Source organism: Clinocottus analis, unplaced genomic scaffold, assembly GCF_023055335.1.
Source record: "Clinocottus analis isolate CAN_PGR_092001 unplaced genomic scaffold, fCliAna1.0.p SCAF_10, whole genome shotgun sequence".
In the NCBI taxonomy this organism is placed as follows: Eukaryota; Metazoa; Chordata; class Actinopteri; order Perciformes; family Cottidae; genus Clinocottus; species Clinocottus analis.
Genome location: NW_027175821.1, coordinates 7171077 through 7404393, shown reverse-complemented (window position 1 = coordinate 7404393; position 233317 = coordinate 7171077). Strand labels below are relative to the sequence as shown.

General features: G+C 42.4%; 2 protein-coding genes and 2 long non-coding RNA genes across 10 annotated transcripts in view; 3 read left to right on the top strand and 1 right to left on the bottom strand.

Moving 5' to 3' along the window:
- Nucleotides 1-3250: 3250 nt before the first annotated feature.
- Nucleotides 3251-117232, bottom strand: nlgn3a (neuroligin 3a). Of its 3 annotated transcripts, XM_068585004.1 has the most exons (8): nucleotides 116914-117232; nucleotides 92884-93594; nucleotides 91763-91822; nucleotides 82950-83009; nucleotides 74958-75107; nucleotides 41023-41208; nucleotides 14101-14890; nucleotides 3251-4125 (listed from the first exon to the last, which is right to left on the bottom strand). In XM_068585004.1, exons 2-8 carry the CDS (start codon nucleotides 93353-93355, stop codon nucleotides 3282-3284), a joined length of 2562 nt encoding a protein of 853 aa, XP_068441105.1. In that variant the 5' UTR covers nucleotides 93356-93594; nucleotides 116914-117232; the 3' UTR covers nucleotides 3251-3281. The 3 variants fall into 3 exon arrangements, with proteins under 3 accessions (XP_068441105.1, XP_068441114.1, XP_068441121.1); XM_068585013.1 differs by lacking the exon at nucleotides 91763-91822; XM_068585020.1 differs by lacking the exons at nucleotides 82950-83009; nucleotides 91763-91822.
- On the top strand, nucleotides 37682-53693 carry LOC137790628 (uncharacterized). The gene is made up of 2 exons (XR_011077940.1): nucleotides 37682-37833; nucleotides 53272-53693. It is a non-coding gene; the product is annotated as an uncharacterized lncRNA (long non-coding RNA).
- Nucleotides 117233-128303: 11071 nt separating the features above from the next.
- Nucleotides 128304-130503, top strand: LOC137797165 (uncharacterized). The gene is made up of 3 exons (XR_011078776.1): nucleotides 128304-128551; nucleotides 128806-128866; nucleotides 129419-130503. It is a non-coding gene; the product is annotated as an uncharacterized lncRNA (long non-coding RNA).
- A 76587-nt stretch (nucleotides 130504-207090) lies between these two features.
- The window catches only part of LOC137790579 (glutamate receptor 3), a 74559-nt gene continuing 48332 nt past the window's right edge, over nucleotides 207091-233317 (top strand). For 4 of the 5 annotated variants that reach the window (XM_068584968.1, XM_068584976.1, XM_068584960.1 and 1 more), the window contains exons 1-3: nucleotides 207091-207313; nucleotides 207833-207991; nucleotides 229456-229695. In XM_068584968.1, the coding sequence (XP_068441069.1) occupies nucleotides 207235-207313; nucleotides 207833-207991; nucleotides 229456-229695 (478 nt within the window). In that variant the 5' untranslated portion in view covers nucleotides 207091-207234. Of the gene's footprint in view, nucleotides 207314-207832; nucleotides 207992-214772; nucleotides 214934-229455; nucleotides 229696-233317 lie in introns of those variants that run through there. The other variant, XM_068584994.1, reaches the window with a different exon arrangement.

Here is a 233317-nt window from a genome sequence, read left to right as displayed (position 1 = left end):
CGATACTGTCTGACTGCTGTTTGGTAGCGTGCGGTGGATTAGTGCTTTCCTTTGCTGAAAGCCTTCTGTGTCTTGAAAGGAAACTATACGAGTAGTGAAAAGTACCACAGGTTGAAGTAAAGTTTTTAGCCATAAAGCTGAACGATGGCAACATGTAGTTACTGCATAACTTAGTGTGGGTTCAAAGCCAAAGAAATGAGGGATTTGAACCATTGTTAGTTTAAAAATATTGAGTCAGCTTTGAGTAATTTAACGGTAACGGTGTCCTTGTGACTCTGAATAACCCACAGACCTCCATTTCTTTCTTTTTTGATATTGTTAAATGACACATTTCAGTGCTGTGAGTACGACATATAAAAAAAATCCTTCAACTGCCGTTGCATTGAGGTGGCTGCAGAAAGAGACACATCTCTCAAAAGGGTGACAAATAACAAATACAAAAGAAATATTCGTAAGGTTATGCTTTTACGTCATTTCAGATCAATCAAATCTTTAAGGACACACTCCAATTAGAAAGTTTCAAATCTGTTTTGCCAGATTTAATAGCATTTAATAAAATATCTTTGCTCCTCAAAATGCCACCGATAATGATCGTTCGTTCACATCGTGCCAAAAATCATGCTGATATTTCCGTGAACAAGTTGAACTATTATTAAATACTTCTGTATGTGTGAGACAGCGCTAGGTAGAAACCAGCCTGTTTATTTCTTAGTGGCTGAGGACGGTTAGCTCATTAGGAGGTGAGGCCCATATATGGCACGATGAGCAAAAAAAAAACAAACGAGATGAGTCATAAAGATCAGTCTCCGAGCAATTTCCCTCACATAACCCCGTCTCACTTTCTGCGACTGGCAGGAACAGCGACGAGCTGACCAGACTGTGCTTCTCGCTCTGCTGCATCTCCAATCATTAAATACCAGGGAAAGTTGTAATGGAATACTTCATAAAAATGTTGAGGTCCATGTGCATGAGCTATCTACGAATTGCAACACTGATCTAGGATCACTGGTCAGGTCGCATTACTGCACTTCGCTGTAGGACAGTGTTACGCCAAGACACTTAATGAAAATTGTCAGTTTTACTCGCAGAATCAATAACTCCAGTTTTCTCCCCGAGAATAAAACATAATAGGATGCAATATGAGTACATCAAGGCAATCTCTTCACAATCTCCCATTGCTGCAGCACTACTTTGCATGAATTACAGTAAAATCTGGAGTTATGCACGCAGATAGGCCCCAAGCTGTTAGCCTGTTTTTCTCAAAGGTTCCAGCAAGTGAAGAGGAGAGAGGGAGGGAGAGAGGGAGGGAGGGAGAGAGGGAGGGAGGGAGGGAGGGAGGGAAGGAGAGTGGGAGAGGGGAGAGGAGGAGCAGGGGGCTGAGAGGAAGTCCTGGGGGGAGACTTGCACTTGCTGCAAGAATGTTTCTTTTTAACTCATTCAAAATGGAAATAATAAAAAGTCATAAAAGGGTGGAAAAGAACTTTGATCAAGAAGAGAAAAAAGTTTTGTAAAACTTTATATTATTCATTTTTTTACAGTTTTAATTTGGCACATGGCACAATCAGCATGTATGCATCTGGTATACATAAATAAATATTAAATATTTGATACATAAATATACATATAGAGCTCTTACAAAGACACCTGGAGAAGTCTTGGCTTTTTGAAGATGTTTCAAATGGCAACAACAATACATAGAAATTATTTGTGTTGGTGCTTTGCAGTCTGAACATTGTTTTAATAGTTTTGTAAGTGGGAGCCCTATACATATATGTATGTATGCCCATATTTATATATATATATTCAAAGAAATACAAGTGTGCACTGATGGAGGTTTATTCAGTGCAAACAGGCCACTGTCTGCTTTTGAGGAGGAACTCTTACAAAGTCAATGGAATCATGTCAGTTAGTTCAGTTGAATCTTTAGCTATTTTTTTCTCTTACACGTAAAATAATATATTTATTTTGTAACCTTTAAGCAAAATTAGACATATATAACTTTGAAAATAACGAAAGTGCTATTTCGTGAAGACATACACCCAGAGACGCAGCAGAAACACTACGGGTGGTGAACGAAAATCAACAACATGAGAAAGTACTCAGCCCCCGCGCCCCACCACCCTCCCAAAAACCACATTATACAACCTACAAACGAAAAAACAGGTGCAACGACACGCACGCACACACCCACACACACACACACACACACCCTCTCACTCACACACACACATCCTCACTCTCGCCACTCTTGCATTTGCAAGTTCCGACAATGAGTCTCTTCCTTTATCTTACCCCCGCACGCTTGCGCGCAAGGAACAAGAAATCATTTTCACATGCACACTAACACACAGGTGCTCTAAGCAGCATGTGTACGTGCACACTTTGTGGAGATATCAGATAGCTTAACAGATAAATTGGCTGTAAAAGATGCACTTTTTTTCTTAACAAAACAATCACAGTAACATAGTATTTATCTCTGCCTTCTCATCTCCAGGCAAGAGCTGTCCCAGACAAATCATTTCTATACGAGATTTTAAAAAAGATAACACCATTTGTGTGGCTGTTGTGTTGGTACGCAACAGAAAGAAAAAAATGAGCTGCTCAAAATGGGTTTAAAATCTCTACATCTGCATATCCTCTAGGTTCCCATCCTGGATTCAGTCTCTCATCTTTGAGTCATATCGGTTTCTAACACACTCCACTTGGAATAGTCTCAGGGAATAGAAATAATGACAAAAAAAGAACAAGCTTTGTAAGGCATTGAAACGTAAAACAAAAACAAAGAAGCAATTAAAAACATTTGCGAATATTGTCGTAGAGGCCATTGTTCGAGATGTGTCTCCCGCAGGTGGAAGGGATGGGAAATAAAAAGCACTTCTCTTTGTTTTTGTTATGAATTCAAGATAAGTGTTGATATCTCCTTAGTCTGCTTAAAAAGGCTTTGAAAATGATTATTTTAGAAAAAAACACTGCAGAAAGACCCCCCTCCCCCGATCAGGAGAAGGGATAGCAGTTTGATTTTGGCAGCTCTGCACAACTTGACATCCATAGAGAGCTCTCAGCAACTCTCCTCGTAGTAAAAGTCTAGTTAAATCTCTTCACGTTTTAATCCGACTCATGCCCTTCCCCGCCCCTCCCCCTCCCTGTGATATTTATAAAACACAATCCTCTCCTCCGTTCGTTCATCCTGCTTCTCCTCCTCCTCCTCCTCCACCGCCGCCGCCGCCGCCTCCTCCTCCTCCTCCCCCGCCTGCACCGGCTGCCCTCTGGCCTCCTTAAAGCTATACGCGGGTGGTTGAGTGGGAGTGCGGCAGGCCGGTGGAGTTGAAGCCGGTTGTGAAGGTGTTGTAGGGGTGCAGATTGGGCATACCCACCAGGGAATTGGGGATCATGGTGATGGTGTTGGGGGTCATTAGGGGAATGTCGTCCGGAGAGCGTCGCAGCGTCAGCGTGTAGTCGGGCAGCGACGCCAAGCGCAGTGCCCCCTCGTTGCTGTTACCCGCCTCGCACTCATGGTGCGTCTGGTTCATCTGCAGCGACATGATCTCCTCCTCGGGCGCGTGGTGGCCAATGTCGTTGGAGGTGGTTTGGCGTTGCGGGCTGGGCTGCCCGTGGCCGGAGTCCTGCCGCCGCTTGTCCTTGCGGTAGTAGAGGGCTGCGAAAGCCAGCACGTTGAGGAACAGCAGCGAGGCTCCCACAGCAATAGTGACACTGAGCTCCGTGGAGTAATCCCGCTGGTTCTCCACCACTAGCGGCCCCGTCTCCTCCTCGTCACTCCAAGAGTCTTTGTCCTCGCTGTTGTAGGCCGGGGACATGGGAGGCCGCTTGGTGTTGAACGGCCAGGTTTTCCTGGTGGACAAGGTGTTCTGGGTGGTTTCCGGCGGGGGCACTTTGGTGGTGGTGGAGGTGTAGTGGAACATGTCGTGCAGGTTGTACAGGTGGGGCACGAGGTGTTTCCAGAAGGCCACTTTGGTGGCGCGGTAGTGGTCCCGCACGCGTGGCTTCAGGCCGATATGCAGGTAGAGCTGGTCCTGGGGGTTGTACTTGGACCAGGCCACCTCTTCAAAGCGGTTGGCCTTGGTGTGGATGAACTTGGTGTCTTGGGGAACTGGCTTGTTGGGATCCCTACAGAGAGAGAGTTGACAGACGCAATAGAGTGTTAAATGAGATTCTGACAGCACATTTAATTATTCATGCTCCCACATTCATTTGGGAATATGAAGAGCATGAAAATACTCAGGACAAAACATTACAGTATCTGTCACAGCTTAAATTTCGGTGTGAACGGAGTCCAGCCACCACTGGATAATTTATTGATCATGCTTGACAAAACCCACAACAGTTAAAGCACAAACCCACAACAGCAACTAACAGGCTGCAGGTAATAACCGACCAATGTGCGTATGGCGTGCATTATAATACTCTGTCTGTAGCTGCATCAGCAGATGCTGATTTCTATTTATTTCCCCAACCCTTTTAAATTGTTACACGGACCACAAGATCTCCACACGGCCCAACCTCCTCCCCTTTCAGTGACCTCTGTGTGAGCATCATGTGTCTCAATGTCTGTCTCATCCTCCCCTATCCTATTACCCCAGATGTTGTTCTAAATTCAGTTCTGATGCAGCCCACCCACAAAAACCAGGGCAGAGGCTTTTAAAGTAAACACATATGAATAAGTCAGCAGGCTTTAGGGCTCGCGTCAGGAGGCATCTTGTTGTTGATAATCCAACGCTGGTGGAGCCCCTCTGCTAATTGCTTAGGGAAGGCAGCACAGTGTGCATTGGCATCCAGTGTACGGATGTAAAGTGGACCATATTAATCAAGACACTAAGCGGGAACTGCAGAGGAGCGTGTGTGTGTGTGTGTGTGTGTGTGTGTGTGTGTGTGTGTGCTTGCATACAAGGATGTTTGTGTATGTGTGAGACTGAAAACGAGAGAAAAAAGATATGTGTGAGATTGTGTGAGAGTGTGTGAGCCTGAGCGAGAGAGAGAGAGAGAGAGAGAGAGAGAGAGAGAGAGAGAGAGAGAGAGAGAGAGAGAGAGAGAGAGAGAGAGAGAGAGAGAGAGAGAGAGAGAGAGAGAGAGAGAGAGAGATTTTCTGAATGCAGTACTTTTTCTGATCTACAGAGTTCACTGTTCCACCTTTCAGTTCTTTTGACACGTTGCTTCAACACCGGATGGCCACCCATTTCAATTACAGTGCAGCTATTGATTTATTGAATGAATTAACATATAGCAACGTCCCACAATCACACAGCGCCATGTTGCCATACAATGTTGGCTGAGGGAGTTCTGCGGCTCTTGGTGATAGCTTTTGGTACTGATGAAACTGCTTTCTGTCAAGGAACCAGAAGAATAACGCTGCGGCCTTGAAAACACAAGAATTCATGTTGGAATCGAGAGGTTCAAACTGTATTGTTGGAATGAGGCAAGGATCTGCACAACATTTCTCTAAATGTCATGGAACATCCCTTTGTGGGTCTGATCGCGAAGTCAGTGGCAACTAAAGTTCAAATTCAGTGCGGGGTATGGTGCCTACAGTGTTTTTTTGGCACGGGCTGAAAAACCTCCAAACACAGCCAAAAGAATTAAAAGCCATGCCAGAAGAATTCACCCTCCAATCCTCTCTCCTGTTCGTTCCTCTGTTGTCATTTTTTCTTTTTCAGGTCAGTGCTTCTGGGAGAGGTGAGGAAGAGAGGGAGGGAGAGAGAGAGTGTGAGAAGAAGAGAGAGAGTGTGAGAAGAAGAGAGAGAGAGAGAGAGAGAGAGAGAGAGAGAGAGAGAGAGAGAGAGAGGTAAAACAAATTAAGATGGTTGGAGCTGAATCCCTGGACTTGGGCCGGTGTCAGCAGAGCAGCCCGTAAATAACCTCCTTTATTAGGCCCGTAATGATCCCCAATGAATATTGACAGCCAGGCTATGATGACTTTGTAGCCGAATATCAGTAATTAAGTTTCAAAGGAGTGGGTGGTGGAGGTAAGGTCATATTGATCTCCCCGTGTGCAACATGCCAGAGAACAGGACGTCAATGGAGCAGCCTGAGACGTGGCTGTCTGCAGCCTGCGTGCTTCATGAATTTTCACAGCAGTCTTGTGTATGCTGTCACACACACACACACACACACACTTCATGCACACACGTGTGCGTGCATGAAAGCGAATGTTCTCCCCCTCTCTTTCTCACACACGTATCCACACGCGCGCACATGACAACAATGACGGGGGATGAGAGCAATCTCAGTTAATGGGGATTTCAGGCATTTCCATAACACTGCAAATGTTCTCTTTTCAGGAGTCTATTTGCCCAATTGTTACGGCAAAAATATTAAAAAGGTACATGGTTGGATCCTACAAAACAATCAGTGTGTGCAGGGAGCAAAGGCGCGGTGGTGTGGAGGAGTTAGAAAAGCTCTTTGGTGGCTGGCTGGTTCAGTGAAAGTGAAGATGAATAATTTAGGGAACACAAAGAAATCAATGTGGCATCTTTAGTTAATTTGATTTGCCGCATTAGAGAACAACTGGCTGCCTTATCTAATTACACACACATATGCTTGGGTAATTGTTGCAAAGTCAATAGTAAACAGGCTACATTCCTTTGAACAATTTCTACCACCGCTGCTCAACTCTGGGCTGCACGCTGGCTTTGAAGTCGTGCCCTGAGCTGTAGAGTTGGAGAGAGTGATCTGAGCTTGGTCGCTGCTGCTCAATTTGGTGAGGGATGCTAGGTTACCCCGCTGCATTTGTACTGAGGATTGACGCTGTGTGATGCACTGTAGTCACATCCACTTTATAATGGTTCCTGTTCGCTGCGCTGCCGTTTACCATCTGAACGCGGAAGAAATAGTAACGTGATCGTTGCTGGCGTTTCCCGCAGGTGTTGGAAATTATGGGCGGTTCAACTTTTTAACTGTTCAAAATAATCCAATCCAATATTTTGATGGTGAGCAATGCCAGACTGAAGTTGATGATCTATAAATCTTACAGGTCATAATTTGTATTTTCCTTGTATGCATGTGAGAACAAAAAACATGATGAATGTTGGACATAATTAAGAACAAAACAACATCAAATCACACAGACTTTTTTTGTAAGTCATAACATGGCACACAAAAATAGAAGCCGCACAAGATATTCCTGTGTTCCCCCTTTGTAGATAATAAATGAACATATGGAAGGTTGCAGCTGTGATACCTAAACTGTGCAGTGTCTTAATCTCTGCAGTGGGCGCCACCATTATTGTGTGTTTGGACTCTGTGCTCTTCTGACTTTACAACAATGTACTGACTATGATGTCAGCTGGTTGCAGCTGAATACTCCGACATACAGACAGAACTAAATAGAATTAAATAAGCCGGAAAGAGAAGCTTGGTGATACAATATCAACAGTCTGCTGATCTTGATGGGCTGAATACTTTTAGAAGTCACTTCACTGTAAAGAGTTTTTGTCAGAGGAACACATAAATAAAACGAAAACACTTATTGGACATTATCTTAAGCTGCAAGCTGAAATGAAGAGGTGTGTCAAGGGTATAATTACAAAATAAAAGGCTTATTTTTGCCTTGCCTGTTGGTTCGATGTGCCTGAATAGCCTCAATTACAGCCGCCATTGCAACCTTCTGGTCATAATTTCATATTCAAATATTTCAACCGTGATAAAACGCTGAACACTGCGTCGCTGTCAAAGCACTTCCCTGAGCTCGCCGTATGTGTTCGGCTCTGTAGCAAACGCCTCGTTGTGACTTGTATGAACAGCCCTGGCATTATGTGATGTTTGTGGTCCTGTTGCTCTCAGAGCTCCCCTGCATTAGCTGATAGCCTGCCTCCTGTCAGACCTCCCACTTAATCCGGATGGTCATTGGAGCTATGGCTGGACTCCCAGGCAGAGGAGAGGGATTATTACACCCATAAAAGCAGGCGTTTTAATGGCCTTTCAGATTTCCTCTGATGTGTTCATATGGCTGCAGTACTATAAACCATCGCCTTCATCTCCCCTCAGTCCCCCCTCTCCCCTCGTGATGACCTGCTGACCCCTGCTAACCTTGGCTTGCCATGCGTGTTTAAGTGCTCCCATGTGTTTGTACCTGAGATTGACTGGGAGTTTATGTGTGTGCACTTCATCTCCTGTCTGTCAGCTTGTGTACATGTGTGTGTGTGTGTGTGTGTGTGTGTGTATGTGTGACGCATCATGCTGCAATGACCTCTGAGGCAACATAAGCGCAGCACTTGAACACAAGACATGTCACATTTCACAAAACAGTACATGCAGGACGTGCAGTGATGATGACGAGCCTCTCCAGGCTGATGTGAGTCTGTAAGTGTTAAACCGCTCTTCTGTAAGATGCTATAGCACCTGGATGACAGATGCGACTCCCAGCTCTACCCACACATGTGTCAGAACGGGGGCCTGAGCTCATTACCTATTCTAAGCCCTATCTTCGCGAACTGATGTAAAAGGTAGATAAGGGGGAAGAATGAATATCATTTTCTTTCTTTTTTCATTTCCCATGTACCTCCTTCCCCTTCTCATCCTGATGTAATTTGAAGCGCTTGAATGATCATAGACCTAGCCATCACCAAATCTGAAAAGACACGTTTAGGTGCCCTAAGGCAGAAGACACGAATCTATTTTCACTACACTCAGGGTCTCTGAATTTGCAGCCGAGTACAGCTTGCAATATAAAACAAGGAAATGGCATTAATTCAGTTGCTCATTTTGCATATCTGCTAATGTATTCAATTTTGTATTTATTTTATTTTTTTATTATTGTTGTTACTGTTGTGAAACAAATTCATCCCCTGAAGTACTTACCAGGTAACACAAAGTAAGCAGCTAATTGTGATTTTGAACTCCAACAGGAGGTTCTCAACACCTTTTGCTGCATTCTGTGTACATTTTGAATAAAAACACTCAATCTAATCTCTAGTAGACCTGGTCTTGGCTCGGTGTAGGGGGCAACTTCAGCACTGAGCGGGCAAATTATCAGGCTGTGCTCTTTTACCCTTCATGTGGTTGCATGCTGGGACAGAGGGCTGACTGATGCGTGGTTCATATTTAATGGCAGCCTCCGGTTCAGCAGGCTAAGTGATGCAGGGCGAGGCGCTGTGACTTTGGGGCGTGCAGAAGTGTTGGAGGACACAGCTCTCGGACCACTCCTGATTATGGATGCTATTGATTTGTTTGATTAAATGAGTTGCAGCAACCAAAATGCCTCCCATCCCTTCCTTGGACCCCCCATCCTCCCTCTTGAAACCAATTAGAAGCTTTCTACCTCTATCTTCTCATGTTTTTAACTTACATTCAGTAAATATCTCCATTTTAATCTGACAACAGCGTACACATGCAGATCTATTTCCTTTTCTCCTCCTCCCCTGCCGCCCTCCTCTCATTACATGCAGCACACAGCATGGACACCGATCAATGACAACCATGCCCCTTAACAAGCCACACCACTTCCTTACCTTCTCTAATGCAAATCAGGATATTGGCTACAAATCTCCTATCAAGTGAGTGCCTATTTAATGGAGTAGCTAGGTGGCTGTGCTGTTCCACAATGCCGAGCATTCACAGAGTCCTGGTACAGGTTGAGTTGGTCCTAATGAAGGAAGCTGAAGGGAACAGGGGATAATCTGGAGCAAGGACAAGGAGGGGGATCAGGGATGAGTGATGTAACTACGAGACAGCTGGGGTAAAAAAAAAAAAAAAAAAAAAAGGCTAAAGGAGTCTGTGAATGAGGTCAGATGGGAGAAACAGTCGATGTATGCATTGTTAACCCTCCAGAGGCGGGGTACGCGATTGACAGACGGGAAGAGAACAAAAAAAAAAAAAAATCAACTTGCAGTGTTGTAAATCAAAGCGCTGGCTGTTTAACTGCACTGCAGCCACACTGTAGTTACTTCCATCTACATTTGTTTGGTCGACAGCCGTTGTCACTAAAGACAAAGCAATCAATACCGCATATTTTAGCTCATGTTGTAAACGTAAAACATGACGAGCTTTTTTTTTTTTTATAGATTAATGAGAGCGAGGGGGATGGAGGAGCATGAGAAAATAATATTCAACACATGACAGCGCTCTGCTCTTTAGCTACCGAGCAAGGCCCCTGCACAGCATGTGGCACAGCTCACACACAGAACAGTGGAAATGAGCAAAAACAAGTAGTGGGAAGATGGACCAACACATTTATAGCACTAATGATATATAATGATTGATCTTTTCTGACGTGCTCTGCCAGTGTTTTTGTGTATAGTCGTGCTGCTGTGCTTGCATCTGTGTTCGAGAAGGTGCGGAAGTTGCAGCATGTGGATTTGCCGCAAAACCTTTGGAGAAACTGTTCAGAAGAAGTTGTTGTGGCAATAAAGCGCAGGCAATTTTTGCCTGTCAATAGTAAAACAAATGTTACAGCCAGAAAAATAACTCTGAGCTGAGTAAATCCCTGGCTTCTGAAAACATCCCGAACTCTCATGGTGTAAACACACGCTCTCACAATCGCACTCACACACACACACTAAGAAGATTTGACAGCGTGCACTCTCTGTATGGTTTTATGCTTCACTGACATTGATGGTGGCAGAGGGGGGAGGGGGGAAGGGGAAGGAGGAAAAAATAAAAGCGCATGGGCAGGGATTTGCCCCGTAAAGATGACACATGAGAGCCAGGGACAGGAAGAGCTTTGGGGGCAACGCTGCTATGATACTCACTGTTGACATGCAGTCCAAGTGTCTCAACATCATGTCACACATGTTTCTCCAGCCGATTTAGAGAGGGGGCAGGAAGTGCGATCTGGGTCAGTTCATTACGAACATCTGGAAGGGGAGCGAGAGCGGCTTTACAGAAAAAGGGAAGATGGGTGTTGATGATCTGCGAAGGCAAAGGGAATTCAACTGTGTCTTAATTAAAAGGATGTCCTCTCGTGCCAGACTGGGTTGGGTGGTGCTGGGGGAGAGATCTATATCCCCTAGTGTGGTCTAAATGAGGAGGATGAACTTCAGAATCTATATAAGAAATATCTCATATGCTCAATCCCCACACCCACTACTGAGGAGTTGATGGTAGAGTCCTTTACTTGGACTGGAGTGAAATTACCCTTTGGAGCAGCATGGCTGAGTTTTCTATTATCCAGGGATCTAATCCCAGTCTCTTTAGCATCCGAGTGCCTAATTGTAGTCTGCAACCCCCCCAGTCTGGAGGGCACATACTGTAGGGTAGGTACTACCCTTTATATGATAAAGTCTAGAACCCCTATGCTCTCCTACAACTCCGCTTCTATTGGGTCAATAATAAGTGTGGAAATCTACAAAAGCACATTTTTGCTACGTTTATATTGAGCATTCACACTACTTTTAGAGCACCGAAAACACAGAGTTTAGAAACGCTACTGAAAGTCGGGTATACGTTTTAAAACTCTGGGGTTACCTCGTAGTTTGGACAAGTGTAACGAAAAAAAAATAGATACGTGAACACACACGTTTGCTACTTGAATGGGTCTGAGCAGTCATGACGTGTCCTTCCCTGATTCGTCATGCCCCTGTCACATGATCCTTCCCAGGAAGAATACAAAATGAAGAAAACAAAATGTTTAAAAGTACATTTGACTCCATTAAATTTTAGATCTTAAGTATCAAACACAGCCTTTCATTATGAAAGAGTACTATAAAACGATTTTGTTTTCTATAATCAAGCATTCATTCTACTTCCTGTTTACAGCGGCATCCGCATGCCCAGTGTATGTCAATAGACGTGATATTTTCAGGCTTGCTCGGAGTTTTTGTTTTAAAATCCTGGTTTTAAACAACACATTAGTGGTGTGGATGTAGCCATAGGGTCAGGAGTAAAAGTGCTATTTTTTCTTCCTTTTTTTTTATGACTTTCGCTGCTTGCCAGGTTGAAGGCCAGGTCAGGGTTACGGAAGGCTTCCTGTTGAGGCAGAGTGGTTGTGGGTAAGATCGGCCGGCTGTCTATCATCATCTATGAGGATTCATTTCACTGACGTCGCAAGTTCCAAGTTGAGAGTGATTTGGTACATAAGCACCGTGCATTGTTACCTTGATGCCTCAAACGTTTCTCATTAAAATTAAACACACTCGCTCTTCTTTAAACAGCAGATAATATTCTTGGAAGGACAAGGAAGAAATTCCATCTGTATCTACAAATTGCAGCCTAGTATGTGTTGACACAAGATGGTTGCCTGGCAGGCAGTGGAGACAGCTGTTTAGTCCCAGCATCCTCGATGGACCTCAGTGTTTTCCTTGAGGAGCCGACATCAGTCCATCTGCAATAGTCTGCCATTAGCAGTTCAAGGAACTTGCAGAGCCGGCGGCACGGGGCTGAGCCTATCAGACAGATGTAAATGCCACCTGATTGGACAGCAGATGATATAGAGACAGATAAAAAAAATACAGAACAAGATTTCAGATTGCTTCCCATTCAGGATGGGATCAATACCTCTCTGGTAACGGGGAATGTCAAATTAAATTTCCGTTCTTGAAATGATGTATACTACTAGTCATACAAAATGGCCAGGCTTTGTGATGGGTGGGGGTGAAATTGAGCATTGTGGGGAGCGGGACTCACCCAGGGCACGTGTGATCGACTGGGTCCACGCTGAGGGAATCGATACCACTGAGGGCAAGAGTTTGATATGTCTCTCTGATAAGTCTCTGTGTCTTTTGGGCCTTGGTGTAATAGAGCATAGATAGTATTTCCAGCCAAACACACACTAGCGCACACATGCACACAGAAGGACACAGAAAGGCAGGCAGCCATGCACACATACTCAACCCAAACAGGCAGCCAAGCACAAATAGCACACACTCTGGAGGAACATTTTATCTTCCTCAGATTCAATATGTCTCAGGTTTCAGACTAGGACCCAGAAAGTCCAGGCAAAAAACATCTCCGAAAAAAAAATATGTTGAAAAATGCCTTTTCGGTCCCATACTATTCATTGTAGACCTTCCTTTTTCCTGCAGCTTCTTTTCTGTAGCACAGACCTCTTTTTAATAGGACTGAGATACGATTTCTCTCTGTGACGTTCTATTTTTAACAAGTTTGGAATTGTGTGATCACTGATTTTACAAATTTGCAAGTAATGCTGTAAAGTAATTAATAATATGTGTGAATATGTTTTGTTCCAAATATTATTAAACCCCAAATTAAAAACTAAAAATGATTTGATCTAAATTGGTACTGGAGATGGATATTGTCTGGTCTTAAATTGGTATTGATTGGTTCCTGATTGCTCAGATTCATAATGCTGTAATGATCCTTTAGCAGTTTTTATGTATCATCCATTTGTTCAACATTTACAGGTAGACCACCGTTCAATTACTTTTTCCTGACATATAGCGATCTGCTAATGACGATGGTCTTTCGCATTGCGCGACTCCATCATGGTTGTGTTTCCATCATGAGGAGTGTAAAGCAGACAGATTAAAATCCCATGAAGGGTAGGTTGAATGTGGTTGTGTAACATGGGAACGTAGGCAACCCAATATGAGGAAACGCTGTATATATTCACAGTGTTTTATCTTCTGACCAAACACACTGCAGCCAGTCCACGATACCTCATTCAATAAATATATACCAGTTTTTGGAGGTCTGGTTTGCTGGATAATGCTGGTAAGTGACTTGTCACTAAAATAACAACAGCTGTCCACCTTAAAGGTCATCCCACCTTAAGTCGGCCTTGAGGAGTTGTAGCATTTATTCACCGTTAATTAAACTGCACACAATGCACTGCATCCTTCACAGCGATTACTGATACTCGTGGTCACACAAATGTTCTCTTTCTCTCTCTTTGCCGACCACATACTCTTATATCACGCCATTAACCCTGCTCGTTAACCCCGCTACATTGATCCAGATTGATGGATTGTGACACCTGTACTACCATCCATCCATCTCATAATTTTCTCTACATCCCGATGGACTATTAAAAGTATGTACCATGATCATATTAAACACAAATAAAAGGCACACTGAACACTGGTGCGTCTAGTAAAAATGAAGGGATTGATAAGAGTACCAATAAGTATCGTTACAGATAAGCAGTATTGGTATAAATACCAGTTGGGATAACTGATGAAAAGATTTACTCACCCAGTCTTGGCAAAGTTGGTCCAATAGGTCATGACCACAGCACTGAGCATGACATCATTCCTTGAGAAGTTACAGGGGAAAAGGTCAGTGGGACCAATCATAGGAATTCCAAAAACATATGGCACCTCGTCCCCGTGGGCGGCGTCTGACCAGGCGGGCTTCATCAGGCTCTGGCAGTGGTGGTAAAAGGCGTAGAAGTAGGTGGGTGAGCCGTAGCGAGCGTGGAGATCAGCCGTCACCACCGAAGGCTCCACCCACTGGTGGTCGGTGAACAGAGCCACCAGCGTCTTGCGCCGGGTCTCTGGATTGTCTCTGTCTGCCCAGTCGGTGTACATGAACTTAATGGTCTCCCTCAACGTGTCCTTGCCCTCTGGGTACCCGTACAGACTGTCCACAAAGTCTGACACTGAGAAGTCAAAGTCGTTTCCAGACACGCCGTCCTCTGAATCCACCACGTTCTCCACAAACCGCAGCCCTTCGCCCTGGTTGACCCCCAGCATGATGTCATAGTTGAGGAACTCGCCTTGCTCCATCAGGATCTCGGGGTCGTCGGGGATAACATCCCCATCGATTACAGGTCCAAAGGCCACGTGGTACCTCGCTGGTTGTATGTCCTGCTCCACCAGCTCCCTGGAGCTCTTCTTCCTCAGACAGTCCACCATGTCTAAGGTGTCCAGGACATTACAGCCCACCTTCTCCGACAGGAGACGCGTATACTTGACCGGCTGGTAGTTCACCGCCCAGCTGGAGAGGGCTGACCCGCTCTGAATGATGGCTCTGTGGAACAGACCTGCAGAAGGACACAGGAAGAAAAGACAGGATGATGTTCAGTGTGTCACGACTACGGAGGATAATTCAGTTATGTGCTATACGACATGATTGTTAATTTTGTTGCTGCCATGATCAAAAGAGGTCTGTCAGCTACACAGTTGATAAGAATAACAGGGGCCAGACAGAACAAGTCCTTGTTGCCACACAGAACAATAATGGAATCATGGCTGTGATAATGAATGTGCAGATGGCCCGGTCTCTCAGTCAGTACTCTGTCTGTCATCTTCCCTTCTTCCATCAATCTCTATGCTCTCTCGATATAAATCCCTGTATGTTTGTCAGGAGCAGATGCTGCCAATATGGCTCGATGGGTTTAGTTTCAAATAGAGGATGGACTATACCATACCAAAGAATTAGGTCCTTTCCTTGTATGAAATGCAGTCAGAGTTCAATTTAAGTGTTCTTGAATCTATAAAAACCCTGCACACATGCCACCCCCCCTGCTAATGTACTTTTCAAGGTAGCTTGAATTGGATGAAGCTCAAACACTGCAATTATAGACACAGATGCTCCCTTTTCGCAGTCATTACACACACACACACACACACACACACACAGTGCCTCTGCATCAGTTATGCCTAGTGCAAGTTAAAAGTCATTTTTACCTGAAAGATCACTAAATTCTACAGTTTGTGGGTGGATTGCTATAAATAAAACCAGACTCCTACTTCCTACATATGCAGAAGGAATGGAGCTGCACACATTCGCATGGCACTACAATGCAACATGGTGGCACACAATGAAAGAAGCTGAAAACAACTTCACAGTTTCCTGTTTCTGATCTACAGAAATAGACTTATGTTGCACCAAGAGTCAACAGAGCATCTATTATATACATAGGAGCTTGGTGTTTGTGTGTGGGTGGGCTTTTAAGGGGAGTGTAGGGGGTTCAGAGAGGAAGGCGAACAAATCTACTAATCAAATGAAATTACATTTTAGTCGCAGTGCAGTATGAAGGAAATCTTCAATGACTTTTCCCCATAAGAAACAGATCCCAAACAACAAACATAATTTCCTCAGAAATAATTAAATTGCTTCCCCTGTGAAAACATCCTCCTTCCTCCTTACAGACAGTAGAGGGAAGGTGACATGGTATGCGCTCGGTCTCGGGGCCCTCCGCCACATCGTCACAGATGCCGAGCAGTCTCTGTTTGACAGCACCACTCATCCGTCCTCCTGATAGTTTTTTCTCTCAAAATCACGAGTGCTGTTTTACCAATCTCAAAGAAAATCAGAGACCACTTCACCATGCTGCTTTATTGCTCATGGCGGTTTCACTGCCAGAGTCTTGGAATACCACTGAACTCATAATACTGAAAGCTCCAGAAATGGCACGCATAAAAAAAAAAGAAGAAAAAAAGTCAATAGAAGATCACACATTTAAGCCACAAAGACTAGCAGAGAAATATACAGGCAGATAGACTCAGTTTGAGATATTTCAGTATCAGTGTGGGTGGCTGTGTTGAAGTCTTTTGTGTTTATGAGGTAAACAGCAGACTTAAGTGCCAGATATATCACTTTGGTAGTCTTAATCAGAGGCGGCGGGGGGCTTATTTCTTCTTGGCGAAGATGAAGCGTTTATTTACAGAGCTATTTACATTTATTTGTTCGCAAGTAGTAAGTAGAATTAATGTGTCTGGGTGAGTGAACTGTGAAATGTTTCTGTGGTGAGTGTGTTTACTGGTATAAGCCAAAGTCTGTGTATTTGAACAATGAGTTTGTGTCTGACTGCGGCAGCTGTTGGAAGCAAAGGTTTCCCAACATGTTCGAATACAAGTTTTTGATTTCACCGCAATGAAAGACATGTTTCTGTGTTTCTGTTTCTGCATCATTCTACGTGGAAGAGCTCGTCAGCGCTCTGCGGCCTTGGCAGGACGCTGACCTTCGAGACGTCCCGCGGTTGCGCGTCTCTGCAGGACGGTGGCCTGTGCCGTGTCCCAGGGAGCGGGAGCAGATGTTGAGGGTTTCACCCACTTGAAAGCATTAGAGGGGGCAGCCAAAGATGAAAGATGGCTGCTCAGAGGCAAAGAGGGGGGCTGGAGCTTAATCCTGCAATCCCTCCCCTCTCCTCCTCCTCTCCCCTCCCCTCGCTCTTTAGTAGTATTGCCTCTCTTCACATCTCAACTCAGGATTGCGCTGTGCAAACAGAGCCAGTCATGGTGCATGGAGTCTGTCCAGAATCCCAATGCCGACAGGCCACAGCCACTTTCTAAATGTCTTTGATCAGAAAGTTGCTCTAGGATAACGTTTGCCAGCAGAGCAGCTCCTGTGATTGGCAAGGCCATTTTGACAGACATACGTATATCAAATCCGTTTGCCGTAATTGAGGAGAGCGGCTTGAATGCAGCTAGGCTTGGTCAGGTGTCTGACTGAACCCACAGACGGCGGACTGCTGCGGAGGCTGCAGCCAGGTTGACACCATTAGATTTATCTCCTGCATTGGTTGATGAAAGGGAGGGACGAGTGACTGAGGCTTTACTATTGTTTGTTGAAAAACATATAAATCCAGCGCACATGAGCTGTCGCCGAACTGATAAATATGCATTAGAGCTGTGTGTGATGAGCCCCCACTGTGGTAGGAAGCTCACAGAGGAAGGTCAGGGAGGGAGGAGAGAAGAGCAGGCTCTCTCATCCACTGAGGAAATCCACTAATTATCCACACTGGGAGGTGCACATGTGTGTGTGTGTGTGTGTGTGTGTGTGTGTGTGTGTGTGTGTGTGTGAGTGCATGTGTGTGCATGCACGTGCATTTATGCTGACGTTGATTAATAAGACACAGAGGTGATGAATGGACCGACAGGCGACAGGCATCATCATGATGGGGGTTAACCATTTGTGACATTGTTTTGTCTTCAGTATCGACTCACATCCCGGAAAATGAACGGGAAGGGCATGACGCAACACCATCATCATGTGTGTCACATTGAAATCTTGCATATTTTACTTTAAAAGCAACAGATAGCCCTATCATTATCTGCCTGTGTTTGACATGTGAGAATCCGACAGCCAAACTACGAGCAGATCCATCAAACCATAGTGTTGCTGGCAGATTGAGGTCACGCTGAATTATGACTGGAGCGCTGAGGTAATCACTCATTGGATCCCTGCTAAAATGCTGTTGCGTCGCCCCGCAGCCGCTTCTGTGCTGCGGTGTGCCGACCTCGACCGCGCTGCCCTCTCACTAGACACCCGTTAAATAGGCACGCATGCAGTTTAGGCCCTGGATTGGCTGAGTTGCCTGCGGAGATAATTCACCGTTGATAGGTAAAGAAAAAAAAAAGCTTGACCTTGAGGGTATGACGACCACCGTACACGGGAGCCACAACCCACACACACACACACACACACACACACACACACACACACACACACACACACACACACACGCATAAGCTCAAACAAACACAAGTTTGAGCCATGCTTTGACAACAGCAATAAGGATGAAACGCTGACAAACCAATGCCAATGTCACACGAGTGGGGAGAGAGTAACATGACGTGCTAATGTATTACGTGGCAACTACGGGCATGTGTGAGTGATCAGTCCGTGTTAATGGACAAGGATGTTCTGTCGGTGATGATGCCAGTAAGCGCCGTAAATGACTGTACTTTGTAATCTGGAACAGCTGGCAGAAATCACTGAAGCATCAGTGGTGAGTTTTATCAGTCTGGCCCGGAAATAAATGTGACTGTAATATGCATGCTGCAACAACCACTACAGGCTCAACCATGTCCTCCACATGGAAAAACTCCAAACTTTACAAAGTATATCAGATGACCTTGAAAGTTTGGATTGGCCAAGTCTCATTTTATAGGTCAGTGATTAATTTTCTTAACAGCATTCCTCATGACTTTAAGAGGTAATAGGATAGAAAATATGTAAAGCAGCAAAGTCTTATCGGAATTCTTCTCAGACACATAAAAGCCATCGCAAGAGAGAAATAACGTGGCCACAGGGACACGTCCTCGCTTCCCACAACTCCTACTAGATCTTTTACATGCTTTTTCCTCGCCTTTCAATCCTTCCTCTGCTCTGTTTTTCTGTCTCTCTCCATCTTACTCTCCGTGTCTCTTTTTCTGAGGGACCATGCTGAGTCCCTCCCTGCTGATTATTAGACATAAGCTCACGTTCAGCAGAGCCTGAATCCTCTGAGCCATCTTACCTCCACCATCACTTCACTGTAAGCAAATCTCCACAGACCCGTGGACTGTGCAGAGCTCCCTCTGTTTCTTTCCATCTACAGTCAAACTAGGCTAGCACTCAGTTGGACACACTCAATAAATGTTGCTCTGCCTCTGTTGCTTCATTTCACTCTTCATTTTCTCTTTCTCAGTACTGTTTCTTCCCATTCTTTCATAAATCCGGTGTTTTTTTTGTTTTTTTAAATCTTAATGATAAAGCTATATGACACACTCTAATCCCACTTGATGTATTTGAAGCCAGCTGGGAGATGATTACTTATATATTCTGCCTAATTATACATCCTTGGCCACTTGCAGCCTCATAACACAGGGTTAAAGCTGCTGTCTCCATGGCTACAGCCTACAGTACCACAGGCTGCATCCACTTAAACACAAGTGCCTCTGGTGTGATCATGCATTAGTCCATGGATAATTTCACATTGGTCTGGCAGCCTCGAAACAACACCTACTTTGTTTTTCTGTTTCATAAAAAGTTCTGCCCAATATCAAACTCATCGACTTTAAAACCAACGGACGCGCTGATATAATCAGGGAAAGGGCAATGCTTTCCTTTCCAAGAATGTCTTTCAATATACTTCCTGTATTCCCTCGGGCTACAGGGATATACTGTAAGTTAAAGCACAAAATAATCCAGGCAGTGTGGGCATGCATGAGCTTTAATCCAAGCCAGGCTGTTGCCCAAATAGGACTCTAATACTTATGATTTATTGGGTTCTTGACTTGTTTTCTTGCTCTTTTATCACTGTTCTTGTTACCTGGCTTCATATGTTTCCTCTGAACCAGATTTCCACTGGACTGATTTCATAACAAATGATCCAAAAGGATAGCTGCCAGAGAAAATGCATCTACATCCCAGAAACTGACTGTTTTGTTTCGCATGGATCAGAGCACAAAAGCGAACTGTTGCCTAATTCCGACACAACTTAAAGCCGTCTTCCTTTCCGGGTGGTTTTGTAGCAACATACAAGTGAAGAGCAGTGGACTTCCAAACAGAAGGACTGCCCTGCTCCTGTTTCATCATGTCCATATGGAGAGAGTGTTTGAGAGGCCAGTGTTTTCATCCATCAGTGTGAGACATGCTTCATGCCAGCCCTATATAATGTTGTTTGAAGCTGTTGGTCTTCTCCTCCAGTCTCTGTAGAGACTGCCTGCTTGCCTGCAGGCTGTGGCTTAGGCCAGATAAAGAGTTTGATCCATGTGGGTGGATGGAGGGAAGAGGGAGGGAATGGGAAAGCAGAACACAGGAGAGACAGATGAGAAGAGGAATGAAAGACAAAAAAAAAGGGTGGGAGAGGAAGATGGAGAATAAATGAAGGTATCAATACAGGAGAGGACATAAAATGGGAAATAGCAGGAGGCAAAAGGAGAGGAGAGGAAGAGGAAAGGAGAGGAGAGGAGGATAAAAATGACCCCATTGACAGGCTGTAGCCAGGTTGCAGGATCGATGTGTATCTGAGCCCAGCGAGTGTGATATCTCCTACTAATCACGACGTGACATCCACTAGTCAATACCACACACTCCAGGCGTCACCATCACACGCAAGCTGGCCTGCCTCGGTCTGCACGCACAGCACGCTGCTCCTCCTTGACCTCATCAATCTGGCTGCTAATCAGAGGAATGCACACCACACCTGAGTCAAACAGTATTTGGAGATTAATTCTCAGAATGTATTTCAGAAATTGACGTCGGCGGGGTTTTACCTATCTGCATCGGGACGTTTCAGATTAGTGCATGTTGTCGTTCGCTGGGAAGCAAAAATTTCAAATGTTTTGGCCCTGCTGTGTTGTATTGTCCAAATATGCCAAATTGGATTTGGTACTCATAGGAGGTTAGCAATGCTATTTAATTGAAAATCATATGTGATCCAGTTATGGTGCCCAAAGACAGAAAATGAAGCGTGACTATGCATGACCCCATTCACTAACTATCAGCTAAAAAACATCTTATGCCACCAAAATAAAGTAAGGACTTTGCTGGTAAAGTGTGTTTTAATCGCAGGTCGCAAGTGCACCTTCCGTTGGTTGACAAAGTGTGTCTATGTATAGAAACATTGTTATCAAGGAAAAACTATAATATAGACAAGTTTCAACAACAGAAGGAGGCCATCACTAAACCATTGTCTATTATTATCTATTGTGTGTGCACTTAAATCACGGCGACAAAATGCCTTTTACTGCATTCATGATTTCTTTCCTGGTTCCTGTATTTTTGGGGACGTTATCTGTGCATTCTCATGACCACTCATGCCTGCAAATATACAAACCGAATGGATTTCTGTCCTCCTCTTCCCTCGCAGCCTCCCTGCCAAACCAAGAGAAACAGAGAGGCTGCACGGTGAATTTTTCCATTTGCACTCATGCATGTGTCACTAATGCTGCAGCCTCTGAAAAGCATAGAATACTATCTCTGTGTCCTTCAACTGCAAGCTCTCTTTGTGCTGTGGCATTCGTAGCAGTATTCACCGAGCTCACTCCACATTGCTGCGGTGCCTAGATCGGCCTGATAGCTGTTTACGCACAACAACACGCGCTGTCAGCGAGCCTTGACTAGGCGTCAATGTGGAAATGGGAAGAATAATGAGTTATTACAGGGTTATCAGTGTGTATCTCCATGTCATGACTGTGTAAGCGGCTCTGCTAATCTCATTAGATGGGACAAGTTGTTAAAGATGTTTTCTGATTTCCTCTCTCTTCTCCTGCTGCGTCCACAAATAGATTGCAGATCAGCGCGCTGAGAGGAAGCGCCTTTAGCTCCCAGAGTAACTGGTTTTCATCGGAGAATTGTGGCTGCTGTTCAGTAACCGTGCAAACATCTGACTCCTGTTGTTTCTAAATATATGCACCATGTTTTACACCACATCTGCATTGTATAGCAGCCCCATTGCTTGGTTCTTTTTTATATATGCAGCAAGCAGTGACAGCAAAAGACAAAGAGTGCGCTCACTTCCAGGAACCAAAGCGCCATAAGTACAAATCAGATGTAAAATATGTCTCGCAGGGGAGGGTCAAAGATATAAGTCACACACAAATATGACAATTCAGCCATGAAATGTGGAGGGATGGGAAGTTTCTATTCTTGGAGACATCTTGCCTGTGACAGCCAGATGGGATGGCTGAAACTCATTTTTTGGACCAAGCGAAGCCACGGAGAGGGCGCGGTTGCATTTGCGACGGACAAATTATCACAGGGGGTGTACACCCTTTTGGGTCGGAGAATCAGAGGAATTCAGAGCAAAGTAGGAAAGAAAGAGTGACAGGGAGAGAGAGAGAGAGAGAGAGAGAGAGAGAGAGAGAGAGAGAGAGAGAGAGAGAAATAGACCTCGGCCTAAGTGCCTACATCTTGCAGAACAGATTATCTGTGCGCTGTAGGGGTGCAGGAGGTGAAACTGAGATGGAGACACACATCCCAGCCTAAAGCAGGAGGTGGGTGGAAGCTTACTGCTTACCCCAGCCCTTTTCACAGTCTTCCAATACAGAAGATCACTTGCTTACAAGCCTTTGAGTCTGGTTCAGAAAAGGATATGTCCCCAATTTACATCTGATTGTAGCTTACATACAAAGGCAAACAATTTAAATGCATGGGGATCATACGCACGGAGCGTACACATTTTGGCTCAGCTACACGAGCTCATCCTCTAAATATTGACTGTTTCTAGAGGAAGGTCCAGTTCTACTGTAGCTACACAGAAAATATAAATATAATACATGTACTGTATATTATACAACCCACCCACATAAATGATCCCAGCGTGCACGCACACACACACACACACACACACACACAGACACACACACACACACACAGACACACACACACACACACACCTGCACACGTATAACTCAGGAAGCTCATTAGGCACCACACACAGAGCGCCTGGTAGGGAGCAACCTTTTTTCTCTGACCAAGAAAACCAGCAACTGTTTTTTTTCTCCAAACCACTATTAATAAAGCAGAACCAGGGGAGACGTTGGGGGCGAAAAAGTACTCCCCTGGATGTGCTGTAATTCCTGCACCCCACTTGAAAATATAGTGGCATTAGAGACAGTGCCCCTGTTACCAAAACCTTTTAGGGTCCGTGGTCACACCGGCAGCAGCAGCGTCCAAGTTGATTAACTTTTGTGCAAAGCATGAACGAATAAAGGCTGGGCTCCAACAGTGTAAACATATTCTTCTCGCTGTGTCTATGACACTGTGTGTTCCTCCCTCACAGCGCCTGGCACCACTGTTCCCCGCTCTGGCCATTGTGCCAGTCGCCCTGCAGCCAGAAGCCACACAAGCTCGGTCTAATTCAAGGCGGCACACCATGCAAACAGCGGACCAAAATAGGATGGATACGCCTCGCCCTCGCCGCGCCCTCATTCTTCGGCACACATTAAAGATTGAGAGCGAGACTCGGGCCTGGGATGGGACGCCGCTTCGAATGTGATCCCAGCACCTGACTGTGGAATTACCTGCTCAGCGGCAGGCTGCTGTGTCGGTGCCTTTATTGAGTGTGCGTGTGCTTCTGCTTGTGTGTATGAGTGGCCTGTATACTGTGTGCTGAAGGAGACCCAGTTGAGAGATAGCGGCACTGTCACAACAGCCCATCCCTGGAGAGCACTATGTCTGCCTCTCCTGCCTCATTCTTCATACTGTAAACTCCGATTGAGTCAATTACGGTGACGGTCTCTTTAGTCACCGTAGGCACTCACTGCAAGTGGACATTGAGACAATTGGGTTATGACATGTCGTACTATATGTCCATCGGTAGCCGAGGCTCCCAGTAATTCTGCTTGGACAAATCAAGTCAACTGGAAATCCCAACAATTAAGAGCCATATGTGCAGCATATCTGAACTCTGCATTCGGCCACTGAGCATCGATCTGCTGCAAAACTAATCTCAATCAATCCGTTCAAATGTTTTTTTTAAAATTTTGATTAGGGAATACGCTGGCTTGCTGAGATGTTGACTTTAGTAATAAAGACTAAAAACGTGTTAACCAAAGTGTTCATCAGTCTGAGATCCTTCATTTCTGCCTCCGCTGAACAAAAGCGTGCTGACTGCACATTTATCTGCGCTACAAACTAGAAAATACATCTCAGCGAGACAAACAGACAGTCTTGTGGATGAACTGGGCTGCACACATCTATTCTCATTGTGTCACCGCCTGAAAGAGCAGGGAAGCAAAAAGGGGGAGGTCATGGGAGGATAAGAGAGGAGGAGAAAGTTGAAAAAGAAAAAAGCAAGAGGACTCCAAATTCCTTCGTGGCTGCTATTGTCCCAGTAGAGTATTCACAGCAGGCAAATGCTCTCTGCATAAGAAAATGGCACTCTGCATGCTAACTGTGACTTTGCATTCATTGTGAGGAAGACAGAGGCATTTCAATGTATTGGATGACTCATGCAATCATTTCACATCCAGTTTGCGCTGTTCTCCAGCTCAATACAAAGGCTCTGAGATGATTTCAGAGTGGGATTTGGTTGAATTACACGTCTTAACGTCAACATGTTTATATCCATGACATGCCAGAGATTCAACTATTTTCCTCCTGAAGTAGATTTGTCAGACCCATTCAACAACTATACGTTTATTTTTTTTAATCAAAAACGATGACAAAAGCTAAAATGTTATTTTTTTTTGTCAAAGGGCTGTTTCATTCCTGATGACAGTTTAAGCCCATGCGGTGAAGAAACAACTACATTACTACGCTAGTTTATGACTAAGAAGCTTCAATGGCTTTTGGAACAGTTTGCTCAAAGCATTTTCATTTAACTGTATTTTGTGCGGCTCCGTCACCCCTATATAGGGTCATATTGGCTTATGACGCTCTGCAACTGTGAGTAAATATACGTCTGTGTATTAGATCTGGGGCCTGAGATGAAATCTAATTTCTGCAAGCTCAGAGAGAGAGAGAGAGAGATTGCTTGCTGATACACATCCACATATCCAAGGCTACATCTGGCAGGCCCTATCAAATATACATGGACCTCAGGAAATCACGATGGCTGCACACCCATTATTTCCTCAAGTCCACAACACATTCTTGTTCCTTGTAAGGGGGCTTGATACCAACATAGACTCTTACTTTGATATTTACCAACAGCGTGCAGATAAATACGCCGTTGACACCAATCGGTTGTATTAGCGATTCCCAACGTCGTGGTTACCGTCCGATCTCATGAGGATACCATTTAAGAAATGGATATTGTAATCACGGCGATGTAGCACCAAGATGACTTGGCTGATATTGAGAAGTGACAGTTAATTTCAGTCATTGGGGTAGTCAGCTGATAACAGATTGATAGTGTCACAAACCGTAATAGACAAGTAATTAATATCTATTGCACAGACTCATTTGGGACACTAATGTATCATATTGAATTTTAGATTACACACAAAAAAACGAAGTGACAGAAAACATCTCAATGTCTGGCGCTGTGTCAAACTCATTTCAGACCAGCCGGCCTAATAACAAGGCCTATATGCATTCCCCTTTCACAGCAGCACTCCAGCAATTTTCAATTTTGGCAGAACAGAATGCAGTGTACTTTTATTTATTTATTTATTTATTTTTTTTTACCTCCATTCCTTTCTGTCAAGCTTTGAAAAGGCCAAATGGGAAATGGTGGACAGTTTCTTCACCATCTCAAAACCCCAAATGATGTTGGTTGCTTACACAGGAATGGTGGCGCAGGGATTAAAATGCAGATTGACAGGCACAGGGGCAGAGGGCAGGGAGCCGTGAGCGGCGCTACGGCGACCCTGCCCAGTCAGCCTCATTCACTATTTATTTGTTTGAATGTATGTGTGTGTGTGTGTGTGTGTGTGTGTGTGTGTGTGTGTAAACATACTGCCCAAGCGTGCTTGTCCTTAGTTCACGTTGTGTGGGTCCTTGTGCGTTTACACACGTCTGCATTCTGACGAACTCTCTGCGCTGCGCGTGCAGCTGTGCGATCGCCTCGCAAAGGTAAGAAAAAGCATTCAATAGCTGCCTTTCCGCCTCAGCGGTCACACTTCAGATTATCAGTCTTTTACATTCAAACCAGGCTGTAGGCAGCGGAGGAGAGAAAATAAGAAAAATAGAGATCGTGTAAGAGTGTGCACAAAGTCCTTTATGAGGTTTTTGTCCCGCTTTCCATGGTACCATGCCTTTCACTGAAATCTGTCGATTTCCATATCTCCCCCTATAGTCTCTTCTGTGTTGTGTCTCTTGCTGCCAGTGCCAGTAGGCACACAGCTGTAGCCACATGAAATCCCCTGGAGTGAGAGAGTTTGTGGACTTACATGTACACATGGACTCTCTCTCTTTCCCTCTTTGTGTGTGTGTGTGCGCGTGTGTGTGTGTGTGTGTGTGTGTTGGCTTGTGTGCAGAGCTGAGCCGGTGTATAGCGGTGTTTGCGCAACGACGTACATGTTTGTGTAGTATTGATGTGAGTCTGTGGAGATGAGCTATGTGTGTGTCCGAGCCTCTGTGTCTGTGTGTGTGTGTGTGTCTGTGTGTGTGTGTGTGCGTGTGTGTGAGAGAGACTGAGTATGCTCGTCTATCAGTTAGGCTGCATGCTGGCACGCTCCACTTTCTCAATGTCAAGCTAACACATATTCAACAGCGACTAACGTCACAACACTTGACACATTTCTCACCCACAGACATTCTTTTCCAGCACACTTTCAGAGTGGCATTGGTCGGCCTTTTGCCATTACTATAGAATGTGTCATTGTCAGCTTTAATCACCACATAAATGACACACAGGTCCGGTCTGTATCACACAGATTAGCTCCTGAAAAAAAAAAGAATTGCATTCATTTGTTTTACTTTAAATGTAATTTATTTTAAAAGTTTTACTTGATCTGATCGTTATTATGATTTTATTTCTTCATTTCACAACAGGCACAGATTTCGTCCGAAAAAAGGAACATTTGTAAAATGGATTTTGTGGGTTATTATAAATTCTTGTAACAACCTTGTGGGAAATTTGAGACTTGGACAAGAAAAAGCAGTCGGAAAGGACTTCTATTTCCACGGATTTCCTGCCTGAAATCGAGGTCGAGGTCCTTATTATTTTGACAAATAAAATCCTTTTTCCAACTGATGTCATAAAAATATCTTCTTTTTTTTTTCACTATTTTTTTCGGTGTTCCCACAGGTCATCTTTGCGTTGCACTTGTGAGAAACTTTTCGTCTTTTTGTGCTCATTAGGAATTTGTGATTGTTTTGTCAATGATGATGGCGTTTGATTTAATATGGAATTACTCTATTTAAATATATGTCCAAAGATGTAATCTATGAAATCCAATAACATTGTAACACTGTTACAGTGTTACTGTAACACAATAACACTGTATGTCATATTGATTTTTATTGTGATGTAGTATCAGGAAAAAACAACTTTGAACGTTTTTTTGGAGTGAACCAGCTCGGCAGGAACGTCTGTTTCTTGCAAATGTGGTGAAATAAATACGTGACAAGTCAAAGCACTTCAACACATTGAGGCAAAAAAATAAAATCCAATTTGACAGAAAACATTCCTGCTTATTGATTTGCAACATTGGCCACACTAGTCAAATAACAATATGGAATCTGACAGTTTGTCTCACAGTAAACATCATTATGTTCCCCAACTTTAATTTGAAAGATTTAAGATATGAATATGCCCACCATGTCTTATTCAAAGTGCTTCTTATCTTACAAAAAAGTATTCATCCACAAACAGTGAAACTGGAGCATTGCCTCACTATCATGGTCATCTTAAAGCCAATGTGCTTATTATTATTATTATTATTATTATTATTATTATTATTATTCACAGGTGAGAATATTTGGTATTCTGTGTACACTATTCCCCGAGTACATTTCCACATGACAGCAGAATCTACAGTTGCTGTCATTTACTGTAAATAGCTCGGAGCATATCAGTTCCACCACACATTGTTCCCGTCCCATGTCGCTTTGTTTGCCTGTATTTCTGCACGGGGAATTTTAGCGACTGGCCTGTGTTTATTCAGCGAAGTACCTCCATGGTAACACGTTTTCCCGTTTGAATTTTAATCAAACATGGGCCACCCTCTTTCAGCCAGGGATGCGTTTTGGCTGTAACGCGGGTGCAGTGTTTCTGGCTCTGATCTGTCGCTGTTCCCATAAACACCATCAGATATTCACAGTGCCAGCTCTGATGTCGCAGCTTTCTCTCCTCCTCTTCTTCCTCCTCTTCCTCCTCCCCAGCTTCATCAGTTTGATAGACTGGTGCTTTTGGGTTACTGACAAATTACGGCAGCACAATCGACAGCGTTTGAATAATTTAAAAACCGTAGCGCTCGGGGAAATTTGAAAAAAAAAAAAGAAAACCTACACACCAAACTAACCCCTTCTTCTGTCTTCAAGGTCTGAAGCAAGAGGTATCATCCGACTGTCCTCTGGGATTTTGTAATCTTATATCTTTCTGTATCTCCGCAAGTGAGGGCCGTGTTTTGGAATCACAGACGCTGCTGGTTGTCTCAGAGGAGAACGCAGGTGTTCGTACACCCCCTGTCTTTTCCAGGCGGTCAAGGTGAGAGGTCTTGTTGGGTTGGATAGGTAGTGCATTCACTGAGGGAGGATTTCTTTCCATACAGTGCTCTAATAGAGACCAGAGGGAGAGGAGGAGTAGTAGAAGCTGGTAGGGCTGCAGCAGAGTGGCGCTGTTTCCCATCGAGTCTCCCTCCCCTCTCCTAATGAGCATTCTATTAGCAGCTAGGGGACGGATTTAGGCAGTTAGGCATACGGAGAAGGCTGGCTAACAATGCAAGTGGTTAGCTAAACAGCTGTTCTCTCTCTGCTGCCACCTCCCATCCCCGACTAATGAAGCCTTCACCGATGAGCGGGAGTCCCGGGACATGCGGTAGAACTGCCACAGACGCCCTGACAGGGAATCTTAGTCACTCGCAGGCCTCATAAAAAAGTCTGTGTGGAAGATAGCTTCATCGAGGATAGGATAACCAAGGCTCCAATTAGAGAGTGGCTCTAAGGGGAGCCCTAAGAATAGCACAATGGGCAGGGAAGACATTTTTATGAGCACTCTGCGCGGCTCCGTGTTTGGAGATTAAACCCTCTTTTGCGTTGTTTTCTGCGAGTGCAAAACATCAGACGCCATGATGCCTTTCATAATGGATAACAAACAGATCACTGTGATGATTTTGGTGAAATGTTGCATCGCTACACTTCATTATCCTCTACAGTACAAGAAGTGTTTGCAGTGGTGGGCATCGATCAAGATTAGTGGCATGCCATATGGGTATGTCAACATCTGAAATACTGCGGAGGATTCATGCTCTCCAAACAGACTTCATTTAAACAAGGAGAAATGTTCCAGGAGCGACGCCTATTTTTCATTTGATGATCTTGGTGCAGCATTATGTTTGACGAGCGAAAAGCCGCATTTGTTTTAGTTAAATGTCGAGTCTGTCAAAGGCGTGATTGTCTAACGAGGGATCAGGTCACCTTCAAATTATACATTTTTCTTCTCGCCAGAGTTGTGCAGTCGCTTTATCTGTCGAGGCGGCTGCGTTCTGAACGTGGGACTGCTTCAGAGCTTCTCATTCTGAAAGTCTACGCTTATATTTTTGCAGCAATTAGCAAGGTGTGCCTAGGTGTGGAAATAGGCAGAGTTTTCACTATTTTTTTTTCCCTTCATTCCTCACACAGCTGCCTGCCACTGTGTTGAATACTAAACTGCTCATCATGAACAGCTTTGAGGAAGCGCTTTCCTTTTCGTGTTTGCTTTAATCTGCATTTGTTAGCTCATGGATATCTTAAGAGTCGCACTGGGAGTTTTGTTTCACTCCTACATTCCTGTTCGAACCTTTCATCTAACAGATAGCAGCCTCACTGGTTTCTGATCCACTTCATTGTGGCGCTTTGTCAGCAAACACTTCCTCAGCACTTCCTGCAGCTGCTTCACAATAAAAGCCTTCAGGCTGCATAATCAATTTTGTAGGCAACGCAATTCCTCTTGTGTCTTCATTGCTGTTTGTATGCCGACCATTCTCATTCTACTGAAACCATCTGGGACAAAAACATCTTCATGACATCGGACCAATAAAAAAACATTTAGTGTTGATGTAATATATGATTACAGAAATGTAAGAATATATTTGTATGGTATATGTTACATGTTTATTATTAAAAGTCATTATCAGGGAATTCTTCTGCAAATCGACAGCTGCTTATGAACTCAACTAACTAAAATACCAATCACGCTTATGTTAGCACACAAGGATGTGATCTCAGTGTTGTCTTGGAGTCTTCAGATATGATTCTGCGGTTACCAAAATCAGACATTTTCACATCCTACACATGAGGGCTGTAAGGTGCCCTTGAAGGCCTTTTCTGCTAAGCTGCTGCACCAAGTGTTGAATTGTGGCTTTAAAGATAGCAAAGCATCTTAGAGCTACAACTTTTAAGATAATGCTGCAACAGGCATTTTGGGACATTTCTTTGGAGGCAGAAGATAGTGAGATTTCTATCTGACTTTGAAACACAGTCCACAAATCTCCAAAAGGAATCACGGAGCTGCTCAGGTTTATTACTTTTCTTTTTTGTAATCCAACGCTTCTCTATGTCAGTCAGCGTGTCAGTCTCACCCCACCTTCGATCCAGTTAGTCTGGAAAACGGGTGAACGATTAGCTGTGTCACACGTGGTCGGTCGTGCAAGCTAGTTTGTTCAAAGCATGCAAGAAGATTGTCACACTGCATATTTGTCTTTTCAGTCTGCAGCAGCAGGTAGCCTCTCTGTCCAGGTATTATCCAAATATGAGCACTGTAACTTGACGGTGAGTTTCCTGTCCAGGAGAAATAAATTGTCTTCAACTTGTAAAATAGCACCTTTGCAATATTGTGCTCCGACAGTTGCATTCGCATTGGCGAGTAACTCCCTTTTACCACTGAAAAAGATCCATAGTGTATGTTACCTCTCTAAGCTAAAAATCTATTACTGCCTTGCGGCCCTGAAAGCTAAAGATTTAGTCTTTTTGTCAGGTTGCACAATGTTGGCCCTCTGTAGTAGAGGTTTCTGCTTGTCAGCATGTTTGCCGAAGTTCCTCTCATTGGGGATTTAATTGTGCTCAGACTATGCAAATTTCACAGCTCAGGCTAATGCATTTGCACTGCCCGGAATTGAACTTGTCTTGGTAGGCAGACTACAGCTTGTGACTGCATGTGCAAACACACAGGTAGTGGCCAGTTAGCGCACATTATGTCAGGGAGAGGGATCCAGATGACATACATGAATTTCAATTTTTATATCACATTGTTATAGGCTCTCACCCACCATACCCCACCAGCTTAGTCCATACAGCAAAGTAATTGGACTGATATTTTCCCTATGCGACATTTCTTATCACACATTGGAAAAACAATTTTCTTTCCATATCATTCTGTCTGTAAGCACAGACTGTAGCAAGCAGGCTCTGTGTAAACAGAATGATATATTCCTGGATGCCTATAATCATGCAGTAAGTATTTTCTCTTCTCTGTGCAGATGAAGTGGTTATAGCAGAATTAAGTGAGCCCAAAGTCATACACTTCCTATTTCAAAAATAATTGAGAAGTTTACAAAACACCGCCAGAAACAGTTTAAAAAGCCCGGTAATGTTCTCTTCCCGCAGCAGAAGATGTATATTAATCACATGTTATGCAAACCTGTGAAATTGATGAGTTCTCTTTCTGTTATTCATGCAGAGGCCTTCCACGCTTCTCTCTCAGCAGGGATAAACGACTGCCCTGCCTCACCGCAGAGGTGAACTGTCAGCGGCAACAAGCAAACACAGAGTGCTCGTGGTCATTACGAAAGGGCAAAGTTCAGCTTGCAGTCAAACAAGGAAACAACAGTCTATTTAACAACACATCCAGCTGGCTGTGTTTCCTAGTCCAGAATGCCTAATGAATAAACAGTTAGACAATCGTGGGTAAAAAAAAGAAAGAAAAAAGAACGAAGAAAGTGCAGGGACGAAGACGGTGTAAAAGCATAACCGGATAAACATGATGAAATGTGAAAATAGCGAAAGGGAAACTAGTGAGTGGTGGCAGAAAATTGGGCCAATATGTGTTGAACAACAGGGAATAAAGGGAGGGTGAGAAAGAGAGGGAGATGGAGAAGGTGTGAGAGGAGGAGGGAGGTCAGTATAGATGTGGAGATGGGCGGAGGAGGAGGGGGAGAGATGAGCCCCCAATGCTCAGCTGTCAGTGCTTCCTCTGCAGGTGGGGCAGGAGGAGTGCCAAGTCCCTCTCTCCCACTCACACAGACACCCATGCATCACTCTATAATGGATGCTTTACACTGGTGCCAGAGAGAGAAAGACTGAGGCAGAGAGAGAGAGAGAGGGAGACATGGTGAGAAGACGAAAGAGAGACATGGGGGAGGGGACTGGAAAAAAAAAAGAGAAAGAAACTTCTATGAGCAACAGGGAAAAGGAGCGAAGGAAAATGCCACGGAGATTGAGGCAGTGGAGTCGAGGAAGCGGGAAAATGGATAGACAGAAAGACGGAAACCTCCATTAAGCTATTAGACCAATCAGGAGAGGAAACAGACGAGACTGTCTGGGAGCAATATGATGCAGCTATTGGTTTAATTGATCTAAAGACTAACAGGATCAAAGAATGCCAGCCAACCAGGAGCTGCGGCCACTGTTCCCCCTCCAGCATCCCACTGTCACTGTCCATTAGGAGGTGTATGAATGTGCCCTTGACAATGATTTATCAAGAATGATTCATAGATGGCATCTACCTGAACTAATGACTTGCCAGTGTCTTCACTGGGGATTGCAGGTCATCAACAGATGACATATTCTGTAGTCGCCTCGTTCATCAGCTGCGATTAGATTCCAAAAGCAATCTCAGCGACACATCACCAGATGGGTCTCAATGTATTGTCTTGGAGAATATTGCTGGGGCAGCCCATGTGTGGCACATGCCGCTCAAGCTGCTGAAGCACATTCGTACGGTCGTGGATCCAGGGCTAAAGGTATTTGCAATGCTCTGAGATATTACCTCGGATTTACTAAAGTACTCAATTATCCCCTTCTTCTTTCTCTGACCTGCCGCTCGGCTCTTTAACACCTATAACGCCATGCTTTATAGGCTCAACTACCTGCTGCAAGCAGAGACAGACTGATGGCTGGACTACCTGAATGAACTGCCTTCACTGTTTTCAGACCATTTGTCAATTCTTCATTCCTCTGCTCTCTGCTGGCCTGGGATAGGTAGGGCTGTCTCACTCTGATGGACAGCCCACCTGGATAATATTTCTGGAGTGTTACCTCAAACTGGCTATCTGACCTCAGTGGAGCGATCTTTACCCCGACAAAACCCCTCCCACCGCACATTACTCTGTGGGGCCTCTTTTTCTTCTTCTGCTCAATGCAACTTTGTCTTCGTTTTCTCTTTGCAACCATGAGCAGTGAGGAGAATAAAAGTATTTGCTGCTTGAATTAGGACGTTTCCCATACGAGTCCAACGGTGAGAAATGCTTTTTAGTTGGTGAGTAATTCTCCATCTTTAATATAAGGCTTTTTTCCCCCCCTCTGTTCTACAAAGTCAAAGACACTGCTGTTCAAAGAGTGACTGGAAAATGCCACAAAAGCCACTTGTTAAAAGCAGTTTGCGTTTTCCACACACTGACGGGCTACACTATGTGGCAGACAACAAAGCCGAATAGTCAGCGTAAATAAATACAAGCATTCTTGCTCCGCAGAGATGGCATCCCCCTGGTTTAATTATCGCTCTTGTCAATCGAGGTGGAAGAATACGGCACCTGACAAGGCGCGTCCCCATTTTCTCATCTCGCATAGGACTTTTTCACACCCTGGGATGCACAGACACCCTTCAGCAAACAGCCAAATCAAACCTCGAGATGGAGGCATTCTCTTGCCCCAAACACCCATGTAACTTTACAGTGTTGAGTTGCTGAATGCCTTTGACATCTCAGAAATAGGGTCTATTCAACTTCGGCAACTGTCCCTGGTTTTTCTCGAGCACTAGGCATTTGCACAACAATGGCAGCTGAATCGTGTATGAATAACATCGCAGGGATGTGGTTATGCAGCTATCTTTCCCTGTGACTCCAATTCACATTCCAGCTCTTGCAAGGAGCCTTTATTTGATGCTTAAACTCTAGATGGGTGGTTGCTACAGGATGCCAGGAAAGACGTCGACACCAAATGCGGATGCATTGCACCTCCCTGTCTGTACGTTGAGAGCCCAGCGCAGGGCCTTTGAGGAGTGGGGGTATGCAGCCCTGTAGGCCATTCCACAAGGAGAACCTCCCTCGGGTCTCGTTTCAGAGCTGGAAACCCTGCTTGTTATTTTCAAAGGTCACAGCCAGATATAACATTACAGTTGAAGCAGTGATGTAGAGTAACACTCACACACTCTTCATCCAGATGGTCTGCGGTTCTCCTTCCCCAACCAGTAAAATAGGTTAATTTAGAGCAGCATTTTACATTAGCCTTGGATTACCTGTCGATATCTCAAGGTACAGCAATGAATGAGGTACACGCGTTCTCAAAGCTCAACACAGCCGCACAATTCCCAGCAGCCTCCCTATAACAGTTTGTTTGTACTGTTCCCTCTCAGGAAAACTAGGAGCCTGAGCCTACATGCACACGGTAACTGATTGTCGGAGCAGAGGTTAGGTGCTGATGGCAATGCAGGCTTTGAATCCCACAACGGCAGCATTGTATCCGCAAGATTGACAAGCAGATTGATACGAGCTCCAATAAGCATTGTTGTCAGTCTTACTTACCTCCTTGATAGCTCCGCGAGATGAATGCACGCCAGAAACAGCACAGTCGTCATTTGCACTGATTTGAAATAACAAGAAAGCCCAGACAACAGCTCACAAAGAGGGCTGTTCCCAAACCTTCTATGTGATGTCACACACACTAAGCCATTTAACCCCCAAATATTAAGCGATTCAAATAGAGTTGATGAATATAGTCATGAATAATGCACTGCTCCACTGATTCACTTGTCAATTGATCAGTTTATCTTTTGGTCCACCAAATATAAAAAATGACCTATACACAATTTCCCAAAGGCCAAGCAGACATACTCATATTGCTGGTTCTCTCCAACTAACAGACGACAACATATTATATTCATCATCCAAGAAGATAACCGGCAAATATTCACATGGGTTGCCCTAGAAGAAGTTCATTTTTGCTTGAAATAAATATTTGAAAGATTTATTGATTATGAAAGTAGTTTCCAGATAATTCACAGGAACCGAAATTATTTAAAAATTAAAGAAGAAATGAAGCCGTGCAAACACTGCACCTGAATACTGTTTGTCTGGCTTTTAAAGCCAGAAACTGTAAAAAATGAGGCACCTTTTGGGTTAAAAAAGCAATTGAAATGATTAAGAATATTTTTTCCAAACATGGATTTGTTTTAAGTCACCCTAAACCCATAACTTAACTTCTACATGTTCGCCTCCGTAGCAGTATCCATTCTATATTAAGTATTTGTTATGTTTGTACTCCAAAGGAAGGAGTTATATGTCTACCACTGGGAGGTGTTGATGTAAAGAAGAAAAGGGTGTTAAAAAAAAAATGTGATAAATGTTACTGTGTGTAGCTTATAACTTATTGCTGTCCACTTCAAAAAAAGTAAAACCAGAGTGACAAATTGTAGATTTTTCACCAATAATACAACCAAGATAAATGTTCAGTTTTTATTTAAATAAGTCTTCATCAAGTTAAACGTAAAATCAAATGTATCCATTCAATAATACCTTATCAACTCTGCTATTGTTGTCATTTAACCAAATAATCTAATCCTCTCATACGTGCAAGTTTAAATTTGCGAAGCTCTGACGCAGCTGAGGGTTTTCTTTGCTTTGCTCACTATTTTGCCTTCAGATGATTCACTGACTGCACATAGAGTACTTGACCATACTTGATCATAAAGGACACGGCAGTTTGTGCCTCCCTGTAATCACAACATCACACTTAAGTCACTCTAACAGAAGCTAGTTTCTCACCCAATCAGCAGAGGGAAACCGTACAGTAATACATCAATTCCTATGACTTCCAAGTCACCTCCTTTCCAGGACTGCATGAATCATACATTTTTGTCCTGAAATCCACAGCAAGTACTTCACTATTGAGAGCAGCCATTAATGCAGCTAATATTTCAGATTTGAGAAAAATGTCCCGCCATGCCATTTTTTTTTTTTTTCAATCTCTCTGATCCTCAATTTCTACACATCCCACGATGCATTCCTTCACTTAATCACCTTCTATGCCATCCTTCACACTTAATGGATTCAAAAACTTCTTACCCTTAGCTGAAAACAGAGTACCTGTCACACTGCCCTCTTAATACTCATGGTCCAAGGGGTTTCAGTGTTTGCTAGGTGGTGGTCTTGCATTAAAAAGCCTTGGTACTCATTGCACTGCTCTAATAAAAGCCAAGCATTTAACATGAACATTTATGGTCCTCAATAACCCAGAAGTCTTAATAAAAATAAAAGCTGACATTGGCATGAAGGATCCCTCACACTAGCTGTCTTTAATGTCCAAGACGTTCCATTAAAAGGGGAGCACTTCCTCAGAAGCGGAGCTTTTATCCTGATTGCTTACAGGAAGAGAAGGAGAAAAAAAGAAACCAAATGACCTTCAGCAGCTCGACAACTGGCCCTTCCCTGATGTGAGCTCTGTGAATAGAGGCGGCGCATGCACATACATGGAAAGTCGGGACACGCGCACCGAAACATGTGCATAGATGTACGGTAGGCTTTCTGTAGGTTGTCAAGGGAGGAACGGATTTACACACACACACACACACACACACACACACACACACACACACACACACACACACACACACACACACACACACACACACAATGTAGGCTTCACCTTTGAGTCATTGGTTACTTAGTATTCTTTTTGTGTGCAGAGAAGCTATCTCACATTTGATGTCATAATGATTATTATGAGATAAGGAAAAGGCAAATCTCCATGTTCAATTAGTGCCTGTGCGATGCCAGATAGATAATACATGGAACTGGCTAATGTCCTTGCTTCTGAACTTCTTCAGCCGTTTCCTTTTTGAAGCCCGGGAAAAAGAAGATCGGGACAGAGATTTCCATCTGTGATGAACACAACTGTTGAGCTATATTTAATAAGCTGATCTAAAACACTCTCCTGCCGAGAGGGACTGCGTTTTTAATGACCATTCTGCTTCCAAAGTCTCAGATGTGCGGCTCGATTGCTTGCCACATAGCAGACAAGGCAGCCATCTTATTAATAGCAACACACCACACATGCTGCAGACTGGGGAGCAGAAACCCAGGGAGGGAGAAAGCGAGAGAGACACACTGGCACATGGAGAGAAAGAGTGTGTCCCTTGCATGCTTTTACTGTCTGTGAAGGCAGGGAGACAGATGGGTGCAGTGAGGAGGAGATTAGATGGAGGAGGCAGGGCACAGACTGGGGTCGGAAAAATCTAGCCCTCACGAGAGTACGTCCGAGCCAGCCAACACACGCAGGCCAGAGAGGGGAGGGGGGGGGGGGGGGTGATGGATGTACCCTGTGACTGGAGCCCTCAGCACGCCCACATGGAGACGCCACCAAGGCCAGGCCAGAGGAGCAGGCAATCAAAGAGAGAGGCCAGAGGGCGAGGATGATATAGGAGGATCCAGCTTATTAAATAGGCTTCAGGAGGAGCATGGAGCATCTGAAGTAAGTTGTCACTCTGCCACCAACAGGCATGAAAGGAATCTCTGTTCGATGGAAAGTCTATGTACTGTAGGCAGTGATGACAGACTGTGTACAGTTAGAGTGGGAATACTGTCATTAAATACACCGACACACCAGGGAGCTCCAGAACAGTGTGTCACCGCTGATTTACTTCTTTTTCAGCCGGGCCTCGTTATCCCGCATCTGAGCAGCAGGTGAAGAGAAATGTTTGTGTGAGACAAATGTGAACGCCTATCCATTAGTGGTGCAACAGATCATAAAACTCACGGTTCTCACAGATGGGATTAGGACAAAAAGAAAATAAGGGAGAAAATATAACTTTTAGAGATCCCCGATGATGCTTTTCTAAAGCCGATACTAATTGCTTATCAGCGCTGATCAAAATTGTTGTTTGATTTTAGCAGCTGGTCTACTATTTTACTTTTTGCCACTGTCCCAAACATCATTTCAAATCAGTAAAATGTATCCTTTTACTTTTGTATACTCACCTATAATGCTTTTTTTCCTGCAAATTGGAAACTCAAGTTTCCCAACAACACTGCATTACGTACTGATAGCAGATCAACAAATGTCCGTTACACCACGATTATCCACGCCATGTTATCATAATTCAAACACGCCGCATTCAACGTGACACCACTAGCGGTTACCTCTATTTCTAGGCGTGGAGAAGGATTTTTTTTTATTCGCACAGTCAAAATGAAAAGCCGAATCGGGACATGAACAATCTTGTTTCCTGACTTAATTCCATTCAGAGGGCAAAGTAGAAAACTCAATTTGAGATTCTCTACCTGGGTCTGCTAACACAGATAGGGAATGATTACACAAATCCTCTTCTGGAAGCCACCTGAAACCAGGTGTGCTCATGCCACAGTGTATAATTCATTCGATGATAGATTTCTACATCAAGCATCACCACAAAGCAGATCCAGACACTTTGATTTTTGTCTTGTTTACTGCGTTGTCTTGGCAACAAGAACGTCCTCCCAGGTTTCACCTCAACATTTAAGACGGAGGAGGACGAGGAGGACGAGTAGGAGGAGAGGAGGGGTAGAGTACACCGGAGGTTGTGAAAACAGGTGCAAAAAGATATTTCTCTCACTTGGATTTCCTGTCACATCCTGCAGCCCACTCCAGTCCTAAACTTTATATAATTACAACAATCTGTGCTGCGAGAGAGACTGTGTGAAATCCGATTGCCATTGGTAACATTCGCAGCAAGAGTCCCGGCGTGATAGAAGGCTTCCTGTTTCAATTTGCTAGAATCCCTCAAGTTTTAGTGTTTTTTTTTTTTTTTTCATCCCATCAGCGGGGCATACATTTCCATTCAGGGGAAAAAACAGACCCGGTAATATCCAATTTACTGGGAGGCAGAGGAGATGGTTTCACTGGCAGTATAATAACATGCTACATGGAGCGTAACATTATGGAGTATGAATAAAAAAGGCATTTATGGTAAAAATTCAATCGAAAAGCAGTCATCATTCATCGGAGGAAATCAAGGCAATTAGTAACACTTTAATGCAAATTGGAGAACGCAAAACAGATCACAAATCCCTGGCACTGTGATAGGGACTGAAGAAGAGCAGCTCAAGTGACCTCTTTCAGATGCACGTGGGCCTACTAATAAAATCAAAGAACACAGCGTCTACCCTGCCTAGTGACAAGAAAATGAAATGTGTGTATGTATGTAATACCTGACTTATACCTCCCACGCACACCTGGCATACATCGTACTGCGTTGGATTCCAAGTAGCATGTATTTTCTTTGCTATCTGAAATCCTTTGTCAGATGGCTCTTTGATTTCAAGTGTTTCATAGACGTGATGGAATAGTTCCATACAGGTTAGGCCCAACGTAACTCCAAGGCTGTAAATACATTGATGGAAGGGCTGGATGAATGAGGTGGAGCTCCTGGGCCTGGAATTAATAAAGGAGGTTGTTGTTGTAAGAGCATGTGAGGAACCTATCAGGAAAACCTTCCGGCTCCGATGTTTTGCGGTTCCTGTTGCGAAAATGACATTTTCCAGAAGGTGCAGCTCCTCAAACCCTCTCTGCGGCTCGGCAGAAGCTCTGCACAGGCTTCTCCTTGTGTTTGGGAGTATGACCACAGTATTGCCTGAGACCAATTCTTTATCTCATGCAGGAGTGATTTCTTAAATGTAATTCGCTTATATGTCATGTAGAGTAAAAGCCCGTGTTACATTTCCAATCATGCATGTCCAAAGCAGCATGTTTGTGGCTTGTTAACATGCTCACAGGCAGACTTCGTGAGCGTGGCTGAGGCTAAAGATTTCCCATTTGTAATATTACCACCACATTAACAATGTAGAAGAACATAAACATTGCTATACATACCAACACCTCAGTACACCTAATAGCCTGTCATGTACATTGTACACAACACATCAATTAAATGCAAAACAAACCAAGCCAGCTTTTTAAATGGATGGGCGAATACGTGACTGACTGTAATATTTTCAGGTTAATTAAGGATGATGCTGTGTGTCCATTTGGCTCTGAAGTCTGCAATTCAGGGATAGAGCTCCAAGGACCGACTCTTTCTCCTTTCGCATAAGCCAAAGCACTTCCTGCAAGAATTTACCAATAAAGAGTAAGGCTCCATCCTAATTCAATGATGCATTAGAGAAGAACAAGTATGAGGAATGTTTATCGCATGTCCAGGTTGAGCGTGCACGCTGCATTCAGTATTTAAGACATAGCCAACGTGGGCAGTAAATCATCCTGAAGTAGCACTAAGGTAGCCAGCAGATAAACAATGTTTACAAAGAGAGTGTGTGTCATTTAGCATGCCACTAAAAAGCTCTCCCGGGTACACCATGTTCCCTTTTTTTTTAATCTTGCTTACAAAGACACATGTTTATTTCTGACTGAGAGGGATACTAGCAAACCAGCACAGTACATCAAGACCAATATGTGTTTTAAAATCTGCCGTGCAGTTTCAATTTCCGGATGGTAATGAACATTACAATGATTTAAATGCAAACACCTGCTCCTAAAGCATTCGTTATGCTGTGCAGTACAGTAGAATACATTAGTCAATAACTCTCGAGCTGCATCGCCAGTTTCTACAATCAAGCAGCCTACACACCAGCAGGCAAGAGCTCCACAGCTGTATCACCCATCCCCCTCATCCCTGCTCTACTGTACCTTCAGAGTGGTGAGAGAGGGTGAGCAGGCTGACGCAGGAAGCTCCGATGCCAGAACCGAACACAGTGATGCGGTTTGAGTCTCCTCCGAAGAAGCCGATGTTCTCGCTGATCCACCGTAAAGCTTGGATCTGGTCAAGGAGCCCGTAGTTCCCTTTTGCAGCCTGGTCGCCAGTACTGAGGAAGCCTGCACAGACACACAGACAAAAAGAGATTCAAAAGTCAACCAGAGACAGCTAATTAAAAAAAAAGAGAAAAAAAAAATCAAATTTTCATACCGATATTTGCAATTGACCAAAAATAACAAGTTGGGGTTGTGCAACTTGCACGTGCCATAGGCCGCAAATATTTATTTCCCATGTGCACCTGCAGCATAAAAGGTTATCTGCAGTGAATAACCCCGCCCAAACTGTTTTTAGAAGAACAATCACACCGGGTGACAGGCAGAGCTGAAACCATGACTTATTGGATGACACGGCTGTTGGTAAAATAGGAGCGCGTGTGACCACATGTCTTCTGCACCTTATCGGAAATCAATGGCATGTCTCCCCGGGTGAGCACACATCATCGGCTGTATTGAGTAGTCCTGATGAAAACCTTAGGAATCTATGAAAACTCCACAGATGGAGAGAAAAAGATGATAACAAGATTAACTATCATTTAGATGCCGCAAAACCCTCCATATGGACTGCAACCTCATTATATATCCCATCAGAGTTACCACCTTGCTTTGACATGTTTCAATTTTCTCTCACACTCTGAAGTCCCACATACTTCCAGTCCAAACACTCACAACAGGCACTATCCGTGCACATTTTCCTCTGTGTCTGTGTAATCTGGTATATGATGTCTTGAGTTGGACAGTGAGTCTCTCTTGGGTACATCCTAGCTCATGTTAACACACCACCCTCTCCCTGCTGCTCTCCAGGGCCTAAGCCCTGCTGAATGATGGGTAATCGAGAGTCGTGGGAGAAGATCAAAGGGAAGCAATCCCTGAAGTCCCCATGGTGGACTCAGTGTCCATCAAACCCCTGAACTTGCATGCAAGGTGACAGCTAGGAGACGTGCGTGGAAATCAAGACCCCCCCCCCCCTCCCCTCCACCACACGCATCTCCCCTCCCCTCTTTAGTGGCAGCACTTCACAAGCAATATCTGTGTTGGTGGTGAATGCTCAGAAGCCTCCAGTGACGGTTCTTCAGTATCACAGTATTGTTTCTAACATCTATTTCATGGTCTCTGCCTCATATAATGAAACGCTCTCTGTGTTCCAGTCCTAAGGGGACAAAAAGGAATAGTTTGGATATCAACAATACAAAAATAAATAAATAAATCTTTGTTTTTTGACTCAGGTCAGCACTACCATGCTCACTTTTTGAAGAAAAAAAAACCAACCCAAAAAACACTGATTAGAAAGCAGCTGCTGGTCTGCTGTATGTATAAAGAGCATGCATGTCCGTCAAACCCTATTTTCTCTCTTTGTGTGAATTAGAGACTACACAGGACACAGCCTCATGCCCCCACCCCCAACAGGACACCCGCCTCGCCCCAAGTGCCTGTTGGCAGCATCCAAGAGGGTGGGCAGGGGAAAGGCCAGACCTGATCATTGATAGGAGAGAGGCGGTGGCACAGTAAGCAAAGCAGGAGACAAATGGATCAACAGATGGTCTCCTTCAGACGCATCCCTGAGGATGGCAGAGCAGCAGGACACATGCAGAGAGAGAGAGAGAGAGAGAGAGAGAGAGAGAGACAGAGAGAGAGAGAGAGAGAGAGAGAGAGAGAGAGAAAGAGAGAGAGAGAGACAGGCCGGGGGACAGAGACGCAGACAGGAGGGAGAGAGCAGAAAAGAAGGGACTCCAATTGAAGAGCTTTTCTTTTTCTCTTGCGGCCCATCCTCGCGTTCCGTCATAAAGGACAACAGCTTTTACAACCCTCTCCCGGGTGCCGTGGAGAGAGGGAGGAGACATGACTCTCCCAGAATAACCCTCATTTGCGAATTGGTTCACACTTCACCAAGTGTATGTCAGATGGGTTGAGAAATGTCAGGAGACCGGCATGAAAAACGGATTTTGTGCAACTGTTAGCCTAATTGAAAATATATAGCTAAACATTATTTGTCTGGCATTGTAATATGAGGCATTACTAAATGACAACATGTAAATCGTTGGCGCTGGATCCCCAGCTGGCAGAATAAAGCATTGCTTAATGGTCTCATCTTTTGGGGATTTTTTTATTTGTCTAGCAGTGTTGATTCCTCTGCATCTATAAATGAAACTGGTCATTAAAATGTAGAGGTGGAATCCAATATCTTAGACAACAAGGCATGCTGCAGGCACCATTTTAAAATACATCAAATATAGCTGCTGGTTATGTTTTAATTGGAAAGGTGACAGAAAGTATTTTCTTTGGAAAGCAATTAAGATAGCAAAGTAATTGTTTTCATGCATGGTTATTTCTATTTTTACATTTATAGCAGACCGTTGACTTAATACTTGTGCTCTGGAGGTGTTTGCTCTTTTTAGTTTTCTGCATGACGTCGGGACTTTCAGTCTAATTTGTTCAAGTAAAGTACAGGAATTGACTATTCAAATAATGTCGCATATCACACTACATATTCCCTTTTGTCTCTGGATTGAGTTATTTAAATTTTCTGAAGCCCCTCAGTCACTAGAGCTTGGGTTATGGATTTCCAGATCTAGCAGATGATCCCCATCTCATCAGCACTGCGTGGGCTTTGGCCGCACATGAGCCATGATGTGCTGTGCACTCTCTGTTCACAGCTCACTCCTACACCGGACCTTGGGATTCTGGGCTGCAGCTCAGTGCTTCTGAACTGTTCGGTCAGGCTGACTGTATGTGCTTGACTGTGCTACTCAACCTGACATTCAATTGACAGTTAAATACACACAAGGCGCCGCTTTACAATAAGCATTCAATTATAAACTTTAATCACATTATATCTATCTTTGTTAGCGGCCTGAACTCAAATCGATATGCAAATTCTCTTCAAAATGATTTCACCAATTAACTCTGGCACAAACAGTAAACACAATTACAAAGTCCCAGTCAAGTTAATCCAGCCAACATAAAATAATCATTAAATAGCAAATGGTTCTAGTTGATCTGATACTTTGAAACTGATGTTCATGCAAATCAATTTGTGCTAATTCAATTTTCTCTGCTACATTATCAGTCCTGACTGTTGTTAGTTCTATAACAAAGTTTAGATTGAATGTGGGCTGTTTTTTTCCAATTTAGTCTCAAGAACTGAGACAAAGCCCAAGTCTTATACCTTCAGGCGGAACACTGATGTCGTATATGGTGGTTCTGAACTACACTGGAGAGAAGAAATCCCCAAAACCGATCCTCTTGTTAGTCAAACCACCTTGGATCATGTACGTCAAATCCAAAACTCCTTTAATAAGATCTGTTGAGAAAATATAATATTTTTAATTAAATAGGTTGCAAAAAGTCACGCGAACCAATCACGTCTCAAATTGTGAAACAAAGACACTCTACACGTGTCACCTGGATATGACGTGAAACTTGCAAGATAGTGCCTTATTCGCAGCAAACAACCTGTACGAGTTAATAACAGTGATTTGTACATTCCCTGCGTGTTAGAACTGTAATTTGTCCTGACTGATTACATGATGTGTTTCTGTATCGTGTCTCAGGGCTGCTCGTCCTTGACAGTGATGCGGTGCACTGTTGCCGTATGAAGACCTGGTATTTTCTCGGCGTGGCAGCACCGAGTCAGATATTCAGTCCTGATCTCAGTCGGCGTGGCAGCGGCGGGCGGCCGTGGTCCGGTCGCAGACGGGTCAGGTCGCACCTGTCACCTTGCATCGCCCTTGCCGGACAGAACATTGTGTGTCTGTGGTGCGACTTCCCCTACGAGGAACTGAGCCACCCTTGTCAACTTAACATGACCAGGGGGTCAGTTAATGTATACAGCATGACAGCGTCGCCTCTCTGCCGCGTCTGAGCTTCAGCCAACGTGCCGGAAGCAATACACGAGCAGCAGGGAGCAGGAGATCACCACTCAAATCCAACACCTTTCCAATTCCACACATATTCACACACCAGCCATAATCATTGCATCACCATTATACCAACGAAAGTGAGTTTATTTTTCAGAAAGAGCGAGCTCCGAGCGTGGTGCCACATAATGCATTTTGCGGCTTGATCGCATTTTATCAATAAGCGAGCACCACTATCTCAGTCTAAACTGAGCGTCTCCGTTTCCTCCAGAGCCGCGGCAGCGATTTCCTTTAGCCATGCCTCTCAGCATGGATATTGCTCTATTGATTATGATTTAAATGTCTGTTTCCCATACGGAGGGCTATAACTCAGAGTGTTGCGGAGGGAGAGGTGATGATAATGATCGCTCCGACCCCAGACATCTCTCTTAGCCTGGTCTCCCAGATAATGGAATGTGTGTAAAGTAATGGCGGAGGGTGAGAAGGGGGTGAGGAAGGGTGACGGGGAGGGCAAAAGCTTGTTATTGAGCTGAAGAGTTAGCTTACATAGGGACAAATGGAGGGAGCGGATAGGGAGGAGGAGGAGGAGAGGAAAAGTGGAGGAGGACAAGGAGGATGGGAATAACAGCGGTGACGTAACTGAGGGAAAGTTTTTCGGCTTTCATTCATTCTCGCTGTTACTTTGCCTTCTCCCTGTTGCTTTCTCCCTCTCATCCTCTCCCTCTTTGGGGGTGCCTGTTAACAAGGCCGTCTGTGTCTAAACTCTCCTTTGGTACCCCCCCCCCCCTCCCCACCCTCCTCGTCTCCCTCTTGCCCTCTCCCTCTATCGTTTCTCCCCCCCTCTTCTTCTCTGGGGAAATAAAGGGCCACACAGTTGCAGCCTTGACAGCCTCCCCTAAGAATCCCCCACTACAAAAGAGCTTCAACTTCCCCCCAGCCAGGCCTGGGCTGAATGGAAGCCTCTAGGGTGTGGATGAGAAGCAGAGGAGGGAATGGGGCCACCCTCCACACAGCCGCATAAAGGCCCTGTGTGTCATGCTCCCGATGAGCAAGGGACATACCCAAAGATCCCTCCTCCACACAGGGAGTCATTCCCACAAGAGTTTTCGTCCTCCTTTTTTCGGGGGGAGAGAGGGAGGAGGGGGGGGGGTCGGTGAAGGTTTCAGCACGACGACAAAACAAAACGAAACGAAACAAAAAACAGCCGAGTTAAGGGAAGGGGGCGGGGGGTGGGGGGGGTGAAGGTGATTGCCACTTGGATCAGAGTACAGCTCCTGTTCACAGCTCGCAGCCCAATAGCATGGCTGGAGCACAGTCTGAGGGCAGGAGATCGAGAGCGATAGAGAAACAGAGAGAGAGAGAGAGAAAGAGAGGGAGAGAGAGAGACAGACAGACAGAGAGAGAAGGGCAGGCAAGCACAAGAAAGGCTCTTTATGGTAGCCTGAACACTGAAGGCCATTTACCCAAAACCACATCCTTGTTTCCGGAGGAGAAAAGAAAGACTTGCGGGGAAAAAAAAACAAAAAACTTTTTGATTGTCATCCCCACTAGTTATGTATAAAGTGAATACAGCGTAATAGCAGAATCAAACAAAAAAAAAATGTGAAAAAGAATTTATGCATGAGCTCCTGATTCCAGCTGGCCTCACCACGAATCAATAATTTACGGAAATATCAGACCGCCTTGAAAGGAAACAAAGTCATCCCATGTTTCAGGGGCCCGCCCCTCCACACGGGGCGAACTCAGACTGAATGATAGCATGCTTACTAAACTGTAGCTCTCAAATAGGACTCGACCAATGACTAACAGAAACCTAAATAGTTCAGTTTGAATATTCGTCCCCTGTGCACACGATGACACAGATAGATGAGGCGTACGAAGCGTGAACCAACACTGCGACTGTATTGCGTGTGCTGAAAAGGTTACGGGACAGTCTGATGCATGATGCTGGAGATAGAGCATCATGCATACTATGCTGCTGTATAAAGATTGAGCCACTCAAATGGAAAATGTGGTTTTTGTGCAACAAAGCACTGGAGGGGGAGAAAAAAAAAGCAAACAACAAAATGTCAAGAGGAGAAACCTGCGCCGCACAAACACCAAAGCCCATCTGACACATATCTGAGCCCCTAAAACCCAGTTATCTTACAGACAGACAAGGGCCTGTTAGAGCAGACATGGATGAGACACAGATACTGTAAGCAGTGCTGGTGGTTCACGTGGCAGCTGTTGCTCGTCCTGCATATGACTTTGGTTCTGCTTAATCTGATTGTTTGATGTGTCTCGGTGGTCAGGCGACACTATTCAAGGGCTCTGGTGAACAGCAGCCCTGGCAGCAACTACAAATGAGCATTTTGCATATGTATGACCCCTGGCACCTGAACGCCACTCAATCAATCAGACATCGTCTATAGCTGCTGTCGGCTTTCATTTTTTTTATTTTTTTTATTTTTTATCTCCCTTTGCTTCCCTCCCACCCTCTCTTCACCATCTCTCCCTTTGCTCGAGTCATGTTTCCTGTCGTCCTCGGCTCTCAGTGTCTCTCTCTGTTCTCCACCTCTGCCTCCATCTTTCCCCCCACCCTCCCCCCCACACACACACACACTTATTACCATCTCTATTCTTTGTATCTCTCGACATCTTTCCTTTCAGTGAATAGCACAGACAGTGGATTCTCAAAGACAGCAAAATGCTTTTACACTAAGGGAAGCTTTGCATCTCACAGCTGGTGCGGAGGCGGGCTTGCATGCTCCTGCAGAGGGAGAGGGAGACGCTGGTGTTGCAGTCACAACTGTAGGGTCAAGCAGCTCTTTTGGTTCCAGTCGGTGGAGCGTGATTGTCGGGAGAATTTCATAAACAACAATTTGCTTTAAAGCTCACATACAGATATACATTATTACAGTTTACTCTCAACCCAGCACCATGTGCAAGGTGTTCTGTCTCAATGTTTGGCCATTGGCAGCACAAGTTCAAAGGCATAGTGTGAAACATGACAGCGAGCAGGGGTGATGTAATTTGAGGGCGTGGTGAGAAAGTTTAGCACCATCCAGCTCAGGGAGGCCGGAGCAGTTGTGCAGCGATGCGCCGTGATCCCACGCAGCAGATCAGAGGCCAGCTTATCAAAGCACATCAGCGGAGCAGAGTAGGACAGAGAGGTCATCATTTAACGGATCTTCAAAGCCCGGCTACTCAGGTTCGGGTAGCCCTGATAGCTGGCTATAATGAGTTTAGTTTTGGTTGACCCTTCCTCACAGGATATAGGCCCAGACAGCCCATTCTACAGCTTTTATTCCCACTGCTGTCAATCCTTTCTTCTTAAATTCGTTCCTTTGTGAAACCCTGCCAACTTTAGTTGCAAATCAACGACAGCAATTTAAATGAACATCTGTTTTCCTGAGGTTTAGCGCTGCGGTGTGTAACGTGTGAGTGATGTTTTATTTGTCTTCGGAAGGGTATATAATATTCCTGGCTACAAAAAGTGGTGCTGCTGCCAGTGAGGTTGATTCTGATTTAGAATTGGCTCTAAATTTAGAAGAAGTAAGGATAAGCAAGGCATTTTGATACTGCTGAACGCACACTGAAAGTTTGGATCCGCTCTGATTTGAACTCATATGTTATTGCACATGTACAGTCTTTACACTGTGCCACACAATAGATGCTCTTAAATAAAGACTTTAAAATTATGATATGGTGAGATATTTTTACCTATTTGCAACCAATCAAACTGGATTCTAGCCTCAGCCTCATACATCTTATTCCTGTGTGACGTGGAGCTCATATTAGTAGACATTGAAACACTTAAATGAATATGCTCTTTGCTTTAAACATAATTTCTAAAGATGTATATTAATGCAATATAATTGGAATTAGTAAGTAAAACCAGAATCAATGAAATGTATATGCAACCAACGGGCAAGGACAGTTTGTGTTTGGAACAATTAGGAAGTGTGTGTGTGTGTGTGTGTGTGACTGGCTGCACCCTGGGCTCCAGCCATGTGTGTATGAGGGAGTAAATGGGAGTGCCCCGGCACCGAGTGTGGGTGAATGCGCAGCTACTGTGTGCATAAGTGAAGAAGAGGGCTTCCAACTGAGAACAGTGTGTGTGTGAGTATTTGTTTGCGGGTGAGCATGTGTGGAGCAGCAGCTGTAGTGTGCGAGTGCTCGGAGGGGGAGAGGAGGGGTGTATGCAGTGCGGTGAGGGAGGTATGGATATTAATCACCAGGAGGAGCATGGTTCTGTGGCGCCGGGCGGAGATGGATGGGGTGTGAGTGCAGTGATGTCACCCTGACAAATGGAACGGCCATGTTGGCTGAGACTCGCACATCGCCTCTCATTTCAATTAGTTCCTCACACAACAACCCACCTAACCCACAATCTGCAGGTTGCACGCGCACAAGCACATACACTTTGGCCACAAACACACAACCCCCACCGGTGCCCCTACTCATAGCACAGCTCTCTAACAAGATGCACTGATCTGTAAGACTACAGTGGAGCTCCTTTAATGAATCTAACTCAATTATGACAGCACTTTTGCTTTCAATCCCAGCAGCAAGTCACTCATTACCGTTCATATTATCAGCCAAGCACACGGACTATGTCTATGACCGGCACACTAGCCAGTGGGATCTGGCAGAGGGTCTGGGTGAGTTTACGAACTAATAATTGGGCACTGCCTGTGTGTTTTCCCACAATATCAATTTGATGAAGGGCCGGAGCGATAGCTATACGAGCAGTCACTTGGGCCAATGGTAATGGCGTGCATCTACTCTCTGATGTAGAAAGAGGAATAAGATCTGTACCCGCCACCACAGTGAGCAGTGCTGCTGACTAACTGAGTTCGGTATAAGAGGCCTTCCCTCTCCACTAGCTGTTTATAGCCTTGTTCTTAAAAGCCTAACACCAATAACAAATGCCGCCCGGGCTGATTTTGAAGTGTCTGTCACCTACACAAGAAGTGCTAAGCCCTGTTTTCAAAGGTCTGACATTGCTATCCAGAGCCAGTGAGCCTCATTTCAAAGTCCTTCCTATCTTGAGTGAACTTCGACCTTGTAGAACTTCACTGTGCTGTGGACTTTCCTCCTCACCCTCTATGTTAAACTACCTCTCAATCACCATCTTATTCCTCCCACACCTCTCTTTCTGCTTCCCCCCGCCCCCTCTTCTCCATCTGATCTCGGTCTCTCTCCGCTGCGATCCTCCTCTTCCTCACTCCGGTGGGATGATGCAAGAGGATCACTTTGGTATAAGCTAGGGCAGACTAGGCCATGTGAGGCTGAACTGGGCTATGCAGTGCACACAAGAGCACTAAGTTGGGGATTTGATCAGAGCCTTCAGGGCCTCGAGCTCCATTTCCAGCTTAACATCAGTGGCGGTGGGTATCTCTTCATCTGCCTGTGAAAGCGTCAGGAGGTTAATACCAACCCCATAGAGAGGAATGAGAGAGGGAAGGAACTTCATTGTGCTACAGATCTAATTAGACCCCTACACATCTGCATTTACAGGCCCATCTAAATCTGAAGCTGGAGAAAGACAACAAAAAAAAAACATGTCAATGCAACAGCCCTTCTGTGAACTGAGATCAAGAGCACATGTTTTCATCAGCCAATCAAAAGACGATTCATAACTACCTAGAAAAGCAATCAAAGTGGGTGATTTGGAAATATGAACCTGTGGTTATGTGGATTGTTGCTCACCAACACTGAACATATTTCATATGTCGATATTGGTGGTAGTATGAGTTCCTGTCTCCAAGAAACTGAAACCACTCGCTTCGTACATGGGCAGAATGTATTACTACCTTGAGAGGGTGCTTGGCTTGCTTGGCGTCACATATTCCTTTGTTGATGAAACATGCCTGTTCTCTCACCCCAAGAACAGTGGGAAATGAAAAATGGATGAAAAGCTTTTGAAGTGTGTATGATTACCATAACACTTCGACAATAGGGGGAGTGTGCCTGTCATGTATTGTTGCATGTAACACAAGGGGCAGACAATACAAAAGACACTTGTACCCATGTCCTACAAAAGAGGACTTATTTGTTACATTTTCTTTCCTTTCAATTGATATTGAAGTCATGTTCCCAGCAAAGATCTCCACAATTAAATAGCTGAAGTTGGTCAGTATTTCATTTCCCTTTGCCGTTCTTCCTTTTAATCTAGCGCCACTAAAGGACTAGGTTCCAGCAACAACAAAAAGGTTAGATCTCGCTTTCCGTTTCATCTCGGCCTCCTGCAATCCCCGGAGACGTCTCTCTGCGCGCGTCTGCACTGCTTGGCGATTGGAGATTGTGCCAGGGCTCTGTTTGTTTGGCTTTCTTCCCCATCCTCATCGTGCGGGAAATCTGCTTGACAGTTCGGCAACATGGCTCAGGCCCCACAGGGGTTAACGTCAGATAAAATGTCACCGTGGCTTTGTTGCACGCGCCCTATAGGCTGACCGGATGCACTGTACACCTGAGAGCCCGAAGGCCAAAGCACTGAGTGAGGGAAGACAGTGAAAGAGTGCAGCATCCAGACTTGTTAATAATGCCGCTCACGTTTTATTCCCGTAGACAAAAAAAAGCTTTGATGGACAAATAGATTAGAGGTTTTAACCTGAGAGATTATGACAGATATATCATCAACAACAGCACTAAATTAGTATCCTTCTGCGTCGCAAGAAGACATGATTGGATAAGAGCCCCCTATGCTCACCATCACTTACAAGGATAGTTTATATGGGGTGGTATGAGTTACTTATTTTTAGTCTTTGTTTACTACAGTAGATGACAGTTGGCACACCCCCAGTCAGTTTGTAGAAACAGGCGAGAGTACGAGCATGGAAACTGAGCAATGTACTGCAGTGGATGGGGGCAGCAGCAAAACCTATTTTAGCCAATACCCACCGAAAAAATCAATATCAAATTAAGGTTACAATAATGTGTACACAACAAGGAAGTTACTGGTGTAGTGCTGTCTCCATCACTTAGTTAGTTAGTAGTTTGGTGTGAGTTTAAGGGTTTGTCCGGATTCACCAAAGTCATACGTGTTCTAGAAGTTCAAATTATTAGTGAAAATACTCTAAATATAATGTACAGTTAATTAATTATTAAAAAAAAAAATAGGTGGGCCTTTTAAAGCATCTACTCCTGCCAGCTTGTACAAACTGGGGGTATGCCAACCGGCATGTATTGAAGGTAATACACTGACTATGAATTAATACCTCATACAACTTTAAGATAACAGCTTCTCGGTCTCAAAGTCTTGACATCTACAGTCAGACCTGATCCGTTTTCCTCTGAACGGCAGCAGCGCCAGAGCCAGCTCCCGTCTCTGAGCCTCAGATAACTCTCCTCACAATTTCCCTACAGAGGCCCGAGCAAAAAAGCCGACTGGTCCTCTCGCAGTCGAGCAGTAGGGCGGTTGCCACTGTCAGCTCCTGTTAGCTCAGCCTTCTCTGGTACACGTTTCAGAGAGCACAAACACACTCGTCCCAAAGGGGCTCATCCGTGCACCTTCACCGACCCCGACTCTCCTCGCCCCGCCTCAATAAATTAATAAAGGAAGGAGCAGCTCTCGCAGGTAATTTGATTAAATACGACATCCCTGCTTTAGAGCATGCTGACGAAGCAAAAATATGACGGGACATTGTCGGAAGAAATTGTCACAGTACTCGTACATGACCCCCGCCCCGACAGCCATGCTCTCGTCCCTCTCCATCAGCCGAGCATCACCACATACCACATTTTCCAAGGACATCTCTGAGTTTTATTGCATTAAAAATACGATATGCTCCAGATTTCAGGGCTTGTCAGTCACCTAATTTGATGCTATCCCCACCAGATCTCTTCCCTTAATTGAGTTTTTCTCGCTTTATTTGATAGCAGGCATTTTTAAATTCATATGTTTGAACTGTGGCTGCATGCTGTTTAAGCCTATGGGCTTCTCAGGGCACATGCTTACACTTTCAAGACAGTGTAAACAAAAACACTCAGATATTTATTATACACCAAGGACGTGAATACGTTTAACCAATTTCTGCCAAATATGCAAAGAAAACTGTATTACTGTTTAAGAAAAAAAAAAAAGAATTCAAACGATACATTCTCATAATTCAGTGAATGTGGTTACTCTGTAATTGCAATTTTATTATTAAAGCAACTGAATTAATGTGACCATGTATTGAATATAAAGACATTATAAAGTGTATGCTCCTTTTTCTCTTGGTTAACACTTCATCTTTCACTGTGTGTATGTCATCCCCACTATCTTCTCTTCTCCCCTCAGGCTTAAGAGGGCTGACTAGAGCTGGGAAGGATGTATCGAGCCACGACGTATGAATGGAATGACAAGCCAACTCCGTCAGAGGGGAAACCACTCATTATACAGATTGCTTTGTGGAGTTTCTGGGTAGTCAAGGCCAATGTCACCTCACCATCTCCCATGTGACACTCTTTATGGTCAACTCTGTATCCTTTAGAGTCCTTTTGCCTAGAAGTTACGAGGGTGGACTACTGGCCCAACAACAATGCCAATAATGGGAGGGAAACAGACATGTTCTAATGGAAGGAAGGATTGGGAATCTTATTAGCGGGACATCTTGTTTCAGTCAGTGCTCCAGTATCCCCTCTGGCTCCATGATAACATCAGCAGCAAACAGTTAGCAGGTGCAGAGCAGAAATAAAGCCAATTGTCTTGATTGAATCATCCCCGTTCTGCCACCCCACGTCTATTCTTTCACTTCAGTGTCCACTAACTGGCTGCGCTGTGGATAATGCTCTATAATGTCTATTAATGCTCTCTGTGGTGCGATCAAGACATATGCTGATGACAATACATATGCTGATGACAATACTTTCTTTTCTCGGATAGGTCAACTGCGCGGCAATAGCTCCCATGTTAAGAGACAGGTGGTTAACAGCTCTTCCTGTCTGTGAATTGCTGCTCACAGCCTGTAGCATACCTGTGGCAGAAAAACAATCATTCAGCCTGTGCAACGGCGGCAGGTTTGTTCCATACTGAAGTCCTGAGTTGAGCCTTATCTCTCCCAGCTTGAGAATCCACCTTTCTGTCCTCAGGATTGGCGTGGGGAACAGCCCTGAGTGGCAGGTCCTGCTCTAATTAAACCAGCAGAAGCATTAGTCCCGCTTGTGAGCAGTGTGAGAGTTTTCATAATTAACCGTGCAATTTATTCATTATTTAACTAAACAAGGTGGCTCAGTGGCCAAACATACAATGGCTCTGAGGCCCTATTTGAGGAAATTCCACCAAGATATTGAATATCTGAGATGTTTTGTCCCAGCCACCTGTAAAGCTTCTGGATGAGAGGGGATCAAGAATAATGACTGAATATTTGGTCTTATTAAATTTGAAAGCGTCTGCTGGTGGTGTAGGCAAACATAGCAAAGCACTCTTATTGCAATCTCTATTAAGTTCAAATGCAATGTAAGTCTAACCTTTCTAAGCCCCTTAATTCAGCTAAATTGGCTCCAGAGGAGGCTAATTTAGCCCTTTACAGCATGGGGGGAAGTGGGCATTAGAGCAGTGGTGCCACCAGCAAATGCCACTGGACCCTGTCTTGTTTGCAAAGAAAAATGTGTTCGCTTTCTGTTTCAAAGAGGTGGAACTTTCCCTGTTCTTGAAAGCCTTTTAGACATTTTTCCTCCAAACTATTTATTCACACCCAATTGCTGGCATTACCATTATAATTTTGACCACCGTGGTATTGTTAGTAAATGTAAATGGGGGTTGACAATAAAATGCAAATGCAGCACGTAAAAGCATGCAGTCAGCATTTTATAATCCTGCATGATAAATGGTACCTTAGAAAGGGCATGCATTTAGATACCAGAACTATGATACCAAATCATACAGGCCTGTACTTAGAACCCAGCCTGCTCTTGCCAGGGAGGTAATTTATACACAATTCATGTCTAAAATAATGGGGGCGGATGATCAAGTTAGACTGGTGTGATACAACCCTGCAAAATTATTGAGTCAGTCGATAATCTGTTTGGATGCAGCCCCTATACCACTTATGATAATTCATACTGTTCCATATTCTCAGTCATACATAACAGCTGGAGCCACTGATCACAGGCAGTGTGACTCATCCTGCATATGCCCTTTTACATTTCACGGAGGCAGATATAAAACGTGTAACATCCTCCATATATAGTTGTTGTCGGGTGAAAACCTCGACCAGCCAGCTTTGGTGATCTTGACGTTTCAAGAAAGTCAAAGAATTACACGGTTCCTGTATGAGCCAGGGACAACAGTGACACACAACTTAAAATCTGAATTCAGCTTACATGGTCTGACACTTTTAACAGTTCAACTAATATGATCTGTGTCATTGAATTTCTGCCACTCAGGAAACTATATCCCTTTTAATCCCTGTCAAGCATTGTTAACTTGTTTACTGCTATATTAAGCACCAGATATGCTGCCTCAGTGAGAGGTATATAGCCCGTGGCAATTTGCCTCCAATGAAAGCATTAGACTCGGAGCGGTGTTACAGCAACAATGAATTGAATTACACATGTTCTTGTATAGTGGAGTCTGCAGACCCTGTATTTTTGATTTCATCAAAAATGTATGGAAAACTGGGGTCTATTTTCGCAGAAATATTACTCAAAATGGTGCATGGTACAGTGTACTATGCAAATGGGAAATGTTGGCCTTGTTTACATTTGGCTTAGCTACCTCGGGTTACTGCTCATGCATTTGTATAGCCACTGCTGTGTTTGCAGCTCAGATTTAAGGACTGCAGAGATGGGGAGAGCAAGATTAAAATATACAGTATAAAGTAAAAGCCTGGAAATCTATGGTATTGTAAACCAGTTTAAACAAAGCAGCAAGCACGGTGTTTCCAACACAGATATATCACAACGCAAACCACACAAAAGCCAGAGTAAAGCCACTTCCTCTTCCTCCACTGTCAAGAAATAGAAGAGCATTACCAGACTTGTAACTTTGCTCCACTAACCCAGAAACACATATTTCTAATTGTTCTCGCTGGCCTCTGGGGCTCCCTTCACAAAGCTATGACCTCTTTACAATCGGACCACGGCGCACGACCCACCAGGACACACAGGAGAGCCCGACTGAGTATGATCCCCTTCGGCATGGGAGACCTCTCCTGAGATCGCAAATCCAAATGACACCACCATATCTGTCTGCGAGTCATGTTGGATGTGGCGACACACACACACACACACACACACACAAGTACTTGTACGGGTGCAAACATCAAACGCACGAACACACTTTTGCACCCACGCACACAGAAGTCAAACACCCTCAGACAGCTCTATTTGTTCTCCCTATCCCCTTGAAAGTGCACCGGAGACCGAACGAAAGGTGAGATGGACCGTGTATGCTTTTTCAACCTTTTTTTTCCCTTCCTGGGCAATCTAATAACATCAGACTGTGGTGATGCAGCAAGGTCGGCCCCGGTCCAAGGTCGCTCTCTGCTGGGTCCACGGCTGTGGAGGTGTGCACGGGGGAGGGGAGGCAGCAGGCACACAGCGAGTTAGATGAGCTCTGATCCCGGATCTAAGAGCCCTTCTGATTACAGTACAATACATTTATAATTGAGAGTGATAAGGTCTGGGCCATTTGAAATTTGTTGCAAGTGTGCTGTTGATAATTAGTGACCCTGGAGAACAGCCTAGTTATTTCCCACAGTACAACGGGAAGCTTGTGGTGCTTGTGATGAGGTCCACGCTGATGCCGACAAAATGAAAGCCACCTAAACAGCTGAGCGATGGAGAATTACAGACTTATCAACTACGATCTTATCAACGGCCAGGTATGATTTGAAAGCAGAGGCACAACTTCTTTTGCAATGCTGTTTGTGGCGTTGAAACAATAATCTCGACGCTCGCTTTATATCTCTATCCGCTAGAGTCCTCTCTATCTGTTTTCTGGGGGACATGTCAGGGGCTAATTGTTAAGAATTGAGTTATTGAGCTGTATGCCCTTCTTCAGCCCCTGAAGGACTAACACCAATACAAATAGCTTCCAACCACTATTGGAATTCCAGTGGAGTGCCCCTGACTCACCCCAGCCATAATATTGTTCTAATAATTGGAGCTCACAGGCCATCAAATATCAAGCTGGTTTGTTCAATTGATTCAGACAAGGCTCAAGAACGGGGGAAAAAAAAACCTGCATTTGCAATTTTTACATTTGAAATCAGAATGCCATTCCTTTGCTCTGTTTTTAATGATGGGAAACTCTGCGAGGCCAAAGCGTTTTGTAATTTGTCCTTTGGCTAAATTTGATGTAATTTGGTATGCAGGGCCGTACAGGTTTCGACCGGATTACTAACAAGAACACATGCAAACTATATGCACAACTACGCTGTATCGTTTGGATCCAAATACAAGGTTGACTTTCCACCTCCCCACCTGCAAAGGAAATAGCCTCATTGATATCCGCACCTAAACACTGTAATTAGATGTATAAACATTTTTAAGTAATGTATAGGATTTGTGTTCATCGTGTTCTGTTCAAATTGAATAGTTGACAAGGCGGCAGAGGAGTGTCAAGCGCCTGTTTCCCACATTCTGTGGCCGTCGCTGCAGCACTGAGACGATGAGCGCTCTATCACAGCCCATCAGTAAAGGCAGTGGATTACTTTTTTGTGGGAGACTGCTGACTCGGCACGCAAAAGAAGGAGGTTGAGTGAAGGTAAGTGGCAGAGCCGGATGATAATGAAAAATAGTTGTGATAAAGATGTAATGGATGTGGAATCGGGGTAAAAAACATTCATGAATAATATCATAACGGAAGTGTGTGACGCGGATTGACTTAGTTTGATAACACGCAGACAATCTGCACTTTAAAATACATTCCTGCCGACTTTTCTTGCACCCGCCGCTCTTATCATCCGCGAACAGGACAGAAGCAGCAATGTGTCCTATCAAACAGTTGTCGTTCAGAACTGTTTGAACATGTTTTAAAGCATTTCAAGTGCAAACGGAGTTTAATTAGAGTGGCTGCTGATTAACACCACCGTGGAAAAAGACGAGTGTCGAGAATATCAACAGTTCCTCAGCCACAGTGTGGGCCTCTCGTCTGGCTCGGCTTGCAACATCAAAGTGAAAGAAAAAGGAACAGCTGCTGTTGTGTGAAAGAAACTGTGACTATAGTTAAAAGATGAGACTAATCAATAATATAAAAAAATGTGCAGCTGATGTTTCAGTTTGTTTGCATTTATGTATTCTTTTCAAAGCACGGTACAATATTGTGCTGAAGCCAATGCATGTGGGCGTGTGCAGTAGTAAAAAGGGATATGTTTGCCTGCGCGATAAAGAAAAAGGAGCATGTCCTAGTGTGTTGCTGCATTTATGAGAGATGGCTGTAACTTGGTGGAAAAACCACCATTCTTTTGTATTGCGTGCATTTGTGTGCTGGAAAAGTCTTTGTTGGTTTCTCTACGCATCTAAATGTTGTAATTGCCGAGAGTAAATGTGTGAGCAGCCCTCCTCCATCCTCCCCGGTATACAATATACCCGAAGGGAAGCGTGAATAATAAAGACTTCAAATGACAAGCACGCAGCAGGGTTAATGATAAAGGTCAACTTGCCAGCATGCAGCCAGTAAGTGTAAAGGACAAGTGGCATGGGGTCACAACTCACATGGGCTCTTGGCCAATATATGGGAGCAGGACCCCCAATCCTCCCAAACCAGATGAGAGCTGCTACTCTGCAGCAACCTTCCCTGAGCGGCTGCCATGTGCTGCACACTTCACAGATGCTTTTATTAGCCTGCTATGTCGCGTTATCGATGCTAGAGAATAATACAGTTTGATATGGGGAAACACAGCCAGGCTCATAGCTGTGCAAGTGAAAAAAGGAACAGAATACGGTGTGTGGGGAATCTTGGTGCAACGCTCGTAAGGTTGTGGATTTTCAGTATTACACTCATATTGCTTAAGAGCAGCAGGATGTTCAAGTGCAGCGATTGAAAAATAACACAAAAAGCGAGAGAGACGACACTCCAGAGGGCCAGCATCGTTTTGACAGGCAGCTCCACGGAGAGAATGTCAGCCAACACCTGAAGCCACGCAACTCCAACAAGACATTCAGGATTTATCAACACATTTCGCTTCTATTATTCATGAGAAAACTGGCATTCGCTCACATCAGTCCGGCGTGATATTTACAAGAATCCCTTGAACTTCTTTAGCCTGCGAGGAACAAAGCCTCTTCCTGTTCTATGGACTAATCTCAATTAAGCCCTGCTGTTGATTAAGTACTCTGTGCACAGTTGAAAAAAAATTGTACAGAAATCTCTGCAGAATTAACACAGCAAAATAAAACAAGTCCAACATTATGAAGTCTCTCTTCCTTTATTTCATTCAATTTAATTATCTTTATACAGCTTACTGTTTCATATTTATCTCTTCATTTTATTATTATTATTACTATTTTATCTAAAATGGAATATCTGGTTTAAAACGAACCGTTTCATCACCCATCCCCAGAGTGTTACTGTGATTTATACATTGAGAGTGTAATTTGTGGTGAACCCCTTCAGCTATTCTGCTGGTGAAACAACCCCTTGAAAAACATATTTAATCCTCTGATAAAAATTGCAAATCAATTTATGTGACAAAAGCTTAAAACATAGAACTGTGTTACATGTGTGGAGTAATAGTTCATTTTGACGGGAACATTTCCAATTCATTAAAAGAATGTCTAAACTTTCCCTGCATGCATCGCACACACATGCAGCCACTCTGACCATGCGCATGCTTCCAGCTTCTTTGGTTGAACCTGATTCCCTTTGCATGTCATGATGGCATTTTAATTTGATTCCTGTGATTTGTTTTTCCAGTTTATCCACAGGCATGTCAGACTTACACTGTAAATATGTAATTTTAAAATGAATTCTTAGATATCTGCACTACTTCCCTTCCTCTGTAAGCTGCTTCCTCATGCTGTTTTTTTTTTTTTTTTTACCTCCCCTCTTCCGACTGCTGTTTCCTTTTTGTTGTTGTTGTTGTCTTACGTTCGAATCAAAACAAATCAATCTTCAGCAACACGCTGATAAGACATTTTGAATTTTGGTCATGAATCACCGTAGGCAGGTCAATCTGTCAGAAAGTGCTTAAAATGGACTCTGGTGCAATGCTTTTAGAATACACTTAAGTTTTTAGTATGACTCTTATGTATACTTATTTCACATATAAACCTTTAGACATTTAAAACTACCTTGTAAACATTAAACACTGACCTATTTCAAAGCCTCAACTGCTCCTACACATTCTGTCTGTCTCTTTCTCCAAATCAACAATCATAAGATAATAAAATAGTGTCGTGGATGTCATGACCGCTGTCCAAGGTGCTGAAATGGGGCTCTGATGGGTAGGAATCCCACCGCTGGGGGCTGCTGCTTAACCCGAGAACGCACACGTTAAAAATAGTAACACTATCACTAACGGTGGGTGAATTTCATCCGATATAATGTCATTTATAAATGAAGGAGCTATGAACTTGTGTATCTTTGTTCTGTGAAGGAAAAGGCTCACCTCAATGGTAAAACCCATCCGAAATGTTTTTTAACATCTATAACTACTAACATCGGGTAAAACTCACCCGAACACCTGCCGGTAGAAAAAAACAACTGAGATTAGAGCAAAGAGACATGCCCATCTTCAATAATGTCAGTGAGCAGCATGAAGCTACACAAGGACCCACACAACTCAGACACAAGCAACACGATGAAAATAACGTAGCAACAATCGCTCGAGTAACAATCACCTGACGTTAGTTTTCTGGGGTTAATAGTTACTCTCACTGACCAGCCTCACCATTTGCTTCACCAGCAAAGCTCATTATACTGTATTTTATGGGTGGGAATCATCAGAAGTCCCACAATACAATATTATCACGAAACTTCAGCCCTTCTACAATATTATCACGATACTGCGATATATTGAGTATTGCGATGTATTAGGTATTGCGATTAATTGCGATTTATTATCTTTTTTCAACCGCAAAATGTCCCCCAAAATCAAAACTTTTTACTGCAACAAAATGGGAATGTCAAGCGAAAAAACTAACCAACACAAAGTTGTCATGAATGTTGCATGCACCTGACAAACTCAACTGTTTGTACAGTCTACATAGTCGCGTCATTCGTCAAAAAAGAACAACTAATCAGGCTCATACATTGATGCCTACACACAGATACCGCCCCACCCTTCCCTTTCCTGATATGACTGCAAAAGTTGCATAAGCAAAAGGCACTCGGGCAAAGGCAGTGCCTGCACTTTTCCATGTACACTGGCTTACTACAACAAAGCCCTTCCAGTGTGTTCTAATTCTCTACATTTCCCTCCAGGGTATCTCCTCGTTCCTGGGATTGAAAGGAATGGACGGGTAAAGGAGATGGTGGGAAAATCCCACTTGGATCAATTTTATACCAATCAAGGCTCCTAAATACTCAAGGAGATGAAGTTGGACTAAGTCGAGCTGCAGCTACGGCTCAGTTCGCTGCAGAATGTAAAAATAAACTGCACCTCTTGTTCACAATGCCGAGGAAATCATTGTATTTCCTTCAGAGCAAGTCAGTTGAGTAGAAAAGCCCTCACACGGTCCTCCTTGGGGTTATGACACATTCAAACCCATATATAGCCCTATAAAATTAACTCTCATAGGAAAAAGATGATACTTGCCTGACGTGTAATATAACCTGTCGTGGATATATTGCCACCTATTTGCTTATTATGGTCCTTCTGCGGATACTTTGTATTAAGTGTGAGCACTACACTGGATAGCTGGCTCTGTATTCTTCTACATTAGCAGCACATTGATCATCTGGCATCTTTCACAAAGCTTCAAGCAGTCACGATTCTTCCTAAATGGGCATTCATTCTCACCTCTGTCCAATTTTAATAATACCAAAGTCCTACTCTACGTTTGACTAAAAGCATTGTGACCAGACCTTGTTCACACGCTGTCCCTCCCAACCTTCCTCCTTCTGAGTGGTGCAGTTTCACCCACTACAATCGCATCACATGCTGTTATTTTGCTCCCCCTCCCCAGTAGTGCTGCCCACTTCAATCCATTATCCCAAAATGTCCACCTACCTTTGCTTAGCAATCTCCTTCACAACCACCTCAATTGGCGCTCTTTACCAACCACGCCTCCCCACCCCCCTCATGTTCTCCTCCCCTTCCTTCTAGTCCTACTTTCACCTTGTCAATTCAACACCCTACTCCTCACCCTCGTCAGACTCCTGCCTCCTGCCTCTGTTAGCCCCTCTGCTGCAGTGCTTTGTGGTGGCAGCTGCCTCCCACACATGCTAGGACTGCTGACCTTGGCGGTTAGGCTTGGCCGCTGCTATGATTAATGCCCCGACAAGACAAGAAGCAAGTACCTCTACCTACCTTGCCAATATATATCTTCTTACACACACCATTCCTGTCTAAGGACACACCTGATGATGGACAGATCTTAACCTCCGTCCTTCCTCCTGTTCTTGCTCTCTATCCCCCCCCCCCCCCCCTCCGTCCCCCAGCATGCACACACACACACACACACACCATCACATTGCTGCTGAGAAGAAGTAATAAGCTGAAAAGGAGAGAGTTTTAGATTCAAAGACATTTTTTCTCCTCTGAATGATCAAACATGCTGCACTGGGCTCATCTGGAAGGTGTACATGCTGGCTTCCGTTCGATAAGGCTGTTACCTGTACGTCTTTTGCCCTGAGGAAGAAGAAGCGCCTGTGTGTTTTTTTGGTTGTGAAGTTAAAACTCCCTCAAGGACAAATGCAGTAAGAATAAAAGCAGGGCTGCCATTAGAAGCCCCATACTCCCTCCTAGAGTCGAGAATAAAGCAAAACAAAACATTCAAGCAATGAATCACCACAGATAGATCTTCTAGGCGCCATAAACAAGAAGCCCAATACGAGATGGGAATAGACTAAAGTTATAAAAGTCTCAGAAATACAAATATTCACCTTCGGGTATACAATATATCTTGCTTGTGTCATCTTCTGACAGAGTGATATTTGTTCAAAGACCCCGTACAACGATGTGTACTGTTTTCATTTAATTGATTTTCGTTCCCGGAGTCAATATCTCAGTGGAGAAACAAAACAGTAATTTGCAGTTCCCATTACCCAAACTGCAATGTGTTTTTTTTTCTGTGTCATTTTGAGCCCCTCAATGTACTTTAGTTTGGTAATGCTCCTGGTTTTGCATTATTTAGTGCTACAACTTGATGCATTTACTGTTTTATTGAATCCAGAACTTTTCAGATGTGTTCAGAAATCGTAGTATGTATTTAGTTGTTATATGTACATACTCTGTATGGGAGTACGATGATGCATCCATTATAACCGCTACACATCGAGCGCTAGTGATGTTATGAAGCGATGTGTTATGCAACAGCACATTAAAGGTGAAGTTGACCTTCCACTGCAAACCAAGGTCATTTTGAAATTATTGGGCAATAAACCAGCCTAAACGCAACCAAGTATAGCAGGTCACACAAAAGCCCGTGTTGGTGTGAATATATTTGGGGATTTACTGGCGTGGCTATTAAAAGGGCATCTGGCTCTGAAAGCAAAGGCGAAGGCCAGCCATGGATTCACGAAACTCTGAAACGTCTATTTGTGCAAGTTAATAGCCTCTGCCACAAAAACCAAAGGTGAAAGAATAGCATAATCACTACATTGGCAACACTTACCGCTGTGCATGCATTGCATTATGAATTGCCTATTGGGTACTTTATTTGAGTCTTACACTCAAATACACTCAATTGAAGGACCACTTGAAAATATGTAGAAAGTTTTGCTGCCGAGGGTCAAACCTTGAAATTAGAACTGAGTTTGAGGTCAGATTTTGCTGAGGTGGAAACAGAAATGCTATCTTTTGTTGCTCTCCCATGCATGCCATTGCAAGAGAGTTATTAGTCTTCTTTCTGTTCCGTCTGACACTGAAATCTCCACCCGCGTAACTCTAAGTTTACCGTGCCACTCGAGTGAATAAGAATAATGTTTACTAATGTTTAGGATGCAAATGAAAGCTTCACAAGAAGCACATATTCCATCACTAGCAGTAAAGGTCAAACATCCATCAATAAAGCGTCTCAACCACAAACACTGACACAAGGTTGACATTTTCCTTCAGTGAACCGCCGTTCCATCTGTGCACTTCATATTGGGTGAAGTGTGCCGTTCTTACATGAGACGATGCAGAAGACCCCTTGACCAGATGAAAGCAAATTGTCGGGTGAGCTCTTTGATGTCTTTGTTATGCATATTTACTGTTTTGGTGGAAGTACTGAGATAATCTAAAGATGTTTTCATCTCAAGGCTGTGCTCCGGCAAAGCTTGTTTTGCATCGTGAAAATCACTACTGTACCGTAGAAATTGATTTCTTAATGTCACAGTTTTCTGAAATGTCATGCTCATGAAATATAATGAGCTTTTTTCCTGTTTCCATTTGTTGTAAGATGAAAAAGAAGGACACATTCTCATTAAAAATACATCAGCAATCTGAGTTCAAGTCACAACAGTGAGGCGGAAATGTGTTGTTCCTTTAGTGTCGAACAACTTTACACAACGCTGCTGTGATGATTCTGAGCAGGTGGTTGAACTTAAAGGAACAGTACGTCAAACAAGGTATTTCATAAAAGACATCACAACTGGCAATGGAACATGAAAAACATAATTATTAAGCATTGTGTCCAAAGTGGGGTTGGGCTGACCATGTCAAAGGTGAAGTCAATATCAATAAAATACTTGTTTTTGCTTCATTAAAAAAGTAACCAAATAGTTGTAGTCTGCTGCCTCTCTGTGTCCATATTTCTTTTTCTAATTTAGTAAGAGGGATTTTTTTGTATTGGATCTAGCCAATAAGACTCAATGAAAACAAATTAATTTTCCACAGCTGTGAGCTAAAAAGATGTGGTGGTAATTTTGGGGGAAAACACAAACCAACAGTATCCGATATGTAAATCTGCATGTTGCCTGACCATATTTTAAACTGATTCTTTATCAAATTACTTTTATTGTGAGCTTTTGGCAGGAGGAGATGTTCGGTTTGAAGGAGCGGTAACTTAATACATCTCATACATGACTTCAGGATCCTTCAGGGTTCAAGTTGTATTTGTATATCGCACATTTCAAAGAAATCAAATGTGATTGACGCAAACAAAAAGAAGAAAAACTAATTTGAAATTGGAACAACAGTAAAACGTTGATCAAATGAAATTGGAGTGAAATAAAATATGCATGAATACTAAAAGCATAGCATAAAAACACATAAAACACTGTACGAGATAAGTGAGATTAAATAATAAGCAATAATAATAAAACGATTAAAATGATAAAATACTACATAAAAGCCAGACTGAATAGTTCGGCTGTTTCAACGGCTTCGAGCATCATAGCTAGAGGCAGCATGGCCAAATGTTTTTGTTCTGCTACAAGAGAAGAACCAGAGGTTCTGAGAAGCTTCACTGGTTCCTAAACTAAGAAGAATGTCTTATTAATTGTGGCTGACCAGAAAGAAAAGCGTCCAGCTTGCTAGTTTTAAAGCTACGCATCAGTCCATGTTCCTCAGACAGAAATGGCCTTGCTCTGAAGATGTTCTTCACATGAAGAAACGCTGTCTTAAATGATACGTCGTATGTGAGCCTGGATGTTAAAATTAGAGTCAAAAATTACTCCCACAATTTTTGCTTCCTGGCTTCAGTTGAAACCTGTGTATTCATTTTGAGTCAGTTTCTCTCACTGAGCCGTTAAACTGAGTATTTGTACTTCTGTTTTAAAACCAGCTGGAAAGACACCAAGCTGTAGGGAGTAATTTACGATGGCATGGATGTTTTTAGACACAGAATATGAAAAAAAAAAAATTGAAATTGAGGCTGGAAATGGGTGAAGGGAACACGCTAAGGTCTTCAGCTCATTTACTGATTTCATCAGAGTGTCAGCATCAGTCAGGTCAAAACATTCAAACCTGACATCAGTGTGTAATACAAGATAGATTAGAAGTACAGCGTGCCCTTTCGGACGCCAGATCTCACGATTGTTTTCTATCTGCAGTCGCAAAGCCATCCTTTTTTAGAAAGAAACATCTTGATTATTTGGTTCGTTGTACAGTTTACTAGATAATCTATTGTACTGGGAAGCAGTGTGGGAGTTTGGTGTTTACTAGACTAGGAAAATGTTTGCTGTCATGTTTGAATTGCATTGTTGTACTTTTTTTTATTTTTTCAAGAAGTATATTATGATGGATTACTAATTTCCTTATCCGCTGTCTGCGATCAGCAATTCAGCGGTCTCTTTTCAGATCCATTGTTTGATTATTTTTCCAAGAGGCAACCTTTTTGAGGTAGCATTAATCTATAGTCTTCACTGGACGATGGTGAGACATTGTTTTTGTCGGCTTGAATATGTGATGTGAGAGTTGTGGCTTCGGGGGTTAATGTTGATATCTGATGCTTTAAGCAAAGGATCGAAACTATTAAAAAAAAACATACAGCGGTGGTCGGAAAGAGCCAGATTTATGACTGAAGATGTATTCATGTGAGGACCATTAATACATAAGCTGGTGAGCCGTTGGGTTAACATGCTGTTTAAAAGCCATACAATCCATCAGTTCTGACAACTCTGTGGCTTTGGCATCTGTTAAATGATCAACACCAGTATTGTAGTTTGTGTGGATGACAGACAGTAGGTCTGTCGATTACAGCTTTTCCTTGACAATATTGCAAACGGCAACCTGAGATGAGACGGGAGAAGAAATGGGGCGTGTTGTCGTGGCTGAGCATTGTGTTTATGCTCTTAGAAAGGATTGGACGCTGAATGTTAGCCGACGGCATTCGCTGGTCTGGGTGCCGTCTCTTATAAACAGGGAAGCATAACCCAAGAGGAAGTTTAAATTATCGTTCAAAAACAAGTTGTGAGATCTGCACGCTGACTGCAGAACAGGTGTGCAGACGGCTGAAGCGTTCAAGCCCACCACCGAGAAATGGAGGAACGGTTCTGAAATAAAAACACAAATTTCACTTTCCTTTCAAATTATTTTTGGTGCACTCAGACTCCCAATGGGATGTGTCGCTTGCCCCCACATGCAGCGCAATTCTTTTGATGAAGCGAGGGAGTGAGGGCAGGAGGTCCAAGAGTGTATCCAGTGTGACGGGGACTGTGGCACAAGGAAGACAGCATGGGATGGCGTTTGTGAAGCAACTGGTTATTGAGTCTCCAACGGTCAATGTTGTGTGTGGAGGGGAGTCAAGTGGATGATGTGTGAGAGCTGTATTTCAGTCCTGGTTGATTAAGAATGTATTTTTGAGTGGAAAGAATAGAATTTAACTTAAGTTTAGTAGTCTGGAGTATTGGGCTGCCTCTGAAATGACATACTAAAGTGCTTTTTCTTTAGAATTGTGCAGAAGTCTCTTTTTCTGTGTGTACAACTTGTATTTAACAGGATTGGCGCCACAGACACTAAGACATACAAACATAAATATTGCAATATTTTCATCAGTGGACCGTAGGGTTAATCATCTTTGTGTTGCCTCCTTCGGCAATACACTTATCTGAATTACATTTTTCAAGATTGCCCTTTAACTGTGAGAATTTGATTAGAGCGCAGACTTAGTCTCTCCGAGAGGAAGGAAGACGGTCTTTTAAATAAAGGAAAAACATTAAAACATGTTTTGCTTAGTAGTACGTGTGCGCTCGCTTTTCTGTGAGTGCACAAGCAGAAGACTAGCAGTAAAAACAACTTTCAAATCGACATCCAATGATTAAAATGTATGTATTATTATGTTTTCCAAATAAAATCTGTGGTTATGCAAGCAAGATCTAAAAGTGTCTCATAAAATGATGCCCTAAAACTGGATAACACTGGGTTATCCAGTGGAAATGAGGCTCATGCACAGAGGGTAGGTAGTATAGATGACCATGCCGCTAGTACTTCTACTACATAGCAAGGTAATTATGGAGGTAAATACTTTGTTGCTGAAAAAACACTTAAAATGTCTATTATAGTGTTTCACGTTTGCATGGCTTTAAAAATACTGCATTAAGGCAATGCTGCATGTTATAGAAACCCAGTTGGTGGTTCCAAATTTTGGTCCATCAGTGTGCAAATACACAATTAGTCTTGATTGGTTCCCCGCCTCAACAACCGACCAAATTCCTTCAATCAGGGAGGTCTTCCGTATTTAAAATTCCGCTCTCTCTGGATGTGCTGCAGATTGCTTTGTGAGCCAATCAAACACAGTGCCACGACTGCAACTGAGAACTTAAAATGCAAAGGATTTAATATAGAAATAATTATTATGAAGTTGATTCTGTGAAATATATAATGTAAAAGAAATGATGAAAAGTTGATAGCACACAACCTATAGATTTTTAAACAGTGCTATAAGTAAACCTTATCCTCCATGAAGAAGATTTTAGTTCCTGCTGTGTAAGTACTGTTTGACATCTATTGCAAAGGAACTGAGTCCTACTTATTGGTATTCCAACTTTATCAATCACTACTTATCCAACAGTTTTAAGCTAGAAAGCAAACGTCTTCTTGGGGGACGGTGACAAGCCGAGCACTTGGAAACAATAGGGCCCATCTGGGCCTTGTCTTGCAGAGCCAGACGTTTGTTGCAGTGTGTCTGGCAAGAGCGGCTTAAGAGTTAATTTCCTGGCAGTGATTTGTAGGAGAGCAGCATCAACAAGCGGCTGCAGACTGAAGCATGAAAACCATTACTTCAATCCCTCACTCCCTGACATTAATAGGATGAATAAATGTTTTTGTTCTCTGCTTAATTTGGATGAATTCCTCCAAATGGCAATGAAAACAAGTAAATATATATCTCAGCTCTCTTCCTGGTAATAGAAGACAAAGAGAACTCACTCTGCCTTTGCTTTTTCTTCCACCTACTATTTGAGAATTCCTCCGCTCGGCGCCGAGCTCATATATCAGATGATAACCGAAATGACTGTGACTGGGAACACTTACCGAGGGAGGCTCTTTATTTTAAGTTGATTCACCCTCGCCGTGCAGGAGGTTGTCATGCTGAACTTTATTCCGCAGTAACTCACAGGGAGATTTTTGGGATCCCAGACATCCGATGTGAAAAATGAGATGCACTCAGACTGCTTCTTAATTTGTCGTTAAAAAAAAAAAAGAAAAAGGAATTTCCATACTGATTTTATGAATGCAAAGATACAATAAAATCATGGGGGCAGGATTATTTTGCATCAGAGAGGAATACACCACCACAGCTTTCACACTTTTATGTCACGTGTATTTGCGACTAAATGTAAACACATCCAACATTCAAGAGGGAGTGGTTTCAGCTGCTACGGTTATTGTTTTTCTTCTATTTTTGGCAGCTTTAAAACACCATCAGGTGCAATACCGCTCCTTCACGACTGGAGGAGGGCCGAACCTGATTTGCCTGCATCTTGAGAAAACCTCAGGAGTGCAATGAGATCTGGCCAACCGAGACGGATACATGAGGCTAAGTGTAAATGGAAGTGTATTAAATCACATCTGGACTTAATCCGAATGGAAGACCATTTAAGTGACAAGTTTAAATAGGGCCAATGGTTTTAAACCTCAGGCAGGAAGTCACGATGTAGTATTTCTACTCAACCACCATCCAGCAGACTACAGCATCTGGGTCAGGAGGCCGTGAGCACGCGGCGCTCTTCAGCTCTCAGTGGACCTCCGCAGCAATTCTTCGGTAAGTGAAAAACAACTATACAAACTTGGGTGATAGACTATCTTTCGCCCCGCTATATTGCTCGCACACAGCCACACATATCCTCTGCTCCCCAAATCCCTGGCTGAATTACCAACAGTCCCCATCTTTAGTTTGGGAGAGGGACAGAAAGTCAGAGTCACTTATGACACGCAGAATAACTCTGAACAAAGCAATGCAGCGGTGCTTCCATGCATACACTCATCCAGTCGGCTGAGGTTATTTTGATTGGATCTAAAACTATTCTTCTGAAGGCCTGAATAACTCGGGTGGACTAAGGTGACAGTCCACAGCTGTGTGACGGTCCAACCATAAAATGGCTGCGATCAAATAGATATGGGAGATAGACATCAAAGGTCACAAATAAACCCCGTCGAGGGTGAAAACTCTCCACAAGTGCAGACTGTACTTGAACATTCTCCTTTTTTTTTGAGAGGAAGTGAGAATCTCACCTTGAGTTTTGGCAAGAGACGCACCCTTTGTTAATTTTTAATGCATTTGGAAACTAGTAATTAAGGCGCCCTCCCCCTCAATGGACTGGGAAATTGACATGCTCTGGAGAGCCAGTGAGTAATTATATTTGTAAAGAGCAGTGATACAAGATACTCCCCTCTGACTGGGACTCATTACACATCATTAGAGAGGCGCGGCAACTAGGCACACGCACGTACGCACAACACACACACACACACATGGGCGGGTGGAGTCACACACTTTGCGACAGACACACAATGTCTCTTTCTTTCTCACACAGATCAATGAGCAGAAAGCCAAACACTGTTTCTCTTTGGTAAACAAAGTCTGCTCTTCAGGTCCACTGACCTGAGCAGAGTGTGACAAGTCCTAACAGGACAGCGCAAAACGCTCCACATCTCATCTGCTGATAATCACGCGGCGGCGGGTCAATAAGTAATTGCAGATCAAATTTGAAATTAATTCTCATTCATCTAAATAGTTAAAGGTTCAGATGTGAAAGTTTTCAAATGGTGCCTCAGGAGAATTGTGGTCCACCCTTTGAAGCAATAATTACCATTACAGCAGCGTAGGGCTAAAAGCTGCAGGGGGCTGATAGAACAGCACTGGAAACTTAGTGCTCCTCTTTAATTGGAACTGCGAGTGGCCAAGGGTCTCCTACAGTACTTCTTCTCTCTCTCTCTCCTCCCCTTCTTTCTCTATCTGCTAGTTTGAGTTTCACTGTACAATGTGCATATATTATAAAATGATGCTGAAATATAGACTAGATCCACTGCGGCCTGTCTTTTGGAAAACACCAAACAAACGCTAAATCCATATTTCATAATGCACTGAGCATCGTCTTTCAATAACTTTGCCCCATTTGACTGAATCGTTAAAAAAAAAATAAAGCCCACCAAACTACAAAAATGAGAGATTGAAAGTGAAATTTATGCAATAGATAAATGAAATAGTGGTCGCTTTTCGGTTCAGTCCAATTTGTTGAAGTTTGCTGCTGGAAATATTTCTGTTCTTCATATTAAAAAGGGCTTTGTGTTAGTGTTGTTGCGTAATAGTTTTGGGCCAATTGTTTCTGTGAAATGAGTTACTATTGTGATTGTTGTATGTATTTCAAACTAAGGTATTTACTGCATTATTAATGCCATATACAGATTGCCCAGGGACGGTGGGAGAGCTATATTAGTGTCAGAAAGCGTAGTTTGTTGCCTTGTCTGCTTTCACTTTAAACTCATTATCTTGTCTAATTCTCTCAGCCTTCATTATTCCCTCATCCCTTTAAGCAGCCTAATTAAAAGAGCTTTCATTTTCATTAATATATATTTATTTATTCTGCATTTCTACGTGGAATTGCGTCATCCAGTGTGGAACATAAGTTAATCATCTTATTTTTTTCCTTTACTCAAATGAAGGGAGTTCTGCTGCACAGTACTTGAGCTGAGGCCACAGAAGAAGTACAAACTGGAGTATTTGCTCTCATCTAGATGTCAGATGACCTGGTGTTACACTCTGTGTGCAGTGGCTAATGCAGTGTCGAACACAAACCGCTAATCTACTCCACTTAATGCTGTCTAGACTAGATTAACGCTGAAACTGTTAGCGGCACCCATATTCAATAAGAAACTGCAAACAAAAATAAAATGAAGACATGCAATTACATTTTATCATATTCTGAGCATTGCAATTCACCCTTTATGACTAAAAGTCTCAGGCAGCTTAGCGTTAATTGGTCCATCATGGTCTGATTTCTCTCTGGCCTTGGTTTTATTCGGTTTGTACGAGTGTGTCTGTAATAACAGTTTAAAGCTGTACCGTGGGGAGTTTATCAGACCATGCTTCAGCGATGGACATTATCGTTCAGCTACATGCATCGCTTCTTCTCTGCTCATTTTTCAGAATGGCTGCTGGGGAGCTTTACCAAGAGAGCCGTATATGTGTATGTCTGTGCATGTTTCTGATACAAAAAAAACAAAACACACTCGCATGCGTGCGCAGATTGTTTTTCCTTGTGTCTCCCACACTAACATGTGTGTGAGCATGCACATGCTCAGAGTACTCCTATGTGGGGTTCGAGGGTGTGTGTGCACGCATGTAGAATGACATTTAGTGAAATGTGGCAGTGAGAGAAGAAACATCTGACTCATAATTGAAGTGCCATGAAAGAAATATGATCATGAATCTGTATTAGGGTTACGTGCTTGGCTTTAAAACAGGCAGCAGTGGCACGAGGCAGCGTGCTCAGCCAGCACTCTGACTACCTTACCACCCTGAAGGCTGATTACAACGCTCAAAGTGATACTGCACAAAAATGACAGAAAAAGGAGGAAAACACTGCACATTCAAGGCGAGCAATCCTGAAGACAAAATCGATAGGCCGCAGCGCTCTCATCTCCATTAAAAAGAGAGTCTCAGGATAAATGAAGTTGTGCCTGTGTGAGTCAACCACACCAGTCATCTCAATGTCCTGAAGGGTGAGGAGGCACCTCTCCTCAGTCACCCTCTTGCTCCCAACATGTGGAGCAGCGAGGCTCTGCGCCTTTCAGGATAAGGCTGGTCATATTCAATATTTTTCTTGCTATCACCAAATGCCACAAAAAGACAAATGTCAACAATGAACAGATTCTACCAACGACCGTGTTCAGCCAGGTCTGATACAGCTCAGTCAGAGCCCTCGATCCTTTTTGCCTTTTGAGCTATTACAAAAAAAAACAATGTGTAGTTATGTCACCTTGTCACGGATTGATAATTTCATACAATTTTTAGGTCTGAAAAAGTAAATCTAGTCAACGTATAACAAGGAAGGAGACAGACAATTGGATGTAGCAAACACTTCTCTTCTTCTCTTCTAGCTTGTTAATCATCATTTGACTTTTCAGATCGATTGAGCAACCCCGACCCCTAGTTTAGGAGAGATTAACTGACCATGGACACTGTCGTGTGTTTAAGTCAAAGCTGCAGTATTTACTCACTAGTAAACCAGTTGTGCTATGCAACTTTAAAATAAATAGCACATTCCTTCTCTTACAAATAAATTAGTATCTATTAAAAGTAATGCAAACACTCTCCACTGCACTGCTCTCAGGGTAGTACACTGGTGCATGCTAGCTGGTGCTAGCAAACATTAAATCGATAGTGCTTAGGAGCCAGTACGGAGTCAGTTCTCAAGAACTCTGCTCCTCTCTGCTAACCAGATGGTTTGTTACACAGAACCGTCTGAGAAGCCGTCTTTTGAAGCTGTTTGGAAAAGCACCGGCACTTTCAAAAAATACATGGCAGGTAATTGGAAAAAACATCTGTCAATCAAACTCTTACCGAAGTGAGTCTCGAGAAGAGTAAAAACATATTTTCCATTTGAAAAAGCCTTAAGTGTCATTCTTTGTGCTTCTAAATGAAGAAAACCACTCCAGTGCTGATGCTAGTACGGCATCTATGCTCACCTATTCCGGAGCCATTGTTGTTTCAGAGCGAACAACGCCTCTCGCACACACCTCAGCGTGGAGCCGTTAGAAGCTCCTCACAAGACCCTGACTCGTTCGGTCTACGTGAAGCCTGAATTGTGTACGACATGTGATCCTTCTCGTGACATTGGAAGAATCCAGCAGCCATGCAACGCAACTTCTCTGGTGATGTTACTCTGCATCTTTACTTTAACAGCTGTTTGCAAATATTCTATTTAATCTGTGGCGGTGAACGGTCTCCAATAAACGCAATATTTACCCCCCCCTTAAATAACGTTTGCTAAAGAGTACAGTGCCCAGCCCTATTTTCACATTACTTGGAGCTAAAAATGGAATGACATATTTGTGATTTGTGGAGAATTCAAGATCTAAATCTTCCGTTACAACCAATAGGCTTGAGGCTGTGACCCACAGACAGTATACAGAAGTCTAATAGCACTGAGAGAGATATTAATGAATTGTTGGTTTTAAGGTTTTCATGGGATATGTCGACCGAAGGAAACATATACACTTTTCTGTATTTTTTATGTTAATAGCAGCCAGTGAACATCCAAATCTGAGGCAATATTCTCCACAAATGCAGACAACAACTCAGGGAAATTATATCTTGTATTCAAAGTATTTTTTTTTACTCTAGCACAGAACATAACCACACTAGATAAATAAATAAAATGTGTGAGGAGGGAAATCAGGAGATGGATGGAAAAGCTATAAAGCTCGGGTCGTGTGCTAAAGAACTCCATTTTGTGTTGCTGCAGCTGTTTCCATGGAGCTCCCTCTCCTTCTCTTTCGCGCTCTCTCTTTCTCTGCCTCTCCACTCTTTTCTCTCACTCTCACTCTCACACACACACACACACACACACACACAATCCTGAAAGAGGATTCAGCTGTGTGAGTCAATCTGCAACCAACTGCAACTCAGGGAGAGCACCCATCGTTCTCTCTAACAGACTCTTCTCCTCTCTTCTATCACTTCAGCATCACGCCCATCTCATCATTTTTTTTCAACCTCATTACAATAATTTCTTAATTTATTCTAAACCCCAGCCACAACAACAAACCCACATTCAGCACACTCAATTACTGTGATTTTGATACACGAGCACCACATCAACAAGAAGCACAGGAACCGGTCCGTGTATTTACAGTACTGTGTTTTTCCCTCGGCCGTATTCAGAGTGCATGTGGCAATCAGCAGTGCTCATTACACCTAGCTGCCCTATAAAGACGGCCCAGAAAAATGTCCTTGAAGGAGGAGCTGAAGAAGAAGAAGGAAAAAAAAAGGACAGTAAAAGATGCTTACCGAGGACACCGACGCGGTAGTTGAGAGTGATAACGATGACGTTTCCGTAGCTGGCCAGGACACTCCCGTCGATCATGTTGCCCGTCCCCTCCATGTAGGATCCTCCATGGATGTAGACCATCACAGGCTTGGCCCCGGTGTCTCGTATGTCTGCAAGAGCGGCCATCATTAACACATTCACATTGTGGTCCACCCACTCCGATCAAGGGTCAGCTCAGATTCAGATACAGCAGATACAGCGCATGGTGGCCACAAACAGACAAGCTGACAATCACCTCTCAGATACCAGCTGCGGGATACAGTCTGCTGCTACCTACTAATGGAAATGGAGGCAATATTATTTTATATCTGCTCTACGAGATACAAATAAATGTCCACTCATTATGTCGACTCAACTCCATTATAGTAATTGGCCCATCGCAGCTGAAAATTTGGCTTGCCATTGACAAGATAAAATATTTATCATTAACCAAACTATTAGGGCCGTATTTGGCTTTGTGTTGTCTTCCAGGAGGTGGACGCACTTTCCAATATAGACACGCAGGAAGCCATTAGGGAGAATAAAGAGAGAGGTACTCTGACACATCTCCTAACCGGGGAGAAGGCTAATCTGGCTTGACAGTGATAGGGAAAATGCACCGGCTAATTACACAACGCTACCTCCGCCTCCTTTTAACACAGGCCTATCTCTGTGCAACAATTTATTTGCACAGTCTTGCTTGGCATTGCAGGCAGTTACATTTGTGCTTTAGTTTTGGTAAAATGTTATTTATTCTATTACCGAACCACGGGCTTGATACCCAGCTGGAGCGACACTCCAGCCAGATAAAGCACATCCAGAGGTAGAGGGAAGAAAAAAGCCTCTGTTTGAGGAATAGACTGAATTACTGGCTGGCTAGCTAGTGCTGGGAGACAAGACAAGAAACTCTCTCTCATTTTCACTCCTGCTCCCCCCGTGTTCTGTGTAGCTTCTCGCCTTCCCCTCCCTCACTTTGTATCACTTTCACTCACAGACTCTCCCCTGTCTCTCCCTGTTTCTCTCCTGCCTCCCCTCCATCTCTGTCCAACTCCCTGCCTCTTCTCCCTCTAAGCCCTGAGAGTGGTGAGAATGAGATGGGGTGGGAGGTCAAAGAGTGAGGAAGACAGAGGGAGAGAGGGAGAGAGAGAGAGAGAGAGAGAGAGAGAGAGAGAGAGAGAGAGAGAGAGAGAGAGAGAGAGAGAGAGAGAGAGAGGGACATACAGACAGACAGACAGAGATAGAGAGAAATAGAGAGAGAGAGAGGGAGAGAGAGAGAGAAAGGGAGAGAGATAGAGAGAAAGAGAGAGACAGACAGAGAGACAAAGAGACTTAGACACATCAGAAGGAAGTAAAAAATAGAAAGGACAGAAAAGAATAAAGATATAGCATAGGAGAGAAAATGAGGAGAGAAAATGAAAAAAAAAAAAAGAAGAGAGAAAGCAATGGTCTCAGATATAAAATGGTGGTATTGTATTCTGGTTGCTATAGTGACTGAGAGCCAAAATTCAAAATCCTCTAGAACACCTAATCGCAGACCACATCCTGCACAGCCTGATCTGCATCCATCTGCAGGCACCGCTCGTCGTCATGCACCCCATCGCATTAGCATGCCTAACACCCAGGACAACTACTTAAATGCATTTAGTAGAGACACTGTTTTTCTGTAACCTCTACAGCAGAGCTCAGCCTTGATTCACAGGTTTTTTTCTCTTCCCGTTATTCCCTTGGTTATTCATGGCCCCGTTACGTATAAAAGCAAAGCCATAACTTGTATATGATGTGGCCTTATTTATGGCTTTCTTTATCTTGCTGGTATCTGAGAGGGCTACACAGTGAAATGTGATTTACGGCTGACACTTCTCTATGCACACACTTATCTTCTACAAGAGGAGGAGGGGATGCATGGGGTGAGGAAGCATGAAAGGTTCAGTCAGAGAGGGGCAAAGGGGGGAAGAAAGGGAGAAAAACAGCATATCCTACACGAGCTACTCAAACAAATGGGCCACAGATACAAGGGGGATGGCATAGAGGAAGACGGAGCAGGGGGCAGAAATAAGAAAAAGAGATTAGTCATGTCAATGTTATCAGTCACCTCTTTTGTTGAATTACATCAGGTCTTCATGAAAACAGTTAAATCCCTTTGGGAGAGCGATACAATACATTGAAGCTTCACTTCTTCTAATCTATTTATTGACTTGATCTGATGAGGGCGGTGTCACACAGATATGATATAGAGTTCTCACTCACTCTGATTTGTGTCAGAGGAAAATATCCAACAGACGCAACAGATCCCAATTGGACCTTAGTTGGAAGTGAGAAGTAATCATCCTTTCTCGGTACACCCACATGTGGGCAGCAGCACAGCATGATGTGGAGGTAATGAGGTAGGTAGCTCTCTATAACCAATCAGATCAGAGCTTTTTCGGTCGCTGTGGACGGTCTAATCTGGTGTAACAGGTGACTAAGTGGCTACCTCGAAAAGCTGCCTCCTGATTCATTAAGTTCTCCGAGGCAAACACATCATTACATCAACACAAGTATTCACAGCATCAAAATGTAGCACAGAGCTCTGTGCTAGGAAAAAAACAGTGATAGGTTCATTAATGCACACACAAGTATATCTGCAACAGAATCACATGCACAAGTAAAAAATTAACAAAAAAAAGGAGCAATAAACTCATGTTTTGCTGATGAACAAATAAATCTGTGAGTGATAGAAATGCAGATGAGCGCTGGTGTGCAATGAAGAGTGAGCTGAACAAAAACATTATTTGTAATAACACATCATTCTCTCTCATGTTTCACTCAATCAGCTCATGCAGCACCTTCAGACACTCCATACGCACATCATGTGAACAGCAAATAATTGTATCACAGTAGAGGAAATACATTAAAAAAAAAAGTTCTCAGTTCACTGCTCCAGCCTTAAGGGTTGGGGACATTCGCACCTACAAATACATCACAGGGCTTGAATTTTAACACAATCTGAGAAGCACAACCTCTCTCATAGGTGGATCACTGTGGCTCTGGACTGATTGGAGTGTCAGTGGGAGGCATAACTCAGGCCTGAGCTGAGCGTCTACGTGTTGCTGCTGCAAGTGAAGCTCACCAGGAGAGCTGCGACGACTTGTTCCTTTCTCCTCGATCATATTTTGTCTCCCCTACTGTACCTCCACCTTTTTGTCCTTTGCCTCTCCCTCCATTGAAAACAGCCGGCCATATATCTGACATTAAGCGCCCCCAGAAGCGGCCTTGACACTCTGGATCAGGACAGGACAAAGGCGAGTGTGGAGATAAGTGTCGGTGGCATTCACTGTGTCAACACTTGGTAAAACATGGTGTCTGTCAGGAGCTATCAGCAAGGTCTGGGGTGGGGGGGTTGGAGAGGGGTGACAATGTCCTGATGTGGCAGGACATGACATGCACCCTACTGTAGTGCTCTTGTCAGGCCATGCTTCACGCTTCACTCATGACAAGTCCATTACTGGCCATGTTCACATTTAGGAGGTGCAATTCGTTTAACTGGGGAGATCCTTGCAAAACAGGCGGTGTAATTACACCGAATTATACAGCAGCTTGCGCCATTGTACAAGTCACTGACAGTATTCTGAATGTCACTGAACGTCTGCTTAATATTCCCTTTATGTTGAAACAAATGAGCTCGCACTGTGTGACCAGGCCTCGGAGGCTGCAGTGAAGGAACACACAGTAACGCATTTTCTATTTTGAACCTGCAGAAGTCGGTGGAAGAAGACCATGGCAAAAGAAAAATGCTGTTGCTATTTTAAACCAGTGGACTTTTCGAGCATGCACTTCCTCAGAACCTTATAGTTAGAGTATGTCAGACTCCACAACACTTGACATTTCTGAGAGCAACTGAGGTATGACATGTGTAAATAAGTAGGAGACGTGTGTGAGAGTGTGCACGTCTGCTATGAATCTCGACATCGGTACAGTAAAAGTAATGGGAGGAATGACCTTTGTGTGAAGGTGACTTCTGCTCCCTCGCTGGTGTGTTTGTGTGTTAAATATGATGTTGGCAACGAGGCAGACAGAGCTCAGTGTGTTTGAGGATAGAGAGGAAGGAGAGGTGGGGATAGACGGCGGCTGAGTGAAATAAAAGGAAAGACACGGTAGGAAGCCTTCTAGGCTATTAGCCAAAGCCACCTACAGCTGGCCAGGATCGAGATGAGACGAGGAGGCTGGAGAGGTGCTGTCATCTCTAAGACTCTCGGACAGCTGTTTACTCCTTGAGTGAACGAAGACTACATCTTTAGTCTTTCAAGGAAGCCCGCTGTCATTGGCAAAAGCCAGAAAAAAGCTGATGTTAGACTGTCAAAAGCCATGCAAGGGTTGAGGCCAGCACACCAATAATTGCATTATAGAAAAGCAAACAACACAAACCTCTGCAGACGTGCAGATGCATGACACAGAATGTGCCTCAGTGAACTAATTCAAAACCCATCCTCACTCTTGTTCACTTCTCAAGATTGTTCAAAAGCGGCACGTTTTTACATGCTTTTGCCTTGCCAATTATTTCATGCCACTGAAGAGTAAAGGACAAGTGGGAGAGAAAAAAATTGATGACAGCAACAGTCTAAGTCTCCCCATCCTTTGAAATGGCTGAAATGATGCCCTTGTGGAGCAGCCATTAGCAGCAATGCTTATCTTGCAAAGAAGCTGAGCAGCAGTATTCCAAATATCTCTGCATAAATGGGCTTCAAAGGGGCATCCTCAACCTTGCCACATCACAGAGAATAGGATAGTGGAAGAACGGAGAGAATGGTGTGTGAATTGCCCCAACTGTCAATTCACCAGTCTCCAGCCTGCCTGAGCTGAGCTTTGCTGGATGGGGATCCAGTCGGGCCTGTGCAATGGAATTAATGGTAATACCCAGGCAGGTGGAGGCCAGCTCTGCTCTCTGGCACAACAGCGACAGAGAGGTTCTCCGGGGGAGGGTGTATGCGTGTGTGTTGTCTATTCGGTGCTTGCATCTACAGCTTGGAAGCAAGCATTGTTTATGTGTACAAGTGTGCGCGTGTGTGTGCATGCTTCACTGGTTTAAAGGATGCGGGTGTTCATGTCTGAGTGTGTGCACGCTCACGCTGGGTGGAGGCATTCCTCCTGATTAGAGCTGGAGTTTTCAAAGTGCCAAATGACAGACAGGGATACACACACACACACACACACACATCTATTTTTCATCAGTGGGAGAGGGCCGAGGCAGCAGTGGTGCGAGACACTCTCGAGGTGGAGTATGAACGGCTGCCTCTCTCTGCCTCTCACTGGGCAGTGGGCACAGTACCCCGGCACCACTGCCATGTTCCACCTGGGAGATTTAGCTCCGACACAGCCTGACTCTCTCTATTTACATGCCCGCCTTTATCTGACGACAGCAGGTAGGTGATTGAAAGCTTGCGCTCCTTTTTATTTTTTTACACCGCCTCTGGAAAATTGAGTCTTGATTGTGGGCCGATGTAACTCGCAGCAACTTGGCCCAGGCGCCCGTGTTGCTGGAGGGGGTGTTGTGTCGAATTTGAATGCACTTTAAGGGTGCCAGGGGGGTTGACTATTGCTCAGATGGGCAGGCGGACACAAAAATGGACAGACAGAAAGACACATGAAGAGGCAGATTGGCAGCATGGCCAAAACGAAGAGCCTCTGGGACAGCCAGCGGACAAAGTGTGAAATACAGTGTTAAAAAAAAAAACGTAATTATATTCCCAGCTAGAATTAAGGTTTTTATTGGCTGTTCCACTGCCTTTTATTGTAAATGTGTATTACTATTGCATTACATATGTTACTTACATTTCTTTGGCGTTGTGAGAAATCCTTTATTGTACCAATAAAACTTATTTGAATTTAAGAGGTTGTCTGGAGGGTTATAACAGGCAGGAGGGCGGCTCTAATGCGGTGCAGGGAGGGAGGGAATTAGCCAAGGATAGACAGACTGCCAACTGAGACAGCATGGTAATGTTGGGATGAACAGACTGAGAGATGGAGGGGGTTAGACAGAGAAACACGACAAGACAGCAGCTCTCTGGACAGAATGCGAATATGTGGATAAGAGGTGTATCAGCTAGAGAAAGAGAGAGAGGGAAGAGAGAGAGAGAGAGAGAGAGAGAGAGAGAGAGAGAGAGAGAGAGAGAGAGAGAGAGAGAGAGAGAGAGAGAGAGAGAGCCTGTGCTCTGATTCGACTTGGCCTTTAACTGGAATACAAATGTTTGATTGTTATTGGTTATGTGTGTGGTACATTTACTGTAGACACGGAGATTGCTATTACCCACAATAATCGTACAGCCACTAGTGCCAGTGGTAGTGTGTCAGAGAGCTTACAAGGACTTTGTGAGGAGTCTTTTTCCTCAAAGAGGTAACAGTCCTCTTTGGGGGGGAATTAGGAGGGTGTCACTGAACACTGACTTCATGTGATCGGCCATGTCACTTCAAAACAGACACATTCACCAGAACAATGAAAATCTTCTGGATCATGTTTCGGAATTGATGGCCAACTCTGTCACACATGCATTAGTTACAGCGCTGTGGCAGAGATTCTGCTGGGACCGTATTGTGCTTCTACGGCGATGCTCTGTAAATAGCATTAGTTGCGCTCAGTAAAGAATAGACTTGTCACATTTTCAGTGAGGCTAGTCTTGCACAACAGCTTGGAGACCAAGCCACTGTGAGCGCATGCAAGGACTTGCCAGACAAAGGGATCCGCACTTGTCAGCAATTTTGAACGGACTTAGGGCTACATACACTGACGCATGCGGGCTCGCTTGAGGGAAGACAAACATACACATGCGCGCACAAGTGTACACACAGTCATGACCAAAACTGAAGGCAATTTGGCTTCAGTTGCAACAGCTTGCCCTGGGCTTGAATGAAGAAACACCTGTGTCAAAGTGGTGCCATGGCAACGCTTCCTGTTCTCTGATCAAGGCCAGCGAGAGCTTCTGTCTGAAAGAACAGCCCACCGGCAAAGAGGAAGGAGCTTCACTTCAAACCCTTAAACATCTGGAAAGGAGCCTGGCCAGTCGGCTTCCAGTGGCTCTAAAACCGAACGCAGGATATGGTAAGTTGGTGTGACGCACTAGTTTTCCTGCTAAGTAGGTCTGTTAAAAACAGCTTCGCTCCAAACACACAATCTTGCTCACAGAATATTCCCATAATGTGCAAAAAAAAATCCAATCTGTCCGCAGCAAACAGAGCGCACATCAGCGGCTTTACCGTGATACCCAACATCATGCTTGCATCACCTTCCCTACTGTGGCAGAGGAAGACAAGGGCGGGGCGATATCAAGGGTTTGATTTAGATTCAGAGACTTAAGCCGTTTCTGTTGCAGCACAAGAATCGTCTCTCATTCTAATCTCGGCAGAGATCCACCCTGAGCCAGGAATATCCCAAGATAAATATGGAAAGTGAACAATGCGATTGCTGAGCAGCAACTTCCCATTTTCAACACCTCTCGCCTCTAATCCTCTACAGCAGCACTCCTGAACTGCCGCTCCTCATCTAAATCTGCTGGCAGACCCAGTGAACAGTCTGATATTACACTGCTGCTCCACTTTCCCCCTGCCATTATAGCCACTCAGACAGCTGCTGGCCACACCTTAAGAAGGGTCTCTTACCACTGCCTCTGTCAGCCACTATTTGAGCAATTAAAATGAGTCAATCCGGGCTGCGTTATCAAGACAGCTACAAGGTCCCATCGGACTCTGAAGCCAAACATTCTAGTCTTTGATTGAATTCTGATGCTTCGAGATTTCACATTCACTCACACAGACGAACATTTGATCAAAGACAAAATTGTTCTACAGATTATAATGTGACCAGGGTGCTTGATGATTGCATTTGCAATTAGAAAGAAAAATAAATAAATAAATAAAAAATAAATAAATAAAATGGAGTGAAAACTGTGACATTTTTAGAAGAAAAGAAATCATGCACCATCTTTGTTCACCATGGAAAATACCTTCATCTTCATCACCGTCGTTATCCGATAAATCCTCGCCCTGTTTTTTTGCATTGGCCCCTGTTATTGAAGCAGGAAGAGACATAGAGAGGCACAGGGAAATTCAAAATAGCATGTTTGGCAACACAGATGGGAAAAAGGCAATTCAATAAAAATCTGTATTTGAGACCACGTGTGAGTGACATTCAACATTAATTAAAATACACATATCCCATTTGAACATTCGGCAGTGAACAAGGGTGTTTCTTGTTGACACTTTCAGCACAAAAAGAGAACATCTTAATTTTTAATAGTATACAGATTACAAAGATTTGTTATCACAATGTACACATCAAAACATAGAAGGTAACCTCAACATACCATAGCAAGATTGGAGCAGAGTCATACACCACTGGCAGCTTCAGAATTATGATTTTCTTTTATCAGGAAAACTCTCTGAATCCATATACAATTGGGGAACAACACTATCAGCTGAAAAGATGATCTGAAATAATGAATGACTTTGGCTTTTTGAGCAGGGTTTCAATGTGAAGACTTTACTGACCTTCTCTTTGCAACATGCACCTATCATTCATTTCTAACTTGGCCATCCAAAGACCACGGAAAGGCAAATACAAAGAAAATGTGGTGACTGGCAAGTTAAAGAATCTAAAAATCAGGATGCTGGAGTTTTTAAAGTAAAAAAAAAAAAACACGTGCAGGATTGCAACTTCCCTTGAGGTAGTGGAGATTTGAATAAATCATAAGACTACGTGTATTATGTATACTCAGTGATGTGTGCAGTCACTTCAGCTCGTCTCTTTGCCCTAAACAGTCGGTAATATGCTGTTGTTCTTGTGCTACATGTTAGTATGAAAATCTAGAACCCTAGGGCACATGCACACCATGTCAAATATGATGAACAGGCCCTGTCTTGACCTACACACAGTGCTATTCTAAATTGATTAGTCTGATATCCATGTGTAATCATTTTTAATGCCCACCAGCAGCGAGGCTTAAGGATTTCATTGCTGGCTAGTCAGTTGGCTAAACACATCAGTTTATGTATTCAACAATTGATCACCTTCTGACAATAATTAAAAGAAGTATCGTATTATTGGAGAATTCTTCAGTTTTGGTGATACCCTGACCTTTCATCGAGCACCACTGTCAGTTTAGATTTTCCTCCCGAGCAGTTCTTGACACAGTAAATCCTAATGTTTTTGTGACCTTGGACTTTTCCTCTGGTGCAATCAGTAGGCCACTATGAATACAAATTAATATCAAAATCTAATGGGCTTTCTGTCAGGGAATTTACTGAAGCATTTATGATTTCCATAATATGTTCTGCGTTTCTCAAAGAGTTAAAACAAAAAATAACCTCATCTCAGTGTTGCTGATCTCACATCAAGTGGCTGTTGATTGAGCTGTCATACGCTAACTATATTGGTCATGGGACATGATACGTCAGGATTGAGGTGCCTACATGGATACACAATTGGGGAAACCCTGGTTGCTTGCTACCTTTTCACCAAAGTATTCACTTTTTCTTCAAGACAGCTAATAGCCTGCACACCACTAACATTGCTGTGGATATGCATGGTCCAGAGAAGATGCTGGGAAAACAGTGCGGGGAAACCATTTTGCCGAAGTGGCCAAATTCTGCATTACAAAAGATGCGCTGAGGCCGGAAGACTCTGAATGATCACAATTTGAAATGTTACATTATTAATTCCTTAAAAGTCATTGAGTCTTTAAAACCATGTTTTCGTCGTTCCTGTGGGTAATCCAGCCTGAAATAGGCACCACTTAAATAGCTTTTATTTTAATGAATGCACCTCTCTGTTTGAACACCTCATCCATTGTTAATCGAAAGATGCAACATATTTCATTATGTACAAGCCATGCAACAGTGTCATGACATTTACTGAGTAAAGTCAAGCTCTTTGAGAGGAGAAGCCTGAATTTGTTGACTCCACATTCTGTGCAGTGACCTTGTTCAGTGTAATAAATAGGCACGATGAATAATGCAGTCTGTATGGGCAGCTGTATGAGCTTTAGACAAGCAAACATAATCATAGGACGACAATCAATAGCGACTACTTTGACTGAAATAGGTTATTAGACTGATGTTGCAACAGTACGTTGTGGAAGATGGTGTGGAAGGTTGTGTAACTCTGTAATGCTCATGTGAAATTGGTGAAGTGAATGGCTTGCCAGGTAAGTATAATCCATGAACAATCTTAGAGACTTTCTTTGCATGTGTCACTACATCAGGTGGATCTTAGTGGTTGAGTTGACGGGGGGAGGGGGGTATTTTCTGGTAGCGAACTGGATTTTACAACTCTGGAATGTTTCATATTTGGTATAAGAATGAGCAGAAATATGGCATTCACGTTACAAAGTAGGAATGTACTCTTGCAGGTATTTGATTGGCCAACGCAGCACTTTGACGAATAACTTTGCAGCAAAAAAATGAGCCAATCTCAATTTTTCAGCGTCTACAGCTGAAGCCCTCTGCATTGGCACCCCTGTCAATACAGTGATCTCATTGTGTAAAAAGGGGGCTGCGTTGTTTCACTGAGTGTCAGTCTAAAAATGGCCTCAGTCTCAGAGTTTGGCAGGTATGCCGCTTTAGAGCTAAACAAACGTCATAGCAGCAACAGGTCAGAGAGCATATTCCTCGAGCAGGGAGTGACCGCCATTAAACGCAGAACCAGCTGGATCTTCCAAAAAACAATATTTAGACTCATACAAAAATAATCCCTCTCATTCATCACTTATGAAGTGTGTGGCAGAGTCTGTACCTGCAGGGACCCTGCCCTCTTATTGTGCTGTGTTTAGGTCATTTCTGGGCATCGACCTAAAAAATGTAGCGAGCACGTGCCAGATTGTAAGCAGTGCACGCATCCAAGAGGAGGCTGGGGACTTAGCAGACACAGCGCCCGAAGAAAATAAACGAATAAAGCGAGGCAAAACGCCAAGCGGGAAAAAGCTTCTTCCAAAAAAAAATGTGACTCTGGGGTCAGCTGCAGGCGACAAATCCGACTCATTCTGCCTAAAAGCTATCAGATGTCATGTCTCTCTCATGTGAGCTTCAAGGGAACCTACGCTTTAGCAATATAACAGCCAGCACCCAAACAAAGATGTCTCACCTGCTGAAACAGGCTCCTTTAAGCCTTGTTAGTGATTGCGGTTATTCTTGCGTTCACTGTGCCGTTGACGTGGCAAAACAGTGGTGTTATCGAGTGCTTCAGACAGCCATAGATTGGATGGCAGGTGTCGACAGGGAAGCTCTGTCACTTTGAATCATGTTGTCTGTGAGCCTGTGTGTGTCAAATGCTGGATCTATAATAGGAGCTTCAAACGTAACGCCCTCAGTGACTCAGCAAAGAAGCCTATATTTGACCTTGACTCTTTAAAAGTGATGCCGCAGTGAAAGAGTGTGACATTAAAACCAAATACGATAAATTGGCAAGTTTCATTGTTGAGCAGGCCTCCAGGAGATGACATTTGCATCTCTTCAAAACAAGTGGCATCGAGAATAACAGCTTTTATTCATGTTCCTTGACAAGCAAAATAGGAACCTGTTGCATTTATCAAATCAGGTTCAAAGAAACTGCGTTTGATGGGCTTACTTGTTACATAAAAGCTGTTGAAATTTAACGTTTTCAGTGGGATAGAATTCCAAACAAAAGATGCAAGTATTTGGCTGTAGAATTCAACATGAATAATCCAAAGCGTGCACGTACGCACGCACGCACACACACACACACACACACACACACACACACACACACACACACACGCACAGACACAGACACACACACACACACACACATGAAGATATAGAGTACTCTGAGCCCCTCGAGACTCTTTGAATGAATCCAAAATTCACTCAATACATCGTGGAAGGGCTGAATGTTAACTGCCTTTCCTTTGCTGGAAAAAGGTTCGCTGACAATAGATGGGCCTTAGAGTTAAATATCAGAAAGGTCAGAATGTGGAAGGGGACTTAGTGAAATGTGAAATGTTGCAGCCTTGACAATTTAGAGCAGTTATATTCGGTCTCTAATCCTCAGGTGGCCATTTTTCTCTTTCAGAGTGCCGGATCTGTCTCTCTTCCTGTTTCTCTGCTCTCTGTGTCCCTCGTTCTCTCTTTCTGTGTCTGTCTCCAACTCTCTCAATCCGTCTCCCAGTGTAGAGGTTAAGGAACAGCTTGGGAGGGACACATAAGAGAGAATGATGGAGAATGCAGCTAAAAGGTTAAGGAGGCTGTAATCCTGCAGTAAAGGACAGCCAAAACTCACACTGCGCTTCAGCTGTTTCCAAAATACAAAAAGAAAAACAAATAGAAGGCAGCCAAGTTGTCTTTCTTCCTGTCTACAGCGCGATAATGAAAAGAGACATGTTTAACAGAGACCACGGGCTTCTGAGTATGGTGGCAGTCAAACACACTGAGTTCTCTTACCTCTGTTCTCAATCCCTAATGAACCATTCATTCCTCATATTAGGAAAAAAAGACTATGCTGCAAGTATCTCACAGAAACAATCAAGACTCACCAGGCTTTCGGCGTCCTAATCTTCTGTAAGACACAACAGTCATTTAAGTATCTGCTGCACCACAGCAGTGCCTGAATACTGTATGCATCACGACTGATTTCCGATGCATTCGACGCCGTTGAAAGCCGGAACAAGGCAGGTATGCAGCCTTCACAGTTGTTGGTGGTAACACACCAGGAAAAGTGGCAAAACACAGCAAAAGGCCGTGAAGAATAATGCTGTAAGCAAGTATGGATGTAAACGCTAAATTTAAGATTTGGAAGGAATCGGCACACAAATGCTCTCAAAGAACGTGTTGAACCTCGGGGATGCAACGATGCGTTTTGGTGAGAAATACTAAATGTGTAGTCAACTTAGTGACAAATGTCAAAAGATCCCAAAGAAACCAAAGATATGAGTCTGAATTGAAAGAGGATTTGTCTAAAAGTAAAAGACTTGTTAAATCAACTTATGGGAGAAAATTAAGGTGAAATTAGGAATCAACAACATGGCTCTAAACTAACAGAGATCCCAGAATCAACAAATAAATTGTCTTTTCATTTTAACAGGGCTTTAAGACCCCACAGGCGGTGTCCTCTATTCCTTTTTAGTTTGGGATAAACAAGAGAGATATTGAGCCTTGGATTGACTGGGGAAGCTGGACAGCACAGCGGCATGTGGCTTCTGAATAGGGACTTCCTGCTCAGGTCGCGTCTTGCATCTCAAGTCAGAGCGACTGGATCTGCCACTAGCTGGTTACAGCCCTCACTCGCTGGGGTCATAAACTGTCCCGGATAGACGATCACAGGAGGATCATGGAAGTCATTTTCTTTCAAACAAAAGCAGACATCTGCTCTGTTTTCACATCACACCGGCCAATATTTGTTCTCGTCTTCTTGGAAAGTTTTTTGTGCTGTCTGCTTGGCGTACAGATTTCCTCCGCAGCATCCGGGGAGCAGCCCCTCCTTCCCTCGCAGCGGGGTTGAGTTGGCCAACCAACGGGATTACCATGGTGTGCTACTGACTGCCATGGCCCAGACGCAGTCTCACCAGGATTGGGGCCCTGTCTTTCACAACTCTCTAGCATCTGGAGTTCATCTGTTAGGATGACAAAAATTGTCCAGTGTTTCTACTCTGGGATACTTAATCTACAGGTTTGGCAACTGATGGGGCTGTTCAGTACTGGCACCGGGCTGCGCAGCACATGGCAGGCTGCTGCCTGTGAGGGCTACATTAGAATGATATTTGAGTGAGACAAATCAAGCCAAAATGTACAACAGATTTTGTTGCACTTATCTCAAATAGACTCATGATGAGGGATGATTTTCAGTCAGAAAGTGTGATCTCAGAGTGTCTCTCAGAGTCTGTGTTATTCAAAGAGACCAGGTTGAAGGACTCTCGGGACATGTTTTACGAGAGGGTGAAGGGCGGTAAAAGAGACATGCTCTAAAACCCCGTAGAACATCATTTTCATATTGCATAAACGAGCCCCATGCAGCACGGTGAGTGCACCTTATCACCGAAACCTCAATGATCTCATCGAAAGTGTGTGATTTCACAGCAAAGTAAAGTCTGTCAATCAACTTAACAGTGTAAACCTTTTTTTAAAGATACAGATTGACCTCATCAGGGTGCGTCCTCGCAAAATTGACCCGTCTCGAGCCGATCCAGCACTCTGAGGCTGAATAGTGCTTAGCTGTGTCCCCGCACATCATTACCCCTCTCTTCACTCCATTCACTCTGACTCAGAGAAGAGAAAATGACTGAGTGATAAAACCAAGGCTCCGGCGCTTGCTGCTCGGTGCCCTGGGTGCGCACTATAAGGCCACTTCAGAGGGATCCGTGTGCTACGGTGCTGATCTGGCAAATGAGACGGCCTGCGAGGACATCTTGGACACGCGGTGCAGCTCTAGTCTAGCAGGCGGAAGGAACAGCCATTCTTAACATTGCATTTTAGTCAGTGCAAACAATAATTTGTTTCTGAACAAACAGCAATGCTCTCTGGATTTTGCACAAGCGATATTAGCCGCACAACAAGCCCTACTTCTGAATACCAACCAATCATAATGAAAATAGTTACATCAACTGTAATTGTGTCTTGAGCCTTCCATTATTTTTGGATTGAGTGTGTCTTTGATCTTTCGTCAGGGCACTAGTGTGCGGTTTAACAGCTTTCCTCCTGTTTAATGGTGGAAAATGATCCACATTGTTGATATCTGAGCATTAAGTGGCTTCACAGTGTGAGGGTAATAGCACAGGATCTATAAGGCAAACTTTCTCAATCTGTTTCAACCTCTAAGTGAAATGAGAATCATTTCTTTCAAAGCAAATTCTACATATATATTCTTACCACCGATCTTCTAGATTTACACAAGCTCTCCACTGTACAAATCATCGCACACTGGCTTCTGTCTCGTAAAACAGAAGAATCACAAGTGATGCATTTAACAAGGTCGGTGGCTGACGTACAGTATCTCACTTGATAAGCATCGCCAGTGCAACAAAGGTGCTTCACACTAGGTAAGAGGTTCATTTACTCTGCTTTTGTCACAACCGCATACTGTTGCTTGGCAACAAATACACAACAGTTTCATCAATAGTCAAATGTCATAGTTCAGATGAGGCACATTTAAAGATTTATGAATTGCAGAATTGGTAATGGAGGCGTTATTGGTACTGAATATGCACAGTGTGTGTATGACTCTACTGCTGTATACAGGTCTCTATTACAACACTTTATCTAGAAAACATGTACTCCTGATTGTATTACCAATTATATGGATCTGACTCAACTATTGAGATTCAAATATTTAATGAGAGAAGTTATTCCCAAGTCAGGCTGAATTTGTCAAACAATAATTCAACTTTCTTGCTGGAAACATTTAAGCAAAACCAACTCATGAGGTAGTGCTTGCTTTGCCTAAGAAGGATAAATTATTCTTCAATTGCACTGCTAATTCAATATAATACAAGATTAGTAAAAGCAGTTTTAAAAAACGGTGAAATTGAAATAAAAAAGAGTTTCCAGCAACCTTTGTGAATAAAGAAATGCAACAATCATCCTTCTGCACAGAAATGTGTCACAAAACCAACATACAAAACTTGTGATAAAACATTTTCTCATTACCAAACATGGGGGAGATAATTGAAAAAATTCCAAGTGGAAGGGGGAATATTAAAGAGATATTTCTGTGTATATTCCACAACTGGGACTAATTCAGAAGCACATGTGCCTGGAGGGCCAGTCTTTCTCTCACAAAATTGGTTTACCAAAGCAGAGTGTATGAGCGCACAGTGAGGCCAATAGCTGCCTTCTGCCTCCATGGAAATCAACAGCACAGGTCTCGCAGCTGAAGCAGAAGCTTTACTGTGGCGCAAGACATGCTCTTTGTCTGCAGGCTACTCGTAAGGTCCTCTGCTGCCTTCAGGCAGGAGAAGAGAATTAGTCCTCTGTTGTTACAACAGTGAGATTGCAGCTGCCGCTAATGAAATTGGACTGCGTTTCTCTACGGCTGCGAGCATTTGCCACATGGATAGATGAAAGCTGTCATGCCAATAAAACACCCTACCAGCCCCTATTTGAACAATTGTGAATCATAAATTCAAGAGAGAGGTGGCCCTCCACTTTTTAGCGTAAATTTAATCAACTGCTGAGGCTCTGACGCTTTCAGGTGTCATGTTTGACAAATACTTCCAATAAGCTGGTGTCTTAAGTGCTGTCAGAGCCATCTGAAACATGACTAAAGTTCTTTGCATACCAAGTCAAATCTTATCTTCTAGTCTCACAAAGCAGCACTCGTGCCTCTGATTTAATCAACCGTTGTATCTGAATTAAAGAGGGTTACACTTTAAACATGAACAAGCCATACAATCATGTAAAAAAACAAAATAAATGTTATTCTCACACATCACAATCTATTGTTTGACAAAGCGTCATTTTTTATTTAGAGACCTGCATTTTTGCTTCTTGACACACACTCGCAAAACCACACTTCAGTATGCACACACTCACACACTCACACACACACACACACACACACACACACACGCACACATGCACACACGCAACACAACCACCCGCTCATCTCTCACATTCATGTCAAGGTTGATCTGAGTCACAAGTCCCACGTTCATCCCAATTAGCACTTTGATTTGGGAGTTGACAGGTGGCGATATTGGCGGCTTTGGAAGGATGCACCCATCATTCTCCTCTCTCTTTCACTCTCTCAATTCCTTTCTTTCGTTCCGTGTTGGCTTTCTCTTTGTCTCTTTTTTTTTTTTTTTTTACATACCTCCTTTTCTACACATTTTCTTGTTGGGTTTCCTGGCACATTCCTTGGATATTCTTTTGACTGTAAAATGAATGGAAAAACTACAAAATAACAGAGAGCTCTGGAAAAGATCGCATGTGACATGCAACAACTCAGACTGAGTCAGACCCCCCCTCCCCCCCTCTCTCTTCACCCTCTTCACCCTCCTCCTCCCACCCTCCCAGTCATCATCAACAACAAGAACAACAACAGTGGACCTGTTGAGAAAGTAACTGGGGTGTTGCTGCAGAAATATTCCAAAATGGTGGAATGAATTTGCTGCATCCTGGGACACAGGAAGCCCATATTCACATGCACTTCTATTTAAGACCCATTACAGCCACACAGTAGGCTACATTTTCAACGTTTTGCAGTTCACCTTGTAATCTGATAAGTGACAGTGTTATTTGACATTGCCCATTTGATTCTCAGAGCACTTAACATTTCAAGCCTTTTTTTTTCCTGTGTGGGTCTCCTTCAAGTGGTGAAATAATGGTGGCCATTTACAAGAGTCAACATCGAGACATCTGAAACTTGTGAGACTTTGAGTCACAGTGGAGCCCAATCTTTTAGCTTTGTGCAAGGACAAACCGGATGAAGCAAGGAGAGTAAAGGGTCTTACATAGGTCAGGCTGATGCCACAGGCCTCTCGTGTACCAGACAGAATATTTCACCAACCCTACAGTAGTAGATCATTCACTTATGAGGCAGGCTACTAATCGCTAATGGCTAATATCCCCAGAACAGTCAAGACAGTGAGGGTAGGAAGGTGCACCAAGTATATCCAATCTGCTCTTTGTATGATTAGATTTCTTTTTTCTTTTTTTGGGGTCATATTAATAAGTCATTTAGTCATCAAAAGAGGAACCTCTAACAGTGGCATGGAAAGGGAGAGTTGATGAAAACGACTAAATGAAGGATCAAGTCAATATGGGAGGTTGAGATGATGGACACGGGACACAGCATGCGCCAGACAACAGGTCATGCTCCGCGCAAAATACAGAGTTGACACAAAATTTAGGAGGAAAGACAGAGCGAGAAGAAGGGAAGAGACAGAATAGTAGGAGGAGAGGTTTGGTTTCCTGTTTACTCGACGCACTCACCATCCTCAGTTGGAACATAGATGTTTAGATAAAGACAATCCTCGTGTTGATCCTGTATGTACGTAGTAACTATATCCAGGTTGAAGGTGAACCATATAGGCATCATGATCTCTGGCACAGCGTTGTGAATATTTTGGGGGCAGACCGGAGCAAAGTGAGTGGCGTTCTTGATGCCTGACCAGGAGGAAGGAGGCTCCGGGGGCATGAAGCGTTTTTCTCCTACGGGGGAGGCGGCGTATGGAACCCCCAGGTACTGGTCCACCGGCCCAAGGATCTCACTGGGCAGGGGCACCCTCACCCCCCGGAGTTTGCCATACTGCGTGTTCACAGTGGGGTGGTAGTTCTGACCTCTCACGGCCAGAAAGCACCAACAAAAACTTAACACCCACAAGGACACATTGAAACTGGTGCAGCTGCGGGCAGCGCGCCAGTTCTGCGAGGGGAGACAACCTCTCCTTGGAGAGAACCACATGGTCCTTGAGAGCGAGTGCGACTGTAATTGACCAACATACAAGCCGGGGCGAACCCCCCCTCAGAGCAAACTTCCCGCTCAGTCCTGCAGTCCAGCCACCTGAGGGACAGTCATCAGCTGGGACACTGGAGCCCGCCGGCTTGCAGACGAGGAGATGCGGTCACAGTTACACAGCTCCTCTCTGCAGCGAGTTCCTTATTCAGCGTCCTCTCTCTGCTCGTCAGATCTTCTATCCCGTGCTGCAAGAGAAGAGGACAGGAAAATGAATGACATTTCCCTGACAACTGACCAGTTTGCAGCTACCATTTTTAGTCAGTCATTTTTTATTTTTTTTTACTTGTGGAGTTCTTCTCTGGTATAACATTAAATAGCTCACATAAACAGAGATTCATCATCAATCCACATAATCAAGAAGCTGCCTTTGACTTAGATACTTCAATTAAATGCTGGGCAACTTGTCATGATATACCTAATAATGCTGATAGGACAAGTGAAATGTGAAAAGCATCAACTGACAGTAGAATATTATTATATATTTCAAAGGCCAACGATTAGTTTAAGAATAGATTCACAATGTTTTTTCTTTCATAAAACAAATGTCAGATTGGCAGCATCAACATGATACCGGTTAGGTGTAATATTTCCTACTGTGTATACTGACCATTAAAGATCCCCTCTTTATGTCCAGATTGTGCGACACAAATAAAGCCAGGATCTTTAAGCTTGCCACATATGCACTGGCTCAGCGCTCGCACATTGGCACTCAAGTGCTGTGTGTGAACTGTTCAAAGATGTGAGCTGAGACATTCCAGAGATCTACCATGCTGAGTATCTGGACCTGAGAGAATGAGATGCGGGCTGAGGGGAATCCTGACAAAGTGGTTGTCTCTAACAGTAGAGCTTTACTGCGTGTGCTGCATTTGCATTACGGACCAAAGGGTTGGATGTTTTCTTAACTCAGTGCCTGATCTACTTCGGGGAAATCGTAAAGATGTGGGCTGTAACATCATCAACAGCGACAACACTACCGCTGTGCCACTTATTGAGCGTGTTTTTGTGATAAAACAAAGTTTGGAGGCCAGACATACTCAAGTGGGATTACTCTTGGTGAAAGATGCTGTAGTGTGTGACCCCCGGCCAGTCATGTAGAAGGAAACCACAACAACTCCCGATTACGAGGCAGGTAGTGAGAACAGTACAGCAACTTGACAACTTTGAGGGTCGTGTAGTTGCCTTCACATGCTCCCAATAGAAGTGATGGGGGACAGTGAAAAACATGCATCTAAGAGTTCATCTGAAGAATTCTGTAGTCTGAATAAGTCAAATCAAGTTAAGGCCTTTTTTAGTTTCACTTTTAACAGACAGTGTTAAACTTTTCCTGTTGAGCTGCAGTGGGATAATATAAAAAAAAAAACAAGAGAGCGGGTTTTATACTTAAAAGACACCGATTTGATTCCACTAACTCAGCGCTGAAGCCTCATAATAACCGCAGATTAATTTTAGAATGTATATTTGCAGAGAGATAGGACTGTGGATTTTGTCCTCCATCACTTCCCTTGAAAACACACGAGGAATGGATATTAGGCCAGTATGAACGGAGCCTTTAAGATTATCTACATTTACAGGAAAAGCGCTGCTAAAACCCATCAGCCGGAGTCATACATATACACAAAGCACATAATAACAGGATAAAAAAAAAAGACCAGCCCTGCTTAATGTCATGCAGCGTTTCCCTTTGGTATAGATATGAACAAGGTAGAGTATAAATGTCATCTCCCTTCACGCTCCTACAACAGATCTCCTTTTGGGATGAACAGGAGAAAGGAGGATGTAGCTACAGGCAGCACAGGGACCTGCAGCGACAGCGCTGTAAAGGCTAATCAACAGTTCCAGGGTGAACCGGTGGTGCCAGTGACAACACCTTCCCACACTGCCTGATCAATTTTCAATTTCTGTAGCTTAGAGTCCCCCTCTGCCTTGTGCGCCTACTGCAGTATTTGCTCTAATACCAATGGAGAAGAAAAGCCAGCATTTAGAGGAGGATATTGCATTCCAAAATGACTGTGTAAATGATTTATAATGTAGCAGCAGCCGTTGGAGGGCCACTAACCACTGATAGAAAGCAATCCCGACATTCCTGGTGGTGTTGTTATCGCTAGGCAGCTTTCCCATTTGCTACAGACGTTGATCAACCAAAAGCCTGCCGTTGGAAGTTGTCCATGTAAGCCCTCCCAAACAGTACATATTGTAAATACTGCGGATGAGTCCCCCCTTCACTTGTGCAAACGAAATGTGTGTAGTGGACTATTCCTCAGAGACTCGGCACACCGAGCACCTGCTAAGTCATAATACATGAAAAGCCATCCATAGCCAATCCAGGGACTAAAAGGCATGCATTGCTGGGGGCTGGCAAAGGCTTTGAAATGCAGAGAAGTCACATTGACAAAGTCCCTTACGTGCTCACTCGGATTACCTGTAGCAGGAGCGGAAAAAACATACGCTACTGCCATATCCCCCAACTTCAAATACTATGAACTATATTGTTAAAAGATAAATATATAATGTCATCATACAACATTGATCCGTGCCACACACCACAGCACTGCTAGAGTGAAATGTTTGAACCTCGATGGCCTTTATAAGAAAACACACAGCTCAACAAGAAAACACCACAAAACACAAGCAGTAATATATAGCCATATAATGCACTCTGTTGCCAGTTTATTGGATACACCTAACTAATTCTGTTTAATACAACAGACCTGCAATAAACCCCACCTTCATGAAGGTTATACACAAATGTTACGCTTTTGTTGAAACCGTTCTTGGGAAGTGTAAACTTAATGGTCATTTTAGAAGCTGTAGTTTGTTGCTGTTGAATTATATTGCCTTTTACTGAGAGTTTTCTAATAGTTTGTCCTTCCATTTACAGCCACTTTATCCAAAACCTATTTTCTTTTTTTTAAGTGACTAAATATTGGAAACACCTTTCAGTTTAATGGAACACAATTCAACATAACCATAAAATATAAAATGATCATGGAACTGGTTCTGGAAGTAAAAGTCCCATTTATTTTTTCTCATAAAATTCTCCAGTCAAAATCATTAGTAAAAAGAGATTTAGAACATATCTGGAATTTTGATAGAAAGTCGAGAAGCCTGTTCACATAAAAACTTTGAGGGGAAAGTTAACTACGACTCCCAAGGTGTATTTCAGCAAGAAACATTGAATCATCAAGCTTGAAATTCAGTGGAAGCTCAATATTATCTATTCAGCTTAAAGTAATTTAATATGAACCATAACAACGAAGCATTTTGAATGTACTGATGCTCCAATTCATGCCCCAGACTGGCCTCCTTTCCATGGCAACAGCAGCCAAGGCTCCTGGGTATTGTAATGTTTAACCTATCCTCTGTGCCAAAATTACAGAAAATGTGGCACAGATTTGATATAATGATGGCAATTACATACATGAATAGGATCATTACATCATCCAGGAAAGTCCTGATTCTCTGTTCAGTAACATGGAGAATATAGTTTGAAACCCTTTCATTCATAAATTCTGATTCAGTCAGGAAGTTTATTCCAATTTAGGTGAAAACTATTGTGATTTACCTGCAAGTACGAAAGCTTGGCATGAGATCCTGTGTTCACATTTTCTGACTGCCTGTCGGCCATCTTGGTTTTGAGAAATGTATCTTGCACTTCCAACACCTGGCCAGTATGTGGCAGTGTCTGGAATGATGCAATGGTGTCCACTGTGGTGTCTGACGCCATCATTGTTGGAAAAAAATATGAGTAAGCGTGCAAGATAGTTCTCTCATGAACTTCAGAGGAGGCTCCAAAAGTTACTTAAACAAGCGTAATTAAACACATGTTCTCTGTCGATCACTATTCATATTCTGGATGTGCACAGACTCGGTAAACACTTCCAGAACTACAACATTAAAGTACCTGATGATCTACGACTGCATTTCTGATCCCTCTTCAAACTTTCAACATGAATTGAAATATGTCTTGTCATGTCACATTTTTATTCCCCACAGACACAATATGTTCTATTTCAAGTTTAACTGAGGTTATTCATGTTTAGATCTGCAGCAGAATGAGTGTAATAACACTAATTCTTGTTGAGATGAACTACATCAGGTCAAACTTTTTAATCAGGACACAACAAGGACATAGGACACCGTGATGGAGTGTGTGTGTTTAGAGGACACACAGCACAGAGGACTTCATCTGTCTCCCCTCCAACAGCATCTCAGAGGTCCTCTCCGCTTTGATCTCATACCTGCTGAAGCACTGCCAAGGGAGGAACAGAGAGAGAGGGAGAGATTGCATGAGTTCTCCCTCATCATCCCAGAAATATTGATCGTCTCATCACCGTGGCCTTGCAGCCCATAATAAATACAACTGGGGTGATGGAGGCAGGGGGGAGGAGAGAGGGAGGAGAGAAGGAGGAGAGAGGGGTGCTGAGTCTAAGGGAGGTTATTAGCCCTTAATGCCAGACGGCACTCCACCAAGTACAAGTCGTTAAACACAATCCTCCCCAATGCTACGGTCTCTGAATGATGGGACATTTTAGATTCTGCCAGTCCAATCCCTATTCATCAATATTCAAAAAAGACTCCGTCGGTACAACATGTGAGTTGTCCCCAAACAGATCCCATATTTAGAAATACGTGGACTTTATTCCCCTTTATTTTGGTCTGAGCCCACAGCCGTGTTCAGCTATTGTAGAAGACCCTTTGTTCTCCTGCAGCAGAGAGATCTCTGCATCGCAATAAAAGTCTGAGCACAGAGCCAAATGTACTCCTACGCCCTGACATCCCTTAGAGAGAGAGGCTGAATGGACTCTGTTAAAAAAAGGAACCAATAAGAGTTCTGAGTAGATGGAGTTTCTGACTCTCCCCACTCTGTTATTGTTGTAGCTGGACTGCAACAAAAGCATTCACAAAGATGCATTAGTCCTCTGGAACATCTAACTTCAAATAAAGTGAGCCGTCCTGACCTGAGAGAGTGTAATCACTGATTACAAATGCTTCTGGTGCTGTTACATTATAACAAAGGCGGAAAGTGCCATTATAGAAATGATAAGAGACAGGCAACAAGATAGGAAGCAGAAGACAGAAACCCCCATGTACTCGAGCGGTTACCTCGGCTGAACTCATTAAAATGTGAGAGGCAACGGCAAAAACTTAATTTCGTGGCTTCACCTCCCATTTGTGCTCCAGAAAGACACCAATCTACATCAGTGCGAAGGCTCCATTTTAAAACAAGCTCAGCTGATGATAGGATTGCTCTCTGGCCCCTGCGTGTCAATAATGTGGGGAAAATATCTGTAAATTGTCCGCTTACACGTGTTTATTTCAAATAGACAAACGTGGATTCCAGCACAGCAAAATCAATAATGAATGTACACACACATACGGCACGGCACCTCTCGCACGCACGCTTTGTATATAAGCTCCCGGGCTTGACAAACAACAGCCCGCCATATTAAATCAAGGAGATTGGCATGTTTCAGAATGAACATTCAGAAAATGTCAAATCAAACCGCGGCTTCGTAAGGCTCCTGCTGGGAACCAATGCTACTATAATAGTGAGCGATGAGGGCCTACTCTTCCGTTCCTTCCCTTTTTTTCCCAGTCAGAGACCGAGCCTGTGCAGTCGTTATTGCTTAGGAGATTTGGCATTAAATCAAGGACAAAGACGCAGCACATTCTGACTGCTAATCACCGCGTGATGCTGGCATATTTTCTAAAGAAGCAAAAGGGAGATGGTATGGAATGACGGCGCTGCCGCTGTGGCCGCCTGCTAAGCCGCCTGTCTCCACCCCTTCTCCTGGCTGCTGGATAAATGCTTCCGCATGTATCATTTCCAGCCAAACAGCCAAGGAAACACGGGGAGGTGAGCTTGGCAGGCCAAATAAAGACAGATTCAAGGTGTTGAGGTGAATTCTGTGGCTCCACAGCAAATAAATAATGGCAATTCTGTTAACTGCTGACGGTGCTTGAAACAACTGTTTGCTCTTCGTGACTAAAATAATAGGGACAGATTTGATCTTGGAGTCGAGGCAGTGGCTCGTCCCTACACCTATACGGCTTCTTTTTCTCTTTACCGGGTGTGCATGCCTCTGAATGTCAGATATGGTTGAGGTAGTAATATGATATATAAAACAATATGTGGGGGTATACGGATGTTAATCAAAGCAAACTGACTCAATTAAATAGAAAAGGACTAGGGAGGTTACATAAAAAACGATAAATAATAAATACATTTCCCCAACAGTTCATCATCTTAACTCCTATCGATCCAGTGCAGCATCCCATAGACACTCCTTCTGGAAAAAAAAAAAAGTAAAACGAGCTAATCACTCAGGCAGCCCACAGGGATTCTTTGAGAAACCGCAGGGGCAAGTATTGGGTCCGTCTCTAATCTAGCTGTATGTAAACACATTAAGGCTTTACACATGGCATACTCATTATCCACCCTCCCACAGATGCCGTTTGCAGGGTGGGATCTATTCACTTGACGGAGTGTTTTGTGGGCATTTTCTATCACCCTGCCAACACAGCTTCAAAGTGTTGCTAATGAAAGAGCACCAGGCAAGGATGGCCTCTGTCGTGACTTTGTAAACAAGGAAAGTCTAATTAAAAAAGGGTTCATTTTGTTCATTTGATACATTTCACATCTTCCATCACAAACTATTTAATCTGCATTAGTATTCTATACATTTTGGGGATTTCCTTATCTCCACTAACAGTTTGGCTCGTTTATCTTGCATCATCATCAGTTCAAAATGTTTCCAATAATTGTATGTACCAAATACCTGCAACACAAAAGGCATTCCCATTAGACTCGGCTGTACTTTGTTTTCAGTACTTTGGCAAATGATAATTTAATAGCACACTAAACTAAGATGGTCAAAATGTCAAACAATATACCTGCTGAAAATCAGCATGTTAGCACCGTTAGCATACCGCTTACACGCTCCACTGTGTAAGCACAGCCACACAGAGATACTAGCATGGCAGTAGACTGTTTATATTTATAAAGGGTCAAATTATAACAGAAGTTATCTTGGGACTCTTTTCCTATTGAGCAGGTCTAGATAGTTTTCTATAATTCACAGGGACCGAACATTCCCTTGTGAACAAGCACTGGGGGGCAAAAGTCGTAGACACCTGGCGCGTTGCTATTTTCATGGCAGATTCACCAAACCAGAGAAGAGAGCGGTTTACTACTGAGAAAATGGAAAGGCTAATCGTCAACAACATGGAAAAATACAGTAATATTTATGTATAGACCGAGATATGTGACTGGTCGAAACGTTTCTTGGTGATAAACACATTTACATTGAAAATCCCTAGTGCTGGATTAAGGAGTAACTTCACACTTAATTGTATTTTTTAAATATACAAACTATAATATATGATGTGATGAAACACATCAATGCGTGTGTATTGACATTCCTTCCTACATTTATAAGATATTGCATTTTATGGTTTAAATAGTCGACCATTTAATTCATGTCATGAAATAAAACAATGTCAAAGCCCTTAGACCCCCCCACCCCTTTTAAGACGAACATGCCAATGGACGCAAACTAGCAATTGCTAGGGTGTGAGATAACACCCTTACTCGTGTTTGCCCTTTTATTGTCCTCTTCATCTTTGACACCACTTTTGAAAAGACTGTTGCTGATGAGAAGGAAAAGGAAAAGATTCACAGTAAAGAAACTCTTCTTCACTGTGAATCTTTCCCTTCTCGAGTTTCTCATCAGCAATAGTCTTTTAAAAGTGGTGTCAAAGAAATCTGAATTTCTATGGCTTCTGTGTGTTGCAAATTCAGCATGACGCCTGGGTAAATTTCCAAAAGAGCATCTTCATCAGGCCTATTATCACATAAGTGTCTGTGATCAGCTGATTTGCAAGGTGCGCTTTGCTAACATCGCTACCTCTATGTTATGTGTCCCAGTTGCTGGTCAAATCACCCCACAACTGTGAAGTGGCCACACATTTGATTGGACATGGTGAGCACATGTGAAACATGATTGAATTCCTAGAGAGGATACACTCGAGCATACCAAGGAGAATTCAGCAGATATTTCAAGCAGCTCCTCTCATCTCCTCCAATGTGAGGACAGCACGTATAACATGGCAGCACTAACATCAATTTCTGGCTTACAGTTGAAAGGAGGATGGATTTTTAGCCTTCTGGGATGCATCCCCTATAAAATTCAGGCAAGTGCAAGGAACCTGAACAGCGCTGGCATAGCACTACATATATAACGCCAATCAAAGTTTATGGCAATCACTTTAAATGTGAACTGGTGTGTATCACTCATGCTGTATTCTTTGGACAAAAATAATGCTCGTCATGGCACATGGTTGTCACGAGTCACTGTCTGAAAAGAAAACACACTTTGCATTTACACTGATTGATTGTGGTTTGAGATTAATAAGAGAATACTTTGGGGTACATTGTTTGTTTCCTGTTTAAACTCCGTTAAATGCTTCAAGTGATGTATCTGACCATGCAATGCAACGCACACTGATCCAAAGAAGTGACTGCCGAATGGGAGTAAGGGAAACATTTTTCTTAAAGCAGTTATTAACACTTCACAAACATATAGAGTTGAACTGAAGGTTTGCTGTGAGTTAATTGAGGTCTGGCTGGTAATTACAACGGGGAGTTGATCTCTCACAATCAGGGCTCCAAGTTCATTGGCACTGCAATACAACATCATAGAAGGATCAGCTCCTATGGTGAGTATTGAACCTTCCTCTGGGTTAAAGAGCCCATGCAGTTGTCCTTGGCCTTAATAGTCATTTGCAGAGCCAGTATCAAAGGTAGCTATGCAACTAAGAGGAACACTCATTGGTGGGTGTTTTTTTTAAACAGAGCAAAACCATTCCTTCCAGCCAGAAGTATTCTTCTGATGATAACGTTATTTAGATCGTCTTTGCAGTTAATAGCATACAATAGACATCTAAAACGGGGATTATTTTACAGTCTCCAATTCAGTGGACATTTCCTGGTCGGAATGGAGAAAATTAATTATTGCGACACCCTTTCCAGAAGCTAAAACACAAACAGAAATATCCTCATAAACCACACAAAGCAAGGCCTTTGAAGAGCTGATCATCCTGAGGACAACACTTAGCTATGCACCATTTCAAAAAGCAGTGAAGCCTTGCAACGAGTGCATGTAATTCACCACTTTCATCCACTGCATTTTGAATTATGTTTTCTGCGGAGAGAAAGATACCAAATTCAGATCTACTTGTCCAGAAGAATTTAAAATTTGTATTATAAACATTATTATGTTTTTCATCATAAAATGAAAGCTTTTACTGTGAAATGGAATTGCCTTGTGCATTTGTGTGTGTGTGTGTGTGTGTGTGTGTGTGTGTGTGTGGGAGAGCAAGTACAATGTGTAGTGTAAGTATGCTTAGAAAATGAATCTTTCCATGGCCTAATAAGCTAAATAACAGCTTTAATTTAAGGTAAGTAGGCAGCAGTTCTCAGTGCAAAGTGAAAGATCAGCTGTATCATTCGGTGTGAAAGGGCTCCACAGAATAATACATATACCAAGCAGAGACATGACCCAGATGCTGCCTGTAAAATTAATGAGGTAATAATGCATTAGGTATCTTCACATTTGCAGCAGTTACAGTAATGTGCAAACACGGAGCTATTCCACATTCAGGTAAAATATGGTGTTAGACTGCTGGAACGGGGATTTATTAATTTGATGTGATCTAAAAGTATCCCAGTGTGTTGCATCCTCTGCAGCAGTTGTGCAGTTTCTCCTGTTCCCTTGAGGCGTGTGCATGCTTCAAAATCATGCATATACTTTAAAAGCTGAGTTGCACGTCTCAACGTGCTTGATTGTGATCGATGATTAAATGAGCCAAGATGCATTTTGAGAAAGTAACATGTTCGTGAACACATTATTCTGATGTTTCTATTCAGAGACCTCCACTGCACTACCTGGCTCCCTTTCAGAGTATTCACAAATGCCAAAAGCACAGGGGTAGACTGATGCTATTGACATGCAAATGCCTGCTAGTTGCAGAGAAGTGAGAGGTGCCAAAGTGTATTGTTGTGTGACAAGCAGGTTTTCTGAATACATAGCTGAAAGCCGGGTTGTACACGAGTGCACTTGACACAGCAAAAACCCCTCAGCATCTATTTTCTTATATAAAAAAGACATAATGGATCCATGAGCATTATGGTGTGGGTTCTATTTACAGAGGGAGCACAGGGTTACTGTAGCCTAATGACAGCAGATTAAATGAGGTCTGTCCACTGTACATGGGCCTTGGAGTTTTATGGGAGCATAATTAAGTTTCGAACCGACCCGACAGTGATGTGCTTTTAACTAAAGGTCAACAGTAAACAGCGATGTGAGCCTCACTTGATTACTATGTATATCACAACATCAAAAAAGAGGCTGCTGCACTAATGAGGGGGTGACCTTCATCTTCAGCGTAAACAAAAAACAAACAAACACATTGCCGTGTCACATGGCCTCTTTCAGCCATTAATAAGAGGTGTTTAAGAATTTAATAGCACTTTAATATCCAGAAGGACTCGACAGCATACCGTTTTTGACATTTCAGAGAAAGGTTTTCTGTGAAATGTAATCTCATCCTGAACACGTGCGGTATAATACTTAATTTATAACATGTGGAAAGTCCAACGAGAGAGCTATGAATGTAAAAATAAACAGCTACAAAACATGATGGAAATTAGAATCCTGGCTGCTTTCATTTAAATAATATATAATCTACATTTATAAAATATGACAATTGGAAATGTAAATGTGGTTTGAGCCTTTACATCTTAATTCATCACACTGCAGGCTCATTCAGAGCTGCAGCCAGGTGGATTTAGAGGAGATGTGGGGGGATTAGTGAGATGATATCAATCACCACATTTGAACGTCCCGTTTATCCAGCAGCATTACAGCCTGTGGCTGTTTTCTCCAATGATCCCATGCTACAGGGCTGAAGCTGGAGGCGAGGGTTCCCCTTCAGGGAATCCTAAAGCTTTGGGAATTAATTTCAAAATTTGAAGATAGAATCGGACTCAGGTGATATGGTTTACTTGGATTGGATGTCAAGATATTTGAGTCTAGCCAAAATGATTCGGCTGCATTGGTTCAGGTAAAAAAAAATTTAAAAAAAAAGAAGGAAAAAAACAGAACGACTTCCTGGCGGCAAAGAAAGCAGCTGTTTTCCTCCAGTGACTCTCCCAGTTGTCTGTTCAGAAAAGCAGCCGTCTTACTCTGCTCACTGCATGTTCACATTGATATTCTAGATATTATTAGTAAGGCCGGAGACTCCAGATGATAATGAGCTCCGAGGGACATTTTAAATGACAGTGCCCTTTCATGAAGGGAGCGAGTAAACAACAGAGGCGACCAATGCTGTCTTGTTACGAATACTCATCTGCATGTGTGTATCTGAGGGGCAAGGCCGGAAAGACAGGATGTGACTTTTCAAATACACAGGGGCGTGAGTGAGCAGAGACATGCCTCAATATCACACATGGAGGAGGGGACACTTTCCCCTGACAACAGTCCTTTGGGCTCGCCCTGGCAGATATGTCCACTCTCCATTCACTATTTCTAATCCTGTCTGAAAGCCTATCTTGAATGTCAGGCTTCTTCCTAAATTGGTTTGTGTTCTTAGTGATTGATTAAAGTACTGTAACCCAGCTTTATCAGACCGCCCTGAACTCTGCATTTCTGCCAAATCTATTAGGTAATGCATCTTTTGTTATTGCATGCCCCCCCCCCATCTTTTGGGAAACGCACAGATCCATTTTCTATGATAGAGAATACCGAGTTGTACCTGGCCCTGTGTTAGCGCAGCAGCCCGGAGCACAACAGTTTGTGACAAATGTAGCATCCTAATTCGTGTTTCATTATTATGTAAAAATGGCTTAAAATTCTCAACAAAGCCCAAAACAGTGTGCACAGTGACATATCGCCTCCTTCTTCTAGCTTTTGGCTGATACCATGGCGGTACCAGAAACACACCCATGTCCCATGACATTGAGCCAACAATATGACCGTAATTCATGAGTTGTAATGCTGTAATATCCCCCATGCCATTGCACACAGAGGAGAGAGGAGAGGTTGCCCTGATACTGCTGACGCCTGAGTCCTAGACGTTGCACTTAGAGTGTCTCCTGCAGGACATTATTCAACTACACACGGGCACTACAAAGTCCATGAGACAGGAGTAGGCCACTACGATACCAAACACGCACATCCTCAGACACTGCGGCTTACTGAGGGTACTCAAGGTCATGCAGCAAGGCGCCACACATACAGGGTGCTCACTCTGAAGAAGAAAAGATCCCGGTTATCATCAGGTTGTCGTATGCATATTCACATAATGAACTACAGCACTAAATGTAGTGGGATAAAAAGACTCAGGAGAGATCCTCTGCATACGGGACTCAGGGTAGGAATTAAATCTCACTTGTGTACTTTAAACAGAGTAGAAGACCACATTAATGACTGCACGATTAGAAGTAGGCCACGTCCAAGCACTGGAGGCAAATCTGGCCTCGGGTTGTCTGCACTTCCTCAAAAACTGCACACAGCACGCACTGTGAGCTACAACTGTATCTTCGCTTCCTATTCTGTGCCGACTTTGCAGCAAAAGGAGCCTTGAGCAATGACAACACATACTGTAGATACTGTATGTACTCATCCTCACAGTGATCACGCAGCCAGACTAACACATGATGCAACATTTCCAAATCAATTTTGCTCTTATGATACAACTTCTCCCATCTGCCTCATTTTTAAAAACATTCCTCATAATGTTTTTGTCGGTGGAACGACGATAAACATCCTCCCTGTTCCATGTTTCATTAGCAACCTGAGGGGGAAAAAAAGGGTTTTCCTCTAACATCTGGATGTTAGCTACCTTGAGTGAAAAGTCATATCGGATCAGATCCCACTACATCAAATGCAACTTGAGGGCACATTATTTATTCATTTAGCAGCTGACATCCAAACCATGCCCTAAACGGTGACACTTTGAAAAACTATTCCTCTGTGCCTGAACTGTGCCGATACACAGACGACTAGCGGGATCTGGCAGGGGGACGGGTTTTATGTTCCTTTTACCAGGCAGCAACGCAGATGAGACGGCACAACGAGGCCGTTGTTGTTTTCTAGCTGAGGAGCCTCGGAGCCTGGGAGCTTCTGTGAGAAGTAACACAACAATGAAAGCCTGCTGTAAAATTTCATGTGACTACAAGGCCCTGCCGCAATTTTCATATCCACAGAAAAAAAAAGCCCTCGGAGCCACAATTGCACATCACATATTACCAATAGTTACCCCTATGGTGAACAGAAAGCCTGGCTAGCATAAATACTGGCCTGTGTGGGTTTGTCTCAGTTTGTGTTTATGCGTGTGTGGGTGATTTTTTTTATTGTCCTTTTCTATGTTTTATGAATTGGCAGTTAAAAAATGGTGGCTAAATCAGGAGACATCTTTTACTCAGCCGGAATAGGATCTAGGTTTTTATACATAGCTTGCCCGACAGAAGCAAAGTGCGATGCTTTCAGGAACAAAAGCACGTGCTAATAGGAAATATTCTCTTTTCTATCTCAGCACAAGACTTCTTTTCACCTCTTGATCTTTTTAATAATTTAAAAAAAAACATCTGTATACTTGCACCCTTGTGGTGACCTACAGAAGGCCACAATGGTGAAGATTGCCCTCAAACTTAGGAGGTTAGCGTCAGCGACTTGGTATGCAGACATACTCCACGGAGGAAATCCATATGTGATGGATACAAAGAAAAGGTTTTCAGTGGAAGAGGAGAGCCGCCTCTGCAGGATTAAGTGCTTTAGATCTAATGATGAGAAGGGGCCTGTTTTTATTTGTTTTCAAACAGGCATTTTGCTCTTGATGGAATGGCGTCTGTGTTCTGTCTCCGGAGGGTACAAATGCTCATCAAAGACCTGGCTTTGTCAAACAATCCATAAACTCTTAATGCCACATAGCACAAGACACTTGCTAGACAAGTTCAGGAAAAGAGCAAAAATCGATGAGGGCCAATTTATCCCAATTTACAATGTGATTATGGTACATACCGTTTTAAATCATATACTTTTGGTGTTTGATTGCGCGCCATACGGGGAAAGCTCATGTTCAGGGAAGTTAGCCCCTCCAGCTCAGAATTCCTTGGTGGGATTCTAGCTCTTCCTATCAATATCTGTGGCAGTGGCTGCCAGAATATTTGGTGGCTCTGGATGCCCGGGGCTGTAAATCTGGGCCAGGGGTTGTGTGGGATGCTCAGATAAATGGGTTGGGCTTTGTTTTATTGCAGCACTGCTTGTCTTAACTTTCTGTGTCTACCAGGGATTTAGAAAATGTGCTACTGTCCTTGGGCCTCTCTCTGCAACAGCGGCTCTGAGTCGGGTTTGAGTCAGCCCTGGTGCCCCAAGATTACATAAATATCCTCTATGAGCCATTCTCCACTATATCCATGCTTTACTGTTTGGTCACTCTTTATCTTTAGCAGTGTTGTTTTTTTTTATGCTGGTATGGGGTGCGAGGCTCAGATTAAAAGGGAAACTGAGAATCTTCATTAACCCAATTTGATGAGTCCTTTCACACTGTGCTGAACAATTAAATGCATACGAGTAAATATTTCCTGAATGGAGGATATTCTGCTCTCAAGTCCTCTGCTCTGAACCTTTGCTAATGGATTTGACTAAAAAAGACCTTAACATGTGATGCAGCTGTTTGTCATTCGTGTGCAGCAAAGCATCAATATGAAGGAAAAGTGGGCCACCGAGACACAAAGCACAATTATCCCCGAGGAAATATGTCACATTTCCGACATCTTTTGTGATAAGGTTTCCTCATTCGTGCTTCCTAATGTCTCCTTTCAAAAAGCACATGGGAAACAAAGCTATGGCTTATTAGGTCACTCCTGAAATTCCTTTCTACATAGTGATCATGGATCTGCTGGGTAAATCACATGGGTATCGTTAGAATCAACCCTGAGGAGTCTTGGGGTGCGTAAGTGTCTGTGTACGCTGCATAATGACACTCCTTTCGGTGTTTTTTCAATAACCAATCAAGCAAGAGGATGTGCAGCAGTTGGGAAGTCTTGCTGAAAAATATTGTAAAGTTCAGATGCCTTTTGCGCTGTAACATACAAAATACTTCTTCCTTTCAATTATTTATTTCTGATGTAGACTTGGGAGATATCTTTGTCATACAAATCAAGAAGAGATTGAAAGAATGTAAATTCAATATCCTTGGTAAATTGTTATTCTTCAGCAGCAATAGCAAATACCTCCATTCGACATCCCATTAGTTAACATATTACTGGGTGCCAGGCTACCAAAAAGCTTCAACAATAAATGCTTATTGTCACGGTTTGCGGTTGGACTTGGGGCTTCTGTAGAATTTTAAATGAATTTCACACAAATGTGTGTGACGCAGGTTTGGATTGAAAGAGGCTGTGATTAAAGAGAATAGGAGATGGGAATGCCAGTTGATTCTGGGTTGTCAGAAAACCTTGAATCATTTAGTAATTTTGAACATGGCAGGGAGATCTGCCACAATCAAAAATCTCCACATAAAAGGCGGAGCGCCGAACACAATTCGGTTACATTTGTATTCTGCTTGTTGTTTGTGTACCGCTGTAAAATACAGATAGTTAAGCTGTAGTTGTCCACAGCATGAATAAAACAAACGTGGCAGATTTTAGTTTGACTGGCTTTCTCCAGCCCAGAGCTCACTTGTCAAAAGGCTTATCCAGGCTTACCTTTCTCCAACCTAACCATTTTCCTCTTGTTTCCTTTCAATCTCAACTCTTCCTCCTGTCCTTGCTCTTATCCTCTCTGATCCCCGCTCCATTCCAGATACTCTCGGAGAACCATTTCTATCCAACAGTATCATTTCACTCTTCAGCTTCAGGACCAAACTGCCCACCGTTATTATGTCATTCAACACCTGTACTTAAAGCTGGCTGAAATTCACGGTGGGCGCAGGCTGAAAGGACCTATGAGAGAAACTCCAGCCCTGGAGTGTCTCGTCCCACCGCTTCCTGTTTTAGTGACTCGAGAGACAAGACAAGCGCCACTTTCTGACTCCAGGACTGTTGTATTTCAAATGGCTTTTAGCCCATGAACTACCGCATATTAATGATCACGGTTCAAACTGCGTCCCACATAGTATTCATATTCTACGAATAATACACGATTATGGATTTTGGAGTGCATAACTTGGCCAGTTTTAGCATAAACCCTCAAATCTGTGCTACTTAAAGGATCAGAAAAGTGCCTAAAGGATCCCCCTAGTGCTATGTGTTCGCCCACATCACCAAACTCTTCAAACAAAACTTCTTTTTTAGATAAAAAACAAACAAGAAATGAATCAAAGTCTCAAGCTCCTGCCCCCGTCCTCACTTTTTCACTCAAACCTTTGTCATAGTGACCTACAGCCACCAATTCATCAGACCTGCTGTCTTGGGAGAGCACGCCACAGGGCTATTTCTGTAGTGACCCAGATTTTCAGGTGAATCGGGATCCATATCAACGTAATGAGCTGCAGCGAGTCGAAGAGAACATATTAGGTGAAAAAGCTATTTAGCGTGCATTTTAAATGTTAAAGCTTGACATTTATACACTCACAATATCTAAACTAATCAATAAGCTACATGTTGTATTATGTAAAGCTCCAAGAGCCATGCAAAGTGTGTATCGTGGCTTCAAAACACAACACAGAGAAAGTTCCCCCAGTCTAATTTCCTTCAATGGTAATTTTGTCAGATTATTATCAAGTCAATTTCCTGGAGCCTGTTCTTACACAAAGTGATGGCGTGATGATGGAATCATTGCAAGAACGCTATAATTGTGGAGGATGGCTGTTTTTTGGGACGAATGCGGGCACAGATGGGCCCTGAGTTTGATGGAGGTATTTTTCCGTCCTCAAAGGCTATCAGGAGTCATTGCCAAGCTGGCGAGGGATATAATTAGACTACAGTCAGGAGCAGGTCTACATGTAAGCACCAAAATAAACCAATCCCAAAGCTGGTACTGTCCTATTAAGGAAGAGGGTTTACAGGGGTATTATGGGACATATAAATGCTTCCGCACTGTAAAACACATTACTATAAAAAAGACTGGATAGATTTGGTAGCGTATTATTTACTGATCCATATTGCTTTACTCTTGTTACCCTATTAAGGTTACTGGAGACTAAAACTATCACAGAACACAGTGGACATCCATCAAAGGGCTAACACACACCACACACACACACACACACACACACACATCCACTCACACTCACAATTCATACCTGCAGGCAAGCTAGTCTCCAGTCAACCTGATTTGCATGGATGTGGAATGTGGGAGGAAATGTGAGCATCGCTACAGACAGAATCTTGCTACCACTGACGGCACTCAAGACATGTCCTCACTATGGTTTTGGGGGATTTGGGACACCAGAATGGAAGTTTACCTTCTACCGTATTTAAAGTTGATTCTGGTAAAAAAGTAAAATTAAAAAAAATGCTAAAATGCCTGAAAATGGACTGTTCGAGGCGAGAAAAATTAAAGATTTAAAATTTATCCACCAGACTTGGATGCCTGCCATCTGGGGGAAGGGTTTGAAACATTTAAAAAGATAAAAGAAACACTCGAATCAATAGGGAAAATGCAGAGGAAAATCGTTATCTGCTTTTCTACGGGTTTAGTCACAAGATTCTGAAAGGAAAATTTGAACTATTTCTAAAATCCTGCCTCTGGCCCTGAGTAAAAACATAGTCCACTCAGGGACACACCAAACGCCTTTTGGTTGACTGAGCTTAACAATTACAGTGCGATACACATAATTTCATCTGGTTTCCTGGATTCTCAAAAGCCAAAATAGTGGAAAAAAAGAAAAGCTACATAGGCAACATCTCAGAGAGCAAGAGCTATGAAGAAGTCATGTCTCTGCCTAATGCCTTCTCCGTGTACTGTCACGAATACAGGTGAAAAGTGCAGTAGAGAGTCTGGCTGAAAACAGATGAAAAAATAAAAAGATTATAAATAAACACTTCTTCATTATTTACAACTTGCCTTAAGACGGGAACAAAAAGATAAGGCAGCATGACACAGCCGCTGGCATCAATTTCAGCAGTGATTTGGTTAAATCGAATATCTAATCACAAATCCTCAATAATGGCGAGAGGGCAGAGAGGAAAAGAGAATAAAAAAGAGTTTAAAAGACTATATGTTATCCAAGAGTTTGCTCAAGGTGCAGGGGTCTGTCAGCATACGACGGCCAGCCAGTTTCAAAGTATTTGAGTATGTGTGTGTGTGTGTGTGTGTGTGTGCATGTTTTTTTTTAGTATGTGTGTTTATGTATGAGAGTGAGGAAGGATCTTTATTAATCTCCTGCATTACTGCAGTTATTTCCACTCTCTCCATCACTGGCAGCATGTGCTCTGTGAGATTTAAAATATTTAAATCTGTAATCTGTCAGCATTATGAGGTTAACACACACACACACACATCCGTGAGACTGCGTTCATCTCCGTCACCATGACTGGCGCTTCCCGTGGCCCGACACACATCACGAGGACCTGACGCGGCCTTTTGTGGCTCCGGCTGGGAAAGACTCAGCGACTGGTGTCTGTAATTTCTCAACAGCGGTAAAGACATGCTGCTGGACCCTTGAGAAAAATTATAGAAAATGCGTGTCGCTGAAAAAAAAAAAAAAATACAACGACAGAAAAACAAGCTGCGGCATTGCAAAGCGCGAGGAAGCCTCTAATTGTTTCCCCAGTGTGTGTGACCCAGTGACTCTGGAGGAGTTCTTACTTGTTCTTTTACGACGGATAAACCAGCATTCATTATTGATTTGGTGGCACAGACTCTTACACAGTGGGCCCTATAGTGTTTTCTTAGTTTGGTTGCATTAGAGCCTCCCTAATACGCACACCTTTCTTACACACAGTGCCTTATTTTCCTAACACTCTGAATTAATAACTAAGACTGAATAAATTGAATGGGATTAAAGCTTGAACGACAGTGACCCATATATGAATATTAGGTTGATGGGAGACACTCCAACGTAGCCCATTTAGCCAGCTCCATGTCATGTCTTCATACGACAGGCTTTTACTAAGCTCCTTAAGAGCCTGCCCCTGGGGGATCTATGGTAGGCTGGAGGTACTGACTCAGGCCTTATCTTCACTAATTTACCCCATGAATTCGACGGGCCCTCTCGCTCGTGTGTCCTGCCAGGCCCACACAATACTTACTCCACGTTAAGAAAATGAGGAGAGAAAGGGGCTTAGCGATTGCTTAGATGGATAAGAAGGTGGGGAATTGACGGGGGGACGGGGGAAACGCACACCCTGCCACATCAACTTTACCTGGACAGTAACGTTCATCCCCGGGATTTGAAAGTGTTGATTCCCTGTCACTTGTCTGTCTATCCTTAGGGTGGATTAAGCAGAATAAAATGCAATTTAAATCATATGGATTAAGGTGAACTTTTCGCAAACAAACAGGCCGGGCCTCACCCCTGTCAGCTCCAAAGTAGCGGTGGGATGACTGCTTCTTTGTTCCCTTCAGACTTACCTTAAATTCCTTTTGACAGACAATTTAAAATTCTAATGAGATGGCAGGCTGCAGATGTGGACTTTTAGAGGACAGAAAGTGCCAGGGCCACAGAAATCTATACATAAATTTCAGAGTTAGTCGTTTGTCATATCATACTGCATGTGCAAGAGCCATATGCAAATCATAGCCTGCAAATAAGCGTGACACTTTCCCAAAGTAGAATCGATGGAGTGTTCGCCAACTTGCATCCATTGCTTCAGTGGACTGACTCCTGTACAACAGTTAAAAAGCTCATTCATGTCTTTTGCATGTTCCACATGAATGAAACAAACTGAGCTTCGTCCCAATCTAAGCTTATGTAAGTCTAAGTACAGAGAGCGGCATCTGCATCTGAGAGCATGTCTCGCTATCATGGCAGCCGCCCACCCCCGCCTCCCGTCTTCTCTCCCTCTGTGATGCATTTTTAAAAAGTCTCCTTTTAAAAAAGAAAACAATTGAAAATAGCTCCTCTCTGCAGCTGCATACTTGGGTATGTCCCTGATTTCAACTCAGCAGGCTTCATCATCTGTCTGTGTATTACTGAGTGTGAATGTTATAATTATTAAATAAATAATAAATAGATAACTTCTGGCAGACAGTGAGTGGAGACATACTGTGTGACATCTGCTTTGTAGTTAGAATGGCGATGTCCAAAAGAAGCGTGTTTACTAAGCAGACATTGGTCTTTGGCAGGGAAACCTGTTAGTCAGGGGAGATGTTTTTGGGCCATGAACAATGGAAAATCGCTGTTAAATATGTTATGTGCAGTAGACTTGAGGCGTATCTTTGTGCCTCAGGCCAAAACCATTTTGTTAGTCAAACAAAGACTCTTTCATTTTCTCACGGATTTAACAAATATGTCTTCTTCATTATTAAAACGAATATGACACAAGTGTATTTTTTAAAATGACTTTGGTAATACAAAAAAAAAAACAATCAGGGTGTTTTCTTTGGCAATCATGTCACAAGAGGTGTGATTTAATGTTGATGAATGCACATCCTCCTGAGCAAATACGAAGAGACAGGTTTATCCTCCATCATTAGTCACTGTACATCTACGTCTGGAGACAGATTATGAAAGAACTCAGATGACACATCGCGATACACAATGTGACTTGTGTTTAAAATACACTTTAGTGGAAAACCTGAAGGACTTTCAATCATTTACATTGAAGGGATTGTGGCGTTAACACAGATTTCTCCCACTAAACAAAAAGATTCTCTTGCACTGACATAAGAGGAAGTCTATAAATATAAATATATATTTATATGTCTGCATTGTAAGACATTCATACAGACTGTGTCTTTAAGAGCATCAGCCATCAAGGCCAACTCAAAGCTTTTTCCTTGAAAATGTAGTGAAATATAAAAGGCATTAAATCCAAATTCTCCCTCGAATGCCTTTTCCTTATTGTGCGGATGACATTGCGAAGTGGTGAAAACAGTGCGAGAACAATGACAGACTCTTCTTCAGGTGTGGGATAGGCAGTGATAGGACATATTTTTTCAGAAGGTCAGAGGTATCCATTTGGGAAATTACTCAGCTCCTGCTCCTGCTGCTCCAAGACAACACGTCAAACACAGTGAAGAATATTAGAAAACACAAATAACCTTCCGCATCCTCTCTCATACGTGCAAACACACACCTCTGCATATACACAGAGGAGCACGCCTTCCGTCCACGCATCTGGATGTGAGAGCAATAACGGGAGCGTGCGGGGAGAGGCTCTGAAGGCTAAAGAATAAGAGGGCTCCCGGGCCAATGAGCGCCTCATCCATGTTAAGCCAGGCCGAGGCGTACTCAGGTGTATTCACTTTAGGTCAGGACGAAGCCTCGCTGACCTTTGCGGCAGGCAGGGCGTCTCGCTGAGCTTTTCTTGAGCAGCCCGGAGACTCGCAGGGTAAACAATAGACTCGGTGCTGCACTTTGAAGCGCTGTGTTAGTGTATGCGCCTGTCAGTGATCACATGTTGACCACTTCTCCGAGGCCCCAAGGCTTCAAGTCCAATATGTCCGGCTAATGAACACCTTCAGCGAGCCGCGTTCTCGGTAATTATTCTCCAACTGCGGAAACACGATGCTCTGATTTTTGGCTGCCATGATTGTTCCACGGCTCAAGCACAAGCCCAGGACATTTTCAGAAGAAAAAGGAAGAGAGAGAGAGGGAAGAATGGATATTAAAACAGCAGGGAACTTGAAAAATAGCACTTTGCTGGACTGGAATACAAAGTCTGAAGGGCCGGAGAGAGAGAATTCATAAGCAGCGGAAGCAGCAGCAGCAGCATGCATAATCCTTTGCGTGATATCGAAGACACACACAATATAAATTAACGCAATTTGGCGGCAAATCAAAATCCAGAGAGTGCTAATCAAATTTCATAGGGTGGTTTTTAAATGCGCAGCAACAAAAACTAGGAATTGTATGTGTCTGCGTTATTATCACCCATTAAGCGCTTCTGTCATCAATAGTGTGGTATGCATGCCAACTAAAAGGCTGGATCGTTTCCTAAATGCTTAGGTTTCAGGGACACATTGCTTATTCAAACAATCACCATGACAACTTGTGCTTGACATTTTCCCTCCCTCTTCCCTTTTTAGGATTTTTCTCTCACAGTTAATTATTCTCTCTACCGTTGACTACAATGAGGCTATTTATCGTGAAGCCTATGCCATGTGTCCAGCAACATTAAGAGTGGAAAGTGGCCTGCAGTATCATCACAGCGCTGTGAATTCATACTTTGAATTGGTGGTGGTTTCCACAGCTGTCACAGGGATTAGAGAGATGGGAAATTAGATTGTTTACTTCGAAGAATTGAGTCATGGAAAAGGTCAAAAGATCAATGATGAGGAGAGGTAGATTCATAGGCAGCTTGATCAGAGAAAGGCCAGGGATGTAATACTGAAAGGCACACTTGTTGTCGCTACACGACAAATAAATATCCTTAATTAACCTTATTGAACCACATGCATTGTGCTTAATTCAAATTGAGCGAGATGTTTATCCACGCATAAGCTTCAAAGGTACCAGTTGCAAAACTAAGACGAAAAAAAAAAAGAAAATAGGCAAATGGGGATCCCCACGTATGCATGTGGCAGATCCTGCTGCTCCTCAGTACAACAGATGGAGGTAGCTGCTGCAAACTGGTGCCAGATCCCACTCTCATTAAAGAAATACAATCTTATCTAGCCTGGGCGATTTGATTCAGTAATTCTTCTGTTTCATTTCCGTTCAACTTTAGAGCTCGCAATTTCATTTGCCTGAAACAAGTCACCGGGCTATTTCATTTGCGTTAAAGGGAGAGAAAGGACAGAGAGAGAGAGAGAGAGAGAGAGAGAGAGAGAGAGAGAGAGAGAGAGAGAGAGAGAGAGAGAGAGAGAGTCTGGCTGCGGGTCGCGCTGCTCCATCACGCACACAAGATGTCTTTATGCTCAAGTAACAAGTGCTCTGAGCAATTGTCACATTATTTATGTTCTGCATTAACGGTTGCAACACGTTACATCTGGCAGCGTACACGCACGCACGCACGCACACACACACACACACACACACACACACACACACACACACACACACACACACACACACACACAGACACACACACACGGTTATCCAGCTTTCAAATCCTTGCCTCTAATGAGACTCCGTTCGAGTCAAATCCACATTGGAAGTGTCCAGCCGACGTGCTTTGGTGCCGTTGCAATGCGCTGCGTCGATGCCGCGCCACCAATGTGCCGCTCTTTATCTTTACGGGCAACACAAATACAAGTGGTATAACGTGAGAGCAAGTAGCCCGATGCGCCCGCTTCCCTCTGCATCCCTCTTATAATTATAACTCACTCACCGCGCACGCAGCCTTGATATTTCTCCCCCAGCTGCTCATCAAGTATCATGACGTGACTCACCTGCCTGGTCGAGGTGTAAATCCCCCCATGCCTTTTGCTTTTGTGAGAAGAAAAAGCCGGGACAATGTTTCACTGTTTCGGGCTCTTCACTTGCTGTGTCGGGTATACTCCAAATATCCGTTCAGTCTCGCACTGCTTATGTTCTTCGGGAATGACCTTCTTGCATCTCTCATTATCCTCTTCTCATTTTAATGGATTTCTCCCGCGTTATTGGGTCATTGTGTGTGTGTGTATGTGTGTGTGTGTGTGTGTGTGTTTTTTCTCCAGCGGAAAGCTCTCCTCCTAGTCCTGGCGCGTCTTGATGCTTTTTGCCTGGACTATTTGGTTCAAACGCGAGCTTGGCGGGAGCGCGCGGCGCGATCCCGGATGAATATTCGGGAGCGCCGATTGGAGATGGAGAGGAGAGTTACTAGGTAACCAAGGGCACACGCATCATACATGAAAAGGAGCAGAGGATTTATATCTCCCGGCTGCTCTGCCCTTCTGGACTGTCGTATTTGACAGGTCATCATAAAGGGCTTTTTTTTTCTTCTTCTTTGTTTCACTGAGGGGGCTCACTTCACTCTCACAAATAACATCCTATTAAAAGGCATCGTTCTTTCTAGGGCAGTTTGGTCCTATGGGGATTTGTTTTACTAGATATTTCCCGTTTAATGATATAAATATGAACTTGTTAAAGAGAAATCATATTTGCAAAGATAAAGTGTTGAAAAGAGCAAAGAGGACTTTACTGAATGAAGATGCATCAAAAGTTCCCGAAATGCTGAATAAGTAACAGAAAAGAAATGTGGCTTTCAACTAACGGTCAACTCTTCCTTAGAAGACTTACTTATGGTGAGGGAAATTATGAATCAGTTAACTGGATAGAAAAAAGACATACAGGATCACATTCTGAGCGACAGTCAGGGGTTTCAAACATCTGAGCGATAATGTCATACGTGCATATACAAATATATTCTACATACATACATATATTTATATTTATCTAGAGGGCGTTCACTTAACTACACGTTCACATACATCGTGTAAGTGTGGGGTGCATTGAGTGGCAGGTGCTGAGGTATCAGGCTTTGCAGCAGCTCAGTCACCTCCCCAATAAACCTGAGCTTGCATTACTCCAAGAAGTTTCCTGTAATTGCATGCTGAAACTTCTTAATTGATTTACTTGTCAGATCGCAAACGTTTGTGACTGTGGTTTCACAGAAATGTTCTGGAGAGATAGTCATCTCTGGATGTGGCTCTTTGTGTGAGGCTCACATGACACTATGGAACAGTTTATCCCTCCACAGAAGTCCGCTCACTCTGTTGACATTTTTTAATCTGAGTTGAAAACACATCTCCACTCCTTGGCCTTTAAATCCATTTGAGATCAATACTGCATCATTTGTGCTTTATCTTTCTGCATTGTTCCTCTATTGCCCTCGTGTTTATGTTGTCCTTCACGCGTTTGTCAGTTTACTGAAGTCGTGCAGCACTCCGGTCGACTTTATCTGTTTTTAAATGTCCTCCGCAAATAAAGTTGACATTAATTTTGCAGTGAAACTGACCAGCAGCCTTTTGAATGTCCCTCATCGTTTGCAGCTGTTCTTTATCAAGATCCAGTTAAATAAAGAAAGTGCATTTTAGGAGTTTGAAAGTAACGACAAATTGCAATGAGCGACCCGTAAAGGTCATTTTATGCAACTATTACCATCACAATAGCTTCTTTAACCTATTTAACATCTTATGCCTTATGCATATATATATATATATATATATATATATATATATATATATATATATATATATATATATATATATATATATATATATATATATATATATATATATATATATATACATGACCCTCTGCATGTAGATCATTTCATTGTACAAAAGTCTTCAATGTTAACAAGAGTCACAACTGAAAAGCAAGAGCTGCCATGTGTTACTGTCATTCATAACTCACACAGTAGAAAATAAATCATCAGGAAGGCAGAGACACTGACACAAACCTCCTGACAACAACGCAGCCGTAAGACATCTTGTGTTTTAACAAGAAGCTCAATGAACTTTCCAGCTAGATACACATTTAAGAATAGACAAAACTTTGTCTCTGAAAGCAGCAAAACAGTCAGTAACATCACAAAAAAAAAATCATTGAGCATCGAGAAGTGGTCCGCCTTATGTCACAGACGTAAGACGGGGTGTTGCAGTCCTTCAGGTAGGCACAGGCGAGTCATTCACACTCACAAGGGCAATTCTTCTCTCGAGGAGGGTGTCAGCTCAGTTGCAAACAGATGAATGTTGTGCCTGCCCTGAGGCAACTGGATGGTTAGTTCAAACGCATGCCGGAGAATAATATTTATGCCTTAGGAGTGAGCTTGAGCATCACAATGTCAGAAGGAAAACACTGGATGGTGTCTGAATTCTATTTTTTGCCCGAGTGGAAATTTGCTGAACACGAAGCTCAAATCGTGGCGACTTACCGCCACCTACAACATTTATAAAGGGACCTGTCACGTCTGGGCATCCGAAAACTATAAGTGAAAATAGCCGGCTTGATAACGTTCAGTCAAGCAATATTACTGCAAAAAATACCCATGAGTCCCCATGAGAAACAGGGGGAATTGATTAGAGGCAACGTTTTAGGGTGCAATACTGGTGGGAAACTGCTCTTACTTTGAAGTGTTCAAACACGACACGAAGATACACTGTGAGGGAAATCATTTGCTTTGCTGAGGAGTTCCATATTTGAATACAATTTATGAGAATTTCTTATCTTGGAATTAGGAACAAAGCCCATTAATGAGCATTACAAATGTAAAATATTTGAAGATACCTAAAGAGCTAAAATGGCCAATCTTTTCAGATGTTTAAAAAAAAATACATTAAAAGGACACGTGTTAAAAAAAACCCGGCTAAAAAACACTTGTCGTGACACATGCAGGTAAAGCAGCACAGACAGCACAGACGAGGATGCACACAAGAGCAGGAAAGCAGAACAAAAAGCAAACAACGGATATCAGATCTGTCAAATACTGTAGAGTCAAGATTAAGGAAGAAATGTCGAGCAGGAGATTCAAGACGGGGAAGACAAACAAACAAGACAGTCCAGCAGGACAAGAGTCAGCAGAACAGTAAAGAAGATAAGTGACATCCGGATGACCACGACTGGATATCAATAAGGAATCATTTCAGCTGCACTCAAAAGGAATAGGAAGCATGAAGACCTTGACAGTGTCTTCTTAAGGAGTCCAATCCTTTGCACTGTCTTCTTAAGAAACACAAGTAACCAAAAAAAAACCCACATATTTCCCTGATCTGAAATAGCTCCCCAGTAACTCTCTACTTCTGCATCAGTGGTGCTATTAATTTAAACGATTATTGTTCCTCTGTTTTACGTGCCGATCTTTTACCCCCCTGAATCATATTATTCCTCCAGCTGCTGAAACCACAATCCTTTGCACAACAGAATCAGTAATTCAAACTGTTAACGCTGCAGGTGACTTTCACCCTGCCCAATATTTTGTCATGTCAACGATCTCAGAGCTGGATCTTAAAAACCAGACGAGGCTGTCTGTTAGCGTCGCATTGTCGAGCTTAACGGAGCTCAGCTCAAAAGAGGAAGTGGATAAGCTGGACTCGAAGGGAAGACAGCACTGAAGCAGATGTCCAGGGAATCCCCCACCAAAAAAAAAAACAATGTGATATTTTTAAATCCACAAAACCATGTTGTACTGTTTCTAACTGTGTGGAACACAACCATCAGCGGCCTCTTGAGGGAACCGATCACCGTAGAGGAGGCGATGGGTAAATTTAGTCTAATTATCACAGGCTCTGGCCAAGTACCTGCTATTTGTTAGAAGCGTGTTTTATAGTAAGAGTGAGCCGTTCACCTGACATTTACTACAGTCCTGATGAATTATCAAGGAGAGCAAAGTGATTCTCGTGCTTTATTTTACAATGCCCGGTGCTCTGCTGCTTGTCACTTTAACGAGAATGTGTCTTCATCCATTTGAAAGTCCGCAGGGAATTCTGAAGTTTTTCTAGAGAAAGCAGACTTTTCCTATAAATCAATCCCTTGTTCCACCGCCTGACCCGACTGGGAGCAGGTTGGCCGGGCAGCGCGGTTACCATGGAGATCGACCCTTCTAAAAAAGTGGGCTTTCTTTCGTGACACCAAATCCCACATTGTATTTTCGGGACACCGGCATTTTTATTTATTTATTTTTTTAGATTAACCGAAGATTATCTGGTTAATTAATGCCATAAATGTATTAAACATCTTGATCTACTTATCAGACAGACAGACAGACAGATAGATAGATAGATAGATAGATAGATAGATAGATAGATAGATAGATAGATAGATAGATAGATAGATAGATAGATAGATAGATAGATAGATAGATAGTGGATGGATGGATGGATGGATGGATGGATGGATGGATGGATGGATGGATGGATGGATGGATGGATGGATAGATAGATAGATAGATAGATAGATAGATAGATAGATAGATAGATAGATAGATAGATAGATAGATAGATAGATAGATAGATAGATAGATAGATAGATACTTTATTCATCCCCACGGGAAAAAGAAGAGGTTTGTGGGGAGTAGAAGACATGGAAAATACTCAATAACAAAACAGAACAGCAGAGCGTATTCAATTTAAGTCATTTAAATAATAAAGAAAGCACAACAATGCAAAGAATGTGCAGTGTAAGGAGTATATACAGTGAAATAGAAGTATGTACAGTGACTAACTGAACCTGAAAAGCGATGCGAGGGCTATTGATGTTGACGTTGATGCAATTGAAGGAGGATCTGGCCAGAGGTGATTTATTATAAAGTCTCATAGCAGAGGGCAGGAATGTTCCCCTGAATCTTCCCTTGTGACAGATGCTCACTTTTTGATCATATAATCGCTGTTAGGGTCACAACCACATGCTACTTATTACATGCATAGGCCTGCAGGGCGTTTACGCTGAGTTTATCCTGCTAATCGAGCAACAGGGTTTTCTGTTTTGAAGTTCTGTCTTGTGTCTGGGTCTTGTGACGCCTGTGGCCTTCAGTAACCCTTTTACTTTTCAACATCTATCTGCCTCAGGGTCTCTGTGCTGTTGTCCTCACTCAACATTGCTGAGATCAAGTTTGAATTGTTAACAAAGGCACCAAGCGTAGCCTTGATAGGACTACTAAGAGTATTATTATTTCTACAGCACAATTTAAACGTGACTTTTTGCAAAAAACAAATTTAAAAACGATGATAAATAGCAAAACGGATGGTAGCCCCTGGTGGGTCTGTGGATTAAATTCTGTGAAACTCATTTTCCCCAGAAACTCGTAATTTATTTCCGCTTATAATACAATCATTACAATCAATATCTTTTGTGTAACGTTTAATATGTTTGATAAGTAGGCGCATAATGAGCAGGATAATGCGGCCTCAAATTGCTAGTGATCACAGATAAAGCCCCCGGCTCACACCGCTCGGTGGTCAGGTGCTCTCAAAGGACTCGGACAAATTGCTTGTCAAAACTACATTCAAATATTTGGAGTCCCCAAAGACGAAGAGCAACTCTGTGTGTGTACGGAAGCTCAATTCTTCCTCAGCAGGCCGCAGCCGCAGCGCCTCGTTTTATCCACGTGAGAGAGAAGCTAAAATCAATCAGATAACAGTCACACTCAAAATAAAAGAAGCAAGACACGGCTGGTGCAGACAAACCAGAGAGCCTGTAGGGCACATTGTCAGAAACAGAAATCTTTGACCCGTGACTCTGTACTCTTAATTTATATTTACATTTTGGGGGCACAGGGCAGACATCTAACAAGCGCCGTAAGGTTCATCAATATAGCTCGAGTCCACTTCCCTGTAATTTATCCTCCTTTCACATTTATGTTCACGAGTCAGATGTCTGTGGTTAAAGGGGACACATAGCGTTCATTTTCTGGTTCACTCATACTTGTATTTTTGGTTTCTACTTGAACATGTTCACATGCTTTAATGTTCCAAAAAAAAAAAACTTGCTTTTTCTCATACTGACTATCTGAGTATATTTGAAAAAAATGATTTACATAATTTCTTTTTTTTTGCAAAAGGGATTAGATGTGGAGTTGCTTGGCATATTCTTTTGTAATCATTGTGTAGGTTTTGCTACAACACTGACTCACCTCAAGTGGGTCTCCATTTTCTAAAAAACTAATTATGTGACGTCGAGAACCCACTGTCTGCACCCGTCTTGATTTAGGATCCTTATGCAAAAGGTATTTTGTCTTCTTGTATAATGCATTTCTATTTATTTTCAAAATAAATAAAAGTCAGAGCAGAATTTCGCTTTCGGGATACTTTGAAGTTGACAGAACGTATTTCACTTGAAGCTGTTCCAAAGGAATCAGGATCCCCTGATCTGCTCTGCTGAGTGCTTCTGTCAGTTATCTGTAACAGCTGTCCAGTGCAGAGCATTACACACTTGTCACATGGGCATTATAAAATACTTCCTGCTTTATTTTGAGTCATTTGCAGCTTGTTTATTTCCCTCATTGTAGCTTATCGAAAGCTTCATCAATTTACTCAGCACCTTTCAGCCTTCGGTTTACAGGTCAAGTATCAAAAATAGAAAGGGAAGAGCGGTCAGATGTAACCGTGGCATGAATTTCTCATAGCAGTGTATTGATATTACATCCATATCTCACTGTGAAATTATGCCAGACAACTATTAAAATAAGATTTCCTCTTTAATCGACAATCTTTTCATCCTGGCGGGGATGAAAAGGTGATAGGATGATGACCTTGTACTTTATTACTTTCCTATTTAGTTTGTTGTTAAGCTGTTTATCACAATGTCTGTTTAACAGCTCAGAATATACTGTCACAGAAACACTGCACTTTGAAAATATACTAAGGCTCTATTAACAGTCCCGAGGTCAATGGCATAATGCAAAATATGGTGGTGACAAAACCTTAAATTATTTTGCGAAAGCGAGATTGAAAAAAACATGGGCAAAATTAATACTACATCTACATTTTCGCCTTCCAAACACTATTAAGAGGCTGTTATTTAAGTCCTAACATTTCAGGGAATCCTGATGGTGCTGGAATACCTTTATGGTTTACTCACAGTTCATGTCAACAGTCAACTCACGTTAATCCCGCTGTATATTGTACGCACCCTTTCATCAGTTCTCCTCTTAAACATCAATTTTCAGCATGGTTGAACTGCTTTTTGTGCTTTCAGAACACATTCTTGGTATTTTGAGACCGGCTCCGCGCAGTGATTGGGTCTCAGGCAGAGGCTGATTAAAGCGCGACACATCAGGCACTTTCCCGGGTAGCCTCGAAAATCAGCAGATCTCCCCAGGACCCCAATAGTCAAAGAAACAAAGAGTTTTAATCAAGCTGTTGATGCATGCGTTTAATACTAATGGCTTCATCAGACACACTTTTCACTGGTTTAATGTTGACTAGCACACTGTATTTATTAGGACACGCTTTTTCTGTACACTAATCTTAACGCCATTATCGTAGAAAAGGGTTAGTCACAGCATGTGTCACTGCCCAGGGGTGGGAGAGGGGATTTAGGGATATTTTTGTGCCAAGCGCCTAGGGCTCTGCTGGTCTTTTCCCTTACACAAGTCTATAAAAAAAAAGCTGAATCTAACATACTAAATGTGCTGTGTGCAGATTATTTTGCTGTCTGTTGTACACATCATTATATTTGTGACGTAAAATTACTCAAAAACTGAGGTAACAGGACTGTGCAAATGGGAAACGTTTAATTTTTCCGAGAGAAGTGTTCGCACAGTGATCATGTTGAAGTAAATAGTAGCCAGTTGAGAAAGCTCCAATCTTACTGTTTGCTATCAGTCTGTTTATGCTGAAGTGATACTTGACTAAACTGTGCAATAGGCAAAAAGCAGCTAGACAAGAGCTTGGCTCTCATGCTCAGATTTCCATATTTATTGCCTGAAATCCTGCAGGGAGTTCAACTGAATGCCAATCGTAGAGCTGACTCACTGAAACAAATATGCATCTGCAGCCTGCACACTGCAACCCAGACCCCGTACTGTATGACGCTTGATTGATTAGAATCTACCTTTTCAAGCTAAACGTTATAGTGTACGTAGCTCGCCGTGTCAGCGCGGAGACAGTGATGAAGCCCACCGGCTGCTGTTCTGTGTCGTAACGAGACCACAACAACAACCTCTATTTATAGAGCGCTCCTCCAAAGCAACGGTTCGCACAAGGTGGTAAAATCTAATCAGCAGATTAGGAAATCATTACAATTTCTAATCAAATGAATGTCAGTAATCTAAATAAGGACCACACTATCGTACAATATTGACAAAACCCAAGATAGTTTTAAGAAGACATGTGAAAAGTAAATAGTAAATACTGACTTGACCAGCTGGTCGACATGAGATCGGTGTTTGTGCTCACGTGGTCGCAAATGATGCAAGACGTTTAACAGAAGAAGCAAGCAGAGAAAGCAGCCTTACATATTGTAAATTTAATTTGACTTCTTCTGGACTGTACTGGGTAAACATGTGCAACTGATGACCAAGGAGCACAATAAGAGCCAAAATGGCAGGAATTGAATTACACTGAATTACAAGACTGTCCAGGAGTGTCTTTTACGTCTAAATGGTTGTGCTTTTGTTTCAAGAATGTGTGTGTTCATGGACCTTGTGGGTATTACTTCCTGCGTATGATTTGTCTTTAATAAATAGCACTCCATGTCACAACAAAAACAAAGAAAGGAGCAGGGAGAAAAGGGGGAAATAAACAGCATTGGTAGTAAATGGAAGTGGAACTTAAAGTACATCCTCAAAGCAAACGGAGATCCATCCTCAACACGGCCTGATGCATCAAGTCCCTCCCTTGTCTCCATACTGCAGACGCGGGCACGTGCACGCACCTTCGAGCAGAGACGTGTCTAATTCTTCTGATGCAAATGTGTGCATTGCCATTGTGAACTACGAGTCAATTATAGCGCCATGGTTATTCTGAGTGGGCTGAAGGTGGAGGCACCTCAAGACATTAGTATGCCAATGTGTTTAAAGGCCAATTTCACCCTGCATGCCTCTGGAACAAAACCCTCAAAGAATTTGCATTTCAACAGAATATCACTTTTCACTGCCTGTTTATGAATCTGCGTCCCATTGGTGCTCCTATTTCACATTACCTAGCCTGGATGCATAATCACTTTTGTGTCAAATTGTCTTCATTGAGTTGTATTAAGGAGAAGAAAAAAAACGGGGATTATACTTCCTCAAATTTAACTGAGAGCCGGCGTCAAGTGTACAATATTGTGTTTTTATGCAATATATTCCTCATTAAACACAGGATAACAGGGATGCATTGACAGTATTCATCGCTCTCCGGACTTAAACGTGGGTTTCCTCGTGCTGCGTGAGGAAATATTGTCAATCATATGTTTCACACCATTCTGAATAGATTCTCAACTTCCTCTTACAAAAGGACAAATTAGAGCACTGTATCTCCTGAGCGGCCCTCCGTCCCCCCTTTATCATTGGTGGTAATGACAGCTTTACACAGGGAACTAATTAGCCGGTTTTCTCCTGTCACTGCTGCCACCAGATGAGTGTAAGCAAGGTCTCACTGGGGGAGAGGAACGCCTTCGTCTCTCACGCTTCTGCCTTCTCAACTGTTTCCATAATTTCAAATGTTTGCCCGCTATATTTCTCTTTCGCTAAAAAAAAAGCGAGGTGTTTTCATACTTTGAGCGGATAATTGCAATTAACAGCTAAATAAGCATGTAGTGTATGAGTGGATCCCAAATGCAACACTGAATACCTCTGCTGAGAGATAGTAATTGAATAATAGATTCTTCCCCAGAATTTAAAAGCTTAATGTGATTTATAGCATTTCAAAGGCTGCTCTCAAACAGTTTTGAGTGTATGCAGTGTGCACTGTATGTCAAGCGATGCTATTAAAAATACAGCACTTGCCAAAACAAGCACACAAAAAAAAAGAAACTTTCTAAAAGACAATTTCTCACTTTGAAATGTTTTTAGCCTGGAGCATACAATAAATGAGGCTCCGGTGAGCAGGCAATAACTTTTGTCAACAATATACACTAAATGTTACGGGCTGGAGATGTGCAGTATGTCGTTGAACAGAATCCTACAAAACAACCACATGCAATGTATTTTTACCAACAATAATGTAATGTAGGAAGCACAAAAAAGTAGTTAAGAGAAACGTACTTAGCCACTGTTGCTTTTGTAGATTAGCAATACTCGTGGCACGCCAAGCACACAATTTCTGTTTTCATGTTAATCTTTTTTCTTTCTCCAAATGAAAGGAGAAAAAAATTATTGAACTGTATGTGAATATTAAATTAAAGAAGCTGCCACCATGAAATCAGTGACTTTGCTGAGGTGCACTCTAAAGTCAGCAAGGAAAGGAGCACTATGAGTGCAGACTTCTACAAGGTTGGTGAAAAAGGCATACAAGTACATATCAAAGGAGAAGAGCATGTCAATTATTTATCAAAGTAAGGAGAAATCACAAGGCAGACGTGTAAACAAAGGTAAGCTTCTCCAGGATGGTGCTGGAAACAGAAAATGGACAGGGCACATCGAGGCCAGCTCCATATCAGTCATAACTACACGAGAACAGCAAAAAAAAGATCGAATATAATTAGAAACTGACAAAAAAAAAATCCAACTTCAAGTCATTCTGCAAACGAGTTGAAACGATTCATCTTTCATTTATTTCTTTGACCACACACCGCCGCGAGAAGCATTACGGTTTCTACATGTGTATACTTCAGTGTTCTTTGTGACCCATAAAAGCTGCGGGTTGCAGAGGACCCTGCAGCATCTGTAGCTTTGTTTATCTGTGGAAAAGGTCAGCGTCTGCACATTTTCAACGTCTATGGTATTTACCTCAATTTGCAAACATGTAAGCGCTTGTGCACAAGCAGTCAAACTTGATTGCATTTACTGTGATGCGTTATAAACATATACAGCGCGGTGTTTGCATACATAAAATGTAATTTACATCAGACTCACACACTGAAGAACTCTGAAACGTGAGAGTTCTGGTTTGATGTGGACCCACATGAGAAATATAATCTATTCTGTTTTAATGTCTAGAAGGGGAGAAAAAAAACGGAGTGACCAAACCAGTGAACCGTGAACTTGGTTAGTGTCACATTTGCGGTTCCATTTATCACCTTCAATACTGTGATATAGGATCCCTGGAGGGGCTATATATAAGAAGCAGACACACAGCTCCTCCTCTCACTGCTTCTACTGACAACAGAAGCCCGATTCTCCCACCTGCAAAGTCTCCATCTGCTCCCCCTGCACAACACAACAACAGAAAGCTGCACAACCCAACACACCGTCAAGGCAACCTTGACTGTAATACCCTGTGACGGGTTGTATTTGACACAGGCATATCCGCTTGATGCTTTGCAGTTTTTTTTTTCAGCAGTTACAATTGTCTACAGAATAAATGCATTCGATGGTGCTATGAGATATTTTTTCTGTCTTTCCAAATTACATCCTGCCCGTGTTATTTTTTTGTTTTGTTATTGCATCTCAACTCTTCAAGCTGCAGGTCTGCAGCGCATCAGCGATAGACGGTGCAGCACACGGAGAGATGGAGAGGAGAGAGGGTGAGTATAGGTTTTGGTATGGTTTTAGTTATTCATGTGTAACTGCCCTTAAGACAAAAAAAAAAAAAAATATTCTCCACTATCTCACAATACAGGGAACCTGTAGTAGAAAAAAGAAACGCAGATCCCAACAACCTTAAGAGAGGAGATTTATGGGACCTCCATGAAGTGAATCTTCCATACAGAAAGTGATGGAGGAATGAGGGCACTTTAACTCCCATTACTATGTGATCAAAAGTCGTTTCTCACTCTAGATTACCCAGTGGAGGCACAGTGGGATCCTATAAAGACGGACCTGAAATCCTGAGAGATAAGGTATTGGCGGGTAACAATGGCGAGAGCGTGAGGGGCACACATTTCTCTTCATTAAGCGATAAATAATGCAGGGGGAATCATATGAATAATTTTCTTCCTAATGGATATTGCATGCTGAGAAAGGAATTCCAGTTCCAGTTTTTAAAAATTTAGCATGTGAAATGATGCGTCGCTATGTGACAAAGTGATTTTTCAGGGCAAGAAGAGAGTAGCGCAAATGCATCAGAAAGCTTTGGGAAAAAAAGTGAGACTGAGAGAGGAGAGATGCTGGGACTTTTCCCATCAAGTCAGACGGCATCAAATTACTTATCCTGCCAGGCCTCGCCTCAGATGTGCTGGTAAACACCAATATATTTGATCTAATTGTTAAACATTCGGGGTGTTATAAATCATTTCTATACTGCTCTACTTCTCCTTCAGACTGGGAAGTCGAGAACTCTGCACAACTGAAACCCATTCAAACAACTTTCTATATCCCTCACCGCATATAACTTGCAATATGTTTGGTCTGCTTATGTTTAGCTTTTATTATTTGTCTTTGTCTACATGCAGAGCTGGTGACCATGAACACAAACTCTTCTAACTATCCTGAAAATGATCCGGGGAATGCAACCAGCACCAGAAAAAAAATCAAGTTGAGACTTTGATTAGGAATCGATACGGAAATAGCTGAACGGTGTGAAAGAAATTGAATTTCCCATCTGTCTGAATACAGAACGTCTCAGACGTTATTCTCTTCATCAAAACTCTGAGATGCGTATACATAGGAAATGCACCTGCCATCACTCGATAGATGGGAAGCATGACAAACTATGGAAATTCAAATAGCATATCTGATAACGCACCGAGGCTCTTTCATTACGGCTGAACGTTCGGATGGATGAGTTTTAACATCCCGATGAAATGTATCTTCTTGCTGTCAAAGCGTGTCATAACTTGCAGTGACACATCTGTACAGATATGAAGGAAGGAGCAGAAGCATATGCCAGTTTACAAAAGCCGGGAATAAAGGACGTGGACTTCTTTCAGGCCCGTGTGATCATACCTGCATTCAGCAGCATGACATACAATATGCATATGTTATCAAAGTAAAAATCTGGCATGAAACTTTAATGAACAGTGCAACAGAGGGAGCAGTGCGAGAGCAAAGCTGATATGCTGAAGGCAATGTGGAATTGTTTTAACGAAGCGTAACGGACAAGACGCAGGGAACCTGGGAGAAGGAGAACAATCGCTGTGGGCATTTGCATTTCACATGTGAATGTGAGAGCCACCTCTGCAATTATACATACCACTGAGTTAGGACATGGCTGCAATCCACAAAGCAAATTCCCATGCTTTGAAAAGAGCCACAGTTTGCCTGGGGGACTTGGCAGCTCAGGTGGCAAGCATGGTTAATTTCGCCATTTGGGAGAACTTGTAAGCTTTAGTTTACACGGTCAGCAGCTAAACGTTACTTTCCCATCACCATCTGATCTGATTTGTCGTCCTTGGACTAGACTCTCTTTATCTTACTTTAAATTGCCGAACACTTCCACGAGTGAGCTGCGTTGCCCCGTTTTCCCAAAGCAAACAGCACAACACGATTCCAGCAGCAAATTGGGAGAACTGTCCTAGAGCATCAGCAAAGTTTGACCCCCGCCTACATGCAACCTATTTTGAAATCAGATTGGCCCCCGATTTACCTCCACACACCAGACAGCATTAGTCCGCACCAGGGCTGGAGTTGCTAGGCAACTGAAGACACTTGCTGCAGACTGAAATGATTCTTTGATTCAAAGAAAGATCTTATATAATGCCTTACAGGGGATACATTGTATTTAATTGCATAAAAATTGTCTTAGTAATTAGAATGAATGTAATATTGTGGTATTTAATCATCAAGGAACAGTCTTCCCTGAAATGGGTTTCCCTTCAAGTTTGACTTTAGTTCCAGTAGTTCTGCTGGTATGAATGGGAATTGTCAAAAGAAAGTGTGCACACAGAGACACACTTCATGCATAATGATTTCCTGAATAGTAATTCAAATATTAAGTTAATGCGGGGTAATGATTCCGTGTGTGTCGATGGTGACTTTGTTTAAGGTCAAAGGAACATCAAAGCGTTATGAGGAGAAGTCTCCCATGTGTTGCATCTTAAACAGGCTTTTCTAATGATCCCCAAATGTTTGAAAACACATGTACATTAGCATGCAGTAAAAATGGTCTGATACATGGGCCGTCACTCTTTGTCACATTAGTTTGCTTGTGTGAAAAAGAAAAAAAAAAATGCTGCAATGCTGCACTACACCAGCTTTCCACTGTGCGAAAAAAATGAGACTATTTCAGTAATATGTTAATTGTGGTTCATCTAGTTAACATAATATGTGGGTAGTCTGTAAGAGCTGTAATTACCATTTTCTATACGCTTCTCGTGCTGCAGAGACCCCTGGGAAATTACCAGGGTTAAAGGTCGTGTGGTAGGAGCTCCGTGCTGTGGGTGACCTAGAGAAGCTTCCTGGATATGAAGGCAAACTGGCTGCAGGGAAATACATAACTTGCATGTGCACGGATTATCTAAATCATGGGTGAGGAAGCTCATAAATATGCATATTCATTATCAAGTGCTGCATCCTTCTCACTGAATCCATCATGAAGATTAATGAATATTATTCAGTCAATCATGAGTTACTGTAAGCAGCAGTTTCAAATGTGAGCAGACAGCATCACCTACTGACTGAAGGCAGTACTCAGCTGCAGACATGCGCCTGCTTTTTGGAGGGATATCATATTCGACTTTAATGGCCTTGATTCTACAATTATTTTGTGAATTCCTTGAAGCACCTTTTACTTTTGTAATCCTAGGTTGAGCTGTCATTTCTATATATTTCATCATCTTCATAGCCTCACAGTAATAAGGTCCATTCTGAGAGGCTGAAAGTGTTCGTATTCAAGATTATGTTTCTGCAGCTAATGCAGACATACAAACAACAGATAGATGGGCTAACTGAGAGGATTTTTGTTATTGTTTAACCTAGTAGGCCTAATATCCCTTAGGCCTTCAGCACTGAACCCTCAGGCAAGGTTATGAAATAGTATAAAGGCAAATGGGATAGCATTTGGCTTTGAAATGTTGCCTCGTCATCACCAACACATTGTGGGTTTTAGTTTTTTACTGCCTGATTAAAAAAGCCTCTCGAGATGAGAGGTATTTGTAAAATAATCTGTTTACTTGTTCTTGTGAAGAGCTTTAATAAGCATAACTAAAAGAAGTGGTTGGTGAATAAATCGAGTGTGTAATAAAGCCTCCGCTCGCATTCCCCTGATTTCATGTGTTTTATGTACTCTTAAATCCTTAATGTGAATTTTTCTGTGTGAATTTATTTTGCCAGGCTAAACACATACAGTATGACGACCTCTCTGTTCACCCATTTTACGCCTCTAGGCTTCCCCTGTGTTTAACGCCACAACTCTATGAATTAAATAAATTCTCTCTGTTAAAAACTTAGGGAAAAGTGTGCATAACGCACTGAACATATCTGTAAAAACCCTCAGAGGCTTTGCAGGGACAAGCCTCAAAGTGCATGTGGACTGAGATTGGGCCATATGAAACACCTCCAGTGTTGAAGTACATGCAGTATAGTATATCACCACCAGCTGTCACTGCATAACCATCGGTCAGACATGAGCAGAGTTTCAGTTGTGTGAATACAAAACCCAACGGGTGTAAATCCTAAATAAGTAAAACTCAGACATATCGCTACATGGCACGTGTTGGTCTCATTGAGCCTTTATAAGGAGGGACATTTACAGTCAGGTCTAAATTCAGCAAACACACACACACACGCACGCACGCACGCATGTACATGACAGGAAACAAAAGCTTGAGTTTAATTGATCTTTAATATTTGTGTTTGCTGTTTGTTCATCTTTTCTACTTTAGCATGCATCTCAGTGACAAGTTAAATGAGGCACAACATGACTACTTTGACTTCACACACATAGACATTGTAATGTTATGAATCAGGTAGGGGTGAGAGATTTCAGTTTCTCCTGAAGACAGGTTCCTGTGCTGCTCGTCGGTCTTGCTGATGGATCGGTTCCTCCTGTTGGTTGGGTTGCGCTGCAGCAGCAGCACACACTGGCTCCTCAGCTCTTTGTTCATACAGAGCAGGATTATGGGGCTGGACAGTAAAGGCAGGTCCAGCAGGAAGTCTCTGACCATCTCCTGACACACAGTCAGGTGCTCCATCAGTGCAAACACAGCACCTGCAGTAGACATACAGTGTGGTTACTTCCTACATCAGTAAGCGGTTTAGTACGTTAAATCATATATACAAAGTTGTATTTGTGGAACTGTGAACTGCTACATAGGGCTGTTACAGTACATTTGGAGAACATGTAAATTATTATTGTAGTATTCCAAACATGTTAGGGCTCCACATAGGTTTACAATAATTATTACATTTTCATTAGAAAATCACAATATGTAAAGTGTTAAAGTTAAAGAAAGCGCTCACATTTGTTTCAGTCGACATGCATATAAATATATATATATATATATATATATATATATATATATATATATATATATATATATATATATATATAGAGAGAGAGAGAGAGAGAGAGAGAGAGAGAGAGAGAGAGAGAGAGAGAGAGAGAGAGAGAGAGAGTTTTTGATTGCTGTAAGTCGTCTTTGAGAGTTTTCTCTGAAGCGACTTCAGTGTTGGTAATTGTGGACTCACTGAAGCGAATAGGAGGCTTCAGCAGTGTGAGGACGTTAAGAAGGGATCACATAGACAAGAGGAACAAGACAGCGTCCAACAACCATTAACGTCCATGTGAGCAAGTAAATATTGTTTCACAAAAGACCAACTTTAAAATGTGTCAAACTAGCGAGGAGAAGCAACCCTCAAAAGACAGTGAAATAACATGTACTTACCAGGAACATGTGCCGTGAAGGTGATGAGGGATATGAAGCTGAACAGTTTGACCAGGTGCACGTTGACCTTCTGGCTCCTGCGCATCACCTTGGCGCTCCTGATGATGGTGTGTAGAATGTGAGTGTAGAAGTACAGACTTAATGGAAGAATCACGGCGGTCTTCACCAGCAACAGGAACCTCACGACTTTATCATTGATGAAGGAGAAGCAAGTGAGTTTGACAGGATCCAGGTGGGCCACATGGCGGCCCAGAATCCACAGGGTCAGCTCCTTCAGGCAACCAGGAAGGACAGGAAACACAAGCTGCAGGGCCAGGAAAAGCCTGCTGTTAACCAGCCGCTTACAGTCACATACCACTGTCAGGTAGAGAGAGAAGGTAATAAGGTAGACGTAGCAGAAGGACGCGGAGCTTGTCAGGTGTTTGACGCTCACCATGACGTCGCACAAGCGAGCGCCCAGCAGCCAGCGACCGTGCTGCTTCCAGTGAATGGTCATGGGCCACAGGCTCAGGTTGACGAGGTTGCAACAGGTGCTTCCCAGGATGAACATCGCCACGTTGCCCCTTATCTTGCTTCGCCGGCTGAGCAAACAAGACACCAGGGACAGCAGGATGGAGATGTTCAAGCAGAAGCCAGGGACCAGGAGCAGGACTTTAGAGGAGGCGCAAAGGCTCAGGTAGTTGGAGATATCGCACAGGGAGGAGGACGTCTCATTCATGGCAGACCGGTAATGAAGGCAACGGCGATCGCAAAGGCAGAGGGGGCGACTGACTTTCCTCGGTGTTACAAAATGCTACACAAGATGAGCCTGTTATACTCTTGGGTAACAAATACAGTTTGTGCAACATGTGAAATGCAGACTCACACTCCCATCATGTAAACATGTTTTCTTCCTCCGTCTTACCTCCATGTCCAATCACCTTGACTTTGGCTTCTTCTGAAGCTTTTTGTTGCTAAGACTATCCCCCAGTGGACCCAATTACAAAGGATTGAGTTCATAATCCCCTTCCTCTAGTTTTAAGCCTCTCATAAAACTGCAATTCGTGATCACCAACTTGACAAATGGCTAGGACGTAACCTCTTCTTTCCCAGTGATGTTACAGAGCTTTATTCATGCTTTCATCAGATGTCAATGACCACAAAACACCCTTTATGTTTTCACACTTCAGACGGCATTTATGTTTTTACTAGTGATTAGTCCTCTATTATCCACGGCTCTTATTACCGTTCTAATTGTTCATTCCTGAACACAAACAAGGTGATTCTGCTCAAATGCCATGATGAGACTGGGATGTGCATTCACCCTTCAGTTATTAAGATCTGTCCATGAAATATCGTGGTTTGTTAATTCTAGGTTGCGTTTCATTTATTACCTTGCGATCCACACGTCATTACCCAGCAGCAACCTCCCGCTCTACCAGCGCGGAAATAGTCTTAATGAGAATGGAAAACGCATTTGTTTACTTCTCTGGGGCTTTATTAATGTGACACAGAGTCTGGTTGATTAAGTAGCTAACCACTCTGATATTATCTAAAAGCAACATACAAAAATGACCGACATTCAGCATTTAAATGTGGGATTCAGTGTTGGATTTAATGCATTTGCACAACATGATGATGCTGTCCTGTGAGCAGGTGTGTGTTTACTTATCTCCGTGGATGCTCTTGCAGACTCTCACATAAGGGGAGAGGGTTCACCGATGACACAAATTGCAAGTATTATGAACTATTGGATGTATGCTTATTTGTACATACATTCCTGGTCAACACAGAATGAATGCTACTGACTTTGTAGTTAACCCCCAGCAGGTCAAAATGTATTTCTTCCGGTACTTAATTAATCCCCCAAAAAAGTCTTTGCATCTGTCTCAGCTAAACATTACAGTTAATTAGCAATTGTTAGCACGACATAGACGGTGAATATCATTGCGGTTCTGAGCATTGCCAGCTAGCACAAGCATTTAGTTCAAAGCATCACTGTGCGCAAGTGTCACACAGTGCAGGTAGCATGGCTAAAGATATTCAGAATACATGTAGGCATTGTTGCGATTAGCGCAGGGTTGTGGTGCGGTGTGGGAGTGAACTTGAACTGAAATTGCCCATTTGAATGGCCAATTGATCATCGGTTACATGATTGGCTACGACGGTGTGACATTGTGTTGCGTTTCTCCACAAGCGCATTCTGTTTCAACTTACCCTTATCATGAAGACATGTGTACAATGTATGTACCTGCTCATTACAAAGAAGTATTTTTTTATGAATGCTTTGCAGGTCTCATCAGAGCTTGTTTGTTTGCTTTTGGCATCGCTGCCTGAGTTATTCCAGCAGGCGATCTGGGATAATTGGTCAGCATGAACAGGCCTGTCTCACGCATCGAGGGCCACTGTGTTCTTCACATGGCATCCAATCGGGCTGCAAGAGAGATGTGATCACTTAGCAGGCAGAGCAGGACCCCGCTGCAACTTTATATCACAGGCAGCGAAATCAGAGCACATCAATATACTCTGTTATCTAATATTGCTGTGATTTAGTTCTTGCTTTTTTCAACCAAGTTAGACAGTACACTTAAAATAGGAATGAGGGGGAGGAGGGATGCAGTGGTCCTGGAGTGTTGTTATTCAGACTCGTATGTAAATGCTCCAGGCTATCAGTTTGTGTCCCTGATGGATTTCAGCTTCCACTCCCTCCAGCACTGGGTGCTCTGAAGACTGACAGACAGGCAGACAACAGTGAGAGGAGATGTTCCTGAAATTGATTGAAAATCAGAGATGCTTGCAGGAGTGGTTTGATCAAAACAGACTGCAGAGCAAAGGGTTGGAGTGATAGAAAGAGGAGATAGAGAAATGGAGACACGGAGAGAGGGAGCGCTGTCAGTCAGTCGTGAGCATAGATCGGCCTCAAGGTGACAACTCCTTCCATGAGATGGCTTTCCACCGAGGGTAATGGAGCTTAGGTCTCGTCTCACAAAAAGCAATTTATAGCTAAGCCAACGGAGCTCTGAGAGAAACAGAGTCTCGCTCAGTGTCAAATATTTTCGGCAACAAATTGTGCTGTGTCAGGCTTAAAGATTTCTACCTGAGGCCCAGAACAGTCTCTGCCGAAAACATGCCGCTTGCACAAGAAGAAGAAGTTCAGGTTCTAGAAGATCAAAAGCATGCAAACAGCGGTAAACAAATGCTTAAAGACATTACAGCCAATGTAACCATAGGCTCTATTTACCACCCTTCTCCTGGAAAATCCTTTCAAACAGCACAAGTTGATTAATTACAAGTAAAGATGCTGCTATCGTATTACTGCTGTGCTCTATAGTTGAAGTAAACTTCACAGGAAAGTTAATGTAAGTTCATATAAAATAGGAGTGCTGTTAAGTATGAATATCTCATGAATGAATAATTTCTCTAAATCAGCCCAAAAGACCCCTTAAGGCTAAACTGACTGTCGGGGGAAATAAAGCTCCATGCATTTATAATGTAGGACACTAGCCCTGTATGCTTTTAGTGCCATCTGTGGTGGCTGGACGGATGGATCCAATTTTGCTGGGAAGTATCATCTTCCACCTCAAAACTGACTGGCTGTGGGCCAATAAATCCTGATGAGGGTTACAACTGGGCCCTCTCCAAATTGTTGTTTAGACGAAAATCCCCAAAATATGGCTGGCCTTGGCTGAATAGGATTTAATGTTGCTTCTAGGGAAATGAAGAGACTTCTGTGTAAATCGCTCAAGCAGGCACACCACACCCCAAATCACAGACTTCATTCTCTAATCTCCTTGCCAATATTCCTAAGCTTTTGTTTTGCACACAGACTATGTCGTACGAAATCTCACTCGAGCAGGAGATGGTGGTAAACTCAACAAAGCTTGGATAAACAAGAAAGTTAACTGCGTCAAACGATTTTGGGAGTGGACCACATGATATGGCCCTCTCAGTGAAGCCAAAGGGAACACACAGGTTCCTCGTATACTTTCTGTGTGCATTGTTTTAATTGAGAAATGCACACAACTGAATTGTGCAGTCCATTGTATACATTATAATCTCACATGTTTTTTCCCCACATGCATTGAAGCCAGATACTCTTTCTCCCCAGCCTCATCTCCTCTCCCGATTGAAGTACTAATTATGAGACAGACGAGTCTTTGTCCGACAGCAATTACCAGACTCAGTAATGTGTATTGCAGACTGTAGAGATTTCCCTGTTGGTTGAAATGTTTGGAACTATCCCACAACTCTGCCCTTAAATCCGATGCACTGCAGCATGGATCTCATTTGACCTTCAGTCTGTTTACATCAGTGTCTTTATAGCCGCCTAAGCCTGGCATGTAAATTCTTATGGATCCAGGCTCCGGGGTGTATGCCTGTGTAGGCTTGCCTGTGGAAAAACTCAAGGACAAAGGCGGGTTTAAGAATCCGAGACCTCTCACACATTTTTATAATCATCTCTCAAGTGTACCAAGTGTGTATGGCGAATTTGTGTGGCGTGACGACCGGATTGAAGACAAACGGGGAGCAGCAGGCTAAACTCCCCTCTGATTACACCATCATCTCTGATTTGCGACGGGCCCCGAGCGATTGTTATGGTTACTGTATACTGTGAGAGTAGAAAGCTGTGTGGTTAATGGCACTTAATGCTGCTGTAATGGGAAAACTACCACACAGGAGTTGATATGGTGTTAAGTCTCCTTTCAAAGCAACGGAATGGATCGACCAGCTTTGTATTGTTTGTGCAGGGGTTCGCCTTGCATGGCACAACAGCTGTGCGACTGTACAGTATATTCTCAGTTTGAACGGTTGTCTGATAAGTGAATATTGTTTCCTCTTACCAAACTGATATGCTAATGCCTCCAATTACCTACAGTAATCCCATTTCAACTGCCTCTTTTCTTCCATAGGGAGGAAGAGGAGAAATCTGACTGGACAAAAACATTCCTTGAAAAAAGCTGCAACAGAAGCAGCGCTGCAGACTGGAAGCAGAGCAGCAGAGGAAAGGAAGACAGGAGTTGTCCAATAAGAAAATAAACTAATAGGAACAAATAAGTATGATACATGTAGTGTATTTGTGAAAAACTATTAAGTTATAAAATAGCCATAATGTTGATGTTGTGATTCTGTTTAGGCCAGCAATGAAGGGTTAGCTGGCCCTGACGGCCCGCCACTGCTTGTATGCATTGTTATTGATAAAAACAACAACAACATAAAACAAGACCAAACAAAAAAAACATAACCAATATCTAGCTACGCATCAACCACTTCAAGCTGTGGTTTGGATCCAGGATGTTGGATTAGCATTGATAAATCTGTCGCCTCAGCTGCTGTCCATGGTGCTGATCAGAGGCTGGTTTCAGGATGAGGGTTGCATGGTAACATAGCAGTTGTCTACTTTGCAATAGTCTGGAGAGAACCTTTATTTTCTCTCTTGGTTGAGACAAACCATACATTTCATCAGGGGCCAATCACAGGACGTGGTTTTAAGCATTTGAATGAAAGACAATTTGGGAACTGAAAGAAATCTGCCAGTTGGAGAAACATAGCTTTCTAGCTACACGGCTACATTCATGAACTATATTTACTTCATGTCTGTCCAAAATGTTATAAATTCAGCATTTAATCCTATTCAACATTTGTGGGAAATTGTTCTCATTAGCACATCAGTTATTGCGTTTTGGTCAAATTTCTTTGACGTAACAGTGACCTGTGACCACCAAATTCAACACAGTTCAACCTTGAGTACAAATGGAAGTTTGTGCCAAATCTAAAGAAATTCCCTCGAGGTGTTGTTGGGATATTGCATTCACGAGAATGGACCGGATGGATATAGTAACGGTAGGACAGACTACCTGAAAACATTGTGCTTACAGCCCCGGATATCGCCGTCGCTGAGGCAGAAAGATTTCAGTAGAAAAATGGCCAGATAAAAAGGCCCTAAGGGAATATGAGATCAATTCAGCTGTATAAATGGTTGCATGTTGACTCTTACTGCGGATCAGCATCAAAAGTGTCATGTGAGTAGCGTGTAAGGGCTATTAAAGTGCTCGCTATCCATTTCACCCACATAAACTTTGACCTTCGTTTGGCAGCCTCTGTCCTCAGAGCCTCTGCAGTGAACAGCAACATAGTCTTCGTTAGACACACACACGGTTTGGGCTGGGCCGGTGTCAACGTTTCAAATTGGTCCCATATTAAGCCAAACGAAGGAACAGCATACCGTTTTTTACCACAAGGTGTCACATTTGACTCAGCAGCCGCTCCAGAGTGAAACACAATGAGAGTGAGAAAACCCACAAATGAGAGTGAGACCACTCTTGCAGTGTTTACACGATGCCTTGTCTATGCTTATTGGCTCACCTCTTTTGTCGGTATTAAATCCAAAATGTTGCCATATTGGCACAGGTTTAGTTTCAGTGAGAGAAGTTATTTTAGTTATTGATTGGATTATTTGCTACGCTTTACTCACTTGATGGAGGGTGGATTGATACTCATTACATTTGATGGGCCTTGTCAAACAGACGTCAAAACCGGAAATAGAACAAAAAGACACGTCTTTATAGCATTTCTCTATAAGCTGATTTAACAAATCAATTCACAGAAAACGTGCACTTTGTAGCGACATCAGGGGACTTTTATTTGGCTATGGCTTTATACTTATATTAATAAACTTTCTTTAAAATTCAATTATGTATACACAACAAATGTGTATTGATAAATAGTAGTGGATGACAGTAGTGGATTATAATATGTGGGCAGAATCTCAAATTTTCCAGCCCATCATGTGACAAGTTACAAATGTGTCTCTAAAACAGTGTAAGTCCTTTTCGCCATCGACTTTGTGAGCCTGGTCCTCTACTGGAGGGATGCTGCTGTTAATCGGCCATGAATGCTCAGCTGACGTCAGGTGAACGTGGTCCACTGTAAATGATCCACATCCTTTTCATTCCCATTGACCCATTCAGTGACCTCTCGTGCCCCCCATTGATGAATCGACATCCGTCATGATTCCTCCACTTGATTTTTTCAGGTTCTTGCTTTAATTTGCACTCCTTCGAATGCAAATTCAGACCGTGTCAAGTTAAATTGATGTCCACCTGGATAAAGAGGTGCATCCGTTCCTCATGTTTGAGCCAATAATGTGTGGAGAACGTATGCGTACAATGCGCAGCAGTATGAGCAGCATACACATGAGACCTCTCGGTAATTCTACTCAGTAGTGATAATTGACATTTCAAATCTATATTGACTACCATCTGACGGATCTTTTATTTTTTTTGGGCATTGATAAATTGTAACTATAACAAAGCAATTTTTTAAGTGGATCCAGCAGCCGTGATGTGTGTCTCGTGTAAACAGCTTTGATAAATGCACTCCGCTGTGTTTGTCATCCTGTTGCTCAATCATTTTCATGCTTAAATGAAGCAATTTGTTTCGCAATCTGTTGGAGTTGATTATCCAAGATGGTGATGTCCACCTCGGTAAAAATAGAAAGCCAGTCTAGCCACCCACTTGCAACGCCAAGAGCACTACAGCAGACTTTCTGTTTCTGTTGAGAATCTGGAATGATTGCGAGGAGTGACTTCTGTGGAAGTATGCGAGAAAACAACACTTTAATTACTGTCATGAATCTTACTGGAGAGGTATTGAAAGTGTGGCATTCGTGTGGTCTCAGCACGAGCTCATTCTGGCTTCCAGCACCATGGTCATTCATCATCAGCCAAACAATACTGTGGGTGGTGGAGAGCATGATAAGAAACATGGCAAAAAAGAGGGTTCTGGGAGAGAGAGAGAGGTGAAGAGTATAAAGTTTCTCTCAAAACTAAGGAACGTCGGATGTTTACGACAATCTGTCCCAATCCCATTAATACAAAAACACAAATGACTCCAATAACTGTAACAAATATCATAACTCCGAAAGCTGAGGCACAGCCAGAGAGGCTGTGAAATTGGTTCTTTGATCAACATTTTGCCACTCAGAAACACAATTCAATCGTTCATGTATATACGAAAATAACTGATTGATTCAATTAGTACGTAATTCAATCTCGGAGAGCTGCGCTGCTTTGAATTCTGCCCAAGCTACTTGCGACTTATATCTTGACGCTTTTGTAATATATATGCAAATCTGTTTTCTGACACATTTCTACCAGCAAATTAAGAGTGCTAGTTTCTCATAATGGCTAATCAATTCCTCATTTTGAAGATTCATTTCGGCAACAAGCATAAGCTCTCGCTCACCGTAGAAACTCTTCCGCTCAGTGATGCTTTTGCACCTTTATTTTCTATAAGAGATCAAATGGGCACCAGTTTTGGTTCTGTTTATTAAGCTTTTGCTGACACATAGTTTCTATGCTGTCGAGCAGATGCACTTTCCTGAATAATGTTCAATAGTTGGAAATTAAATCATAATATTTGCACTCTGCGACAATTTGTAGTTGAGAGCTGAAGCATTTTCTCCACCGGCCATTGAACCAACTCATTGCTACTGCACCTTGTGAAGTGTCAACAGAGTAGTTAAAATAAAAAAGGAAATAACCTGTCATGTATAATTTATGAGGCATATTAGCAAAGTTGTATTGCTTCTCGTTTTATTTGAGTGCTTGCGTGTGAACGACATTCTGAGTGTACAATGCTTTAACAACAATGACTGCATTTGTCAACGTACTGATGGCAGCGACCTCCTCATATCTGTGACCTTTGACTTGAACTTCATTTTCACATCCGTCAGATTTCTCCATACTTCCTAACTTTCAGTTTGCTAGTTTCTGTTACACTTTGTTTGACCTGACATCATTTGGATGGAGCACAGATGTGCACATGCTTTTGTGTATACGCCTGTGTGCACGAATTCTGCAACAACACATGCAGCTGTGCTTTTGTGAGTCACTTCTGTGGGCACAACAAAACACAATTACTCTGATGAACACTGGATGGCTGAGTGGTTTCCTGAGTTCACAAATCTGTGGAATCATGAGCAAACACTAAGCCCATTTATTTCACGTGGAGATAGGGGCAAAAGGGGTGAGAGATTTGAAGCAACTGTCGCCAAACATTACTGCTCACATGGCACTATACCCTATTATAAAAATTGCACTGTCCTGTATTGTGAAAGGCCCATATTGCTGCAGTAGCAAGACAGCGATCTGCAGTAGACAGGCATGGCATTATTTCTGTGTGGCAGGGCTCTTTGCTGTAGTGTGGGTTAACAAAAACAAAGCAGACCATTTTAATTGACTACATCCTCCACTACAACATTATAATGTAAAATATTGTGTTAAACCAATACACAACCTAGTTTTAGATTGACTTTAATAATGTGATAATGATGCATCAACTGAGCTTTAATTAACTGAGCCACTCATGCTGCAAAACACAAGTTGGATCTTTGCTCCCAATTACCACCACTAGGTGGCACTAGTCTTCTAATCAGGAGTGTGTGCAGCTATAGGAGAGGGCGGAAAAGCATAACCACCTACCTGCAATTCACATTTACATGTCTAATAGCGCATGGGGCGCCTTCTCTCAGAGTGAAACTGCTTGAAAGCAGAAAAGAGCATTTCCCACCCACATAGCATAGCTGGAATAGCAGAGTGTGTGAACGGTATACATTTAAAATCAAACAGCATCTCTTGTCAAAATGATGAAATGGGAAAGGTTTTGCATTACCAAAGCAGCATCCACCTAAATATAGAGCACACTGTTATATGTCTGCACATCTGATTATAGAGCTATGGTGTTCACCGGCAAGTGCATGTCATATGGGCCACATATTGGATTTTCAAATGCTGAACCCACTGCATAACAAGCAAAACCTCCTAACACACTTAAGTGAGAAAGGTTGCATGCTGGTGGTGAAAGATGTCAGCTTTTCACTGATGTCGACTGGCAATTCATTCTCATGATAATGCCCATGTCCTTGATTCAGACAGAAGCTATACTTGAATGATAATGCGCTGATGGGTTTGAGCCTCAGTCTGCCATGAAACAAGCATGACAGAGTGATGAGAATGGAAACGTGCATGAAGCCGCCTGGCACCCTCCCATTTCACACCTTCCAATCTGTCCTCTTTAGACATTAATGAAAATAACAGAGCCTATTCTGAATTGAATGCCCCTTTTGTCAACCCCTTTATTCTTGAGACCATTTCTACAATTTCACAATGTTTTGGACTCATTTGTCTTTCATCTTCTCCTTGATAGAGTGCTTCCCTTTCATTGGATTACAAAGAGAAGTCATTGAGATTGTCACAGCTCTGCATTTCTGGTGTATGCTAGTCAGCCATAGTATCTTCACTGTGGGTCACACACACACACACACACACACACACACACACACACACAAACTGAAGGTCCACCGTTTCATTCCGAGCTGCAGAATAGAGATTAAAACCTTCGTTTGTCCTTCTACATGGTCAAGAACGAAGCTTTTTTACACTGTTGTCCTGACAACCACCGACATGTGAAAGTGTTAGCCACCACAAGATGTCTACTATTTTAAATTGGCTGCATCGAAAGGGGCACTTAACTGGTTAGCGCTATACAAACATGGAAAGACGTACAATATTTTTTCTTCTTCAAATTTTAGCATAGTGTTAATCTTAAAAGTGTTTGTCATTTACTGTCTGCCGCGCTTGTTTCTCCCTTCTTATCTCTGTGTTTCACCGAAGGCGGTGCTTTGAACACACACTTACTGTGGGATTTCGAACACTGGGCAGTGCTCTAACTTGTTGCTCTCGCTACCAAAATTAGCTGCTCGCTTTCAACAATGTAATACGATTACTTAAACCAAGTGAGAGTAGAAGAGCTACGAGTGAGGAAAAGGCCGCTTTAGCCGCTGGGCTAATTCATGTAGTGTAAAGTGCCATAGGCATTCAGGAAGTGCCATGTCTTAGAACTGAAACATAATTCTTGTAGATTACAGCACACTTGTAATGCACTGCAGGAGGATTTGTGTTTTGTTTTAGTAATGGCTAATGTACTGAGGTGGCTCACACAGAAACTGGTGTTGAAAAGTTGAATGGTTTTATATTGCAGACTGTTGAAGTCTGGAGACTGTGTTGAATTTTGGAAATCAGTTTGCTTGCAGTTAGATTGTAAATATTGATGACACAGCAGCCCCGTGCAGTTGTATAGAAGAGCTGCATCGATGTGACTCATCGAGCGTTCAAGTTGTTCACGTAACACTTTGTGTTTTCTATGTGTGTCTTCCCAGTGACTCCTAATTGTTTATTCCCTTCACCTGTTCTCGTGTCAGACTCCTCCCTCCTCGTGTGCTTTTCCCCTGTGTGATCATAAAGCCCCGCCCTCATTTTTTCCACCTGTGCCTCGTTGCCTGCCTTATGAAGTCTGTCCAGTCTTTCCCTTGTCAGTTGCAGGATGGTCTTTGTCGCCCATGTTGCGCAGTGCCTTCGAGCTGTTAAGTTTTTGTTTCCAGGACCAGTCTTTGACTTTTTTTTTGTAAAATACCATTCTGATGTTACCAAACCATGACTCTTGTTGTCTCCTCTGCCTGTGTTTGCCTGTGACAGTTCACAGTTCACAACGTAAGGCCAGTCAAGACTCACACATCTAGAGGACAGTAGTGTAGTGTCTTCTGTCGCTGTGGAGGTGCTTGATGATGTCATAGTGATGCCATCAGGGTTGCTTTTGGACTGAGATACAAACTAGGGATGCAGACTTTGAAAGATGTTGGTGTTTATCAAACAGTGAGGATCTAATGAAACCAATTCTATCAAGTTTCATAATGGAAAGTGTAGTGTTTTTTTGCTCTGCAGCTTTACTATTTTTCTCTCTGCCTCTCACAAGTCCCCCATCTATAGTTCAATGCTGAGTTGCTGGATTACTCATTTAGCGTTGCTTGACATGTGATGGTGTGCTGTAGAGAAAGCATTGTATAATCACATCAAAGAATCTATGTTTTGACACCCGTTGTTTATAGTAGCTTGTTGTATGTGACACAACCATTGAAGACATTGATTTTTCAAACCGGAGACATTATTAAACTTAAGACATGTTTCTTGCTTGAAGTGTGTGTGTGTGTGTGTGTGTGCGCGCGCTGTAGACGTGAGATTGATTTATAACTACAGAGACACAGATTGATGAGCAGACAGGTGGCAGGGGACCAGCTCTCTCTTAGGATGGAATATGTCAGAAGATTAAAGATTAGGGTTTATTACTGCAACATGGCTGTTAACGGTGTCATTCAGGAGGGTAGTCAAGCCCAACCAAAACAAGCCAGAATACGACAGACTACAGTGACAAGGTTAAGGAGCGTCCCCACCCCTTAATATATGTGATGATATAATTTAGAAAGTACTTGACCTGAGCTGCGGTACACATAAATCTGGACAAATGTTTAGGCAGCTCTCCTACACTAAAAGTGATTCAGATACTATGTTTTGTAATGACTCCCAAATGTGATGCCGTACAGTATGATTGTAATTACAATGTCCTTCACCCACACAGCAGAGCATGAGAAATGGAAGCACAGTGAGTGCCAACTGATTTACATGCAGTAACAATATGAGCAATCACACAGACTTAATTGGACTTCAAGAAGAGCACATCAAGGTTAGCATTGTCATTACTGACAAATTCTCACCGACAAATAAGGGCTAACCTTAGCTTATGCAATGGGCAACTGACGGTTGTTTTGCAATAGACTTTTATAATTACACTTCCAGATTTACTGTGTTAATGATATACTTAATTATTGAGTCACTGGTTTTCATCATCATGTGGACTGACCTCACCACGGAGGCATTTTCCATTGTGCTCCCCGGGCTTATCGTAATGTATTATTAGTATTCAGATAATTTCCACTTATGTAGGTCGTTCATGGAAAGGCATTTTACAATAACTATACATCTTCCTCTTGCTTGGTTCAGCGTCACAACAGATATTGTAATTTCTATATGAAGAAATAGCTTGCCTTTGAAACGCAGCAATAATTGTTTTTAGATTTGAGATACATAACAGTGTCTAGTCTGTCAGACATGATTTTATGTGAAACAGGGCCAGAATCTGCTCGTTTAAATTTGGATTCAGGCAAAGGTAGTTCAAGGACTTTAGTTGGCATAGATTCCAAAAAGGGCCTCGAGGCAAGACAACCTTCCTAAAGTAAAGAAAGTAATATCCTGCAAAATAGGGCTGTCAACAAATATTCTAAAATAAACAAGTATTCAAATAGTCAAAGAAAAAAAACTGCCATTTAAATATGAACATGTGTGGAAAAATAAAACAGCAGTGCCACACGTGCATTGAACTCATCACATGACGGGAGCTAAACAACAACACTTTCATTGATTAAAACTGAAATGAATCTTTTTTTCCGGGACTCCTCACCGGAAGGGGTCCGATCCACACTGACTCTGTCTTCCATAAAGGTCTCTGCCCATCTGCTAACAGCAGTTGCTGGGGAGCCGAGTGGACAGTGAATAGTTGTTATAGTGAAATGAGGAGCGCCGTATGAATGAACAGAAACAGGGCGTCCCGCCTCGCAGTGCTGCGCTGCTCATGGACATAATGTGCTATGTGTGTTTTTTATGAATGATTATTCAAACATCAGTTCTGGCCAATTTTGACAGCCCTACTGCAAAATCTGAGTAATGACTGAACACCTCGGCTCCATCAGGCTGTCTTCATCTGCAGCTTAATGGCCCACCAGACAATTTCAACCTAGTGTGGTTTGGAATATACTGCCCACGTCTGATTGGAAAGTGATGTATTGTTTACCTTTGTGTCAGTTTTGATACACACAGGTTACTAATAAAAATAATAACAATGTTTATTGTCCTAGCCTTTGGCGTCACAGGTTGGATAAAACATAATAAAGCACAATGCATACAATCAATAGCAGAACATTAATCTAATGCAGCGTCATGGAAATGCAGAAAACCCACATTTAATAGATAGACATTCCGAATTGCATTACCAATCAATTTCTAATGATTTACATATTCCTAAGCCAACTATAACAATTCTGTGAAGGAGTCGGTCGACACTTGAATACCACTTCATAGATGATCAGTCTTATGCTCTCTGATAACGAAAAGGCCAGGTGGTAATGGAAGCGACATCCAATCATTTCTTGTCTAATGAAAGCATTTTCTTACAAAGCACAACGGACATTTACAGAACAGAAATGTTACGGTCAATAAATTAACTTTGTAAGAAGTTGACACGGTGACATTTGATGTGTTATTGAAGTGACTTCCAGCGAAGACAGTTGACGACGGCTCAGCTGATATTTACAGCATATCATAAATAGTTCCAGATGAAGGTCAGTTTGTTTTACCTATGTATGGTAAGACGTTTAGGAGATGCTAAAAGGCTTTACATAGACTGACCTTGATGTGCTTTAGGCTGAAGTTAGTGATGCTGCGTGGGTTTTGGTAGGTGAAATGCAAACAGAGCGCTCAGATCTTAGCTTGGGTCCAGGAGGACAGAGACGGGGGAGTTAACTCTGCTCGGTTTGAAAAAAAGGCTGCAGGGTAACAGTGATTAATATTTCCCTCTTCTCTTACTTTCGGCCTATGTCCCTCTGCCAGTTTGCAGTTATTCCCCTTATGGATTCATTCTGTCTCATGGTTTGACTAGGTATCAAAAACATGTGACGTTTCAACAAGCACCTGACTGGAAACGAGTTTAGTCTGCAAAGACAGGAGGGGGACTCCAAAAGAAGTAGCATCCAAACACCTTCATCAGATTTATCCGTTTAAATGGCATTTGAAAAACATTTTAAGGGACCTGTTTTGCTCTTGTTGTGGTGAAATTAAAATTAAAGACAAACATTTACCCACTGAGCTCTGTCTAGCTGCTGTTTATGGCGTAAATGGGTGGAATGGAAAAAAAACAAAAACGTACTCGCTTAATAACATGGCTGCGTCAGTAAACTTTGGAAAGGTTTATGATGCACACATGTGGAGCTTTGCCTTTGGCTACTTGTGGCATATAAAACACATAGCAGATGTTAAACATATAGTCATCGTATTCACACACAATACATAACAGACAACACTTGGACGTCAGATATATCAGTCTCCGCTGTACAAATGTACTTGTAATTGTATTCTAAAAATAAAATTGTGGACTATCCAGGAAGGATATGTGTATACTGTAAGTCAGGATAATTTAAAAACTGCATTTTGGACAAAGACCTTGATTTCCTTAGTGGCTCTTGACACACTACAGTATATTACCTGCCTGAGGGGAACTATGCAAACTGTGAGAAAAGGGAATATGTCATCACTTTATTTCCTGCTTTACATTGGATGTGGGCTGCATATCAATTTGTGAACTGGGAGACACCGAAGTGATTAAATGGGATGTTTTATTAGTCACCCATATTTTAAGAGATACTGTATGTACTGGATCATCAGTTTCACCGATGATATTAGAGACACAAATGTTCAACAATCTGTGTAAGAGACAATTTACAGTTTCATAAAAAATGTAATAATTCACACTGACGTGGTTACAATTATAGACCTGATAATTCGTGTAATATATTATACTGTATTATCTCTCCATTGTAGGTTGAACAGCCTCTTGTAATTCTCGAGAGGAAATAAACGCCCAGTCGCCCGCGGGGCACTAGCAGAGCCTCTTTACCACGCTTTCTCGTCTAAACACAGCATCATGGCTGACTGCCCCATCGCCTTTTCACCGGGCACGCCAACAGAGAGGTGCGCCCATGTGCGGATGGTTGCAAATGGGCGTAGGTTGGTGGGGGTGTTGGGGATTGGGGGATGGAGGATGTCCCTTGAACCTATTAATAGCTCTCTGACAAAGCACCTCAGGGAGATATCACATGCTCTGCTGACCTCCTGCACAGAGATGCGTCTGAGTGGCTCTCCAGAGATGGGCATTCCTTACGGATACACAGGAAACACAACCCAGATGAAGGGCATCACGTGGTCTTTGATGAGAGTTAAGTGCGAGCCTGAGAGCTGTTCACGGCAACTGTGAGAGATTACTTTGTACAAAGTAAGCACATAACTATGAAGAGGCTTCCACTGTGAACAACTCAACAGCTGATTATGAATTAAATAAGGGCTGTTCAAGTGTTCATATTGGGAAATTGACCTTAAGAAAAAAATACCTGCTGCAGTACAGACATCTCTTTTTTAATTTAATCCATGGGATTAAGTCTTTTTGAGTTCAAAGGTAAGCCACGACCGACCTGGAAGTTGCAATTCCCTGTTTGGCCACTCCCAAAAGTTATTTGGGGTTTGACGTGTTTAGTATAGTTTTGCAGTGAATTGACCATAAACCTAAATGTGTTGGACAAATTGAAGTTCTAAGATGATGTTCTAAGACACAATGTCTCACAAGGAAAACCACAATCTCTGTATCTAATTGTCTTGCAAACAATCCGATAGTTAACATGTCCTTCTGAACCATACTCTTAACCTCATTGTGCATTCTAGGAAAACTTCAGGGCATCACTCAAGTCAGCAAGCTTATTTTCTGTGAGTCACTGAACAACATGTCCTTTTAATCTATGCAGCATTTGTCAAGATATTATGTTAAATAACAGTTTGACCTGTCCATGGCGCTGAAGGCCGGGTGGAGAGGTCCCCAGAGTCTTACAGTTTAATTATCTCAGCAATATGGATAGATGCGCCAAATATCATGGCCACCCAATAGTTGTCAAAGAATATCACAAACGCCAACCTCATTCTGGCATTAGAGAAAATGTCAGGAGAACAATTAAATGCCAGTCCAACTAAAAGTTTTTAAGGTACTTCACAACAACAGATCAACTGGAGGACTAGCGTTGTCTTAGATGGAGCTTTGCAGCCAGGAAGGCTAAAAACCTTCTATGCTTTCTATGTTTGAACACGCATGCTGTATAAAGCTATTCCGACCACGTGTGGTTTGAATTTGAAGATCACATCTTGTGGTTGAAGCATCTGGGAACGGTTTTCTGCACGAGTCAAGATTTTACCTCTGACTACAGAGTTAGTGAGCAGAAAACAAAATGAATGGGGGTGAATGTAGCAGCAGAGGAGGTAACATTATTGCCTTTAATTGACAAGTGATGGAACAAACTGCCCTTAAATCACATTAGGACAGATAACCTAACTCGATGTGAGTAAGTCAAGGACATCGTCATTAGCATTCAGATCCCCCTTCATCAATGTAGGATGTGTTGATGAGTTTGACCTGGGGCTGGTCTATGCCAATGGTTTCCTTCATTTCTCAAAGAAAGCAGTCTCAAGTCTCTGGAGTCAGAAAAGAGAGCGGCTGTATGGTTCTTCCATTATTAATACATCTGAGAGGAAAACTCTGTTTTCAAGCGTGTATAGTGAGGTGAAGTTGGCCAAATTATGCCCACTTGAAATTCAATGAATAACTTATAGCTCCATCAATAACCTCAATTCTATTTCTGCAAAATAAGAGTTATTAAACCAAATTAAAGATATTAACTTTGTTTAAAATATTTAAACATTAATGGCAATTGTGTCAAGGGACTAGCTGAATGGGATGTTTTGGCGGAGAGAGGAAATGAGTATTGAATATATAAATATATATATATATATATATATATATATATATATTAAAAGGATATGATGATGTAAAGTCGACAGAGGACTCAACCTTTAACTGCTCTTGAATTAATTGTTTTTTACTTGAACTCTGTCATGAACCCCACTTAATACAGTAATAAATTAGATTAAGCGACCATCTTATTCCCATTATAACCAATTATTAACGTTTACAATAGCAGATTGACAGGAGACCAGAATAATAGCTGACCTTGACACTAATAAAAGCTTCCTATATTCATCCTATCATCTATACAAATGTATCTGATACCATCTTGGTGCACTCGAGCCTGTAACAAAAGGATAATCAATAAAAAAAAAAAACTCTTCATAGTTTTACAAGATTATCTAAGTAGATCAGTTTTGAATAATATTAAGGCGGGGACATTTTACGGTGTTGTTCAAGTGTCTGTGACATAAAATGTGATGCCTTATGGACAGCTTCTAATGAATCTTCTATTGTGTTATCACTGTAGAGTAGCTGTGGATGTGGCCTTGTAAACTTGAAGTCCTGAGTTGGGGCCCTAACCATCTGGCCTGTGTGTCCTGCCTGTCAGCTCAGCAGAAACCTGGGGATAACTGGCGTAATCAAAGGGCACAGAGCCATGGACTGCCACTGTGGCTTACACCATGCATGTGACTTTTAGCGAGACAGGTGTACACGCTAGCAGGCAGCAGCTGGTGATCATGGAAATTGTTCACTGTGATGGTAGAGGTATGCTAATTGCCCATATTCTTCATCTTCTCGCGGTGCCATCAACGGTCATGATCTGTTACTGTGCATGATGTCTGTGGCTTTCCAGCTATCAACCTGATTTTATGTGAACACGGATGCAGGGGGATAAAGAGAAGCATAACAGAACATGTCAACAAAGAAATGGTAATGATATCGAAGTGAAGCAATTATGAACTTGAGATTGTTTGAATCACAGCATACTGTAGCGTTGCAATCAGCCTGATTGGCTCTCACAAGCATCTGTAGCAGAGGACAGCTCGTTCTTTTCACATTAACTACAGATCTTTAAAAAAGAAAATGGTGCTTTGCTTTTATGAAAGCGTTCCCTGCGAGTTTCTGATGACAAACGCTGACATCTGTTGTTTCCTGTCATGTTTGGAGCGAGTTATGTCTCAGCAGCAAAACACTTGTGATAGAACATATGTTCTAGATGGCTTGCTGCACAAATACATATTACAGTAAAGCTGTTTATAGTCAAAATGAAAGCAGAAGTTGGAAAAAAAAAAGTTTTTTAGATTACTTTTAATCAGTATGGTGCACCATCAACAACAAAAAAGAAGAAGAATTATCAAGTTACTTTTTTAATCCTTCATATTTTCATTTTGTTAAAATCACTAACAGTAAAAGATAGAAACTGAATCAGGAAGGCAGCATTCTAACTAACTCACAAACAGACTGCTTTCTGCTTGCATGACCTCAAATTTAAACATGAATAATTCAAAGTAGCAGTAAAAATACAGACGCTACGTTTCAAAAAAGCCATTCTGTCGGTTTTCTACATCTTTAAAAATCTTTCTTATCAAATTGGATCCCTCGGTATGGAAACACGGCACTGGGTGTTAACTTCAGTCATAAAAAATGATGTAATTTGGTCCGTCTCCTGAAGTTGCTGAAGCATCAGCTCTTGTACATGCTGTGGTCGAGTATAAAGACAATCTCTGCTCTCAATCAGTCAGCCCTACGGAGCCCCAACCAACAGCACTCAGGTTGTGCTGAGCATCTCTGGGCCGGGAGCCAGAGCTCTCTAGACACAACATAGACAGAACGATCCAAACAATGCCACCCAGCATGGCAGCTGCCATACACTCTGTACAATCACAGGATGTGAAGTATGTGAAGTCAAAGCACACAGGAATTCATTATCAATACATAGAGGATATCACTGTGGAAAACACCTACAATGGCATACCGAATATCAGAGTCGTTCTTCATTTCTGAACACCCTTAACCCGTAGAGAGCCACATACACCTGTTGTTGCCATCTTTAGGGGGTATCGGGGATTTTTAGGGGGAAATAGCAACACTGTATGTCACGTACATTATCTGAAAGCAGGGAACCTGGCAATTCCCAGTATGCAAATATAATCAAATGCACCATTTTAGAAAAAAAACAACTGCATGGTCTTTGACCTAAATGGCAAGGGATTAGCATACAGTTGGTATGTCGGAAAAGGGGAGACTTGTGGGTACCCATAGAACCTCACTGAAGTGAAGGTCAATGAACCCCTTTGAAAATCACCAAACCAGCTCCAACTTCGGAGCATAATTCAGCCGCATACCCAACAAGCCAGCATTATATTGTTGGAACCATTATGGACTCATTAGGTTGTCTAGTTTTTGATGCCAGTATCTCAATAGTGAGCCCACTACAGCCTCTTTAAGACAGTAATGTTGGCCCTCAGAGAATATAACATATTTAATCCTGTTAAAACCCATAGTTTAGGAGACAAACACATGATAGCATGCAGCGATAGGTTCATTTCTTAAATCTGAATTTAGTGCTGATGCCAGCTGATGCACATGCAACTATTTATTTTTAATTGCGAACATGCCCATCTCCATTACAAAATACATTTTTCATGTCCTGTTCATGACAGCACACTTACATGCCTGGCACTGGGTATTGACTATTTTGGGCAACCGAATCGCATCAACTTTTAGCATTTAAGTTTTAAATTAAAGTCTAAAAGTAAATTAAGTCAAGTCTTAAGGCAGTCAAGTCCCATGGTAATCAAAAGTTAAGTCAAGAGTTACAAGTTCTCACATTTTTCAAACCCTGACAAATCCGGGTCTCAAGTATATAGAGTTCCACATAATATCGTATGCAGATGTAAGGCAAACGAAACAACAAATGATTTCAGGTTTCTTTTCATTGCAGGTTTCTATTCTTGCCCTGGTTGTAGCTGTCTGTGCTCTGATGATGGAGTTTATGCAGGGATGTCTTCCCATCGGGGACCTGTAAATCTTCCACTATCATGATAATAAAGCAATTACAATGTAAAATAGTGGAATTCAATCATATATGTGTGAGGAAATATATACTGCAATGTTAGAAGTAATGTGTCTAGATTAAGCATGTGATGGTCCTTAGGTCACAAATCAAGATCAGACTCACCTCCTCCCATCCTTCTCTTACTTATTTCTTAGTAATCTATTGAAACATAGGAAATTGATGAGGATTTTCAAGCCAAGGTGCTTCAATCGTGCCTCAAGATTGCTCTTCCGTACTTCTGGTCAATGTGTAGTTAATCCAGCATGAAATTATATTTTGTTCGAGATTTTAAAAAAGAGAACGCTTGTCATCACTTTGAATGTTTGTGCCATCAAAATGTAAGGCTTTATAGATAAATACTTGCTCGCAGCAGGGTTGGGTTTATTTTATTTCATAGCTGTCACAAGGCATTATGCACCCTTCTATCACCAATGCATCTACGTAAAAGCTAACGGATCAACACTATCTAACATTTTGGGGGACATAACATCCAACACTCCCATCTATTTAACTGACTTACTCCAAGCAACTTTTGGAAACAGTATAATCATTATTTGTATAACTGGTTCAAGTAGGAGAAGTTCAGTATTCATCAAAAATATTACCGAAATAACTCAATCTCAGGGTTGCTGCATGCTATTTTTCATTAAAATAACAACTAGAAGCTTAATTTCGATGTATAGAGCCAACATGATTGATAAGATCAGTTCATTATATCTAAAATAATCCAATAAGTGTTTGTTTGTATCAGTGTTTGATGTATGAGCCCATGCAGTCATGAGGCTGACAACACACTGCAGGTAATTGCCCATTATGCATTCTACACAGTATGTTACGCAACAACATTTTAGAATTAATGCAAACTGCTAAAACATAATTTTCTTGTTCTAGAATATCTATCAACACAAGTCATCTGATTAGCATCAGCAAGCAGCCTGCAGAAGCACCACAACCCGTTCTCCTATATCATCATTATGTCCACCACCACAAACGCATGAAACAAACAGGTCAGACAAGAGAACATAAGGGCTTTTCGGTGCGTACTGTGCCTTTTAATAACTAACAACCAAACTCCATCCAGTCTTCGAGCAATCTCGCTGGTGACAAGGCACAATAGTGAGGTGGCAAGTGATAAATTGCTGGACTTTGCTGAACCCTATATTGTTGTCATCTAGCCAGCACATCAAGTAAAGCTTACACACACCAGAAGTGCTGGAGGTTCTTTGTATTTTTCAGGGTTGAAATGGATGTTAATAAACAGCCTCACCTGAGCTACAATCCTGTTTAGCATTGTCGTGATTAGGCATGCTTAGCTGGTTAAGCCTAATCCTCAACAGTGTAATCCTTACTGTATTTCAACATATCAAACATTTTAATTTCCTGCATAGTGGAAGATGTTATGCTGCAGCAACTGAATGTGCACAGGAAATTCCATCTGCTGATTTTGGCACATTTGTCAGTTTTCTTTTTTTTTTCTCACTTGCAAAGCCTGAAAGCTGAAACGGTTCAATAAAATAAAAACTCATGAATTTCTATGTATGTCGTATTACGTTTTCAGCGTCCATCCCCTTATGGTAAAGGGCCAATGTAAAAACAATAGTAGCCACATCAATAAGTAATTACAGTGAATATTCGCCTGCGCTACAGAGTCCCGAAAGAACAATGAACAAGATGAAAAAGTTCAGTAAATGGCTGTGAATGATTTCTTAAGAGGTTCAGTGATACATTTAGAATTTGCTAAAACCATCCTTTGTCCCTTCAATCAAGTGTGAGGAACTTGCATGAACAGTTGGCTCTCTTGAGAGAAACAAATACAGTGTTCAGTTTGTAGGCATGGTTTGAGTGTTCAAAGTACCATACCTACAAAACCACAAGGACTCCAGCAGCTGGAGTGTTACTCAGTCCACAGAGTTGTGATTAAAATGTTCATACAATGTCAGTCTCACTGTCAAACAGACAATAAACATGGCTGGTCCTGCTGCTTTTCAACTTTCCACACAGCAGTTTCAAAACGCCAGTATGGCGAACCAGCAATCACAGTTTAATGGGTCAATGTACCCTCCTGGCTTGAACTCAAAACTTCAGAATCAGCATTTTTACTGCCAATCACACATTAATGGAACAGATGGCTCTTCTGAGAAGAAAAAAAACAATTCAATAGTTCAGAAACAGAATTAACTGAAGCTGGGGGAATATTTTGCTCTAAGTGACCTGCTCAGCTGTATAGAAAGTCAACAAGCAGAACAAAGTAGAAAACTATTGCATGAGGAGAGGTGTGCAGTATTCCATTAGACTGATCAGACTGTGCTGCTATGAGAAAAATGTACACGTATTGGTAGGTTGAGCAAGTACAAATGACAATTGGGGATTTTAGCATAACATTATTTATTGTTTTGCAAAACAAAAGAATGTAATCCTGCATTTTTCCAAAAATCCATCTACTTTTCATCTAAACATCTTTGTCTCCACTCGTTCTCACTTGAATTGTTTTCGCCGCTTAGCTCAGGAAGCTGTTTTGGCACAATCTACTGTTTCCTCTACTGTATTAAAATCACAGCCAATTTCGATTTTTTTTTTGTGTGGATGCTTCTTTGTTCCATTCTGGTTTACTTATGCCAAGACCAGGACCCACATGACATTGCAGTACATGCCCTTTGATATGCCAGGTCTCAGTGCCAATTGTGCTAGCTTCTTACGGGTACATTTACCACTCTGTTTATAGAATAGCTGCTATTTCAGACGCCTTATGCAGTGCATGCAATGCAGAGAAAATCATTTTCTTCTGCTGCACATCTGTTTATAAAAGCTACGTGGTTGTCCCTTCATGTAGAAACTGAAAGTCAACCCAATAAATCAAATGGGAATGACTGAGCTCTCATTAATCAGTCTTGGAAATGTAGTTAAAAAGTGCGTGCCAACATACATGTCAGAAAATATTACCAATCTTTTTTGTCAAAGCAGATTAGTTCTAGTCACGTCCCGCGCTATCTGGGGAGACCATCTTTCATTGTCTTTGATTCTGCAATCTGAGCTTTGAAGATAGACATCAGTAATAGACCAACAGGCAAGAATCTTACACCACGTTCTTGAACTCCTATCAGAGGAACAGTGTGTCATAATACATCTGAAATTCATTTAAAAGAAATGACATCCCTCAGTAGTACCTGAAATTGAGTCAAGCTAAGTAAGGGTGAATATTCCCAAAGTGTAGCCAGCCTTGGTTTAAATTTATCCTGGATTTATAGGGATGAATATTAAGTCAGAACTGCCTTTTGTATCCAGAGACCAGGGGCTGCTTTAGATGGGGGAGTAAAGTAGCTTACAGAGACACAGTGATAGATATGAGATCAATGAGGTAAACTCTGAGGGACTGTGATACTCAGTTAATGTTAAAATAAAGGGGGGCGCTGACGCAATGTTACCATGTGCAACTATGGCATACGGTTAGCAGTACCCTGTGCTTGGCTCAGGTTGCTGCCATTATTATTAGTTGCTACTTTAGGTTCCAGTAAAGGGTTAGGATGGAGAGCAACAGGGTTGCTCTGTTGCTTCCTCTTGAGAGAGGAGATGGGAACACTGCGCTAAATGTAGGGCATTTCCCACATCAGAACCGTAGGCCATGAACACATATCCTACCAACATGGAGCTTACACTGCAACAGGGTCTGCAGATAACAGATAAGCCAGCATGAAACATCTGCATATTGTTTACTGAAAAGTAAACCGCCCATAGTTTGCCGTGTTAATGTCTCATGATATTCTTCATGAATCTTTTGAATTTAACCTTGCAATATAGCAGTTCAATGTATTGGGCCAACGTTGGCATGCTAAAATGCCAAATGCTACTTATCAGCTGCTAACATTCATATTAATTTGAGATGATAACAATGCAAGGTATTATGAATCAAAGCTATCAATTATGTTCACACTAATATAATACATGCAAGGTGATTTTTTATTGGAGGTGTTGCAGTGAAAGAATAAGGTTGAACCATTGAAATGTCGTTCTTCTTTGGTGTGAGCATGCCAGAAAGCAGCTAGTGGATGTGTGACACTTGAACCATTATAAATTAAACGTGATAACAGTTCAATCACAGCTATTCAAAGCTGTGGAACTCCAAAGTGACTGTTTAATTTTGTTCAAAGAACCTGCTTTAATTACGTTTTGGGTCAATGTTTTAAGATTGACAGCTCTCGGTGTGCATTGAAGAGCATTGCACCCGGCCAAACTAGATCTGCATGAAGATCATCCAAATCATAAGACAGTAAGTCTTTTTTTTTTGCAAAATCAAATCAGAGTCGAATCCCAAGTCTCTTATGGTAGTAATACATGTTTTATCATTAGCTCCATTTCATCAGGTCTGCCTAGACCACTGCAAAGCTGTATCTATGCAATGCAAAGGATGTACTGTATCATCATCACTCCACCAGCTATTAGCAGACAGTATTTAGTGTTGGCATGACATGACAACGTTGAGGGAATACAATCTTAGATTTTCAATTAAAAGATACATATTACAAGGCCAAATTAAACGCATCAATCTGATGCACGTTGAGAGCAAAATGATGAAGAGGGTTTTTAAATAAGCAGTCCCAACCACAAAGCATGGTACATGAGGTGGATGCTGTGAAGATCACAGGGGCAGCCGTGGGCCACCTTCACTCCAAGGAGAGGTCCCAAAACAAGATCCGACCACAACGATCGGCCGTCCACGACTGCGGATGTGACGAAAATAATTATATCGTGAGTTCCAATAAATCACATGACTCTGGTTAACTTTCCATTATTGGAAAAATTATAAATGTGCTCCCTTGAGTGACTTGAAAAAGCTACTTAACTTGCTGAAAAGTTCTCTGCCATTTGTTTTTATCAACGGTTTTAGAGAAAGTGGTTTCAGCCCACAGTTTAGCTTTTATGTGTCTTAATAAGTCAGGTTTTAGAGCTTTATAAAAGAAACTGCCCTCCTTAAGGTATCCAAGGATCTTCTTTTAGCAGCGGACAAGGGGGAGAGCTCAATATTCATTATTTTAGTGCAGCCTTTGACTTAGTAGACCATGCCATTTTAATCAACCGTCTTACTACCAGGTTGCCATCAAAGATGCTGCACTTAGTTGGTTTTATTCTTACCTTTCAGACAGAAGCTACTTGGCCACATTAGGTAATTACTCATCTCTACATCTTACATTAGCTGTGGTGTACTGCAAGGTTCAATTTTAGGTTCAATTTTATATTCGTATAATCCCATTACGTAAAACGTGTTGTTCATTTTCTTCAACTCAATAACTCAAAATCAGAAATCATATTGTTTGGTCCCCCACAGCCTGTAGGTCACATTGAAAGTGTCATTGGGCCTCTGTTGACATCAAGTCAACTGTCAGAAACATGGGAGTACTTTTTTATTCAGATTTTAGCTTCAACGCACAAATCCCAAAAGTCGTCCGTCCTGTTTCCTTCAAATTCGATTCGTCTCCAAAATCAAAACCACTTCTCTGACCTGGAAAGGAAAATTTGTGCATTTATCTTTTTAAGACTTTAAGACTGTAACTCCCTCCTCTCTGGCATCAACCAACGTTACTCTTTCATCTCCAACTAGTTCAGAACGCAGCAGCTCCACTTCTTACTGTTTTTACAGACAACATCACTTCTTTGTTCAATTCTTTATTCTCTCCATTGGCTCCCTGTTTGTTTTAGAATTTATTTCAAGATGTTACTGTTGACTTTCAAAGCACGTCTGGCTCTGGCCCCAAAACATATAGCAACGTTGATTCTTATGAGCCAGCTCGCAGCCTTAAATCCTCGGATGGCTCTTCTGGCTGTTCCAAAGTCGAGGCTAAAAACTAGAGGTGACCGTGCTGTTGCCACCAGGAGCCCTCGGCTTGGGAACGACCTGCCTGAGAAGAAAAGGTTTGCAGAATCAGTAAACTCTTTTAAATTACTATTGTAGTGTTTTATCAGGGTTTAATTTTTTAAAGTTTAAAACTTTATTTTTTTGTGTGTTTTATTTCCTTGCTTTTAAAATATGTTACTTAAAATGTATTTTAAATACATAATGTTATAATTAGTATTAGACATATTAGTATTATTAAGTGAAAAATAGAGCCTGATTTATAAAATACAGGGATGATCATGGAAGAAAAAACAGATTTACTTATTAAATTAGTTTTTTTGTTTTATCTGTGTTTTCCACGCAATAGAAATATTAGTTTATTTCCAAAATGATTCCATATATGTTTTAGTGCCATTTAAACAGTGTTGCACATATTTTAATGATGATATTTTGATGCTTATCAGACAACTAGCTAGTTGATGAACTTAGAGAAATAATTAGATCAGTCACCATCGTCAAGTGACCCTAAACCCAAACTATCTATTCAGGACAGCTATAGGAGATCATGGGCTTCAAGTGTTAGTGAACGACGCCGTGACACTGAACTCCCAGGCTCCCCGGCTCCTCCAGTCCACGTCGAGGTGAGGATCTTTCATCAGCCGTCTTCGTGTTTTTGGTTATTATTTTGCACCTCTTTCACCACCATTTCCACACACACACACACACACACACACACACACACACACGCAAAGAATATGATGCAATTTCCAGCATCATTGACATGCTTCTAAAATACATCTACGAACCAAACCCTTTGCCAAAATCTACACCACAACTCTCCGCACGTCTGTCTTGGCATGTTGATAACGTATAATAACCAGATGGAGGGAAACTGTGATATTAATAATCCAAAAATGTATCACAGGCGCCTATTTTCAACTTAGATGAAATCTGACTTGTAAAGCATTTTCTGATTCAAATGTGGGAACATGAAACCGTGCTGATGAATAAATTCCCCATATAAAGACATTGTACCTGCTAATTCCTAAAAATATAATTGACCACTTTTGCTTGGTTTATTTTTGCAAAGGGAGCCTGATACCACTGGGCGGCACACAAGGACTTAAAGCTGAACATCCCCCCGGCACACACACACACACACACACACACACTGCCAGTCCTCCACCCTGCTATGGCTTAATACTCATTCTTACAGGAACACTGCGGCTCTTAGTGCCCAACCAGCCAGGCCAGAGAGGGGTGGGGGTGCACTGCAGCACAGAAAGCTCACTTCTACAATACTGAGTCAGATTTCCCTCTTTTGTCTTTGAGAAAGAACGGCACATTTGGTTCTGGATTTTGTCTTTGACATTGGATAGTGTAGGAAACTAGTTGGCATTGAACATATTAAACAAGAATTTGACTGCTGAATTATTTCCCAATTTACATATCTATATGTCTTATTCTATATAGAATATATTTTTTATAGAATGACCCAAGAATGACCGGTAGTTACCTTTCTGTAACTACCGGTCTGTGCGCTTATGTCGATACAGGTTTCCTGAATTACGTTTGCCTCTCTGTCTGTCTCTATCAAAACAAAATCATATTGGCTCTTCTTCGGGACATAAAGTTGCCCATGCAGTTTACTGCTGAAAGAGGTCTTCCAGCTTGGAGGTTAATCTGGGATTTGAGCGGCTGTATGAATCAGCATTAAGACCCTGACATTGACATAATAGTGAGGTTGCGTTCTCAGACACAGTTTAACAGAATAATGGAGATCTCATTGCTGATGTCCGTGAAGCCAGTCTGAAGGAGGCCAGATTGCTGCGGTGCTCAGTCTGCCGTCCTCATCAGCCCTGCTATCAGCCTGGGCTGCTGGAGCTGACCCCCATCCGATATCACTCAGACCTACATCTATGTCCCCCTGACCCTTTACCATCACCTCAATAATGAGGAGAGGAGGGGAGCTTACCTCTCCTTAAAACTGAAAACAGGAAAAATATATATGATATATTTGTATGTTTCGACACAAATGCCATGTATTCCATTGTTTCCTCTAAGGCAGAGTTATAGTGGAGATACATGTGTTAAATTATAGCAAATACAATGCAAAGTCACTCATATTTGTGTTTTTACCGTCCCTACTACTTTATTCACACATAACATACAACCACACAACATACAACCACTGTATGCGTTTGGAAGAAACTCCATGTCAAATGATCCCTGGAAATGTCTTTCTGGGTGGTGCAGCTCAAACTCCGAATCGATGCTTATGTGGTTCAGTGGGGTAATGCCACTGCATGCGGGAGCTGCAGCGATTTTCATTCCCAGAATCAATTCAGTCAGAGAGATCACAAACTCGTGGACAATTATCCCGCTGATGACAAGAGTCCAATCATGGCTCCTCTGATTTTCATTCACTGTGAAAAACATTAAAATGAAAGCTATAATCACTCTCACGCAATTGCAGCCCAGCACTTTGTTTCCCTGAATGGTCTCCTACATTTACCGTGAAGGTTAAACTGGACATCCACCCTCTTGTTGTTTTTTTTTGTGTCATATCTGTTAATGGAAGGTGGATCATTTCTTAATGGGGCAATCAAACACATTAACGGGCTTGAATCAAACATCAGAAACATAAACTCTCTATGAAACACATGAATATCAGCTCCTGAAAACAACTGAAGAGCATTGACAGAAAAACATCCTCATGTGATGAATGGACACTAATGGGTGAACCGCCGTGACGACAATATTATAACAATCTAACTTCTATGATTTCTAATCGACAATCAAAATAGTTGTGTTTCCATTCACATATTTTTACACACATTTGGAAGTATCGCATTAGAAAAGCTGTGTAGAAATGCAGAAATTTGATAAAACTTTCTGCCAAAAAGTTTTGAAGCTAGCTTGGGGTGGCTGCCAATTCCCATGTGTTGCAATCGCCAAAACCTCTTGACCAAGAGTTAAATCCCAAAGAGACAGCCAATCAGAAGGACTCCTACTATTAAGTCAATTTAGACCACTTTGGAGAACAGCGGACATCTGCAATGAAGTTTGTGAGATCTGATAACCAATGCCCCTAGCTTTAATTAGCTCACAACACCGGGCATGAACATTACACCAATTATCTTTCTTCAGCCATCCACAGGGAGGAAACGCTACCCGTTGGAGGTTCTCTATAGGGGATGCTTGGGCAGCTGCACCTCTAATTACACCTATGGGGAGGATCTCTTGGATAGCAGACTGGTCTTATTTATGCTCATAGTGGGCAATTACCAGCTCCTGTATGCCAATGGCAATGACTGAGCATTTAGTGGTATTAAAAATACACAATGTACATATGTCCTGCTTAGCTTCTGTTGTGAGTGAGTGATGCATACGAGGCTTAACCTCCTCTCAACCCTGTACCCCGTGTGTTGTGTTTAATTGCATGAATATTTCAACAGTTACTGCAAGTCTTTTCACATGTTGTATCAGCAAGATTGAAAGTTTTCAAGATACCCGCTTGAATTATTCATTGTAACTCAACATTTTGTGAATCCTTCATTTCTTGCACAGTTTTGATATTGGAAAGCCTATGAGACAAATCAATGGGCTTGTACATTGAATTAATATCTTGTATTTAAATTATATCAATGAAGTTCATCTTTGTTCTTTATTTCTCTTTGTAAAATATGAAACAGATCCCACACAAAGACACACACTGAGGCCGATGCTTTAATGAGTGGGCAACACACACCCCCTCTCAAAAGGTCAGTAGAAGATATGTCTATAAGACTTGTTTTCAAATTGCACATTTGGCCAAAAACAACAACATGGAAAATGAAACATGATCTTTCACTACTCCATACACCGCATGTAAAGTTGGGGAGTTGCGCATTGGGTCCATACACTTATTTAAATATTTTTCCATTCAAAGTAATCAGAGATTACATTTTCAAAAAGGTCAGTTGGAATAACACAGCCCACGGCAAACTTGAGGCACACCGTTTCAGGAAGGTCCATGTTCAATAATGTATGAATGCATGCTGTTTCATTAAAATCCATCCCAATTCACCGATGTCTTTGATGAATATCCCATTACTGAGATAACCCTTTTATGCAAATAAAATGTCAGTGTTTTGACCGTTTTTTGGCCAGAATTCAGTGAAATGATTCACTTTTTTTCAGCAGGGAGGGTTTCAGATCGACTGCACCCCACAGTCAGCCTGCTCCTATAAAGCAGGATGCCACTCCGGAGCGGTTTCAACATTACTGATGATTATTCTGCTTTCTTGTGCACTTGCATTCTAGACAGGGACAGTGACTAATTCATGATAAAGCTCATACATAATATATGGCTGTTTTTCTTTGATATAAGATGACTAATTGCATTTATTGCAAGTCAGAGAGTGATAATCCAAGTGGATTTTTGAAGCAGGTTTTTTTTTTTAATCATCAATTTTATTATATTGAATGTCTTACTTGAGTATGCTATGTGAATATGCCCCTTTACTATTTATTGAATAATTATTTTTTCCAGGGTACTTTGCTTTAGGTCCAATGGTATGTCAGCTTGTCCATATGGATGAGTTTGATTTTTATTTTGCCTTTCAGCTGCCACGCATGGATGACTTGGAAGAAAAGCCTCTGGAAACTCAGAATAAATATGAGAATGCATTGACATATGGCGTGTCAGAAATAATACTTATTGGGGTTTCCCGTTAGCATAGTCCTTACTGCAGGGGCCAGGGTTCATATCTGACCCGTGGCCCTTTGCAGCATGTCGTCCCCTCTCTCTTTCACCTCCCTTCTTAACTCTTGGTATCAAAGAAAGTGAAGAAAAAGAAAATTCATTATATATTCATTCCTGCCTGAAACTAGCTCACTCACAGGCCACTTAATATTTTCATATTTCAAGCAAAATCCGGTTTAAAGGCCTCACCTGAAGCAAACGTCCAAAGGTCATCCCTTTGATAGAGAGGGTCATGATCTCTCCTGGTTCCTCCTGCCACTCGGCAGCTTGCCTCTTTCCGGCGCACACTGTAGCCTTTTTCTCTTTTTCACACCGTTGTCTTGAACGCATGGCAGCTGACACTAAAGCCACTGGCCCTTACTTGTTTGTTTTGAAAGCAGTAGTGAACTCTAACCACTGAATAAACAGAAGTAGATGCAGATGCTGCCAATATGACAGGCAAATGTAAACATAAAGCATACAGTTGTTGTGACTACAAACTCAAATTGACATTCATTTTTGATAAAATACCATCTATGAAATGGAATAGTTTTGCATTTTTAACACGGAGCGATATGTGAATTAACTTAAGGTTCACCCAAGTAACTTTTTTGATTGGTCAACAAGCATGTGAAAATGCAAGCAATACAATATACCTGATTGCTCCATGGTCAATTAAGGCTTAGGGGGAAGCAGATGAAATCAATGATGTTCTTCCGGAGGATTTAATGGAGAATTAGGACATGTTAGAAAATGTCCAACGACTCCCACCATTAAAAACGTTAAGGCTCATGCGGGACTCTGTGTGTAAATAAAAGAGGGTAATAATAAGCTCCCCAGTCCTGATAATTGCAGTCAATTTAGCTATGAGTAGATGTGAGAGTGAATGGAGCTGGTGTTATCTGCATGGGGCCAGCCTGTGATAGCAACGCAGAGTCCCAGGGTCCTGGGAGACTAATAACACAGTAGGATTACTGAGCGCTCACTCTGCTTGCACCAAGGACATTTGCCAATAACAACTTTATCTGCCTCCTCCATGCGCCTTGGGTTCTGGCATTTGTAACTGCTGGAAATTAAGAATCGCTTTGTTTCTTCTCCAAGCCGGGGATTGTTGACTGTGGCTGTAATCAAGACAAAAAAAAAAAAAGATTCTTTCAAAACCCCTTTTTGATAAAAAACCTTGCGCAATTTCATCATGTCACTGTCATTTCGCCATGTCCTTATCAATTGATTAATCGGGGAGCGTTGTCTGCTGAAGACAGCCAATTGAGCTCTGGAAGGATTTTCTGTGTGTTTTCATAGCAAACCTCATCCTTCACAAGATGTCATTATCACACAACCTACTAACCTATTAATGAGGGCGGACAAAGGCCTAAAAATATAGATTTGCATAGATTTGGCAATTTAACCGCCCTCATTTTATGCTTGAGTCTGCCTCCTTGCGTTATTCCACATCTTCAAAATCTCTCATTGTAATCTATTGTATATGGTTTGGATGCAATGTAAACAATGAGTTGATTAGTTGTCATAAAATAAATTGCTGCAGCTATTATTGGACAAAAATCGCAAATATTCTGTACTTCTCGCTGTATGACAGTAACTCAATCATACGTGTATACTTTTGAGTTTTGGTTTGTTGCAATTTGTTATGTATATTTGTACAATACAATTAATCTATTGCTTAATTAGACAAGAATAAAAAGTATTAGGTGAACTAATAATGTAATTTACATGTTAGTTGTAGTGCTGTCATTCGAGACATTTAACACCCTGAAGATCACCCTGAAGTTTCCTTCATGCTGTTTTAACCCTACATGGATGTAGAAATGCAGTCTTCTCTAGTGGATACATGTCAGAGCAAATATAACGTAACATTAAACAATGGCAACACCATAATCACGTTTCCTGTAAAATACATGACACATGTTTTGCTCTTGTTGCAAAGTAGGTCTTGTTTTCACTTCCTGTTTCTCAGGATCCATATTGCAAACTGGTACCAAAGAACAAGTGCTATTTTCTCTACCTCTTATACCTGAGGTTAAAATGCAGATGTTGCCCCTTTAATTTGTGCCATTGTGCCACACTGCCTGCTAAGACAAATGTTGGCCCTCTTCCCTGAAATGTGCCAGATGCTCCTGACTTTGATGCACCGTAGGGAACACCTGGCATTAACACAGTGTTCTTCAAGGCGGTGTTGAATATGTAGGAGCCTGTTTGTCTTTGAGCAGACAGACCCCTCACTTGTGCGTCTCACTGATCTCACTAGCTTGAAGAGAAAAACTCAAACAGTGACCCCCATCCAGTAGCCAGCATGCACACGCCTGTGGTGATGAAGTGAAGCACAGACAAACATTTTTGGAAACGCTGTCAGTCGGGTTTAAATGTGTTTAAACGTACTTGTCTCTAACATGTCAATTGGTGTAGAGTTCAAACTGTGTACTCAGCCTAGTTCCTCTCAGGGTAAGCTACGTTTACAATTGAATTGCTGCCTTCGGCTCATCCTCCCTATCTGAGAGATCTCAACAGGGATCTCAATGGACAAGTCTTAGATATCCAGAATTTTACTTGCGGATGAGGGGGCACTTCAATATTTCTCGCACACTTATTGCTTGTGTTCAACTATTCATTTGTGTGCCCCAGGTTGTCCTCAACCGATCTAATCTGTGATGTGAACTGTTAAACATATATCAAAGAACACAGCAGCTCATAAAACACAAAGCAGAGCGACTGATATTTCACTGGTGGTTTTTGGTGGAATTACTTGGTCTTTCCCACTGAGGTCCAGCAAACCAAATAAGTCAGATTGTCCCCCTGCATAAATAAACTAAGTAGGATTATATTATACATTTGACTTTGGGTTGAGAACATATGTCGCAGTGAGATGTTTGAGTATTATTTAATTAGACTACATCCATCACAGTTATCCCAAAAGACATTAAAAAAAAAGAAGATCAATAGAAAGAAAGTCACACCTGCCATAAATGATTGGGGGGCTACACTAGATGGGAGCTTAGTGTATGTGGTTAGGCTTCCTTGTCTGCTTGAATAAGTTCCTTTCAATTATAGTGACATAAACTGTCTAAAATATTATAAGAACCTGAGCATAGGCCACTGAATAAAGTACTGGAGGTTCACACAGTAACATATGAGCCATTCTTTGTCTCACCCTGAACAGGCAGTGCAGTGAAAATTGGAGCTTTCTGTCATCCTTGGTATGAAACTGGTGGGCACAGATTTCACAGTAAGGGCATTTATTACATGGCAGACCACTTCCAGCAGTAAATAAATTGCGGTACATCAAAGGGCAGAATGTAACAATTGAGAGCGGGCATTGTTGTACCATGTACAATATGAATATTTGTACCTGCTTCAAACACAACCTGTCACCTCATGACAGTCTGGTCTACTTAACAGCCCAGAACCTATTACTCACTGCAACCTCCTAACCTGTTCAAACATCGGCAATTAAAAACAGAAAGCATGTGGGTTCAAAGTAGCAGAAGAAATGCAACGGGGTTGAGTGTTTGACTGAGAGGAGCTGCTGTAAAAGGAGAAGCGTTGTACAGATGTGTTACATAACAGACATGAAAGAGACATTGTATGATGGGATGAGATCAAGGAACACAGAGATGTTAGTCGCGACTGGTTGGCCCAGTCTTAGAGCTGATGAAGGCCTGAACGCTGGATCTCTGTGGCTATTTCAGTGCCTGTTCCCGTCGGGGATGGGTCTTAGCAACATGCCACAGGACATTATTTCATGCATCACTGAGCTGCCTTGAAACTAATGCAGCCAGTTCTTGATTTTTTTTTTCAGGGGGGTGGGGGGGGGGGGGGGCTTCTCCAAAGCTGAGTATTTATAGAATATTTAGATACTTTGTCGTTCAATCCGTGGAACCTTACTGTACCTTATCTATGTTTAAACCTGTTGGCTTCAAAGAAATAAACACATACAATGGAGATTAGTTTTTTATTTAGGATCCAAAAGTGATACGTGGTAAAAGCACAGCACTGAAGACTGAATTCTATACTTGCAACACAATGTGGAAACAAAGACAATGTGAATTTGCATTTCGTCAGTCCTGTCTTTAAACTGTGAATGCCATTACAACTCTGGAAAACAATGGACCTCTTGGAACAATGGCTTCAGCACAGTAGCGACACATAAAACTATGTTGAGACCTGTAATTTGTGCTTGTAATTGTACGCTGTCTTGTCCAGTCTCCATAACGCCATAGGAGCCTGCCTAAAACGTGATGCTGATCTTTTGCCAAAACACTTTGGTGTTTTTATAGCACAGCATAATTGCCAGTTTTGCAATTTGTACAGTTATTTATTCGGTGGACTCTGGTCATTATGGTATTGTCGCAATGTTCTTTATCTTGACAATACTTATTAGCTCCAGTCTGATCCACAAAGATAGATCCAGTGTGCTCTGCTTGTGTGTATCCATCATCATTGCAACCTTTAAATATAGTGGAAAGAAAATTAACTGGGGAAACCAGCATGAGATCACAAAACAAATACATTGAGAGGGTTTATTAGCTTCAGTTCCCTATACATAATGGTGAACGGGTTCTTAACCAACCCGTGACCAATTTATGATGAATTATTGAGAACAAATAATAAACTGGCCCTGCTAATGTCTGGCTTCAGACTATCTATATCTAGACAATTTTGTTTATTAGTATTAGCAAGTTAGCAAACAGGTCATAATAATTTTGTTTATTAGTATTAGCAAGTTAGCAAACAGGTCATAATAAAAAAAAGAAGATATATATATATATATATATATATATATATATATATATATATATATATATATATATATATATATATATATGTTTTTTTTGTACTGTATAAACATTTCTTTCTTGTTTCTAATTGATTCAAGAATACATTTGAACACATTATGACAACTGTCATGATATCCGAAAGATGGATATAACCTTGCATGTCATACATTCTCCCCATTCCCCATTTCTAAACAAACAAAGCAAAATTTTCAACAAAAAAACAAACATTGTGAACCAAGAGGACATCCTTTACCTCTCCACCTTTGTAGCATAGCCTTTCTTCAGAAAGCACTTACTTTACATGGCTGCTCTGAGAGGAAATATACATAATTTGTCTATTTTGCTCTGTTTTCAAGAGCCAAACACATACTGTAAAAAATAAAAATGCTACAGTGGTAAAGATAAGCCTTTTTAGATAAAGTATGTATTTCGAGCCGTGTTCTTGGAGATGGACCAAGGCTAGCGTTGCTTCAGGTAATATAACATTACGTGCATGTAAGTGGGTTTCAAAACAGATATAAACACACACACAAACATGCAGTCAAACAAACAGAGTTATTCATCACAAAGAAAAAGAAACACAGGCACTCCCTTGTGCTCTATTGTGATGTAACCATTGCCCTCACTGGGAAAGATAGTGTTTCTTTTAAATGTTAATCATTGGGCCAACATAATTAGCCGCTGGTCCAGAGTAACACCCCGTGTCAAATGAAGTGCCGGACTTTCCAGTGGAGAGTGATTGCACTTGAAAGTCTGGAAGATTACCACACATAAGCGTAGCCTCAGACGAAATTTCCCGGTTGGCAAACTTGATATTTGCTATGCAATTGCCTTGAAGGTTTTGAAGATTTAGCAGAGAAAGTTGTGATTGTTGGACTGAACATCTACAGAGACGTCTGTGTGAAACTCCCCTCACATACTGGAGACTTATTTGAATTCATAGTGCACTCACCGCCATGCTATATGTCTTACCAAAGCGCAGGGAAAGAGGCTTGATGAAGTTTTAAATCTTGATGCCCTTATTTGTTTTGTCATTTAGTGGAGTGGAGACATCAGCAGATAATGACATTAAAATAAAATAAGACTGTTCTCAAACATGTCCTCGTCATTTTCTTCACTGCAGAAATTCTCCAAATCTCGCAAGGCCTCGTAAGTTAGATGAATTGGTAAGACTCAGGCCTGCTTTTTTTCACGATAGAGGGAATTAGACTGTCAAACCGCGATATCCATTTGCAGCGTCTCCCCGTATTGATTTTTTGAATTTTGCTTTGAGACACTGCGACGTATTGTGCCTCTGACTGAGAAAACCAAAGTGCCTGAGTCATCTGGGATACATTTACCAACTTCAGACATGGTTAAGTCTGCACAATACTAACATTTCTCTCAGGAGAAATCAAAGGGAGAAAGAAACAAATGATTACTTAAAAATATTCAATGACTTAATTTTGGTTGACCACAAAAAAAGAATGTTTACCTAACGGAGGATTATAGCATACAACTGTGATGTGATCCATGAGTTGCATTCACAGTCAGTTGAGTGTAAGTAATGCAGAACCTCGTGACCTGGGTCCAAATAGCGGTCTGGCATAAATATTGATAAAAGAGGCAGGCGCTTCCACAGGCTGACAGAGTTAAAAGGCAGGACAGGCCAGACAAAGAGAAGTGGACAGCTATGCGGATGAATATATAAGTACCCCACAAACACACACACACACACACAAACACACACACACACACTGCGAGTCCAACAAGATAAAAAGCACTTCAATTAGTGCAGGAAATATTGATTGCGAGGCTTTTCTTGGTGTGCCCATTGAAAAACCAGACACGCAGAGCCCCGAGGAGATATAGTTTAGGGAAGATGGGCCGGGTATCTCTCACGTCATCTAAATATCTTCATACCAATATATCATTGACACACAGCATGCACCATGTTGGCTTTCACCAGCGTCATTATTCAATTTAAATAATCCACCAGTTAGTCAGAAACTGTTTGATCTTTTCATGAATCCCAGCATTACATCGATCATAAGAAGACAGCAGGATTTACATTGGGGGGGGGGGGGGGGGGAAGCATTCGGGGTTCGCTCCTGCCTACATTTTGCTCTGTATGCTTTTTCCGTGACTATTTTAGCAACACAATTATTCATGTGACAGCGGACGTTTACATGTGTCAGCATAAATTATTGACATTTATACGCACTGAGCCATAAATAGTCTTGCGAGAGAGGGTTTGTGCCTTTATCCTCTGACAGCCTTTCCATCGCTGTCACCGGCCACTCTGAGTTTTCACAGTCCAGTGGTAAATGGGTACACGGACAAGGAAGTGCTTCTCTCTCGCTATTCATCTGTGATGCGGGTCGATCAGTGTTCTGTCTGTGCGACTCACATTTATTACCGGGTCACTGTGCCTCCCACACAACTTAAACAAATGTGTTTAGAACTTCTCTAGATAGATAGATAGATAGATAGATAGATAGATAGATAGATAGATAGATAGATAGAGATACATGTTTTTTTTATTTTGATATAGATACAGTTTTAAGTACATCTATATTAGGAGTGGAAACAATTAGTTAATTAATCAATGAGTTGATCAATGAAAACATAATCGACAAAGAGCAAAGCATTTTGATAATTAATCAATCACATATTGTATAACAAATTGTGCCAAAATTGAGAAAAAAGGCTGAACAAAATTGAAGGGCCATCGTAGATAGATCACCTCTTCATATGATGGCCGATAAGCAAAACCACGTTGCATTGCAGAGGACACAAGCTGTGTCCTGCTCCACTTAAAAGGCTTGTGTATATGTGCAGTGCATATTTCAGCTTTCCGCTTCACACTTAAGCGTGTAAGTTTCCTTCTTGAATACATTAGCCTCTAAAACTGTTATGATGTCACAAAGCTCGTACTTATATGTCGTAAATACTTTAAAAAAAACCAGCCTTCTAGTGTCAAACTCTGCACGTGCATCACTCTGCACAGTGAAGGTCAAACGTCCGAGTCAAGTAGCAATAAGCGAAACACATTTTTTAAAGTGATTTGAGACTTTAGAACCATCAATGACAAAGTGATGCGATGGGAGGAAAATGTGATGGTACATCTACTACATGTCTCTGGGATGTGAATTATGAAATTTAACTTTTCACTTTACGTTTGATTCAAGTGGAGGAATTCAAATAAATACAATTGCATCCAAAGAAGCAAACAGCTGCTTTCCTTATCTTCTCTTGTTTCCTTTAACTTTTTATTCCTAATAATGATAAAATCCTTTACTAGACTCCTCCTTTCTTGTTCACTATGTACTTTTTTACTCCTCAAATGTTGCTTCCTTCTCCCTTCTGCAGCCTTGTCGAGTGAAGTCGGTTAAAGCCCGGGGATCTCAGGAAATCCAAACTGATTACAGAGTAAGGAGGACCTTGGAGAACCCAACTTTTTATCCTCTTCAAGGTGATAAATGTCAGCCTTGGTTTTAGCCGGGACAATGATGTGCATTACAAAGGGGCATTCAAACAGACATATTCATCCACCCCGATTCATTTGCAATGGTGATCATACCCGTGATATTCATCACAACTACTACTGTTTTTCAAAACGTATTACACCTGACACGAGCCTTCCTCCCAAAAATGTTAACAAGCTCCATCATTTTCCCTCGACTACAATTACGGGTCTACTGGTGAGGATGGATGCCGGATCAGTGGCTGCAGTGACAGCCTATGCTGAGGAGCCGCATGCTGTAATGGTTCACCATTGCTCAGTGTCCGCATGAATGAGAGAGCATGCCATTAGCACCACAGGCTGCTCTGTGTTGGTGTCTTCAATAATGGGCCAATCAATGGCAACACAGGACTCGGGACTCAAGCACAAAAACAAGGAAGCGTAAGCATTAATGATGTGTGGGCCTGGGCCATATGTTTTCGCCATGTAAATATCTCACAGACCCTTTCTGTACACAGAATAGTGCACGTGAGGGTGGGTTATTGAAGATGCATATCTGCAGCCATCGAAATAAGACCTTTCTCCTGTGGCAGTGCAGAGGAGAAATTCTGCATTGCAGCATCGATATTTTTGAACAACAGTGCCGTCTTCTATTGAGAGTCCCAGACAGAAGCCGAAATCTAAAAAGATGTGTCCATGTGCTCCTTTCCCATTAGGAAGAGAAAGCGTTTTGGAGGATAGGCGTTTAAAAACTCTCCACATCCAAGAACAGATTCCAATTATAGATCAGGGCTGTGCCCGTCTCAGTCTTCTTTCCTTCAGATCATACTCTGGAGTGCATGCATTTTCTCCCTCAGCAAAACAAACACAAAACACATTCACATTCTAAACTGCTTGCGGTGAGGACAGCAGCAGCCAGAGAGAGCAAGAGAGGGGGACGATGTGAAATCATGTCAGAATGTTCTAGTTGGAAGATAGTTTTACCCAGAGCTCCCCGGCTATGCAGGGAGAGGCCCACTGCAAAGATGTGGCTTCAAAGTGAATAACTGTGTGAACCTACCATCTGTTTGCTCCAACGAACGAGTTTGGCGCTTTAAAAAAAAAAAAAAAAAGGCTTATTTTAAGAGCAGGAAGTTGTAGGCTTTGATGTCGATAACATGCTTATAATGCATTAAAAACAGAGTTATATATATAGATATGTTTGCCTGAACGATCTATTCTCGGACAGGGCTTCACTGCAACATAACAGAAAATGGAGGATAACTCACTTTTTATTATCATTATTAATGTTTCCTAGCTATCCGCAGGCCATCCTTGATACACATAATTGCTATAATAAAGCAGCGAGCTTATTCAATTTTAAATATAGCGTATGCTGTCAAGATCTCTCTGATGCAATGCATTAATTGGTTTTGTTCTCACTGGAACATCCCTGTCTTCTTTTGAATTGAACAATTAGTCTGTAAACATAGCAGAGCTGTGTCACCTCCCGCAGGTCGGACTGGACACCAAATATATTGCAGGTCTTTCTACCCAACAGACCAAGAACAGCGGCTCTGAATGCATCCATGTGGGAGGTAGAGCTGCTACTAATTATGTATAGATTCATTTAATGAACTGACTAGTGTAACATATACATTTTGAGAGACTATTCAAAAATAATCATCACAATGTCAAACATCTTGACGGGACACATTTGACAATACACAAATCAGAGAAAGGCAGGAAATCCTCACATTTCAAAAAGAAGGCAGTTTTGCTAGTTAATGATTGACATGGTGTATAAATATTTTGGAAATATATTCTCCGTCAATTGACGAATGGAACAAACTAATTGTTTCAGCACACGTGTCAATGGCAGCTGGCATCACTGCACCAAACACATTGTGTCAACTTCAGAACAGAACTAACTAATTAAGGAAATGAAGTGTTGCAACGTTAGGACGTCAACTGCCTCGCAACTTTAAAGAAGAAGGAAAAGAAGAGCAATCCAAGGGGCTCCGCACATCACATTTTGCAAATAGACTTTGGGTTTTATTAGACAATCAAAGGGAATTGACACCTCAACCACATCTACTGAATACAAGCGAGCAACAACACACCACTCAAATCAACACCAGCTTGTTCCTTTAGATCAACACCATGGACAGCGACAGCATACGGACAAGTCATACTAAGCGGACGGAAGCGCGTGTGAGCGGTTTACAAAATGATTCGCAGGAACAACACATAGCCAGATGCAGGCTATAAAGGCGTAGTCACCATAAAAAGAGACGGGCGGGGGGCGAGGGTCCCCTGTTGAACCGTTTCAGGATCGCATCCATCTGCTTGAGACGTTGCGAACGTTTCTCCCAAAGGTCAGCTGCACTTTCTTGGCCCTTTCCCTTCGAGAGGTATGGCACCAACATGTCCATTAATATGCAGCATCGTCCTCGGCAATGTAAAGGTTATTCTGCGCAGTCTTAATCCCAATGTCATGCCCTCACAAACACCTGGCTTTTACCTTAAAGTAAACGAGCTGGTTGCCAATCAGCTGTGATGCGGTTGAGGATGGAGCCTCCGGGGCTGTGCACCTGACCAACGGTAGTCGCCAAGGTGTTAGCATCCCTCTCTGCGCTAAACTTCTTCACTTGTTGCACTCGCGTCATCAACTAACACCTGTTTCCACAGGAACTGCACGTATAGACTTACGGTCACATAATTACATTAGCTAGCATCAATATAGGCGTGTGGTGAATCCACTTCCTGTTATTAATTAAAACCTGAGAGAACAAAACCCCACAATCTAAGGTTCTTCTGCTTTAGTGTCCCACATTTCACAATATTTATATTTCCTTTATTAATTTACATGTTTTATTTTTTTTTTCCTCACAGATTGTATTGTAGGTAAATTACATATCTGGTTTGAGTGCAGAAATGTGATTGTTGCAATAAAAAAATTCAATGAACATGTATGTATAAAGTACATTAAATAAAAAGCAACAAGAATAACTGAGTAAAGCAGTACACATTGATGACTTGAGCTTTTTTTTTTTTCAAGAAGTGTCAAGCAAGCAATATTACTGAATATTTCATGGGGGAAGAGAAGCTCATGTGACGTGCACAGTTTGCATCTCTAAATAAATAGGCATTCAATTGTGGATCTCCCCAGTGATGCCAGCAGCTCATTACCACCTTGGCTATGACTAATCATTATTTTCTAGTGACAACTGCCCGAAGGCTTCAAGCATGCATTTGCAATTCCAAACAACAATAATAATAATAATACATTTGATTTGTATAGCTCTCTAAAAGCTAATCAAATGCACTTTACATGGTAAAAACAGAAACAATAAAAGTAATTAAAGTGAAAGCAAGGCAGAGAGATGACATTATAGCAGTAAAAAAGTGAAACAAAAACATACGTATTGTAGCATCAAAGGTTAAACTGATATTTAAATAAGTGAGTTTTAAATGATGTTTTGAAGGTGGCGACAGAGAATGTCTGAGGTGCTGGGGGACTTCCAAAGGGAGAGCGCAGCAATGCAGAAGGCCCCGACCTCCCAGGTCCGGTGCTCGGACAGAGTAGGGAGGTTAGGGTAAGGAGCTGGGAATCGGCGAAAAGGTATAGGGGCTATGTTGTGAAGAGCTTCACATGTGCTGAGGAGGATCTTGATCTGTATTCTTTGCTGCATGGGAGGTTTTGGAGGACTGTGGTGAGGTGGCCTCTGGTGGAGTAAGAGAGCAGACGGGCAGCTGAGTTTTGAAGGTGTGGATGAATATTTCAACAGTTGAGGAGAGGGACGGGCAACAGTCTGGAAAATGGCGAGGGAAGATCACATGGCACATGTGATAGTAGAGAAGATCTTTGTCTTTTTCTGGTAAAGCATAGACAAACCACGGGGAGACCAGGGATCGAACCGGCTACCTTGTAGTGTCAGGATGACCACTCTCCCCATGAACGACAGGAAAACTTTACATAGTAAAAAAGTACAACGTACACGGACCCCTCAGGACTGGTTGATAGCAGCCTCATGTCATGTGAGGTGGGCACTGCACAGATGTAACTCTGGAGTAAAAGACACGCAAGAAGCTGGAGTAACATTACGGGTGTTTCTATACAGGAGGTCTCTCTCTCTCTCTCTCCCTCTCTCTTTTTGTGAAAGACGACAGTTCTAGTTTGCCGCAGTATTGAACAATCCCTATTTGTTGCTATAATACAGTCGGACACGTAACATTTCTAGTGCCTGCTAGATATTTTAGGTGTGTGGGCAGACCTCACCGGATACCTGCAACGATGAGCACAGCCGTAGATACTGTCGGAGCATTTGACTGTGCTCAGTATGGCCATGATCTTTTTAGATCTCACTAATTTGGTCTTGGGGCAAATTATGTGTAAGTCAGACCTTTTCCAGCTTTTTGTATTTCTGGCATAACAGTCTTTTCATTGTCAATTATCCCTTTATCTAAACCACCTTAAAGGTCAAAGCTGACAACTCTTGGAGGAACATGGTGCTTAGACCTATCTGTCTGTGAATAGCTGACTCACACTGTATACAGATGGAAGAACAGAGCCCGTAAAAAGCCAACAAAACGTCAGTAGTAGAGACAATAGTGCCTCTTTTAGGTAAGTCTGAAATACTGAAAGCAGTGAAATTGATCGTGTAATGAAATGAACAATCACATACTTTGGAGGAGTTTTGCTGTTATTATTTGAGGCAGGCTTCTCATGCATCTCACTCCTGTTATTGTACTTACAATAGAATACATTGACGTGTGCCAGTTGAAATGCATTGTTTGCTGCTCCAGCCCCTCATCTCTAATTATAAAATGCCAAACTTCATACTGTCTGCTTCTCTTTCTTGTAGGTTGACAGCCAGTCTGTTCATGCTTCATAGCACTTCCCCCTCTCAAGCTATTTCCCCCTTAGCCTAACCTAATATTGACTGGAATAGGAAATTCAAAGCTGCTGTAAACATTCAAATGTCTGGCAAGCCAACTTCCAATTTCACAGATACAGGCCTGGGAGTTATTATGGAAAAACAAACCGCAATCTTGCTGTGCATTAAAGAGAAAAAGACAATACTGTTTTGCTTTCTGGGCAAGGTCTTCCAATCTTCTACACCAAAGAAGCAATATTTTATGGGGAGAGCTGAATCAAAAAATCTTGTTGATTTGTGTTTTCTCAAGAACACACCATTTTACAGGTTAATGCACTGCCTCTGCAGGGAGTCTGTAGAAAATGATGGTCATAATTGGCATTTAAGGAGCCAATGTTTACCTCAAAAGCTTATCTCAGCTGGGGTCAACCCCTTGCCTCGCTACAACTTGAGTGATTTTGTACTAGTAGGCCTTGGAAGGGTCAAAAAAACCTTGTCAATGTGTCTCTCAGTTTAATTCTATTAAGCACAGGTTCAAGCTCCAAATTAAAATGCAAATTACCTCTGTAATAAAAGCGAGCGAGAGTACAGGCAGAGATAAGGTACATCCTTTCCTTTTATTGCCTGCGCTTATGAAGTACAAACCTCTTTTTAATGCAAAACTTAATTTAATTCTGAAGAACAAAGTGTCTTGAAACACATTGTCTCACAACAGGTTCTGTCCAGCTTGTGTCATGTTTGAAACAAAAAGGAGCGATGGCTTCAAAACGTGTTTTGTGTCTTCTTTCATTTTTTTTCCACTGCAGATAGTTTTTGAACTATTTGGACAGTTTCTATGCATTTTTTTGTTTGTTTTTATAAGGTTTAACTGCATCTTTAATTCAGAGAACTGTGTATTTGCCATTTGGATTTATGTAGAAACAACATGGTTGCGCAACGAAACGCAGTTTGTGGTCCCATTTTGTAAAATAAGAGAAACACACAAAAACAGCGGGTTGGAGGATACATTTAGAAGACTTATGGCCTGAGGAAATACTTCTCTGTTTTGCAGCTGATACTTCTGTATCACTTAACCAGACGGCACCAGGAAGTTGCTTGGGTGCGTATCTAAATATGTAATGTGACCTTAAAGTCAAGAGCAACCTGATGATCCTTAGTTAAGGCAACTCTCTTCTAAATAACAGCAACACAACTGTTTCCTCGGCCTGATTTGCTGCTTCTTTGACAAAGTATATACGCAATGGTGCTAATATGAAAGTGGATTAGTCAAACTCCTGAATTTGCATCTCAGTAAGTGGGTGGCGCCTGTCTATTTGTGACATTTCGTGTTTAGTTGTCAAATTGTGAGCTGTCTTCCGTCATTGTGTTCTGCCTCCTTGGTTCCCTGCAGCACTCTGAGTGAGCGCACGGTACCTTCTGGACACATGTTCCCAAGTATATGAGGTGAATGTCAGCATCAAGGAGATAACAGCTTGACATCTCGCTGCTCTGTTATCACTGCGCAACACTCCAGAGCAGCACAGCTGCAGGAGCAGGAGTCTTATCAATCCCAGAGTTAAGGTGAGAGAGCAGCAGAAGGATGAGGCTTGGAAACCTTAGCATGAGCCCTTCAGGCTCCCCCCAGTGACACCCTCTGACTCCCCACACGCAGATAATACGACTAATATTCTGCAGGCCCGACCTTTGCATTCCTATGGAGGGAAAAAAAAGTGGGTGAAACAGTGTCATAAACCGAGCTCTTTAGTCATCCAAGGACGATTAGCATAGTGCCCTACGACACAGAAGGTGACGGTGACTCTTTGACGGCTCAGTGCATACAAATTAGGGCTTTTACTGTGCTAGGCAGACAAACTGTACGCCGCAATTATAGGTCACCTCAAATCTGTGGGCTGAAAATAATTAAGGTAAATTAAAACAGAAAAACACGCCCTGCATCAACAGAGAAGAACACTGTGAGAGATACAGAGAGAGATTCATGGACTGTGACACAGACATCCATCAGTGTCTTTGATAGCATCGCCTGCTTATCTTACAGATACGAGACAGCATTGCATATTATTCCGAGTCACAGTAAGTTGTTAAAGTAATCCAGTATCGGTGCGCTGATACGAGCGGCGCATTTAGATTATGAATACATTTTGTTTTATGAATGAACATGTGGTGAATGCCCACAGGCTATTCTTCACCTTTCTCGTGGATACATTGCTTTAGCTGAGCGGTAAACAATACATAATAAATGGGTAACTCTTGTACTTTGAAGTGTTTTGGCCTATATCAAGGCCATGTGTACTTGCAGTTGTTGTACGTCACAAGCTATGTGAAATGACAGTGAATTATTTCTGCATTACTTGGTGCTGCAATGCCTTTCTCCTCGAGTACACACAGCCAGGGCGGTGTGTACTCTGCACCGGTGTATCAGAAAATACCCCCAGCGTCATTTTCTGGGGTGGAATGCAAAGAGCACACTTTAGTGTGACGATGATTTGTCCTCCATTAGATATTTTGTCTCATGCGAGCTTCAAGCAGAGATGAGGTGAGGGCGTCAGAGGTCTAACCTCACCTCTTTCTGACTCCACAGCACCAGATTATGTTCTCTTTTTTTGTAATTTAGCCTTCGACCACAACCACGCCGACTCACGAGACATCACTTCAGGCAAGTTAGCAGATCAGACGCAGCTTCTTCTGTTGCCGTAAAAAGGCGTTGCACAAGTTGTGCTCTAGCCGTAAGATGGATATCTGTAAACATGCTTTCATGTCTAACATTGGTAGATTGATTATTCCTTTGGTGGCCATACAATGATATTGAGCAAATTAGCCAGATGCCACACAAGGATGTATTGTAATATAGTAAACAATTTTGTCTTTTTAGCTTTAAATAGGTGAAATAAGTAATGTATTATCATAAATGTATGTTTGTTTTGTTCTAACATTAAAGAATAATATAATTATTTTAAATCTTGATTGCAGGGGGAGTAATTAATATGATATATTGACATATGACATATTTAGTTCAAAATCATTCCATTCTGTCATGAATTGAGACGTATAAAATGATTAGACAGAGGTTTTTTTCTGAATAGGAGATCAAGCTCTCTGCTGCAGTGTTAACCTTAACACAACCTCCTGTTCATTTTTCTAGCGTTCATTATGAAAGGCATGGGGAAGTGCTTGCTCATGGGGTTCTGGTGTTACATAAGTGACTGTGCAGACGTTGAGGGCGAGCCAAAAATTAATCGGCACAATTAATTACAAGAGCCATATGGTCAGCAGTGTCTCAGTGCCATTTCCAGTTAGACTGCTCGGGAGGTGCTGAGAGGCCTGCTGATATTTGCACAAAGTCCCTGAATCCAACAAGATCACTCTCCCTCACACACACACACACTTGCACGCACGCACGCGCACACACACACACATACACACACACAGTGTGTACAGATCAGGATCAGTCAGATACACTGGATCTTTGAGGTGCATCGCCAGTGTTACTCTATTTTGTTGCATATACCCATTTATCGTTGAGACTTGAAACGTCTATGATGTCAAACGCAAAATTCAAAGTCATTAGGGACCAGACTTCAAAAGAGGCCACATGATTGTTCCTCTCCTCCATCTATAGCCACATCGTTTGCATATGTACAGTGGGAAATGCAAATCAAAGTCAATAACACCAGATATGATTAAAGAGCTTACTTGAATTAAAATGACAGGTGATTGCGCGCCGTTAAAAACGACAAAGCAGAGGATTGCACCAACACGGTGCTCAGAAATTAGATGGATATTGTCCCACCTGCCAAGGGCTGAATGAGTCATGGCAGACACTGGTTACATGTTGAGGGTACTTCATGCACACTAGCTGTATTAATCATGCATACATTGCCATGGGGGGGGAATGGAGTTTTAAGCTGAACTCAGTATCTTCCTTCTGATAAACACTTTGCTTGGCCAGAGGTGCAACATGTAGGAAATTCAGAATAAACATAAGCTGGTGAGTTGCTTAAGTATCATGCATGCATTTGCAAATACTTATTGAATGTACTGTGGCGTCGCAAAATGGTTATTCAGTCAGGGTATTATGTCTACGATGATGTTTTCCCAGAATTAGATCTCTAACAAAGATGGCTTTTTTTTTTTTTTTAACAAGCTAGGGAGACTTTGAAATAATCCCAAAAAATGATGTGTTCAGGTTCAATGTGATATTGATGATATAGATTTAAATTTAACAATCCAAGCCATTTCATGGCAGAAATCCATGATGATAATTATAATAAATATAGGTGTCATCTTTTTTTTCTCTTTTTAACTGTGATAAAGTCAATCTTCAAGTCAATGAGTGAGGACATCCTTGTGTTGACAGAGTTGGCTCTCATTTGTCACTTAGTCAGCGCGCAGCGTTCAATATTAGGCCTGTATGGGCTGTTAACGTGGACTTTACGTTCACTGCTAAAATAGCTTTAGTATTCATGTCCATGCTCTGTTGACTGTTGTTCCCTTAGGAGCAATGTTGCCCATTGTTTACTGTCAGAGGCAGAGAGGGAATGTGCTGAGGGAATGTGAATCATTGTGATATGAAATAGCAACAAGTTCTGACACAATGTCTTTCTGTGATTAGGTTTTGCCATTGTATCTTTCGTGGTAAGCATTTTTTTTATGAACTGTAGCATTAACTTTAAGTCTAGCTGACACTGGATTTTGTGAATTTAATTTAATTAATTTGCGTGTTGTGCTAATACACACAATACATGTGTGCCCATGTGTGCAAAAGAGGAGTGGATGCTGGGATCTTGTTTAATTAAGCTACTTATTGTTTTTAATTTCACCCTGACATGTCAGACGGCGTTCTCCACAACCATCATGAAAACAATTGATAGCATAACTGTACAGAAAACAGTTCCAATAGAGCTCCAGAAACGCAGAGAATGCATAAAAGGAGCACTGAAGACAATTTATGTGCTTGGTATAGCAACAGCTACCTGAGATCATATGCTTGAGGGAGGTTTGGATGTTTCTACTGATAGTTTTTTTATATACCTAAACCCCTCGGTAGACGACCGAGGGAGGTTGCTCATTTGTCAAAGAGAACGCACTGTCATCCCGCTTTGGTCTTACTGGGCAGCTTCCAGGTGTGCGTGCAGAGTAACTGCTGCTGAGTGTGCTGAAAGAAGAAGAAAAAGCAACCCCATCTTCGTGCAGCGTGTTTTACAAGATGCTGCATTATGTTCAGTGAGCGTCCAGTGCCAACATGTGCACTGATGGCTAACACCAAGACAGCATGTACAAACAGGTAGTGTTGCAGTGTGGGAAGCCTCGTCTGTGATGGTCCGAAAGCGAACAAGTATTTAGATGAGTTGTTTGTTGGTAATGGTGCTGCCTGTGTTGAACACGATTTGAATGGTCTGACCATCTGTACAGTCTCCAGCCGGATGCCAAAAGTAAAAAGAGGTGCATCTGAGGTTATGCGTTTTCATATTTCTGAATTTCCTCAGAAATTCCTTGGAAATTCTTTCCAGATTGCAGCACTGGTGTGCTGATGTTTAGTAACTACCACCCCTCGTATCTTATTCCAGCTGGATGTGGAAATAGTCAAACCAGATGAGGACTTGTCAGACCAGATCCAAATATCCTTGATTTCCCATGCAGTGATTGACAACAGCTCCTAATGCCCTAGGATATTCTGTCTTCCTCCCGTTCCAGAGAGATAGGATTGAATGACGGCTTTTCTCTCTCTTCAACAGCATTTTACTTATTAATCACATTGGGAGTATGAACCGTGAAATGAAAGCCATCCCACTAAACTACTCCGGCCTTGACTAAATAAATGGTCCTCCAAGGGAAATAACTTTTCATGGGATTGGTTTGGTGGCAATATTCCGAGACTATGCAAAATACTCCAAATATGCTGTAAATCAAACGCTGACATAAACCTCGAAGAGAATTAAAAAAGTGACTTCTTTTGCACTGAAAAACTTAAGATTACTGGAGATAATTTGGAAAGCAACCAAAAATAATCAAAAAAGGCTTCAACTATTAGTCAAGCTGTGCACATTATATATATATATATATATATATATATATATATATATATATATATATATATATATATATATATATATATATGTATATATATATATATATATATATATGTATATATATATATATATATATATATATATATATATATATATATATATATATATATTAAACTTGTTATAAACATATAATAAACAAATACATTTTACAAACTGGTGGTAACCTAAAGGTCATAGAAGGTTGTAGAAGCAAGATTGTGACCAGGAGGATGTTGGTTCAAACCCAGACCAACAGGATGAATCTCAGTCGGGAAAAGTGAAAAAGCAGCTTTTGTCTCTCAGTACCACGACTGAGCTGCCCTTGAGCAAGGCCCTTCACCCTGCACTCCAGTGGAGCTGTTTAATGACAGCAGATCAGACTGTGGTTGTACTGGGCATGTTCTAGGTGTGAATGTCACTGTGACCAGGGCGTTCCTGAAAGGTTATCCTCAGTGGAAAACTTTGACACTCTGAACAAAGGTATATGCACAAAGGGGGATGTATAATGTACAATGGGTATTTAAGTAGCTAGCCCAACTCCCATTCGAAAACCGACTTTTCAGTCAAATGTAAACAGTAAGGCCTGATGGTGAGCAGTGTTTAGCCTCAGCTTCGCCGTACTATATGAAAATGAAGTCAGTTGCATCTTTCGATTCATTTAAATGAGCTCAATGAACTGTGAAAAATGTTAATTTTCTTCACGGGGGCCTTTTGTGTTCCACATCCCTAAGGAGGCGGCAAGAATACATTGCTAAAGTTGGACCAACTCGAACTTGGTTCAAATTCAAAAGTGATGTCACTCTGCGGGCACGGTAAAGCATTTCCTTATTTCAGCTGAGCTTTGTTTCACTGTTCTCACACGGCTCCCCGGGCCCAACATGAAGGTAGACACTACCCGTTGAGCACATGGTGAGTTTCAGACACTAACAACAACATATAAATAAATACATACTCCTGACCCCGTGGCAGAGCAGTATCACGTCTGGATCTTTTCTTCTGTCAAAGAGAAGAACTTTCCACACGTCACAAGATGTTCAGTGCACTTGTTCAAGCCGACACAGACTGGACTTTTCTCACTGAGGAAGAAAAACTGAACTGAACTGGAAAACATCAAGAGCTCTTGTATAAAGTAAGTGAATTGCTGGTCTTTAACATCCATCTTTAAGGTAAGCAACAGACTGAACATGGACAAAAGAAGGAGTGACTTGTCCCTCAAAGGGACCCTTACTACTGAACACACTGTTTATGTTGTTCCCTGATAAAATACAAATGTTTGAAAAATCATCTGAATTATCACTCACATTTTTTTCAACTTTGCCCAGCCTTAATATTTACATGCTGCTGGTTGACCCCACTAGCTGCTGAAGGCGTACTGAAGGTCACACGCTGCTTTTGCTTTTCAATGGTTGTACCAGTGAATGAAGACCTACCCGGCCTTACAGGAGCAGTGTTCATTTATTTTTCTTCTCTGTCTCAAATCTCCAGGTGATGTGCTGGTTCACTTTTACACAGTGATCTGCGGGCTTTAGCTTCTATCTTTAACTTTTTAAACTCTTTTCGCTGCTGAATCAGTGTGACATCCTGAATATAATCTTCAAAGGCATATTCTAGACCCTTCTGTCTGTTTCTCTCTGAAATCACTTTTTTTTGTTTTCTATCAATGCATTTGTTTGATGCAGGGAGTGCAGTTAGTGACAGTGTGGGCTCCGTGGTAGCTCTGACAGCTTGACGGAGTAGCGGGAGGGAGGAGGGGCTTAGCAAAGGATCAAGTGAGTTGCTATATCTGAAGCTAAAAAAAAAGCCCTGGCCATGAAGTATATTCAAAAATGTTGTCCTTGAAAGTTTATCTAACTACTTATTGAACTTCACAAACACCAATCACTGCTAGTTTTGCGTTATTCGCATCTAAGAAGATACTATTTTAGACCCATTGTAGTATATAGTATAAATGTATTCACACTTTCCTCCCACTCTATACTTGTATGCGCTATGGCACATAGTTCTCCAGAGGATCAACGACGTATTTCCTGACATGAGATACAACGTGCCATATTCGCCCTCTGGTATTCATGGTCATTGTTATGCGTAAATTGTTTAAGCTGTGATTACAAACTATGCAAGTTCATGATCAACTATGACATCTATAATTATCATTATATAAACCATCAAAGAAAATGTGACTCTTCTAAGACCTTTCATCATTTAGTTCAAAGAAATCATGTCAGCCATATTTGATATGTGTTCCACTTTATCTGATGGCTCCGTTTATAAGAGGCTTTAAAGCTATGTAAAACTCACTTGAAGTGATAATGACACTGCTTCTCACTTATGGTTCTTTTCTCATCACAGTTTTATGTTGAAAAACTGTTGTTTTAAACAAATACAATCCAGCCTATCAAAGTCTGTAACCTCCGATGATTATTTTCACAAGGACAGAGAAGTAATTAGAGCTGTGAGGAGCAACAAAAAAGCTTAAGGGTGAATCCAAGCATTTTTTTACCTGAGAAATATGGAGGAGCATTTTGTTAGTGACGGTGATTTATGATCATAATTTATGAGTTCAGATAAAAGGCCACTATAAATATGAAATGTATTTTGATTCCATTTACCAGGTGCATCTGAGACAGTCTACTATGTGTTTTTTCACTTTGAGTCTCACTAATTGTATGCATTCGACAAACAGGAGAGAAAAAGGGAGCTATTTGGTGTTATGAAATGTTTTTTCTATACTGTCCCAACATCCGGCTGGTGACTGAATGTTACCAGGGAATTAATATGACTCGTGCTCTTGTGCTACTCGGCACTTTGCGTCCCACCTGCATACATGACACACTGACGCTGCCCGCAGCCAGAAAGAGACAGAAAACACAATGTACGTATCCGAGCAGAAGCTCTGTGCAACAAAACATCCCAGTGTCAGGATACGTCAGGTTCCGATTGGGAACTAAAATGATCTTTTTCATAAGTGTTGACAATCGAATAACAGGTCAGATCAACAGAAAATCTTAGTTTTTCGCTCGGACAGGTTAATAAGACTATATTTGAATGCTACTCATCTGTGTGTAATATGTCCTCATGAATGATTTTGAAACATCACCATAGTGCCTCATTCAGTCTACATTTCAATACATTTCAGAGGCATGTTTGAAATGCTCTCACAGACAACTGTAGACTTTCAAATTCACAACTAAATAAAATAACTGGACCTCGTTTTACATAGAACAATATAGTTATGGCTATTCAATGTTGGACTGAGTGTATGGGATCACGTGGCGATTGATATCTTACTTTTACATTCATGAGGATCTTAAGTCTCAATGACTTACGGGCTTAAAATCTTCACAAGGACAGTATGACTATAACCCTGTTGTCTCACATGCTCTACTCTATTAAGTGGCCAAAATCAATTGGTATTTTCCATCAAATATTCTGCAAACAAAACAGCTCTGTGCACTCAGCCTCAGCACTTTCGTCGCACCAAAACAGCTGGAAATAATTGTAAGTCGTTCATTTTTTGAGGACAATTTCCTTTAATGGAAAAAAGACAAATGCCCTTTTCCCGTCTGTCAGAAAATTAATTGAGATTTATACCTTGAGGTAACTTTGAGTGCAGCAGTCCTGATGAATGTACACCAGAAAGCAGATCAGGAGGCCGTTCTAAAAGTCTCAGGTTTGTGCTCTTTCAGACGCCTGTTGCTGAAGATGAGAGGGGTGTCATGCAGCGCGGTCTTTGCCAAGGCAAGGCATTGATGAAGGAAACAGCAGGGGACACACACTCTGCGTCCCATCTCCATGGTGCAACATATTAAACTCTCATTTACTGACAAAAGACATTCAACCCTGCTGTTAGTCACACTAGTGCTACAACAAGTAGTGGCAGAATGAGAGATGGCCTCTCTTTGTCTTAATCACCGTTCAACATATCAGCTCTCTAGTTAAAGCTTTTTAGTGGCTCGAAAGCTCAAATATCAGATGTTTAAAGGACACAACATATCACAAAATATTTACTTGACATTGACTACAATTTAAGTGGTTTTGATACTGATACAAGCATTTAAAATGTCTCTGTTACAGTCTAAAATGATGTGTCTGAGTGCTTGAGTCTATGCACCGATTAAATGGAACAAAATCATTCATCAGCTCATTGACACTACACAGGAACAACGCCTGCATGTGTCACTCATTACCTGATCTGTATGCCCGAATGGTATTGCACATGTGCAAGCTAGCACTGCACACATGGTGAAACAATATTGTGCATCCTTCTTTTCCCTGATGGTGCTGCATTGTGATCAATAAATCAAGTTAATGTTAGCTGCTGTGTATTACTGTCGGCTAAATTCCTGAGGTTGCATTGGTCCTGAGGCATTTTGATGCTTGCAAACACATTAACACATTGTATCGGGACAAGGTAAATTATAACTTTGATGATGCGTTCAATGCTATATTATAAAATGTAGTTTTTAACTTAAATTTAAAAAAATATATATATTTAACATTTTCAAAATATGTATTAGAGAGGGATTGAATACCTATTTAACTTCTTACCCTCTAACCCCCGCTCTAAGCGGCTTATAAAAACATAATTAAAACTCCTAATGCCAAGATTTATTTTCATCAAAATAAATATTGTGGTAACAATCATCTGTTTCCTACTCATTTTAAATGTGTGTTTTTATGCAAATATCCAATATTTATGACAAATATATGACATAGTAAAAGGTTTAAACTGAATAACCAGCAGGAAGGTACAGTAGATTCTGCTGAGCTCATCCAGGAAATGTGCATTTGCTTCACACATTTTGGTTCCTATGTTGATAGAGTTACTATTTTCCATATCAAACAGGAATTAGAGTGAGAATCCTTTCACCAGAGCAGTCTGAATTCTTACAGTGCGGTAAGTGGTTTAAACCCGTGGACGAGGATAAAAAAGTGACTGGCTGTTTAATGGCTGGATTTTGACACAGGAACACCCTAATCTGCTGTTACTTCTGCTGTAAACAGAAGTGTTCAAGACAGCTTTGGCAAAGGAAGCACCATCATTTCATAGTGCTGCTTCTATCGCTGTTAAAAAATGCCATCTGGTATTATTCAAAATGCATTTTTTTCAATGTTAAATATTTCAATGGCAGAGGTCGTTTGTATATTCTAATAGATTTAAAGCTCCATTGTGTTATTAACTCTGAAAGGGCCATGCCTTGTCAAAAACACATATGCCACAAACTGTTTTCCCTCCACATTTTACCAGATGCAAAACACATACTGTGGATGGTGTGCCTGTCAAAATCCTCTGCTTACGGAGGAGAGCGCCTGCTGTATTGTTCCATATTTGAACACTGAGTGAATGTGCAAGAACAAGAAGAAAAGAATCTGGAACACGATGATGGGAAAGTCTGATTCTTAAAACTTAAGAAATACATGTCTGATTGTCATACAATTAATACATTTTCGCCAGATTATATGAATGCAAGTTTCTTGTTTGTGTTGTTTATTGGATTCTCAGTTTATTGATTTAGCCACGCAATTACTAAAGCATAATGAATACCATGAATCATACTGTGTTTTTCCAACTATTTTCCAACTGGAGTTTCCCTCACACATCCTTTTTATTTAACATGCATTCATGTGGTGGAGAAGGTATGCAGTGGAGGAAAAGTAAAGGTCCTCATTATTTCAGCATAATGGACTCTGTGGATTATTATTACCGATGCATTATTGTGCGCGCAGCATTTACATTTCATTAGGTAAAGGTACAGCTCCTTTTAATCACTTCATATACTGTTTGATAGTTTACTCAATCACAGTTAATTATACTTTATGAACTGAACGCATATTTATTCATGTACAACGCTAAACTGCAAAGTAACTGGAAGCAAAGGTAACGTTTGATTCGGTTGTTCAGTTTATCACATGATGTTCCCAGTGAATCGCAATACAGCTGTGATAGCTTCTTTTTTCTTCAACCATGACAGCACATATAATTAAGCCTTATATTTAAAAACATTGAATCAGCTAATGTAAAACCATATCCACAACATGCTCATAAGCTCCCATATGTCCAGCTTTTAACCAGCATATGCTGAGCTGTTGGAAGACAAACTGTCTCTCTACTTTAATCAAGACTGCTGTGGCAGTGTTACAATCCTCCCGAGGTCCATAAACTTCAGGAAACTTTTTACTTTCCTTAGGAAATCTATCTTTAAGCCTACTTAAACGCTGAGGGGCGTTTCGACACAGACAAGCAGCATGCAAACAGATTATATAGAAATTGTTTGGTCGTATGGACGCTGAGAAAGCAATTGCGGCATAAACGTGCACATGTGAAAAAGAGGAAAAACCAAATAAAACAAACTGAAAATGCTGCTCCTTTTGTTGTTGTTTGGACCACTCATATACCACAGAGGAGACTGTGATCGTTTAATCTTATCTCTCCACATGCAGGCTCAAGTCGGCAAGGTCTCTAATTCTGCAGAATAGTGCAACAGCAGTATTTTAAGACTGCCTTGATTTAACTGGGTGAAATGTTGTTTTTGTTCATGACATGACCTGAAACTTTGACAGAAACCTTTGTGGAAACATTTGTTTCTGCAAGATAAACAAACACAATAGTGGAGTTCAACAATAACTGGCACCGTTTTCTCACTATGCCAAATCACTACTACTGCCTAATCAGGATGGAAGAAACAAAATATAAATGAAGAAAATCCAGACAAAGCTGCCGGAAAGCAAAGACCATTTTAACACACATTTGTCAGCTGATGATAATGTAAAAGTTCGCCCTTGGGTCCTCCAAACATCACAAACCATTGAAAAAGTAAAAGCTCTGCTGTACACAAACTGCCCCTCTCCTCACTAAGTCACATTATGTTTATGTAACATAGCATATTACAATAGGAGCGTAGTAGGAATAGTGATGAGGCTGTCTTTATTGCAAAATGTTAAATGGGATTTCAACATTTCCTTGACTCAAAGCCCAGTGTAATCTGTATTCCAGGCTGGAATAGCTTTCTGCTATTGCCTTGTCTTTACTCATTCACCTTGTTCACAGCAGCTTTAGGTGACAAACCCGAGCAGAGCACACCACACCGACGAGTGTTAGGGGAAGAGGGATCAGTGCCCAGGGAATGAATGCTGTTCGCTTCAGACACGCTCATGTCAATGAACTGTGATATCTTAAAGACACCGAGGCCCAACCGGACACAGTTTAAACGGTGTTAAACCTCAGGGGAAGTCGGGCCTGGTGGTGTGTGTGCTTCACGGCCCATCGTCGTTCAAAGGTTCATGTAAAATCCATCGACATGGATCTTTTTCATTGAATGAGCCCAAACTTCGATACGCTTGTTTATTATATGAGCATGCTTGTCCTTATGTGACAAGACAATTTACATTGACCTGTTTGTCAAATAAATAGCGAGGATCTGTGAGTTAACAACTTGTATTAGGGTTAGGATCAGGGTTACACAACTAGAGTGTGCTTGGTGTCCTTGGAGGGAGGGTCTGGGTGGGTGGATGGGTCAACAAAACATCAGGCTTTCCAACCTTTAAGCAACATTGTTGTTTGCTACTTGCTTTTGTTCTTTAACACATGTTTACTTTTATAACCATGATGACGAAGCTGTCACGATAACTGCGATATTAAAATACCAAGCTATTGACAAGCCAGCCTTAGGGGAACAACCATTATGTTTCCAATTGTTTTGTATTCTTTTGTATTATTTTTCCTGCTACATGAGAGTTGAAACAAGTTTAGCTTTGGGTAAACTGCTACACTCGTCACTGTCATTTTTTTTGACCTAGCTGTCTAATCACTGTGGAGCAGGGGGCGGGGCAAATCACACAAAGACTACCCATCGCATCCGACATAGAGAAGAGATAACATAAACCGTTGGGTTCATCCTCTCTTCCTACATGCTTCGGCTTTCCATTCACCCAGAGGAAGTACTCTTCCTTGAGCCGACATCATAGCAACCAGACGCTATCGAAGAATCTCCGTTGAAAAAAGCGACATAGCGTCTCATTGCGCTTCTTTGTTCAGCATTTAGCGAGAGCCAAGTATGTAATTAGTTGTACAACTGTCAATTGAAAATATACCCAGTCAGCCTGAGAATAAAGCTTATTTATAGACACTGAAATCATGATAAATGAACTGATTTGCAACAAATCATGATCACCGCATGAGAAACTAATTCACCACTACCACCACCGGTACTTATTTAAACCCAAAGTATGATCAACGTTCCCTAAATCTAACATGACCTTAACAATCTGTTTATGTGTCAGTGGTTTGGACAGATAATGGCAAATGACATGTTTTGTCATTTGGTTTGGTAGAACTCAATGCCACAAGTTTTCACCATGTTGCACTTTTTCAATATCGTATTAATCAACTTTTTTAGGCCTGGATGCTCCATACTTCCATACTTTATTGTCCTTGTTGTAGTGAGAGAAATTGCTGTATTTCATTTTTGAGAAGTTATGCTTATGACGTGACCGTTTTTTCCTGCCATAATGCAAACACAATGTCTATCCTTCATTTTTGGGATCCAACTTTGTGCATATTATAGTATTTAGATGGGACTATGTTAGCTACATCGTGGTTATTTAAAATACGACTGTGAAAGAGTTAATTTATATAGAAACACATTTGCCTTTGCATCTCTAATTTTGCACCTTTTCATCTAATGGCCTTAAATCTGGTCATTTAGAATCATATATTATTTCAGTTCACAGCCTTGGGTGGCTTGTACCATACGGTTTGTCTTCAGTTAATTCTTTGGAATAACAAAGGTGTTGCATTGGGAGCCCATGTAGGAATAAATCATTTAATAGTACATTGGTGTTTTGAATATGCCTTGAGAGCTCAGTGAAAATCCCATTACCAATTATTGTAGCTGCCTGACAGGTTACCACATGAGAGTAAAGCTTCTATTATAATGCTGGCTCATTTTTTTTAGACTAAACATTCTGTAGCAACAACTAGAGGCAAAGCCAACTATTTATACAAATCATATTACATATTAGCTTTGTGGAAGCAAGAACCTCGTAAACGTCCGCAAAACAGAAACATATTTGCGAAACAGTGCCGGTTGGATTTGTTGCTGCAGAGCTGATGCAGCCTCTCAACTACTGACAGATCTGAAGTAGCTTTTTGTGTAAAGGGGCGAATAAAATACAAAGTACTGTGCTCAAATACACGTTTTGATGTACTTCACTTGCCTCTTTCCACTTTCTGTACTTCAAATTTCTACGTTTGAGAGGAAAAAAGCAAACTTTTTACTCTACATTTCTAACTATAGCTTAAAACATACCAGCTGCTTACAAAGTGTGGCGTATATATATATATATATATATATATATATATATATATATATATATATATATATATATATACACGTGCTGTAAATAAATATAAAGCAGTGAAAATAATTTCCACCTCCATCAGCTACAACATTAAAATGCTCCTTTTCATGTTCTTGCATCAACGATAACAACAACAGAACACCACTCCTTCTGGTCATTGTTCACTATGTTTTTACCAACATGACACCACCCATTAATATTAACAATGTTATTTTGTTTTGGCCTGAAAACCAATTCATACCCACATACACGCATACGCTTATAGATATAAATCTGCCCTCATCTATGTACTTAGTTTTTTCTTTCATCTCAAAAAGGCCCAGATACCGACACACACACACACACACACACACACACACACACACACACACACACACACACACACACACACACACACTTCCATACCCTGACTATATGGTGTTTTGCTGGCTTGTATTTCACTGTTTTGTTGTCCTCTTGATGTGATGTCTATGTATTATTTTTAGTCTTACAAGAAAATAAAATAAAAACAATAACAAGCATTTTCATAATTGGTTTACCATATTTCCTTTGTGAATTGTTTTATCTGAAAACATTAGAAAACAGTAAAAATAAATAAATAACCGTCACGATACCCTACATATAGATATATATTCAATATAGAGAACACACCTACACATCAAACAAGGCAAAACTGTGACACCGTTTATTCTGATTTTAATCACACAGTAATACAAAGGTCTGACTATGATGTCGGCTTTTAAGCCTTTCAGACTTCTTTTTGCCAAGTTTTATATCGTTCCATATTGTAAATACTGTTCACATCTTGTAGTTCATCTCTGGAAAGTCTTTAGAAAGTCGGTGACTCAGAGGCTGTCATCTGTACAGCTATTCTGCTCTGCCTGTTTCAGATTTTATCGAGATAGACAGATGTTGCATGGCAAGCTGTGTATTTATAGCAAAGAGAAAAATAAAAGCTTAGTCAGAAGCAAAAACATAGACGTAAATATCCACATATTTAACAGGCCTTGCCCGCAAAGGTAGATCATAGACTTATTGTATATTTGTATGGGCTTGATTGACGTCAGTGACTGTGATTCATTTCTGCCCAGACAAGTAGGACAACCCGGTGATTCAGAGATCCCCAAATCACATCGGTGAGTCTGTGAAGTAAAGCAAAAGGTTCACAACAACACTTTGGTGAGGTGTGAATCTTCACTGTCCTCACAATTACATTTGATTATGATTCACCTCTTCACAATTCAAATACACTTATTTTTCATGCATTTCAATTTGTCATATTCTCAATTTTCTATATGACTGCACACTTTTTGGGGGGTCAATTAATACATGCAGTCGGATTTCAGTCTGAACAAAGAGTTTGATGTAAAGGCGGCATATTTTTAATACCAGTGTCCGTGTGAGCCGCCACAGTTCCTAAGCAGACAGGGCACTTCCTGAATGCCTCTGTCATGCTGTATGAGTTAGTTAGTTAGTTAATAAGAACAACACCACAGTTAAAATGCAGCCTGCATGCACATTTTCTGTTTCTGCCCAAAGTTGTAGACCCAGAGCAGTTAAGTTGGTAGCCGGTCAATTTCAACCCATGTATATTTACTTCAAGAAAAAGGCTAAAAAGTTTTTTTTTCAGCAATATAACTTTAATTCAAACACAACATGAAAAGCAGAACAAGTCATAACACACAATATTGATTTTTGAGCTAAAAAAAAACAACAGCCAATGAAGCATATCTTCTTTTTCGATGCTGACAACACAAAGGCCATAATTTCAACCAAAGCATTTCATTTTAGTGAAACATTTTAATTTGTTTGAATTTGGTTGAAATAGTGGTTACTGACAAAGTCAAAAGGTTTTGATGCAATAAACACATTTGATGCATTTAAAACCTAAAACGGGTCGGTGCCGACCCTAACACAGGAGGAAGGTTAAGATGTCATTGAAGTTAGTGTTGCGTTTTGTTGCATTGTTAACTTTAGAAATCCAGGTAACTTTGAAATTTGCTGTGCACTCATAATGCACGTTACTGTCTAAAAGGGCCTTTTTTTTAAAAAAAAGAGGTGCTGTCACGTCTCAGTAAAGTTTGTATTATTCTATGACAGCGGTGATGTGTTGAAGTACTTTGTGACAGACTGGGAATACACAGAAAACCCATTTCTTGATGAAATGCAAAAGTTATTGTGAAAAGGGAAGATAAATATTGAAACGCCGAGAAGAAAATACACATATTTCTCCAGAAAAGTTACGAACACACGTAAACCTGAACGTCTTCCCTGAGCACAGCCACCGTTCACTGAGCCCGCAGGCTTTCCGCTGTCACTCGATGACATCGGGAAGGCTCAGCTGAGCAAAGACTGTCTGCTTTCAATTTCAGGACATTTTCCACAGGCTGGTGCCCACTCTGAAGTTGCAACCGCAGCCTTGATGGTGCTCAGGGCCACCGGATGGGCAGGTTATATAATGTCTTAATACTGTACAGCGAGGCAGATGAAGTCTCTCAGCGATGGCGTCTGTTTACCCCTTGACGCAGATACAGCATGATGACTAAAACAGCTCGGCAAACAAAAACAACAAAAAAGTTCAAAAGCAGGATGGTGCCTGCAGCGCGTGCAGTACAATTATGGTAAACATGTGTGATTCTTGTCAGTTAGTGACAGAATTGAATGCATCGTAAAATGACAGACAATCTCATATTTACGATAGATGGCCGCGGGTCAGGGCCACCGCTAAAAGCATCAGATTCTTTATTTCCATTCCCTGAGTGCTCCTGGAGAATAGTGTTTTTGTTCCTAGCGTCCCGTCCGCCAGCACTTTTTGTGTGGAAACACACACAAAACCACACGCACACACACACAAGCACACATAACCTCTACTCCTGTGCTCTAAAAAGTCAACCACCAGCAGTCTACAAGGTGACAAATGAATGCTGTCACTTGGTTAAACACCTACTTGCACTTTTATTACAGTTATGTACCGTTGTTCACTGTTTGGGGTTTGTGTGTGGGCGTGTGGGCGTGTGTTTGTGTGTGTGTGTATGTGTGTGTGTGTGTGAAATGCTCAAAATATCACAGTGATCCTTTTCTTTCCTAACCTTCCTCCAAAGTCTCTCTCACACACACACACACACACACACACACACACACAACAAGCAAGATAAAAATACAAACTTTGCCTTTAGCTCCACAAAGAATGGATATATTCTGAATGACAGAAGGAACCTGCATCACTCGTATGTAAATGTGAACACCACAATAATAGAATACATTTGCCACAATCAAGACATAGTTGAATAAACCTTTAACCCTGTGTCCTTCACGTCACCCAGTTTTGCCAGTCTATCTAAAGGCCATTAGGGGAGTCGCTGAGAGAGCGAGTGTCACTCTGCATTAGTCCACCGGTCTCGGCCGTCCGTTCCATTCTGTCTGATAGGATACAGTCTTATATCACAAGCCGCTGTGTGAAATCTGAAGTCACATAGGCTGCATCGAGCCTTATCGCCGCTGCACTGATCCCAATCACGCTAATGCATTCTTTTATGCAAAGGCGAGGACATAACGCCTCGGTGAAAACATCGACATGATGTCCGTACATGAGGATCCTGGTAAATCACGACATCTTCGGCCCGCATTGCTCATTTCCAGACAGCAACGTGGGGCCAAGTTGCGGAAATCATAGTTAATCTTAAATTGAGCAGAAGTGGCACGGGCACACGAGGACTGGCTCCCCTCCAGAGGGACCAAGAGAGAAATAACATAAAAACATACCGTAATAATTCCGCATGTTTGTGTTGGGGCCCGAGGCTCGTAGGTCATGAGTAGCAGGGGTTATTTGTGTTTGTGTAGCGGACACAAGGGCACATTGTTACATTTTAATTTCGCAAAGAACTCATGTTTAATATGAGCGGAATCAGAGAAGCACACCTCTTGTCATTTCTTTTTTCTTGGTGTTTTATCAGTGATGCAATTATTACATAAGATACCGCTCCGATTAGATCCTCTGGAGCGGTAGGAGCGATGTGCGGTGTCTTGAAGCTTGGGACTTTGTGCTACTGGTGTTTAGGGACACTATCAGGACGTCTGCATTAGAAGTAGGAGAAACATAATTATAATTCTTATCTTGGCAGATTCTAAATTGATTCACAAATCAAAAAAGAAATTGATTTTGTTATGTTATGCAAAAGAACAGATATTGCATTCAACTACGAAAAGGAATATTTTATGGTGTGGAAATAAAGTGCCGAGGCTGTCTGACTCTAGTGGTGTGCAATGGATGCACCTCTTGACCAGTTAGACAGAAAGAAAAGAAAACATCTTCCAAACTTTTGACTTCCACTACACATGAAGTGGTGTGCGTGTGGTAATGCACACCACTTCATGTGTCCAATGTTGAGCTTGACTGGCCTGCTTGGCCCAGTTACGGTTACTAAATTATGAATGGACAGTTGGCTTTTCAGGGGTTTCAATAAGTTGTGGAGCCTAAACTTAAGTCCTTTTCAATTCTTGAGTTATATATAAAAAAACTGGTTAATAGAATTGTATTTCTAATAAGATTAGTTAAACTGTAAAATGTATGTGTGTGACGAATATAACAGTATTTCCTCCCACTACTGTATCTTCAACGTGACACGCTGCCTCTGCTTCCTCTCAAGAGCTTCTAAATGATTATCTAATATTTGTGAGAAATGTCTCCACAGTATTTAGCTGAGAATTGTTTTTCTCTTTGAGAGGAAATTATGTGATTAGCTTGACCTTTGCAGGGAGCTTAACCTTTTCAAATGTCAGATGAAAAGGTTTTAAAATAAGTGTGCCAAATTCTCAGAAAATTCCTCTTTTAGGGGGCTCACGATGACCTATAGAAGTGAAGAAAAAGAAGGTCTGACAATGATGAATCTCACAGCTCAAAGCAATTTGTTATAGTTCAGATATGTTTCTGGAAACCCCCTTACAAAGCAGAACTCCCACTGAGATGGACTGAGCTGTGTGTGTGGGCACCTGTCCAGACTTCTTAAGAACTTAGGGAACGTATCAGGCTTGTGCTCACGTGGGTGTTTTATTTCGATGTAACATTAAACACAAATGTGGGTTTACCCGATGGGCAATAGAGTATGAAGTATGACTATTCCCTTCTGTGACAGGAGCCACTGTCGGCTCCGGGGCAGATCAATTCGGCTCCATCTTCTCTGGATTTCCTCTGCCTTTGTTGTCTCCACTCTAGCTGTCTTTAGTAATAATCAGCTTTCATGTCTAATAAATGGGCGGTTGTATTGCCAGTCTTGCCACATCTCTACCGCTGGTCAAAATAAACGGAAACGAATAAGGGTTATTTTGCAAGGACATACGCACATGCGGAATGAACGTGGATGAGCAATAACGTCTTCTGTCAGAGTGAATTGGATCACACGGATGACACATCTGGTGCACTTTACCTCTAGAAGAAAAAGAGCATATATGTAAAAAATTAATGACCCTAAGAGGAATGTGGTGTTCAGGAGTGACATGAGAAATGTGATAAACTTCAGGATGTCAAGAAAATGTCCCAAACACAAGATTTTAAAAATATAACTGAAGGTCTGGCAAAAAAAAAAAGAAAAGACAAACTTATACAATGCAGGTTGAGATTATGATTTCAGTTGTATTAAAATCATCTTTTTTCACCGTTCAATATTTCTAAGGAGATGATTTTTGTAAACTACTGCAGCGTGCATCCAGTCGCAGGCCTGTTCCAGCTCAATGGTGATTAGTTGAACTGCGAGCAGCGTCCTTCATCTTTATGAACACTTGAAATGACAAAGGTGCTTCTAGAAAAAAAAAAAAACTCCAGCTGTCAGGTGGATACTGTATGTTCTAGACATACAGACGAGCATCTGCGTATCCTCTGCTGGCATCAGTAAATAATGCACTCCTGTGCATCTGCAGCGTGACATAATATATAATTCACACAACGTAGGCAGTGAGGCAACCCCGATGCTATTCACACTGAAATGCTTAAACCCACCGCCATATGTTGCTCCTGACTTTTATTTGCTCCTTAAAACACTTTGTGGCCAGTTTTTTTTGTTTTGTTTTGTCATTAGGAGCATTATCATCCTCTCTACCACTCATCTGGATTACCCATGGCTAATCTATCTTGACATACAATCTTAATACAAAGAATACTGTGAAACATGGTGCACATGGTGGATGTTTTATAGCTATGTTTCTTGTTTTGATTGTCACTGTGTATTTTCTTTTTTTTTGTATGTCATACTATTATGTCTTCTATACTCACAGCTGATGGAAACCTTTCTGAGATAGCTCCTTTTCTCCAATATTTTACACAGTCACACACACACACACACACATGCAAAGACGACATTGAAGGTCTGCATGTGATTTTTATAGGCGGACAGTAGCCTCGCAGATATCCTAAAATAATTATAGCAATAGTTGTCTTCCGAATCGCAGAAACAGCGCGGCGTCTCTGCACTCCAACGCCACCCGCTGCTGCCGCTGACGGCACACGACATGAGAATATGCAAATGTGCGTCAAAAGAGGGTACATTTCCATTAAGCTTCATTTTCCAAGGTGAGGTTTTTCAGGGTGATTTGTATTTGAAAAATGCTTCATTCTCATTCACGTGCAGACACGCTGCATGGTCTTGACCTTGTCAAGCACTCGTCACTATCACACATGAGAAATGCTGCAGTCGAGACTCGGTGGGTTCTGTTCAGCCGGGCAAAATGGAAAAAAGTGTCTTCATTTCAACTTATGCCGCTAAACTGTTGTGTTGAGAGCATTGCATTAGCTAGATTACAGTTTTATCTGTCAAATGAATGCGCCGAAATAGCTGACATAACATTATGTTGCAAATCCAATTTCGTATTGATTGACAGTGCGAGATTCACCAAGCCCACGTTATGGCTTCCTGGACTATTAAGAGTGCTATTTGCATTGGAAACAGGGCCCATTTTCTGGGAGTAATTAGTTAAGCTCCTCTGACTTTTGAAATTTAATTGCAGGTACAGTGGAACCGGCTAACAAAGTGATAACTGAAGCATTACATTCTTTGAGGGACTAACAAACAGCAAGAAGCCACCCTCCTGACAAACCGCGCTGGGAAAAAGCACACACACACGCACATCAGCACTGACTGGCACACACATCCCCAAAAAGAAGAAGAGGCATGCATCGTCTCCTGACCTCTTGATTCTTTGATCCATTAATGAAATGCACTATTCATACTCCCAGCTCCTGAATGTTTCATTATGACTGCAGAGATGTGGAGTGCATTATTAAGAAGTATGACACAGACTATGTACAGCATGTTTATCATTTATCATCTGCTGTTGGTTAAGCGTGTTGCTGAAATTCTTGACCTTGAATGCTGTTTTCATTAGGTCCATATTGTGCACTGAATGCCTGAAACCTCTATGTCTGTTGTATCAAGACAAATATTTTCTTTGCTTTTTTTCTCATGAGCCTATGTTTTTATAGTTTGACACTCTTTCTGAACGGGTCCGTTTAGTGTGGCTCCTCATGTTTGCTATTCAGCAGCCTACACACAATCCTTATGTAAGAAGTGTTGTTAAATCACCTTAAACTGCATTAGTTATTCACAGAGAATATCTATCACTCATTGTTATATGTAAGATTGATTTATTAGCTGGTCTATCTTAACACCCATAATAGCTGGAACATTAATCACAGGACCAGTGTTGTTAATGGTACACAGTGGACATGGTTAATTATTTAAAAAGGAACACTGACTATTAATGGTATTTTTCTCACCTTTCCCATTATCTGTAGAAACCAGTTTGTTTTCTTCTCAATTAGGCAGTGAGCAACACCCATCTCCTATTACTGGGATATGGCAACAGAGGCCATGGGGGAAGGGAAAGTAGCAGGCTGCTGTTGTTGTTATCACTGCTGCTGCTGCTGCTGCTGCGGAGGGACTGTTTTTAGCATTTTCTTGGCTGCATTTCATTTCTTTCTTCTTGCCACCATAACTTGCCCTTGCTATTACACTTTTGACCCTCCTTTTTGGAGGTCTGAAGTGACTGGGTTACTGCAACAAAACCTAGTCAGTGACATGATGTGGTTAGCTTTTCTTCCCTTGTACCTTTGTGCTGTGCAGGTGGCTATAAGCCTAAAAAAAAGAGAAGAGGAACAAGTCCTGGGATATAATAAAGGCATCTGGATTCCAGAAAGTAGACAAGTGGGATTCAACATGTTCCTTTTGCCTGTGCTCGTATAGGCAGCAATGTTTGTGCTCTGGGAAATGGGACCAGGTGCAGTTTCTGTCCCGCTAGCTGTTAGCTATATATACAAATAAAAAGCTGAAACGAGCATTTTCTTTACAGCTCTCTTTTCCCTTTTTCTTTTGCATTGAGCTTCTTACATTAAGTGTATTTAATCATCACATTTGGGTCTCATTTTTTTCTAATTGGTGGCATCTTTTAAAATATATATGTGTATATATATATATATATATATATATATATATATATATATATATATATATATATATATATATATATATACATATATATTATATTCAAAACTGGTAACATCTTTATTGTCTCCACACGGCTCTCAACATGGTGACGGCTGAGCCGGCGTTTAATAGCGCTGACAGTGCAAACAACAGCAAAAGCTGCTGTCAGACGGGGGCGGGCGCTTTGCTTCCTCTGCGGTCAGGACGCCGTTCATCGGCCATAAGTGCCGTCTGAGGCTGTGCAGGGAGGCGGCCGCTAGCCAGTGGGGTCACGCGAGGCCGGCCTGGCTGAGTCAACAAAGAACGGGAAAGCTTGTATAACAACTCACCCAATTTGGCATGTGGATAAGTGGGCTCTTCCCAAAAAACTCCCATGCACAATTATTTCTAGGTTCTGGGTTATTGGTTAAGCTGTTACTTGCCAAGTGGTTGCTTAGTTGCTCAGGCAAACTCAAATGCCCAAAACCGCCTCGTGGTTTTCTTTGTGCACATGTGCGTGGACATGTGTGTCCAGTACATACATGTGTTTTGACTGTGTGGTAGCCTTCTTGGTGCAGATGGCCTGTCCCGTGTGGCTTAAACCTCATGCGGTGAAGATGTCTTCCCGCCACGCTGCGCTCACTGCTGCGGCCGCATGGATCAGACCAGAGGCAGGAGAGTGAAATGTGTCAGCCTGTGCAGCTGATAACACCGCCTCTGTCACACTCAGGCCAAAGAGTGTTTGCCGGGGAGCCAAAGCGTGTGATGGGTTTGTGACGCAGCACGCAGTGGCATTCAAATAGTGAAACCGGGGAGCCACTTTTTTGCCCTCATCCCTCAAACTACGTCACGTCATTTATCGTGTGTCGCACCAACACTTTTCATTTTCCTCACGGGGAGTTCACGGCGTACCTCCCAAACATCTTTCCCGTCAGAGGGCTCTCTGCCACTTGACATACTTTTTTGTATTCGGTGTTTTTTTCTTTGCACTTTTGTTACCCAAATGTGATTTCCACATTGTACAATGTTTGCACAGAATGTTTTATTCAACTCGATTTGTTGTTTCTTTACATCTGTGTGACACTCTACTACAACGGCAAGTGCTTCATATCTCCTTAGGCCATTGCTTTCCCGGAGTCTCTTTCATGGGAAGAGGCACTGACAGAATAAAGAAGAGCTCCTTGAGAGCAGAGTCTCTTATCAGCCTCCAACATCTGGCCAAGACTGATAGGCTCTTGGAATAGCTTTCTAAATATCATTGAGTTTGAGCTGCATAATGCTTGTTTAACTGCATCCTTCCTACAATACTAATTCACCCCCTCTCAATATGTGCCTTTCACCAGAGGAACCTATTTCTATGATTACTGAATTTAGTTTCTCAGCAGGCTCGGAATTATGCGAGACAGTGCGCTAAATGGTCGGAAAATTAAGATTTGAAAGTTGAGTCGAGTCGTACGTGTGAGCAAAGGAACTGAAGCGTAACACGACGAGCGCTGATCATACAGAAAAATACTGAATTTCCACGGTGTTCATTGTTTAAACGTTTGACGTAAAAAGCAACTTCCTTTGATTTGCAGGAAAATGAGCCTTGTTAAATCCAAGTCATTACTCTAGATGGAAGATGTGTGCTCTCCCTGCACCGCAACATATTGCATTAAAGCTCCCAGGTAATTTGCAGCTGATTTAAGAACGTATCCCAACACCTGGTTCTGTACCGGAGCCTCTGAGCAGATGTGTGACAGTTTTGTTCTTGTCTCACAACATGGGCAGGATCGACCGAACAATTATGCTAATTTGTTCTCTCCGTCATCGATGTTCTTATCTCTCCACAACACGCTCCGTTTTCCTGTGATCATAAAATTATAATTATATAACCTAGTATCAACTTTAGATGACAAGGTGAAGATTCTGATGTGGTAAGCCACCTTTATGTCTCATCTGGGGTCACTTTATTTACTGCGACAGGAGCTTTTCGGCTATTCACTCTTCACTAATAGTGTTATCTGCTGTTATTGTTGTTTTGTTGTATTTATAGTTTTTTTTATTTGGCATTTCCCCCCATTTGTGAAGGCCAAATCCCTATGCTGCGCAGAACCTGCTGTGGTAACTAACATCCACTGCTCTCCTAGGGAGGGTGTCGACGGCCATGTGCTTCCTCCGATACGCTTCCCCTTACAGCGAGCAGCTTCACCAGGAGGGTGCAGCACATGCAGAGGTTCAAAGAATCGCCTGCAGATCTTAATCCAACTGCACACAGCCGTCCCGACCAACCAGTAGGAGTCACCAATGCCGTGACAAGGAACGCTGCCAGTTGGGTTTTATGGAGCCAGGAAGACTGGAGCCGCGGATTAAAGCCGGATGCAGCGGTGGTGGGCGAGTGATTTTGCTCTGCAGCTCCTGATAGCCGTCCAATGTTGCATTTAGGCAATAACATGGGTCACATTTTTTAATATTGCCTACTTAAGTATAGAAATTTGCTTTTTCTGAAATTAGTCAATTAACTATTTTTGCTTCTGAATGAGAAAGTGTATAGCTCTTTGACTCATAACCTGAACCAGACTCTGAGGTCACAAGATAATTCAATGAATGTAATACAAACCTATGTTTACAGTATTTTTTAACAATATTTCTCCGACTTTTTTTTTTGTTGTTGTTTCTTGGGAAATACTGGATACTCCTCAGGCCATGAATGATTTTCTTTTTCATGTATTTACCTTTATTTGACAGTCACAGAGAGAGAGACTGGACATCCTGCGGATATGTGTCATGTGCTGTAACCATTAGGCCACTGGGGCGCCTGCATGCTCACTGTTGAACATCCACTCATGTCATCGACAATAATCACTAATGTTAGGTCAACAATTGAACAATGCTTCATTTTAAAGAGTCAACAGCACACCACTACTTCATTTGTCCACCAGAAAGAACTGACCAGTTTAATTCTCAACAGTAAAATGTCATCACCAGTGCAGCCAGTCTGCTATTGGCTTTATGTTACTCATGTTTTTATCACACGACCACAAGAAGACGGTTTGTGTTCAATCATTGTTTTGTGTTCACAGGAAAACGCAAGCGTGTTATGTCAAGACGGCTGCATAGTAATTCAGTAATCATGAATCAAATCAACCCTGAGAATATTCACGCCCGTCCGTGGCCCCTGGATTTTTAATAAATGTTATAGTTTCTAACTTATTTGCTTGTGTTTCCTAAAAGAGGCGAAGATGAAAACGCCACCCGCTTATGTTGGGAAGAGAAGTCAGGGAGCAGATGAAGAATTCTTGCTGGTGAGCCTTGCAGTGCTCAGAGCTATAACCCGCGAATCATCATCATCATCTTCATCATCATCATGAGATAAAACGCAACATCTTTTCATCTATTTTTCCGTCTTTTTCACTTCGCCTGGGAGAGTAACACCCCTGTGAGACGTTAAAATCCAGAAAGGCACATCATGAAATAATTTGTTTTCATATAGATCATATCTGTGAATTTCTACACAAAATTGAATTTCTGCGGAGGTTGAGCTTCGAGGATAATGCAGCATGGCCAAAATGTCCTAATTGCAAAGGAGCACAATCATCACCATTTAATTTCAATTATATCGAGGCCTTATCTCAAATGCTCGGGCTCCACTTGTAGTGAATGCTTTTTCTTTATGGGTTTTGTTTGAAATGCTGCATGATTAACTCGATTCACACTGAGCACCAGCATGCACCGTAAATGACCAATTAAATGGCCCCTTTGGTATGCTGTAAATGAATTGTTCTATACAACGTTTTAACACATCAACATCACAGGTGGCCACTTATTAATAAACTAAAACAACCTTCAACATTTCAGCCCGAGGTAGTTTGTGGGTCAGTCTGACGTTGGTCATTAGGACTTCGCCATAAGGTCAAACCGGTGTCCCAGGACTCTGAACTGTAGGCTGTGGAGACAGAGAATCAATGGGATGTACCCCCCCCCCTCCTCCTCCACACACACACACACACACACACACCTCCATCACATTATTACTTGATTGGCATGAATGATTAATGTCACACATTCAAACACATGATGCCAGTTAAACTTGTGTTAATAATATGAACGTGAAGAAAATGATCCAACTCATCATCCCATGCTCTCAGCTCTTAAACGCCAAGGTGATTTATGTTCCATTAAACACAACATGTGCATACCTCCCTGTATTTATCATCGACGGCAGACGCGTAGTGGTAGTGAACCCTCACCGCTGGCTCGCAGGCATTCACTTCTCCCTGGGTTCGTGTGACTCGACACATACTTTGCTGCTGAAAAGTTTGAATCATGACATGATCTGTCCCACCTTAAAATGCACTCAGTGCACAGCGGTATCAGTAGCGGAAGCCTCAGCCATTTCCAATGCAGTTAAAACCTCAATTTTCAGAGCGCTTTGCCGGGGGTGATAAATGGGCCAGTAATCCCTTAATTGTTCTCTCTGAGGCATGATAGATGTTTAATTAGAGGCAGAGGGGGAAAAATAAGTAAATAAAACGTGACTGAGAGGTATCGGTTTGTTGGTCAAACCTCCACAGGAGGTGAGGAAACAACTATATACAATGCAGTGAGCCAGAATGTTTTCAGGACCACAGACAGTTCTCTTCCACATCCCCGACGTGCGTGTCTGCGCGTGTTTGTTCGGCATCGCTGTGTTCAACTTTTCCTCTGCTCGTCCTTTATTGCGTTTCCCCTCTCTAACATAAAAATATTAACGATAACAACAACAACGCCCATTAGCCATTTTAAAAATGCTCCCGTTAAATGTGCTACAATGCAAAACTAGCAGCATTTGTATCGTCTCCAACGTGGACACAAACTTTCTCCCGGTGGGATAAATAACCGCAGCTTCTCTCCTCTCCGGGGATCCGCAGCAGCCGGGCTCTCGGGGATCATTGGCCACCTGAGATTGCAGCGTTTCTCGTTTCTATCGATCCGGCCAGCAGAAGGACAATATTGACAAGTGACGTGCACATTCTAAGGCGTCGTAATCTGGCGGGCTGAGGCTTTCTGATTTAACATCAGATCAAGTTTTGCCAACATTCGCCCGCCGCGACGGGTCCAATCGGAGTTCAGATCATCCCCCCCCCCCCACACACACACACACACGAGCCCCCACCCCCTCGTCCTCTTGCGCCCCCCCCCCCCCCCCCCTCTCTCTCCTTCTCTCTCCCTCTCTTAGTTGCAAAAAAAAAAAAAAAAGCTCTGCAGCTGGGCTGCACCTCAATGAACCTAATTGGTGCACTGTGAGCGACCATCATCTTTCCACTGGATTTCCATCGCGCCCGGCTCCCATCCAGAACATATGAATTTGCTCAGACAGACCCTTGTGAGGAGTTGAACAGATCGGTCGGAGAAAAATGGCACAACGAGTGGTTTTGTTGCTCCTGTGGCTCTGTGACAGATCGTTCGCAGGATTTCCCAACCAGATAAATATCGGTAAGTGTCTTTGGTGCGTTATTGTAAGAGGATGCGGACTGTTGTTTGCTTGGACATAGGTTGCAGTTTTAATCCGGAGAGATGTGCACGGAGCGCGGAGCTCTGCGCAGTGATAGGGACTAACTTGATTTTACGTAAGCTGCGATCTTAAAACCGCTGATTCTGTAAAACTATAGATTAAAGCCTCATGGTACGTAGTGTTGTCTGTGTCATTGGGATCGCTGGCTGAAATATATTAAGATGAGGATGATGATCATGATGATAATAATACAAAATAATAATAAGGAGGAGGAGGACGGGAGCTGATCAGGTACGCTCGATTTGAAGAGTTGCAGGCAGGCGCACTGATAAAAAAAAAATGCACTATGTAGTTATTCTTCCAAATACCAGTCAGCCTCTTTCCCCGTGACAGTGGGACGTACAGAGTTCCTCCTCACTGAATGAAATGAGGTCTCAGCCTGACACGAGTGTAAAAAGGCACAGATGCGATGGTCTGATGTTGGTTTTCATCTCTTTAAGGGGGGCTGTTCATGCGCTCCACGGTGCAGGAGCACAGCGCGTTCAGGTTCGCTGTCCAACTCTTCAACACCAACCAAAACACCACTGAGAAGCCTTTCCACCTCAACTACAACGTGGACAACCTCGAGTCGTCCAACAGCTTTTCAGTCACCCATGCGTGTAAGTGTGTTTCTGTTTCAGTCATGTCCAGACCCCCCCCCCCCCCCCTCCATCTCCTCTCCCTCCCCCGCTCACTTATGTCCACAGCGGAGCTGCAGAATAATTTCTCTCAAACTCATCCATATGGAGCCTATAGAGGCTTTCTCAATCCAGGAGAAGCAGTCAAGTTCGCCTCACTTCACGCTCTCTCATAAAGTCCCAGCGGGAATTTACAAATACAGATTTGTTTAATGTACACAGTGTTCTTCCCATATATATTCTGCGTTTTCTTGGGGTTTATCACACAAATGCATACATCCTTTCTTTAAATTGCATGTATTTGTTTTTAGAAATGCATATTTACTTTGACACATAGTATGATTTTGCAGAGAGAAACTGCGGTTGAAAAGCAGATTCACAGCGTTTGTGGCTGTCTGGAGTTTTAGAAAGCTGATATATTACAAGAGCATAAATCTAACACTGTAAAATAAGTTCCTTGTACATGTTGGCCTTGAGAATGCAGCCAATTACAGAAACCTTGTGTCAATGACTCCGCGCTGGAGGACTGCATGTGTTATGCAGCAAAGTCGGGTGTTTATTTCAGTGTTTTATAAACATCCTTATTTTTCATCACATACATGATCCACTATTCTAAAGGAACGGATTCAAACTGTTAAAGTATCTATTAAATATAACGCGTGATCCCACCGACTATTATGTTGTTATGGTCCAGCCCATGATGCAACTGGTGCAGTGGCAGATTCCAACAAATCACCTCTTTTTTTTTTTTTTCCAAACCCCCACTGGCTTCAGTTTCTGGAAATCGGCAGAAACAAAGTGGACATAAAGGGGAAGAGCTAGAGCCGAGAATGCCATTTTGTGATGTAATTTTAAATGATGGGTTCAGTTTAGCAGAATGGCCGACTCTGAAGACGCTCGTCTCTCTCTGACTGGTGCGTTTGAGTCCCTCTCAACCCTGTGTGGCACGGTCATAATGGCCCCTCTGACTCTCCGTGTGACAGCGCATCTCCTCCTGCGTCGTCCTTTGACTCCCCCTGTGTTACAGAGCATCTCCCCCACCAGTGCCGAGTCAGCTCATTAGCACCCAGCCCTCATAGCACCTCACCGTGCTGTCATTGGGTGAAAAGGGGGGAGATAAAAAAAATCCATAGAGCCCCAACCAACGCCAGCAAATGAGTTGGGCTCAGACCTGCAGAGGAGGTGGGTCTGAGCAGCGAGGGGAGATAAAGCAGAGCGTCATATCACAGCCAGCAGAGCTGCGAGGGCCCTAACGAAGGCATCCATAAGAAACAATAAGCAAATGAGAGTGAATAAATAATAGATAGTGCCGTGCAATTTCACGCATGTTGAAGAGGAAGGGAAGCATAGTAGAAAAAGGCTTGATATCAGAATCTAATTAAATTCAGGGGCAGACAGAGCTTTAGTGAGAGGAAGGGGCTCCTGTGGGAGCCGTGGCCCCGTTTCTTCTTTCTTGCTGCCACGTCTTAGCGTCTCCATCAAGAGCTCTGTCTCAGGACTGCCTTGAACTTCTGATACAAGGAAACTATGAGCTTTTAATGACGCAAAGTAACCAATGCTGGAAAAGAAATGAATCGCTCAGTGTTGCAAAAATAGGAGAGCAATTGTCAAATGTCATTATAATGTTTGGTGAGAGCCTCTATTTTGCTTTGATGTGCATATAAATAATCTGCGCTGCTTGAAATTTCTCTTTAGTGTCGAATGTTCAGTCTGCTACATTATACAGGAAGACAATTTATTATTAACAAACTAAAAGCCCTCTACTTATTGTAATTGTAAAATAATCAACAAACTCAAGCAGAGACATCTCTTAAAACAGTCTGATGTGCAGTTTTCTTTCAAATCTGCTTTGCGTAACGTATGATCTGAGACTTTTTTGCAAGGTAGTGCCTTGAGACTCTTGTCAGGCAGAGCTCGCAAACTGCAGACAGCTCATGCTGAGCCCACAACAGTCCATAAGCACCTGAGATTGTCTCCACCGATGTAGTGAACAAAATAGAGATGATGGTTATTAGATATCACTTATCTGCTGACTTCCAGGTCTTTGAGCCTTTGCCTCTGGTGAGTTCCGTATATGTCAGCGCGGTTGTTTGTTCTGCAAGCTGTCACAATTGTTTAGTGGACATTCAAATTTCCTGAGTCATCAATAGCCCCCCGTGGTTGACTCAGACCTTTGTTAGCAGCAGCACACATCTATTTTATGATCGAGCGATCTGAACTAAGTTTTTTTAAACAAAAGTGCCATTTAAGGAGGTTTGGGAAATAAATCTATTTCGAGGCGAGCTCATTGCCTTGATCAAGATGAGTTCTGGCTGCCTAAGGCCTCGCAGAGTGGTTGAAATGACGACATTTGTTTTGTGCTGTCCGGACTCCCCTTTTCCCGGAGCTGACGTTCTGCTGCTCTCTCTCTTTAATCCGGGACAGATACTGCCACAGCCCTCTTCTCTGACTCATCATGTAGATCACTCCTCCTTGTGTGCTGAACATCCTTTAAAAGTAATACAACAGAGGCAGAGGAACAAGAGGACATGCATAGAGTTATTAAAAAAAATTCTTTTTAGAAGCAAAACATGGAAAACTTTAGGTGTGATGAAGGCACAGTCTCGCGTCAGAAGCGCTTCTTTTAAGTCGGTTTAAAACCGTATACTATTAATTGAATTAGTGGCTAGCAGCAACACAATGTGTGGCTTCAGTAATCCTTAAGGCTTGGCTTTGTACTGCAAAGGCATGGTGTGTGCTTTGGCGCCAACTGTTGTTGCTTTGAAGTGACATCAGAAATTGTGAAATGTGTAATTACCAGTGCCGGGTCCATAATAGCGACGGAAACTCAGAGTCAGGTACGCTCACAGGGAAGACAGGAGTAGTTCAAAGCAAAGGGTACCAGTTTGAAGAAAGCAGAGTCGACAGCATTAATGTTCCTGATGGTCACGGCTAGCCAACTTAATGACACCGCCATCCTTTTCTCTCCTGTTTACCCTTCTTCTTCTTTGGCTCTCTTTACCTGAGGCGAAGAAAACACTGAGCCCCCTCCGCCTCTCTTCTCCACGCTGGTTATTAGATTATTCGCCTTGATTCCTGTAAAAGGCAAATTTTGCAATGCTTGGCTTTTGGATCTCATCTCTCCATTGCTCATTCCTCATTCTGTCATTAAGCTAATGGTCTGTGTCCCTTCTGCCAGCCTTTTTACATGTGCCTACCCCTCTTTTATTGAATCCTCCAGGTCCTTAAACCCTGGCAGTAACAGATGCTTCTACGGCAGCACAGTTCAGCCACCGTCTCCCACCGCTGTTAGCTACTGTTGGCAAAACTGCTTTGCTCAAAGAGGACGGGGGGAAATGAGATAAAACAAGTGATTTGCGCTTGTCATTTCTTAAGGCGAGAAAGAGGGGAGACAAAAGAGAAAGCAGAGTGGATGTGAGGTGCGATGCATCTTATTGTAATGAGAGACAACGCGGTTAAATGAATGGTGTTACGTTTTTCGCTTTTTTACCGAGAACGAGAGTTCGGAAAGCGTTAACACTCTCATGTTTGCATGGTAAATGTTAGCCTAGCTTAGCATAAAGACTGGGAACAGGGAGAAACAGATAGCCTGGTCGCTAAAAAAGGGACTAAATCTGTCAGAACAGCGAAGGCTCACTTATTACCATTGTATATCTCATGTCTGAAGTCCATACCGAAGCATAGAGTGAAAAAGTGTCACAAATAATTTCGTAGTTGCCAGGCAACTAATTGAGGCACAATGAAGTTACTGGTCGTAGTAAATAAATAGTCTGGTTTATAAGCCTCAGTATAGTAGCAAATTATTGTTTTTACACTTTGGTTTTTGATTAAATAAACAAAGTATATCGTGTTCATTAATTACCTTTCGAGGTCCTGGTCGGTGTATTCGAGCATGGCTAGTGGTTTCCCCTGTTTCCAGTCTTCATGCTGATTTAAGATGAGCTGCTACTGGCTGTAGCTTCATGTTTCCCGAACAGACTATTGAGAGAAGTATCAATCTTCTCTTATTTCATCTCTTGGCAAGAAAGCAGACAAGTGTATTGCCCAAAATGTCAAACTATTCCTTAAGCACGGCTTCAAGTTAATAGCGGTGGACTTAGGGACTTATAGTTGGGAGACGCTCATGCTGCTTTATCGTGTTAAGCGGTGGGCAGAAAAATGAATTATTACACGTGTGTGTGTGTGTGTGTCCTTCAAAGTAGATCTTAAACTCCACGTCGGCTGATCAATGGAGATATTCTGTGAGTATCAGGATCAGAAAGTGAGTGGAGTCCATTGGATTTCATTTAACAAAGAAAACTCCAGCAGATGCTTGTATTGGATGCTGGATATTGAACAGGGTTCTCGTAAACTCTCAACAGTGCACAAGCTTATTTGTTTTGTCTAGACACAACTCATTCTTAGAAGCACCTTCTTCACTGACCTTTACGCCGACCCAGAAAAGTGCTTACTCCGCACATGTGGGCCAGAAAATACCAACGGTCTCCTTCCACCGGCGGCGCCACACTATGACTGAGCACATGTGGCAAATGGCATATGTTGTGAAGCACAGACCAAATCTTCGCGTGTATTGTTCTGCGTATAGCTTTTGGGTGTTGTTGTCGTTGGTGGTGGGGATGCTCCGTGAATGGATGGTAAACAAAGCGACAGGCAAGCATATTTTTGCAGTGCATGGCCTGACAGATACAGGCTACGGTCGACAGAAGCTCCTCAGGTGATCGTAGTAGTGCTACACTTCTTGTCCTCGCAGGCTGTAACTCAGCTTGAAAGGTGTGACCGGGGAACCGTGGAAGGCGAAGCTGGGTAAGAGTTGGAAAGCGGGAGTAGTCGGAGGATGTAGACAGAGACTGCAGTAAGAGAAAGCCGAGAGGACGGGAAAACGAATTTGAATAAAGGATGTTTTAGATATATAACTTTGATGGAAAATATGTGTGTGCAAAAGTGTATGACTGTGTGTGAGTGAGCCAGAGAGAGAGAGAGCGAGAGAGAGAGAGAGGGAGGGAGAGAGAGAGAGAGAGTTCTCGGGGCTATGGGGGTTGTGCCGGGACATGCCATCACAGTCCAGCTGTGTTGGAGGCACAGATGGAGGTTTGTTTATGGACGCACAGGCCTGTGCATATGCATGTGTGCGTGTGCACACATATGCACAGACACTGTAGGCGGATGCAGTCACACATGCGTGGACAGACGCAGCCTGTCTCTCTCTTCATATTTCTTACTGAGTAAATTTCAGTGTTTTGTACTGAAGCTCCCTCGACACTCTTCATCATTCATCCAGAGTAAAGGTCACGGTAAAAATATTGCCGGCTCGCCCTGCGTCTCTTTGTGCTCACACAATTTTAGGAGGTATTGTTTTTGAAAGGCAAGGACTTGTGTGAAATGCGAAGAGTAGACGAGCATATTTACTATTATCGTATTTTTGTGCAATACTACTTTGTGCCTTATTTTTATTTATTTTCTGACTTTAAGTTCACTGTAATTCTGTGTGTTAGGATGACTGAGCAAAATAAGCTTTTCATTGTACAGAATAACTGTTTCATTATCTGTGCATACGACTGTAAAAACATCTTGAATCTTGAATATTTGATCAGCGTCGTGACCGTGCAAAAGCTTCAAAGAGACACACGAGCCACTGTAGTGTAACGTAATGGTGTGATTCGGAGGCCAGCAGGCCAGACGGTCTCCGAGGGGAACTGGATGTGGGGCCTCGGTCAGATGAGTGGTACAGTAACGGCCCCGGATGAGGTTACATGCTCTGGGAACAGCAATGCCTCTGAGAGGGGAGCAGGCCGCCAGCAGAAGAGGGTGACTGACAGTGTAGCTCAGTTTTAAAAAAAAAAAAATGAAAAAAGGATGAGGCACGGAAGGGGTGGAGTTTCTGTCAGATGCAGTCACATGTTATGATCTGACTCAGGCTTAAAAATGTCTGGCGGAGTTATTATCATTATTTTTTTAGGAACATTTTGACTAAATATAAAAAATTCAACTGGACTTGTTAGTACAAGTGCTACAGTAATTGCTTCCACACACAGACAAACACTTCATGTCTTGCTGAAATTTAGCACTGATGAAATACCAATAACTTATCTTACTTCTTTTTTTAAAGTCTTGCTGACGTAACTACTGGTACTGTTTGTTGTTGTCGTATGACAACATACTCTTTTTTGAAGCTCTTTTTTTTTATCCAGCAAATACATAAAAGGCTGGAAGTACTGAAAAGGCCAAACCTCAGAAGTGGAACATTATTTTGACCTAATTTTCTGCCCATGAGATGCCCTCCTCTGTATTTTTATTTATTTATTCTAAAGTCATGCACACAGTTACAGCTATAATGAGATTCAGACTAGAAAACATAGAACACACTCCGAGGCAGATTCAACACAATGAATGTTTAATCAGAATATCAAAAGATCCTCTTAAACCCAACCTGAGGAGAAGTGTTGCTGTCGGATTGCTATTTGTCTTGGAATCAATGACGCTGGCAGATGTTGTTTGATAAAAGAACAGCTTTCCTCCCTCGCTGCTGTGGTGGCTTGAAATCTCCATATATCTTTCACAAACACTGGGCTACAGCAGCTATGGAATATCAAAGGGAATCCGGTGTCGGGACAGGTTTTTCTGTTTTGGAAGACGAGTAAAAATCACATCACAAATGTACATTGGTAGATTTCTCGCCCTCTGACAGTTATCAATCATTTGTGCTGCGTTCAGAACTGTGGGGCTGTTGGGTTCCTCGGATATCTTATTGATTTCCTTTATCTATCTGCTTAATTCCCAGGGGCAAATGTGATCAATTGCGAGCGAGAAGAGGAATTAAGGTGAACTGATTATGACCGGACCATCATGACACCCTGAAAATATCCTCACATCGCAGCCTGCGGTTATTTCAAACGAGCAGTCCTTTCACAGTGCTGTAGTCACATGGTAACTGATGCTTTTGATATATTATACATGAATGCTACAGTAGTTCTGGGACCACCAGAAATGCTTTACATGTATCAGTGATGTTACATGATCACTCATACAGCTTTAACGCTGAAATAGGTTCGGTTGACAATAACATTTCGAGAACTCTAAAAACTACTTCCGCATGCTCTATGAACCCACGCAACCAATCAAGAATGAAAAAGAACAATTTAGCTTTATGGCAGACCCATGAAGGCGTCAACCAAGCCCCACCCACCCCCCACCCTTTTTTTTTGACAGCAGGCATGATGCAACATGACACTCCATCTATGCTGCGCACATCTGTTCACCACTGTTCAAATAATAGGGCGGTTTCTCAACTATAAGTCAGCAATGACAGACAAAGTCTGTGTTCCCTTATTGAAGATGATATCAGCGCCGCGTTGTGATGAACAGGAGGGGCTGGCTGACCGTACAAAAAGCGAACGATAAAAAAAAAACACCACGAGGGACCGCACACACGCACACACTCCTCGTGGTGCATTAGATGCATTCGCTGCTGAGCTCCGTGTGAGGAAACAACGGCTCATGATAAGAGAAGAAGCCTGCGCATGTGATGCATTTTAAGCCCAATGAACAGGGGGCAAGATGCCATTGTAAACTATTCATCTCAGGTGCATCAGGGATGTGTCTGCCAGCAGCTAAGCTCTGTGTGATGGCTGCTTTCCATTTTGTTTTCTCAATGAGCAAAACCTCTCAAGGAGAGTGGAGCACGTTGTTTGTGGCAGAGATTATTTTTCATTTGAAAATGTCATTTACCCTCATGCGCCAGTTGTGAAACGACAAGGATGGCGGAAAGAAGAAGACGAAAGGAAGACCATTTTAAAAACTCCTGCAAAGATCTCCTACATTGCAGTCAGCATTTTTTGGGGTACTTTTACTCCCCCTCTCTGTCTTTCTCATTTCTATATTCCTCCTTTTATATGTATTTAATCTTTCCCACAAAGCCCATTACAGCGATGTTCCCGCGGCCATTGCAGTCACACTCAGCTAGCTATTGGCCATTCACTAGACTCCCCTACAATACCCGTAATCACTGAATCAGTAATCCCCTACTTGAGCTGGAAAAGCACATCCGCATCGTGCCTCATCGGAAGTTGCTGCATTGGCCTGGCTTCACTGGGTCCAAAAGAAACTCTGAAGTCGTGTTCAATAGGAGATGCTGACTGCATTGTCCTATCCAAGGTCAGACAGCTTATGAAAAAAAAAAATACTTTTGAGGCTTTTATTATTTCGGAGCTCAGAAAAAAAAGCATTAATTGGCACCTATGTGCCGTCTAATCTTGTCGGTCCACTTGGGCCGCGTTATCAGCTGTTTATTGTTCGGTTCCCCCATGTGTGTGTGTGTGTGTGTGTGTGTGTGTGTGTGGGGCGCAGGATGATTTTGCACTAAAGACAGTAAAAAAAAAAGAAAAAAAAGCCAGGACTTTGGGGCGGTGTTGTGATGAATACCAAACATCAACAGGGAGTGTCATGATGTACTCTCCCAACTAGTAAATATTGGATCACAGTGCGACGGGGCTTCCAGATCCCAGCTCTCCGTCTGCCGACTGAGCAGATTGATCCGCACGTTTCTGGCCCGCTTCAAAAGAGGCAGTCGCGAGCACAGCCCTGCCAAAGCTGCATGTCTGTGCAGAAACAAGGGCTCCATCATAACTGATTGCTTGTGACAGTTCACAGTCGCCGGGCCACTGGAGCATCACAACCTTGTGAAACTAGTGTATGGGCACTCTAGCATACAAGCTGAAGAAGAGGAGGAAGATAAGGAAGACATTAGCATATTCCTCGCAGTGATGCCGAGATGCAAATAAGACATGCCGTGCCATGATTAGCCTCTGTGGTTCGTGTTACACGCGTCGTATGCAGACCACCACATTACTGACAATTGCTGCAGCTGTGATTGCAGTTGCAGATTCAAGGCCTCAGCAATGTCAGAGCAGGATCTGTTGATGTGTTGGAATTATCTGCTGATGACACCGGGGCAAAACCATCTCCTGCCAGGCCTGAGGAGTGAACCCAGGCCACTCAAAGTGTTTTATTTGTGTTGTCACCATAACAAGCGCCGATGCATTTCTGATTGCTCACTGATTCACATTGAACACACAAGTTTAATCGAATCTGCATGAAGGCCGTGAAGAGTAGAATGAGAGTCAAATGGCCATGAATAATAGGCGTTGAATTATTTGGTCGTCGTCGGCTACAGAGCTCCGAGATGCATTGACTCATCCGCCTCCAGGTCATCAAGGAGTCGGACGCTATTGCTTTTTCCAACGGAGATCAAGAAGACGTGTTAGTTGGTGTGCGCGGGAAGAATATGCGATGGTGACGCAGTGGGGCTGACTATACACTCGTCTTACGGTGGGTCCTCCTGTCTTTGGCGCTCACTATCCCCACGAGTGAGAATTAAGTGAACATGATGTGCTCGCTCAACCATGGCCCTCTGTTTCTCCCTCCAATGGTTAATTCGGGGTGTGCTGTTGTGTGGCTCTTGCCATTTCACACATGGATACATAAAACCTGTGGGCGGTTTCTCCCGGGCCACTGTCCGTGTTCGTGTGTCCATGCATGACCGTGTGATGAAATATTGAAGTGTTCTATCATCGACCATTGGGTAGCCGTCGGCGCGACTCCTGTCCCTTAATTTTATTTTTCCTCCCGTCTTTATCTCGGTGGCGTGGATTTATTTTCTCCGGCGTGGCGTGCAGATCGGGAAAGGCAAACCTCATCTGGACCCATGACAGAGCTAATCCATCGCAGCTGCGGAATGAAAAGGCCGTTTGGAGGGAATCCATTCAGCGGGCCTCAATGGAAAGCTTCTCTCAGATGCCGGTGCCCTTTTGCAGCCCCGACAGTGCAAGAAGATGATGAGAAAGAAGTTGGGAGAGTTCAGTGGCTTAGCTGTGTTTATGAGAGGAGGGGCCAGTGGAGGAGTGAGGGACATTGCTGAAGATGGAGAGATGAAGTGACCAACCGCTGTGGTTGTTCTACGCCTGTGTGTGTGTGTGTGATGTGAACTGGGGCGTAAGAACATGGCACCGCAGCTCTTCCTACATCTCCCCGACTACCGGCGGAAGCCAGCTGGACGTCCCGAATATGCCGTCCGTGGTTTCGATTACGCATCTGTAGATGAGCTGGATATTTTCAAGAGCAGACCCACAAAGTCGGTGAAGGGGACGGTGGCCGCAAGATGTCCAGTTTACAATTAACTTACTAGAAAGGAACGTACAATATGTGTGAAATAAGACCTTGCTCTGTCTAGTAGAAATGGGGAGCAAGACTGAATAACAGACATTTCTTAAGTATGCCAAGGGCACCGAGAAGTCTGGCCTTTTTTTCTCCTCAACACTTTGTGCAATGTATTTTCCCCCTGCACATTGTAGTACTGCTGCTGCTGCTTTACCAAGTCCCATCCCTGAGCTGTAAGGGGATAGACTTTGGGTCTTTTATGCATAAAGAAGCTTAAGTTTGGAAATTGCTCTCAAGTGGCCGAAGTTTGTGAAACGTCAGTGAACATTTCACTCCCAATTTCAGGGGTTTGTCTCCGAGTTAAGCTTTTTAGCCCTAGGCCTCCCTGCAACTGAATGAAATATTGAGGTGTAATGAAGAGGAGTTTCCTATTGCAGAAGTGTGCAGTCGCCATGGTATGGGAAAAAAATGGGTTTGGCACAAGATGCAAGTTAAATAAAATAAATACTTGTAACGTCATCTTTAAGTGTCAGTGAACCTTCTCGCTTTTCCACCAGAGGTACCGAGCCTCCTCCTGCCGCCTCCCAAATACGATGGACATGAATTAAATGATGGTCTGACGTGAAAGCTACCATACCCCATAGAAACCAAAGGCCCAGAGCTACAAAAAACATCTCTCCCACAAAGTGTGATAAGCCATAGTTTCCTCTTGAATGTTTTTTAGGGACGTTTTCTTTGGCTGTTTCACTGAAGACAGTTTAAATTGAAGCCTGAGTAATCACCATATTGTAAATATGGGGATTTTAGTGCGAGCGTTAAATGAAAGAAAAATAATTAATTCACGGCAACGTTATCACTCTAGCTTAGAAGTTAATTTACTTTGAAGTATTTCACATTTGATCAGTCTGCCATGCCTATCCCATCCTTCCAATGTGTCTTCATCATGCTGTCATGAGACTGATACCGTTAAACCTGGGACTTATTCGGACTTGACTACATCAGCACAGTGACCATATCAGACAAGATATGGTACAGGCACCAAATTAGACTTTTCTTATTGGAGTTAGTGCCCAGCACAGATCCAGACAATGAAAGGTCCACGGAGAATCCATCTTTTCATCTAATATGAGAAAACGTCTTGCTCCCGTCTCTCTCCAAGCGACTATATGAAATGGCTCTAAATCCCCTCGCTGAGAATCTTTATTGGTTTTTGTGGTGAAATTTGCTTTAGAAAAGTAATGCAAGTAAGGCATATTCAAGGGTTTATATGACAGGGCCCTGGCACATATAGGATTGCAGCTCATTCACTGTCATCACTCTCTTTTTTTTCCATCTCTGGCTCTCTCTCTCTGGCCCGACCACCTCCAGCATTATCATTCAGGGACAGAGCGTCATCTCAGCAAGGGCACTAATAAGATGAAAAGTGGTGCTGGACTCTACATACTTAACCGAGCCTGGATTGAGGCTGAGAAGGAGAGGGAATTCTTCCAGTGTTGTCTTCAAGGTTAAACAAATGGTCCCATACCCCGTCCTCGTTGACTTATTCTATTATTCTCCATAGAAAGGCACAGAGCTGGGAGGGACCGATCCGAGAGAGGTGATAATCAAGCTTCACAATGCAAATCCCTCCGTGGCTCGGCTTGGTTTGTTTCATCGACATAGGATATGAAATGTGACATGTAATTTGATTAGCGGCACCGAGATCAAAGGCTTGGTTTACATGCGCAGGAAGTGGAACTCGCGAGAGTGGCAGATTGTCATCCCCTCTCGGTGGCCTTGTGTGGCGCGCTCTTTGGTTTTGCATGTGCATATGAAACACGCACGAAAAAAAAACATGCATCAGAAATCCCCCTAAAGGACAGAAACAACCAGTCAGGAAGTATTACACTCAGATGGTTTGCACTCTAACTGGAATATAGACATTGCGAGACTCCTCGCCGCCCCGTCTTGCAGATTAGGAGAATAGAAAATGACAAACAGAAACTAGTTTAGCAAGCAAGACGGCAGAACAGATAGAATTGATGTAGGGCAGGAAAAACAATCCGGCTTTTTGACAGTGATGGAAAAATATATGCGCCTGCCAGACATCCACAAAGTTTTCTCTGCTTGTTTTTTCTTTTTTTTCTTAATCATCCAAAAAAATAAGGAGCCAGAGAGGGTTTCAGCTGCCAGATATTTCTCCTGCTGTGTACGATTGGATTCAAAACAAGTCAGTCAGCTCTATACCTGAGATATCACCTCAAATCTTCACCCGGGCGACTCAAGCTCTGCTGTAGTCAAGTCCAATCAGTTAGAGGCGTCGTCTTAAACTCTTCCTTTAATCTCTTTGATATGGCCGAGAGTGTCCTCTGTGTGTCCTCTCTTTGTGAAGGCATCTGTCATGGAGTCCTAAAGTGAACTGTTTCCTGTGATTCAGCAAAGCTAATCTCCCCTGTTTGTTGTGAAGGCTGAGCCCCTGACCACTTCTGACAGCCACAGTTTGAATGTTTGCTGTGTTGGTTCCGACACGTTGAACTCTCCCTTAACTAGACTCGCTGCTGGCACGGAGATGCTGATTAGACACGTCGGCGCGCCTTCAGAGGTGCAATCCACACCCCTCTGCATCTGCGAGGTCCGTGTTCTTCCTCGCTTCATGCTCCATCCCCTTCCCTTCCTCCATATTCATCGGCGATGAAGAGCATGCTTTAGGCCCGCAGTGCTGATCGGGAGGATTAGTGGTGTGTGAGGGACTTTGTCACCAGCTTTCTTGGGAATCCAATTACAGAATATCATAAGCCTTACATGTTTCATACTCTGCTGAATCCTCCTCAAAAAAAAAAAAAAAAAATGCACACAGACACACTCAAAGGGTCAGTGTTCAGCAGCCGCCCTCGGTGTGTGCTGTGGTGACGTCTTCCTGAAGGTGAGAGGAGTGTTCATCTTCGAAAGGATAAGACAAGTCCTCTAGCACTCCTCTTGCCTCTGCATTGCAGCAAACGGTGGACCGCAAGAGCCTGTCGGAGAAGGGATTGCTATTTGTTCAAGGAGATGGGTCAGGGTTGCCGGAGAACGGCTCTGGTGAAGCAAGGGCCAAGGGTTTCGGTCTGTTATCTGCTCGCATAGATAGTCCTTAATTGCATGTGTCGAGGAATTAAAATGCAGCGGACGAGGGCAGAGGGAGACATCCGGCTGAGTTTGAACATATTGAACATTTGAAATGCATCGGAGGGAGATACACAGTGGCAGAGCGCTTTCGGTCCTGTGTGTTGCTCTGTGTTCAAACAAAAGCACGAGGGCAAGACCTTGAAGGTGAAAATATCTGTCAGGAAGAGATGGAGTTGAGAGTCATCGACTCCCTTGAGGATTGCTCACCAGCCACTCTCACGAGTACAGGACTATATCATCAAGATGGCAGGTGGAGAAGAGAAGGAGCTGCTGGTCGTGGGGCTGCAGAGAAAAATAGGAGATTCAAGAGAAAAGCTGATGAACTACAGTGATGGGGAATTACATGACCTCAGTGACTCCAGATTAGTTTCCCATCTTCAAGGCATTTTATGGATTGTAATTTGCAGCTGTCGAACCTTTGACGTGTCGAGCATTATTTATGGTAAAAAAAACAACTATGTTCTGAAATGGAGACTAGTAATAATAATTTGGATTATAAAGCAACAAAAGTGAAACACTTTCTTTGAGACCCATGTCTATAATGCATTATAAACACACTTGAAATGTGTTATAATCTGTTAATGTGCACTTATAAATATCCTTAATGCTTTATAACAAAAATAATCCGGCATAGATTTAATGAATGAAGTTTCACTTCCCCTTTAACCAAAAAATGACCACTTCTGCATTATTAATATATAATAATGTATTGCAGTGATCAGCAGTTAAGAAGTATTGTGATACTTAACCTTAAGTGTCATTATTAAATGCTTTATAATTTGTTATGATTGTTGGTTTAAACACATTATGAATTTGTATGTGTGCTTAAAGCTTTAATTAGAAAGTACTATGAGAAGATTATAATACATTATAAGTATGTATATAAAGTATAATAGACATTCAAAGTGTTACCGAAACGTATATTGACCAAAGCAGGTAAAACAAATAATGATTATGACACAGAGCAATCCTGATTTAAGCCTTTAAGCCTTATAAGATCTCTGTTGGAAGGAAACATGTTATGAAAGTCTTTATGATGTTGAACATCAACTATTCTAGTATTAAAGTGTTAAATAATAGTACATATCTCCACTAATACTATGTTTTAAGCAGTAATTTCACTCCATTCTTTCACCTGCCATAGAGTCCTGGTTGGCTTCATTAGCTCACCTCTCATTAGGACGGACTGGGGTTGTCGGTTGTATTCCCGCCAGTTGCACCATGGCATGGGTTCCCCCCCCCCCCCCCCCCCCATTTGGATGCCTTTTACGCCCAATTCTTGAAGCTTCAAAGAGAATGTAAATCATGCCAACCAGAGTTAGAATTTTACGCTTTCCCACGGGTTTCCATAATGTCCTTCTACGTTGGTTTCACCACCCTGCAATGAGCTCACAGAGGATTATCAAAAAAAAAGTCAACGAAAATGTAAATTTTATACTTTTATTTAAATTTGTATTCATTCCTTCTGATAGGATATTCCTTGTTACCTGGTAACGATACAGCTCTGTGAACATGTTACATTTTTGACGATACTGTGATCAGTATGACAAACCAAAGTAATATAAACGCGAGTTCAATTAAAATCAATCATTGTGCTATGATAATAAATGCTTAACTCGTGCAGTTATGCTTCGTCGACATGGGTTGGGGTTTGTTTTTTTTCTCAGAAATGACTCCTGTCATATCTTTTTTCTGCTCTTTATGTGTCATTCTAAAAATAAGAGCAGCATCGGTGCCCAAAAATGACTTCCACTTGTTTTGATATTGAAACATTTCCATATTTTTTTTTTAATAATAAACTTGTTATTTCTAACGTTGCAGTCGGATCAAAATTGTAATCGTGAGCAAGGAACTTGACAAAAATCTCTCACATACCTTTTCCATGTTGGAATAAGATCCTGTTTCTTCTAATAGTCGGCCTGGCCTCCAAGTATCCAGGCAGTGGAGAAACAGAACATTTATACGCGCCTCCTTTGTGTAGCGTCTGCCAGCATACAGGCAGCCCCCTCTTTCATAGACACACACTAATTTGCGCCATTAAAGTTACTACCCAGTAACCTCTTTTGTGACTTCTACTAATGCATCCAGCAAAGAAGGAAGTGTCACACTGCAGTTGTATACACCAGATAGATACAATACAACGTACACATCTAGTTTCTGTCATTCAAATTATGCATTAGCTATCGCGGCTTTACATGACAACAGCAACATGTATTTGTCTTTATGTGAGTTCATTCAGCTACAACATTAAAATGTTCAAATAGCAGCTTTAAAATATGAGAGGAGGAAAATTGACTGCAGGTGCAAAAGAAGTTAGAAACCTGTCCTCAGCATGTGGAGGTGCTTATCTCTTAGTGGGTGAGGGAGTTTCAGAGCATCCCCAGGCTCGGCTCCTTACCCTCTATCATCCATCTTACACTCAGACAAACACACAAGGACATGCATGAAGACACACACACAGTTGCGCGTCTCAACTCACCAGTGGATTGCGTGTACTTTGTGTTTTTTCAACTCTAACGGCAGATGGGGTCGTTAATAGGTCAAAATATATAAATTGTCAAATGGGGGTGTTACAATCAACCCTGCTCCATTGTTAAGCATTACATCTGAAGATACTGCCGTACTGTTTGTATATTGTGTAAAACAATGTATTCAATTACTAAATGGAAACATATGTTTTGTTCGACCATAACGTGATTCCACTCTACATCGAGCAGGACCATGTGTGTATCAAAATACACACATAGTCCTGCTCTAATGTCAACCGCTGCATACGTTTATTTTGCTCTCGTTCCACAATGTGTGAGTCACTGTCATTCAACCTAGCAGGTGATTTAAAGAGGATGTTGATGGTGCAGGACTACTAAAAGCTTCCTTTTAACGTCTCACGGCACCATTGCAGTTGAGTCGTTCTTGAATCTAGGGCTGCCATTTGAGTTAACAGTTTGAAGCACTTCACATCTCTATATGACAAGAGCTGATGCAATCCCCCAGGGCACTTGTGAGCTATCTCCCAGTGACAGCATCCCTTCTTCAGAGCAGGACAGGCGGTTCCTGATGCGGGCTGGGGAAACTGGGAAGGGGGAGGGAGAAAGCAATGGAGGCAGGGGGAGAGACCAGCGAGAGAAGCTTTTAGGACCAGGAAGAGAAGGAGACAAATTCTCACGACAATGGAGGACATGTGGCTGAGAGGAGGAAACAACGGAGCCAAAAAGAGAATGTGGGTTTTTGCGGGAAAATACGAGGCAAACAGCTAAAGAGATACAATCATGGTTGACATTTACTGTTCCCGGCCCCCTTCCCAAGGCGGCGCAAAGCTCTGGCTCATGGGCCGCAAAAGAGCATGGGATCCCAAATACTTTGGAGTGCATGAAAAGGGTTTTTTTTTTTCCTCCTAATGAATTAGCGCAGCGTGCCTGCAGGATACCACATATCCCTCTGAACTAGCGTTCCAGGCCAGCCATCTCAAGTGATGCATCAGAAATGTAACATCCCCGTAGCTCTGCCGAGTGTCCTGATTATAGAAGGGAATGAGGGCGGCACACTGTGTGTGTTTGACCAGTGAACTGGAGATGGGATGCATGGTCCCCTGCAGCAGGAACGAGGAGGAGGAGGAGGAAGAGGAGGAGAAGGAGGAGGAGGCACGGCTCACTGCAGAGGAAGAAAAAAAAAGGGGGGAAAATGAGTCGAAGGGGAAGGAAAGGAGAAGGAGCAGATGAGAGGGAATTTTCCTTGTGTTGTTTACCACTTAGTCCCCAAGCAAGCTCTTCTAATGGCTCCGTGTAGATGTGCGTGGTTGTCTGAGGACTCGTGACTAAATTAGCATTATTGAAATCCAAGGTGACACTCCCAAAATCATTTAATTATATTAACTTATGTGTTTTATCAGAGTTGGGGACAGGTTCGGTCAGCTTATTTCCACCTGCAGGATATTTACTTAACTTTTATTTAATTACTGAGAGAGATGAGGACGATGCATTTCTCCACAGCAGCTCTCTCTCTCTCCTGACTGTACTGTGCACTTTTTTAATTATTTTTTTTTACCAAAGTCCATCACCAATCGCCGCTCCGCTGATGGAGCGGCGCGATATAATGTGGGAAACAATGTGAAAGGGGGAAGAGAGAGGCACTCAGGTGGAGAGAGATACTGCCACGCTTGAAGAGGATGTATGCTTTGGGGGATGACCAGATGGCTGAGGCAAAAGGAGAGGTCAAACCGAGTGGTGAGGAGAGTGGAGAGAGACAGTGAGGCGGTGACGGAAGAGGGCGATCAGTCCTGCATGGAGACACATCTTAGGGAGAGTGGGTGAAGTGTAGGAATGCATACAGCGCCTTCCATTTACCGTCTGTGGAATCTTTCGAAAAAACAGTTTAAGTTCTGAGTTTCGCGCCCAAGAATTGCAAATAATAGGAAACTCAATATGCAAAGGTTTAGAAATGAAGATGCAACAAGTAGTTTGTGTTAAAACTTTAAGCATTTCTTTTCTTTTCTTTATTTATTAAGGTGGAATCTTGCTGTAATTCACTCTACTTTTCACTGCAAAGAAACAATAATTTTTTCTCAGTCAATATGTTTCTATCGAATGCTTTTTCTTTCTTTTTGTGTTTGCTATTTCCTATTTTATACATTTCCCAGTGTAAATATTCTGCTCATTTTGCTGTCTTGTTATTCACCTTTGACTGAAATAATTAGAGTTTACGAAAAATTGAAAAGAGTAAGAAACATACATGCGCCACAAATTAACGAGGCAGCAAATTGGTCCAGCTTGTTACATAAATGCAGATCAATTAGAAAGTTACCCAGAAGTAAGTGATAAACAAACAAAACCGCTAGCTTATTCCTCAAAGGTGATCCTGGCTGTTGGTGATAAGAGCCAACACTTTTGTTTTTCTCCACCAGCACTGGGTGCAACAGCAAATTGTTTCCCACTATTTTCACACGGTAGTTTGTGAAAAGGGTGGTTGCAGACTGCCAAAGGAAGGGTCATTTTTACTCATGTGAGAAGACATCGGCTTTATCAATCACGATGGACAACGACGCTTCCACTCGAAGGTTCCTGGAGCTCAGATTTACGATCACCTCGACGCTACAGTATATTAACACGTTTATGAACCCACGGCCTCGCAACACATGTACCGTGGCTTGTTCGCCTCTGACCATGGAAATGTGCCAGCTGTGATTAACAGTGAGAAAACATGCTTTCTGCACACCACAGCGTATCGCTCCCCATTGAAAATAAATTACGCCGCTTCCATTGATTGTATGTAGCACAACACTGACTGTGGCGTGCACATGGATGTGAACGCCAGTCCTGTTGAGCCGCAGATGCTTGGGAGGACAAACTCTGCAGAAGTTGGAGGGGGCGGGCGAGCTGCAGGGCGCTGACAGATCTGGTGCAGGGAGACTGGCTCGTGTGTGCCCCCAAAACAGAAGAGGTCGTTCTTAATCTAGAACATCCGTGGGAACCTCACCGCCACGGGTGACCATATCTGGAGCTCAGTTAACTCGAGATGGCATAGCTCATGGGATCCCTGCAACGCGCTAACCTTCCCACTGCAATAAGGTGGCAACCCACCACAAAGGGTGCCGCATCAAAACACTGGCCACCGAACGGGGGCGAGAGGGACGTATCTGTTCCCAAAAGTTTGGGCTTGCTCAAAGCTCAACCTAATAAGCAGAGGACAGCTGAGCAGAAAGAAAGAGGCTGCCAGATCTGATCCCGTGGGATAGCTTCTGTGTCAGAACTGGCCCAAATTAAGAGGGAGTGCAGAGAAAACTGGGCCTCGACGAGCACTGCAGCTCGTACTGCCTCCCATTCAGTGAGGGAGATTGCACCACTCACCCTGCTGCACTTACCCACAATACTGCTGTCCATCTGTTGATTCACTTAAGAAGCAGTGCTGTGTGTGTGTGTGTGTGTGTGCGTGCGTGCGTGCGTGCGTGTGTGTGTGTGTGTGTGTGTGTGTGTGTGTGTGTGTGTGTGTGTGCTGAGAATGGATGCTTATACCTTGGGAGAGGTGTCTGTACCAGGACAGATAGGAAGGGAATAGAATTAAAAAAAGGATGAGGCAAATCCCACCAGTGACTAGATCGCTCATTCTCACAGCAATTGTGCTTAAAGAGCCCCCCCCCCCCCCTCAAAAAAAAAACCTAAGCACTGCCATGTAGTGCTCTTAAGTGTCTCAAAGGTTTGCACATACTTCTCACACTTCTTTTCCACAAAGACAAACAACACCAACACGGATAACCTCGATGAGTGCTAAAACTCGTCATTTAGAGCAGTGGTTCAACCAGAGCATACAGGCCATGTCTGATGCGTCGCATCCGTAGCAATTGAATGAGTATACCCGTCAGCCAATCGGAAACAAGTAGTTAACACGGCAATTACATAACATGGATAGAGCCTGCCTTCCCTCCTGTCAGCCAACCGTCGAACTGGAATATTCAAAGTGTTTACGGATGTTAAGAATACCTGATTACCCAGTGGGAGCACTTGAGAGTCAATCAGAATAAGTGAGCAGCCATTCAGGATCGGGTGGGGAAGGAGAATGCACCTGTAGCTCTGAATGTTAGTTTACACATTAATGGCTCCTGACTGACTGGAAGTCGCTCCTGCCTGACGATTTACGCCGTCCCACTAGAGCGCATGATAGATAAACAAACGAACGGAAACGTTTTTGCCTATCAAGAAATGTCATCAGACGCACACAATGAAAGAATTGATAGGGGATCAAATCTTGTATTACTAAGATGTTCACTCCCCTAAGTGGTTGTTATAGATTTGTTCAGGTGAAAACACTCAAATGATGGTGAAACTGTTTATTTTCTTCTGCCTTTGGTGGCATGAGAACCTAGTTTTCACCGAACAGTGTGTATTTTGTCTTAAGTGCGGGGGGGTCAATCCTGTCTTAAAATGTGATTTCTATTTGTGTACCGTGTTACTATGCAAAGCTACCACTCAGGTGTGTCACCGTTCGTGACATGGTGGCATCGCCGAACGCCCAATGTTTTGGGTTAAATTCACTTTCACTTTTCACTCCAGGCAGAAAGGAGCTGTCTTTTTCTGCTCTTTCGTTGTGAGGCAACCGGCGCGGTGACGGGCAGCTCACAGCTGCTGCAAATGCTGCAGTGAGTCGTTCACTGTGCATGAGGGAACAGAGCGATCACTGGTGGGAGCTCCTGGTGGGAGCTGGAGACCTCCGGTGAACAGCGTTGACTTTTTATATTCATCGGCTGCCACTTTCCTACCGAAACAAAAAAACACACACACACACACACAGTGTAGTGATTGTGTTTACAGCTGCGGGATTTTTGCCGACTTCCTGTCACAATGCAGTCCTCTATTACCAGATCGGCTCACCTTTGTGCTGTCCTTTTGTGCACGTGTATGAACATACAGTTTTATATTGTGATCACGGGGGATGGGTTTCATTTAAGGCTGCAACACAACTCAATTTTACACGCACTCCAGTGATTTGGTAATAATACAAAGTAGTACAATGTAAAGGGAAATGGTCAAAGCAGCAGAGGCAGAGGTAATGCATAATGCAGAGTGCAACTTCACAGTGTCTTTCATTAGACCCTTTCGAGGTGGTAAATACCCACACATTTTAACTGCTCACCCCCACAACTAACCCCACTCTAACACAAGGATTTCTGTTATCATTGTGTGGTGTTTCCGTAATCCGCAACCGAGCGCAGATAACCCTGATGTCCTATTTTAGGTTATTTCACAGGCTACAAGAGTCATATTCCTAATGACAGTGACCATTCATTTAAATGAGAACCTCTCTGATCAAAAGAATAACACAAGACCAATTAGTGCGAAAAAGAATTGACCCCCAATTTTCGTGAAGTGAGTTTATTCTGGTTTCTTCATTTCAATACATTACCTTGGGCTGTAGGTAATTTAAACGATTATTGTGAATACAACTTTCATTATGATTCATATTTTGACAGGATTTTGTCAAATGTCTTGGGGGTCGTTACGTGACATATCCCCTTAATTGCCTATTAGTGGTCGGTCAAACAACCCAATTGATCTATTCCTGCCTGAAGTGATGAGACACACATTTGTGAATGTGCATATTCGGCCGAATGATGTCCTAACACTCGTGTCCTCTGCTGCCCCCCCCCCCCCCCCCTGCAGTCTGCTCCCAGTTCTCCCGTGGAGTGTACGCCATCTTCGGATTCTACGACAAGAAGTCCATGAACACCTTGACCTCGTTCTGCGGCGCCCTGCACACCTCCTTTGTCACGCCCAGTTACCCCACCGACAACGAGGTGCAGTTTGTCATCCAGATGCGCCCGGCCCTGCGCGGTGCTGTCCTCAGCCTGCTCTCTCACTACAAGTGGCAGAAGTTCGTCTACCTCTACGACACCGACCGAGGTAAGTGACAGCGCGGGTCTTGAATCAGGACTTCCAGCTCGACTTCCAGTGTGGAACCACAGGACATGTTACAGAGGCTCAGAATAGCAGCGGCACACCGGGGTTAGCAGAGGATAAATTTTCCCTTGTAATAATTCATGAAAGCTCTGTAAATGCTTGAACTGTTAACACTGCACTATTTTATACAGTAGTTTGGTTTTTATGCAAATGTTAAATATAGTGTATCCGCCAGCAGCTCTTAACTCTTGCAATAACACGTTCCACTTTAAGAAACGGCGCATCTTAAGAACTATAACCTTTGGGTTGGGATTTTTTTTTTTTTTTTTATCAAAACAGTTGGCTGGTTGTTGTCAGTTAATCTTCTGCTTAATCATGTTGTTGACATTGGCTTGTGGTTCATCTGAAATGAGGTATGTCACAGCTGCTACTAAAGTGTTTTCCACGGAAATCAGAGTCTCTGGCTGCCTGTGGGTGCTGCTTATTGTGTTGCGTCAATGAGGGTTGCTGTGCGGTTCCCAGATTGCATTGCCGAGTTGTCAATAGACAATGGTTTAATGCAGCCGTACGCTCTGTGTCTGACGACCTGTAAACACGGCAAAGTGTTCATTTCTGGGTGTTCCAATGTCGAATGAGAAAATGAGCTCATTATCTTACAATAGAATAATGATCCCCTCCTCCTACCGAAACTTCAATTTGCTCAAGCAGCACCTGGGTAGGAGGGATGGTTATATATTCAGGGTTTGACAGACAATGCTACAACATGTCTTCCTCTTTCCGAGGGTGCCAAAAAAGGGGGGCTGCGCATTCCTCCTGCACTTCAGCGAGCAGTTTGGATGCCTGTGTTTATTTGCTCATTATAGAAAGGTCCAGATATGCTCCGAGCTATCTGCTCTCTCTCTCTCTCTCTCCCAGCCTCACGCCCCCTCCTCTCTGCGTCTAGCTTTGAGGCAGAATATGAAGTGTCCTTTAGCGCGCGGTCCTCAGTCTTTGGGTCTCCGGGCCTGTAGGGTCCAGAGATGAGAGCCTTAATCCTCCACGCAGCCTGCAGATAATACGTGGTTAATTAGGGTCACTCTGACGAGAACACTCATTGGATCTTTCCCCACGGATGCTAGCAGCCCACACGTCCTTCAGCACAGCCAACACTGGCCCGCTACCGGTGCCCATCCCTCTGCTTCTCCTCTTCTGTCTGGCAAGAGAGAGACCGTCTGGGGCAGAGCTGGATACGCAGCGGAGGTGGGGAAAAGAGGCTGAAATACCAAAAGAGACGAGGTGTCGGAGAGAGAAAGAGCGATGACAAATAGCTGCATACTTTGAAGAGAAAATAGAAGGACAGAGGGCAAAAGAGCCAGGAAAGTGAAGAGGAGGAGGAGGAAACAAAACACCGATACAATCCAGCAATTAAGGCAACAGCAGGCGCGTGTGATTTACAGGCTGTTACCTGTGTACAGACAATTCCCTGTGTACTGTACAGACCCGTGCTGAGGCCCATGCCAAGCCATTTTTACCTCTCTCCCCACTGCCAACGGTGTAAGACGATCCCTTATTAGTAGGAGGACATTGGCCCCAGGAGGGGATTAAAGTCGTTTATTGATGCACTCCATCCAGCACTTTGGGAGGGCTTTGACACTTTGCTCATCAAGCAGACAGATGTGTCAGGGAGCCTCTACCTTCGCTTATCAGGTAGTGCAGCTCCCCAGGCAATATGGACACTGACTGCGGGCTAAACCAGGAGGAGTGACAAGGGAAAAGAGTCTTCAAGAGAGTATGTTTTTTGACCCTGTGGCTCTGTGGAAAAAAGTTAAATTGTTAAGACAACTGCGTGCGACTGTATCACTGTCATTATTTGAGTTATTTATTTGTTGGAGTGGTTCACATGTTTGTTTGTGTCTGACGTACCCCTTTACCTCTTTATTCACCACATTCATGTTCCAAATGTGTTGTCTATTATGTTTGGTAAGACCACAAAATAGTAAAATAGTTTGACTAATTATTTATCTATCTATTCATCCATTACTTTTATTTACTAATTTCAGCTATTCATTGATTACTTTTAGGCTGACTGTTTCAACTACTTATCCATTAACATTATCCATATCCTTTTAACAAATAATTTCTACTTATTATTCATTACCTTTAGCAAACAACGTTACATTTGGCAAATCAACTGTTCATCCATTACTTTAAGATAATTATTTTCACCTCTGTAGTGTTGCTGTATACACTCCCATCATGTAATTACTGACTCACTGATGTGTGCAGTGAGCTCACAGTAGTTCGTAGTTTACTGGTTATTGTGAGAAATAATTTCCTTGAAAGTAATTTATTTTCCCCTTTCAAACATAAATGCATTTTTGATCAATTCGTCAATTGTTTTTAAAATTAGATTAGCGATTAAAAATCTTTCCACGTATCCTTTTTCAGCTCCAGGAGTAAACCCCGGGGTGGTTGAGTGTCATCTTTGTAATTCTCTACGCTCTCAGTAATGCTGCTTTAGGTCACTAAATTGAGAGTTAATGAAAGATCATTGTCTTGCTAGGCATTGTGTAATAGCATTGTCTGAAAAAAAAGAGCCCTGATGTGTTAACAAATAACAACTCAGTAAACTCTGACCTTAAGTGTGCTCAAAATAATCTTTCCACGAGTAAAAAATAAAATAAAGCAAAGGCATGTAACAATACGACCTCATAAGCTGCTGGTTCTGACATATTTCTAATTTTCTTGTGCGATACAAATAACCTTTTGCAATGTAGCGCATTATTACCTTGAGTGCTTTTTTTTTTCCTTTTTAATTTGTGTTTAATAAAAGCATTGATCATCCATAATAGTGGAATCAACTTTTCAATTATTCTTCAAACTCTGCTATTCAGGAGAGAAACCGCAGCGCATTCACCAGCTGAGTTCCACCAGGAGATTTCAGTCAATAGAAAAGATTAATTACAGCCACACTATTCATTTGGCTCTTATATTGGGCTGGCAAAAAAAAAAATGCTTTTAGTCCCTAGTGTAGTGCTTTCAGTCAGAGAGTGATGGTCCATATGCTTCAGGCTCAGATGTATTGGAGGGAAATGAAGGTAAATTTGTACCCTAAATGCCATTATGAGAGCTGTATGAAAGCAGATGTTATGATGAAGGAACTGCACTGAAAGCAGAGCTTCCGCAGGCAGTGATATTAATGATTGGCTCCTGTTCTTTTATATAAACTATTGACAGGAAACTGTGTGTATGTGTGTGTGTGTGTGTGTGTGTGTGTGTGTGTGTGTGTGTGTGTGTGTGTGTGTGTGCGTGTGCGTGTGCGCGCGTTTGAAACACTTGAAAGGTCTGAACAGATATTACCGCTGGTTCTTTTAAATCACTCCCAAACATCACATATGACTTGCACTCCTTCAACCGAATGCGGCGTTTCTCCCAAGAGGGAATATTGCTTATTCTGTCCTTCCAGTTTGCATCAGTAGACACATTTCCCCTTAAAAATCTTGAGCCGTATAGGGTGAAGGTAGATGGACCTTGCCCTTTCTGTTCTGCGGTCAGGTATGGGCAGGTAATTGCCAGGTCTGTGCAGCAGAGACAGATGATTACAGGCTTTATTGTCTCTCCCAGGCACAATCAACCCTGATTCAGC

What these genes read in the sequence shown, in the direction of transcription:
- nlgn3a (XM_068585004.1), bottom strand. Translation starts at nt 93,355, where the DNA reads ATGTGGTTCTCTCCAAGGAGAGGTTGTCTCCCCTCGCAGAACTGGCGC. An exon ending in CGACGGTGATGAAGATGAAG is followed by an intron (nt 75,108 to 82,949) that starts GTATTTTCCATG and finishes CCGCTCTTGCAG; the next exon opens with ACATACGAGACACCGGGGCC. An exon ending in ACCAACTTTGCCAAGACTGG is followed by an intron (nt 4,126 to 14,100) that starts GTGAGTAAATCT and finishes CTCTCTCTGTAG; the next exon opens with GGATCCCAACAAGCCAGTTC.